The sequence below is a fragment of the Nelumbo lutea genome, chromosome 2 (genome assembly GCF_056320005.1).
Source record: "Nelumbo lutea isolate HS-2025 chromosome 2, American lotus-T2T, whole genome shotgun sequence".
In the NCBI taxonomy this organism is placed as follows: Eukaryota; Viridiplantae; Streptophyta; class Magnoliopsida; order Proteales; family Nelumbonaceae; genus Nelumbo; species Nelumbo lutea.
This window is the reverse complement of record NC_142685.1, coordinates 24,876,894-25,165,251: the sequence shown is the minus strand read 5'-3', so window position 1 is coordinate 25,165,251 and position 288,358 is coordinate 24,876,894. Positions and strand designations below refer to the sequence as shown.

Sequence of the window (288,358 nt, the reverse complement as noted above, 5' to 3'; positions counted from 1 at the left end):
CATATGAAAACTTTAGATTGAGAATCAGAATCTTCCTCAATATGCCACTATGTTGCTTATAAATAACAACTGTGTCATCCTCCTATGCTACCATGAGTCTTAATAAGAGAAAATCTATGATACTAGAAAGACTTGATACTGGATGAGCTTTGACCAATCAAAGCAATCTAGTGAATTTTAATGAATACCACTTGATTGTCCCCCTTTTTTATGATATTGGTTGATTGGTTTTAAGTTTTCCAAAACCATGTATTTTCGGACATATCATAGTTGGATCTAATAAATAAAGATAATTTGGAGGTTCATCGTTAAGGGTTTCAATGTGGTCAGATTGAAATAATAAAGATAAGAATACAAGTATCAATGGACCAGGTTTGGGTTGAATCAATCTAAATTAAAACCCATTTGAACAAATTGGACAGCCCATACATTGACCAACCCAAAATATTCATCGAACTGAATTAAATCTAGCATTTGTTTGGACCATTGTCGTTGCTTCAGAAAATGGCACCACATCAGCGCCACATTAGAAAAAATGGTAATATAGGAAACAAGCATTTGTTTGGAACCGTTTTTCCATAAAAAACGGTGCTCCTAAAAAATTAAGAAGGTATGGCTTGGAGCAACACCAAGTTTGACATTTCTTGGAGCTGTAACTCGTTGCTGCCAAAATAACAATAATATGACACTAGATAAAGGGTACGGGTGCTCAAAACGCTTCATAGAGTATTGGTACCTAATAGAAAAAATTGATATTGCTCCAAAAAAACGTCCTATCTAACAACAATGATTCCAACCCACATATCAGCATTACAAAAACGATTCTGTATTTGCATCATCGATGCCAAACATATACTTGTCAATATAAAATGGACCAATTACTCGTCATCACTTGCATTATACATAACTTACAAAATTATCACTATCAAAAGATTCGAAAGATTATTATACGAATTTCAAAAGTAGTTCTCAAATCAGACGGTTGATCTATTGGATCGTTCACAATATTACTCCACGCGGCAAGAATGGGAGAGGTCGTCTACGACGTCTTGACCCGGCTAGCTAAAAGCATTTTCCTATTTATTATAATCCACCTACCATCCCGTATACTGCAGAGACTATTGCAATTTGCAATCCAGATAACTTGTTGCGTGGTCCGAAGCATCGGTGATCTTCCAAATCAATGGTTAAGAAGTCAAATGATACAATCACGACATTAGCGTGAGACGTATGATGTCGACTTTCAAGTTTTGTGGTAGATGGGTCCCCACCACGAAGCCAGTCCACCAACTCCCACCCGCCAAGTCCTCAAAACCAGAGTAGGGTTGGTGAAAACAGCTTATCCATCCACCGGAAACCGCTTTCCACCAACTCCTCAGCCACCTTAAAAATCGTTCTCTGCAATTCCTCTCTCGAAACTTCTCTGTCTGGTTCGAAACAATTACCATGTCGACAGAAACGCAAGCCCCGCCGAACTTCTGGGGCGACATGCCCGAGGACGAATACTACGCGTCACAAGGAGTGCGTAACACCAAATCATACTTCGACACCCCGAACGGGAAGATCTTCACGCAGTCATGGATACCGTTGGATCTCCCAATTAAGGCCACCGTCTTTATGACACATGGCTACGGTTCCGACACCGGCTGGCTCTTCCAGAAGATCTGCATCAGCTTCGCCACCTGGGGCTACGCCGTCTACGCCGCCGATGTCCTTGGCCACGGGCGATCTGACGGCATACGTGCCTACCTCGGCGACATGGAGAAGATAGCCGCCACCTCCCTATCGTTCTTCCGCAGCGTCCGCCAAAGCGAGGAGTACCGCCACCTGCCGGCGTTCCTCTTCGGCGAGTCCATGGGTGGGGCGGCCACCATGCTGATGTATTTTCAGTCCGAGCCCAACACGTGGACGGGCTTGATCTTCTCGGCCCCACTCTTCATGATACCGGAGGAGATGAGGCCCTCGAAGGTACGCTTATTTCTGTACGGCCTCATGTTCGGGATGGCTGACACGTGGGCATCGATGCCGGATAATAAGATTGTTGGGAAGGCGATCAAGGACCCCGAGAAGCTGAAGATCATCGCCGCGAATCCGCGTCGGTACAGGGGAAATCCGAGGGTGGGGACGATGAGAGAGCTGGTGAGGGTGACGGAGTACATACAGAATAATTTCTCGAAGGTGACGATCCCGTTTCTAACGGCGCATGGGACCGCGGACGGAGCGGCGTCGTATGAAGGATCGAAGCTGCTATATGAGAACGCGTCGAGTGTGGACAAGACGTTGAAGTTGTATGACGGGATGTATCACTCGTTGATACAAGGGGAACCTGACGAGAATAGCGAACGGGTGTTGGGCGATATGAGAGAGTGGATTGACGCGAGGGTGGAAAAATATGGCTCCTCGTAACGTGGGTCGGACTTCCGGCACGTCGAAGTGAATTGTGTCAGATCCCGGCGAGCCGGATTTGGAATTGGGTTGCGGTTGGGCTTGCGGGGGGGGGGGGATTATTGAAAATGAAAGTTGTTAAAGAAGGGAATTAATAAATTGGTTATTTGATGAAGGGGGTGTTTGTTGATTGTTAGTGTGTAAAAGCATTTTTGTTTTTACTCCCTTGACAATGTGCAGATGAGTTTAATCAACTTTTTCTTGCTTGAGGCATCTTTTATTGTTCATGTTGGATTTTAATCTCATTAAAGATTAAATCCAAAGTCAATTATATGAAAAATTACATCTGCACATATGTTTTGAAAATAGTTTTTTTTTTATTAAAAATAATTTTAAATTTATTATATTGGAAAATTATAAGTTTTATTTTGAATTTTTTAATAGAAACCGATTTATACTCTTTAGATAGAAAGAAGAGAGTACAGGGACTTGTACAACGCAATGCATGTATATAATGTTTTAGAGGTACACAATTCAATCAGACATGATCAAAAGGCACCATTCAAAATTCAAACACACTTCACAGATTCTCCTCCAATTTTCAGACACCCCATTTCCCAACAGTTCATAGGTCAGTTAATCTGTCAAACGATAGAGATGTGCCAACAAAGGGTTGGTGCAGCGTCAATCCTTTTTGTTGGAGTTAAATCCCTATTAAGTACTTGCTTTGTTGGGGAAGAACACTATGGTCCTTGCAATTATGGTTTCTCCTAAATGAGATGTATCAAAAATCTAATAATGTATCTTGAAAAGAAGTTTTATTTATATATGGATTTATCATTTAGTTGGGATAATGCGATGGGTATGGAAAATAGTTTCCAGCCACGTCTAGTTGGGATAAGGCGTACATGATTATGGTCTCACTTGGTTCGTGGGAATAGGGTCTAGAATTGGAATGAGAATATCCTATTCCGATTCTAACTGTTTGGTCGAATCGGAATCACATTCTCATTTTTTTTGGAATGGTCCATTCCCTCCACCCTTGGGAATGAGATGTCATTCCTATTGATTTACATACCTATTTTCATTCCTGTTTGAACCAAACATACTATGGGAATAGATCATTTCGATTCCAATTTTGATTATAAAGTAAATGAACACCTATTTGATTTGGTAGCTGGAATCAGAATCCAAATCCTTTGGAACTGGAATAGTCTAATCCCATAGTATATTTAGTTCATACAGGAATGGAATGAAAATTAGAATCAATAGGATTTCATTTCCAAGAGAGGGACAGGGAATTGCCATTCCAACAGGAATGGGAATGGGACTTCGATTCTGCTCACCCAAATTGTTGGAATCAAAATAACCCATTCCGATTGCAATTCTAAACCCCTGTTTCGTGGCCTTAGCTGTTTAGCCTGGTGGTTATGTTCAACAAATTGACTTTTTTTTGTTTATTTTTTTTTTAATTTTATAGCTTTCTCAGTTAAGAACCATGGTTAGTTGATGTAAACATGATATGCCAGTTACATTAATTGTGTGTCTCATATACCAATATTGCTCTAGCCATTATTTGATGAAAATTTTATTGATATTGTTTCCACACGGATTAGCCGGGGGAAATGAGGTAATTTCACTCTCCAAGTTTCGAAGCTAGGCTGAAGACTTCGAGGCCTCAGAAGAGGTAAGCCGAGACGAGGTATTTCTTCCGAGGACTATAGAAGCCGATGACTGTAGGTTGTCACCTTGGTGGCGAGGTTCCTGGAGATCCGAGGTACTACAAAACCAGAAGTGTTAGAGGCCTCAGATGGAGACCCGAGGTGGAGGCTTCGACGATCAAGTTAGTACAAGGTGTAAAGTAGGAGGAGGTGCGGACGAGGTCTTGGTGATAGTCCTCGAACACATCGGGTCCCCAAGAGTAAATGCTAAGGAAGCAAGGTAGGTGCGGAAAGTAAATGAGGGGTGTCCTATAGTGGCGTCGCTTTCACAGTGTGCGTCATCCCTCACCGGTTCGAAGGCGCATGTGATGCGGATGCCTCAATTTAGTAGAGATGTCCCATATCACGCATGGTTAGGTCGTGTCAAGGGCCTACCGTGCGAAAGATGGTCACTCTAGTAGGCGCATGCTTGCAAGGTTGAGCGGTGGGTCGCCCCTGCGGTTCACTTAGCGGGCTGCAGTGGGTGAGCCTCGCGGTCCACTCGGCGTCGTTTCGTCTTCTGAGGGCATATGCTAGAAGGTGCGGTAGAATTGGTTCAAGCGTGGAACCCGCACCAAGACATTGAACGTGGAACCCACACCATTGACACCTAGGCTGGATTCAAGCGTGAGATCAAGCATCAGTTCTACCCCAAAAATGTGGAGTACATGGTGCGCCGAAGAATGAAGAACCTTAGACATCAAGAATCACTACATGACTATGTCAAGGAACCTAGGCTGGATTCAAGCGTGAGATCAAGCATCAGTTCTACCCTGAAAATGTGGAGTACATGGTGCACCAAAGAATCAAGAACCTTAGACATCAAGAATCACTACATGACTATGTCAAGGAATTTTCGACCTTAACACTTGACATCTTCAACATGTCAGACAAGGACCTTCTAATCAATTTCATGGACAGTCTCAAGCCATGGGTTAAGCTTGAGCTTCAACTACGCGGGGTTAAGGACCTCGCCACTGCCATGGCCGTAACTGAGCAGCTTGTTGATCTGAGGGCACATGAGGAAGAAGAGCAAAAGCCATCCAGCCCACGTACCATGAGTTTGAGTGGGGGAGATCAACAATCAACCTTTGCAAAGGAGAAGTTAGTGCACACCGACAAGCCCATCAATCACCAACAAGGGAAGAAACCACAAGGAGCCCAAAGCCATCAAGGTCACCAGTACCCCAGGAGGCCCACTACTCCTCCCACACCTTGTTACATTTGCAATGGAAAGCACTGGACTAGCAATTGTCTTGTGCAGAAGAAAATCCATGCCCTCATTGCCAAACTCAGTGATGATGAAGAGAGTGATGAGGAGAAGGCCACATCAGCACCGAGAGTAGGTGCCCTCGAAATTATAAATGCCATGGTAAAGAAAGAGGCCACATCCAAACGGCCCACCAAAGCCCACAAGGGGCTGAAATATGTAGATATCACACTCGGCAGGAGGTCGACCCAAGCATTGGTGGACACTGGGGCCACCCATAACTTCATTTCGCTTGTTGAGGAAAAATGACTCAGTTTGATCATGACCAAACAAACAAGGTGGATCAAGGCCATTAACTTGGGGGCCAAGGCAGTAGAAGGCATGGCCCGTGGAATAGACCTATAAGTGGGACCATGGAAGGGCAAAATCAACTTATCTATGGTTCCCTTGGATGATTTTCAAGTTGTTCTTGGAGTGGAGTTCCTGACACAGGCCGAAGCAGCCCTTATACCACACCTTGACACCTTAGTCATCTTGGATGAGCATTCCCCATGCATGGTTCCAGTGACAACAACCCTCAAGGTACATGGGAAGCAACTTTCAGCCTTGCAATACTACCAAGAAATAGACACCCACGAAGCTAGTGACGCGCTAATAAGGAAGACCCCCTCTCAATCATCTCACATTAGCATTGGAACGGGTTGGGAAGTCATCACCAAGAAGAAGTCTCTCCCAAAGCCGTTCCAGCACTAACGCCTACCCCGACCTCGAGCTTGAGGACAAGCTCGTTGTCCAGGAGGGGTGTAATGTTATGGACACGACACCCGGCAACATGCTGCGTCGCAATCACAGGCAGCAGCGCGCCTAGCGGCACGCACTGCCCTGCAGCGGCATGCACCACATGGCAGCAGCACTCGACAACAGCACGCACCACACATCAACGGCACGCACCACATGGCAGCAACACATGCCTCACAGCAGCAGCAAGGAGAGATGCTCGTGCTAGCAATAGAGCGGGGTCCACACGACAGCTCATCCGGGTGGGCCCACTCTCATCCGGTCACAGCAGCCCTGCTCGCCAACTCCAGTTGTACCCTTCCCTTATCCCCTATTTTGTGTTCCCCTTAGTAGTAGGAGTTTGAGTTTCGATAGAAGTTTAAGTTACGATAAGAGAGGGACTACCTTAGCCGAATATAAGAAGGAAACCCTCTTGTAATCTCCTTTTGGAGGAGCTAATTTTATTCAATAAAGGTATCGAATTTTTAGTCAAGAAAAGAGCAAGGAGAGTTAGGTGATCTCTTGAACAAATCACCCCTCAGTCCGCCACCATAGGGTCAACTCGCAAAGGGAAGGGCAAGGGAAGGCAAGGAGTTTAGCCCACAAACCGCCCAGTGACGAGATCCTACGCCCGGGCCCATAACATTTTGGTATCAGAGCCAAACGTCATGGGCGACACGGAGCAGCTATCTTCCAAGGTTCACGAGCTAGAACACTGTCTCGTGGAAAATCATGCGAAGGTAAGAGAAGTTAAAGAGGACATCAGGGAACTTCGGCGTCTACTGGAGTTATACTTCTCCACCAGGGAAGGGAGCCCTGAAGGGGCAGCCACTAACCACAGCCGCCACCCAGATCGAACAGAGGGCTCCGGTGAGCGATAAAACGACACTCCAACAACATCAATCATACCCAAATACAGTCGCCTGGAATTCCCCTCATACAGCGGCAGCGGTGACCCACTCGGATGGCTGTACCGTTGTAAGCAATTCTTCCGCAATCAGCGCACGGAAGAGAAGGACAAGGTCAGCCTGGCAGCATTCCACTTGACCGATGAAGCACAACTCTGGTTCCACTGAGTGGAGCAGGAACAACCAGGCCTTAGTTGGGGCCAGTTCAAGTCGTATTGCCTCCTCCGGTTTGGGCCCCCATTAACGAGCAACCCTTTGGGGGAGCTCATTAACCTCAAGCAGACAGGGACTATCGCGGAGTATCAGCGACAGTTTCAGACCCTTCTCGCCAAAGCCTCTTCAGTTCGGCTAGACCAACAAGTGGATATGTTCACAGCTGGCCTATCGGAACCTCTGAGAGTTGATGTGGAGATGCAGAGCCCACCCAACTTGGTCACAACAATGAATCTGGCCCGAGCCTTCGAGCGCAAGCTGCAGATCAGCCGAGGGTCATTTAGCATGGGGCATCCCACAACGACTTGGGTGAACCCAAGGTCTACAGCAGGAGGGCCTTCGATGGCCGCCAACAGGGAACAACGCCCTTTCACCAGCAACACTACCCGATCTGCAACTAGCATGGGTAGTAGCACGACAACACCTCCCATCAGGCACCTATCCAGGGCCGAGATGGCGGAGCGCCGAGCCAAGGGCCAATGCTTCAACTGTGACGAGTTGTACTCAGCCGACCACCATTGCAAGCGGTTATTCTGCCTTCTGGTAGATGAGCTGGAGGATGAAGAAGAGGAACATGCAGCACTAGAACCCGAGATCTCCCTCCATGCCATCACTGGAGTCCAAAACTCCCAAAGCATGCTGCTGCAGGCCCAGGTGGCAGGACAACAGTTACGGATTCTGGTTGACTCAGGGAGCACCCACAACTTCATCAGCAAGCAGACTGCGCTCCAACTGAAGCTACCAATGGAAGACAGACCACGGCTCCAGGTGGCTGTAGCAAATGGGGAGAGAGTTCACAGTCCCGGGATCTGCCAAAGCGTCCAAATCCAGGTGGATTCTGAACCATTCCATGCAGATCTATTTGTACTGACCCTAGACGAGTTTGACATAGTGTTGGGAATTAAGTGGCTCATCTCCCTCGGCCCCATCCTATGGGATTTCAGTGCCTTGACCATGACGTTTGACTTACATGGGAAGCGGGTCACCTGGAAAGGGACCAAGATGAGAGCAAGAAAACCACAGGTGCATACTCTCCATGGCGACGCCTTGCACACCGCAAAGATGGAGAGGCTTCTTACCGATTTTTCAGACGTATTCTCAGAGCCTAAGGGCCTTCCACCTGGCCGGTCGTGTGACCATCGGATTCCCTTAATACCAGGGGTAGGACCCATTGTTGTGAGACCGTACCACTACCCGCACCTACAGAAGGACGAGATAGAGAGGCAGTGTATAGAGATGTTGGAACAGAGAATCATACGCCCTAGCCGCTCTCCATTCTCTTCACCAGTCTTGTTGGTGCCAAAGCAAGATGACACCTGGAGATTTTGTGTGGACTACAGGGAGCTCAACAGTATAACCGTCAAGGACAAGTTCCTGATCCCGGTGGTAGACGAATTGCTAGATGAGCTCCAGCATCCACAACGCCACCCCTGAAGGGGTTTAGAAGACGTTACACCACGTCCGTGCAGACTTTCATTGGCATAGTATGCGAGGTTCGGTTAGGGATTTCATTCAGAACTGCTCCATATGTCAGCAACAAAAGTGGGAGAACTTACACCCAGCAGGACTCCTGTAGCCTCTTTCACTCCCAACGCAGATCTGGGCCGATATCTCTATGGACTTCATGGAAGGGTTGCCTAAAGTCGGGGGGAAATCCATATTATTCAAAGTGGTGGACCGCTTCTCCAAATATGCTTATTTCATTCCATTGTCCCACTCCTACAGTGCAGTTTCTGTGGCCCACTTCTTTTTCACACACATCTTCCGCCTACATGGGCTGCCCGAGTCCATCGTCAGTGACAGGGATGCAATCTTCACCAGCACCTTCTAGAAAGAGCTATTCAGATTACAAGGCACGACCCTAGCCTTTTCCTCCACCTATCATCCATAGACGGATGGGCAAACGGAGGTTGTCAATAGCACCATAGAAATGTACCTCCGTTGCTTCGTAGGGGACCAACCACAACGCTGGGTGGACTGCTTTCCTTGGGCCGAATACTGCTATAACACATCCTACCACTCGTCCCTTGGCATGACTCCCTTCCGCGTAGTGTATGGGCAAGACCCTCGTCTTCTCTCCTACGAACTGGGTTCAACACGGTTGGAAGAAGTGGACCGCAACCTCCAAGACCGCGATGCCCTACTGGCTGAAGTCTCCTTACGGTTACAGCAGGCATAGGCACATATGAAGATAGCCTACGACCAGCACCGCCGCGAGGTCACCTTCCAGCCAGGAAAGTTCGTTTGGCTAAAGCTCTAGCCCTACAGGCAGCTCTCCCTCAGGCGACGGGGCCCCCAAAAGCTGACCCCAAGGTTTTACGAGCCCTATAAGGTTCTTTGACAGATCGGGAAGGCTGCCTATCAACTTGAACTGCCAGAGCACAGCAAAATCCATGACGTCTTCCATGTGTCCCTACTAAAGCCCTTTACAGGGACCCCCCCAATGCAAGTGCCTTCTCTACCCCCTCTCAAGGACGGTAGACCCATCCTCCAACCTAGAGCTCTGGTTCGGTCGTGCATCAATCGGGGCACCTTCGAAGTTCTAGTAGACTGGGACGGACTACCATCAGCGGAGGCCACTTGGATCCCTTGGACCGACCTAAACAACGCCTACCCCAACCTCAAGCTTGAGAACAAGCTCGTTGTCCAGGAGGGGTGTAATGTTAAGGACATGACACCCGACAACATGCTGTGTCGCAATCACAGGCAGCAGCGCGCCTAGCGGCACGCACCACCTGGCAGCACGCCGCGGTACAGTTTGCCAGCCGCACGCCTAGCAGCACGCACCGCATGACAATAGCACTCGACAGTAGTACGCACCACACGATAGCAACACACACCACACGACAACAGCAGCAAGGAGAGACACTCGCGCTATCAGTAGAGCGGGGTCCACATGATAGCTTATCCGGGTGGGCCCACTCTTATCTGGACACAACAGCCCTGCTCGCCAACGCTAGCTGTACCCTTCCCTTATCCCCTATTTTTGTGTTCCCCTTAGTAGTAGGAGTTTGAGTTTCGATAGAAGTTTAAGTTGCGATAAGAGAGGGACTACCTTAGCCGAATACAAGAAGGAAACCCTCTTGTAATCTCCTATTTAAGGAGCTGATTTTACTCAATAAAGGTATCGAATTTTCAGTCAAGAAAAGAGCAAGGAGAGTTAGGTGATCTCTTGAACAAATCACCCCTCAGTCCGCCACCATAGGGTCTACTCGCAAAGGGAAGGGCAAGGAGTTTCCCCCACAAACCGCCCAGTGACGAGATCCTACGCCTGAGCCCATAACAGATGATGAGGGCAGATTTGGCCCTCTAATGAAATTGCGACACGTGGCACCTTGTGACAACTAGGCAAACACCCAGGCAACAACTTACCAAGTTGGTGTCCCACGTGGGCACCGGTCTGGCCGGCCTGGTGCGGCTTGTGCACGACTTGGCGCGGCCTGCACGGCCTGGCCGGATCAGCTTGGCACATGATCCGACCTGGCCGAACTAGCAACCCATAAGACGCCCATCGATGAACCATAACGGCATATCCCACGAGCTCGGTAGCTCACCAAGGAGCTCGGTAGCTCACCAAAGAGCTCGCCAAGGAGCTAGGCAACTCTCCAAGGACCTCGCCACCAAGGAGCCAGGCAGCTCGGCAAAGCTCACCACAAGCAGCTCGACATAGCTCCCCCGGGCAGCTCACCACTTGTAGGGTTTGTTATGGGCCTGCGCATTGGATCCCCTCACGGGTCGGTCCACCGGGAGAGACTCCTGTCTTCCCTTGCCCTTGCCCTTGGTACAGACCCTATGGTGGCAATCGCGTGGGTGATTTGTCCAAGAGATCACCGAACTCTCCTCACTCTCTTTCTTGACTACGAAAACTCAATCCTTTATTTCAATTCGTAGCTCCTTAAATAGGAGATTATAGAAGAGAATTCCTTGTTGGATTCGGCTAGGCTAGGGTAATCCAACTCAAACTAAAACTCCTAATTTCCTACTCAAACTAAAACTCATAACTCTTACTTAAGAAAAAATAAGAAAAGGATAAGATAAGATAAGGGATAGGGGATCAGATAAGCTGGCGACGAGTTGGCTTGACGTGTCCAGATAAGGGTGGGCCCACCCCTATGAGCTATTGTGTGGGCCCCGCTCTGCTGCTGCTGCCGAGTGAGTGCACGCAGCTCATGGTGCCACTGTCGTGCGGTGCATGCATGCAATGCTGCTGCCGCGTAGTGCGTGCACGCGACTCATGGTGCCGCTGCCGTGCAGTGCCGGGTGTGTGTGCGGTGCGCGCTGCCGTGCAGTGCATGCGGTGCGTGCTGCTGCCTGCCGGTGCGTGCTGCGCGCCATGGTGCCATTGTCGTGCGGTGTCAGGTGTGTGCGCGGTGTGTGCAGTGCGTGCTACTGCTTGGCGGTGCGTGCTGCATGCTATCGGTGATGCGTGCTGCTGTGCAGCACTGCCAGGCGGTGCCTACTGCTATGCTGTCTGCTGTGCGTGCTGCTGCCTATGATTGCGCCATAGTGCGCTGCCGGATGGTGTGACAATAACATTACGCCCCTCTCGGACTATGAGCTTGTCCTCAAGCTCGTATTCCGGATATATGGCTTGGGACTCTACGAATGGATCAAACGGCTGCACACTATTTCTCAGTCCACCAACAATATGAACAACAGAGATTGCCCCGTATCTCAGTGCATAAAGCTGGATTATTTGATGCAGACCCCAGCCACCTTCTTTAGTTTCCAGCTCCCAGGCGTAACCATGGCTTACAGTGACTACACGATCTGCTACACTCAGTCCAGCCGCAAGGACATTGAAGTGTTCCACACCTCCTGGGTCATATAGTTGGAAGTAGTTTTGTGGAAGATCCATATAACAAAAATCGCGTACTGGACCACGGCCCCGGTGTGCTTTGTTGTGGATCACAGGAATGCACTGGGTATACTTACAGAAGTGTTCCCCACCTCAGTCCACCAATAGTATGAACAACAGGGATTTCCCCGTATCTCAGTGCATAAAGCTAGATTATTTGATGCAGACCCCAGCCACCTTCTTTAGTTTCCAGCTCCCAGGCGTAACCATGGCTTACAGTGGCTACACGATCTGCTACACTCAGTCTAGCCGCAAGGACATTGAAGTGTTCCCCACCTCCTGGGTCATATAGTTGGAAGTAGTTTTGTGGAAGATCCATATAACAAAAATCGCGTACTGGACCACGGCCCCGGTGTGCTTTGTTGTGGATCACAGGAATGCACTGGGTATACTTACAGAAGAGAACCTCAAGAGCAGTCTTACCGATGAGAACCATTCATTTTAAAATATCCCTTCGGCCTCCCCCATGTATATTTTCCTCCATATTGCGAAACATAGGGCTGTCCATGAACATAGAATCCATGCCATCAATGTAAGCTTGAAAGAAAGTTACCTCCATATCCTGCCCATCCACCTTATAACTCTTGCGCACTCCTGTTTCTTGGGCTTCTGCGTAGTTACCATACCGTGGTGCCACAACCATAACTCTATGTCCACGGTGAGCCAAAGCCTTCGGTAAAGCCCCAGCAACATCGTCAAGCCCACCTGTCTTCAACAAAGGAGTGCATTCTGCTGGTACCAATATAATGTTCGTGACATTGTCCCCAACTAAAGGAGGAGACTTTACAATTTCATCCTCCGTGCACTGATCCTTGGGAATAACTGCGGCTATAGGGGCAGCGATCTGCTATTCGCTGGATGCCTCTACCCAGTTCGGACGACGCCTGTTTGTGATGGAGATTCCCTCATAACTCCCTTCTTTGTTGGAGAGGAATGCTTCCAACAGCCGTCGCATCTCCCGGACATCTTCCCTGACTTCACGAACCTCCATGCTGGTTTCTGTTGGCCTATGTTCTAGTTCGTTGACCTTGGATGATAGCTGCTCCATATTGTCCGTGATGTTTGGCTCTGATACCAAATTGTTATGGGCCTGCGCGTAGGATCCCGTCACTGGTTGGTCCACCGAGAGAGACTCCTGTCTTCCCTTGCCCTTGCCCTTGGCCTTGGTACAGACCCTATGGTGGCAATCGCATGGGTGATTTGTCCAAGAGATCACCCGAACTCTCCTAATGGGTGATTTGTCCAAGAGATCACCCGAACCCTCCTCACTCTCTTTCTTAACTGCGAAAACTCAATCATTTATTTCAATTCGTAGCTCCTTAAATAGGAGATTACAGAAGAGAATTCCTTGTTGGATTCGACTATGCTAGGGTAATCCAACTCAAACTAAAACTCCTAATTTCCTACTCAAACTAAAACTCATAACTCTTACTTAAGAAGATAAAATAAGATAAGGATAAGGGATAAGGGATAAGATAAGCTGGCGGTGAGTTGGCTTGATGTGTCCAGATAATGGTGGGCCCACCCCTATGAGCTATCGTGTGGTCCCCGCTCTGCTACTGTTGCCGTGTGGTGCGTGCGACTCATGGTGCCGCTGCCGCGCGGTGCGTGCGTGCAGTGTTGCTGCCGCGCAGTGCGTGCGCGCGGCTCATGGTGTCGTTGCCGTGCGGTGCCGGGCGTGTGCGCGGTGCATGCTTCCGTGCAGTGCATGCGGTGCGCGCTGCTGCCTGGCGGTGCGTGCTGCGCGCCATGGTGCCGTTGTCGTGCGGTGCCGGGCGTGTGCGTGGTGCGTGCTGTCGTGCGGTGCACGCTGTTGCCTGGCAATGCGTGCTGCGCACTATCGGCGGTGCGTGCTACTATGCGGCCTGCTATGCGTGCTGCTACCTATGACTGCGCCGTGGTGCGCTGCCGAATGGTGTGACCATAACAGGGTAGCTCGGTACAAAAGAGTTGTTTGGCGAATCGCAGGAAGATCTCCTGCTTGACAACCTGGCCCAGACACCGACCCACCGACTGACACAGGCGCCGACCTGACAACCTGGCCCAGACACCGACCCACCGACCGACATAGGTGTCGACCTAACAACCTGGCCCAGACATCGACATGCCGACCGACACAGGCGTCGACCTGACAACCTGATCCAAACACTGACCCACTGACTGACACAGGCGCCGACCTGGCTGCCTGACAACATCGAGGAGTTCACCACCGTACCCTGGTTCTGACGGGACATGATGAGTCTTACCGTTTGAAAGCTTTTCACCTACCTAACCTGTGAGGACACCAGTATATAAGGACTCTGACCCCCAAAGCCACGGGGAGGGAAAAAAAAGGATGGTAACCCCTACTCTCTAGATCTCTCATTTCTCTCCAATCTTTCTGTAATCAGAATGCTAGTTTAGGCATCGGAGAATCTTCGCCGAGAAAATACCCCCGGGTCCTCTGATTCAGTTCTCACAGGTCCCTCAGCTCCCGCTGCCTACAAAGGAGAGGAAATCACCTCATGCAGAGGGTAGTCGGGTTGCACTGCACCAGGGAACTCCACCATCCTCTGAGTTGTAAGCCGCCTAGGAGTAGGTCAAATGACAAGTCCACCAGGCAATTCGCCAATAGGCAGTTCACCACCAAGCAGTTCGTCACCAAGTAGCTCTCCACCAGGGAGCTCGCCACCAGGCAGTTCTCCACCAGGGAGTTCGCCACCAAGTAGTTCATCACCAAGGCATGTCACCATCGGGTCGAATAACGAGGTACTTAGCCAAAAAATTGATACATCACAAAAAAATTGATACGTGAACAGAAACGATTACATCAATTGGAGATTTGCTCATTTCAGCAGATGCATGCCTGTCCAAGATCCGTAAGAGTTTCCTACCTTATCTTAAACTGAGGTTCGAGTCTAAATCCCCATTTTTAACTCATGTGAATTCTATTTCCTTCTAAATTTCTATGGTTTAAATTCAAACAAGAATGTGCATACACTTGTTTTTGGATTGAAAATCTTTTTCCAAATGTTTACAGTCATACCATCATTGTCTAGATCCTTGTCTTATCAGTTTTTTTTTTGGATTGAAAATGTGGGTTCATGGAGCTGTTTAGTTCTCAAATTATTCTTTGTCCTAAAAAAAGTTCTAAAATTCAAAAGCCACAACTGAAAGCGTTAATGTTAATATTTTTGTAGGTATTCAGGTTGCGCTGCATGGAGGGGTGTTCTCGATTTCTCGGGAGACGAGAATTCAGACATCCTTGTTGGCATTCGCAAGGCTTATCCAGAACTTGGGAAATGCTTGTACTTTGATATGGGCCCAGGAGCTCACTCTGGGTTCTATGAGCTTCTGAACAAAAGGATCAACTGGGTTTGGTACGTCAATCAACCAGAGCCTGAACTGAAGGTGATGGTTGTTCTTCTTCTCCTATCATAGTGTCACATCTCCTTCATTGTGACTTCAAAATTTTGATCCTTGCGCATTTCCTATTGGCAATTTTAAATGTAGAGGTTTTATATTTGGAGGCATTTTAATGGAGATAGGAACGCAATAGCTGTTGCTGTGGAACAAATTATTACACTCCACATCAATCATAAAATACATGAACCCACAACTATTCAACCTCTCATATGGGCCCCTTGTATTTTATCGCTGGTGTGGGGGCATTATCATTGGTCCCACAGCTTGCTACACAACTGAAGTATTCAGCTAATCCGAATTCATTTAGATTGTGCCCCCCAATTGAATTAAGTAGATGTTCACTAATAGCTTAATTTATTCAGGAGAACTCAGTTACCATGAAAGTAAGTAACGACATGATCAAGAAAATGCACACAGATGCAGAGAAATTTTGGCTCCCAGAGTTAGCAAGAGTCGTGAAGGAAACTAAGGAACCCTTCATCAATGTAATTTATGATTGTGATCCTTTAAAACAGCTCTTCTGGAATAATGTGGTACTAGTTGGAGATGCAGCTCACCCCACTTCCCCTCATGGCCTGAGAAGCACAAACACGTCAATATTAGATGCTGCAGTGTTAGGCAGATGTCTTCAGAAGTGGGGTTCAAACAACCTGAATTTGGCACTAAAAGAGTTTGAATCAATCCGACTACCAGTTATTTCAAAGCAAGTTCTACACTCACGGTGAATGGGCCGGATTAAACAAGGCTGGTTTCTTCCTGATCGTAGGACTTTTGATCCCAAGACAGCAACTATGGAGGACTGCCAAGAACTTGAACAGAAAATGATGCCCTTCTTTGCCGATGCTCCTTTTGAGCTTTACAACAACCAGACCAAGCAGGTACCGATGATGCATTAATTTAAGACTTCACCCATCCAAACGAAAAAGTATTGGAGCACCAAAGAATACAAGAGTATTTCAACCTTCAAGATGCTTAGGCTATTCAATGCATGCCTTAATCTGGAGCAGGACTAAAGGTGCACCTATATGGGGTTATCTGGCTTATGCCAACCAAGTGCGACAAGCTTAGCTACCTCATTAGATAAATTGACCAGAAAAATATGGAATTATTTGGTATTTAAAGATTCCTTCAAAGTTCAAAGTTATCTTTTCATGGTAAAATTCTTTAGGAGTCATTTCTGTTTTGTGTTCTTTATTGGCAGGATATATACTGATGAAAGGTGTCCTTGTCCTGGAACTGGAGAGACAATGGAGCATCTCTTATGACAGTGTCCTTATGTGAAACCAACATGGTTTGGATTTTGTCTTACCCTGAGAATTTACTGTATTGCAAGCCAATGATTTCATGAATCAGTTTTGATGTTATTTCTAATCTATTGGTACAAAGTGCATTTGGTCTCCGAAAGAAATGATTCTTCTCCATTCAAAGCTTTGAAATAAACCAAGAGGATGAATAGAGTAGAGAGATGTTTCTCATAAGGCTGAGTGGGTTGCAGGAGATTCAATCCCATGTATGGTTAAATGTGTTGCTGAAGATTATTGTGATGCAGCTTGATTAGCAACATTGAATTCAAAGTAGTGGATATTGTTTCTTGCAATTGGGTTGGTGTAATAATCTCAGCTAGGCTTTCTGGAGTAAAAAATATCAGCTCTGAAAATCTGGATGAAGCCTCTGTCATTTGTGCACATATTGCAGATGAAATCGCCATGGGTGGAGAAAGGTGCCGGCTTTTTGTAACTGCGATCCATGACCTTGAAGAAGACCAATCTTCACCAATCCTTGTCAATATCATATTTCTCTTGAAAGAGAAGGTGACTCTTTAATTGCAACAATGGGGAATGCAGTAGCTCGTGCAACTCGTGCATTAACTTGCAGAACTTTATTCATCAGGTTTTCAATGCTTGGGATCCTAAGTTTGGACATGAATATGTAATTTTTTGTTCTGGGATGTTTCTCCTATTTGTTTAATAAAATCATTGCCCTACTTGACTTAGAAAAAAAGAAAAAATCTATTTATTGAAACATAAAATTTTATGTATTTGGAGGTACTGTTGAATGATATACCTTGTTTTTACAGAATATTTTGTCTAAAAAATCAAAACACATCAAACCACCAGCTGGATAACGCCTGGGTGCCGTGTAGTGATTTTTACCCAATAAAATGCGATACAAACACTTTGATCCCTCACTTCGTAGTTTAAAAGCGAGCGTTTGTTTCTGTTAAAATCGAGTGTTTGGACAGCCGATTAAAAAATTCTATATAATTTCTTTAAAGCTCTGAATATTGTACATGAATCCGATGGTTGGTTCTGATTTTTGTTGAAAGAACCGTCTTAAGGTGGGGCCAACCATCTTCTAGGATTTCTGCCATGCCCCAACCACTAATGCCCATCTGCCAAAGTGGCAAGAATCTAAGCCCCAGAGTCATCATTCATTCACACGGCTTTAATCTCGAGTAAAAGGAATCTCCTGTAACTGCCGTTATAGATGTACCCAACGTTAATTACCAATCGCAAATAGGGGTGGATTGGAGCAATCTATTCGTGGGCGATTTGAGCTTACTATGTTAAAAGCATGATTCAGCTCGGTTTAACTGGAGTTTTAAGTTAAATCCACCATAGAAGCTTTGATGGCTAATTGTGGCTCTCGAAGCTTGTGAGTTGTGAGTCTAATAGAGTTTAATGAGGCTCGGTTTTTTTTTTTTTGTATCCACTCCTAATGCTATGTTTGCTTGCCGTGTAAATCCAAAAGGATTAATAACACCGATGGGTTCATAAGAACCTAGAATGGGAATTAGATGTTTGGTCCCATTTATCACTCTTTGCATTTGATAAATTGATTGAGGTAAAACTCTAATCTTGTTAAAACCCAACGGTTTCTAACCGAAAGGTTGCAATCCTTGACAGCCGGCCTTTGAGAAAACCAACTTAATCGGCATATACAGATACAACAGCAGACATAATAGTGGTGCATAGAGAAGAACGACTCTTCACCAGAGTGGAGTGGTTAGCAGTCCACAGGACGGTGGTCGAGGAGACTATCTTTCAAAACAGAGCACTGTTTGTTTCAGACTTTCAATATCCAGCAACAACCACCCATAAATGCAAATACGCAACACCGGCGCATGAAGTCCCCCCACTATTCTCCTCATCTAACATTGCAATTTTGCAAATACACTCTTTAGTGCCATGAGGATCCAAATTGTCATTTGGGGTTACTTCCGGTGAAATTGAGACAGTTCTTGGGGCCCAATAGCATAACTTCGGCTGTTGGGGCTCAATAGCTATTGAGACAGTTTCTGGGCTGGGCACGTTCTTGGCAGTTCACCTATTTATGTTCATATTTTGTTATTTAATAAAAATAAATTAACTTATAATTATTAATTTATCTGTTTTCAGAATAACGTGACATTCCCAGAAATTCTTTCAACAGCAGAGGTTGTTGGCCCCTAACAGAAAGTTTTTCCAATATGTTTACGAGTGGAAGAGAGTAGTGGGAAGAGTTTTACATAAAAAAATCAATTTGTTTTTTTTTTTATATTGATTATCAATGTAAAAATCTTTCAAAATGGAATTTTACACCGATCTCGGTGTTTTTTTACACTCCATCCATACAGTTGCAAAATCGGACCAGAGTACAATATTACACGGATCTGATATTTACACCCCAAACAAACGTGGCTTAAATTGTTTATTATTAAATTGTAAGAGGTGTTTCATTCCGTTGTCATTTTCTTAAAAAATCGTGCTACTCATAAGATATTTTCAAAAAACGGTAGAACAATTCTTTTCCAGGTTCTCGAAAAATGACGCACTTTGGAAAACGTCAACTTTGACATTTTTTGATTTCGCAAACACTGCAAGAGTTCACATCCTCTGTTTCCTTGGCATAGAAAATTTAAAATAGGAAAGATAGACAGTGTGGTAGATTGTTACGGGATAGAGGATGTGATTAGGGGTACAGGAGGGTTGGGTCAGATTTATGGTCAATTCGGGCCTGATCCTAAATTTTGGAATTAAGGATCAAGCCTAAATGGAGCTTGACGTTAAGTCTGATCTTCTCAACATGAGCCCAGCCCACACTGTAATTTGATGCACTCAGATTGGGTTAGGGCCCGGGTCAGGCTTGGATTTGTCAATGAACCCATTCTATACATATACAAGTATTATCTAAGGATTAGGCCTGGGTCTGGCCCTAAGAATAAAAAAGTCTGACTTTTTGGGGCTGAACCCGATTTAAAGACAAAAAATCTAAACCCAGCCCGTGTAAAATTTTGGGCTAGACACTCCCAAATTGTAACCCTATACGTAATTTCACCCCTAGATGGTCAATGACGTGGCTGATATAGAACCTTTCTCATAAAATGGCGATAGAATAAAAAACCTTCACGCATTGTCGTTTCCTGAAAACAAAAACCAAAATTATAAAACGTCAATGGAACCAAGTCATAAGCTCAAGTAGATCGTTGGTTTATGATTGGTGGCATCAGGATAAGGCTGTAACCATGGTCACAGGAATTCGAAACAGCAGGCAGGAACTACCGGCCAACAAAGGGCAACACAACCACCACATGGCCATGGGGCGTTTCGGAATCTCCTTAACCTTTCCTGCATTTTCTCCTGGAGTTGTTTATTCTTGAGTCCAATTTGTATTTCAATGAGTGTGCACAAATTACCAGCAATTGTGGTCGTTTAGAAAATTACTGGTCCGTAATCCGCCCCCATCTGCAATTAGAGAGAGAGAGAGAGAGATGAAGGCGAGCAAGCCGAAGGCAGTGGTTGTTGGGGGCAGCATAGCAGGGATATCGTGCGCTCATGCTCTCCAAGCAGCAGGATGGGAAGCCGTAGTGCTCGAGAAATCGAGCGCACCCCCTACCGGGAGTCCAACCGGTGCTGGGCTTGGGCTGGATCCTATGGCTCGGAAATTCATTGATTCGTGGCTTCACCAACCTCACCTTCTCCACAACACCACCCTGCCCCTCACCATCGATCAGGTACTTTTTTTCCCAATTTCCTAATTAGCCCTTGTTGCTCTAATGTTTTACGATTATGTCCGCCGGAGGAAGCTTGTAGTTCTTGTTCTCTGAACTTCTCTCCCTCCATATTATAAAATTTCGGTTTCTTAGTAGAACCAAGGAACAGATGGGGAGAAGAAGATCAGCTGGACACTGGCAAGGGATGAAGACTTCAATTTCAGAGCAGCGCACTGGGCCGATCTCCATGGCCTTCTATATAGGGCTCTACCACCCCACATGGTCCTCTGGGGTCATCTCTTCCTCTCTTTCTGCGTGTCAGACGACAAGGCCTCTGTTAAAGTTACAGCCAGAGTTCTTCAAACTGGGGAGATCATTGAGATAGTTGGGGATTTGCTCATTGCAGCAGATGGGTGCCTGTCCAAGATTCGTCAGAGTTTCCTACCTGATCTTAAACTGAGGTTTGAAGCTAAATCGTCATTCTTAACTCATGTCAACGAATATTTCCTACTAAAGGTCTACAGTTTAAATTGAAAATCTTTTTCCATATGTTTAAAGTATTATACTATCAACATCAAGATCCCTGTCTGTTTATCTTTTTCCATAGGTTTGATTCTAATAGCTGTTTAGTTATCAAATTCAAAAGCCACAACTGAAAAGTGTTAATGCTCATGTTTTTGTAGGTATTCAGGTTACGCTGCGTGGAGGGGTGTTCTCGATTTCTCGGGGGATGAGAATTCAGACATCATTGTTGGCATTCGCAAGGCTTATCCAGAACTTGGGAAATGCTTGTACTTTAACTTAGGCCCGGGAACCCACTGTGTGCTCTATGAGCTTCTGAACGAAAGGATCAACTGGATTTGGTACGTCAATCAACCAGAGCCGGAACTGAAGGTGATAGTTCTTGTTCTTCTCCTATCATAGTGTCATATCTCCTTCATTGTGATTTCAAAATTTTGTTCTTTTCATATTTCCAATTGGCAATTTAGATGCATAAGTTTTCTATTTTGAGGCATTTAAATGTTACACCCTAATTGAACTAAGTAGATGTTGACTAATAACTTCATTTATTCAGGGGAACTCAGTTACCATGAAAGTAAGCAACGACATGGTCAAGAAAATGCACACGGATGCAGAGAAATTTTGGCTCCCAGAGTTGGCGAGAGTCATGGAGGAAACAAAGGAACCCTTCGTCAATGTAATTTATGACTGTGATCCTTTAGAACATCTCTTCTGGGATAATGTGGTACTAGTTGGAGATGCAGCTCACCCCACTTCCCCTCATGGCCTGAGAAGCACAAACATGTCAATATTAGATGCTGCAGTGTTAGAGAAATGCCTTCAGAAGTGGGGTTCAAACAACCTGCATTTGGCACTAGAAGAGTTTGAATCCATCCGACTACCGGTTATTTCAAAGCAAGTTCTACACTCACGGCGAATGGGCCGTATTAAACAAGGCTTGGCTCTCCCTGATCGTAGGACTTTTGATCCCAAGGCAGCAACTATGGAGGACTGCCAAGAGCTTCAACAGAAAATGATGCCCTTCTTTGCTAATGCTCCTTTTGAGCTTTACTAGTTGATTCTACCCGAGACTTGGTCCTGTAATGTTTCTAGTCCTTGCTCAACTTATCTAATGCCCAAATTTGACTTGTTAATACAAATTGGCAAAAGGAAATTTTATAGTAACCACACCATTTTGTATATGATGTGTTAACCTGTGCGAAGAATTTGTAATTTCATCAATTGTGTGTGTGTGTTTTATAGATTTTACAACACCATTAGATGAGCATAACTATTTCCTTGTAAAAAATGCGTCCGCAGATCATTAGGTACTTTGTTAATAGTTTAACATATGACAGTCATAGTTCCAACTTGCCATTTTCTGTCTTGGGTTTCATGGATGCATAATTGTAAATTTTATTTGATAACCAGGGTTCAAATCTGTGTGTATCTGTAGGAATAACCGAATGAGGCTGTGTACATCTGTCCCTCATGAGATCCTGCATAAAAGGAGGCTTGTGCACTAGGCTGCCCTTTTGTTTTGATACTGCAGTTCCTTCAATGCTTTAACCCTTCTTATAGAGCGTCATAATTCTGTCAGATACTCAGATGGTATAATAATCTTAATTCCTAATGATACTCAATATCTTGATTTCTTTTTTGGCGTTCTGAACTTTGGCAATTATGCAAGTAACCAGAAGAAATGGATTGTGTTAAATGACCACTCTACACTCTCAATATGTTGTAGAGACTAGTATTTTGACAAGATTTGAAAGATGTACAACCAAAATAAGGGGCAATGTACAAACTTGTGAGGGGAATTACAATTTGAGAAATGAGAAGACTACAATGAACTTTCTTGCAGGTATGAATGCCTTGAGCATCGTAAATTTGGTATTTTCAGGGGTCTGGTGTGTATTGTTAGCAATTTTACCAAGATATGCATGCCTGGAGCTGGACCATCATACATTTGGTAGAACGTGGGACCTAGTGCGTTAGCTAATTTAGCCAGATATGCCAAGGACATTGCTAACTTTTAAAGTGAACAGCCCAAGCTCACACCCTTAGGATATTTTAAGTATGTAAGGAATTGGCTTATCTAGTTCTTCCATGATAAATCTCACCTATCACTTAGATGCCCTACAATATTGATCATGAATATTACAATTAAAGAGAAGCATAATTGTAGAAAATGTCTCACGAAAAAGGTACTACTTTTATTAGCAAAGAGAATGCCAAATTATGCGCATCTAACTTTGAATGAATAGAAGGAAATCTCATTTCCAACACTAGGCTCCTTAAAGGGTGTAACTTCAGAGTGATGGGTCCTAGGCCTAATGGAGGGAGTCTGAAGAAGGTAGCAGACTTAGTTGATGAAGAAGCTAGAGCCTAGAAGATGGAAAGTTGGAATGGTCAATGGAAACTTCATTCCTAGTATAGTTTAAGTAATTCTATCCATTCCTCCAAGTCTTTATAATTGGGAGGATAAGTTGATTTGCATTCTTGACCCTAAATTAAGTCAGCTTTCATTTGGCCATTAGATTCTTCTTAGTTGAGGATCAAGTTGGAGAGTATCAAGATGTCTTTTTTTAAAGAAGAAGAAGAATAAGAAGAATTTATTAACAATTAAAAGAAGGAAAGGAGGGGGGCATGAGATCTTACCCTCGATATAAAAACTAAGAGCCGAAGCTTGACAGAAAGAAAAAGGTAAAGCAAAAGAATAAGAGTAACTTAAGAATAATGGGGATGGTAACCTTTGTTTATTCTAGAGGATCTATGAACGTTTCCTAAATGAGATGTCTTCTGGGTCTTCTTGGATTTAGAATTCTTTTTCTTTCTCTTGCTTTTGACTGTCACCCAATTTTGTTTTGAGCCATTTGTCTCTTTGGGAATAGTAGTTTTAGTTGGTTTCTTACCCATAAAATTACTTTTCTTTACAAGGGTGTTTATAAAAATAGAGTCATCACACCTATATTATTAGGAGCACCCGCAGCTCTGTAGCGACGAGACCTACTAAAAAGCAAGTGCACACTATCATGGATTCCAATCTCCTGATCGTCATGACTCCATAAGAGTTTGAAGATGTCCCTCCTTCCTTTTGGAAAAAGATTTGGAATTTGAAAATTGAGCTAAAAGTCAAAACTTTCATATGGATATGGAGGTGTTGCCAAAATGCATTTGGTTGTTAATTACAATCTTTAAGCTACGGGAATAGGAAGCAATAGCAAATGTAATTTTTGCATGTATGAGGAGTTTGTTTTGCATGCCTTAATCAAGTGTGTTCATGCTTGAATATTTGGTTTTGGTGATACTTTGGTCATAGATGATCGAATGTAGTTGCTTCAAATAGATCTTTCAAGACGTGGTTATGCAATATTTTTTGTTGTTTAAATGATTTAAATCATTATGACTTGGATACATTGAATTAAGTCTAGAAATGCTTTGATTTTTAATGAATCTCAGGGCCTGTTTGTTTGCTCTGAAGGCTGACATCTGAAAGTGCGATAATTACATCAAGAGGTATATTGGTATTAGTGAACTTTTCCTTCCTCTAAACTCTAAATGCAGAAAATGTTGTTATGAATTTTGAATTTTGAAAATAATCAGATATCCATTTTGACTCCATATATGAGAGTTTGATTGTCTTTTTTGGAGGTATCATTGGAAAAACAAAAAGTTGTTCAATTGCAGTTTAAGAAATAAGAGATAAGAGGAAATGAACAACCGTTTTTCTTTTAAAGTTAAAAGATTCCTCTTAAGAGATAAGAGTTAAAAGGAAACGAAGAAACCCTCACTCTCATCTCGATATGGGATGAGAATCAAAATCAGAAGAAAGCGTTGGAGCTGATCTTGCTAGATTCATGGCAGGAGACCTCAAGATCTTAGGTGCCCTCCCAAGCAGTCCAATGCATGAAGACCTCTAGTATGTGGTAGTCTAGTGCGGCCCACTGCACTATCCCTCCTTGTTCGCATCAGCATTGTCAACACAGAATAATGGAAGCCATCTTGAGAATTACATATATAGATACAGATAAGGGTGTCAATGGACCTATTTTGGTTTGGATCTTGTCTAGTCTAAAATCAAATTGGATGGACCAGCAAGACATTGGATTGGACCAATTCGATTCAAAATATTTATTAGATTGGATTGGACCTGGTCCATTGATATAAGATAAGAATATATGTGTCAAATGTCAATGGACCGGGTTTGGGTTGAAATCAATTTAAATCAAAATGAATTTGAACACACTGGATGGTTTAAATATTAAATTGGACCAGTCCAAATTACTCCAAAATATTCATTGGATTGGATTGGACCTTGTCAATTTATAAAAGATTCAGATTAGACTGAATCGGATTGGACAAAATCTGGTCCAATTGACACCCCTATCGAGAGCAGTAGTCGTCCAGTGAACGGCTTGGATCCTCAATTAGATAAAAAGTCGACCACGCCAGTGACTCCGGTACGCAACATGGCAGAGATGGGACCCAGTTACTTAGTCCCACGTTCCCCTTCTGCATCAGTGTTGCCGAACGGTGCAGATTTTTTTATATACGAAAAAACAAAAACTGATTCAACGAATCAACTTCATTTCGACTCAGTGAATGACATGACTCTTTCGTCTCTTCCTATTTCAAAACAACGACCAATCTGGAATGTCTACACGATGAACGATCTGGATTTTTCTCACGGTAGATTTCCATGGTATAGAACTTGTAGTAGACAGTAGATACCCAGATTACTTAACAGGTGGTCTTCGAAGAGTCTTCACCGCAGCCATGGACGGCAATAAATCGTAAAAGTCGCGGGAAAATGCCATTAACGTCCTGAGAGCAGATCTCCGAATTCGCCTGCCAACAGAAGAAGGAAACGCAGTACGCCCCTGTCAAGTTCTCAGTTTTGCTCGCCTCTAACTTGTAAGGTAGACTTTCACCTGTTTTGGGTCTTTCTAAGTTCTATCTATACAAATTGATGCCAGTGTCGGTGATGAGTTTTCTTCGTTTCTATTGAGAAGTTTAGGGTTTTGGATTTAATGGTGAATTTTGCGGTTTTACCATTCTCTATTTTGACTTGGCTTGTTTATTTCGTTCAGAATTAAAGAGAAATTTTGCTTTATTTGGGGATTCTTTCTTATCTTCAACATTTCCGCCAGAAAGAGCAGATCAAGATATTTGGGTCTTCAGAAGTGTTTACTAGATTTAGCTTCGTAATTTGGTGACGGTTCCGTTCAGTGTCTGTGAATTGTTTTTAATCTGTATACGTCGAATGTGCTGATAGAAGTTTTTTGGTCAGTGAAGGATCTGCTAAATCTAGCGGCAGATTTGGCAATGGCTTCCGCCAGATTTGATAGTTCAAAGCAATACTACGCCACTAGTAGTCTCGTTGTCGGATATGCTCTTTGTTCGAGCTTGCTCGCTGTCATTAACAAGTACGCCATTACCAAATTCCCCTTCCCTGGTCTTCTGACTGCATTGCAGTACTTGACCTCTGCTCTGGGTGTTTGGGTTCTTGGGAAATTAGGGTTTCTCTATCATGACCCTTTCACATTGGAGACTGCAAAGAAATTCCTGCCTGCTGCCATTGTTTTCTACCTCGCAATCTTCACCAACACGAATCTTCTTCATCACGCCAATGTCGATACCTTCATTGTTTTCAGATCTTGTACGCCCCTTTTGGTTGCCATAGCGGATACCGCTTTTCGGAAACAGCCCTTTCCGTCGAAGCTCACCTTCGCTTCTCTGGTGATCATATTGGGTGGTGCGGTTGGGTATGTTGCCACTGATTCAGCTTTCACCATCACTGCGTATTCATGGGCATTCGCTTATTTGGTGACGATTACTACTGAGATGGTTTACATCAAACACATGGTTACGAATCTTGGGTTGAACACCTGGGGTTTTGTACTGTACAACAATCTCTTGTCTTTGATGATGGCACCCCTGTTCTGGGTTGTGACTGGGGAGTATGTTGACGTGTACTCTGCCGTGGGAACAAATTCCAGCAATTTGGTGGAACCTGGTGCATTTTTCGCGGTAGCATTGTCTTGTGTGTTTGGCTTGCTCATCAGTTTCTTCGGGTTTGCATCCAGGAAAGCAATTTCTGCCACCGCATTTACAGTTACAGGCGTGGTTAATAAGTTCCTTACCGTGGCAATCAATGTGTTGATTTGGGATAAGCATGCCAATCCATTTGGTTTGGTTTGCTTGATTTTCACTATTGCTGGGGGAGTTCTTTATCAGCAGTCAGTTACTGGAGGCCCTCCCATACAAAATGACTCTGCAGCATCTAAGCAGGCTGTTAGTGGGGATGATGATAGCGATTCTGGAGATAATACTCAAGGAAAAGGGGGATCCGGTAAATCTGATGTATAACTGAAGGGAACAAATTTGTTCCTTTCGAATAATGGCCCAGAGGCTAACGGTTGTGTTTGGAGCACTAGATGTGGTATTAGCAGTTAAAGATCTTGAGTTATTAGTTGTATGAGAATATCCTCACTTTGGTTAGCCTTCTGAGGTATTCATTTTGTATTATTGCTGTCCTTATTTGGTCCTTTTGACCTCCAGGGTAGGTGAACAATACTGGTTATAGTTTCTGTTGATGCTACAATACTTTAGCATTCTGAAAAAAAAAAAAGAAAAAGAAAAAAGTCAGAAAAAAATGCAAATGCTCTTGCCCTTGGTTTTAATTGCTAATATTCAATTAAATTGGCAATGTTTCACTAAGCTGGTGTTTAAAACTTTAAATTCCAACTCTCTGCATTAGAACCATCTTTAAATATAGTCATTAAGAGTGTATCCTGAATTTTCAGATTGAAAGACCAAAAATAAGTTCCTTTCTCAATGATGAGGATGCCATGATAGTTTCTTTCTTTGTAGTGTGTTGTTTAATCTCCCTCCAATGTTGCTTAGAAAATATTGATAAAAAGAATTTTACTTGGAAAGTTTTTTTTTTTTTTATTTAGAATTGGTATTTGTGAAGTAGAGCTACATCTTTTTTGACACCATGATGTTACAATGTGTACTATTTTTATGGATAATGTAAAATCATAATTCATAAGTTCTATTTGATTATAGTCTAGAAACTAGGTAGTGAGGATCTTAGTCTTAAAAACATCAGAATTTGCATTCTTAGAGTTTGGCACGAGGATATATGATTGTTTATGACAATGTGTGATAATAATACCTGCAAGATATCATTGTTGAAAATTGATCAAAATTAAAAGATGGCACTAAGCACGGCCCGAGGTTAGTGTTTGCTTATTGCTTGCTTTCGTTTTCATATTTTCTAGTGGATAAAGCTTTCTTGCCTTCTATTTGAAGCAAAATAATAAAGTCTTATGAAGCATGTTGTTATTGGTCATTTATCAGAAGACCCGAGAGCAACCATCTGATCATGCCAACTCAGATAATACAGGCATTTGTGACTCAAGTGGGTGGTTATGGGATTCAGTAGACTGTTAGGTGGTGATTATTTGACCAATCATGGCAATCATCGTAACCATTACTGATATAACGGTCTCAGAGTGACTATATATATATATGTAATCCCTCAACCTAATGGACCATGATTAGAATTATTCTTCAATACCCCTGGTATCCTTCTCGTTGAGTAGGTAACCTGCCCTCTGTGAGCGGTGCTCTGGCATTATAGCTCGAGGGAACCCTCCTCTCTTGTCAGTAAAGGGAAGAGGTATGCATCAATTGGTATCAGAGCCGGTTAGATCCATTGACGCACGGAGGGCAAGGATTGAAGATCGTCACAGTCGCCTGGAGAGGAACCAAGAGCGGATCTTGGCTCCTCTGGCAGAAATTGTAGAGAAGCTCAACCAGATCCTGCCTCTGACTGGTTCAGTGGAAGAACATAGTCGACAAGCTTCACCTATGGACATTAGCTCTAGGAGTTTGGTCTTGGCATCAAGTTTGCTTAAGCCAATGGAGGGTTCCGAACCAGTGTTGAACTCAACGAGTTCAATCAGTGAAGCAGGAGTGAACACTTTAATTCTTTTAAAGGAACGTGAGAAGCTCACTCTAACACGGTGGCCACCATCACTTCGTCCAACTACTCTGGTATGTTTATTTGTTCCTTCTGTGACAAACCCCACCTTCACCCCTTTTCCCTCTCCCTCTCATTGAACCTCGGTCATTCCATTAGCCCCTCCATCAAACAGACAATCTTCCTCGTAAACCAATCCCAGGTCACCAATGTCATCAACAGTTCACCGCCTTTGTTTTCCCATCTTGTTTCCCAACCATAGCTCGAACAATTGCCTTGTCCTGTTTTCCAAGACCCATGGATTGGCCATTATAAATTCATGTTTCTTTCCTCTCTTGCCTCCATTGGTGAACCCCCTCCCTGGCCTGGATTTCTCTGGGGAAGGCATCCTTTGACTCTGCTCGTATGTTCAACCACCAATGGTAGACCATTGTCGGAGATGGCATCGTCACCCCTTAGTGGCAACTACAAGCTCTGGTAATGTCTTTTTCTTTTCCATAATAGATGGTCCTTTTACTGTTTATGACACCAGACATCAATTCGTTGGTCGTATGGGTTTGTCTATATCTCCTACCACCCCAACAACCATTTTGTCAATCGGCTACCTTGTTCTCTAATCATTTACTATGATATGGAGATCCTCTTTCGAGACATCACCTACAAGATTTCTACTGGGTTGAGTGGGAGTTATCGTGAGGTCCTTTCAATCATTAATAGCGTGTGCAAGAAGACTCAAGAGGGTTCAGTGGCAAAGAGATGTTGGCATATTTCTCGTCTGGATCCTTTCCTCCCCCTCACATTAGAGAAGTTGAACAGTGATGAAGCCAAGAACCAGGGCTCTGTGAACTTGTCTAATACAATCTTGGACACTACCCGGATCATTGGTCTGAGGCCTTCTAACCCATCTGCTCGAAGCAATATGGAGCTCTTGCACCTCGAGGTAGATCCTGGTCCTGGTAACCAGCCTATCATCATGGTTGCTGACAAGAGTGAGAGGAAGCAGTTATTGTTGAAGAAGATGCGAGGAAAATAAGAAATAGAGTAGTAGAACCACAACAGGGAAGCAGAGAAGACCGATTCCTGGCTTCTGACGGCAAGGTAGATTCCACCCACCAAACTCATTTCTCTGGCGCCAGCAATATCAAATCCCACCACCAGGTAGACTCCGTGAACAAAGCCATTGCCAAGTATACAATTGATACTCTTCTCCATGCCATCTTCAAACAATTGGGAGAGTCTGGTACATCTTTCAGTTACTTCCAATCCATTAAAAACACCAGTTAATCTATTTCCGAACAGCAAATCACTGTCATCTTGTCCAAAGTTCAATGCAGTGGCAACATACAGCCCTTGGGTTGCATGGCAATTGTTGACAAATCCAACTTCCAAGCCATCACCTACAACAAAAATGCCATGACACTTTTCGACCATAATTCGAAATTGGTACCCAATTTAAACAAACATGAGACCATTACCGTTGATACTGATATCAACACCCTTTTCACTCCATTTAGCATGGGTTTGTTTGGGAAGGTCTTGTGTGTACGAAAAATCAATTTACTGAACTATGTTGAAGCTCACTCTAAGGATTCTAAGAAACTCTCTTATGCAATTTTGCATAGTATCAATGTGGGAATAGTAATTAAGTTGGAGCCCACTACACAAACTGAGGACCCTACTCTATCCATTGCTTGGGTAGTGCAGTCAAAGAAGCTCATGGTCCGTACAACTTCAAGGGCGCAATTAGCATCCCAGTTATCAAAAAGGCATCGACTTCTGATACAATTCATCAAAATTCCCGCATGGATTTTATGAGGTATGATAGTGCTGCACTTTTGTACCAAGGGAAATACTACCCAGTTCATGTCTCAACAGGATTGAACATGAGTAGTTTGACTGAAGTCGGATACCCTGGTGCAGCCTTTCTTGGTGATGCGCTTTGTGGGATGGTTGCGGCTTATACAGCATCTCGAGAATTCCTGTTTTGGTTCCAGTCCCACGTAGCAAAGGAGATCAAGTGGGGAGCTCTTGAATTAAGACTCTTACATTTTGTCGTTCACCATTCAACCTGTTAGCACCAAATATTGGCTTAAAGGAGAGACGACGGGTTTCAACAAGTTGCATGAGAGTGGAGTCAACAAGCCCAAGGCTAATTCTTCTTTTATTCCAGTAAAAGATCTTGCCTTTTGGCAATTCAAGGAAGCTACATGGAATGATCATCTTGCATGCCACCCAATGACAGATGTTGACACCAGCAGTACTCAGGCTATCCTTTTAAACAACACCTGTCCGTTAGGTGGCCAACCCAAGGTTTTGTTGTCCTCAGGAGAAGTAGAGTGTGATCTCTTATTTCTAGTCAGAATTAATGAAGCTCTGAATGCCGGTTATCTCATTGGACAACCATATGTAAACCATCAACATTACAGTGTGCATGGGTTGTCAATCATGGTAGGGGCTGGAAGCGTTGTCTCTCTAGAGAGTCTCTCATTGTGGTTGACACAGGCAGTTGCAGAATCTGTATGGCTAACTCATATAGGTTCTGGTACTGCCCTACATTACAACCACGCAAATTTGACGGGAGATTGGCAATCAGCCTTGGAATTAATGAATCTGAAGCAAGCAACAACATTAATCCTAACTCTTGAGATTGAGAAGGACCTGCGAGAAGCAAGCAACTCATATCTACTGATAAGGCATTCTGTTAATCATGTGGTTTTAACGGAGGTATCAACAAGGTTTCATGAAATGATGACCAGCAAGGAAGTGAGTATTATTATTGGATTGAACAAAGGTGAAAGAGGCACTACTATTGCTGCCTGGTTCCTCTACCAACTGTGCTCATTAGAACATGTGCTACTCAGGAGACTGTACTAACCCAAAAATACCTTGTTATATGCCTTGAGGACAAGGCTCAACTTAAGGGGGTGGGAATGTTATTGGTCATTTATCAGAAGACCCGAGAGGCAACCATCTGATCATGCCAACTCAGCTAATACAGGCATTTGTGACTCAAGTGGGTGGTTATGGGATTCAGTAGACTGTTAGGCGGTTATTATTCGACCAATCATGGCAATCATTGTAACCATTACTGATATATAACGGTCTCAGAGTGACTATATATATGTAATCCCTCAACCTAATGGACCATGATTAGAATTATTCTTCGTTACCCCTGGTATCCTTCTCGTTGAGTAGGTAACCTGCCCTCTGTGAGCGGTGCTCTGGCATTATGGCTCGAGGGAACCCTCCTCTCTTGTCAGTAAAGGGAAGAGGTATGCATCACATATGAAATAGTATGTTATTGGTAAAGTAATGGCTGGAAGCAACAGGTTTATGATAAATTAAGTTTCATCTGGATTGAATTGTTGACAACTCTGGGTTGTGGATATGAATAATGTCTTTGATGGCCAAATTTTAGGGAATGGAGCGTCTTCAGATATGCCTGAGTTAATATTTTCGTGTAGATGCATCTTGATAGTCAAATTGAAACTTGAATAGGGCTTGCAGGAAATGATTATTTTCTACACTCTCCAAAGACAAAGTGTGACCAAACCTTCCTGTGAAATTTATTGATTTATCTAAGGCAGGTTGTGCTACTTCTTGGGTTTAAAGAATTACTTAAGGCATTTTGTTATGTAAAGGTGTTTTGCATTTTGCCGTGTTTTAGAATGGAAACTGGACCGTCCTCTTTGGTGTGGAAATAGGATGGATCGTTGGTATGAGAAAAAAGGGATTTTGGTATAGTGCAGGAGACAACACTATGCACCAATTTTCTTTATTTCTAAGGTTACGCCCACTAAGTCCTAAATTTAGCATGGCCTTATCTTGTGTTACTTCAATATTTTTTATTTATTAAGAACAAAAGAGATTGAGTTCCATGAATATGCAGGATAGATGGATGCTATTTGCTGTTGTTCCATCTATTTGCATATCAAATTCCAAAATCTCAATCTATAATGAGGAAAATGATAGTAGATCGTCGTTTTATAAGCTTCAAGTAAATATACTGTTTTGTTGTATTCTTTTCCCCCTGCTTTTATGAATCAAAAACAGAGAAATTTTGAAGTCTGAAATGATAGTAGATATATAATGAAGAAATGATAGTAGATTGCGGTTTTGCTGTATTAGTCTGAAAAGCAAAAACACTTTCGAAAAAGCTCTAAAAGCATTTAGTGGAAAATTTGTTTTTTCACTTTTTCAGGAATCTGAATATACTGAAAACTGTATATTTTACAAATTTACCCCTCAAAGTTGTTATTTAAATAAAAAATAGATGAAAATGATTAAGATACACATTAAAGGGTAATAAAAAGATTATTATTATAAAAATTAAAAATTAAAAAAATACAAATTAATAAACAATATTATAAAAATAGAAAATAAGTATAAAATATAATAATGTTAATAATATTAATAATACTAATAAAAAATAATGTAAGATATAAAATTTTCCTTTATTATTTAACAAGCATAAAATGTCAAAAATTTATTAACCAATAAATAAAAAATATTAAATATACTATTAAGGATAATTAAAATATTGCAACTATTTTAATAAAATAATTAAACACCATAAAATAAATACAAAACATTATTAAATGGTAAACCAATAAATGAAAATGATAAAAAAAATTAAAATAGTAAGTTAAATTAATAAAAAGATCATCTTAATTTCTTTATAGAATATATTAGAATTATAAAGAAAGAAAAAAAAGGAGAAAAATATAAATAAAAAGATTAAAATAGAGTTTAACAACGTGAAGAAGGAAAACAGGTTGGGGATCCATCATTTTTTATGAATTTTTTATAGGGGCACACATAAATTAAGAGAACTTTTTCCCTCAAAAAATCTATTGCTTTTGTTTTCAAAGCGGGCAAATCTACTCTGCTTCGCAAGCAGCGACGTAAAGAACAACGTCGCTGCTCCTCCCCTTCCCATCTCTCTATCTGTTTTACCTTTGTTTTATCTCATTCTCTCCTTCCTCTTGCTTTTTATTGCTTTTTTTCCTTTCTCCAAATCCCTGCTACAAAGATCGGCGATCCTGGTTCGGCTCCACTGTTCATCACAGTAAAGAAGAAGAAGAAGAGATGGGCGAACAGTGAACAGTCATTGTTAGGCTATTACAGAGGACAATGGCTGATCCTGGTTCGTCGCTCCTTTGTTCATCGGAATCAGTGCAGTGAAGAAGAAGAAGAAAAGATGGATGGGTATTTTGGGAAACAAAATATTGTTCTCTACCTCTGAGCACGTTCAGAGATAACGAACTCACTAAATGATTCCGAGAAATTTTCATATTTCAGATGATGAATTTGGAGGTGCTGCTGCCGAACAACCCGAAAAGTAAAAATTTCTGTAACACCACCTAAATTTTTTAGCATGGTATCCAAAACTCGAAAGCAATTGCATATTAGTAATCTATACTTAGGGGTTAATCTCACTTTAGTACCTGAATTTTAAAACGTGCCACTCGAGTACTTGAACTCATGAAAATTGTTAGTTTAGTCCAAAATCGTTACAAACATTAAGTGGCATGTAAAAAAACATAAATGCCTCTATGCTCGCAACGGACTTTGCTGTAAGTCTAATTCATTTGCCCAAAACTAAGACAGTTTATTCAGTATATCCATGAGTCACAAGCTTGCAGTTGTAATTGCAAAACCAATTCCAGTCCAGTTCCGACAACGATGAGATGAAGCTAAAACCTGAACCAAAACCAATTCCAGTCCAGTTCCGACAACGATGAGATGAAGCTAAAACCTGAACCAAAACCAATTCCAGTCCAGTTCCGACAACGATGAGAAGAAGCTAAAACCTGTACCAAGAGAGCCATTTAGCTTCCCCTCAATAGGAGTGCCTGATTTATCAAGACCAACAACCTGAAACGAGGACATGATATTTATAGTTTGATGCGGATGCGGATGTTTTCCTTGTTCTCTTATTCAATGGCCATTCTTAAAACAGGAAGAAGCCCAAACTTTTAATACTTTGAATAACAGGATAAAAATGATCTCAAAATATATAAAAAGAGTAGTTTTGATATTTTTAAGAAATTTAAGTCACACATGTTGTCATGTGATACAAATAATTAAGGACTGTTAAGGGTAGGTACTAAATTGACAGTTTTTCGAAGTTAATGTACTCAAGTGGCATGTTTTGAAATTCAGGTACTAAAGTGAGACTAGCCCCAAAGTATAGGGTACTAATATGCAATTTACCCATAAATAATTAGTTAAATAAAGTAAAGATGAAAAAGAAAATATATTTCAGTTTTATAAAAATTAAAAAAACAAAGAAATTTTTAGTGAAATTATAAATAGTCATTTCACATGGGCATAAGTTTATATCAGAAAAAAAAAAAAGAAAAGAAAAATTACAGACTTTGTTCCACTTTTCCTAATTGTAAGTGGAAATTTACCCTTAAATCAAACAAGGATATTTTTAGGATTTTAAAAGGGTAGTTTTTCTCTTGCTACGTGAGCGCATGGGAGATGCTGAAGTCATTTTAAAAGCCAGCAGAAAGTAGGATCAAGGCCCAAGGGCACTTGATCATCATCAAATGTTTAAGCTAAGCTGTTTGGATTTATAGAAAATAAGAGAGAAAAAGAAAGTTGAAGGGAACATGGCCTTAGAGCATAATCACCAAAACCAGATCGGTTGAAGAGCAAAAATAACAAGAAAATAACTGGGTATAGAATTTAATGTTTGAGAGTTGGTTCTGCTGTCTGGTTGTCTTGGTGCAAGTAGAATGCACAGCATTGCCTTTGTGACCAAAGATTCACTTGATATGCTCTCATATAGTCCAAAATCTAACACTCCATGGAGAAACGGGATAAGGAAAATTAAAATGTATTTATCCTTCTATTAGATTATCACCAATAGTCCTTACAAGAACAGAATCCCTGCCTGAAATGGTGAAAGCGAGTCTTATCCCTAACAATCAGTTTCCTATCATACAGTCTTGATATCAACTTGGCCACATGGTGACAGTCAATGCACATTCTAAGATTCTTCATGATTCTAATCGTGGCCCCAGGTGGTGAGCTTATCATCCCAAAGGCAATCGCCAATTTCTCGCTATGCTGGTGAAGTGCATTCTCCTTCTCTTCCTCTCCTATGTCTAGGAATACCTCAGTTGTATTGGGAACATACCCTGCAAGTTTCAAATCCTGAACCATCTTGTCCAACTTTGAGTATATCTCACTGGATTGAGGGTGGGACTGGTCTCCAGCCACAAACTCATGGACAAGACCATTCATCTCTATCAAACTACAACCAGGGGTCTTTTTAATTTTGCGATCCATCATCATTTTTCTTACTTCACGCACATCTCCCCATCTATTGCAAGCAGCATAGATGTTAGAAAGCAAAACATAGACGGCCCCATTTTCAGGCTCTAGCTCGAGGAGATGCTTTACTGCTATTTCAGCCAGTTCTGCATCCTTGTGAATTCGACAAGCACCAAGAAGAGCACCCCAGACCATGGAGTTTGGTTTCATTAGCATATTTTTTATAAGCTCCTGTGCTTCTATTAGGTGCCCAGCTCGACCAAGAAGATCAACCATGCATCCGTAATGCGTCACATTGGGCTCAATCCCATGAAAGGTGGTCATTCTGCTGAACAACTCCCTCCCTTTATCCACGAGGCCCCCATGAGTACAAGCACAAAGAACACCAATATAGGTTACTTCGTCCGGTTTTACTGAAGACCTAAGCATCTTATGAAACAGATCAAGAGCTTCTTCCCCATGCCCATTAACTGCTAGGCCAACAATCATGGCAGTCCATGTAAATTTGTCCTTCTGATGCATCTCTTGGAAGATTTTTTGCGCACTGTCTATATTCCCACACTTGGAGTACATGTCAATCAAAGCATTTCTCACGAAGATATCAGCCTTAATCTTGTTTTTGTCTATGTAAACCCTTAACCATTCGCCTGTCTCAAGTGCTCCAAGATGTGCACAAACCGTGAGTATGCTAACCACAGTGAACTTATCCGGCCTGACATTTGCAGCTTGCATCTCAGAAAAAATCCTCAATGCCTCCCTGAAACGGTTGGCCCTTACATACCCATCAATCATCGCTGTCCATGAGATGATATCTCTTTCAGGCATCTGATCAAAAAATTCTTGAGCTTTGTCAAGTTGTGCTGAATTTGTGAACCCAGTAACCATGGCAGTCCAAGAAATCACATCTCTGATCTTCATACTCTTGAACAGCTCAAGGGCAGCATCCATTTCCCCACATGCTGCATACACGCCAATCAAAGCATTTTCCAGTGTCAAGTTAGGTTCAACCTTGCGATCTTTGATATACCGGTTAACCTGTATGCCAATCTCCAAGTCCATCAACTTGGTACAAGCCGATAGCACTGAAACAAGAGTAGCCGGTGTTGGTAATACTCTCATCTTCTCCATCTCATTGAAAAGCTTAAGGGATTCTTCAAAATTTTTACTCTTGTTATAACCAGAAATCATGGCATTCCAAGAAACCACGTTTCTTTTAGAACAATTATCGAAAACCACACGGGCTGTCTCAATTTGACCGCACAATAGATACATATGGACCAAAGCATTCTGAACAAAAGCATTAGAATCAAAACCCAACTTGAGGATTTGAGCATGTAGCTCCTCTCCACAACAAAGTGCTATTTCACGACTAAACGCTTTGAGCAAGATAGGGAAAGTATAGCTGTCGGGTTTGACGCCTTTCCTTGACATTTCTAGGTACATCAAGGCCGCATAATTGGACAGTTTACTTCGGGAATATCCTTTGATCATTGTATTCCAGATATACAGATTGGGTTCCTGAATTGTGTCAAATACCAGACGGGCGTAGTCCATATCACCAGCTTCATGGGTGCAACAGAAAGCAATAATTCGATTCTGTTGGAGGGGATTAAGTATGAGACCAGTTGTGATCATATGAGAGTGGATTTGCTTGAGTTGTTTCATGGATTCACACTTCATTAGAAGGAAGACGGATGAAGTATCTTCCGGTGGTGAAAGGAGGCCGGTGGGCGGAGAGAGATGATATGAACCGAGAGAAGCCATGGTTGAGATCCACGTCCACCCTTCGAAGTTTGATGCAGGACGGCGTGACAGTCTTAGAGAGGAACAGAGAAAATGGACATTGAGATGGATTGAGAATGACATGAAATGGAGCTAGAAATCTCATCGGCATCTCGAGCACTGGAAGGAAGACGAGCACTTCCCTTAATTGTTTCTACTTTCTAGCCATCGCCATATTACTTGTATATTTCGATTAACAGGTAAACGGTTATTCCCGCCAGATATTAATATATTATTGGGCCGTTAATTGGTGCCTTGGTCCAGTGGGCCTTATCCCTTGAGACTGACAAGTGGCAAATCACCGGAACTCTGGAAGTTCGTCCCTTGTTCTCCCTCCGTAAACAAGAATCTTCTACGGGAACTGGACGATACTGGGCCAAATGGCCCATTACCATTTACCACGTCAGTCTGAATGTACAACTCACTTGTATGGGGCTAATGTGGCGTTCAGTGGAGTTTTCTAGTTTAAAGAAAGCTGCATATCTCGCAATCTGGAAAACTAATGTGTTTTAGTTTGGACTTTGTTGGGCCTGAGTGGGTTTGTTGCATTTGGGCTTCATAGAAAAAGAAACTTGTTCACTCCAGCTCAGAACCCAACAATAGAAAACATGGAGATAGATGTTCAGGGACCCTCTACTTCTAATTTGGTTTATTAATTCTTCAATTCCAGATGCCTCTTCTAGGTAATTAAAAGAAAGAAAAAAAAAAAAACACTTCTCTTTGATCCGTCTGATGCGAATCTGACTCAATGAATCATTTGCGACCCTGAAATAGTTGCAATTGGAGTGCCTCTCAACCAATGATAGAGATAAAAAGAGGACATAAATGCTAGTTCCATCATATTATACCATAGACTTGGCCCAATATTAGAAATGTAGATGTACAATGTGAACTCATGTTAATATGGCGAGGGGATTACAAGTTGGAATAGGGATGCCAAAGGGTGAGGTTAGTACTACTGTCTCAACCCTAACCCAACCATCCATCATCCCAGCCCAAACTTGACATGACCTTATAATTTAAGGAGAATGACTGTTCAGCCCCGTATAGGTGGGATAAATCCTGACATGTCAAATCCGCAGGATGCCGTTTATTGGGGGTTGTAATTTGAGAATTTTGCAGTCTCCCTATAATTTAATACTGAACCAACCTGATCTGTAGCATTATAATTGTATTTTTTGTAATATATTTTTAAAATCTAAGTGCTATTAATTTAAGTTGGAAATTTGTTTATAATTATTAATGTATCATTTTTTTATCATTAAAAGAAGAAAAAATCAAAATAAATCATAAACTTTTGTTATGGAGTTAGAGTTTAATAAATTAGAAGCGTCTGTAGTAGCATCGTGACCAAAGGGATGGATTAGCCAAAAGGCCCAAAACCATAACCCGACTCAACACAAAGAAAATAAGCCCTAACCTGACCCTATAGGCTTATACCTAAATAGACCTGATCCTAATTCAATCATATACGTAGGAATGCAATAGGGCGGGGATCATATTCTCCCTCATCGATCTTGATTTTGAAATTAATCCTCATCCCCGTTCCCAATCCCCATAGGGGATAAAATTTGTCTTCCATCCCCGATCCTCAATGGGGATGGGTTCCCTACGGAGACCTGAATTTTCAAAATTTTTTTAGATAACAATATTTTTTTGAAAAATAAATAAATAATTTAAATTATAAATAATGTTTTAAATATGTTTTGATATATAGAAATAATATAATAATATAAATTCAATATAAATAACATTTAATATATATATTGTTCGGGCCATAGTTGAGCTAGCCCTGCGAAACATGTGGCCGCCCAACTATCGCCTTGCCACGTCATCCTAACTCGGCCAGGTTGGCATAGCCCGACCACGTCGGGCTAGCTCGACCGAGCTATGCTATTACTATGGAACCCCATCTTATCCTTCCAACCACGTCATATGGATGAGCACAACTATGGGTAAAGAGGAGTAAGGAAGACGACTCCGCTGGGGAATGGGACTCTATCCTGAACACCTCGGCGGTTAACTTCATCCCAACAACCCCAGAAGCCTAGTCCGACCAGGACACGGATCTTCGCCTATAAAAAGGTATTCCATGATCGAGGTAAGGGATCCAACTTCTGAGACCTACACCGCTATTTAGTTCGGACCGACATCCTTATAACTTAGCCCAACTATCCTATCATCGGGCCTCTGACTTCTATTTCCTTGACCATAGGTCTTGAAGCGTGGCCCCGCCCTGCCAGCAAGGACTATTAGATTGCCCTCCTAGGTTCATGCACCACCTCAGATTGAGCAGCATCAGATTGGCGCCGTGGGAACGACATAGAAAGCCTTTCCCGAAAATCACATTCCTTGCCGCGCAATCAAGGAAGCGATTAAGATGCCTAAAAACCAATCTGAACGAGCAACTGGCCATTCCCCGTCTTGGGAGAACTAAAAAGCCCCGCAACCTTCAGCCGTAGTGGATCCAGTGCAGTTCCGAGCCATGCAAGAAAAGGTTGATAAAATATTCGAATTCATGCAAACACTAGGGTCTGCCGTGCCACCCAACCGAGCAGTCCTCCCTCACACCCCAACACGCACGAAGGACAATCCTCGGACCGAGGACCCCAAAGCGCGCCGGTCAGACATAAGGGGTGAGCGGTCCGAGCATATGAGGCAAGGCACGACCCTTAGGCCCACCGCCACTGCCCATTCCCATAACCAGATATACCAGTCAGCGCGCATCCCTGCCAAAGAAAGGCTCGGCAAAAGGACGTCGCCCTTCGTAGTTTCAGTCGCCGAGTCAAGAACGGTCAAGGATCACCCCACATGACCCAAAAGGGAGGTCATACACATTGCAGTCCCAGACAACAGAGATGTCGAGATCAAAGAGCTCTGACAATGTCTGGAAGAGTTAAAGTGCACTTCCACCCATAAGAGTGCAATCCCCGTCGTGAACCAACTTGTGCTGGCCATCGCACATATCACCAAGGATCCACCCTTCATCGAGGACATAGTGGACGAGGTACCCCCTGTTGGATGGCGAGCCCCCCAATTCGACAAGTACGACGGGAATTCAAAACTCAGATGATGCTACATGGTGCGTCGGAGGGATTGATGTGCAAAGCCCTTGTAACAACACTGCAGAGCCCAGCCTTAGCATGGTACTCCTCCCTACCGCTGAGGTCTATAGCGTCATGGGCTCAACGGGAGAACCAGTTGTTGGCACAGTTCATAGCTAGTCAAAAGCATTGGAAAACCTCGACCGGCCCTATGCATGTCCAACAGAGGAAGACGGAATCCCTTAGAGATTACCTAGCGATGTTCAACAAAGAAGCACTTCAAGTTAGGGACTTGAATCAATCAATCGCGGTGACGACCATACAACACGGACTCTGCCCTTCCTCGTTCAACTTCTTCATCTCCAAGAATCCTCCTCAAACGTTGGTCACGCTAATGAGCCACGTGCAGAAGTATATCAACACTGAGGAGGCCCAGGCGCAGTTCAGAGACGAGGATGAGAAGCCCGACAGAAAAAGGAGAGAAACAATGAGCGAAAGTCCGAGAGGTCGAACAAAGACCACAAGAGGTAGGATCTCCAGACCGATCATAGACCTCGCACCCCTTCGCTGACCTATCAGAACTTCACACCGCTTAATGTTCCACGGTCTGAAGTTCTGATGTAAATCCGCGACCGTAACTATGTCAGGTGGCCCGAGAAGATGAAGACGCAAAGTAACAAGAGGAACCAAGACAAATATTATGAGTTCCACAAGGACCATGGCCACAGTATGTAGAACTGTTTCAACTTGTGCAACCATATCAAAGATCTAATTAGGTGCGGTTGTCTTAGTGGCTTCGTAGACAGAACAGAGAAATCAGCCCAAGAGGAAAGAAGAGCGGACAAAGCTTGGAAGCCTCCACCCTGAGGCCCCCCAGCCGGCGTCATCCACGTGATATCAGGAGGAAGCGCCTCCGAAGGGGAAAGCAGCTCGGGACGAAAAAGATATACTTGGGTATGCGAGATCAATGACCAAGGTCATGGGCAGAGGTACGACATATCTATTACCTTCACTGACGACGACCTCCAAGGAGTCCAAACACCGCACGACGACGCCTTGGTCGTCACAGCCGAAGTTGCCAACTTCGAACTACGGCGGATCTTGATTGACATAGGGAGTTCTACCGACGTACTATTTGAAGATGTGTTCGAAAAGCTCGGCATTGCCAGAGAATGGCTTACACTAGTCAGCACTCCCTTGATGGGATTTTCGGGAGTCCCTCCATCCCATTGGGAGGAACTCTTCCCCTCTTGATCGGAGATGGCAATGTGACTGCGACGGCCATGGTAGACTTCATCATGGTGCGATGCCCCTCCTCTTACAACGTGATCCTCGACAACCGACCCTCAATGCCTTGCAAGTCGTAGTGTCCACATACCACCTCGCCATGAAATTTTCAACCAAGTATGGCATAGGGGTGGCGCATAGGGACCAAAAAACAATGCGACATTGCTATCAGTTATCCTGTCGAGGACCACGTCTAGTGACCAAGACATTGATGGCGGAAGCATATGACCTGCCTGACGAAGTGAAGGCGCAACGCGACCAACCTATGGAAGACCTCGTCCAGGTTCCCTTATTTGAGGAAGACCCCAAAAAAATGGTCCAAGTTAGCTCCCTACTAGGCGACCACCTCCGAGAGGAACTTGTTCGACTACTGAGGAATAACGCCGATGTGTTTGCTTGGTCAACAGAGGACATGCCTAGAATTGATCCCAAAGTTATCATAGCGGTGGCAAGCGATCGCCGAGGAAGTACAAAAGTTGCTCGACATCGGCTTCATTAGGGAAGTCAAATACCCGGATTGGCTGGCCAATATAATGATGGTGAAGAAGGCCAACAGAAAGTGGAGGATCTGCATCGACTTCATCGACCTAAATAAGGCCTGTCCCAAAGACACCTTTCCCCTTCCTCAGATCGACCAGCTCGTCAACGCAACAGCAGGACATGAGATCCTAAGCTTCATGGATGCCTTCTCAGGCTACAACCAGATCCAGGTGGACCCGGACGACCAAGAGTGAACGGCCTTTATCACTGACTGTGGCCTGTACTGCTATAAGGTAATGCCCTTTGGCCTAAAAAACGCTAGTGCTACCTATCAACAATTGGAGAACTAGGTATTCAAAGAGTAGCTCGGTAGGAACGTGGAGACGTATGTTGACGATATGCTCGTGAAGAGAAAAAAGGCCGAACACCACCTAGTCGGCCTCCGCGAAATCTTTGACACACTTAGAAAGTACAAGATGAAGTTAAACCCGACCAAGTGTGCCATTAGGGTTGGCTCTGGCAAGTTTCTTGGGTTTATGGTAACACAGAGAGGAATCAAAGCAAATCCGAAAAAGATAAAAGTCGTTCTTGACATGCCATCCCCCCGGACCCACAAATAAGTACAACGGCTCACCGAGAGAATAGTTACCCTTGGAAGGTTTATGTCTAAATCTGCGGACAAGTGCCTCCCCTATTTCAAAGCTCTTAAACGATTAAAGGACTTCCACTAGACAGAAAATTGTGAGCAGTCTTTCCAGTAACTAAAGCAGTACATGAGCTCGCCGCCCTTCTTGACTAAGCCGAGCCCAGGGGATGAGCTATTGCTCTACCTCTCGGCCGGGGATGAGGTCGTCAGCTCAGTATTAGTCAAAGAAGAGGACCAAGTATAGAGGTCGATCTACTATACCATCAAGGTCCTCAACGGTGCAAAGACCCAATACTCCAATCTTGAAAAGTTGGCTTTGGCCCTCGTTACCGCAGCCAGAAAACTCAGACCCTACTTCCAGAACCACAACGTGCGAGTACTCACCAGCCAGCCCCTCAAGCAGGTGCTACAGAGACCGGAAGTATTGGGCCGCCTAGTCAAGTGGAGCGTAGAGCTCAGCGGATTCGACATCAAGTACGCCCCCAATCAGCGATCAAAGTCTAGGCATTGGCAGACTTTATCGCTGAATGCACATTTACCGTGGAGGAACCGGCTCCACTGCCCCCGGCATGGACCCTCCATGTTGATGACTCGTCGAACCAGTAGGGTAGCGGTGTCGGCCTTATCCTTCTCGGCCCAGACGACGTAGTGTTGGAGCACGCCCTCAGGTTTGAGTTCAAAGCGTCCAACAATGAGGCAGAGTATGAGGCCCTGATTCCTAGGCTCCGCCTTGCTTTAGACCTCGGGGCACGATGGGTCGAGACCTTCAGCGAAGCTCAGCTTATGGTCTACCAAATCCACGGCCAGTTTGAGGCTTGGACTCCCTCTATGGCAAGATACTTACTGAAGGTGTAGGAGCTCATTTAGCAGCTCGAGCACTTCGACATCCAGCAGATCCCTCGGGCTGAGAATGCTCGAGCCAACGCCCTTTCAAAGCTCACCAGCTCGCCACAGACCGACCTTGACTCAACTGTCCTGCTAGACACATTGACCCAGCCGAGCATTACACCATCAGTTGTCCTCATCCTTCTAGTGCAACATGGCTCATCTTGGATGGACCCCATAATCGAGTATCTTCGAGAGGGCACCTCCACAGAGGATCGGGTAGAAGCAAGAAGACTCCAACACAGAGCAGTCAGGTATTGCCTGATACAGGGCCAATTGTACCACCATTCCCACACGCTTCCTTACTTGAGGTGCCTCCCCCCAACCGAGGCAGACTACGTCCTTAGGGAAATACATGAGGGCATTTGCGAAGATCATCTCGCAACACGCACACTAGCCCATAAGGCGCTCCGATAGGGTTATTTTTGGCCAATGATGAAGCAGGATGCCGCCCAGCTAGTCCGGAAGTGCGACAATTGCCAACGTCACTCTAATCTACATCACTAGCCTGTGGCCCCTCTGAGACCGATCGCCAGCCCATGGTCGTTTGTCCAATGGGGAATGGACATCCTCGGCCCCTTCCCCACCACGGTTGTGCAAAAGAAGTTCCTTCTCGTAGCAGTTGACTAATTCACAATGTGGGTAGAAGTCGAACCACGTGCACGCATCGCCGCCCATAATGCCCGAAACTTCCTTTGGCAGGGAATCATCTGTCGCTTCGGTATCCTGCGCGTGCTCATCATAGACAACGGAACACAATTCACCGACAAGAAGTTCGAGGCCCTCTGCGCCGACCTAAGGATCAATCACCGGACTATCGCGGTACACTGACCTTAGAGCAATGGGCAGACCAAGGTAACCAACCACATCCTACTACATAACCTAAAAACACGCCTGAATCAAGCAAAGGGAAGGTAGGTTGAGGAGCTGCCGAGCATTCTTTGGCTTACAAGATGACCCCGCGGACTGCCATCGGAGAGACCCCTTTCAGTTTGACCTATAGGACCGAGGTCATGATCCCCGTCGAGATAGGTTCTCTAACCCTGCGAACCAAGCTCTTTGACGAAGGATAGAATGACGAAGACCTACGCGTGGAGTTGGACCTAGTAGAAGAAGCTCGGGACCGGGCATATGTGAAGATAGTTGCAAAACAACAGAAGATGGCATGACATTACGACTCTAAGGTGAGGAGACGTGAATTCAAGACAGGCGATTTTGTTATGCGTAAAGTCATAGTCCCCACACCAGGAGAAGGGAAGCTCGGACCAAAGTAGGAAGGGTCGTATACGGTCACCAGAGTCCTCGGACTAGGTACATATAGACTTGAAGACCTTGAGGGTCGACCAATACCAAGGAGTTGGAACTCAGAAAACCTCAGGATGTACTACCAGTAGACCCACAAGCAATAAAAGTCTCTTTTTAAGCTACTTCGTCGACACAAAGGCGCACCCACGACCACCGCAGACACTACACACACACATGCTAAGTTGCGCTGCCAACTGAGCTGACTCTGCCGACTCACCTGCCAACGGCTGAGCCCATTACGCCTAGCTCGATAGCACATTGCTAAGCAAGATACCCGACTTAGCTGCCAACGGCTGAGCCTAAACGTGGAGGAAGAACGCCCCCACCCACTGAGGCCTGAGGGCGGTCGTGGAACTCCGCACTGCAGCTGACTTAACGACTGAGCTAGTTGGGAAACGGCTAGCCCTAGAAGGGCCCTAAAGGCTCACGGGACCATAAACTGAGCATCCCATGGCTGAGATCTCAGAAACCGAAAGATCTCGAACAATGGTAACCTCAGTCAACACAAAATTGGGAACGCTGAGGTGTAGCCCGGGTTTGGGAACCGAAAGATCTCAGATAATGGCATCCTCGGTCAACGCAAGGCTGGGGACGTCGAGGCATAGCCCGGCCGGCCACACCTCGGCCAATGGTAACCTCAATCAACACAAGACTGGGGACATCGAGGCATAGCCCGCCTGGCTATGCCTCGGTCAACACAAGACTGGGGACATCGGCTAGCAACACCTCGGCCAACACGATATTGGGGGTGCCAAGGCATAGCCTGGCCGACTACACATCGGCCAACGTGCCCACACAACAGCCCGACTCGACCCACATAGTAGCCTGGCCGGTCACACCTTGGCCAGCGAAAGAAAAATGGTACAAGTACCATGATGTCGAGGCATAACTCGGCTCGGCACGCGTAATAGCTCGGTCGGGCATGCTTCGGTTGGAAAAAGGAACATGCACAAGTATAGCAATAACAACAGGCATAATCAACATAAAGAAGAACTAATATTCAACTTAAAATGGTCTATTACATCGTTTAAGGCTCGGCATACCGAGCCAACACACAAAAAAAAAAAACAACACAAACACGAGAAATAATGAGCATAGGAGGTCGTTGATTAGTCCTCAACAGCAAAATCAACAGCACCAACAGCAGTTTCGGCCTCATCCTCAGCTCCCTCGGTGGACCCTTGTGGAGAATTGGGGTCAAAAGCATCCCAACCTTGTGACTCAACGGCCAACTCTGGGTGACGACGAAGGATCCTTCGTCGGAAAAGGTTAAACCCAGCCACAAAGGAGGCCTCGACATACTTGTCCATGTGCAGCTGCATCTCCTCTGATGCCTTGCACTTGTTGATGGCTTCCTCGGCGGCCTCCTGCCTTAGCTTATCCCGCTCAGCCTTGAGCTCGGTGATCTCCCTCTTCAGCTCCCGGACAAGACCAGCTTGCTCAGCCAGTTGCGCCTTTAGCTCGGCCACCTCCCTCTCCAATGCGGCTGACCGCTCTCCAACAGCCTGGAGCTCGGCCAACTGAGTCTTCTGCCGCAGATACTTGGAGTGTTCCTGCTCGTACGATGATCGAACGTCCCAGAGAAGATCAACCAGCGTGACCGCCGCGCAAGCATTCTACAGACAAATATGACAAGTACACCGAAAAAGGAAAGCAAAACACAAGGAATAAAGAGAAGAGGATTTACTTGAGCAACAGACCGAAGTAGAGCACACTCCAAGGCTCCGATACCAACCCCGACCGATTCCCAAGCTATGGACATGGTCATGATTCCCCGCAGTAACTACGATGATCGAACGTCCCGGAGACGATCAACTAGCGCGACCGCCGCGCAAGCATTCTATAGACAAATATGATAAGTACACCGAAAAAGGAAAGCAAAACACAAGGAATAAAGAGAAGAGGATTTACCTGAGCAACAAACCGAAGTAGAGCACACTCCAAGGCTCCGCTACCAACCCCGACCGATTCCCAAGCTATGGACATGGTCATGATTCCCCGCAGTAACTACTCGGGAACCTCGGGTGTCTCTAGGTTATTGTCCATGCAAACCAACCACCTCCGGTTGCACACCGGCCCGTTCCTACCTTTGTCGGAGCGCCTTCATCTAATGAACAATTTCCTCATCACTGGCCATGCTTACACCTGCAACATAAGAAGCTTAAGGTAAGTACAAAGTAGTTAAAATAAAGTTAGTTCGGCAAACAAAAGTAAAAGGAAACAAATCGGCCACCCTTTCCATCAGCCCAGCAAGCATCAGCATCTCTATTCATGTGTACGCAATAACGACAATTTCGTGGATCATGCTTATAGCCGACCTCTCCTCCCAAGTAAGCGCCAACCTTTGGGGCTGCGGTAGATACATCCTCGGCCCTCGCAGCTCGATAGGAAAAGGGAGACCCCCAGGGATTCGCACAAAGAAGAATGACTCCTTCCAATGCTTCACGGAAGAAGGGGCTCCGACCAATGACCGAATGTTTTGCCGGGTGGAGAAGTAATAGTACCCCTGCTGGTGGTGTTTGAGTTGGAGCATAAAGCTCACCATCCCCTAGGGTCAGTTCAATATCGCGGACGGCACAAATAGGACATAAGGCCGAGCAAGAACCTAAAGGAGTTCGGCATCAGCTGCACCAGTAACACCCTGTACCAATTTAGCACCTCGGCGAACCCTTAGCTCAACGGGAACCTCAGCTCAGCCTCCAAGTTATGTTTGTAAACACACAGTTCACCGGGTTGAGCGTCAGTGGCCATATCCCCGGGCAGTGGACACCTTATCTGGTATTCCGCAAGAATGGCATATGAAGCTCGGGTCTGAGCCATATCCCCGGGCGTCAAGATGCCGAGCGTGGTACCAAACCGGCGACTTGCCTGAAGAGGAAGCTCTGTCTCCATCCCAGAGGGACCAGCCTCAGCTTCCTCAATTTTGGTAGCCACGAAATCTCTCAACTCAGGCTCGTAGGTCGAGCCGCGAAAAGAGCTGGAACCAGAACTACTGGAGGACCTGGATGAGGAAGGGGACCGACGAGATGAAGAGGACATATCGGGCAATTTACGAAGCTGAACAATCTGTCGAGCTACCCACTGAGCTATCTATCGGGTTATTTGTCGAGCTGTCTACCGAGCTATCTACTGAACTAGGTGACTGACGAATCTATCGAGCAGTGGATGCCAAAATCTTGCAAGCAATACTGAGGATAGGGAAGGGGGGGACCCCTTTTCCCTTTTATAACTATCAAGGGCACAGATCGAGGAGAGATCAACGGTGCAGATGAAGCACCACTAACAATGTCTCGGAAGGCCAACCGAGCGACCAATAACATACGACAGGAAGCCTCGAAAACCGAAGTGGCACCCTCAGTAGGCAGCGATTGTGACCATTAATTGTGTCGGTTCAGCTACTGTATTGGTCCAACCGTTGATGCGAAAACCCGCCGTACCGATCTAGCCTTCGACGCAAATCCTCGGCTAGGCCACTCAAATCCTCGAACTAGGTGGCTTACGGCCACAAGGCCGTGCAATAGTCTAGTTGAGCATTCCCCCTCCTTGACAGAAGAATTGGGGGAGTGGTTCAGGAACCAAAATTTTGGTCCTTATTTAAGTTCTGCAACCGACGATCGGAGGACTCCTCGGCAACGACCAACATGGCGCAGACGATACGCATGCTCGGGAGTTCCTCAATCGGGCAACGAACTTGGAAAACTTCATTTCTCGACTTCAAAACTGGGGGAGTGGTGTTCAGGTCATGGCTGAGCTAGCCTTGCGAGACTTGTGGCTGCCCAACTATCACCTTACCACATCATCCTAACTCAGTCGGGTCGGCATAGCTCGGCCACGTCGGGCTAGCCCGATCGAGCTACGCTGTTACTGTGGAACCCAATCTTATCCTTCCAGCCACGTCAACTACACATCATATGGATGAGCACAACTACAGGTAAAGAGGAGTAAGGAAGACGACTCCGCTGGGGAATGGGACTTTATCCTGAATACCTCGGCAGCTAACTTCATCTCGACAACCCCGGAAGCCTAGTCTAACCAGGACACGGGTCTTTGGTTATAAAAAGGAACTCCATGCTCGAGGTAAGGGATCCAACTTCTGAGACCTATACTGCTACTTAGCTCAAATCGGCATCCTTATAGCTCGGCCCGACTATCCTATCACCACCTACTGACTTGAGTGTTGGAGTTCTTATCCGGGGATAACTTCTCGGGCCTTTGACTTTTGTTTCCTTGGTCATAGGTCTTGAATCGCAGCCTCATCCTTGTAACTCGGCTCCGCCCTTTCAACAAGGACTATCTAATTGCCCTTCTCGATTCATACACCAACTCGGATTGAGCAGCATCATATATATATATATATATATAATTGGGATCGGAGCGGGGCGGGGACCTCAATCCCCATCCCGACCCCGACCCCAATCGGAATTTCTATTAATCCCTACATTTACGGTCTGTAAGCCAAATTCACTATTTATCCGACCCATTGACATCCCGAGCTGGATGAAGCATATAAGTAGCACGTGTATACTACAAGAGATGAGTCATTCATGACGTATAGACGTGATCATTAATGCTTAAGCTGTGGAGTATGAAGGACTGATTGATGAATGATGAAAATGGACCTCTGAACCCTAATTTATCATAACACAGTGAGAACATCAATTGTACTCCATGACGCCAATGAGTGAATTTTTTTTTTTTTTTTGCTTCAAAACAAAAACATTTACAAGTACTACTTCGGGTTCGGGGGTGGCCACCCGACCCGAACCATCAGGGTAGTTGGTTTATTGGTTAGGTGTTCCACGCGGGTGCCACCGTGCCAGTGAGTACTTGTCCAAACTCAGAACCATGTGAATCCCTACCCACCACCAACTCAGAACCTGTCCAAACTCCAAACTCTCAAATATGGGCTCATGGGCCATTGGGCCCTCCTCCCTTGAGAGAGAGATCTTTGTTTGAACAGTATATGATTATGATGGGATGCACCTAAGACTAATATTAATTTTTGGTTGATGCCAATCAAACGCGCATTAATATGTGCAAGTACAACAATCAGCACATATCTAAATATCTATCGTTTTGACCATCCAAATCCGGTAAAAATAGATATGTATAATGAATACTAGCAAATGTGCATGTATTTCCTGTGGTAATTTTAGATGATGACAATTTGATAATAATATGTGGCCATTTTTTTTGTACTTTTTTGTTTATAAAAATGTTTATTATTTATTCTTATTTAATATGATGAATATATAATATTAGAGATCTGTTCATTGTTATTAAATTATGGCATCAAGTGTTGATACATTTGACGCAACGGTTGAACTGTTGACCTGCTACCAATCAAATAGGAAAATAATTTTATTTTTAGATATATATCTAATTATCAGAATTTATTAGTGAGAAAAATATCTTAAATATAGGATTTAATGATAGAGAATGAGAGTTAATATCTTAAATATAAGACTTAGGGGGTATTCTACAATGTGAGTTGCTTTTCTTGTTGGTTCCAAAAACAAATCAAAAGCATTTTGTTTGAAAATAGGTCATTTCTTAAAACAAAAAACACAAGAAACATGTTTTTGGTTGTGTATGTGGTTTTTGTTTTGAGAACTGAAACCAAAAACATGTTTTTGAATATATCTGCTTTCAAAAACACATTTTCATTTGATTATTCAACATCGTGTTGCATAAATCAAATAATTTCTATACTAGAAAATTTGTTATTGTTTTAAAAACCAATATTTTGTTCGTTCCAAAAACATGTATTATTTTTTGAAACAAAACCATGTTTTTTCCCTTTGGGAACAAAAATAGAGTTCAAAAACATGTTTTCTTTCTTTCTTTTCTTTTTCTGTTGCTGATGTAGAAAATTTGTTTTTGTTTTAAAAACCAATATTTTGTTTGTTCCAAAAACATGTATTATTTTTTGAAACAAAACCATGTTTTTCCCTTTGGGAACAAAAATAGAGTTCAAAAACATGTTTTCTTTCTTTTTTTTTTTATGTTGATGATGTGGTGATTCCAAAAAACAAATGAGAACAAAAACTGCTTCCAAAAACAAATGAAAACAAAAACATTAACTCTCCATTAATTAGATAGAATTAAATGAGGGGAAAAGTAGTATTTAAGTTATATTTTCTACCCTCACAATTAAAATTGACCAAGTTCTAGGGGTGCAAATGGATCAGATTGTAATTCGATCTGATCTGATCCTATCTGGTCGAATTCAAATCACCCTTGTTCGGATCTTTAGATCGGATCGGATAATATGATCTGATTAGAAATCGGATTGGATTGGATCAGATAATATGATCCGATTAGAAATCAGATCAGATTCGGATCACCCCTATCTGATCCAATATATATTATATATTTATAAATATAAATATATATTTATAATACATATATATGTTATTTATTTATTTTTAAGTATATTTTTATAAATTTGTTATATTATTTATTTTTTATAAAAAACATGTACATATATGATGAAAATAATTAAAAAAAAATACTTATGTTTTTTTTTACTTTATTTAAATTAGTATATTTTAATTTTCTTTTATTAATTAAAAAAAACAAGTCAGATCGAATCAGATCCAAAACTCCAACATATCAATAGGATCCAAATTCAAATTGAATCCTATCAAATCCAATCGGATTGAATCTGACATGAACAATGTCAAATCAGTTTTAAATATACCCTGATTCGAATGCGATCCGATCCATTTGCATATAATAGGAGTATGTTAGTCAAAAAGAAAAGTACCACAAGCTCATTACTACTTTTAATAATACTATATATATGCTTTCTTTTATTAGCTTTAGGTATAACCCTAGTTCACTAGATCTTGGGAAAAGTTAACAAAAGCTGTGTTTTTTTCTTTAACTTGTATGGTTTGGTTTTTACATATAAAAAGACTACTACCCCCTCCTTTGGATGCATGGTCAATCAAGGTTTTTAAAATCGGACTGGACATAGAACTAAATGGATGACCTGTTCTAACTTAAAAAAAAAAAAAAGGTCAAAACCATTATCCGAATTGTTGGTTCAATTACCTGGGTCAGCAGTTTACTGACCAAATCAATAGTTTTAGAATGAAACAGAACCGATTACTTAACTGGTTCTTGAATCAACCGGTCTGACTGTCCTTTCTGGTCTGGTTTTGAAAACCATATGATCAACATTACATGAGAATGATGGCCCAGCTGCTGGCTTCTTTAGATTTAGCCCTAGCTCAAGGGAAGCCAACAAAGCTGCTACTTTTTTTTCCCCTTGTAAAAAAAAGGAGGGTTTTCCTGCCATCGCCTTCACAGTTCCCTTGTGACCTGACCTGAAATGTTAGGGGATGTAGGCCCCTGGTCCCTCCCTATTTGTTCTTTCTTAATAAATGTGTCAGCTTTAAAGGAGGGGAACAATAGACTAAATCAGAACAGGAATAAGAAAATATTATCATAGTAACCTGTATCTTAACAGATGACATCTCTGTTATTTTGAGATGATTTGCTCGGCTAGTCATGATCCTGTCTCCCATTTTCAGAGAATTGCCGGTTGTGTGATTAAGTAAAGCCCCATGCAAGAATCGAAACCCTTGTTCTTCTATTCTATTAGGGCTAAGCGTTTTTTTCCTGCATGAGAGACGGAAATAATAACTGAAATATTTCATCATCATATCCAAGCCTCATTCCAACTATGCTTAGTATCATATTCATTGCAAATTATTGAATCCTAAAATCATTTCTTACCTTCAAACCTAATTATTTATCTGCTTCTCTGCTATTAAAATCATTGCTTTTGAATAAAATCCAAAGTAACTCAAGAGGAGTTGTTCTAATGAGATGGGCCATATGATATCTGGCCATGGACCTTAAAATTTAAGAACAAACAAAACATAGACAGGAGCTCTTTGGGCAAGTACATGTTGGTTAGGTGGTGTTCGGATTCCTTATGCGATTTGTAGGCCACGTAAGGCCCCATGAAGGCAGCATCCAATCACCCAAGAACCGTAAACGTGGAATCCTGGTTGAAGGATGAAAAGGACTGTCAATGTCTTCTTCTCCGTTTTAATGAAGCAAGTCTCAGCTCAACAACCACTGCCACATAGGAAAGCTATTTAGGCTTCTTTAATGGTGGTTTCAACGGCCAGAATTTCTTGGTAAAAGGTCTAAGAGATGGTGAGACAAGGCACTAGCTCTCTCTCGAGGATCCTCTGCCAAGTGGAGGGCCCAGGAGAGGACTCGGGTTGGCCACTGGAATGAAAGGTGAAAGACAGCAGCTGATAAGCTTGGTCAATTCAATCAGGTCAAAATTCAATCAGGTCAATACAAATATCTTTATGTCACTTTGATTATCAATTCAATCAGGTCAAAATTCAGCAGCTTCATATTGGAATGAATTGCACCGGCTCACAGAGAGGTTGGTGGGGCGGGACCAGGACCCATGGTCCGATTTTGAACTTCAGGGCCAGCAGTGAAGCCAACATTCTTTGTTTGGAGCGCTCTGGATTTGTTACAAATAAGACATTCAGTGGGCTCCTGAACCCAATCAAGAGTAAATATGTCATTGAGGTTCCGTTTGGTTTGTGGGATGAAGACGAAAAAAAGGGAATATTTTAAAATTATTATCTTTTCTCTCATTTGTTTTGAGGGAAAGAGAGGGATGAGAAGAAAAATATGTGAGATGTCAAATTTTAAAATCATGGATTTGGAATCGCACCAAAACCGTACGATCCCAGTGAAAAATTTTGAGAAAGATGAGGGAGTGAGGAACGGCTTGTGTGGAAAATACAGAAGAGGAGCTGGTTTGGTGACAGTGACGTTCGAATCCAGAAGCAGGAGCTGGAGGGGTCGCACCAAAACCATAGGCGATCTACCTCCCCTTCCTTGAGTTGCCAGGTGACGTTCTCTGCCGATGCCCCGCGAAGTGAGAATCTTTCATTTCAGCAGAGAAGCGATGCTGAAGCTGAAATCAAGAGTGATAATAACTAGTCGAGGCTGAAGCTGAGATTAACCAGCTGAAATCCAGCGATACTGAACACTAAAGCTGAGATTAATCAGCGATACTGAAGCTAATAGTACTTCGAAGGCAACCACATTCCAAATGGCAATGAACTGTCATTTGCGAATTGAACCCAACGGTCGCTTCTGCTGGAGAGATGCTTTTGGGGGATCTGCGGGCGTGCACATTTCTACTGCACGGAAATGTAATTGCGTACAATGATGCGGCAGTGCGGCGGGTAGTGGAAGACTGGGAGAAGCATTATTCATCATCTCCGACAGCACTGTCCGAAGGTAGGAGATGATGAATAGTGTTTTTCTCATTATTTTCCTATATAAGTCAAACAAGGGAAATATAAATTTTTACACTTTTCCATCCCACCTAAATGTTCCCACGAAGCAAAAGGACTGTTGTATAACCCTTCAAAAGATACAAAAAAAAAAGGTAATAATTGCACAGGCAGGTCAATTGGTATTGGCGCATGGCTTTACATCTGCTGCAACCATGGTTTTAGAAATCCTTTATGACCCATGATTGAAAAAAAAAATCAATTCACATGATGTCTTGGATTTATTACTAAATGCTGGCTTGTGATCATAATTCATTGGCCGGTCGGAGGGGAGTGCTGCGAGCCCGAGACCATGGCAGCAGCAGATGTGCTCTCTGGTTCAATTCCTCAAACATTTAGATTTAGTTGGGTCCTCCTCGCCAAGACCCATCACATTCAAGGTTGAAGCAAGAAATAATTAATGGAGACAATGGTGGGGCTGGGGGATCTATCACAATAAGACCTATTTTTAAATTATTAAGTTATTTATGTGTGTTATTTTAATATGTGTGTAGTAACCATCCATTTGGACTCCAAATTACTAACTATTATTGAAATAGTAGCGAGGGTGACATACATATAAACAACTGAATGATTGCTATGGATTAGAGGCTGTTTGAATTTTATCGATCATTATCAATCTCTATGAAATGTTAAGAACAGTTTATTGCTGCATTTGTTTGAACTGTTACATAGATTAAGATTATTTACCTAGATAAGGATTTTGGTGTGGTCATATTTTTTTTATATTGTATTTAAATTTTTGTAAGAAAATGAAAGAAACATCAATCATTTAAGCCTTACATATATATATATATATATATATATATATATATGTATAGTATAAAAGCTTTAAACCCTAGGACCTATTAATTTTGAGCTTTCGTTTGGATATGCTTTTAACGCCTCAAAGCACAAAGCCCCAATTTTAGGCCTTGTGTTTTGGGCTTAAAAGTGTCTTGACTTTAGATATCCCCATGTTCATTTTGTAACAAAAAGAATATTTTAAGCCACCAAAATCTAATGGGATAGGAAAAAAAACTATAAAATAAGAGAAATTAATGTGTTGTTTATCCTAAAAGTAGAGTTGTGCTAGAAAACTTAAGAAATTAATTATAACACCATCAATGGCATGTCACTGAAGCTTAATGTACTTTCAACTGTTCATATATGGAAAATTTATATTTAAAGTTTAAAATATTAATATGCCTGATAAAAAAAATATTGATACGCTTGATATGTCGGTATATTGGGTAGTATCGATAACTTTTTTTTAATATTTTTAGTTTTTTTTTTTTCGAATTTGGTTTATTGGGGCCAGTTTAAGGTCCCGTCTACCCTTTGAACCAGTCAAGACCCTGAAACACCACCTGTAGGGGTATACCAAAAAACCCCCTATATGATACGTATCGACTGATATGGCCCAATATTACTTTGAACCTTGTTTATATACCAAATTTATGAGAGAAGCCAAGTAGAAAACTATCAAATATATTATCTGCCTGAATTGGGTGGATCTAAATTCAATTGAACTGTATAATGAAATTTGGACCAACACGATAAGCTCCCACAATAAACAGAGAGTTAGAGAAAGTATTGAAGGGGAAAATTCTTTAAGAACTTTCTCTTGACTTTCTGTTTCTTCTATCAAATCAAACACAGCTTAAATGTTCATATCAAAGTAGTTTTTGGAAAGAGATCCTTATGTTCCTTTCAGACCTACAGAAGCAGCAGGAAAAGAGCGTTGCAGAAACTGGAGAGAGAGAGAGAGAGATTCACAAGGTATTGGAAAAACAGGTCTCCTCTATATCAAAGATAGAAAATAAATCAATCCCCCAATTCTACTATTGCAACTTTGCAAATTGCAACTACAAATTATAAGGCTCCATTTGGAAAGAGTATAAATGCAGAGTACAAAACCTTATACTTTGTATGTATTTGTATTGTATATATTTGTATTCATACTCTTTTCATACTGAGCTTAAAGCCATATTTGATTCGGTGCAATTTTATTTGCATTAATACAAATGTATGATAGTGCAAATGAAAAGAATGCAAAATTTTGCTTAATTTTATTTTGGGTTTTACTTTATTCTATTTCAGTTTTTTTTTTTTTTTACTTTATTCTGTTTCAGGTTTTTTTTACTTCATTTCTACTGCAATCAAATAAAACAAAATAAATTTGGAAATAAAAATAAATCATAATTTACACCAAAATCATTTACGCTACTATAATTTTGCGTCAATACAAATAAATTCGCAACCAAACACAGCCTAAACAATAACCAATGCGATGAAAACCTCGGTGCTTTGTTCCTTGAAACCCTTACTTTGTGAATTAAACCTTTTCGTGTAGCCAAAAGTGTGGGGAGGGTCCCGCTCCATTGAGCACAAAACAGAGACTGAGGGCTACGTGTTCAGCACTACACATTTAAAATGCATAAATAAATAAAAACTGTGATGAAGAGAAGCAAATAGTTGACTAAATTGTGCAAATAATTTGACCATTTTCAATCCCCACCAAAGCACAAGCCACAAACTAACAACAATCTTGTAGCTGTCATCTGGGTCCCATGTATCCAACGGCTCCTACAATTTTAAGCATCAGCATCATCCTCAATAAAGTTGATTATAGTGACTTGATTCACTTAGCATTATTACCATAATATAGAATTAAACAATTAATAAAAGAAGAACCAAGAGATAAAAAAAAATGAAAATAGATGGAGTTTGCTGACAATTTGTTATTGTTGGGCTATTTAGGCTACTTCTTTTGACCTTGACAATATGCTATTGTTGGGCTGGAACGATGGTGGAAGGGGTCACGTGTGATGCACGTGGATGATAAAAACCTTAGAACTTTCTCTTGCTACCTACTTCTACTTGCTCTTACCTCTTTATTGTCTTTCTTTTTAATATTTATCTATTTTAAGCAAAAAAATGTTTTTTAAAATTCTGCTTCAACCATCTGCGTCAATGGATCAATTTGTGATATCATTAATATAAAAATTAAAAAATATAATAATACAAAATCTAATAGGCCAAGCACTAGCAGGTGAGCGGTTCAACAATTCAGATCAAAGTACGAGTCACTGAGTTGCTGACTCTAAATCAGCGAGTTTTCTAACATTGTTAGAGGTTGACCCAAACCAGAATTGTGATCCAGTATGCCTAATACTAATCTATATTATTGGGTTTTCAACCCTATTCATGCATGACTTAACATTTTACACAAAAAGAGTCAAGTAATTAATTAGTATATCATCTTTCTAGGCAACCAGTTCCAGTTCTGGGCCTTCTGGCCCAATATCCTGTCTAACAACCAACAAAAATTATTTCTTTTCATCCATAGTACAAGGCAAACTCATGTTCTACAAAACCTGGACTCATCCACTGTGGGGTTCATGCCAAGTAATACATAGTTTATCAGTCACTGTGGGCGCTTTCATTAATGTGTACTCAGTTTAGCAGAAGTCGTTTTCTTTCTATTAGCTATATTATGCTTTTCTTAAGGTCTATAATATTTTATAGCCCAATTGCTTTAGGATGTATTATAGATTTATAGTTCATAAGTGATATGATTATTGATTTATTGTATTTACAAATATGAAATCATGGATTATGTATGAGCATATATATATATATATATATATATATATATATTGTTCTCCAACAATTAATAAATTGATGGATTTAATAAGGAAAAGGTGATTTTATTATTATTATTTTTTGGGGATGGGATAGGGATTTTTTTTAGGTTTGGGCACATTCCATATTTTAACAAAGGGTACATGTCCTAATCATTTGTTAAAAATATATGTTTTAAAGACAAAAATACCTTCATATTAACTTTTATAATTGCAAAAGGTAGCTTCTTTACTTTTTGTGTTTTCACCCAGGATGTTTGCGACTTGTAAAAGAGTGAGATGTGCCCCAAACCAGTTTCTCCCCCTATATTGCAAAAAGACAAAAGCTAAATACAAAGTTGTTTTTTCCTCTGGTATCCTGGTTGGTTCAGCCTTGAGGGTTATTTAGCTAGAGTGATTTGAAAAGCATATTATTACTATCAAAATGGAGGAAATTCACCCAACCACAAGTTCTCAACATAAAAACAATTCAATTGTAATGAATTTCGAGTATTTGTTACACTTCAAAAAAAAAATTTCAACCAATCATGTTAAGAATTTTGCTTTTTTAGGTACAGTTGGGTTCATGCAGCATAGATTTTGGCTTCAATTAATGAATATAGGTTTTATCAAAAAAAAAAAAAATCAAGTATGCATAGGAGGGTCTCAATTCCCTATGTGGCCTCACAACTGTGATGTTCAGCTTGAATCTCACCCACACAATGAAATAATGTGGATTCTAATCCAGTGGTTGATGCATGTTTTTACTTGGATTTGGTGGGTGGTAGTTAGGTGCCTTATGAAAAGGCCAAATTCACAGCTTGCCAAGTTGCCAGCCAGCTTGGTGTGTCATCACATCATTCATCACTCGTCACTGTGGTCAAAAAATAAAATAGGGGAAAACAATTATCTGGAGGGCATTTTAGTCAACTTAAGACAAGGGGTAATATGGGCATTAGGTTTTATAATTAAACATGTTCTCTAATTCCCATTGGACGCGAGTCGCGAGGCTAGAGATCGAGACGCAGTCGGCGCTTTTGAAACCTTCTCTGTTCGCCGTTGCTTGATCGTTTCATGCTCCATTTTTCTCTTTACCACGGGAAATCCATCCACCTGTGACTACTGAGCAGTAGAATCTGAGAAAAAGAGTGAAAATGTAGAGTTATCGGTTAGATTTTTAGGTGAAAATTAGAGAATTTAAGCAAGTGTTCGAATGTTGCTAAAAATCTATTATAATCAAACGATAGATATTTTTCATTTATCCTTTTTCTCTTTTACCCTTTCTTTTTCGTGCATGGGTGTCTCACTCTCATGATTTTCCACTTTCCACTATAAAAGCTATATTTTGCCTCGCTGAGCCTTCCCTCGGGGTCTGATCTTCTCCACCACATTATCTCTCTCGCCCTCTTCGTTATCTTTCATGTTCTCCTCTTGAAAGCTTGGATTTTTTTGGGCTTCTTGTAGGAGCTCGAGAGACATGGAAGCTGTTCTGCAGACCAAAGGCCTTCTTTCTTTGCCCTCAAATCCCAAAACCAGAGTTCTAGGCTCACCGCAGGGGCTCAAATACCGGCTTAGCGCTAAGAGCAATAGAGCTCTTGGTGGGTTTTCTCTTTCCGTTGATGGGTTCCAAAAATTTCATGGCTTTGTGTCAAGAACTCATGGGTTCTGTAACAAAGGAAGAGATTTGCAGATTTGCAGGGCAGAAGCTGCAGCTGCTGCAGATGGGCAGCCGTTAATTGGTGAAGTGGAGAAGCCCAAGTTCTTGGGTATTGAGGTCTTGACCCTTAAGAAGATTATCCCACTTGGGTTGATGTTCTTCTGCATTCTCTTTAACTATACTATTCTCAGGGACACAAAAGATGTCTTGGTTGTGACTGCTAAGGGCAGCAGTGCCGAGATTATTCCATTTTTAAAGACGTGGGTTAACTTGCCTATGGCTGTTGGATTTATGCTCTTGTACACGAAGCTCGCCAACGTTTTGTCAAAGAAAGCTCTCTTCTACACTGTAATTGTTCCCTTCATTGCCTTCTTTGGGGCATTTGGGTTTGTTCTCTATCCCCTTAGCCATTTGTTCCATCCCACAGCGCTTGCGGATAAGCTTTTGGCAGCTCTTGGACCGAGCTTCCTTGGTCCGGTTGCGATTCTTAGAATTTGGAGCTTCTGTTTGTTCTATGTCATGGCCGAGCTATGGGGCAGTGTGGTGATATCAGTTCTGTTCTGGGGTTTCGCTAACCAGGTGATAATACTTATCTTTTGCCCTGCTTTTCTTTCGAAATTTGGTTTTAGTTTTTTACTCCATTTATTTGTCTAGTTGAATTCTGGTACTTGTTTCTCTGTTTTCGAGAAATATATCTAAATAGGGGATACTTTTTAATGACTATTGCTTCTAATCTTTGATGACATGGCTCCATTTCTTGTTCTTTGTCAGAACAGACTTCTCCGGGGGCTGGAAGGGTTTTGATTATTTGATGTGGTTTGATGTTTAAGTTGTGTTTTATTGGAATCTTGTTATTGATAGGATTTGTTGCTCCGAGGAGTTTTTTATTCCTTTTTGTTATTCTTCTTAAGATGGACATCCTGCTTCATAAAATATAAACTTGGATATCTGGAAGTGGTTTCATAATCTTAATTTATTTTTTTTCCTACTCCAGATTTTGGACTGGAACATGGCCTAAAGGGGGTTGGGTTGGAAGAAAATATTGGGGGTTTTAAAGTTCTTTAGATGTTTTATATGAACTGGTTCACTTTCTATGGTTTTGCTAAGAAAAGTCCAAACATATCGTTGTTTCCAGAGTTGGCTTATTGGTTGGATTCCAAGAAGTCTTTCATTAGCCTATTCCTTACAAATAGAAATAAAAGCTTTACTAGGTGGCCACATCCCTTTATGGCCTACTCTTTTTCTGCCACTTGGATGGATTATGAAGTTGATTCAACCATACACCAGATGGGGGACCCTCTGAGTTGGCCATGTGATTTGATCCCTCAGTTGTCAGCCCTGCACTCCAACTTGTATTGCTGCTTCTCCCAAATGATATAGCCACCAAAATTCCATGCTAAAGACTATCACCCATGGAAAGGTTTGTTGTGTACATGCGGCAACGTCTTTTGGGGTGGAAATTTACCCATGAACAGAGGGTTGAGACTTGAGAGAGGAAAATGATGGTCCTTTTGGGCTTAAATCATGTGGGTGGTATGCTGCTATATTCTTTCCTTTGGACTTTTGCCTTTTGAGAAGGTTGCAGACCTGAATAAATTCTCCATTACCAGTTATAGCTTCCTTTTTTTGGTTGCAAAGTGATTTACACCATATATTTGGAATTTGGATTCGTTACTCATAACTTTTTCATTTGCAAGACTTGCTTACTTGTCCTAAACATTATAAATATTCTTGTAACCAGTTAATCTTATGGTTGTTACAATGAGGTCAAAAAGAACACCTTCTTTCAAGATGACTTCTGCTAATCTCATGTGAATATGGTGCCAATACTCAATTTTGGTCCCAGCAGTCTGGGATCTTGGGAGGAATGGATTGCATATGGACCCAACCTCTGGCATTTTTGGCACATGTGAATGTAGTCTAAAATGAATATTTACAAACCTAAAGAATTCTCATTGTGAATTACTTTAGTTAAGAAGTTTAACAATTATATGCTGTTGTCAATTGTCTCACTGTTCATGTTTACATGACATTATGCTGATTTAGTGAATAGGTATTGTTGAGTAAGTGACAAATCTAGGGTTAAATTTTGAGTTTGTGGGTAAATTCTTCTTCTTTAGAGTGGCTCAAGTATGAGTTATTATAGTTCCTTTCTGCCAAACAATTTTAGTGGCAATATACTTATATTCTCTATTGTAACTGATGATAGAATGACAAAACTACAGCCTTGGGTGAGATAGCACGCACGTTGTTCTAGGATTCACTCTTTTTTTTTTATCAATAGTTCTAGGATTGACACATGTTAGTGCTATGTTTCCTTGATCAGTTCTGTTGTATGTATTTTGGCTACAAGAATTTCTTTGCAAGAGTCCCATAATACCTATCAGAATGCGAGAAAGCTTTTCTTCCGTAAAGCTTATCCAATTCCCTGATTCATATTTAAAGTTTGGTACGGTAAGTTGTAATAATCTTTGCTTACTCTTTGCTGCAGATCACTACAGTTGAAGAAGCCAAAAGATTCTATCCATTGTTTGGTCTTGGAGCCAATGTTGCTCTTGTTTTCTCCGGCCGAACAGTAAAGTACTTCTCTAATCTAAGGAAAACATTGGGCCCTGGAGTTGATGGTTGGGCTGTTTCTTTGAGAGGTATGATGAGCATTGTAGTGCTGATGGGGCTTGCAATCTGTGGTATTTACTGGTGGGTGAACACTTTTGTTCCTCTTCCCACCCGTAGTAAGAAGAAGAAGGTAAGCTTTATAATGTTGAATTGGAATTGCTTTCTTTTTATTTGCCTTTTGTGGTTCACATGGGTCAAATGGGGACATGTGCCTATTATACAAAATGTATTGTTTCTAGTTACTTGGACTATGGGACCTATGGAGATGGGTTTTCTTCCACAGGGGCTGACACGAGAAGTCCAGCTCATCTATTAGGGGACTATTTGGACCTGCCACATGTAATGTTTTGTTTTTAATGTTAGGCAGTCCTACATGTATTGGGGGATCAGCCATTCGGTCAAGGGGTAAAATAAACACATATGGGGATGGGGGCCAACCCCATAATATAAGTTGGGATTCTGGGGTGTAGGGGGGACCAAGGCTCCCCTGGGTCCCCTTGGCTCTGCCCCTGGTTGCAAAGCAAGGTGCCAGAACCTTTTTGTGTGTGGGGCATGGGCCATAGAGGCATGATACTTGAGCCTCACAAATGATAGTTTAGTGGCATACACAAACTTGATGAATCTCTGACATGTCAAGGATCTTGGTGCCTGATGATATATGGATGCAATATTTCAAATCTGGTGATCCTTACTGTCCCTGTTTTCTGGCTTCATATTGTATGCAGTAACAACTTGATTGGGTGTTTAGTGTTTATGATAGTCATTTCTAATAGAATGTAATTTCATGGCAGGATAAGCCCCATATGAGCACAATGGAAAGTTTGAAATTCTTGGTGTCCTCGAGATATGTCAGGGACCTAGCCACTTTGGTGGTTGCTTATGGCATTAGCATTAACCTAGTGGAGGTTACATGGAAATCGAAACTCAAGGCTCAGGTAAGCAAATTCTAGCTCAAATGCATTGTTCTCTTCCTATATGCCAGGAAATGCAGTTCTCTTACCACCATTTTCCATTTCTTCAATTTTCCAGTTCCCCAGCCCAAATGAGTATTCATCCTTTATGGGCGATTTCTCTACTGCCACTGGAGTAGCAACTTTCACAATGATGTTACTAAGCCAATGGATATTTGACAAATATGGGTGGGGAGTTGCAGCCAAAATTACACCCACAGTGCTTCTACTCACAGGGGTTGGATTCTTCTCTCTAATTTTGTTTGGGGGCCCATTGGCCCCTGCAATTGGTAAGCTTGGGATGACTCCTCTGCTTGCAGCTGTATATGTGGGTGCCATGCAGAATATCTTCAGTAAGAGTGCAAAGTACAGTTTATTTGATCCTTGCAAAGAAATGGCTTACATCCCGTTGGATGAAGATACCAAGGTTTGGACGAAACCTGATGACTTGTGCTTGCTTTTGGGTTGACGTTTCTTTCTTGCCATCATTAATAATTTGCATGCTCACAGGTAAAAGGGAAGGCAGCCATTGATGTTGTCTGCAATCCTCTGGGGAAGTCTGGTGGTGCTTTGATCCAGCAATTCATGATATTGACGTTTGGGTCACTTGCAAATTCGACTCCCTACCTCGGTGGAATTTTGTTGGTGATTGTTTTCGCATGGTTAGCGGCAGCAAAATCCTTGGATGGCCAGTTTAATGCCTTGCGCAAAGAGGAGGAACTTGAGAAGGAGATGGAGGAGAGAGCTGCAGTTAAGATACCAGTTGTTTCCAAAGATGGGAGTAATGGGCAGGTTGAGCAAGGGAATGGGTCATTGGCAACTGGATCAGCGCTGAATCAGGCAACAGAAGATGTCTCCAGCAGTTAGTGTGGGCCGTCTGGCTCTTAACTAGGAACAGTAAGATACATTCTTAGTGGATTCATTGGTAGGATTAGAACCTTCTTATTCTCATGGATGGAATAATCAGATCTCAGTTAGATGTGCAACTGATTAATTTAAATCCATTTTTGGTAGGAAATAAATCAAATAGTTGCGTTTTTTTTTTGGGTTTTTTAGATTAGATTGTGAAACTCATGGAAATCCAGTGGATATATTGATATAAAAGTTTTCTGTAATGTATTTCACTGTCATGTGTCTGAACTCATTCTATTCTCTTTTCTAAATTGGAGCATGAACTAGTATAGTATTTACCAGTAACATGAAATAAAATAAATATAATGGAAATATCATATATTAGCAATTTGACATGTATTAAGTAAATATTTTTTTTTTGTATGAGTATTACGTAAATATATGGTTTACAAAAACTGTAACAAAATCCCTATGAATGTTCTGAAACTCTGAAAATTTTCCTTTCATTCAGAGTTCAGGTCAAATAAAAACCTTGACTCGTTGGTTTTTAACGGAGTGGTCCGTGATCATGGAGTTGGATGGGTGTTTACTTTAGCTGTCAAATTGTGTTGTTTCATTATTGGAGTTGAAGAAAATTGGCTCGTATCCTCATAATTAGAAATCAAATCTAATTTTAGTTTTCTAATTTCTACTAAAGGAAAAAGCTGACATAAAGGCTATTTGCTACTTCACAATCAATTCAAGCAACGATCCAATGTATCGATAGATGTTAATTCTCGGAATAAGTGATATGCGACATACTATGAATTAGGTAATATCAGTAAGGAGATGTTTGGGATTGCTGGTTTTTATGATTTCTGAGATCACCGATTTCTCAAAAATCAAAGAAATTATTAACAATGATTTTTATGTTTATAATAACTATTTCCCTATCCATCTCAAATGCTATATCATCCAAAATAATTAGAATTGGAATGAACAGAGGAATCATCATTTTTTATGATTCTTCTTTTTAACCCAATTTTAATAATCGGTTTCTCACTAATTTGCCGATTTCTCATAAATCAATCAATTAAATAGCAAAATAATTGGTGATTTTGGAATTACTGATGTGACTCTGATGTGTTGCCGATTTATGAGAAATAGGCATCGATCCCAAACACCACCTAAGAATTTAGGAGTACCGATATTCTGAAGTTTAAACTTTGATTCAAGCAAAATCATGATCATCATCATCAAGCTTTATCCCAACTGTATGGGGTTGGCAACATTAATCCTATTTCACCATTTCATTTTGCTTAATGCTATATCTGTTGCATGGTTTTTGATTGCCGTTGACCTGGACGGTCAAACTGTTTGGCCTGGAAACCATTCAGGCAACCAGTTTTGTTTTACCCCAAACCTGATCTCTGGCAAAAAACTGTTGAATCAGTCAACGTTTCATTGATTAGGGCAGTCAAACCATTGACCTGTTCAACAGTTTTGGTCGTTTTTTATTTTTAATTATTATTTTTTTATTTTTGTTGTTAGAATGGGCTATCTATTTGAACCGAATGGTTGAACCATTAACCCAAAAATCGGTGGCTAGAATGGTTCTATTTCCGGTTTGTTTTTTAAAACCATAGTATGTTGTTAAACTATGGGCACTTAAATCATTTATAAGGCTCATGTCCTTTCTGGTCTACCCTTGGCCCTTTTAGCCCTTCAACTTGCAATAAATAATTTTTTATAGACTATATTGGTAGTCTTTTTCTACTTTTGAATGATTACATTTTTTACCCCTATTCTATTTTAATTTTTTTTCACTCATCCATCCGAGAATATCCATTTTTTACTAGAAAAACGTATACAAATTCCCTTTCTCTACCTTCTCTTTCAAACCAAGCATAGCCTTTAAGTTTTCCATACTGAGTATGGGGCTCATTTACTAATATATGCATACAATCAAGGTTCAAAGTATTTGGGTTGATCATGGACCGAGCTGGTTTTTCTAAATCTTGGGCTGACAACCGATGTTATTTTGATATGTTGTGGTAACATGGTGTAGTGGTGAGGATTATTACATGTCATATTTTGAGGTAGCCTGTCTCCCTACAATACTCATAAGCCCCTGAGGTGGGCTTGCAACTGTTATCCTGTCAGTTAGATCATGTCCACGTGTCCCCCTAATTACTAGGTCGGGCCGAATCACCCTACATCAACATGCGTGTATGATTAATGGGTTGTTATGTGGGTTTTATGTGTATGAAACACTGGTGTATTTGCTTGTAATTGGTTATAAGATCTATTCATGTGTATGAATCCCTAGTACAACAGATTCAGAATGAAAGTAGGAACTGGTCCCTGTCATCTTTACATTCTTCTATGTCATATTTTGGTTTCATGGGGCCATAGATCGTGAATAGCCTGTCCATACAACCATAACCCCCACAACCTGTGTGAAGGGGGTTCCCAGTAATAGAGAGTTGGAGTTGAAATCTGAAAGGCCCATTCCGATTCCAATTATTTTGGTTGGGTGGAATCAAAATCCCATTCTTGATTCTCATTCCTGGTGGAATGGCCGCCATTCCCTCCCCCTCTCTTGAGAATAAAAATCCCATTCCCTTTCCAACCAAATTGAATTTGAATTTTTATTTAAACAAAACAAATGAGGGGAATAGACCATTCCAATTCTGATTTGACTGTGGACTAAATGGGCCCTCATTTGGCTACAACCAGGCAAAAGCCTCATAAATCGAGAAAATTGGCAAGTGTACATAGTTAAATACCATATGTGCTAGTGCTAGTGCTAGTGCAATTTGGATTATCTCCTGGCTAGGAATTTAGGGGTATTCAATAACATAGTTGTTTAATTTTGTTTATGGAAACAAAAGCAACTGCCACATCAGAAAAGTTGTATTGTTTTTGCTACTATGTCAGTTGTTTTTGTTTTGGAAAACAAAATCACGTGAGAAAAGTTGTATTGTTTTTGCTGGCGTGTCAGTTGTTTTTATTTTGAAAAACAAAACCAACCATGTTGTTGAACACCCCTAATAGGTTCTAAACAAAAATGTTCTGGACACATCATGTTACAAGGTTTGGTATAGCTTCACTGTGTTGCAGTTTGAGGTTGGGACGCTCTCCACGTTGGCATTTATACTTCAACGTAAAAACACATGTTTGGCATATGACCCGTTTATGGTGGAAGCTGCAACACGACACAATGGCACAACGTGTTTTGAGAAGTTACAAGACATCATGCGGCAGTGAGCTGCACAAACCGATTCATTCATTTCATTTCAGGGGAAAACAATGCAGAAACCACCTCTTCAGTAGTAGTTTTTACTTTTTACAACCAAACAGGTTTATGATCACAATGATGAGTGTTGAGTTGCCGTTTAAGATTGAAGCGCCTTAACCTTAAATACAAATCTGATCCAAAACCCATTGAGCTATGTTTGGTTTGAAAGATAAGGTAAAGAAAGGAAGGAAAATGTAAAAGTTTCTTTATTTTTTTCTTTCTTTTCGTATTTTTTTTCCTTCAAACCAAATACAGCCTTAGGTATCGAATTTTAGAGCTCATTGACAGCCGTAGCTGGCACGCGGCACTTATCTGAAAGCCTCGTCTGTATTAAATGTGTATGTATTTGGTGAGTTTATTTTGTTTTCAAGCGGGTTTAAGAGGAGAAACCGAGAAAAAAGCAAAAGTTGCTTGTTAACATGTATTTCCGGTTTTAGAAACACAAAAGTTATCCTGCTATTATGCTTCTAGAAGGGTCTTTCTTCCTTTTTTTTATTTGGAAACGAACTTTTTTACAAAAAGTAAAAAATGAACCTATTTAAGCGGAAAAACAACCTACCAACCGGTCACTCCTTAAATCAGATGTTTGGTAAAATTAGGAAATTGGCTTGAATCACAGGTTGGGGTTTTACTTTTAACTTGGTAGCAGGTTGAACAGTCTTGCCATCTCGTTGGGCCATTTCATTCAACACTAATCCTCTTTAACTGCCCAATAAATATTCAGGGGTAGTAAGTAGATCTGTTTATGGGCTGGGTAATGCGAAGGGACAATCCGGCTCGATTTAAGTCGGGTTTACACAGGATTTCAGGCCTGCGGGCTTAGGCTAAAACACTGAGTCTAATCTTTTTTTTTCGGTCTGGGTTGAATTTTCTCAAAAAAAGTCCGAGCCCGAATTAATAATATATTATAATATTTTCTTTATTATTCTTTTTCTTCAAATAATAGTAAAATTTCTTTCATTGTTTTTTAAGTTATGACTTTTGAGGTCTTTTAGTATAAATGAAACAGTTTTTTATTGAATAAAAAAATCTTTTTTGAATTTACCGGATTCAGGTTCGAGCTTGGGTTTCGGACTTTATGTAAGAATCGAACAGGCCTGAATATATTCTGTTAATCCAGAGACAAAGCCTAACCTGGCCCGGTCCATGATCAGATATAGTTATAAGTCAGGTTATTTCAATAATTTAACCGCTTTGGGCCTGATACCTCATGCAAGGTCCCTTTAATTTCTTAGGAAATGCTCAAACTAAGGCCGTCGGCCGTCCAACTTGCACTTTGGGGGTTGTGATAGATAGCATAGCTATCCTTTTGACACTTGCAGAAATAGATACCTCGGTCCAGTGCTGTTAATTAATGTTGTGGGGCGCGATAAAATTATCAAAATACTCATATGTTTTTTCTGAAACATTGAAAAGAAAAAATAAAATAAAATAACCAAAACATCCCTGGTTAAATCGGATAGTCTTTGGTGTGGGTAGGTATTGTTTCTCATTTTGATCCCTAGAAAAAAGTCAAATAGAGTTCAGTTCAACGAAAAGCACTTCATTGGCAGAGCAAAATCATTGCAGAAAACACAGCACCCTCGAAAAGTTTTAATTTTTATATCTAACCAATGAGTCAAGACATTCAAAAGAAGTAAAAATAAAAAGATTTCAAAATCTAAATGTATTTTCATTTTTTGGTTAAAGCATATGAGATAAAAAAAAAAAGAAGAAGAAAACACACATTTTCTTAACATATTAGTTGAGTGACATGAGAAAGAGAGAGGGGAAAACAAATGAACTATTATTCAACATTACTTTATGTCCAATTCTCTGGTTCATATCAACATTACTTTCACCAGTTTAATTGTTCAAAGTCATACTTTTATAACAAAAATTTATTATCATTAAAAAAAGAGGGCAACAAGACAAACATGTTGGGGGGCTTTTGGCCACCTAACATAATTGAATGTAGAAGACACTAAAGAAGGAGATCTTTCAAAGAACTCATCAGAAAAAGAAAAAGGAGATTCTTCAAATTCTAAAGTTGTGCTGATTTTCTGGAGAACCTCATGTTCTGCATATTCTAATTAGGGTCTAGCCTTGCCCCGTTTGTATTAGGTCTTTGTTTTCTTCTTTTCATTAAAAGATAAAACATTTGCATGTGGTTTTAATACACACTGAAGAAATAGATGCACTAAGAAGAAAAGAAACGATTCTGGTATGATTGACTGTGTTTCAAAACCATACCAGAACCATCATAGGTCTTCTGCTATGCATGGCTGTAGTTGTGTTTTCATTTATATGGAACCACAATTATTGTTATATTCACGGTTAATTGTTTGGATTCAACACTTAGATGTGTAGAAGCATTTTGTCTACCGTCATTCAACTATGTTCGTATGATTATTTATTTATCATAATAATATATAATCTATATAAATATATTCAGCTGAAATGTGTATGTAAGAAGTCCTTAGGATGAGGGAAATGGAATCTAATATTATTTTTTGCTCTTTTACATATAAATTAAAAGAATGTCACTCTCTACCAATTCTCTCTCTTTTGTTTTTTTTCTTTTAAATTACAAGAATGTCACTCTCTCCTACCACCTCTCTTTCTCTTGCTTTTTTTCTTTCAAATTACAGGAATGTCACTCTCTCTTACCAACTTTTTCTTACAAATTACAAGAGTGCCATCTCTCTCTCTCTCTCTCTCTCTCTCTCTCTCTCTCTATCTCTCTCTCTCTCTCCTTATAAATTACAAGAGTGCCACTCTCGTCCAGCTGAGGGAGATTTCAGCTCGGCATCTCGGCTGCTAGGGGACCTGTAATCAAAGGTAGTCAAATTCAAACTGTGTCGAGCTCAAATTTCTGAACTCAAGCTCAAGTCTCTAATTCGAATCGAGCTTGAGCTAGACGTCACCTCGACCACTAAGGGAGACCTTGGCTCGACACCCCAATCACTAAGGGAGATCTTGGCTTAGCACCTCGACAATTGAGGGAGACCTCAACTCAACACCTTGTCAATTAAGGGAGACCTTAGCTCGACACCTCGTTTGCTAGGAAAACCTCAGCTCAACATTGTAGCAGTTGAGGGAGACCTTGATTTGACACCTCGACAATTGAGGGAGACCTCGAGTCGGCACCTCAGCTACTTGAGAGACCTACAATCAAAGGTAGCCAACTCGAACTTCCAAACTTTTGACTTGAGCCGAGCTTGAGCCTGATAGTTTATGAGCGAGCCCCTATAATTCAGGGCCCCCTCCGCTAGTATAATATGTAAAAATGCATACATACATTATATATAAATATATCTATATATACTTTATTAATATATTATATAATATTACATTTCACATAATATAAGAATATGGTTCGAGATACATAGGATCACTTATCCGTCCTCAGCCTTCTTTTTGAACTATTTAATTTTGTTCAAAAAGAACTATCTATCTGAGTGTTAAAAAGAATAAGGATTTTTGTGAAACTATTAACCAACAACAAAATGAAAATGCCTTTCAATTGATTTTGTTTGTACACCAATGAAACACGAACACAACCACGGAAAATTCAAACACCTATGGTATAAGCAATTCTATGATTTATACAACATAGTATCATCCCAGGTGGGTCCTTTCTTATGCAGTGTTTTTTATACATGGTTTATTATACACTAATAAGATTTTCATGTGCACCAGTAATTTTGTTGCTTGTGTGGATGTCATTTCATTTTTTTTTTTCTGGATGGTGGGTGTTTGAAGCATCTCTCTCATATCTCAATTGGAGCACGCTCTGAACAAATAGACCAAAAGTAGTTTGATTCAAGACAAAAGGGGAAAAAAAAAAAAACATTTTCTGTCTATTTCACGGCCAATGTACCCATTTATGAAACATGGGTGTATTGGAGAGGAATCCAGATTTTCTATACTTAATACTAACCTATTATTGTGTGACAAGTGTTTTTGGTTTTTGTTGTTCTCTCTCTTTTAGAGTGAACAAAAAACCTCTTTTATATAGAAAAGTTTGGATGACCAAAAAAAAAAAAAAAAGAATCTTAGATTTGAATCAATAATGCACTGAATCCAACTGGGGAGTTGTAAATAGGGACAAACTTGTATTAATGGGCCTTCTGGCCCTTCTCTATGAAAACAACAGATGAGGGCCTCTTTTTCTTGACAGAGGTCCACATAATGAAGAAACTATATATAAAAGAGTAGTGCTTTTTTCTTTAGTTAGAGAAAAGTACTACCTTAATGCCTATCATAATATGACCTAATCACACCCGAAAAACTGGAAACACACACAGTATGGCCCATTTAATCATGTCCTTCCAAAATATAACTCAAGGTTGGGTCCTGATTAGGACAACCCAATTAACCACATTCTCTGAAAGACCAAGAATATCTCACCCTATAATTTTTAACAGTTTTTTTTTTTCGTATATTTTCACTAAGAATTTTATGTAATGTTCTAAGTATCATATTTCTCTCATTGTATTGTGCTTATCGTATCAGTGTCAAGGTTGCAGATTTTAATAATTTAAAATGTCAATAGCCATTTTCACATACCTATATGTAAACTATCAAACTGAAAAAACTAAAAAAAAAGAAAAAAAGAGTATAGATTGTTAAAAACTCATGATACACAATTTTTTGAGTATCAATGTTTTGAACCTTAATTTTACGTGCTAAAATCACTCACATCCTATGCATCTTTACTGATGTTAATATGATGACTTTACGTCCAAATCAACAAATAATAAAATCCAATCTATTTATTTTCCTCTCTTCACACCTTACCTACCTCTCTATCCTTATTACATGGCATGGCATTGATTAAAGGGAGAATGACGATTCAGCCCAAGGTCAGGATTTCTAGGCCCATAGTACAGTTGGGGTGGGTGCCAGCTTAGAATTGTTGTCAATTCACCCGAGGGTTTTGACATTTTGAATGTTTATAGTTCTGTAGTGGAAAACAGAAATCTGCATTGGGCCTGTCCGTACTTCTCCATTGGTTAAATTAGTTAAAAATACCATGAACGTACCATTGTTATTATGGTTTTGCTCATTGAATGAAGGATATAAATGTCTTTTCAAGCATTCAGTTGATGGACACATGGACACATAATCAGGTAATAAACAATAAAAAAGGGAAAATCTATAATATCCAAATACTCAAAGAGTTTTGACCAATCAAAGCACCCCAAGAATTTTAATGAATACCACATGATTGGTCATCAATCTATTTTCTGATGTAGGTTGATTGATTGTAAGGTCTTATTAGTTCACGAAGAGGTCATTTACCAATATTCTTTTATTTTTTAAACTTACTTAGGCCTCTCAATTTTTCCCTATTCTTTTACCTCACCCATTTTTCGTGGTAAGTGGCTAATTTTCAATCTTTTGTCATTTTTCTCCTTGAACTCAAATTTATATATTTTTTGGACTATATTGTTTTAATGGGTATTTCTGGTGGTAGGAGAAAGGTAACACCAACCCAAGTAAGTGATACTTGAGGAAAACGTATTTAGCTTGGATCCAACCTAAATCCTCAAGAAGAATGTGGGAGAATTGGTCAATGCCCCCCCCCCCCCCCCCCCCCCCCCCCCTACTAGAACCCGTCAAACAAACAAGGCCTAAAGTTTTCCCGATGTCTTTCCATATAGAACCCAATAGAAAACCTTTCAAATGCTCAATACAATGCTGGTTAGTGTCCATTCTTCATTCAAGAAGGGGATTTTCTTTTTTCTTTTTTATTTTTTCTGAATGAAAGGGTCAAAAGTTTTATTTTTAACACATAATGGTTTGTCACATCTCATAAACTACCTCATCACATCACACCACACCACCACCACCATTACCACAAATCAAATCCATAAAATCTACAGTTTTCTTATTATCCTTTCATCATCATCTAAGTAGGAATGGAAATGGGGCGGGTTTGGGGTGGGGCACCCCTTCCCCGTCCCCGCCCCATAATCCAAAATCCCTTGCCCTGCCCCGAGTGGTGGGGCAAGGCACCTCCTCTTTATTGAGGATAGGGAATCCCTGAATTTTTTCCACCCTGAGTCAACACCTAAAAATGAATTATATTTGGGGTATTTTGGAAACTATATAATGAAAATTTAAGGATATTTTAAACAATGGATTATGACATTTTAGAGATATTTTAAACATTAAATTATTGGATCCTAAAGGTTTTAGGAATTTGGATAAAATTTAAAAATATTTTAGAAATTAATATTAAACTTATGTATATTTTAATAATTTACCACTGAGTTTAAGGTGAATTCGAAGAATTATATGCAAAACCCATTTTTGCCCCATTCCCGTTTAAGATTGAAAAAAACCTGCCCAATTTGGGACCAGGCGGATCCCCATTACAGGAAAATTGCCATCCTTACATCTAAGCCTTATTCCAACAAGTATATGGGGTTCTCTACATGACTTGTGATTTTCCATTCCATTTATGAGATAATCACCATGTGGATTCAAATGTAATCCAGGTCCGGTAAGATGGATATTAAGGGTTGAAGCCGTCAATATCCCCTAACTTTCGGTATTTAGAATTTTTGACGAATTGCCATACGGATATGATACAATATATAAAATACAATGTGATAGGTATCGATACTTTAAACCTTTGGTAAATTTCTGAAAATTAAAAAAAAAAAAACTGCAAAATTACAAATGGTAATTGACAAAGCGAAAGGAGGGTGGTACTACTGTTTTACCCTCCTTGCTTCCATATTTTGGCATGCAAAACTTTTTGATCGTTCTCAAAAGCTTGTCATACTCTGTGCATGTCCTTTTCTCTACGCATCAGTTCTTAATTTTTATTCCTTGCCCATACTCGAAAGTCGAAGCTTACCGCTGCGTCTTATTCCTTTTAGCTAGCAGAGACTTTTGGACATTGTGTGGGGACCTAACTGGACTCGACTCATAGATGAGGAGTGAGGACCCACTTTGACAGGTAGAAGGTTCTAGGTCTAGCCCAGGGACTGGTTCTGTCTTGGCCCTGGCTGTAATGGGCCATCTTAGGCTCTTAGCTTCATTCATGCCAACATAGGGCCAGGCCAGTGGGCTGAGGCTGAACCCTGCTGAGATGGTCTGCACTTGGAAACAGCTTAAAAGATGGGGCCAGACCAGATATAGACCCCATGCATGGCCCATACAAAGTGGTATTGCAAATTGCAATGCAACCCACCTATTAATTAATGGTCCATTTTGGAGATCCTGCCCCTAAGCACAAGCTAGCAGTACTGACTACTGAGACAAATCCATGTTCACGTGGAGGTGATTGGAGTTTCATAGAAAAGTACGTTTTGTTTGCGGTGTGTACCGCCGGCCCTTTTGCCCATTTTGGACATGGAAAGTTCAGTTGATCTTCAGTCTTCACAGTGAATAGCTTACAAGTCTTCGTTGTTTTGTTGAGCAAACCGTCTGATATCCATGACCATGAGCAACACTTCGGTTTATGGCTCTGAGATGATCATCTTCCATCAAGTTAATGTTAATGGTCAGATTGGTAAAATTATCAACTATTTTGTGATTTGATGGCTGCTGCAACCAAATAAACATGTGCAGCTATTGAACCAGTTCTGAGTAGTGAGACTCTCTGATATTTTTTATCTTAATCTCTGAACATTACCAGCATTCACCTCTTTATTATACACATTCAATCACGTGTGACACAATAGGGATTCCGAAACAATTTGGGTACTAGGGAAAAAGTCAGAAACACACACACAGAGGAGAGAGAGAGAGAGAGAGAGGTCTCTACTCTCTAGAGAACAAAATTACATTGCAACAATACCCAAGGATGACAAGGACTTGAACAGAAAGCACTGTAAAAATAAAAACTACTCTCTCTCTATTACTCTATCCATTGTTTTTGTTTTCAACTTTTCATCCCATTCTTCCAAGTTGCAACGGTAAAGAAAAACTATATATACAATTCCAAATTAGCCATTTCATTTGTGTGAAAACAGCATACCATGTGGCCTGTAGATGTAGAATATGTGGGGTATTTCGGTCATTAATTCTGGCTGATGACCCTCCAGCAGAGATAGGGTGTCTGGAGCCTCACCTTTTTCTACCCTGGTGTTGTCTAGTCCTCGATCGCTATCTGTAAATTAACCAACAAGTTCTACTGCTACACCGGAATGAAGAACATGAAGTTGCCGGATTCTGATGACATGAAGGGTAAGCCAGCAACAGAGTTCGGAGTAGAATATTGGTTCGACGATGCCTGTATCCTTGACATGGATTACTTTGTCAAAACCCTTTCTGGCATTAAGGCCAAAGGGGTACGTCCTGATCTCATCGGTTCAATCATAGCCCACTATGCCTCCAAGTGGCTCCCAGACTTGTCAGGCGACGAGGCCAACAGCAAGGGTCTCACTCACTTTGAGGAATCACCGGAGAGCGTCACTGCTTCATGGATGAAGAAGAGGTTCTTCGTTGAGACTTTGGCTGGAATTCTCCCGCCTGAGAAAGACTCTGTTCCATGCAATTTCCTGCTGCGACTCCTCCGCATTGGTAACATGGTTGGAATTGAGCCTGCTTACCGTGCCGAGCTCGAGAAGAGGATATCGTGCCAGCTTGACCAGGCCTCACTCAAGGAGTTCATGATTCCGGCCTTCAGTCACACCTGTGGCACCTTGCTAGATGTTGAGCTCGTTCTCCGGTTGGTCAGGTTGTTCGTCAATTTGGATGAAGCAGCCAAGAGTGGAGCCGCTCTGGTCAAGGTGGCCAAGCTTGTTGATAGCTACCTTGCAGAAGCTGCCGTGGATGCCAATTTGACATTGCCTGAGTTCACTGCTCTTGCCGGAGCTCTCCCCAGCCATGCCCGTGCAATGGATGATGGGTTGTATCGAGCCGTCGATACTTATCTGCGAGTAAGTGACCCAACTGTTACAACTTAGAACCTAATGCGATGCGAGAGCTAATTAAGTGATCCCAAAGTCCCAACCCAACTGTTACTGCAAAAAATAATCGGGCTTAATGGTCAGAAGTCAGAACTTTATTTTCAGTTCAGTGGGTCCAACCAACCATGCTGCACAAGTTACAAGCTGGTGGGTGCCTGGGTGACTGAATCAATTTTCCCTTGGATCAGATCTTCTTACATTTGTTTTGGTAAATTTTCTTTCAGAAGAAACTAACCAACAAATGCGGTTTATCTTTTTCCTTTTCTTGTTTTTAGTAATGAAGAGTTCTTCCTTTATTCCCCTTCCCCTGTTTGTAGCCCATTTCAGTATCCCAAACAAATTTACCCATAATTAGCTACAGAATTTGTTCCCAGCTCAAGAAAACAGAGAAACTTTTTAGGGGAACTGGGAGGAGTAGCGATTATTGTTCTGTAACTAAACTACCATCAGATCCTCTAGGAAGCCATGATTATTCAGAGTAGGCTTGATAGCACCATATATAGATACAAGTTTACGACAGAATTGAAACCTTTGCAGGCACACCCAAGCTTGTCCAAGCAAGAAAGGAAGAGCCTCTGTAGATTGATTGACAGCCGAAAACTGTCTCCAGATGCATCCCTCCATGCTGCGCAGAACGACCGCTTGCCTGTGCGGGCTGTAATCCAAGTGCTCTTCTCTGAACACACAAAGATCAATCGGCATCTTGATTGGAGCAGCTCGTTTAGTGGACCCAGAAGCCCAAACCCTGCAGCTGAGCCTCCAGCGCGCTGCATGTCAAAACGCGACATGACTGCTCAGCAGATAGAGATAAAGAGGTTGCGCGAGGACGTTCTTAGGCTTCAGAGGCAGTGCAACTCCATGCAAGCACAGATAGACAAGCTCATGGAGAAGAAGAAGAGCTTCTTTAAGTGGAGGAAGTTAGGAATGCCTCTATTCAAACCTGGAAGCGTTGGGGAGAAGGATGAGGAGGTTGAGGGTGAAGGCGAAGTGGGGTTTGAACGTCGAACGCCTATGGATATGAAGACGAAGCTGGTGCAAGGAAGAATCACTCCCAAGTGGAGGAAATCCATGTCTTGATGCAGACTTGGTGAAAGATGAGTTACTGTCACTTACTTATTACTAATTATGTTTATCTTAGTTGATCTTTTCTGCTTTTTATTTTCTCCTTTGTAATTTAATCAATAAGATAGATTCCTACACTCTTGTTATGTAGAAACAAGGGTCATGATAGTGCTGAGTGCAGATCACTTGTCTTGTTATTTTTTATGGCCACATAATCAGTCAATATGAATTGAAGCCTGTACACAGGGGTTTTGAGAGGGGAAATTTGGTAAATGGGATTTTGATTTCCATTGATCAAGAATTCCATGATCTTTTTTTAGATTTATGTGGGAACAAGGTAAGTGATACTCATCTCCTAAGTGGGTAAATAACTTTTCCACCTTTGGGGAAGTTGCCAATACTTGAATGGGACAAAAATGCCCCTTATAATAATAGATTTTTATGGCTAAAATGGTCATTGTCTTATTTGCATGGGAAATAAAAGAACATGAGTAAATGCACTTATTCCGATAAGTCTTTCCTAAAAAACACTTAATTGGGTAAGTACATTTACCCGGGTAAATAACTTACCAAAAAGCGAACAAGGCCATAATTGAATACGATCCCATTTAATTATTTAAATCTACTACACAGGAAATTATAAATTATTAGGTTGGGATAATGGGTTCAACTTAGGTCGGGTTGGGTGAAGAATTTGTTAAAACTTGCACCCCTAATTGGGATGTCAATGAAATGGGCTAATTGGGTAACTCACCCATGCTAACCAAATTAACTTGGAGAATGTGCACAAATCTTATTATATAGGGTAAAATATAAAAACCTCCCGAGTTTTTTTGGCAATCATAAAAACCTCCTTTGTGTTTTCATTTTAACAAAAATCTCCCCCGTATTTCTTAAAAAAATTGCAACTACCTCCATTCCCACACAAAAAAGCCAATCTAATGTGTTTGTTTTCTTAAATGCCTATTTTACCCTTATGCCTATCTATTTAAATACTCTCCAAAATACTATTCATTTTCTTCTCGAGAACTAAGAACTAGAGCCTCTCTCTCTCTCTCTCTCTCTCTCTCTCTCTCTCTCGGATGCATTATATGGACCCTTGAATCCACCTACATGCAACCTCCAATAACAATTCATCACGTCATCTTAAAATGTGACTAAAACTTATAGAAAAAATAACAATTCATCTTCTTCCCCTGATGTGCAAATGGTGGAACAGAGGTTCGAACAAGCACCAAGTGAGGACTAAGGAAAAGCGTTAAGAGAAGAAGAGATCTCCAATCCTGGGTTCCAGATACGTACTCCATTGGTCCTGGGTTTCACGAGAAACTCATCGTTGGATATCCTTCAACGTTGAAGAAGATGAAGAGCTTTTTCCAGCCAAAGCTTGAAGGATTGGTTAAGCAATAGATTGATTTAACCATTTAGATCTCAATTTCTAAGTCATTTTCTTTACTACACAAGGATTAGGAAGATGATTTCCTCCTGCACGCTTCTGAAATCCACCTTCTGATTCTTCATCCTTCTACTTCTCTTTCCATTGTTTCTGGTTTCAGACATCCTTCTCCCAGTTCCTTCCTTGCTTAAACCTTTTTTAGGCATGTATAGTTTCAATTTTTTTTACTGTTTTTCTTTTGATTCCAACCTTTTTCGTGAGAGGTTTGAGCAATTAGATTGGGAGGAGCCACACACTCTCCTTTTTTTGTGAAGGTTTGAGCGCATGGCTCCTTTTTTGTAAAGTAAGAAGCCGCACTTTCCTTTTTAGTGAGGGGAGGAACTACAAACTCTCATGCCATTAGATTGGAATATATATTTAACTCCAATGGGCAATGGCCTTCCTTGTAGTGATCTTTTCCCACCCTTTTCTTCTGTTGCGACCTGCGAGTGACGACGGTCCTGCTTCTCACTCTGTTCAATCGTTGGAGTGGAGACAGAGCAAGGTAGACGTGAGGTCGACTAGCTAGTAGCCATCCTACTGAGAGCTTGCAGTTTGGTGGTGAGGCCCCCACTGGCGAATCCATGGAGAGGTTGCAATCTCGTGGGATGATTCCCTTGCTTCTGCTACTCCAGGAGTGATGTGTTGTGGATATTTTAATTAAGGGCAAAATAGATATTTTGAAAATAAACAGTGTTTTGGAGGATATTTTAATATATCTACATTTAAATAAATAGATATAAGGGTAAAATAGATATTTTGAAAAAAATAAAAACATTAAGTTGGCTTTTTTGTCTAGGAGGGAGGTAGTTGTATATTTTCTAAAAAATATAGGGGAGGTTTCTAAAAAATAGTCAGAAAACCCAGGGGAAGTTTTTGTATTTTACACTAATATATACATACATACATATATATATATATATATATAATTTTTATTGTCAAAACGGGCCATCCATTCGAACTGAACAGTCAAACCGTTGACCTAAAAACCAATGGCCATAACAATTCCGTTTTCAGGTTGTATGAGTCACAAGCTCGAATGACATAACACGTATGGTACTGCATAATGGACCTCACACACTCAATTTTTTGCCTATAATTTTTGTTGTTAGAATGAGTTGTCTGTTATTTTTCTTTTTTTCTTTTTTAATTGGGAACCATCCAAGCAACCAGTTCTGCTTTACCTCAATCTCGATCCCTGGCCGAAAACCCTGAATCGGTCAACGACCCATTGACTTGAGTGGTTGAACTGTCAACCCGTTGACCCATTCAATGGTTTTTGGTTGTTTTTTTTATTTATTTATTTTTAATTTTGTTTGTCTGAATGGGTCATCTGTTCGAACCGAATGGTTGAATCATCAACCCAAAAACCGGGGCCAAAACAGTTCCATTTTCGGGTCGTATGAGTCACACACTCAAATGACATAACATGTATGATACTGCTCAATGGACCTCACATACTCAATATTTAGCCTGCAATTTTTATTATCATAATGGGTCATTTGTTCGAACCGAATGATTGAACTGTCCATTCAAACCAAATGGTTAAACCATCGATCCAAAAACTGATGGCCAGAATGGTTCCGTTTTTGGGTTGTATAAGTCACACGCTCGAATGACATAACACGTATGATACTACTTAATGGACCTCACAAACTCAATTTTTTGCCTATAATTTTTATTTTCAGAACGGACTATCCATTTGAACCGGATGATCGAACCGTTGACCCGAAAACCAGTGGCCATAATGGTTTCGTAATTTTTTGCTTGTAATTTTTGTTGTCAGAATGGGACATCCGTTTGAACCAAACGGTGGAACTGTCGGTTGTCAAAATGTTTTTAACAACATTTATCAATAATAGTAAGTAATTATACTATTTAATTAAATAATCATTAACGGTAGTTTTAATAATATTATTTAGTTATCTTTAATATAACAGTAATTATTAAATTTATGAATATGACTTATTAACAATCTTCATTAAATTAATAATTATCAGTAATAGTCAGTAATTATAATAATTTATTAAATAATCAATAACAATACTTTTAATAACATTTTTAATTATTTTTAATATAACAATAATTACTAAATTTATTAATAGTATTTATAATTTTAATTTAAAGGAAAAGTAAAATAAATATATTTTTATTAACAATATTTATAATAATAGTAATTATTAATTATAATCACTAATTATATATTTATTAAATTATTATAATAATCAATAATTATTAACTGGGTTACTAAATTTATTAACAATATTTTTTAATAACAATATTTATAATTTTAATTTAAAGTAAAATTTATGTAAATATCTAGTTATTAAAAATATATATCAGTATTTATTAATTATATTTATTAAATTAATGTAATAATCAATAATTATATTACTACAGTAATTAAAATTATTATTATCTATAGGAAATGAGTGCTCGCATGAGTAAATTCCATTTCCTAGATGTAGAGAGCACCCAATATTATATATATATATATATATATATATATATATATATATATATATATATATATATATATATATATATATATATATATATATATATATATATATATATATATATAAGAGAAGGTTTTCTTAAATTTTTATAATTTCTATAATGTTTTATATTTGAAGTGGTGAATTTCAAATATAATATATAGATAATATTAATTAAAATATATATATATATATATATATATATATATATATATAAGATAAGGTTTTCTTAAATTTTTATAATTTCTATAATGTTTTATATTTGAAGTGGTGAATTTCAAATATAATATATAGATAATATTAATTAAAATATTTAAGTATTAGCATTTAACTAATTTAATATTTTTTACAAAAAAAAAACAAACTATTTAGTATTTCATTATCATTTCTATTAAGGTTATATTATCAAAATTTAAGCTTTAAGTTGTTATTTAAATAAATAGATAGTAGCGGAGGGACCCTGCTTCGTAGGAACTGGAAAGGAATCGTGAACCCGTTGATGAGTTAACCCGGTCTTTGGCAAAAAACTATTGAATCGGTCAACGATCCGTTGACTCAAGTGGTTGAACCATCGACCCGTTCAATGGTTTTTGGCCTTTTTTTATTTTTTTTCATTGGGAACCATCCAAGCAACCAATTCTGCTTTACCATAATCTTGGCCCCTAGCCAAAAATCATTGAATCGATCAATAACCCATTGACCCAACGGTCGAACCATTGACCTGTCCAATGGTTTTTGGTCTTTTTTTGTTGTCAGAATAGGTCATCCTTTCGATCCGAACAATCAAACCGTCGACCCAAAAACTGGTGGCCATAACAGTTCTGTCTTCAGGTCGTATGAGTCACACGCTCGAATGACATAACACATATGGTATTGCTTAATGGACATCAGACACTCAATTTTTTGTCAGAATGAGTCATCTGTTTTTTTTTTTCAAAATGGGTACCGTCCAGGCAACCAGTTCCGTTTTACCCCAATCCCGGTCCCTGGACAAAAACCCTTGAATTAGTCAACGACCCATTGGCCCAAGTGGTCAAACCATTAACCCATTGACCCATTCAAATGGTTTTGGGCTGTTTTTTTTTTTAGTTTTTTAATTTTTGTTGTTAGAATGGGCCATCCATTCAAACCAGACAATCAAATTGTCAACCCGAAAACCGATGGCCATAACGGTTCCATTTTTGGGTCGTATGAGTCACACGCTCGAATGACATAAAACATATGGTACTGCTTAATGGATCTCACACACTCAATTTTTTGCCTATAATTTTTGTCGTTGTCAGAATGGGTTATTCGTTCAAATCAGATGATCGAACTGTCGACCAAAAAATTGATGGCTAGAATGGTTCCATAATTTTCTGCTTGTAACTTTTGTTGTCAGAACAGGCCATCCATTCGAACTGGACGGTCGAGCCGTCGGTTGTCAGAACGTTATTAACAACATTTATCAATAATAGTAAGTAATTATACTATTTAATTAAATAATCATTAATGATAGTTTTAGTAATATTATTTAGTTATTTTTAATATAAAATGAAATATTAAATTTATGAATATGAATTATTAACAATATTCATTAAATTAATAATTACCAAAATTAAATTAAATTAACAGTATTTATTAGTAATAGTAATTATAATATTTTATTAAATAATCAATAAGAATACTTTTAATTACATTTTAAATTATTTTTAATATAACAATAATTACTAAATTTCTTACATGGTACTCTACATATGCTGCCACCCTCACGTCTTCTCTCTTCAAGTGATACACGAGTTTGCAAGTTAAATAAGTCTATTTATGGACTTAAATAGGCTTTACGTAATTGGTTTGAAACCTTAGCGCATGCCGTCTAGACTTGTTCGTGGGCCAGGTGACCCGACGGGCCAGCCAAGCCCGACTCGACCACCAGACGGGCTTGAGCATGCAAATGAGCCAGTGGGCTTGACCTCGGGCCAAAAACCCCAGCCCGGCCCGGCCTGGCCTAGCCCGACCTATAGACTAAACCCAAAAACCCTAATATCCTAACCCTTCTCATTCATCTCTTTCCACATTTCTTGTTACTGTTAGCCAAACTGCCCACTTGCCCAATGCCAGACCTCTCTTCTCTTCACATCCTCCTCACACTCTCAAGCAACCACAGAACTGGCGAACATTCATCGACATAACAACTTCGATAGACCGGCGGTGAGTCTTCTCTCTCTCTCTCTCTCTCTCTCTCACTCGCTCCTCTTCTCACTTCTTCTCTTTCAAATCTCAGACACCTGTGAGGCGGTGAGTCCTCTCTCTCTCTCTCTCTCTCACAGACGCGAACTAACTTCTCTTTTCACTATCAAAATTGCATCTCACCACGAACTGAGCACCGGCTGGTGAACCCTCTCTCTCTCTCTCACGCACACACACACAGATGCGAACTCAACACCGGCGAACACAGTCATTGGCAGTGAGTTCTTTCTTCTATTAGGTCGGGCATTGGGATTTTTATTACGGTTATACTCGGGCCAATGTTATAGGCCCGTTGGTCAGGCCGGGCTTGAGCTCGGGCCTAATAAATTCACATTTATGAAGAGTAAAAGCCCGGCCCAGGGGTCTAGTGCCCCCAAACAACGTGGATTTGTTCAATCCTCTACTGACCATTCACTCTTCACTTTGCGCCAATTTGGGAGTTTCATGGCTGTCTTGGCATATGTGGATGATCTACTAATTGCGGGTGATGACCCAACCAACATCTCAGCACTCAAGAGACATCTTAGTAGCTACTTTCCTAAAAAAGACATTGGGTCCCTAAGTTGCTTTCTAGGAATTGAGGTTTCTTGTTCCAATGAAGGAATTCTTCTCAACCAGCGAAAATACACCCTGACATCCTCAAAGAAGCTGGTATTCTTGGGTCTAAACCAAGTGCCTTTCCTATTCAGCAACAATATCATCTTGGACCAGATTCTGGATCTCCCATAACCAATCCAAAATTAGTATAGATGGTTGGTCGGTCGATTGATATGCTTGACCATTACTAGACCAGAAATCTATTACTTAGTCCATATACTCAACCAATTTATGGGCAATCCACGACAACAACATTTGGATGCAGCCATGCTCATCCTCCGTTATCTGAAATCTTCTCCAGACCACGGTATCCTTCTATCATTGTCATGTGATCTCTCCATACGAGCCTATTGTGACTCTGATTGGGCTGGGTGCCCGTCTACATGGCGATCCACCATTGGATATTTTACTACTCTTGGTTCTTCCCCCTTGTCATGGAAAACCAAGAAACAATCAACAGTTTCACGCTCGTTTGTTGAAGCTAAATACTGGACCATGGCTACTGCTACTAGTGAGCTTATTTGGCTCAAACTTCTTTTTCATGATTTGGGCCTCACTCATTCCCAACCAATGCAACTATTCTGTGACAACAAATTAGCTCTCCACATAGCAGCCAACCTCGTTTTTCACATGCGCACCAAACATATCAAAATAGATTGCCATTATGTCAGACAACACCTTCAGTTCCACGACATTACTACTGCTTTCATTACATCACATCTGCAACCAACCGATATCCTCACAAAAGTCTTAGGACGGGATTCCTTTCATCTTATCACTCTCAAATTGGGCATTGTTCCACCCCATGCTCCAACTTGAGGGGCCCTATTAGACACATGTTGAATTCATGTGAATGGTTACTACAACTGTCATTAGAAATGGTTATTATAGTTGTCTCTTGAACACATGTACATGTAATCAACTATAAATTTGGCATTGAATAGAAACTAACTTAACTTCTTCAATCCATAGTCTCTATTTTTATACACCGGCCTGATTCTGAGTTAAAGCACCGGAAGATCTCATGGTAGATGAGGAGTACAACCTCTGCTTGCCCAACTTAATAAGTCCACTACTCTATTTTCATGGTTGCCACTTGACAAGGGAAGAAGCTATGGAGCTTTAGTTATGTCAAAGATGGCGAGATTGTGAAAGGAATTTCAATTTTCAGACACAATCTTGCAGTTTCTTCTTAGATTCCCAACCTGACAAGCTAATAAGCAATGGGCACGGGAACATTTTTTTTTTCTAATCTGCTTTAGAAAGAATCAATTAGAATGATAACACACCATTTTTTTTTTCTATCTATGAAAGAGAAAGAGAAAAAAAATAAAGGTTCAAAGGTTGAAGGGGATCTCTCCTATCTCAAGCAGGAAAGGAGATCCTTATGAAGTCTGTCCATAGTACTGTAATCCGAACCTATTATGTCTTGCTTCCTTCTACCAAAGAGCATTTGTAACTCTGACTAAAATCCAAAAGAAAAAAAAAATTGGTGGGGAGACAATGAGGACAAAAAGGAAGATAAGATGGATTAACTGGAAGCAGATCTATAAAAGTAAATCAAATGAGGGGTTAGGTTTTAGGGACTCTAAATCTTTTAATCTTGCTCTTTTATCTAAACTAGTGTGGAGGTTTTGTACTGATTCAACAAGCTTGTGGGCAAGAGTGTTAAAAGCAAAGTACTACATTGAGCATCATTTCCCCCATGCTAAGTTGAGAAGCCAGCCCTCATGGGGTTGAAGGAGCATCTTGGAGGGAAAGAAAATATTAGAAAAATGTATTTACTGGAAAGTGGGTAATAGATTAACTATTAAAATTTGGGATGACCCGTTGAATCCCAAATATAAAAGGTTTTAAATTAATGGGTCCGAGACAAAAAGATTGGGAAAACCTTCTAGTGCCGGACCTAATCAACCAGGAAAATAGAAGCTGGAATTCTGATCTCATAAACTCCATTATTCCTCCAGCATATGCCCAAAAAATTTTGGAGTTGGATATCCCAATTAACCCATGGAATGATAAGCTAATCTGGTTAGGTAGAAAAAATGGAAAGTTCTTAGTAAAATCAGCTTACTTTCTAGCCAGACAAATGCAAGAAGAAAATTTAGAAAATAATTTAGAACCCATGCAAAGTAACAAATTCTGGAATCTTGTGTGGAGCTTGTCAACTGAACCTAAAACACTTCATATGGAGATGTTGTGTAGAGGGAATAGCAATAAAAGAAAACCTTTCCAAAAGAGGGTTAGGGGAATCTAATATCTGTGAAAGATGTGGAAAAGACCCTGAATTGGTTTTACATTATAAAGTTATACTAATTTCATTTATTTTATCGTATTTTATGGAAATTAGTGATTATTTTTGGCTAAGTTCTATCGATTTCTGTTATACTAATTTATTAGAATTCTTGGTCAATATATACTTATTTTTTATACTTATTATATGATAGTTTATTGGCCAATTAGTGGAAATTAATTCTATTATATAATTTCTACTAATTTCTGGTAGTTTCTATTATGTACTAATTTCTTAATACATATATACTAATGTATTATATTTATTATATGATAGTGGGATTTTGAAGTCAGATTTAAATGGAGTAGGAGATCATGCAATGCAATGGTTGATATTTTAGCAAAGCAAGGAGTTAGTAGGCAGGACCTTTTTTGGGCCTGTTTGTAATCCGTGGAGGGGTCGCGTTGGTTTTTTAAGGTGACAGTTGTACTAAGTTTCTTAAAGAATTAATGAAAGTTACATGAGTTCACAAATTCTTCTCGGAGCCTCGGATTGATATGGTTCGATCTGACACCCGCTTTCCACTTTCGTTTTTCTCCTAATTTCTACTTATTAGATCCTTTAATTAAGTTCACATAAGTTGTAAGGATGATTGTATAACTTTTGATCTTTACATACAGGTGATTCTAACTCTTAAGGGTGTAAAAGAAAGGAGAAGATTGGTGATGAGAGGTGAAATGGGATGATCGATCGTTTGGATGTTTCGTATTTTTTCGGGTCAGTCTGAGTTCGGGTTTGTTTCTTGAATTGTTCAGCATTGACGCCGGATGCTTTCTTTTGTCTTGGCACTCTAAATTCTAAATCCAGAGCGAAGTTCGCCGTTTTCTGTTCTCTTTTGATCCTTACAATTATTTTTGATTTTTCAATTTCTGGTCTTGTAGTTGACATGAACATTTCCAAACCACCTCCCACACACCCACAGAAGGAGGACTGACGACTGACATTTATTTGTAATTTTCCGCCGTGGTTTCATAGATTAATTTGTTCTTTTTTTCCTTTCTGTGTTGAATATTATTAGATTTTCAGAGCATCAGAGGGAGTATGTTTTGGGAAGAGGAAGAACAGTCCGAGGGGGAATCGTTTCTGGGGATTGTGGTGCAGTCGGTAACCCATAATCCACTTTTGACGTGGCAGCTTATGGGGTGGATTCAAAGGAAAATCCCTTCGATTCTGAGCCGATCTGATCTTGATTTGGTTTTTCACTTTTTTGCATCCCCTTAATCAATGGAGGGATAGAATGCGTCAAGGATGACAAATTACAGACATATCGAGCTGCTCTTCTTGACTTCATGGAATGGTCTCTCTCCCTCTTCGTTCATTCCCATTTCTTCTCCATCGATGCCTGATTCGAGATGACAGTCCCTGAGCTGAAAGTCCGGACGAGAAAGTTAAGCGTCGGAGGCTTTGTCCTGGTTGCATCACCTCGGAGGAGAAAGGTAGCCGCTCAGAGCCGACGTGAGCAAGCAGGCTTTTCCCGTTCCGTTCAAGAAGACGAGAATGAGAGAGGATTGGAAGACAAACAGGAAGAGGCAAACCCCAATTCCCAAAACACAGCACAGGATTGGATAATCACAATCAAAGAGAGGACATTTAACTATTTGATTGAGGTATCATGTATAACTGTGTACAAGCTGGTTTTTAGCTCAATGGAATTGATTATCTGTAGGACCCGTGATGGATTTCGAAGATCCAAACAGGGAACAGTGACGAGTGACGACAGGCTATTGGATATATAATCCCACATCGGATGGTGAAAAGAATCGAGGAGGTAGCGCGGACTATAAATATTGATGGAAGACATGTAGCCGAGCATACCTTTCTCGGCCTTTTGGCTAAGATCAAGTGTAGTATCTGTTCTTATCAGTTTAATATCTGATACGTGGGCCATCGGTCCACAAGATATTAAATTAATCTTTTAATGGGGAGAACCCACTACGGTAGCTTGCTACCAGGGATCTCGCGCGTCGCCCATGCGTTGCACTACTGTACGGGCCTGGCGCACCCTACCAAATCAATTACAAGATTCATTTCTAGTTTCTTTCCTAAATATGGATTTCTTTTCCGTCTAGTGATTCAATTGATTCATAACCCAGACAAATCTCAGTAGTGTTCCTGACTTCCTGGGGAGGTAATAGAGTTATCCTAAGAGCCTTGGCAATGTTTTTCTTGGATTATAGTGGGCTGTGTTAAGCTTCAAGCTTTTCGATAGATGAATCGACGAAACAGACTGTTACCTCAAGTCGAGCTTGTTCTGAGGTTGGGGAGGAATGGTTTTCCTGTCTGTTGTCTGTGTCAAACTTTGTATATTAGTTCTTAATCTACTAATTTATCTTCACCCAAAAACAAAAGCTAGAAGAGAAACTTGGGTAAAAAGCATGACGCGGGGGATTAAATAACCAGCTGAGAGGCTCTAAATCTAACCAGTCTAGTTGGAGTTAGTATAATGTCCCACATCGGCTAAGGAATTTAACAGCGGAGGAAGCGAAGCATTATAAATAGAGTGAAAGATAGAGGAATGAAACATACTTACCTGGGCGGGGGCGATCTTAAATGTTGGTCTTAATTGTCGATGATCTTGCCTCTGATTGGAGCAAAAGGTGTTTAAAATGGGGAAGAAATATAGTAGTCTTTGAGGAGGAACCCGGTGAGAGTGCTTCGAAGCTCAAGTTAGTATCTTTTCAAAAGCAAGATAAAAAATCAGATGGCGCAAAGTTATTACATACTTCCTCCTTGGGGGGAAGAGAGCCTTTTATAACCACTTCGCGCACTCACTCTCAAGCTTCTATCAGGTCGGGTATCATTACCTCTGCGCTTCTGTTAGTTCGGGTGTCATCACCTCTGTTGGGGCAGGTAACCGCCACTGCTCTCTTTGTCGGTGCCATCTCTGTGACTGGAGGTGGTGGTGGTAGGTGGTAGGTGGCCATTGAAGTGCGGCTGTCAAGCGTCAGATCCTAAGTCAGTCAGGTGCGCTGCCTCAGGATACAGACTCCTTTGGTGTAAGGTACGGATGTCCAGTTTGGCGGCCTAGAGACAATGCTGGAATGGTGTGCGAGGTGAAATCTTGAGTTCGGATAGAGGTGTGGCTCGAACTGCCCTAGGGTGGGCCAATTCAGGTTATTGCCCTTTGCGCTCCTCGTAAGGCTCGGGTCAAAGGAAGAGTTTGGGCTCCTTTTGGGGAACTCGGATCGCTGGTTCCTCCTTTTGGAGCTCGTGCCTTGAGCGTATTGCCATGTCGAGCTGTTGCTTCTACCACGTGTTGGGTGGTCAAGAGGTCGGGCTAAATCTTCCTTCATTAATTGCCCTCCACTCCTCGCGCTAAGGGGCTTGTCCTGGTGCGGGGAGTTTGCGAGGTGGTGGGTGGATTTGACCCGTACTTCGAACCGGTTGATTGATGGCGCGAAGTGTGAGTTTGTCAAGAGATTTTTGGGTTTTTCGAGCACCAAAAATTTAAGAAATGCGCCAATCGATCTTCAATTGCTGGGAGACGTGACAACGCACGCTATTTCAAAATTTAAAAAATGCATCACTAGGAGACGTGACAGTGGGCGTTATTTCAAATTTGAAAAATGCGTCGCTGCAGCCTTCAATGCGGGTAGACGTGCGCCGGCGTTGCTTCAGTTTCAAAAGATGTGCGGCCAATCATGTCTCTGTCTTAGGAGGCATGGGGTCAGCTTGGTCGTGGGCCGTTGGATTTGCCTCGATCAGAACCATCGGTTTTCGGTCACTGTGGGTATAAATAGTGGGGGACCCCTAGTCGCTTTCCATTGCCATTCTCCTGCGTTTGCTTCTTGAGCTCGCGTCCAAGTTTTAGCTCGCGTCCAAGTTTTTTAGCTCGCGTTCAAGTTTTTTGCTCGCGTCCACCTTCCGTAGTTCGTTTGCTTTCTCCGGGTGAGTCAGTGCTTTCTTCTTGGTATTCTTTTCCTTCCGATGTCTAGCTCGGACAACTCAGATAGCTCTTCGAGGGGGTCAGATGTAGGTTCTACGAACCAAGCTGCAACCCCCGATAGCCTTAGTGAACCTGAGGTAGAGCTCAAGGAAGAGTTCGAACTTGTAGGCCGAATCACTTCGGGTAGTTTGGTGTCCTCCCGTCGATGTCGGATGTTGGACAAGTTTGGGCCCTCAACCATGACGCCTGAGGGGTTTTACTCCCTCATCACCCAATTCAACATGCCTATGGAGTATACCTACTTTATACCCTCGAGCGACTTCCCTTAGTGATATTCCGGGAGCAGCTCGTTGCTGTGTTGCGCCTACCTTTCCACCCCTCATCGTCGAGGTTATGAACCACTTCGGCGTTACTGTCGACCAACTCCACCCGAATTCTATCTGTAATTTGGTTGGGACTATCTCCCTCTTCTGCGAACAGATTTTGCCTTTAGACTTGGAGATCTTTTCCTCCATTCTAATGCTTAAGAAACAAGCGGATCCCCTTCCCGGGCATAGGTGGGCGTACTACCTATCTCCTCGCCCGGGTTTCAAGCTTTTACATGATTTTCCCAACAAGGTTTCAGTGTGGAAACAGGAGTACTTCGGGGTGCGAAGTGCAGCGGGTGGCCGTTCCAAACCGGATGGGGGATGGCTGCCCCCGATGCCAGTGTTACGCCTGATAGGGAGACTGCAAAGGGCCTTCGGGAATGGGCCCGGCTTGGGCTAAAATGCCACCATTATTTGACGGAGGCCAAACTCATCCAGGCCTGGCCTGAGTTCGGATAGGTTCCTTGCTCAGAAGCTTGCCTTTTGTTTTGCTTTCCCTTCTTTCGTTTTCCTGATGCTGAGCTCTTTTTGCAGGTGTGATGGAGGCAGAAAATATTCACGATGGGAACCTGTTTCATGCCATGAAGAGGAGGAAGCGAGTTGCCAAACAGATTCGTGCCGAACTGCCCCGAGATGCAGAGCCCGAGGTACCGGGCTACCCTTCAGTGGATTCGCACAGGGAGCTTGAGATGGCCCCTCTAGAGCAAGAAGCGGCGAGGGCCCCTTATGCCGAGATTGCTTATACGAAGGCTCCTCCTTACGCTGAGATTGCTTATACGCAAGTTGGGCCTTCAGGCTCGGGAGGCCAAGGCGAGTTCAGGAGCGTGTTGTCGCCGAACCACGCTCTTCAAAAAAGTAGGGAGGTCATTTACCTTGAGGAGGTCGCGATGTGGACTGAGCTTCCTTTGAACCATGTAGCTGGGCATGCTGCCTCTTATGCCATGGTGGTAAGTCAACGACTTTTTGTTGGGCTCCTTGTCATTGCCTTTTTTGTTATTGTTCTTTGAACATTCTCGCTATTTTTCCTTTTGGTAGGTGAACTCCTCCATCCATGCCTTGGCGGCCCAAGTGGAAAGGAGCTCGAGGGGGGCACGATTTGCCGAAGAGGCTTCTCGCATTGCCGAAGTGGCTTCTCGGGCTGCCGAAGTGGCTTCTCGGGCTGCCGAAGTGGCTTCTCGGGCTGCCGAAGCAGCTTCTCGCGCTACATAGACCAGGCTGACGAGGTCTTAGAGAGACACCGAGGCCATGGGAGTGGTGGTGAAGCACATGGCTGGACTTGCAGCATCAGATCGAATACCTTCAAGAGGATATTAGGGAGAGGACATATCTTTTCTCAGGGCAGATGCCAAGAAGAAGTCCCTTGAAGGTTATATCACCTCACCGCGCTTTGACGACCTGATGGTGGGTTCGTATAGAAGGGGTTTTAAACTGAGCCTGTGGATGATTAGGAATACGTACCTCGAGCTCAACATCAACGCCATAACTACTTCGCGCATTACTCAGGAGATGGCCGACACGGTTGATGGTGAATCGGATTCTGAGGATGAGGCAGGACCCTCGGATATCGTTGACGTGCCTTCCGAGGGTGAGGACTGAGATTTGTCGAACTGTTGGAATCTTTTTTTTTTGGATTGTAAACAATGTTTTGTAATAAAAAATTCTTTTGATTAAGTTAACCCTCTTTTTTTCGAACTGACTATATTGTCGAACTGACCATATGCCTCTGATGACGAGATGTCGAGGTCCTTGTTATATGCCTCTGATGACTATATTGTCGAACTGACCATTTGCTTTTGCGTATCCATGCCGAAGAGGTGACTAAGTCTTATGGTGCCGAGGTCCTTGTTAGCTCGTCGTTCTAACCTTCAGGCTCTGATAGTGACTCCTAGTCCACTTCGCTTGGTGATTTATAGGTAGTATCGTCTTAAATTAACGATGTTCCACGCTTGGGATACTTGTTTTCCCTCTAATGTTTCAAGCTCGTATGCTCCCCCGAGCGTTCTCTTTACTCGGTAGGGCCCCTCCTAATTCGGTCTAAGTTTGCTCACGCTGGGCTCGGGTGCCATGATCTTACGGAGAACCAGGTCGCCGACGCGGAAGTTCTGCATTTTTACTCTGGCATTGTAGTATCAAGCTACTCTTTGCTGGTAAGCTGCGGTCCGGATGTATGCGAGGTCTCTTACCTCGTCCAATTGGTCAAGGTTGCCACGTAGCTCGTCTCAATTTTTCTGGTCGTCATATGCTTCTAGTCGCAGTGTAGGTACTTCGATCTCCGCAGGGATTACCACTTGGTAGCTCGGTCTAGTCGTGCTTTCAGTCTGCGGAGGATAGCTCTATTCATCACTTTTGTTTAACCGTTTGCCTGCGGGTGCACGACCGATGTGAAGTTCTGCCGAATCTCCATATCTTGGCACCATTCCTAAAACTTGATGTCCTCGAACTGGTTGCCATTGTCGAAGATCAGTACCTGAGGTAACCCGAAGCGACATACTATGTTCTTCCAAAAGAAGTTCTGTACGTTTCAAGCTGTAACTGTTGCGAGAGTTTCAGCTTCTACCCACTTTGTGAAGTAATCTACCACCACCACTAGGAACTTCCTTCCACCTGTTACTAGCGGGAATGGCTCTAGGAGGTCGATGCCCCATTGCGCAAAGGGCCATGGACTGGTGAGGTACTTGAGGTTGGCGGCGGGTTGATGGTGGATATTGGCATGCTTCTAACACTTGTCGCATTTATTGATGAGCTCGATGGCCTCTGCCATCATCGTTGGCCAGTAGTACCCTTGTCGAAGTGCCTTCTGGGCGAGGGCCCTACCTCCCAAGTGTCCGCCGCACAGACCTTCATGAGTGTCGCGGAGTACGAGCTCAACTTTGGCAGGTCGCAAGCAATGCAGGTAGGGGAGCGTGTAGGACCGTCGACACAGCCGTTCGTCTATTATGACATATTTGGCTGCCTGGCACTACACCCTTTTGGCTGCCTGACACTGCACCCTGCATTGCGGTCCGCAGGGAGGGTCCCATCTAGCAAGAAGCTTGCGAGTGGGTCGATCCAGCTCGACTCTGCTTTAAGGACAGGAGCGACCTCCTCTGCCCCACTGAGAATGCTAGGCCGAGGTAAGTCCTCTATGTACATGGTTCTCATGGCGTTGTAACTGATGCTGGCTAACTGGGACAGGGCGTCGGCCTCAGTGTTCTCTGACATCGGGATTTGCTTGATGAAGTGTGATTGGAAGTTGAGTAGAGCCTCATTTACCTTTTCCAAGTAGGCAATCATAGTTAGCTTGCGTGTTTCGTATTCTCCTGTAACCTGGTTGACCACAAGCTGGGAGTCGCTGTAGATAATATGTGTTTCACTCTTACCTTTTGCGCTAAGGCTAGCCCGGCTATCAATGCCTCGTAATCTGCCTTGTTGTTGGATGCCGCGAATTCAAATCGTAGTGCGTATTCCAATTTTGTGCCACCTGGGCCGCGCAGGACTATTCCAGCCCCGCTGCCCTGTTGGTTCGAGGAGCCATCTACGTGAAGGATCTAGGGCTCCTCATTCCAGTTCGTGTTTGGCCTAACAAGGAGAGATGCCACCCTAGCTGCTACTTCACGGGGTTCGGACTCTATTGGCCTGGACTCCAAGCTCACCCGAACTAGGGATCTCAAGCTCAACCGACCTAGGGACTTTGAGGCTGAACATGCACTTGTCGATGAAATCTGCCAAGGCTTGGGCCTTAATAGCAGTTCGTGGCTTATACTGGAGGTTGTACTCGTTGAGCTCGATGGCCCACTTTGTCAGTCGACCGGAAACCTCAGGCTTGAGCAAGACTTGCCTCAGAGGTTTCTTAGTCAAGACGATGACAGTGTGAGCTTGAAAATATGGGCGGAGTTTCTGAGCTGCAATTATCAATGTGTATGCCAGTTTTTCTATCTGCGGGTATCTCGTCTCTGCTCCCTGCAAAATTTTACTAACATAATAGATGGGTCGTTGGACCCGATCTACTTCTTTTATTAGTACCGAACTGACCACCTCATTACTTGCCGAGAGGTATAGTTCCAAGACCTCGCCCTCCTCAGGCTTGGTTAAGACTGGCACACTAGCGAGGTAGTTCTTTAGCTCGTCGAACGCGAGCTAGCAGTCTCAGGTCAATTCGAACCCTTTGCCTTTAATTGCTTTAAAGAAAGGCAGGCAGTGGTTTACCGTCTTGGACATGAAGCGGCTCAGAGCGGCTATGCGGCCATTTACCCTCTGAACCTCTTTTAACTTTCGGGGTGGTCTCATATCTAGGATGGCCTTTATCTTGTCTGGGTTGGCCTCAATACCGCGCTGATTGATGATATACCCTAGGAATTTACCCGAGGTGACTCCGAAGACACATTTGTTTGGGTTTAGTTTCATGCTAAATTGACGCAGAATTTGGAAGACATAATCTAAGTCTTGTATTAGTTCATGCGAAAATCGTCTCTTGACGACCATGTCATCTACATAACATTCTATCTTCATGCCAATTAAGGGCTAAAACAACTTATTCACGAGCCTCTGGAAGGTCGCCCCAACATTCTTCAGTCCAAAGGGCATGACCTTGTAGCAGTACAGGCCGAACTTGGTTATGAAGGTGGTTTTTTCCTCATCGGACTGATCCATCCTGATTTGGTTGTAGCTCGAGTAGGTGCTCAAGAAGCTTAGCAACTCATGTTCCGAGGTCGCGTCCATTAGGCGGTCAATTTTGGGGAGTGGAAAGCAATCTTTCGGGCAAGCTCGGTTCAAGTCGGTGTACTTGGCACACATGCACCCCTTGTCGTTTGCCTTTTTTACCAGCGTTGGGTTGGCTACCCAACTCGGGTAATGAAGTTCCCTTATGAAGTCTGTTGTGAGGAGCTTTTCGACCTCCTCGTCGATCACCCTCCAGCGTTCTGGGGCTAAGTTGCGTTTCTTCTGTCTAATGGGTTTGACTATAGGGTCAGTATTAAGTTAGTGAGTTATAAGGCTGGGGACAATTCCAGGCATATCAGCCATGGACTATGCAAAAATATCTAAATTTTGAAGTAAGAAACTCCCCAATTCGATTCATAAAGGTTCTTGGACGGAAGCACCGATCTGTAGTGTCCGAGCCGAGTCCGCAACTGAAGTTGGGATTGCGACCGTTTCTACTATGGGTGAAGCTCATTCTTCACCTTGTTTCGTAAGCTGCTCCAGTTTGAGGTCGTCAGCCACCTTGGTTTTTCCCTCTAGGGCGGCGACATAGCACTTACATGACTCAAGTTGGTCGCCCCGCGCTACTCCCACACCGAAGTCTGTAGGAAACGTTATTGCCAAATAGTAGGTGGAGACCACTATCCGTAGGACAAGAGTGATTGGTCGCCCTATTATGGCATTGTATGGGGAGGGGATCGCAACCACCAGGAAATCATGGTTGAGTCTGACCGCACAGGGCTGTGTGCCAACTTCCACTGGTATTGTTATTTTCCCGATGGGCCTGACTTCCTCTCCACTGAAGCCCACCAGAGGTGTGTTTGCGGGCTTCAGCTCGCTTCTCTGCAACTAAAGCTGGTCAAACGCCGACTTGAAGAGAATGTCCACCGAGCTACCTGAATCAGCAAGCACGTGCCTGAGTTTGAAGTCGCTGATCATTAGTTTGATGACAAGCGCATTGTCGTGGGTGTAGTAGACCCCTCATGCATCATCTTCTGTGAAGAAAATCGGTTCCTCTATCTTCGGCCTCTTCGGAGGGCTCTATTCTTCTTGGGCAGCTTCACGAACTGACGCGTAGGCTGCTACCGAAGTACAACCCGCTACTACTGAACCTCCCACTATCACGTGGATGGTTCCCAGAACTGGCCTTTCTTTCAGAGACTGTCTTTGAGACGGTTCGGCTGGCCTGCTGCTGGACTTGGAGGCATCCTTACCGTGCTCCCCTTGCCAACCTGTCTTATTATTATTATTATTATTATTATTATTATTATTATTATTATTATTATTATTATTATTATTATTACGTTGTACAAACTTTCTCAAGTACCTGCGATGGATGAGTCCCTTTATCTCATCTCGGAGATTATTACAATGTTCGGTACTATGACCGTGGTCTCTATGGAAACTGCAGTACAAGTTTTTGTTCCTCTCATTGGGGTTCCCTTTTATGCGAGGTGGTCACTTTACATACAGTGCGTCCTTGATCATCATCAAGATCTCAGCCCGCTTCGTGTTTAAGGGTGTGTAGTCCGTCCGAGATGCTAAGGGAGCTCGGAACGGCTGGCTCGGCTTCGTCTCCCGAGCTGGATCTTTCCTCCTGTCATCTAGGTGGGAGGGCTCACCTTCCCTCTTCCTTTTTTCGATCCCGCTTTCGGTCCTTTGGTTGATCTCCTCCTCTGTTCTCATGAATTTATCCGCGAGCTTGAGGAATTCAGCTACAGTTGCGGGCTGGCTAACTACCATGTGCCACTTGAACTCTTTGTGTGTCACTGCTCTCTTGGCTGTCGCAAGCTGCACAATGGGGTCCAGTCACGGTATCTTCAAGCACCCATCATTGAACCGCTTGATGTAGCCCCAGATGGACCCTCCTTCTCTCTGGACTACTCTGAAGATGCTCTCCTCGATCCTGGGGCACCGTTTGCTGGTAATGAAGTGCTCGGTGAAGACCTGCATGAACTAGGTCCAACTTCTTATTGACCCGGGGGTCAGGTTCCTGTACCAGGTGTGGGCCACCCCCCTGAAGGTGGTAGTGAAGGCCACACACATGCATGATTCACTGGCCCTTGCCAGGTGCATTTGGGACTGGAAGGCATCGACGTGGTCGTTGGGGTCGAAGGACCCATCATACTTGTCCAAAGGGGGGAGTTTGAAATCTCTGGGCATGGGGACTGCAAGGAGTTCTGATGAGAGGGGGGAAGGGACTGAGAGAATAAGGGCAGCTTTTACCTCATCCGAGCTTGTCTCTTCTTTACCTCAGAGCTCGGGCAGGAAACGAGTGGTAGTCCGGCGACTTCGCTAGCATCTTCGTTGTTGAGTGGGCCTGGTACTGGCGCTGCTGGCCTCGGTGTTTCCGAGCTTGATGGGCCTGGACTGTTGGTAGTCCACTGCTAGGATGCTAAATCGGTTCTCTGTGGGTGAGAGCTCAGACTTGGAGTGCCGAGGTGTTGACTTGGCAGGCGTGGTTCTCGACCCGCCGACGAGCTGCGAGGCAGGGATGATTTTTCTTTCCCTCCGGCCCGGGGATGAGGCTTGGCTCTTGGACGGGTTCTGAAGTTGAGAGGCTTCTCCTCGGTGAAGGCGTCCGCCCTGAGGGGAGGGCTTAACCGGCTTTGGGGCGGGGTGCCGAGGTGGAAGCTGTGGTTGGTTCAGAGGCAGTTGGGAGAACTATTGTTGATAGTGGTACTAAGAGATGTGGTGCAGTACTTGGTGCTATTGGAGCTGATGCTGCTGGAACTGCTGCATTTGGGATTGCATTGCCCGCATGCACTGCATCAAGTCATCAAACTGGTTTTGTCTAGTCGCCAGGGGGACAATAGTTGGTTCGGTAAAGGTTGTCTCGACAGGGAGAGGAAGGGGGACACTCATGGCGGGAAGATTCACGGGCGCCACTATTCATGGCGCATTCATGCTGGGGATCCCATCCACCGGAAGGGGGATGGTGAACTGTTCAATATACACCACGGGGACTTGAAGTTGTTCCCCGGTGGCGTTCATCTCCGTGCTACGTCCGACATTCCTGGAAGAAGCCATGGGTGTTGGGGTTTCTTGGAAAAAAGAAGGGGGTTATGAGAGTTTTAGAGGGAGGCTTTTAGAAGTGTTTCCCACAGACGGCGCCAATTGATGGAGTGCAATTCGGTCAGTCTTAATTGTCAACGATCTTGCCTCTGATTGGAGCAAAAGGTGCCTAAAACGGGGAAGAAAGCAAGTAATCTCCGGGGAGGAACCCGGTGAGAGTGTTCCGAAGCTCAAGTTAGTATCTTCTCAAAGGCAAGATAAAAAACCAGATGGCGCAAAGTTATCACATACCTCCTTCTTGGGGGGAAGAGAGCCTTTTATAACCACTTCGCGCACTCACTCTCAAGCTTCTGTCAGGTCGGGTATCATTACCTCTGCGCTTCTGCCAGTTCGGGTGTCATCACCTCTGCTGGGGCAGGCAACCGCCACTTCTCTCTTTGTCAGAGCCGTCCCTGTGACTGGAGGTGGCGGTGGCAGGTGGCCGTTGAAGTGCGGCTGTCAAGTGTCAGATCCTAAGTCAGTCAGGTGTGCCGCCTCAGGATACAAACTCCTTTGGTGTCAGGTACGGTTGTCTAGTTTGGCGGCCTGGAGACAGTGCTGGAGTGGTGTGCGAGGTGAAATCTTGAGTTCGGATAGAGGTGTGGCCCGAACTGCCCTGGGGTGGGCCAGTTCGGGTTATTTCCCTTTGCGCTTTTCGTAAGGTTCGGGGTCAAAGGGAGAGTTTGGGCTCCTTTTGGGGAGCTTAGATCGCTGATTCCTCCTTTCGGAGCTTGCGCTTTGAGCATACTACCGTGCCGAGCTTTTGCTTCTGCCACGTGTTGGGTGGTCAAGAGGCCGGGCCAAATCTTCCTTCATCAGTATCTGACATGACTTCCCAAATACCCCAAGAAAGGATTGTTGGATTGATCCCTACAATTGGAGCTTTTTTGGGGGGTAAGCAAAAGAAAAGAATTTAGACGACAAAATTTTTTCACTTAGCATAACTGTAATATACACAGTAGACACTACTGTAGGGTGGTTGAGTCTATGTTGATACAAGTGCCAATATCTGGTTTCTTACAATTGACATGCACTTCCAAATTTCTCCATAAATGGGAAGATTCTGAGAACAACATGGCTGCAAGCTTTTAACAGCAGAATCTATTACCTGGGCCACTTCAATTGGTGGATACTGCCGCTCTGTGCATGCCTGCATATTTTGAGGAAGTAATACTAAGCATCAGAAGAAATAAAAGAATCCAAGTGTCCAGAATATTAGCCAGAAAAAAGTTTCGAGAATATATATTATTTTCACCAATTAAAAGTGAGAATTATCAAAATAAAACAGTCAATGTACCAGGGTTGATAAAAAAACACATAAAGCATGAAGGAAATTTCAAACAGGATTCATGTAGCCAACCCCATATAGTTGGGTTAAGGCTTAGAGGATGGTGATGGATGATTCTTAAAGTAGGTTATTAGGTCTAAATGGTTGATGATCTTAACGTGGAGAAACTAGGGTTTGAAAACAATAATTTGAAATAGAGAAATTCAGGGTATATGTGATTCTCAATTGATAATGGGTGGATGCAGTCAGGTTGTTTGGGAGCGTGACCACAAAGACAATTAGTTTAACGAGTGTGATTGTTTTAAATGGGCAAGAAGATCAGCTAATGGTTTAGCGGAACAAGGGACTGCAAGGGAGGGTTTGTACTTGGCAGGAGGGGTGTCCACGGTTTGGTTAATCAAATTATGGCCATATTTTGCAAACCAAACTAGTGGTACTGGTTTTTCCATTTCTCCAAACCAAAACCGAACCGGTACCACTGGTTAACTGGTCCATCAGTTCGGTTCTTCGGTTTTTTATATTTATAATATATATTATATAAATATATATATAATATTATATTATAAATAATAAATGATATATAATATATTATAAATATTTTAAAAATATATAATATATTTATTAATAGATTATTATAATTATAATATAAGTATATATTTATATATATAATGAATATATAATTATATATAATATACAGAAAATATGTGACATATTAAAAAATATATACTGGTCGGTTCAATTAACTACCTATTTTTTGTAGGTTAACCGAAATCAAATCGATCGGTTCGGTTTTCTCGATTTGGTTTGGTTCGGTTTTTCGGTTTTTCATGGACACCCCTACTGGGCAGTGCTGTAATGTATTATGTTTGTTGTTCAACTCCCTCTACTAGGGATTCATTTCTGTACTTCAAATGCTCCTTAATGAAATTATCGTTTCCAATAAAAAATTAGGGTATAGGATTTACTCAATGACAGATCTAACCTTGATTTTGGAAATAAGAAAATAAATGTAGAAAAATCCAAGAATTAAATTGGTTGTGAACTACCAATAATTTTGAAAGTATAAATTAGTAGATGGGTAAAAAAACTGAAATACTTAGACCTAGAAAATATGAATCCCAAATATGAAGACATACAAAATAGAATTAGTTACAAATAGTTTATCTCCAGTCTAGCAAAGAATCATTAACAAGGTTTTGGTGTTAGTACCAATAAAAGATCTTGAAAGCCAAGTTAGAAACACACAAAGGAAGGAACCAGCTTCCATGAGAGCTGAGATGGACTCAATGGAGGCTAATGGAGTCTGGACTCTAGTAGATCCACCCTCTGGGGTAAAAGCAATTGGTTGCAAATGGATCTACAAGAGGAAGAAGGGCCCCGATGGTAGGGTTGAGACCTACGAAGCTCGTCTGGTGGCGAAAGGGTACAATTAAAAAAGAGAGTTAGTCAGTGTCTTTTATTTTCTTCTTATTTGTTTGTTAGTAGGGAGTGCCTCTAGGGGCATAATTGTATTTTTTTCTTATTTGTTAAATTAAGTTATTATAAATGATAAGCTAGGCGCCGCCAGCTATAGTTTTGATTCCCAATCGAATCTCTCTCTCTCTCCCTTCTCCTCTCCTCTCTCTTCTCTTCTCTCTCGTCTCTCTCTATCCAGAAAAAATTACAAGAGTAAAGGATGGGGATTCACTGATAGAGGTAAGAGTCTGACCAAAGACCCTACCTGAGAATACTGAGAGTTAGGCAACTTGGAATGAATCCATACTATTGAATAAGAGTGGATTTACAGAGTTTTAGCGGGGCCAGATATTTCTGCAGAAGTGGGGAGAAGATTTAAGGGGAAGGAAGTCTGGGTGGAGGAGGAAGCACGATGGATGGTCATTGTTGGAGAAAATGGAGTTAACAGTGACTCTCAAAGTGGCACATTCAGAAACTCAAATGAATGAGCCTAGAATTGACATTGTAGTACCTAGTAGAAGGGAGACTGACAAAGATGGAGAGACCATTGATGTCTTTTATCGAATTGAGCCAAATGGACAACAGGATGAGCATAAGTCCTTTGGTGATGTTCAAATTTCAAATCAAGACCACCTTGTGGAAAGGTTGCAGCTTGATGTATCAAGATCTTAGCTGGAATGGGGGTAGGCCAGGGAAATAGGGATAACCCTACAGAAGGGAGACTATTCATCATAATATATATATATATATATATATATATATATATACATATATATATATATATATACATATATATATATATATATATATATATATTAAAACAAGGCAATGAAGAATTTTTCTCTTTTTTTTTCTCTTTTTAATTTTTTTCTTCTCTGTCATTTTTTTAAAGAACCAATGAGATACCCTCCTTCCTCATAAAAATTCATCTAAAATATCTCTCTCTCTCTCTCACCCACACTTTCCCAACAATCTCCTCTCCTAAAATTTATCCTAAACTACCTCCCCACTTTCTCCTAAATCATCTTTCCTATTTATCTCCTAACTTATCTCTAATTTATGAGAGAATTTCTCTCCAAATTATCTCTAATTCCTATTTATCATCTTTGCCACTTTTTATCTATATCTTTCCAAAGAAAGTTTAAATTAAAAATTTTAAGAATTAATTAAATATTTCAACAAATTATATAATAACTTTAAAATATTTATTAAAAACACAAAAAATAATTATAAAAGATTTAATAATATCCATATTATTATAGTTTTATATTTCTACAAAATTCATCACGAAATTATGTACTAACAATATAAATTATGATTTTCCAGATTATTCAAATTAAATTTTATTCAAATAATAGAAATTTAATACTAAAAAAATAAAATATTATTTCAATATTTCAATAACTAAATATATTAAATAATAAAATACTAAAAATAGCTAAATAATTATATAAAAAATATTTAATTATTTAAATATTTCAATAACTAAATATCTTAAATTAAAATAACGAGCATTTTTAATATATCTTATATATTATTTAAATATTTAAATAACTAAATATTTGAAATAATGAAATATTTAACATAACTATATTTTAAATAGTTAAAATAACGGAATTATGAAATAAAATAAAAAAACTTAAAATAAAATAAAAATCACAACATAATATTAAAATTAATAATAATTTAATACTTTTACAAAATTAATAACAAAATTATGTAATAATAGTATAAACTTTAAAATATTTATTAAAAACACAAAAAGAATTATAATACATTTAATAATATTCATATTATTAATAGTTTTATATTTTTATAAAATTCATCACGAAATTATGTACTAACGATATAAATTATGATTTTCCAGATTATTAAAATTAAATTTAATACAAATAATAGAAATTGAACATTCAAAAATAAAATATTATTTCAATATTTCAATAACTAAATATCTTAATTAATAAAATACTAAGAATAGCTAAATAATTACAAAGATTGATATTTAATTATTTAAATATTTCAATAACTAAACATATTAAATTCAAATAACGAGTATTTTTAATATATTTTATTTATTATTTAAATAACTAAATATTTGAAATAACGAAATATTTAACATAACTATATTTTAAATAGTTAAAATAACGGAATTATGCATTAAAATAAAAAATATCATAACATAACATTCAAATTAATAATAATTTAATATTTTTACAAAATTAATAATTAAATTATTTAATAATAGTATAAACTTTAAAATTTTTATTAAAAACACAAAAAATAATTATAATAGATTTAATAATATTCATATCTTTAATACTTTTATATTTTTACAAAATTCATCACGAAATTATGTACTAACAGAATAAATTATGATTTTTTAAATTATTCAAATTAAATTTTATTCAAATAATAGAAATTTAACGTTAAAAAATAAAATATTATTCAATATTTCAAGAACTAAATATCTTAAGTAAAATATACTAACAATAGCTAAATCATTATATAGAAAAATATTCAATTATTTAAATATTTCAATAACTAAATATCTTAAATTCAAATAATGAGTATTTTTAAACATTTGAGATATTATTTAAATAACGTTTTAAATATTTAAAATCATAACATAATATTCAAAGTAATAATAATGTAATATTTTTACAAAATTCATAATAGAATTATGTAACAATAGAATGAATTATAATTTTATAGATTATTAAATTCAATAAATAATTAAAATTATAGAATTGAAATAAGGATATTATTTAAATAACTAAATACTATTTTAAATAACCAATTTCACTTAAATCAATTAATAACTATAGAAAAATAACTTTCAAAAAAATAGTATTCATTAATAATAATTTTAAAATCTTAATCTATATTTATTATATATTTAATATGCTAAAATTAAAATTTATTGTATTTTCAGCAATTATTTATAGTTTTTTATGATAAGTATATTTTCCAAAATTATGTATAAATCTATAGTTTTTTTGTTATTTAACAGAAAATTTTTAATAACTATTGGACATTAAACTATTGTTGTTTAACATTTTAAATTTAATTTACTATACTTATTGTATTATTGTATTTTTGTTGTACTTTATTCATTGATATTTATTAGATATTAATATTATTTGAGATTACAATATTTATTGACTAACTTAATTTATTTCTTTAGTATTTTTTGTATTTTTGTAATTATTTTATTTTTATTATCATAATGTTTTTAATAATTGTGTATTTTTGTTATAAATTTTTAATAATTTTTAGATATTAAACTATTTTTATTTATTAGAGATTAAAATATTAATTTAGATGAAATTAGGAGTGTTGATCACGGTTTGGTTTAGTTCGGTTGTAGGCTATTTGGCCAACCAAATCGATATGGTTAGGTTGGAGAGTTGGTTACCTGAAATCAACTGAACATTAGTAAAAACTAACTAAATCGGGTTGTATTGGTATGGGTTGATTTCCTGTTTGATCAATTGGTTTAAAGTATTAAATTGAAAACTTAATTTTAAATTTAAAAAATGACATTAACATTATTAAAAGAATAAATTTACAATATAAAATACTTGAGAATAAGAAATATGAGAATTTCCCCACTTTCCTGTATTCAAAAATTATATTTAAAATATAAAAATATTAATATATATCTATGATTGGGTCATTCGATTTTGGTCAATTTACAAATGGCCACAGTGAAACTGATCCAATTTCATCGAGAAGTATTAGAACCTAAGCAATTTGGGTCGAGTTGGTCGGGTTGGTAGGTCTCATCATTTCGATGAACAAACTTAGCTGAAATAAATTATTGTTATTTTTGTATTATAAAAAGTTATTAAAAGTATTATAAAATATAAATAATTAATAATTATTTAAAAAGTAAGAAATATAAAACAATTGCATACTCTTATGTGTTTTATTGTTTAGCTTTCCTTAACAATCTCGTACATCATATGGGTGCCCACTAGTATAATCTATGTAATATGGTTTATCTTAATAAAATACAAATTCACATTGGCACCCCATAAGTGCCCCATAGCACATCCCAGCTGTGTATTGGAAATATCTCCAATTGGCAAAATACCTGAAACAATAAAAGCTTTTTAAATTCAAACCTTCGAAAAAAAAAGGTTCATGGGATTGGAGAAATTTAAATAAAAAAAGAAAGGGAATATTTGAGAAAGGCCTTTGTAAATAATAGTGAAGATGTACGTTTACATATGAATGATGAATTGATGATGGCGCTCAAGATAATGAGGGTTTTAGTGTAATGGGCCCAAGGAGTTTAAATCTGCGCCCCACAAGCTCTCGCCCCACAAATGCTCCACACGCCGAATGTCCGCCATCTGTCCCTTCGCACGCAGTTAGCTTGTCCCGCATGCGGGGCTAACGGAACGGCCGTTAGCTCGTTCCCTGACCACTCGTTCTTCTCCCTTCACCCGAGTTATCTTCTCTTTTTCGGCACCGACGACCTATAACGACAACCGGCGATCATCCGGAGGTTGAAACCCCTTTGACGAGAGCTCCGGAGGAGTATGACGAGGATGATTTTGTTATCTCTAGATTGACTTGGACTCCGCAGCGTAGGGATTTGACGGAGCTAGCCCTGAAGGTATTACTACACTCTCACTCTTTCTCTCTCTGAACTCATTGTCAAATATTATAAAGATGAGATTTTTAGCGAGAAGGTAACATGTACCGGCCTTCTTGGTGCACGTTATCGGAAGCCCATTTTCTTTGTTTATAATTTGCATCAATTTCCTCGGCGGTGGAAGGAGATTTTCCCGTCGTATTGCCATGAATCCGGCTGGCCACCTGGCGGGAATGCTTCTGGCTTCTTTTCTTTTTCAGTTTTTGCTACTTTGTTTTTTTTTTTTTATTTCTTTTCGTTTTTCATAATTTATGGACATTATATGTGATGAGAAAAAAAAAACTGCGTTTATTTGCCGCTAAAATCTATGGAGAAATATAAAGATTCCAATTTTCAATTACATAGTCCTGGCACTGTTTGATCAAGACAAATGCGTGAACACAGATCGCAATTTATAGAGAAAAAGTTCATAGAAATGTATTGGAAAAACATTAACATTCCGATGGCATTGTTTACTGTCACTACTGATTAGGTGGAAGGGCGTTACGGGTGACGAAGCCGAAACGAAACGATACGCTGGAGAACACGTGAAAGATGATAATGGCCGGCCGGCCGATGCCACTGACGAGGCATCTGAAGAAGTTGGAGACGTGGGAAACACACGGTCGCTACAGCAACCCGAGCCAAGGAACGCAAGAGCCAACCCCCGCGAAAGTGAAGAAAGCAGAGACGTTCAGGGACCGTACTAATCTGGAGACGTCGCTGAGTCCATCCCCCGGTGGTTCAGGGAAGCTACGGAAAGAACCGTCGTTGAATCAAGACGAGCTGAACCGGCGGGTGGAAGCGTTTATAAAGAAATTCAATGAAGAGATGAGGTTGCAGAGGCAGGATTCGTTGAATCAATACAGGGAGATGATTAACCGTGGAACCCATTAAAAGAAAGAAAAGGAAAATGTTTCTGTTTTTCCATTTCTTTCAGAAAATTTACGAGGATGAGGGAAGAAAATAGTCTTAAGTGCTTGACTTTGTTTTGGGTTTCTGTATTTATAGTATAATGGATGTCTGTATAAAGGATTGATTTGTTTGCAGTGGTTCTTTAAATCGGATAATAAATACTAATAGTTTGATTGCATTATAAAAAAAAAAAAAAAAAAAAAAAAAAAAAAAAAAAAAAAAAAAACTGTTTCTTCTTCTTCTCTTTACATTTGATTTGACACAGGGAGACCGCATTTCCTTGAGCTTTTTTAGGGTTTTCAGGGGTCACCGCTCGATTGAACCATCCATCATCGTTTAAGCCAGTTCAAATTTTTTACAGTCTACAGTCTCGTAATACTTCTCCGAAAAAATTTCGATAAACTACTGGGTTTGTAGGTGTAAAAGACTAACGTGACTACAGGTTCCTCCGCCGGAGGATTCAGAATAAAGAATTCAGAGTGATAAAATCCAACGCCAAGTGTTGCGCATAATACAAGGGAGCGAGAGCAGAAGATATGTTGGACACTGGACAGAGAGCTATCTTATCGGGCTGCACCGCCCAAAAACAAATAAACAAAGAAGGGGGTGATCGCCGGTTGTCGTTATAGGTCGCCGGTGCCGGAAAAGGAGGGTGGTGGACATTAATAATTATTCAGTCTCTTTTAATTGAAATGAAATGAAAGGTTCATGTGGACACTGAATACGAAAGGTTAATTTTTCAATCAAATCTGGCTGTGACTGAGCAATTGAAGTGGGGTTCGACCTACTTAGATTAAAGAAAACATATAAGTTTGAAGAAACAATTTGGACAATCACAATTCCCAATTAAGGTACTTGTTTTTCAAGGGAAGTTTTGCAACAATGCCCTTACTGTTAGGTAAAAGCCTGAGCAATAGCCAATAGGGGAATAGAAGCTGACCAACGTACGTCGTGAAATTTGCAATAATGAGAGCATTCTGCTGCATCCTGGTCGCATGGGTGGGACCCCAATGAATTGCAGACACATGAGTTTGAAATAAAAAAAGGGGTAAAATGCAAATGCTGGCATTTTTCTATTGAAAAATTGTCTAAAACTTACCATGAATTTTTGCATTTTTTTTAAATTCATCACAACTTTTTAAAATATCTAAACTTTAATATGTCACTAACTACGTTAAACAAATTAACAAACTAATGGGTGTTAATATATTACCATTTTAACCTTCTTCATAGAAAAATATAAGATATATACAAAATAAATTAATGGGTGTTAATATATTACTAATGAGAGATGATTTGGCCCGACATAGTAGGTAAAGGACACATGGACACAACCTACCAACAGGATGACAATTCGGCAATGGGAGCCTTGTCAGCAGATCAGGAGCCTGGGTGTTCGGGTACCTCGGCACCAGAGCAACTTCGGCACCAGAGCGGCTTTGGCACCAAAACCACTTCAGCTCTCGAGTACCGAAGTGACACGTAATTGACTCTAGAAGCTTCTCAACGGACTTCGAATCTCTCGGGATCACGCTGCATAATGACAAGCCTTATCCTCTCCCCGCCTGTATCGAACGATAACAATAGACTTCATTGATTGGTACGCTACTCTCCTTCTAAAGCGGAATAGATCCCATCTACACAGGCCGAGAATCTCGAAGTTGTTTCGTGAAACCCACGGTAGTTCAACTATATAAGGGTATCAACCCCTTGGGACCCAAGTACACACGATTAAGTGCATTCTATCTCTCATATTTCTCAAACTCTCAGCTCGCCTATTACTATTACTGACTTAAGCATTGGAACCCCGTCGGGTTAGCCACCCCGGGTTCTCTGATTCCTCATTTTCTTTACAGTTCAAGCGACCTACTTGGTGATAGGCGTCCAAGCTGCCCTACATCTAAGAACATCTAGATCGCACACCATCAATTACCATTTTAATATTTAGACATGAAAAAAAGGAAAAATTCAAAAAATATTTTCAAATATAAAATACATAAAAACATAAAAATTACAAAAAAAATATAAAGTATTATAGAAATTGCAAACAAAATAAAAAATTATTTTCAAATTATAGAAACTATAGAAATTGAAAAACAAAATCAGAAAATAAAAATTATAGAAAAAACACCAAAAATTACAAATAAATAACAAAAAAATACAGGAAATATTATAGAATGTAGAAAATAGAAAATGTAAAAAAAAACAGAAATTATAAAAACATTGGAAATTATAACAAAATACTAAATTTGAAAACTTAAAATGACCATTTTTCCTCTAACTCATCATTCAAGGGTAATTTGGTTATGAAAATTGTTATTTATGCTGACATGGGTATCTCTGTTAAGAAGCATTAATGATGTACTAATGGAAGGTGAGTTTTGGAAAATAAAAACTTATAGATATGGTGAGTTTTAGACATTTTGAAAAGTTAGGTTGAGTTTAAGGGAAATGTTGAAAACTCATGGTGAGTTTCAAACAATTTCCTTTTCCTATTTACTAATATAATTGAAGGGTTTCCCAAGGGAGTAGTGTCACTGTGGCCGCAGCAGATGTGAACTCTACACTCAACTTGTGTAACCATGCGAGATATGCATGGTTTGGCAGTAGTTTTGGCTGCAGATTTGAAATTAATGCTCACACTCTTCTCAGTTTGGTTCTAACAGCTACATTGTATGACACAAACCCACACACTGTGTACCAGCTTCTGCTCCCAAGTTAACAAAAAGGAGAAAATTCAATGATGATTTTGGACCCAAGCTTGAAAGACTCGACTGAATGGTGAAAGACCCAAGCTTGGAAGTTGTTGGATCAAAACTGGTTTAAAATCAACAATGGATAGTGGGTTTTCTTGGAAGCCTTGGCAATGAAGGATGTGGCTCGGATGGATAAAAAGTTCAGAGGCCCGTCCACTTTTCAGTAAGTTATTCCCAGGTATGTATTTCCTGGGAAACATTTATCCAGGTAAATGTATTTATTCATTTTTTTATTTCTCTAATAAATAAGATAATGACTATTTTAGCTATAAAAATCTCATTATCAAAAGGGATATTTTTGTCACATCCAAGTATTGACAACTTTCTCATAAATCAAAAAATTAATATACCCACCTAGAAGATGTGTATACCCAGGAAAATAAACATTCCCTGATCAATGTAATTGCCTCCAATAGTTGTCATTCCTGAAGAATTAAAATAGAATGGACCCTTTGAAAATGGTTCATGCTACGTGAATTCTGATATCCTCATAATCCAATACCCACTCAAAGACCTAAGGATTAAGTGTTGTTAATTTCACAAGGAGGAAATTTAAATAGAATGAGGCTGCTCATACAGCGGCTTACGGTGGCTACTGTCCAAAGTCCAAACTGCAAAGCTGAATCGAACCAAATCAAATTTGTAATTTGATTCGATTTGTACTTCAAAATGGTTTGGTATTTTCGTAAATATATATATATATATATATATATATATATATATATATATATATATATATATATTAAATTCTTTTATTTTATAATAAAATAAAAGTTTTAACCTTTAATTCTCTCTCTACATGCACATAAAAAATAAAAAAAAAAAGAAAAAAGAAAGAAAACTTTGGGTTGGGAGGTAATGGTGTTCTTTGGACTTTCTTTGCGTTAAGCCAATATAGAATGGGCTGAATCGTATTAGAAACTACACCAGACTTCAATAATATGGCTCGATACAGTTTCCATATCAAAATGGTTTGATTTGATTTTAATCTTTTCAAACTGTAATTTACTGATTTGTCTGACATCATTTTTAAACCTCAATCAACTAGACTGTAAACACCCCTAACCTAGATGGCTTATTAGGATGCATTTCGTTTGAAGGAAAATGTACCAAAAGGAAGGAAAAGGTAAATGCCTTCAAACCAAACATAGCCAAATGATTTGAATGATACATGTTGGTAGGATGGTATTTTCTACCTACCGTGGGGTAGTCACCTCTACCCGTACAGGTAGAGGTGGGAATGGTATTAGGCTAAATCTGAACTTTCCAACTACTATACTATTGTATTTTACTTATTTATTATTTATATATAACAAGAAATAATAGAAAATTAGATAAACCCAACCCGCCTTATCCTTGAATGTGGGGATGGTAGGGTCGGGGAGGGTTTTGCATTTTCATGTGTGGGGAGGATTTGCATTCTCAAAATCCAACCTGCTATGGGCTTTGGGGCGGGTATAGGTTGGGAGGTTTAGGGAAGCAAGGAGAGCAGGGTCAGGGAAGTTTTGAATTTTCATGTATAAGAAGGTTTTGGAATCTCAAAATCCAACCTGTTATGGGTTTTGGGCTGAGTACGGGTTGGGAGGTTTAGGAAGGTAAGTAAGGTCTAGAATTTACAAAACCCTCCTTGAACCCGCCCCGTTGCCATCCCTAGTTGTTACTGTGCAGATATGCAACAAGGGAAGAATCTAGAAGACCTAGGGCTTCGATAACCACAAGCACAAATAACATTAGAGACCCCGAAGTTGCTCCCAAGGGAGGTTTCTTCAATGTGTAAATTAGACCAGGAAAAAAGAGGGAAAGGCAGAGCTTTGATAGAGAAGTAGTGAAACAAATTAAACCTTGGCTTAAGTGGCTTTATATAGAGGAGTCTAGGAATGCAAACGGATCATATAAGATTCAAATCGGGGTATATCCGAATCCAATCCGATAGCACATATCCTACATATGACATGTTCTGAAGATCCAACTGGATCTCACAATTTCCAGATCGATTTAAATCCGAAACCATTAAGGATATCAGGTATCCAAATTTGATTTGATCCGATTCAAGTTCTGAAATTTTTAATAAATAATTAAAAGAAAAACATAACAATTTATATAAAGAAAAAATTTCCCTTGACTGGGTCTACATTTGCACCCCTAGAGGGGTTTTGGCCAAAAAGGGACTATATTTCCTTGTTCGTCTGAGTTTCCTCACTCGACAGAGTTTCTTGTTTGACCTGGTTTTTAAGATGGTCGAACCTTTCAATTCGGTATTCCCCCATCCTATTTTTTTTCTTTTGTAATATATATTCCCCCATCCTATTCCTTCGCATCAGCAACTACCCCAAATTTCCCTTGACTGGGTCTACATGTCACCCTCCATTTGATGGTTACAGTGTGGCCATATCAATAGAAAAATGTATTTGTAAATAGGGTGATCTATTTCAAACCCAGAACGATTCTAATTGCATATAATTTTATAGAAAAATTTTCGATCAGTAACTTGTATTTTGGTTTGAGTGACAATTTGGTCCCCAAACTTTAAAATGTGACAATCTAATATTCGAACTTTCAAAATGTTACAATTCAATATTTGTCGTTAACCAGTCCGTTAATCAACCATTAAGTGACATTTGAAAAGTAAAAAATGTCATTCAAATGCCATCTAATTCTCTTTATCAACCATCCAAACGTTGACAAAAATCTGAACAGTCCCGAAACCTAGCATCTTCTATTCAAAAAAGTTGGTGACTGTTTACAAGAATATAAAATTTATGACTGTTCATTTTATTGTCAATGTTTGAATGGTTGATAAAGAGAATTAGATGGCGTTCTTAGGACATTTTTGACTTTTCAAATGTCACTTAATGGTTGATTAACGGACTGGTTCATAATAAGTACTGGATTGTCACATTTTTAAAGTTTAAATACTAGATTGACACATTTTAAAAGTTTAGGTACTAGATTATCGTATTTTAAATTTCGAAGACCAAATTATCACTCGAGCCAAATTACATGGTACTGATCAGGAATTTTCCCTAATTTTATTACCAATATTTCTACCAGAAAAAGTTTATTACCAATATACATAGTCAATGTCAGAGCTTCATCTGATATTTGAACAACGTAAGTAGGGTCCCTTATAATTAATATTTTAAAGATATAACCTATGATATATAATTATATTCCAAGGAAATCATACTGGTTCAATGGCTGTAACTAATAACCTCCACTATCATAATTTCCAATATTTTATTAGAAGATAGAACACTTTTTGACATTAAGAAAGTACTGTTTAGTATGGAGGAAAGGAGAGAAGCTTACAGGCTAAAGAGCCCATCTCCCCAACCCACATCCACTTTCTCCCTTACCCCCAAAGTACCCATTGTTCTGGCAATATATAATGTATCTTTGGAAAGAAAAATTGAGGTTCAATAGTGCCTAGAGATGAAGAATTGAACATCTGCTTGCAATGGTGCATGAGGAACATGGCCAACCAAACTCACTGAAACCCAACCATGTGGACCATATTTCAGGGTTGGATCAAGTTGGTTCTGGTCCAAGATGAGGCCATAGCCTCCCAGATCATCATGACTGGATGACCCATTTCAGAGTTTTTGGTAACCAGCAAATAGATTAAACAAGTCAAAACACTTTCAGTGTTTTGTTGTTCACAGATCAGACTTGGAGGCACTTGAATGGTTTGTGGGTGCAAATGGGCCACCCCATTTGCAGTTAGTGATGAGCATTAGAGCATGTTGCAAATGGGACACCCATTTGGCTAAATATATTGTATTTGATGATGAAAATGTTGACAAGCTTACTTGGGCTAGAAAATCTTATATACTGCTCATCATGTTCAACAAGAATCCTGAATGGAGGACTCTTTTGGCCCAAGAATCTCACAGATGGCAACTTAGGTTATGTTAGAGAGAGTTGGTGAAAGTGACTTGAATAAATTAAAATTTTAAAACCTCCCCATCTAGGCATCTAAGCCTGTTACCTGGATTGCACAGTAGTTGTAACTATCACCTTCGATTTTCTTGTATCATAGGGCCCATGATAACTACCTTACATGGTTGGGGAGTTAGTGAAAGTGACTTGAATAAATTAAAACCTCCCCATCTGGACCGGATTCGAGCGATTGAACCATTTGAACCCTCCAACGGTTTGAAACCACTTTCAGCTGCCTTATTTAAAAGCCTTGAGTAAATAAACAGTACTAAGACAAGGCCCCTGAAAGTCATTTTCAAACTTTTGGAGTACTAAGGTTTCACCTTCTCCTTGACTGAGGCCGCTATTTGTAATAATATATACAAATTGTTCAACTAATAAAGTCTCTTCTGAACATATATTATCCTCTTCCTTTGCACAATCACAACATCAATAAGTAGGAATCAAACTACACTTGGAATAGAGAAATATCTTGACACATTAAGGCACGTGATATGCACATGGATGACAAGCATGATCGATTCGCCACAAACTAATTATTAATAATAAATGCTTTTAGATACTTTTACTCTTACTTAAAATAAAAAAAAAATTAAGAAAATACAAGTAATGTATTCTAATCCAGCTGAATTTTCATTCTTTAAGCATCAAGTATTATTACAATTTTATGCAAAATACATGAAAAGAAGAACCAATTCTGTCCAGAAAAACACAGTAAGACAGTCGATCAGACACTCTTTTATTCTCATAAACAGTTGTATTCTGCTGCAGGAATCTCATCCAGCCATCAATAAGAAGATGGGTGGGTCTATTAATATAATGGATGAAAGTGACTAGAGACATCAGACATGTAATTGTTTAATATGAAGCTAAGTGGGTTCCTTGTAGTTCAGTTTTAGAGAATATTTAAAGAAATAAAATATATAAAGTAGTATTAGGTAGCCCACTGTATATATATAGAAATACATAAATTGGAATTTGGAAGTGAATCTGACGCTTGGCCAATAGGAAGAAGCAATCCTATTTCTCAAGCAAGGGATCTTCAGTCATCCAATTAAATAAGGAAATAAACATTTATTCTATAAATACCAAAAAAAAAAAACATGAAAATTACAGTGGGTATACTTATTTGGTTTACAATCAGTCTCATTTCAATTAATTAACCATATTGAAGATGGCATTCAGCTAGGTTTTTTTTTTTCATGTTTAGTCTAATTAAGAAATAAATAAATAAAATGCATCGGCGTCAAGAATCGCATCGACACAAATTACGATTTTCTTAAAATAATGATGGATTAATTAATTAATAATATATTTCTAGTTTAAATGTTTAAAAAGTATTAATTGTTAATCATGTAACCAAGTTGGTTTCTTCCCGAATTCTAATATGGTTTAAGCTTTCAAGAGTCGTTAATTTGTATAAATAAATAAAGAATCAAGTATTAAAGATACCCACAGCATAGTAGAAATTAGTAACTAGTAATTTAACAATAAAATTAGTTTTTTTTTTTTTAAACCTGGTATGTTTTCTTAATAGAAGCCTTAAACCGAAGCAAACTCAGGTTTTAAAGCAACCCAAGTGGACATCTTCTGGGCAGGCCACGTGGCAAACCTGAAAGCTCAATGCAACCCCAACCACACATTTAACCAAGAAGGAATTATAATTAGTAAATAAAAAGGTCCACGTCAAATACTTCATGCATGGCCATCCCACCACCGCCCGTGACTCATTCCTCCCTAATAATAAATTCATTCAATTAGTGCTCGCGTGCTTCACTCACGTAGGTCCATGAAACCATGATGCATCTTCGCCACACCAAAACAAACTTCCACGTAGTTGACCTTTTCTTCCTTTAACCTATGTTGTTTTCATGCATCATCATTTGATCATCTACCGAGTATACGATCCATCTACCCCGTCCGATTCCCATATTGGGGACAAGAAATCCTACGACGGCGATTTCTTTGAGCTTTTGTTTTCGTGTATTAATTAAAAAGTAAGCCGGGTTTATTTATAATTTTCAAATTACTGAGTTGCACAAAAGCCAAAAAAACTGCCACGATAAAAAGCCCTCAACTCCGTCAACGGATTCTCACAGCCTCTGAATACCGCATCTCACCTGAGGCGAATGGACGGAAGCCGGAATCTGATGTCAAACTCCCTCGGTCTCTGTCTCCTTCCATCAGAGCTCATACAAGAGATTCTACTCCGGCTTGTCTTGCCGGAAATCATCCGTTTAAGAACTGTTTGTAAAACACTAACGTCGGTTATCTCCGCCGAGGACTTCCGACGTGAGTACAACTCCAGGTCCAGCTCCGACAGTTGGCTCTTCGTTTACAAGAAGAGATCACCTCGTAACTCCTTATTGCACGGCTTCACGGACCGGTCAGACCGTTGGTTCAAATTACAGGTAGCCGAGTTTTTGTTTCCAGCCGTTCCTCCGGGTGAGGATCTTTACTTCCTGACCGCCTCCGGCAACTTCTTTCTCTTTGCGTCGAATAACCGCCGGGAATTGATCTCCGTTAATCTGAAGAGCAACACCGTCAAGAGGATCCCTCCAAGCCCATTGGGTCCACGTGGGACGTCATCGTGGCGACGATCAGGACTGAAATTAATCGCCGGACCTCCCGGTTCCGACCGCTTCCAATTTTTATTTGCCGACTTATACGAGAACCGCCCCGCTTTGTTCGTGTATGGCTCGGAAACGGACACGTGGCGGTCGATGGAAGCCATCGAGAGGGAAACCAATCAGCCAGGTGTCACTGAGAAGGGGACAGTGTTTCTGAGTGTCGTCCATCGGAGGACAGAGAGCGTCGTCATCGCGCTGGGGCCCGAACGAGAGAAACCGATGGTTCTACGGCCGAGATTTGACGGGGGAGGCGTTGAGGAGAGGCTGGCGGTAGGATTCGGTACGGCTGATGCAAGCGATCAGTTACACGTGTACGGTGATGGTGACATGGTGATTATTAGGTCGGAGTTGGTGCATGGGCGTACAAGGAAGATGAGGATGTTTACGTGCATAGAGCTTTGGCGGTTGAGCGTGGATGGACGCGTGTGGGATTTGGTCTCGGAGGTTCCAAGTGGATTAGTGAATAGGATTAAGAAGGCTTACGGGGTAATGACGGGTTGTTTGGAGGAGAGAGATGGGATAATCAGGGTCGTTCTGGTGTCTAATTGTGAGGGTTTGTGGGACCTGATTTGGCTGACATATGACCTTAGGATGGGAAATTGGGCGTGGGTCCCATTGCCTGAGTTCAGAATGGAAGGCCTGAACATGGCTGGGATTGCTTTATCATCTGGTCTCTCACTCTTTTGATTTGATCATGGATCCTGATCCAGCGGCTACAAGTCACCGAAGAGTATGTTATAGATTGCCCAGTTTTGCCTTTTGTGCGTTGCAGCTTTTCATTTTGGGCCTGATTTGATTTTGGTGTTATCTGAGAAAGATTGTTTTGTCCCTGTGGTAGTGTTGCAGCCTAGCAGGGAAGAGGAAGGGAAGCCAAACGAAACAAATGCAGTCGTCTTTTCTTTCTCAATCAAAATTCGGGTGCAATTGTATTGCGCTGCGTGTTGTTGCAACGCATTGAGATTCGAGATACCTGAATTTCAAATTGTGTTATTGTATTATCTAAACTTTCAAAAAAAAAAAAAAACTGTCATGTTGGTTAAAAATCGTTAAATTACATTAATCGATAAGTGTAATGACATAAATGCCCCTTGTAATTTGAAGATGAGACATTAATATTGAAAAAATCTATGGTGCACAAAAGATGAGTTATTGGAAGAATTTTAACCGATCAAAATCTGCCCATACACTTTGATAAATATCAGCATCAATTTTGGTTCGGTCTCCTTTTTAACCCACTTTCACACTTTAAATGTTCAATTAGACCTTACCAACATATTTAAAACATGCTAAAATCTTAAGAAACTAAATTACAATTCACATAGTCTCAAGTCCACCATCAAATCTATAAGATTCCCTTTCGATGATTCCAATTGTACCACACCACCACACCTGTTACCCGCATGGTTTAAAGTATCGATATGATATGCACCGTATTGGGCATATCGTATCATATCGATATGATATGCACCATCGTATCGTATCATTTAAAAAAAGATACGGTTTCCAGGCATTTTGGACCCCCCAATTTTTTAAATAATAAAAAACATGTTTTTAGCTTTCCAAAAAACCAAAATTTGAAAAAAAAAACTAAAAAAAAGTGTTTTGGTCGTTTCTAAGTACCGATACAATATGATCGATATGTGTATTGTATCGATGCTTTGAACCTTGGTTACCCGATCAGACTCTACCACATGAAGCAAAGATGTTTATCATCCAATCACACCAAATTTCAGCCCTAAATTCCTTGATTTCACCATTCATCCATTAGAGATTTAATTTCAACACATTTGACAATATGTCACTTCTCAAACCAAAAACCTACGATCCACACGTCCCCAACATGATCAAACCCTAACAACAGCCTCGTAATTCAAATCCATGCCACTTCACCAAAGTCAAACTTAAAATTCCCTTATTTACCCATCCATCAAACCAAGATTCCATTTTAAGCCCCCTAGTTATCCAAAATACTCGCAACCAAGATCCTCACGATTCCCAAACCACTAAAGCCATTAGACAGTTTCATTAGACTCTAGGGACCCCAAGGTGCCCATCCAACAAATTCTAGAACCAAAAATATCAATTTTGCCCCTAATCTAGGAATATTCCAAATTGACCATTTTCATTGCCTAGTACTCTCCAAATCATAAATCTCCATCACAACACCACCCTCTATGCACCCAAACCTCACCAAAACTTTCATCAACCAACTCATGGACAAGCCAATAAATTTCAGGCCCCAAAATACCAATCTTTCCCCTCATCCAAAAATATTCCAAATCAACCACTCCCGTTACCTGGCACTCTCAAAATCTTAGATCTCCATCACAATAGCTCCCCTGAGACACTCAAATCTTCCTAAAACCTCCATTAGACCCCTGATCGACCAACCACCATATTTCAGACCAAAAAATGACTGTTTTGCCCTTCATCCAAAAAGATTCCAAATCAACTATTCTTGACAATCGTCACTCTGGAAATCCAAGATCTTCATCGAGACACACCATTTAAGGCCCCCAAACTATACTAAAACCACCATCAACTTCCTGATCAACCATTCATCTAATTTCTGACCTCAAAATACCCATTTTGTCCTTTGTACACAAAGATTCCAAACCGACGATCATCATTGGCTGCCATTTCAAAATCCAAGATCTTCATCTAGGCGCATCATCTAAGACCCCCAAAACCTACCAAAACCTCCATCAACTTCCTGATCAACCATCTGTCCAACTTTAGATCTCAAAATATCAATTTTTCCTTCATCCAAGAAGATTCTAAACCGACGATCCTCATTAGTTGCAACTCTTCAAATAAAAGATCTTCACGAGACACATCATCTGAGACCCCCCAAACCATCCAAAACCTTCATCAAACACCCAATCGACCATCCACCAAATTTCATGCCTTAAAATGATCGTTTTACCCTTTGCTTAAAAAGATTCCAAATAAGTCATCCTTGTCGTCTAACTCTCTAACTTCAAGATATCAATCGTTACACAACATCTGATACCTCTAAACCCTATCAAAACCTCCTGATTGATGATACATCACATTCGATACCCTAAAAAATGACCATTTTACCCTTCGCTTAAAAAGATTCCAAATGATCCATCCTCGTTGTCTGATACTCACCAAATTCAAGATATTCCATTGTCACACATCATCTGACATCCCCAAACCCCATCAAAACCTCCTGATTGTCGATCTATTATACTGTATACCTTAAAATGACCATTTTACCCTCATCTATAATGATTCTAAATTGAGGGCTTTCATTGGCACTACTCTCTTATTTCAAGATCTGCACTACGGTACACCCTCCAATACAATTAGATCACGCCATCACCTTCCTAAATACCCAAATAAACCCTCATCTATTTTTTTAAACCCCAAATGACCATTTTCTCCTTCCATTAGGAAAATTTCTGATTCCACGGCCTTCTTTAGTCGACGCACTCCAAATCATAATTTCTTACTCTGGCACACCCTTCAAGGCCATCAAACCCTATCATCACCCTTTTCGGACACCTTATAACCCCCTTAGAAAATTTTGTTACAAAATTTCCCATTTTACCCCCCCCCCATCTTTGAAGATTCCAATTCGTGCGATCTCGTTGTTTGAGATAAACCCTAACATCTTGAGTTTTAATCTCAACCGACTTGAATCCTACACATCATATCCCTTTGGACTTGCCTTCTCATTGCAAAAAACCCCTTCTATGCTTTTCACTTAAGTCCCTACACATTTTTGAAAATCACCCCAAAGCCTTCACTAAACCTAGAATCAATCCTAGCCCTAGATTTGAACCCCCCTTACTTCTCCACCCTTGGATCAGCCTAACCCTTACTTCCACACACCAAAACCCTAAATTCTAAAACCTTAGCCGCCCCCTCTAGTTTTGGCTCCAAGTTTCAAATTTTAAAAATTAAATTCCAAATCCCCCTCATTCTAGACATCAAATGAGGGGGAGACAATTGAGAGTGATATAAGGAGCCTTGTCCAAAAGACCCCACTCATTAGATTAGCACAAATAGATAGCCCTCCAACCACTTTAGCCAAACCCAAGAACCCTAACAATTCTCACTTAAACCCTAACTAGACACTAACCCAATTCGGTCCAAACATAACTAGATCACCCCAATTCAGTCGATTCCCAATTGACTGAGCCAAGCCCTCTCCATTAGGTTTTAAAAGAAAACTGATACGCTCAAGTTATCTAACAAGAGGGAGAAGGATCTAGAATAAGGAGAAGAGAGAGAGAGAGAGAGTTTGTATGTAGAAAAGCCAATGCCAAGTCCATTCATTCCGGCTATATTTATAGCCTTATGGTGCTACAAACTGGGAGTAGAAATAGGAACTACTGCCCCTTAATCTTAGGAGCTTATCAACAAAAAAACAGAATGCACTTATCTAGGAAACAGAATGCACTTATCTAGGAGCAGAATTGAAGACTTATCTATTCTAACAGAATTAAAACTGAATGGATAAGGCTTATCCCAATTAAGAGCTAACATGACCGGGTCTTCTGCTGCTATCCACTTTGACCGGGTCTTCGGCTGCTGCATGCATGCACGTATCATTCTCCTCCCCCCCTGAAGGACCCTTGTCCGCAAGGAAGTCGGGATAAGCTTTTCTGAAGCGCCATTCATTCTCCCAGGTTGCATCCTCAGCTGGCGCCCCAATCCATTTGACCAAGACTTCGGATTTTGGGCGGTATTTGCCCTTGTGAATAATACGGCGATCCAGGATTGCTTCCGGTTGGGGTAGGATGGTCGAAGTATCCGAGATTGGAGGAAGCTGAGTGGAAGTAGGGGTGATGGGTCCCAAGTGCTTCCGCAACAAACTGACATGAAACACATTGTGGATTTGAGAGCCGGGGGCAAGGCTAAGCGGTAGGCTACTGGACCAATCTTCTCAATGATTGGGTACGGCCCAAAATAACGTGGGGCGAGCTTCATGGAACGCCGAAACGCCACCGAGGTCTGCCGGTAAGGCTGTAGCTTCACATACACGAAGTCACCTACTACGTACGAGACTTCTCGTCGGTGCTGGTCCGCTTGACATTTCATCCGGTTCCGGGCTACCTGGAGGTTATGTTGTAGCTCGCGTAGGATGATGTCCCGGTCACGCAAGTATTCGTCAACTGCCCCTACTCGAGCTGTACCCGGTACATAGGTCAGGAGACTAGGGGGTGGGATTCCGTAGACTACTTCGAAGGGTGTCATTTTGGTGGAAGAGTGAGTGGAGGTGTTGTAGTTGTATTCTGCCCAAGGAACCCACTCTACCCATTTTCGCGGCTGGTCACCTGCAAAGCACCGTAGATATTGCTCCAACATTCGGTTAACAACTTCGGTTTGCCCATCGGTTTGGGGGTGGTAACTGCAGCTCATACACAATTTCGTCCCATGCATCTGAAAAAGTGTCTGCCAGAATGAGCTGATGAATACCTTGTCACGGTCGCTAACAATGGATGTTGGTACTCCGTGTAAGCGGACAACGTTGGCAACAAATGCCTTCGCGACTGTGGTGGCAGTGAATGGGTGTTTTAAGGGAATGAAGTGGGCATATTTTGTCAACCGATCCACAATTACCATGATAACCGTGTACCCTTTGGAGGAAGGCAATCCTTCAATGAAGTCCATGGAGATGTCTGTCCACATTTGAGTAGGAATTGGTAATGGCTGAAACAATCCCGTTGGTCTCATGCAATCTGTTTTGAAGCGCTAACATACGTCACATTGTTGCAAGAACTCCTTCACCGTCCGATGCATGTGGGGCCAAAGGAAGCTGTGCTTGATGCGAGAGAGGGTCTTATGAAACCCAAAGTGTCCCCCTACAGGGGATGAGTGGCAGTCCGCCACCACCTTTGAAATCAAGGTGGAGGTGGGGCTCAAATAAATCTTGTCCCCCTTGAACCATACCCCATCCCGTTGAAGCAACTTGTGGGAGGGTCGCTTTTTCATCAATTCCCCATAAAAGGTGTCTTGTTTGACCTCTTCTTGTAGCATTGGCCACCAGCCTGCGTGTGGTATAGAGATGGAAAGAAACTGAAATTCAGCCATACGTGACAAGGAATCCGCACCTTGGTTCTCAGCCCCTTTTTTATACTCGATCTCATAGTCGTAGCCCAGTATCTTTGGCAGCCACCGCGTTTGTGCCAGTGTGGTTATCCTCTGCTCGAGTAAATATTTAAGACTTTTTTGGTCGGTGCGGACTGTGAATGGTTTCCCAAGCAGATATGGGCGCCATTTCTTAACGGCTTTGACAATAGCTAACATCTCCTTCTCATAGGTGGATAATGCCAAGGCTGAACCTTTCAATGCTTCACTGAAGTAGGCCACCGGTCGGTTTTGCTGGATGAGGATGGCGCCAATCCCGGTTCCACTCGCATCGCATTCAATCACAAATCGTTGGGAGAAATCGGGTAGACGTAGGATTGGCGGTGAAGTGAGTGCCTTCTTCAATTGCTGAAAGGCCAGCTCTGCTGCCTCGTTCCATTGAAATCCCCCTTTGGTCAACAGTTGGGTTAAGGGAGCTGCAATGCTTCCGAAGTCGCGGATGAACTTCCGGTAATATCCTGCTAACCCGAGGAAGCCACGGACCCCCTTTGCTGATGTCGGTGTAGGCCATGCGAGAACAGCTTGTATTTTGGCTGGATCAACGGACACGCCTTGTTCTGAAATCACATGACCCAAGTACTCGACCTGCGAAACCCCAAATTGACATTTTGACATTTTTGCAAATAATTTGTTAAAGGATAATACATTTAGAACAACTCTCAAATGAGATAGGTGGTCTTCCAATGATTTAGAATAAACCAGAATGTCGTCGAAGAAGACCAAAATAAATTTCCGGAGGTATGGGCAGAAGAGGTCGTTCATGAGGCTTTGAAAAGTTGCAGGTGCATTTGTCAAGCCGAACGGCATCACTAAGAACTCGTAATTCCCTTCATGTGTTTGGAAAGCCGTTTTAGGAACGTCTTCTTCTTGCACTCGAATCTGATGGTATCCCGACCGTAGATCTAGTTTGGAGTAAAATTTGGTGCCGTAGAGCTCATCTAATAATTCATCAATCACGGGAATGGGATACTTGTTTTTAATAGTGATTTCGTTCAGTGCTCGGTAATCCACGCAAAACCGCCAAGCTCCATCAGCCTTCTTCACTAGCAAAACCGGCGATGAGAATGGGCTATTGCTTGGTCTTATCAGCCCTGTCTGCAAAAGCTCCTTCACCATCTTCTCTATTTCAGTCTTCTAGTAATACGGGTATCGATATGGCCTCCCACTCACCGGTCCTTTGTCGGGAAGCAGTGCAATCCGGTGGTCATGTGGTCGTTTAGGAGGCAGGCTTGTGGGCGGCTCAAACACATGGGAAAATTCGGTGAGAAGGTGGTCCATCTCGGGTGGAAGAAAACCTGGTTGGACGCTGCTATGTGAAGGAACTATTTGAAAAAAAAAATCCCGTACCTTGTAACCCATTGCATTCCTTGTTGGTTAAGGCTTCAATGCTGGCTCGTCCCAATCCTTGGAAGGTGCAAGAGAGTCCCTCCTTTTTGAACGTCAAGGTTAGTTGTTTGTAATCCATCTCGACGGGTCCAAGCGTCTCTAGCCATTGTACTCCCAACACCAACTGGCATTCTGCGACGGGAAGAACATAATAGTCAGCGGTAACGGTGTGTCCTTGAATGGCGAGGGTGAGAGATCGGCACTGCCCCATACACTCGATCTTTTCACGGTTGGCCACCATAACTTGAAATTTCTTGTCTTGGTTCACTGGCAACCCGAGCTTGGAGACGATGGCTTGGTCAATGAAGTTGTGGGTGCTGCCGCCATCAATTAATACGGTCACGTTCTTGTTTTTCAGTTTCCCAAGAACACGTATGGTTTGCGGGTGCTCAGCTCCTGCAATAGCGTGGAAGGAGATTTCAGGGATGGCTTCTTGGTTTTCCTCCTCTGATTCGACAGTCTCCGCGTCCGCCGGTTCCGGATCCTCAATCATGAACAGTTGTGGACGTGCACAACGGTGGCCGGAGGTGAACTTCTCATCACAGTAGTAACATAGCCCCTTCTCACGACGTTCTCGCGCCTCCTGGTTGGTGAGTCACTGGAATGTTGAAGAAGGAGCACTGGAAACCTGGTTCGCGCGCGAGCTTGGTGGAGGCCCAAGTACACCGGCCATGGGGTTGGGCAACACCTTCTGGGTTGTCATGGCTGATGGGGATCGAATCGGTTGGCTAGATCTCCGCTGTAAGTGATTTCGTTCCTCAATTAACCGGGCCACTCCAATCGCCTCTATCAAAGTTCGAGGCTGCTTGATCTTCACATCTAAACGAACGTCATCACGAAGTCCTGCAATGAAACAGCCAATGAGAAAGCTCTCAGGCAGGCTGTCAACTTGGTGAGAGAGCCTCTCGAAGGCTTCTTGATAAGCCGTCACAGTGGTGGTTTGCTTTAGGCGGGTTAATGCCTCTGATGGGTCCTCGTAGTCGGTGGGGCCGAACCGTTGTAACACCACTTTGGAGAGTTCTTCCCATGTGAGCGGTCCACGATGCTTGGTCAACCACCTGTGCCACTGTAAGGCGATGCCTTCCAAATGGAAGGAAGCTAGCTGCACCTGTTGGTCCGGAACAAAATTTTGAAATTCAAAATACTGCTCCGCCTTGTAAATCCAACCGCTCGGATCATCCCCATTAAATTTTGGGAATGATAGCTTGACGTGTTGATGAGGGTGGTCATGGGTGGAGCTTGAACGGGAAGTATGGGGCTGTGAGGATTCTTCATGGGCGAAGGGGTTGGTCTCGGGTGTGGTATTGGGAGTGGTTCGTGAGGCTCGAAGGGCTTGGAGTTCAGTTAACACTGCTTGCAAGACAGTGTTCATTTGGTCGAAGCTCGACTCATGCCGTGCTAAGGTTTCCTTGACCTCATTGCGGAACTCTGTGTTCATCTTTCCACGAGTGTCCATGGTCGAACCGGCTCTGATACCAATGATACGCTCAAGTTATCTAACAAGAGGGAGAAGGATCTAGAATAAGGAGAAGAGAGAGAGAGAGAGTTTGTTTGTAGAAAAGCCAATGCCAACTCCATTCATTCCGGCTATATTTATAGCCTTATGGTGCTACAAACTGGGAGTAGAAATAGGAACTACTGCCCCTTAATCTTAGGAGCTTATCAACAAAAAAACATAATGCACTTATCTAGGAAACAGAATGCACTTATCTAGGAACAGAAATTGAAGACTTATCTAATGCACTTATCTAGGAAACAAAATGCACTTATCTATGAGCAGAATTGAAGACTTATCTATTCTAACAGAATTAAAACTGAATGGATAAGGCTTATCCCAATTAAGAGCTAACATGACTGGGTCTTCTGCTGCTATCCACTTTGACCGGGTCTTCGGCTGCTGCATGCATGCACGTATCATTCTCCTCCCCCCTCAAGGACCCTTGTCCGCAAGGAAGTCGGGATAAGCTTTTCTGAAGCGCCATTCATTCTCCCAGGTTGCATCCTCAGCTGGCGCCCCAATCCATTTGACCAAGACTTCGGATTTTGGGCGGTATTTGCCCTTGTGAATAATACGGCGATCCAGGATTGCTTCCGGTTGGGGTAGGATGGTCGAAGTATCCGAGATTGGAGGAAGCTAAGTGGAAGTAGGGGTGATGGGTCCCAAGTGCTTCCGCAACAAACTGACATGAAACACATTGTGGATTTGAGAGCCGGGGGCAAGGCTAAGCGGTAGGCTACTGGACCAATCTTCTCAATGATTGGGTACGGCCCAAAATAACGTGGGGCGAGCTTCATGGAACGCCGAAACGCCACCGAGGTCTGCTAGTAAGGCTGTAGCTTCACATACACGAAGTCACCTGCTACGAACGAGACTTCTCGTCGGTGCTGGTCCGCTTGACATTTCATCCAGTTCCGGGCTACCTGGAGGTTATGTTGTAGCTCGCGTAGGATGATGTCCCGGTCACGCAAGTATTCGTCAACTGCCCCTACTCGAGCTGTACCCGGTACATAGGTCAGGAGACTAGGGGGTGGGATTCCGTAGACTACTTCGAAGGGTGTCATTTTGGTGGAAGAGTGAGTGGAGGTGTTGTAGCTGTATTCTGCCCAAGGAACCCACTCTACCCATTTTCGCGGCTGGTCACCTGCAAAGCACCGTAGATATTGCTCCAACGTCCGGTTAACAACTTCGGTTTGCCCATCGGTTTGGGGGTGGTAACTGCAGCTCATACACAATTTCGTCCCATGCATCTGAAAAAGTGTCTGCCAGAATGAGCTGATGAATACCTTGTCACGGTCGCTAACAATGGATGTTGGTACTCCGTGTAGGCAGACAACGTTGGCAACAAATGCCTTCGCGACTGTGGTGGCAGTGAATGGGTGTTTTAAGGGAATGAAGTGGGCATATTTTGTCAACCGATCCACAATTACCATGATAACCGTGTACCCATAAATAAAATGTTTAGATTGATGTTGCCTTTATTTTTATTTTTTTTTCTCATAAATAAAATGTTTAGATTGATGTTGCCTTTATCTTGATGTATTTTTTGTTTGTTTTGTTTAAAGATGAATTAAGATGATATGAATTTGATTCTCCTGTAATTTGTTTATTTTGTCTAAATGCATGTAGCACATTCGGATTTCATCCTCTTTATTTTTGTAAATCTGATTTAGAGTGATATTTGTGGAGTTTTGTGCTCCTCATAGTCCCCTCTCTCTCTCTCTCTACCTCAAGTAGGACTGTGGTAGGCCTTAGATAAAGAGGGGGAAGGTGTGTAGACACCCGTCCATTTGCTTCTCTAAGGGCTTCTTACACTCAGAAAGAGTGAAAGAGGAGATTGAACCCTGTGAGAGAACACTCTCCCCATGTTAATATCTTTATTGAATCAAAGGGAGCATTTTACATATTGATTTAGTTTTGAATTTTAACGTTAGGGTTTAGGATAGGCATTAACAAGACGAAAGGGAGAGGTGTGCCTAACACCTTCCCTCTCCCTCTTTTTGATGCCTAGAAATATGCCTTAACCTTGGTTTAGGAGTAAACTCTTTCATTATCTTTATTTCTACTTGGGAGGCTCATCACTCTCTAGTTCAAGTTGTTGATGGGCCGCAGCTCCTTTCATTGCCATAAAGTGACACCCAATTTCAATGGGATGTTCACAATAAATAACACCTGATTGGCTGCCATATTTATGATTCCACTTGATTGGTGAGAAATCATTCTGATATCATATCTTTTTGATATCATAGTTGATCCCATTAATATTTAAACATTTTTTTCCTTAGACTGAACAAACTGTTCATTCCCAGCATTGATGTTTTGTTCGAAGTTGCAATGTTTTCTGTTGGTGGGTTTGTTTGGAAAATCGATGTCGGAGATGACTTATCCAACGATTGAATTCACCAATGACGATCAGAAAATGATATTATCACCTATACGATTAGGGTTTTCGCCTATTTACACTCAGGTAACTGAAAAGGGTAGTGTTTTCAATCTATCACCGTCACCGAAGAAGACAAAGTTGTCACTCGTCGCCTCAACAACTAGGGTTTGCTCTAGATTTTATACATCAGTAGTTATCAGCTCTCTCTCTCTCTCTCTCTCTCTCTCTCTCTCTCTCCTGTATCTTCTTCTATTTGGCTTGTTGAGTTCACGAAGGAGGAGACAATGAAACCGATTTGCACTCATTATGCTCCAATCGATTGTTCTTTGGATAGTTCGGTGGTAGAACTAACTGGGCGGGCTTGTTAATTTCATTGAGAAGGAGACGATGAGACCGAGCTGTGCTTATTGTGATCCGATCAGCTATTCTTTGGATAGCTTGGTGCTGGAAACAATTAGGCCAATAGGCATTACACTAAAGATGTGCAAAATCCTCTTGGCAAAAAACAGTTATTGCCTACAAGGTAATCCTCTTGGCGCCAATTTGGTTGCCACACTGGCCTCCTTAGATGTGCAAAATCTCATGCATCTTGAGCCGTAAATGGAAGTAGGCAAAGAGATCTGATGACGAAACATGAGTTAAAGGCTGATTCTTTTCTTCTTTTATCAAAACAGAGCAAACAGTAGGGACGAGCATTTTCTCTACGATCGGGGTTGCTAAGCTCAAGCACCAATTGCTCGGCTGAGGCCATCTTCTGATCTTTGTTAGCTTGAACAATGTTTGCATTAATGGATCACCATCAACGGTCGTGTATCGTTTTTGATACCCGAGTATCTTCTGGGAGTTGGAGGAGGGAGAAAGAGGAGAAGTGACGATTCTTTTCCTCTTATGCCTCTCATGTTAATACCAAAACAAATCTTGATGACAAGGAGTTAGTTAGAACGTAAAACCAGTACCAAGGATCTCTTTAGCCATCACTTCCCAAGTCTAGTTTCCAATGGAGGCGTCGAGGTAGAGGCGGGGCCTAACTAGCAGCAAGAGAGAGATGCGTTTGGAGGATTTCCGACATGGCAACAACTGTGGGCCCTCCTCATAGATGCGTAGGTTGGTACATGCGTTTTGGGGTGAATGACAAATTCTGGGCGTTTGTGAAGCCCTTGTCGCCTCCGATATCTCTTTCCCGCTATGTGAACGGGAAGCCTTTGTCGTCGTCAATCAAAATCCGTTTGCTCAACCCTAGATTATTTAGCTTCAAGTAGAAGCCTCGTCGGAAGGAGAAGAGGAAGACTTGTCGAGAGTAAAAGACCGTGGTCGGTGACCCGTCCACCGTCGTAACAGTGATTGTCGTTAAGCTGAATAATCCTAAATTTCCCAAATTTTAAACTGGTTTAAAAAGGCAAAAATGGTCTACAAATTTACTTAAAAGGGTAGTTTTGACATTTTGAAAAATTTTAACCATCACATGTTGTCACGTGACCGAGATAACGGATGAAGTACTAATGCCACAGACCAACTTGAAAGTTTTTGAAAATTTAGGTACTGAAGAGACAATTTGAAGTTCCGGTACTAACTTGAAAGTACCCCTAAAGTTTAGGGTACTAATCTAGAATTTACCTTTTACTTATTATGCTTAAGTTCTTATTTTATATCTTTTGTTCTACAATGAAACAAAATAAGGTAAAACTTTAAGCAAAAAAAAAAATCAGAATTTATTTACATCGATGCAAATCATGGTAGTAAAAATGATTTTAGTGCAAAATTATGGTTTATTTTTTATGGAGGACGATTTGGCCCGACCTACGAAATGGCGACATGTGGACACTGACTCAGCGTAAGCGATAGTTCAGCATTATAGCCCAGTACAACCAAGTAACGGGCCCATAAGGCAACTCGCTACATCGTAGCGCGCAAGAGGAGGAGCTCGCCACAATGCAAGCTCTGGGTTCCCTGAGCTACCTCTAAAGGGATATTTCGAGGCAACTTTAGCTCACGAGCTACGAAAACCAGCTCGCCCAAGCTCCCAAGCAGACAAGTCATCCCGTTGACCAATTCTACTAAGGGTACTCTTGGAGTATTTCGAGCTCGCTACAAAGTAGCTCGCGAATGAGCCGCACGAGCATTCCTCAGGAAGCTTCTATCTGATAGGCCATACTGGCCAGACTGCGCCACGTCCCTTACTGACAGCGCAGTCCCTGTCCTTTCGACAGTTTGCACCCACGTCTCTCAGCAGGTGGAGGCATGCCTGTCACTTTGGAGACGTGTCACTCACCCGGGCGAGGAGTATGTCACAACGGCCACTTGCGCAGCCCTAGCAGGTAACGGCTGTGGTAGAGCCCTAGTGGCGGTTATGCTCGATCTGATAAGAACGCCCCTACCCTCAAGGCAGAAGAGAAACTTCTTCTTGAGTGATAAAGCGTGACCTACACTCTTAGCTACTGACTCTTCTTTTCCTTCTTTCTTGCATTATAACTTAAGCATCTGAGTATTCCCACCGGGTAAAATCCCCAGGAATCCTTCCTTTCCATCTTCTTAGGTGCCATCCGTTGCCAACAAGGAGCTAGTCAGCATCCAGTTAGGAGTGCCCGGATCATGCCGCATTATTTGGTGCCGTCAGTGGGAAACGCATCTAAAAGCCTTCCTCTAAATCTTCACAGTTCTTTCTTCTATGAAAACTCAACACTCATGGCTTCCTTAAGCAATATCGGACGCAGCATGGAGATGGATAACGCCAGAGAACAACCCCAGGTTCCCATGGTCTGCATTGGGCAGTTCACCATTCCCCTTTCGGTGGACGGAGTCCCCAGCTTGAACATGCCGCGAGCAACAACGCCTGTGGGTGTTCCCCTTCCTACCTCTATTGAAATGATCTTTGCAGAACCGGCTATCATCCCTATGGCAACCAGCCAAAACCTACTCGATGATTTGATGTAGTGCATGCGGCCAACGCAAGCCCTAGTGCAGCAGCTCCAGCAACACCAGCTTTACCAGCAGCAATTGCTGCACCACGTCTCCCAGTACCACTACCAGCAGCAATTCCCTTAGCTGCCTCAACCTCAGCTTCAGCAGCCGCAACTCCCTCATCGACACCCAGCCTCGCAGCGAGCTAGGTCTCGCTGCCAGGACGAATGCCCTTCTCGCCAAGGAGAAGCCTCCCAAAACCCTCCTAAGAGCCAGGCCTCCTCCCGCAGCAGACAAGAAAGACCGGCCACCCCGGTCTCGCCGCGGGCGGTCAAGTCGGGAGGACCCCAGCTCGCCAAGTCTACATCACCTCGACAGTCGAAGTTCGAAACCCCACTCCTAGAGAACCAGTTTGAGATCTTGGCTGCAAACTCCAAGGAGGATTCCTCTGTCCACAGCCATCACCAGCGGCCCGAGCTACTTCCTACACAAACCATTCCTGACAGCACGGAGGTGAGCAGCACGAATGTGGAGCCTGCCAAGAAGTAGAGACACCACCACCGAGCTTGCCGATCTGCCACCCACAACCTGCCCGAGCTTGAAGGCAAAGAAGAGGTAAGCTTGGGCGAAGCTAAGGCTCCCCTCCTTTTAGTTCTATCCCCCTATCTCCCGAGTTCTTGGCAGTTCCAATGCCTAAAGACTTCAAGCTCCCCCCTCTCAACAAGTATGAGGGGTCGTTTGACCCAAATGACCATGTAGACGCCTTTCAGTCGTATATGCACCTGGCGAGGGCCAGTGAGTCTTGCATGTGCATGGCCTTCTCCACCACTTTCAGATGAGTGGCCCGCACATGGTACCATAACCTGACACCCGGATCGATAAGAAGTTGAGCGCAGTTTGCGCAAGCCTTCACGCCCCACTTCGTTACCAGCAAACGGTGCCCGCGAACTGAGGAAAGTCTTCTCAACATAGTCCAGAGAGAGGGAGAGTCCATCTGGGGCTATATCAAGCGGTTCAACGATACGTGCATGTAGATACCGCGCTTGGACCCTGCCGTGCGCCTTGCAGTAGCCAAGAAGGGCGTGGCGCATAAAGAGTTCAAATGGCACATGGTCGTCAACCAACCGGCGACCATAACCGAATTCCTTAAGCTCACGGACAAGTTTATAGCCACGGAGGAAGAGATCAATCAGAAGGGCGAGAACACGCCCGAGAAAAGAAAAAGAGAAAGAGAACCTTCCAGCCAAGGAGACAATCGAAAGAAGAAGAACGTAGCCCGGGGGCAAAGCCAAGTTAGCCGTTCCGAGCTCCTGTAGCAGACCAAACTTATGACACCCCACTAAATGCGAAGCGGGCTGAAATCCTGATGGCAATCAAAGACACCCTGTATGTGAAGTGGCCACCCCGTCTGAGGGGGAATCCCAACAAGAGAAATAAGAATCTGTATTGTAGTTTTCACAGAGATAACGGTCATAGTACTGGGAATTGTAAATACTTCCGTGACGAGATAGAGAAGCTCATCTATCGCGTATATTTAAGGAACTTTGTACAAAATAATAATAATAATAATAATAATAATAATAATAATAATAATAATAATAATAATAATAATAATAATAATAATAATAAGAATAAGAATAAGAATAAGAATTATAATAATGATAATAATAAGAATAATAATTATAATAATATTAATAATAATAATAAGGTAGGCTGGCAAGGGGATCAAGGTATGGATGCTCCCGAGTCCAGCAGCAAGCCGACTGAACAGTCGCAGAGGCAGCCTCCAGAAGAGAGGCCAGTTCGCGGCACCATCCACGTGATAGTAGGAGGCTCAATAGTTGCGGGTTGTATCTCAACAGCAGCTTGGATGTCAGTTCGTGAAGGTACCAGGGAAGAACAAAATCCTCTGAATCGGCCGAAGACAGAAGAACCAGTCTTCTTCACGGAGGACGATGTGCGAGAGGTCCACTACCCCCACGACGATGCACTTGTGATAAAGCTAAGGATCAACGACTTCGAGGTCAGGCACGCCCTTGTTGATTTAGTCAGCTCGACAAATATTGTCTTCAAAGCTGCGTTCGACCAGCTTCAGTTGCAGGAAGTGACTTGAGGCCTACGAATACTCCTTTGGTGGGCTTCAGCGGAGAAGAAGTCAGGCCCCTTAGGGAAGTGATAGTACCTGTGGAAGTTGGTGGTCGCGACCCCCTCCCCATACAACGCCATAATAGGTCGGTTGATCACCCATGTTCTACGGGCGGTGGTCTCCACTTATCATTTGGCAATGAAGTTCCATACAGACTTCGGTGTGGGGGTACCGCGAGGTGACCAACTCGAGTCCCGCAAGTGCTATGTTGCCGCCCTAAAGGGAAAGACCAAGGTGGCCGACAACCTCGAACTGGAGTGGCCTACGGAGCAAGGCGAAGAACGAGCTGCACCCATGGAAGAAACAATTGTTGTTCCGACTTCGGTAGCAGACCAAGCTCGAACGCTTCAGATCGGTGCCTCCATCCAGGAACCTCTACGATCCAAACTAGTAAGTTTCTTACTGCAAAATTTAGATATATCTGCATGTTCCGCGGCAAAGATGCCCGGTATTGACTCTGACCTTATAACTCACAAGCTCAATACTAATCCTTTAGTTAGGCCTGTTAGACAGAAGAAACGCAACCTAGCCCCGGAGCGGTGGAAAGCGGTCGACGAGGAGGTCGCGAAGCTCCTCACAGCTGACTTCATAAGAGAAGTCCATTACCCGAGTTGGGTAGCCAACCCTGTTTTGGTGAAGAAGGCTAACGACAAGTGGCGCGTGTGCGTCGACTACACCGACCTAAACCAAGCCTGCCCAAAAGACTGCTTCCCGCTCCCCAGAATTGACTGCTTGGTGGACGCGACCTAAGGGCACGAGTTGTTGAGTTTCTTAGATGCCTATTCGGGCTATAACCAAATCAGGATGGACCCGACGGACGAAGAAAAGACCGCCTTCATCACAGAGTTGGGTCTATACTGTTACAAGGTTATGCCCTTCGGGTTGAAAAACGCAGGGGTGACCTTTCAAAGGCTTGTAAATAAATTGTTCGAGCCATTAATTGGCAGAAAAGTAGAATGTTATGTAGACGACATGGTCGTCAAAACCCAATTTTCACATGAATTAATTCAAGATTTGCATTCTGTTTTTTGAAAATTTATGTAAGTTTAATATGAAATTGAATCCGAACAAGTGTGTCTTCGGTGTTACCTCGGGTAAATTCCTAGGGTACATCGTTAACTGACGCGGGATTGAGGCCAACCTGGATAAGATAAAGGCCATCATAGATATGAGACCGCCCCATAAGTTGAAGGAGGTTCAGAGGTTGAATGGTCGCATAGCCGCCCTGAGCCGCTTCATGTCCAAGTCGGTGGACCACTGCTTTCCGTTCTTTAAGGCAATTAAGAGCAAAGGGTTCCAATGGACCCAAGACTGCCAGCTCGCGTTTGACAAGCTCAAAAAATACCTCGCTAGTGTGCCGATCTTAACCCAACCCGAGGAGGGCGATGTTTTAGAACTGTACCTCTCGGCAAGCGACGAAGTGGACAGTTCGGTACTAAAAGGAAGTAGATCAGTTCCAACGACCCATCTATTATATTCGTTAAGTATTGCAGGGAGCATAGACGAGATACCCGGAGATAGAAAAGCTAGCATATGCACTAGTAATTGCAGCTTGGAAGCTCCGCCCGTACTTCCAAGCTCGTACTGTAATCATCCTCACTGACAAACCTCTAAGGCAAGTCTTACTTAAGCCCGAGGTCTTTGGTTAGTTAACGAAGTGGGCCATCGAGCTCAGCGAGTACGACCTCCAGTACAAGCCACGAACTGCTATCAAGGCCCAAGCCTTAGCAGATTTCATTGCTGAGTGCACATTCAGCTTCGAAGTCCCCAGGCCGGTTGAGCACGAGATCCCCAGTCTGGGTGAGCCCAAAGCTCTCAGGCTGGTTGAGTCCGAGCCCCGTGAGGTAGCAGCCAGTGTGGCATCTCTCCTTGTAAGGCCAAGTATGAATTGGGATGAGGAGCCATGGATCCTTCACGTAGATGGCTACTCGAACCAATAGGGCAGCAGTGCCGGAATAGTTTTGCATGGCCCAAGTGGCACGAAATTGGAGTACGCGCTACGCTTCGAGTTTATGGCATCTAACAATGAAGTGGAATACGAGACGTTGATAGCTGGACTAGCTTTAGCCAGAGAAGTAAAAGCCAAGCACGTTGTTATCTGTAGTGACTCCCAGCTCGTGGTCAACCAAGTCACTGGCGAGTACAAAGCTCGTGAGCCAACCATGATCGCCTAGTTAGCTAAAGTCAGAGAGGCCCTTCTCAACTTCCATTCACACTTCATCAAACAAATACCGAGGTTGGAAAATGCTGAGGCCAACGCCCTGTCCAGGTTAGCCAGTACCAGCAACATCATCATGAGAACCGTGTACATAGAGGACCTGCCTCGGCCTAGCATTCTCGGGGGGGGAGGGGCAAAGGAGGTCGCTCCCGTCGTATAAGTTGAGCCAAGCTGAATTGACCCGCTCGCGAGCTTCTTGCTACACGGGACCCTCCCTGCAGATCGCAATGCAGCTAGAAGGGTGCAGCGTCAGGCAACCAAATACATCATGATAGACGAATGGCTATACCATAGGTCCTACACACTCCCCTACCTGCGTTGCTTGCGGCCTACTGAAGCCGATCTTGTACTCCGCGACACTCATGAGGGTCTGTGCGGCGGACACTTGGGGGCAGGGCCCTCACCCAAAAGGCACTTCGGCAGGGGTATTATTGGCCAACAATGAAGGCAGATGTCATTGAACTCGTTAGAAAATGTGTCAAATGCCAGAAGCACGCGAATATTCACCACTAACCTGCTGCCGACCTCAAGTATCTCACCAGCCCGGGGCCTTTCATGCAATGGGACATCGACATACTTAGATCGTTCCCGCCAGCAGCAGGCTAGAGGAAATTCTTAGTGGTAGCATTGGATTACTTCACAAAGTGGGTAGAAGCTGAACCCCTTGTAGCGATCACAGCTCAGAACGTCCAAAACTTCTTTTGGAAGAACATTGTGTGCAGCTTCGAGTTACCTCGAGTACTGATCTCTGACAACGACAACCAGTTCGAGTACATCAAATTCTAGAACTAGTGCCAAGACATGGGAATTTGATAAAATTTTATTTCAATTGCACACCCTCAAGCAAACAGTCAGGCAGAGGTCACAAATAGAGCCATCCTCCGCGGACTGAAAGCACGTTTGGATCGAGCTAAAGGATTGTGGGCAGACGAGTTACCTAGTGTTCTATGGCTTACCGAACCACGGAGAGAACCACCATAGAAGAGACCCCTTTCAACCTCACCTACGGCACTGAAGCAGTTATCCCGGCAGAAATCGAAGTACCTACGCTATGACTGGAAACATACAATGATAAGACAAACGAGGACGAGCTACGTACCAACCTCGATCTCCTTGACGAAGTAAGGGACCTCGCGTACATCAGGACTACAGCATACCAGCAAGGAGTAGCTTGGTACTATAATGCCAGGGTCAAGAAGTAGAACCTCCGCGTTGGCGACCTGGTCCTGCGTGAAGTTATGGTACCTGAGCCTGGCGTTGGCAAGCTCGGGTCCAATTGGGAAGGACCTTACTGAGTGAAATGAGTGCTTGGGGAAGGAACAAAATGTTGAGCTAACATGACCGTGGCACAATAGGACCCAGTCGCCTCTATGGCATGGGCGAACTCCAAGAGTGGGCTATAAGTCACTCCTAGAACCTAAGGGCCAAAATGCCGAGCTAACATGACCTTGGCGCAATAAGACCCAGTCGTCTCCATGACAGGGGCAAACTTCAAGGGCAGACCACAAGTCACCCCTCGGCTTACGGGCTAAGGCACCGAGCTAACCAACACCTCGGCATCAAGAAAGACTTAGCCATTTCAATGATGGGGGTAGAGTATGAAAAGTGTGAGCAGCTCGGGCCTAAACCCCGCCAAGCATGGCTCGTTCCAGTACGATGATCAAACTAAAGAATAATCGATGAGTGTATAGTTCAAGCACACGTGAAAACCACTTCGTCGAGCACCATAAAGATGCCTTAAATGATTTAAGGGATAACCCGAGACAACGATTATCGAGAAGTCCTACTTCGAGTATGTAACTCTAATAGCTTGGGTGTTGAGATCACCTTAGCAAAGATAAAGAAAGCACATCATACTTGGAAGAAAAAGGGAGAACTTTCATTACCATTTCAAACAAAAAAAAGAAGGAAAGAGAAAAACGATAGGGCAATAACCAAGCTAAGCATCTCAGGAAAGTTTGACAATCACAGGGCACAACCGCCCAACCAAAGATCTTTGAAAAACCGGGTTTATGGCACCCGGGAGCTACCAGAAGTCCAGGAAAAACACCGCCTCAGGGATCCGCCTCCTTATCCTCGTCCTCCGGAGAGTCAAGCTCCTCTTCCTCCGCTTGGTCCGCTGTCTCAGGAGACAGACCCTTCATAGTGATGCCGTCAAGATTGAGCCCAAAGAACTTCTTCCAAACCAACCATCGACAGAGCTTAAACCCAGAGCGGTACAAACTCAAGCCGTATTCCACCTGGAGGTCGTGATATTCCTAGGAGTCCTTGAAATCCCAGACCGCCTTCTCTCGTTCGGCCTCCACCATCTAGTCAAAATTTCGAGTCTGATCTAGAAGAGTGGACTCCAAGTCCCGCACCTACTACCGAAGGAGCTCCCTCTCCACCGCCACCCTCGATGACTCCTCCCTGTGATGCGTGCTCTCTTCAGAGATTCACTCCCCTTGCGAGTGTGATGGAGCTCGCCCTAGAGCTTCTGATTGGTAGCCTGTTGGTCGATGACGTCGATGTAGTGGATGCGCTTCTGGAGAGCCATAGAATGGATGGCGGTATTCACCTGCCAACAAAAAGAGGATCAGAGGATAGCAAAAGGAAGCAAAATGAGAGAAGAAAGGAAAGAATCACTTACCACCATGCAGTGAGAGGAGGCAAACGTGGCGAGGTCCCCGGGCTCTATATTCCCCCAATGGGTGACCACGTCGTTGCAAATCGCCTTCCGGCTCCTCTGTCGAGCCACGACGTAGTCATTCACCCCTTCCTAGTTCCCCATTGGGAACGGAGGGTAAGGGGATGACTGGAGAGGGTTATGGGGATTCACCCCCTGTTGTGGGAGCTCGCCCCCTTCGAGATCAGCCCCACTAGCTCCCTTGGATGGAGGTGGTGGGATTCCAAGCGGTGGGATCACAGGCAGAGGGGAGGATAAAGTCGGCTCGGCGGATCCAAACTCGGTACCCCCCGAGATGGGAGTTCGGTCGGGGCGTGACCTCTTCACCCTGCGCCCCTGTTTACTTGAAAGAAGGCGGCGCGAGTCGATACCGGACATGATGGTTGCCAAGAAGAAATCACAGTATTAGTTCGGTAAGAACAAGATATATTTGCATTTGAACACAATGTCATGACAAAAACCACGCGACCTAAAAGGACAACCTACTCGGGCTCAGGCGGGCTTGCATGAGCTTCTCCTTGGCCAAGTAGTCCAAGCAGAGGAAGCCTACTGATGCCCAAGACAACATCGTTTTCTAAGTTTCAGGGTCCAACTCGACCTTGAAGTCCTGGATGGCGCCCCTCCAAGCAGTAGGGAAGGCCACCCTTCGGGGTTGCAGACCAAAAAATAATCCCGCTTCCAGGCGGGGATTTTCTTCGAAAGCTCATGCAAGAGCTTGTAGCCACAACGGGGAGAGTAGTAGAGACGCCTCTCCGGTGGAAACCCGGGAGTGACATTCTTTATACAGAGGATAGCGGAAAAGATGTCCAGACTCAAGGGAAGATAGTATTCCCAACACAAGGATATCGTCCCAACCAAGTTCGGGATGGCATTGGGATGAAGTTGGTCAATAGTGACGTCGAAGTGGTTTAGCACCTCCACTATCAAGGGGTGTAGGGGAAGACACAGGCCAGCCTTGAGCTGTTCCTGGTAAATGACTATATCGTTGGGACCGTGCTCCCACGGAAAGTTACTGGTGGGGATGCAGTAGAGGAGGTCCCTAGGAAGGTGGAAATAGCTAATCAGAGACCTAAGTCTCCCCTCTGTCATGCAGAAAGGGCCGAAAGTATCGGGCTCCCTTTCCCGCGAAGTGGAAGCTCCTTCGTCGGAGATTCCCTGGCCCTCGGAACTTGCTCTCAAGCTCCCCCCGAGCTTGAGGGAGCATCATCATCCTGGTCATTTCCCTGGTGACAAACATGGTACGGGTATCCCGACATGATTGACAGTAATTAAGACTCACCGAAAGGGGATGGGCCACTAACTGCGTGAAGGGAAATGAGGCCCAGAAGACCCTCCTATTTATAGCTCCCACATCTCCGAATAGACGGCCCTGATCAAAGCATATCCAATGGCTCGCAGGCGCACTGACTGCACGTCTTCTGAAAACCGAAGGTGATTGGCGGCACGTCTTCCATGATTAAGGCAATGGAGGCTGCACGATGTCCGGAGTTAAGAGCCACTTCAGCACGTTTTAGGAATCTGAAAAGTCAGAAGATCTCTTGATTCCCATGAATGCATTTAATGTGGGTAGTCAATCAAGTTTGAATTTCGGTCAAATCAGTCCATCACGCTTCATTAACTCCTCGCGCTAAGGCAATGCTCTCAGCTCAAGGAGTGAGGGGCAATTGATGGAAGACGATTTGGCCTGACCTACGAAACGGTGACACATGGACACGGACTCAGCATAAGCGACAACTCAACATTGTGGCCCAGTACAACCAAGTAACGGGCCCATAAGGCAGCTCGCTACATTGTAGCGTGCAAAAGGAGGAGCTCGCCATAACACGAGCTCCGGGTTCCCCGAGCTAGCTCTAAAGGGATATTCTGAGGCAACTTTAGCTCGCAAGCTAAGAAAACCAGCTCGCCCGAGCTCCCAAGCAGACAAGTCATCCCGAGGACCAATTCTACTAAGGGTACTCTTGGAGTATTCTGAGCTCGCTGCAAAGTAGCTCGTGAATGAGCCGCACGAGCATTCCTCAGGAAGCTTCTATCTGACAGGCCGTACCGATCAAATTGCGCCACGTCCCTTACTGACGGCATAGTCCCTGTCCTTTCAACAGTCTGCACCCACGTCTCTCAGCAGGCGGAGGCGTGCCTGTTACTTTGGAGACGTGTCACTCACCCAAGCGAGGAGTACGACACAACGGCCACCTGCGTAGCCCTGGCAGGTAACGGCTGTGGCAGGGGCCCAGTGGTGGTTATGCCCGATCTGACAAGAACGCCCCTATAAAATCCCTCAGGACAGAAGAGAAACTTCTTCTTGAGACCTCTAATTTCTCAAGTATAGTGAAAAGGCGCGACCTACACTCTTAGCTACCAACTCTTCTTTTCCTTCTTTCTTGCGTTCTAACTTAAGCATCGGAGTATTCACACCGGGTAAAATCCCCGGGAATTCTTCCTATCCATCTTCTCAGGTGCCGTCCATTGCCAACAAGGAGCCACTCAGCAGCCAATTAGGAGTGCCCGAATCGTGCCGCATCAATTTTTATTTTGAATTTTATCTTATTTTATTTTATTGCAGTATAAATGAAGTAAAGCAAGACTTGAATCAAGATAAAATAACACTGAAAACAAAATTAAACCAGAATTTGCATTCTTTCCATTTGCACTCTTATACATTTGAACTAGTGCAAATAAAATAGTCTTGCAACCAAACACAGCCTTATATAAATCACTTATACTACCATAGTTTTGCACCACTGCCAACGAACGCATCTTTGATCCATATTTAACATTTAAAACTGATATACGGTATATGAAACAACCAGCTACTAATTGTAATGGGCCTAGCCCTGCATAAATTCAGCCCCAGCCCAGGTAGGCCCTAATCGTGGTTCAAGACCACTCACCACTCCATAAACTCAAATTAAGATTGTGAGCGAATGTTACAGGGAGGGGTCTTTAACCACGATTAGACCTGCTATTGGCAAGGTGGGCTTTGGCCAATAATGAAGACTGAAGAGCATCTTGGAAACGAAAGGCCCCTTATCGCCCTGTGTTGTCCAATGTTATGGTAAGGATATATCATGGGCCCCCATGGATTTCAACATGGTCTATAATTGTCTTAAAAGTAAAGGCTTTAAGGCCTGTATTGGCCAGCTTGGGTTGGATTGGGTTGGCGATGGTCCTTCGGTATTTAGTAGCCCATTGGCCCGGCCCTTGGATAACAGAACAAAGAGTAACAATGGAAATGCAATAAAAAGTGAAGGATATCGGGACTCAGAAATTATGTAACTAACCCTAAATTTGTTTTCTTTTTTTGGGAGGCAAATGGACTACATCTACTCTAGCGGGTGGAACGTCCCCGAAACCCCAGAAGAAGGAACCTCCCCAACCCTAAACAAGGGCAGGATTGGATCATAGGTCTCCATCGCAAGTCGCAACCAAAAGGGACCCTAACGAGTTGGGACAAATCTTTGTTGAGGTGAGCAAGGGTGTCAATGGACCGGTTTTGGATTGGACCCTGTCCAGTCCAAAATCAATTTGGATGGACCAACAAGACATTGGATTAGACCAATTTGGTCCAAAAAAATTATTAGATTGGATTGGACCTGGTCCGTCCGTAACAAATTTATATTGGATTGGGTTGGATTAAGTCTATATCTGGCCCGTTGATATAAGATAAGAATATATGTGTTAATGGACCGGGTTTGGGTTGAAATCAATATAAATCAAAATGAACTTGAACTAATTAGACGGTCCAAATTGATCCAAATATTCATTGGATTGGATTGGACCTGATCCATTTATAATGGATTCACAATGGACTGGATCGGATTGGACCAAATCCAGTGCGGTTGACACCCCTAGAGGTGAGGTAGGTGGAGGAAATTGTGATAGATTTATTGCAAACAAGCTAAGATTGTGTTGAATCTTCATGTTCCCCATTGCCAAATTGCGATAGATTTATTGCAAACAAGCTAAGATTGTGTTTGGATAAGCTCCAGGGTTGGGGGCTTATAAGTGTTTTGGCTTTTATAATATAGTGTTTTGAGAAGCAAAAGTTATCAACTGCTCAAAACACTTTCTGGCTCAATTTTGTTTTTAACAGCCCAAAGCTCAAAAATAAAACTTGTCCAAACAGTGCGTAAAATTATTCAATAACAAAGCCAACACAAAGAGGGAAGAGCTGTGAAGAAGGTAATTTGATAACTGAGGATCTGAGCTTGTCTAAGCGTCTGTTTGGCATCGCTGCTGTTGCTCCAGAAAACGGTGACACATCAGTGCCACATCAGAAAAAAATGGTACTCTAGGAATCGCCTTTTTGTTTAGAATCGTTTTTTCATAAAAAAACGATGCTCCAAGCCACACCTTAGAAATTGAAAAGGCATGGCTAAATTTGACATTTTCTGGAGCTGCAGCTCATTGCTACTAACAAGGACATGAGGTGACAGTGGTAGAGATGTGATGTGGCACTAAATAATAGGAAAATGTTTCCTTGAGATGCCAAACAGAAAACGTTCTGTTGCTCCAGGAAATGTCCTATCTGACAGTAACATTTTCAAACAAAAAAATATATTGTTCTCTCAGAAAACGATACTTCCAATCCACATATCAGCAGCACCCCTTTATGAGAAAACGGTGCTGTATCTGCAGCATAGATGCCATACATATATTAACTGTTTTTGTTGAATGACTTATAAAATTCATATTTATACATACAAGTAAAGTAGATGCTCCCGATGTTCGGCTAGATTGCTGTGTTTGATAGTGGCAAATATGGACTCTTCTGAAATATCCATTGTCGAAATTGGAAGGAAGAGAGAGAGAGAAAGAGGTTATTAAGCAGAACTTTTGGAAACAAATACCAAAGTCTGGGGACAAAAACCTAGACGACATACTCTGTTCTCTATGCTTTTAGTAAGATGAAACTGTCAGCTAAAACAACGGGACCAACACAACATGTTCTCTTGGAGGAATGCCCACAATCCTCCTGTTGGAATTTGGAAATTGGCAACTCCACTGTAAGATCTATGACCAAGCCTTTTAGGGTTTCCACGAGGGTCCTCACTCCTCCTCATTCGAAATCCTAGTGGACCCCACCAACCTGACCTAATATGAACCCTTGTATGAATAAAAGTATTACACTATCTCTCGATTTCAAGTTCCTAACATCCTTTTTATACTGAATTTTACTGCATTTTCAAATTTCAAATGTTTTTTTTTTTTAAGTTAGAGAGAGAGAGAAATCTTTGCCGAATGACATAGAATATTAAACTCACATGGAGTGTAGTTCTTGGAGACCAGCTCATAACAATCAAAACAGTAGGATTCTAGGGAGACCCATGTCTTCAATTGAATCAATGGACTATTTTAATTGAACGGATGTTTCTGACAAGGCTCCCTTTTCATGAAAATAATAGTTAATCAATATAAGAGTATATGTGTGCTTATATTATAATTTTTTTTTTATTCATTTGGTCTGTAGAGAGTTCTAATGTATTAAGCTTAGTTTATACTCGATCTTGTCTTGTTCCCAGATTTTCTAAAATGCCTTATCTCAAATGAAGGGATATTTTGGTAGAAAAATAAATTTCTTCCCCACTTCCATGAAGTTGAAAATGTCTTTTTTTAATCCCTTGTTATTGCACATGATATGTTCAATTAAAAATGCTTCATTCTAAAATATTCCATTTCCTTCTTCATAATCGAAATGGATGGCTATTCAAGACGCCATCCATTTTGGTTCTTTTGATAAATAGACTCGTCGGGTTAGTGCTGCAGCCAGGAATGCATTGGATTTAACAGGTTCCTCCAATCCAATGATTTTCTAAAATCAAAGATTAAAATATTAATATGTTTAAGCATCGGTGTGTATCGATATAATTAATATTATTTAATTTTTATTTTTTAATTATATATTAAAGATTCATACCATTTATTTTAGTTAAAGTTTTAAGGTTTAAAAAAAAAAACTTATATCAATGCATCCAAACATATTTAAATACATTAAGATATATATATTAATCCTAATTACCATCAAAACGTGAAACCAAAGATGCATATCTATCTGAAAATGTATACAAAGCCACTGGCGAAGCATTAAAACATTGATTTTGGATATAAGCAACATATAACTACTCCCCAAGCTTGATGGGATGGGAGGATTGTGTGCGAGTCCACGAGAGTAAACTTGCCACTGTACTTGGGTTATTACTTATTATTGCTTCTGTCTAATTTACTATGTGTAAAATATATCGCTCTTCCGCTAGTTTAACACCTGGCTTAATATAAAAATCAGATAAATTGTTAGTGGGACTCAACTTTCTCTCCCATTAATGGCCCTTCAGTATCAGCCACCACATCAATGTAGCAAAGTTCTCATTCAAAGCAAAATACAATTTAATAAAATATGGTTTCAGTCTTCATTCATGAAAAGCTATCCGCATTACTTTTTTGATATGTAGGAAAGCTTTCCATATTGTTCATCAATCATCGAATTCGAATGAGTAACCTTAGTTGAATTTCTCACTTAGCTCTTTTATTAGTTTAATCAGCTTAATCGGAATTGGAATCAGAATTAAAATTCTTTAGAATCGGATTTGAAATGATTCATTTTCATAGTCTGTTTTGTTCAGACAGGAATGGTAATGAGAGTCAGCAGAAATAGGATTTTATATTCAAAGAAAAGGGTAGAGAATGGCCATTCTCTCAAATGGAGAAATGTCATTCCAACAGAAATAAAAATAGAATTCCGATTCTACAAAATCAAACAGTTCAAATTAGAATAGCCCATTCTAATTTCGATTCCGATTTCAGACCCTTTTCCCGCAAACCAAACAGAACTTAAGAATTAAGAATAAAAGCTGAGAGACAAGTAAAATTTTAGATTAACTGAAAACATCAAATTAAATCTAAAATAGAGAATAGTTTAAGTAGACCAATGATTATTTGAAGCACTGCTTTGATTGGGAAACCATTTTAGGCATCGATATCAGCAATTTTGGCCCCTTGTGTTCAAAAGTATTTTCATTTCCAAGGATTCCTATACTCACCTAAGAATTAATTGTCATACTAAATCCTTTTTCTTTCTTTTCTTTTTTTTTTTTCTTTTGTTTTGCTGTGTTGTCATCCAGATATAAAGGTTTCTAAGAAGTCATAATCCACCTTATTAAATATATGCTTATCACTTTATAACCTTCAATGTTAATTAGTAGCCTAACTTAAGGAGAAAAAAAAAGGTACAAACCCTCTATTTAAAAAATTAGGACTCTTTAGCATATGATAATCAACTTTGATTTTGGTGAAAGAAAATAAATTAAATATATTATCATCTTTTCCTCTACAAGCCCCCATTAAGCCTGAAAAGAGGTCTGGCTCTATTATTTATTTATATTACAATGGTTTATTAATAGTACTTTATTATTATTTAAAAATTAATAATAAATTATTGGGTATTTGATATTGATGGACTGGGAATACTAATGTGGGTAGAACTGTAGTCAGTTCTGGTAAGTATGACTAATAATAGGCGAGAACTTTCCTATACATCTCAAAAGCTATTCATATTCTGTTGAGAAACTCAATTTATTATATTGCATGTGGACAATTTTCATGTTTCCCTTGAATTTTATATTCTCCAATGTTCTTCAATTATTTACATTTGTACCCAATAAAATGAAATTTGGGCTGTGTTTGTTTTGTTTGCAGTACAATTTTGTAAATGCATGAGAGTACAGATGAAAAGCATGCAAAATCCGATCAACTTTCTTGGGCTTTTATTTTACCTTTCTTCAAGTCTTGTTTTACTTCATCTGCACTGAAAATGATCAAAGGTACGGTAAAATTTGAAAGAAAAATAAATTAGAATTTGCACTCAAATCATTTGCACTTCCATACTTTTGCACTTATGCAAATGAAATTGATCACTGTAAAGTTTAATGAAACTTTCACTCTGTCTCCTAGAATTTACCAAAAAGATGATGAGATTTCTGTAATTATTTACATTAGTCACTATAAATCAATAAAGCACATGAGATAATATGTAATAATAGGCAAAGAACAAGGAAAACAATGAAGTTTGCCCTGCCCTCATATGGTCTATTATGAGCTTTTAGCTTTTATCCTTGCACAAATAGAATAACTAGACAGTACAACAGGTGCACTTTGATGACTTATGTTGCCAAAAGCACTTTGGCCGAAAAAAGTCATTCGCAAGAATCTTTGCCATGAAATTTAGGTCGAAAGCAGAACTTTATAAAGGAAATGGGACAGAATCATTGCATCAAGATTGAATCATATTAAGAGGTCTTGACTAAATTAGGACCACTTGTTCATATCTCTAATAATAATTACCCAAGCCCACAGTCCAATCTCAAAAAATAGATCTGGCGGTTGAGAATTCTTGTGTAAATGGCTTTGTTTGTCCAAGGGTTTAAAATATTGGGTTATCTAAATATTCTCAGACGGGTAAATACTACATTTACCTGAGAAAATAATATCTATAAAACACTTATCTTGAAAATGCATTGGGCCTTAAATGGTTTTGAATTTTGATAACTACAAATGGGTGAACCATCCAATTCAGCCATCAAACCGATAACCATAACTTACAATGTAGAGTGGCTGTAGAATCCTTTATATAAGTTATAATAAAGATCATCATCAGTTTTCTATTAATATATAAACAGCCTGATCTAGTACATTTAGATTTAGCCGCTTAATTAGATTTGTGTTAAAGCAATGAATGATAGACCCGCATAAGCCCAAGAAAAGTGAAACTTTTCTCATAAGTCATAATGCATGGGAATCGGGAAAGCTGTTGGGGCAACAAAGTGGACATACTGTTCTAGGCTTTTAGCCATGACCCCGGTCCCTACCAAATTTTGGAGTTTGTTCCCACAGCCTAATTCCTAAAGGAGTGCGGGAATTTTCCATTTGCCAGCCAAACGAGACCTACCTTCACTTGGAAGTTCAAACTCCGGCTATTTCATTAAAAGCCAAAAAGCCCGAATAAGGGATTTTTTATGAAATGAACCCATTTTGAAGTGCTTTTCCACTGAAAGATAACCATAAGCGTTTATTAAGAAAAACATTAATTAATAAGTAGTTATTTATCCAAATAAGCAGTCCCAAACGGGGGCAAAAGCTTTTGTTTTTCTTTGTATCTCACCACGTGGTTGAAAAAGGTACAACTTGGGAGAGCAGTGGGTATAAGTTAAACTGCACTTTACAGGTTCGGAAGATAAACCTCGGAAACAACCTTGTCGATTGACCCACCTCTGTTTTGACTATTATCTATGTCCCTTCTATCTATGTATCTATTCAACAGTCATGACTCAGGGCTCCAGGACTCAGGAGACAGCCCTTGGCGAAAAAAAATTACGGTGTAAATGTCCCTCTCTAGTACTGTACTCCCGGTTATCGACAGTTAAAACTTGTATTCCATTTCTTCCCTTTTCTGTACTAGGGTTTTACAATTTCTCGCGAGACGAAATGGAAATTTGAAAGAACGAGAGAAATAAAGAAATTAAGATGGAGAGACAATCGAACCGTGGGCCCATGCTACGTGCATGGCCTCCGATTGATACATCCATCCATGCATCTATCTTGACATTGGCATTTGGCAGGCAGATCTTACGCCCCCCTCTCTCTTAAACTAACACAAAACCCACCTTCCCCTCTCTTTCGTCTATCACTTCTTAAACTTCCTTTCCTTCTCGGCTCCTCTTCTCCTCATTCCTCACTTCTCCTCCCTCTCTCTCTCTCTCTCTCTCTCTCTCTCTCGCTTTCCTCTCGCCGGATTCCGATATGCTTCAGGGATACCGCTAGCACATTCTTAGCTTCTAAGTAAAAGCATCACTTAACCAGGGATGGGACCGTATGACTCCGGCGCCTCTGCCCCAAGCACCAGCAGTTGCTTGTCTTCATGCATGGGAAAATCTTCGGAACTAGACGGACTTCTCGCCGGCGCCGGTTACAAGGTCAGGTCCTCGGATCTCCACCAAGTGGCGCAGCGTCTGGAGCGACTTGAGACGTTCATTGTCAATGCTCCAACCGAGATTTCACAGCTCGCCTCCGAGGCTGTACACTACAACCCCACCGACCTCGCCTCCTGGGTGGAGTCCATGCTCACCGGAATCAATCAACCCTTCTCCTCGTCGTCGTCTGATCTATCGGGCTTTTCTGAACTCCATTACTTGGATGATCTAGTAAGTCCACCCCTCCACCCGACGGTCGTCACAGACGCCTGGACGGACCAGACCACGCACCAGCAGGAGCCGCAGCAGCAACATCAGCTGACAGTGGCGACCGCAATGGAAGAAGATTCCGGCATCAGGTTGGTGCATTTGCTTCTCACGTGCGCTGAATCAGTGCAACGTGGCGACGTCGCATTGGCAGGATCCTTGCTCGAAGAGATGCGAGCGTTATTGTCGCATGTAAACACTGGATGTGGCATCGGGAAGGTCGCCGGATACTTCATCGACGCCCTGAACCGCCGGCTTTTCTCGCCACAAGCCGTATGCGCCGGTTCTACTCTCGAGATCGAGATCTTGTACCATCATTTCTACGAGGCCAGCCCGTACCTCAAATTCGCTCACTTCACGGCGAACCAAGCCATCCTCGAGGCCTTTGACGGCCACGATTGTGTCCACGTCGTCGATTTCAACCTTATGCATGGACTACAATGGCCTGCCCTGATCCAGGCCCTTGCCCTCCGGCCCGGTGGGCCACCCTTTCTCCGTATCACCGGGATTGGACCCCCGTCTCCCGATGGGCGCGATTCGCTTCGTGAAATTGGGCTGAAGCTTGCCGAGTTGGCCCGGTTCGTAAACGTCCGGTTCGCCTTCCGAGGAGTGGCAGCTTCACGGCTAGACGATGTGAAGCCGTGGATGCTCCAAGTCGGGCCGAGAGAGGCCGTTGCCATAAATTCGATAATGCAGCTCCACCGGCTACTAGCCCCGGACCCGAGCCGGGGTTCACCAATCGACTCGGTTCTTGGATGGGTTCGTGGCTTAAACCCGAAGATAGTAACAGTGGTGGAGCAAGAGGCAAACCACAACCAACCAGAATTCCTGGACCGTTTCACGGAGGCGCTGTACTATTACTCGACAATGTTCGATTCACTGGAGTCTAGTGCGCAGCAGCCGGAAAAAGCCCTCGCTGAGATGTACATACAGCGGGAGATATGTAACATAGTGTGTTGTGAAGGGTCGGCCCGGGAGGAGCGGCATGAACCGCTGGCCAAGTGGAGAGCCCGGTTGGATGGAGCCGGGTTCCGGGCGATGCATCTGGGGTCGAATGCATTCAAGCAAGCGAGTATGCTGTTGACGCTGTTCTCGGCCGAGGGATATTCCGTGGAGGAGAACCAAGGGTGCTTGACGTTGGGCTGGCATAGCCGTCCTCTCATTGTGGCCTCGGCTTGGCAAGCCGTGCCCGATACGAACGCCCTTGCAAGAACAAACAACAATGCTTTGTAATTAGTTTTTTCTTTTTAATAATATTATTCCTTTTTAAATTCATGTTATTATGTTCTAATTTAGAGTTATCTATTAAAGGCTTATCCTTCTTAGGGTTCTTCTTTCCGGGTAATAAAAAAAATTCAAGCTTTTTCTTTTTTCTACATTTTTAATGTATATTGAACTACTAATAGAAAAAGTTTTTTTTTTATGTAAAAAAATTATTTAAAGGCTTGTTAAAATATCGCAACGTGTATCTGATATGTATTATATGATATGTATCGATTTTTGAAACCGCCCTTTACATAGATTTAAGGGATTTCTTTATACCATATCAGCTTGAAAAAAACAAAATTTGTATTTCTTGCGTATTAATACTTCTTTTTGATCATCAATGGAAGGCCCATTTTGGTAGAAAGGCAAAATTTAAAAATATTATGTGGGCATTCATGGATACGTCATCTATTTGTATTTTTTTACTTTAAATGTTTATTTATATTTTTTCATTTTAAACACTTTTTACTTTAAATGTTTCTTTTATTTTTATTTTTGGTTAGGCTTCACTTTAAATGTTTTTCACTCTATACATCAAATTAATAACCATTAAATTGTGCCACATCAGTATTTGGTTTCAAAAAATGTTGAGACGTTGGGGAAAACAAGAATTTAACATTTCCTTACATGCCCCATGAACAAAAATCAAAGCATTTCAGTATTTTACCATTTATTCGATAAACGATGAAATCAAACAGTTATTTTATTTTGTTTCATCTGCAATAAACGCCAACACCTATGACTATGTGGCACTGTAGAACCAACACACAACCTATATAAAAACCCTTTATGCTTTTGATAAAAAGAATTTTCTCTACTAATTCTTTGTTATGTTACTGTTATTTTGTGCTTTTTTTTTCTACAAATTTGAACATCTAAACATATGGATGAAATCAGAAAAAAGAAAGAACTCATTTTGCTATATAGATTTGGAAACATGAAAACCTAATGGAATTCATGTGGGCTTGGGTCCTCATGCACGCTAAAGCCCCTTTAACCGGGCCGTTAAAAAGACAAAAGTGGACTTGGATGATTTATGTGTGGCCTTAGAGTATTGTAATGACACAAGGGACCCACGAGAGAAATTCTAGACGAATCGGAGGTGTATGATTGGGACAGTACATGCGTATGATGATATAGGCAAGTAAATACATACACGTACATACGTGATCTCATGGAAAGGAAGAAACTTGTGGGTCCCATGGACGTCAATATAATGAAGCAATCACATGGGAGTTCTGTTTAGTTCTGCCCGTACCATTGACACGGTATCCTCATTCCTCAACGGGCTTCTCAGTCACGAATATCGGTTCGGCGTTGGCGGCTTATAATGAGTTGTGGCTCAAATTGTAGAACCAACTAGAAATTACTGGGTTCAAATTTCAAAATTGGCCAAGTAATTAGTGGGTTTGAATTGATGGGCTTTGCGTTGGGTCTGTGACTCTCGGTAGACGGTGCTGTGCTCCCAAATCTCAACTTCTATCAACTACTACACCGAACCTCGGATTCTTGATCCCAGAGTCTTTCCGCGTGGAGGAATATTTTCCTTTAAACAATGTCAGCTTTTTCTCAGGCCCATGTACGAGTTTAACAAGTTCCACAGCTTAGTGCTTACAGAATCATCAGCTTTTTTATGAGGTTGGTACAGGCTGTGCTCATATGGCAATGCATGGAATGGACCAGCTCTAACCATGGTCAGCCGGAAACCGGCCATACCTGAACCGGACTTGGGCAGCTTTCAGAGCGGACCAACATCAACCCGACCCATATTTCACCTTGGGGTTGGACCTTGGACGCAATTTGAGAATCTCCAGCCTGAGCCTTTGGTGAGTGGAAGTGCTTTTAGTAATGTCAGTGGTTTCAATAGCTCTATCAGCTTCAGTAGATTCATTCATGGACCTGGCCCATATGCCCAATGGGTGGCAAAATATCTGAACCACTTTGAGCATTGTCTGTCCACAGTTATGCCACATGAAGCACAATGTTAGAGAATGGGCAAAAATATCAACAGAATCCCTTCATTTTAGGTTCTCACATGAACACCATTGTATTGTCAAATGTCATTAATGTCTTGAAAAGGTTAGATTCCATTTCAGTCGACATGTCCGGTCCGGTTCGGTCAAGTCGAGATTCGACATATGTTGCTTTCGAAGGGCCTGACATGCCACATGGCCAGAATTGTACAATGTCAATCATTGAAATTGATGTATTTGCAAGACCTGTTAATATACAAATCTGAAGGGTCCTAATCTTTCTCTTCTTCTTCTTTTGCTTTCTTACACTAGCTTGAGAGGGAGATGTTGAATTGTGATGAGCAATAAATACAAATGGAAACCATACTGAATGGCTACATCATACACACAGACTGATGGCAAATTCTGTGGTCCGCTAATCCAACGTCCGGACAGGATGAAAAGCTTCCCCTTCTCCAAGTGAAAACAATAGCAAAATAACATTCATTCACCAAACTTTAATATACTAGAACCCCCATTAGAAAGCATAATTAAGTTATATGTTTCTACACAGCAAAAAAACTTAGTGTCCACCAAAACTTGGTTGGGAAGAGTTTTTTCTGACCAAATGCTTTTTACACCATTTGCACCTTTACTTTATTCGGGGGTTAGGGTTTAGGACTTGGGGTTTGGTGGTAGGTTGAACAATAAGACGTCTTTATGTGATTGGTTTAGATCTGAAATTAACGCACGGCCAATATCTAATTAAAATATAAAAATGTGCATTAAATTAAATTTACATGTATTTAAATACTTTTACCCCCAGTACAAACAGACAGAGCCTAAGGTTGAGAAGCCGAGCCGAAACGAAACGCTTAGGTGTGAGTTGGGTAGCTTGATAACCACTGGCTTGGCCACTTGAGTGCTTGTGTCTGTGAGGACACGAGTAAAGCGGACGGACCACTCAAAAGTCAGAACCACTTTTTTGGAGCACATAGCCTTGCTTTCACGTGTTCCCGTTCCCGTTTTCCTGACAACTTGCGCCCACTCATGCACGGCATGGGGACCACCACTCTCCGCAGATCACGTGTCTACCTTCTTCCACGTGGCGACAGTGATCTCACGAGAATATCGTTTCTTGTAACGGCAGCAATTATTTTCCCATAATCTGCTTGCTTGATTTCTTCCTTTTTTCGGGTTTTTCTTTTTTTTTTTTTTTTAAAGCTCGTGGGGCCCATCGCTATAATCATCATCTTGACCGTTCAAACGAGGAAAAAAACAAACAAAGGGAGCGGGAGAATTTCATCGACTGGTTGGATCCTGAGTGGGGGCTGTGCGCCTGGAATCTGGATGTGGTGTACGCACGATAGCTGTTTCCTCGAAACGGAAGTGGGTCCCGCTCTGAGTAATTCTTCGGAAAGGGGTAAACCTTTGATTTGGATAATCTTAACATATTGGATTGGAATCTTTTATTTGTCGGAGTGGACCCCTCTTTTTGATCGTTCGATATGGCCACGTGGGATTCCAATCCAAGGATGAAACGAAGGTAGTACTGTCACTGAAATTCTGACTCTCCTATACGGAGCTGAACGTGGACATGTGATGATTGACTGATCCCCATCAAAAAGCGTAGGTGGCATGTTTTTCCTTTCCCTTCTTATAATTGAGAGAGACGGGTAACTTCATAACTGTCCGTGTAACTTGTACTTCGGGTCGAGTCGGATCGGGTCGGGTCGGTGCAATAAAATGTATTGTTGGAAAACATGTGGTTCTGTACCTCCATTCCGATACAAGTTACAACATGGTCCCCACGTACTAGCTTCTAAGAAGTGGACGGTCATGATCTTTTTGATCAAGGGGGATCTCTGATTTGGCCTATCTCTTGCTTGGTACTTGGTAAGGAGCTTGGTGGAAATAGAAGGATTAGCAAACGAATTATGACATACCCCCACCCTCATAAATTCTTCTTCCCTTCAGGATTCCCATCGATTTCCTTGGAAATTTGTCTGCTTGGACACATTTTTACAGCAAAGGTTTTAACTTTTAACCATTTTAGGACAAACCATGCCTGCAATTTTAGGTATTGCCTCTGCTACAGTGAGGGATTTTCTTCATATGAATAGAGTGCCCATGGATTCAGGTCAACTAAGATGTTAGAACCTTTTAAGTGGTAAAAAAGAAGACATTAAAACCCAAGGCAAAGAAATATAATAATTATCACTTGACTGGATTATGGACCCATAAAACATAGTATGATGAGACTGTCAGACTGCATCTTCTGAACAACAGTTCTGCTTATGGGCCTACAGATGTTGGTATATAGTAACTTTTTTCATCCCCCATTTTAGTAGAGAAAAAAACAAATGATGTAAAGCAAAAGCAATTAAAAAAAAAAATGCCATTGAAGAAACCTATCCTGCTTCTGATGTCAATGAGCTAGGCCATCAATGAATCCATTACTATGTTAAAAGAGATTAAAAAATCTCCAAATCTACAACCCTTGAAAGTGAAGGCAGACTCAATTTGCAAACAAAAGAGAGATTTCTCCTATGAATTGGTCAGTCCTTATGGATAGAGTTGTTCTTCAATAAGGTTAAGTTTGAGGAAATCAATCCATTTAAAGATATTCTGCCCCAGGACGTTATTGCAGATGGTGTTGTCTAAAATCTGTATCCCAAATGTAAAATTTTTCATTATTCTTGTTTTATAAACAGATTTCTCTGACTGAAGCATTGACCCTTTGAAAATCCAGCAGCTATGTCTGATTGATGGTGCACTGTCTCTTCAACATGCAAGTTCGAGGTTACCATCATTCACTTCAATCAAGCTACATCCAAGAGGCTTCTCGATTCCCTTAGTATCCATTAGATTTCTGATCCTTTTCACAGCATTCCATTGACCCATATCAGCATATATGTTAGATAGCAGCACATAGACGCCCTTCTCATCAGGAGCTAACTTGAGAATGTGTCTGGCTGCTTTCTCTGCAAGTTCCACCTTACGATGAACACGACAAGCAGAAAGAAGAGATCCCCAGATGATAGTGTTAGGTTGCATTGGCATTTTCTCAATGAGATCGTTTGCTTCATTTAAAAGACCCGCTCTACTGAGGAGATCCACCATGCAACCATAGTGTTCAATGCTTGGGGTGATTCCATACAAGTTCATAGAACTGAAGTAGTGGTATCCTTCTTTGACCATTCCCGAGTGAGCACATGCACAAAGAACAGCTATGAAGGTTACATCATTAGGCATGGTTTCCCCTGCCTTTTCCATTTGGGTAAAAAGATCAATGGCCTCCCTTCCATGTCCATGGGTGGCAAGCCCTCCAATCGTTGCATTCCAAGAAAAAGTATCTTTAATAGGCATATGCTGAAATATTTGTAATGCTGTCTCTATGCATCCACACTTGGCATACATGTCCAATAATGCATTTACCAGATGCATATCTTGTTTCACATTGTTCTCTTCTATGTAAGCATGAATGTGTTTGGCTTGGTCCAATGCTCCCAGCTGAGCACAAGCTGATAACAAGCTAACAAGGGTAACTTCGTTTGGCTCAACTCCAGAGAGCTCCATCTCCTGAAAGAGGGCCAAGGCTTCTTTGAACTGGCAATCTTGCACATAACCAGTAATCATTGTTGTCCATGAAAAAATGTCTCTATCTGGAATCTGACGGAATACATCTACAGCTTCATCTAGATCTCCACACTTGGCATACATGTTAATAAGAGCATTACCAATAAAGACATCATAAGCAAATTTCTTTTCACGTAAATATGTATGAATTTGTTTGCCTTCCTTGATATTTACCAATTGTGCACAAGCTGACAATGCACTTACCACTGTGATCTCATTAGGTTGCACATCCGAGCGTTGCATTTCCTTGAACAACCTTAATGCCTCTGCAGGGAGGCCATTCTGAACAAACCCACCAATCAAGGAATTCCATGTAACCACATCTCTTGTAAGGATGTTGTCAAAAACTTCCAATGCATATGACATAATTTTGCACTTAGCATACATACTAACAAGTGCATTAGCAACGATGCAATTAGATTCCATATTATTCTCCACAATGTACGAATGAAGCCACTTACCTCTGCCTAGAGCTTGTAGATGCCCACACGCAGAAATTAAGCTCACAATAGTGACATTGTTTGGCTTGACCCCTGCCCTTCTCATCTCATCAAATAGGAGGAAGGATTCTTCAGGATAGTTCAACTGAGCATAACCAGAAATCATAGTTGTCCACGCAACTACATCTCTTTCAGGCATCTCATCAAACAGTTTTCTTGCAACTCCAATTCTTGCACAACACGAATAGAAATAGATCAGTCCAGACATTATAATCATATCTGAATCAAACCCAGATTTTACAATCTGCCCATGAAGAAGAGACCCGCATTCAAGCGCATGAAGGTGAGAACAAGCTTTAGTTACAATTGGGTATGTAAAATTATCAGGAGAAAACCCCCTGATAAGCATCTCTTTATAAAGCAAAAGCGCATCTTTAGGAGCACAGGTTTGAGTATAGCTCCTGATCATGGAGTTCCATATGAACAAGTTTGGGTGGTGGACTTGATCGAATATTCGACGAGCGTAGTGAACATTGAACTGGGTTGATGGAACTGTGAAAAAAGCAATGATCCGGCTAACCACGAATGTATCTTCGATCAGACCAGTCCGGATCGTCTGGGCATGGATTTGGTGCAGTATCTCTATTTTGGAACAGTTTTGTATTAAAGAAATTATGTTCTGGCGGTATTCTACCCATCTTATGCTGGGTTTGGTGTTAAAGAGGTAGCGCATGAATAGCTCGGGTCAAGTGATGGCCATAGAAGAATAGAACTGTAACGTCATGGACTCGTATATGTAAAGGTCTCTTTTGTTGACCAAAATGCCCCGGGATGCATCGTCCATTCAAAGTTTCGCTCAACTAACTTTTAAATACTTGGAATGAACTTAATTGACCAAAATACCCTCTCCACATTATTTCCTTGACCAAAATACTCTCATAGCCTCTTCTTATTCTTTTAAAAATTTAGGGAGAATTCCCCATCAATACCCTGTATTTTGTACCTAGTGCCACTTTGGTTCCCAAACTTTAAAATACAATGATTTAGTATCCAAACTTTCAAAATGTGACAATCCAGTATCTATCATTAATCAGTAGTTAACCTGCTAAGTAACATTTGAAAATGGCATAAATGCCCTTTGAGTGTCATTTAATTTTCTTTATCAACCATTTAAACATTGACAAAAAATTAAAAGTCTCAAATCCTTGCTTCTTCCATTCAAGAAGGTTGGGGTTACCTTTGAGCGGGTGACCCCAACTTTCTTGAATAGAAGAAGCAAAGAATTGAGACTATTAATTTTTTTTGCCAATGTTTGCATAGTTGATAAAAAAAATTAGATAACACTGGAATGGCATTTGTGTCTTTTTAAAATGTCACTTAATGGCTGATTAACAGCTATTTAATGGCAGGTACTGGATTGTCACGTTATGAAAGTTTGGGTACTGAACTGTTACATTTTAAAATTTGGGGACCAAAGTGACACTAGCCAAAAGTACAGGGTACTAATCAGGAATTTTCCCAAAATTTATACACTAAAATTAGTAACGTAATACAGAAAAAAAAAGGTGGAGTTCAAAAGAATTTGAAGAGAAGAAAGATTAAAAGAACCTAATAAAAATAGCATTTACTGTGATATTTATTTCTAAGGTAAAGTGGTAATTTGAAATAAAACTTATGAGAAAAACCAATTAAAAAAAAGATTTCGTTGAATGTAAGCAAAAATCTTGAGGAGAATGAATAATTATATTAATAAATTGGAAGGGCATTTAGATGGAACAATAGGCAGTTATATAATATTATATGTGGAATACATAAACCAAGCTTATATTACAAATCCAAGGATTATAGTACCAAGTAGACTGTGTTTCATATCTTCACTGTCTTCTTGATTCACTTGATGGATGACTCAGTGAAGTTGTTCTCATGGATGACTCGACCAGTGAAGCTGTTCTCATGGACATCTTCATCAATCATCAGACCCAAATACCAGAGGCTTCTTCCGTATGCAACCTACTCCCTTTCTTTCTCCCAAGATCACAGAAGGTGAAGATGGTATTGACCTAAAGACCCTAGCACTCTCAGGCCTAACAAATTCTCTCTCTTTTTTCACCTTACCTTCAAAGCTCTTGCTACTCCCAACGCCTTCACCTATGCTGATTTCAAATGTACTAGTTTTCTGCAACTTGAAGTCATTAGTCTCTGTCTCAACAATGTCTTCTTTCCTCACTCCACAATTTCTTTCGTGGACTGTCTGTTCATCAATCTCCTCATCAACCTTGGCCTCGTTCTGTGGATACTTGAGATTCATCTTTCTTATTGTTTTGTTGGCTCTGCTCGTCTCAGGTTCATTAGATTTTTCAGTCAGCTCCTCAGTATTGTCTAGAAGCATTTGAAGCCACCTCTCTACCTTCCTTTTTCCACGTTGTTTTCTGCGTTCTTCATCCTCCTCTCTTTGTGGGCTTTGGAGTCGGAGAGTTGAATTTGGTGCATTAATCATCATCTTGTTTGGCTCTTGGAACTCTAATCTGTGAAACTTATTCTTGACCATTGATTCATCCTCCACAGCAACAAGGGACTTGCTGTGTTCTTCAAGCTGCTCTCTCCTGTCTTCTTCTATTTCTTTTTGTATTTTCTGTTCATTGAAATAGTAACCAGCTTCAGATGATTTTTGCTCTTCTTCAGAGACACTCAGTTCCTTGCTATGATGTTTCCTTGGCCTCATTCTTGGTCCGTATAGAAAACTTCCATAATCTCCTTTTGCATAAAGGGTATCATCAATTCTAGATCTCTTCCTTGCTTGTTCCCATTGAGGTCTGATCTGTGTTTCAATCTCATCCCTTTGTTTGAATTTTTTGAGGAGCTCCTTCTCTGAGGAATCACATATTTCTTTTTGTGCTTCAAGTCTTGCCATCAAAACATTGGTGGCTGCTTGGTTCAATCTAATCTGCTCCTTATAGATGACACTCCTACAAGATGCAACAAAATTAGCTAGAAAGTATTCCAAACTAATACAAAATTGTAAAAGGGTTGGTGGTTTTCATCAGTCTTACTGGTGAATGGCATCTCGAATCATCTTCTCTAGTACAGTTTTGTATGAGGATTGTGATTCTGCTAGCCGCCTACATTTCTCAACCTTTCTCTTACGTTTTATTAGTAACAGCTCCAAATCTTGAATAGCGAGCCTCTCAACTTCAGTCTTCTTCTTCATTTCATCCAATTCCTTGTCCAGTTTTTTCATCTCTGATTGCATCTTCTGTGCTTCCTCTCTCTGCCTAAGGGAATCTCTGGCCATGGAGATTGCCAGATATGGGTTCGTTACCATGTCAGGATTATTATTTTCTGTTGAGATACTATGTAACTGTCTCCGAACTGACTTGCAGACGGATTCATTATCATCAAATAATGACTTCCTCTTAACTATAAAAATTGAAATTAAAGAACAAGAAAAGAAAATATGTTATTTTGTGGTCTAAAGGAACTATAGAAAACATTGACTAAAAAAGGACACTTTCCCACTGACCATTAGCAGGAGAGCTTGATCTGAGTCGCCTATTGAGATCAATGGATTTAAGAGGCGAGGATGCATCAAAAGATTTCTTGCGCGACAGAATAATGGCAGCTGGAGCAAGGTCTGCATACTTCTTTTTCTCCATGAAATGTTGTGGGAGAGCATGTGACTCCGTAGTCTGCGAAGAATTCAATTCTTCCTTTTCTCCATGAGAGAACAGTAGTGAGAATGCTCTGTTCCTGTTGAAATTGTGGGATCAACATCAGTGGTCTCTAGTTTTGTGCTTTAAAGTCCAAAAAAAAAATAATAATAATAAATAATTTAAGGCATACAAAACCCACCTGAAATCAGAATTTGAAGAAGCAAATATAGACAGGAACTGGTTTACAGAGATTCCCAATTGAAGATCCCACCATGGAACTAGATATTGCAACTTGTTATGTTTCTTCCTACATGCTTGCCACTGTAGTAACCTCAAATTGCCTGGAACAGTGCGTCCACCTCCTGTTGTCTCAAAAAAGGCCACCAAAGCAAATCATTTGTATGTGTCTAGACAGAAAGAGAATTGAATTGAACTTGAGGAGAAAAACAAAAGAGTTTCCATAGATTATTACTTGAGCAAGGAAACCAATGATCGATCTCCCAAGCAAGAGGAGAAGCCGGATCGGCATGGTAATAAAGAACATTACCATATGGATCTACTCGAAATTTTGAAGGATCAAAGCCAGCATTCCTGAAATCTCAAGAACAAATTGTAATAACAAATGGTAATCAGGAACCTTTCAGTTCTATCTCAAAAAAAAAAAAAAAAAATCTATTTTTCCCATTTGTGAGATATAGTATACAGTTCAAGGTCTTACCCAAGGTGGTCGAGTTGCTTCCACAGAAGACTGGCGTAGATTTTTGGTTCCGTTGAAGGTTTTCCTTCATGATCGATTATAGGAAACAAATCATCAAAATCGCCAGCTCTTGAAATCTACAGAGAATAATATCCTACAATAGTCAATTATAAATTTTAAAATGAAAAACTAAACCCAAATACGAAAAAATTGAAAACATGGTTTTGGAGACCTCCTTTGAGCGGGATAAAAAGAAAAAAAAATTGCAATTAAGAGAAACCAAGACCAGAAAATCTGAATGATCCATTAAGCCAACTAACATTTACCTGAAAATGGGAGAAAGGAAAAAGAACATTGAAGGAAATGGGTGTAAGATTCCTTCCCAGCCCAAACCAGAGGACAGAACAAAAAAATAAAAAAGAAATTGAGGATAACCCAGAAGCTTATCTGCTTGGTATTAAAACTGAAAACCAGCTAACCAACAGAGAGAGAGGAAAGATAGAGAAGGAGCTATTGTTACCTCATGAGTGGGTAAAACATAAGGAATGAAGGTGAAAGGGGGGTCATTAATGTAAGGGTTGAGATGGGGATCTCGACAGAGCTTCGCGTAGGCTTTTGGGTAACCGATACCTTCGTCGATTATCATCTCATCGTCCGCGAATACAAGTTTGGCCGCCATGGTCGTCTTCGGCTCTTCGCTGAGCTGAGTTCCAAGTCTTCCGAGAGGAGGAACGCAACGGTCGACTCAGTTTTTCAAAGGACATATTTTCACAATTTTGGGCCCACTAAAATAGTCTCAGAGACAGCTCCCGGCCCGTTGAAAAAGCCAAGAAGCCCATACTTTGCAGGAATTGCAGTCCGAGTCCGAGTCGATCACATCAGGTTCTTTTAAAGTCCATAAAAGCCCATGGCCCAAATTCATGGAAATAAACTCAATTAAACTTAACAATTAACATCACCTTACCAGACTAACCTTAATCCAACTTGGGTTCATATTTTTCAAAACAAACCCAAATTCAACCTGATCCAACCCAACCCGACATTTTCAAATTGGGGTTGGGCTAACCTGGCCCGTTGCGGCACTAATAATAATGATCCATCAAACCATTTCTAATTACATAAATCAACGCGCAAGTTTGGACGAGGTCCATGTGAATCCACCTACAGGTTCCAGGTTTATTGGTTCTAGGTCCAGTTCATGGGAACTCATGGTCAGACCAACAAGGATCAGGCCCGAAGTTTATGGACCCAGGCCCTGTTAATCTGGACCGTATATGGGAATAAATGGGTACCCATTAGCAACTTCTGCTAGGCTGGAATTCCAAGCTCCTATTGACGATCCCGAACAATAAAGCATAGTAAGGACCCCAATACAAAAACCAAAAGAGCTGCTGGGATTGACGATAATATGCAGTCTGTGAATATGACGTACGATGACGATCATAGCTATCGCGAAGGTTTTTAGAATCAAATCGGACAACGAACCGATCAGGGTCTGGTTCTCAGGTTGAATGGTCTGACTGTTCGAATTGAGTAGATGGCCAATTTTGACAAAAATTCAAAAAAAATAAAAGATAACCAACAGTTCAAATGATTTGAATGCCCGGATCAGCGATTTATTGATCAAATCAATGATTTTTGACAAAATAACGGTTTTAGGGTAAAATGAAATCGGTTCCCTTTTTCAGGTCCAACCTTCCAGTCCAGTCCGGTTTTGAAAATCATGGCTACCGTTGGAAGAGCTAGGTTCTTCTCATTCAAGCAGAGCATCGTTTTCCATTGGAAATCTTTCGTACCAACTAGCACCGCTCAAATTTTGCATCTCTAGCAGTGACCTGTATGCACTCAGGTTGCATTTAGTTGCAGCGTAAACCTGAACCATGTTCAAATTTTGCACTTAATTCAGTTTTGCATCTGATTGTTTGCAACAAACTAACAATGATTTACTCTATTACCTGATACAAATTTTACACACTGAGTTTTTGCCCCATTTGAACTCATTAACAATGTAAATTTTGCATCTCGAAAACTTATGCAAAATTTGCACCACCTTCCTCCCATGTTCCTACCTCAATTCTCTCTCATATAGCCTGAACCCAGTCCAATCCGGCCTATAAACATGTCTATCCATATCCTCCTACCTCCATTTTAGTGCATATAAAGTGGAACCTCACCATTTTACCAACAATTTTACTTTTCATAAACAAACAAAACAAGATCAAATATGAAGCAAAAGTATATTAAAATTTAAACTCTACCCATTTGTACTCCCATGCATTTAAAGTAGTGTGACTTTTATTTGCACTACAACCAAACACAGCTTCAAGAAAGCTTATGCTATTTTTTATCATTTTTATTAAATACTTCTTTTTATAAATACTTAAAATAAGTGCTGGGACCACACAGTAAGTGGAAAATAAGCACTTATCCCCATCTGGTAAAAAAAGTAAGGAAAAGGTGCTTATTTAAAAAAGTATTTATTGAAAAAACAATTTGAGAGTGGCTTTTTTAATTACTTATTAAATAAGTGCATGTTCGAAATTTTTGGGATGGTTTAATTTTTTAAATCCCCAAAATACCCCGCACGTTAGAAAAACCCTCTTATTCCTCATTCAAATAGACTCGAGAACACCAACGGCGACCCCTCTACTGGGAGGGGCCGACAATCACCGAACAACATAAAAACTCACCAGCAGTCAGGCTAGTTTCACTTTTGGGACCATTTTTTTCATGTTTTCATGAATATTTTTGTTTTTTTTTTTTTTGAGGTATTTAACGCACAAAACCCTTTTGGTGTTATTATTTCCCATACAATTGCCAGCGATATCAGGTTGATCATACTCCTCCATTTTTTATTTATTATTATTTCTGTGCAATACTTTACTCAAAATCATTTTTTTCAGAGATAAAAAAATGATAATGTTGTGTTAATTAGTTTGGTTATGTTAATTATTTTGTTTTAAATATTATTGCAAGTTTGTGTTTTTATTCCAAGTTATGAATAATTGGTGATTGTTCTTTGGTGATGTTTTCCCAAATTTATTTTTTTCCTTAATCCGAATGTTGATTGTTTTTTATTAATATGATTTCTTGTGATACTATATATATAATTTTTATTGCACATTGTCCACGTGACACTATGTGTGGACCCACATGGATTCCCATGTGTCACGACGTGGTGATGTGGCAAACATCCTTCAAGTGTATAATATAATATTGAAAATCATTGTTTATATGTGTGGATAAAATGGGGGTTAAAACTATCATTTATGCTAAAATAAGCACTTATGGAAAAGGTATCTCACCTAACATTCTCACCCCAATAAGTGCTTAAAATATCTAATAAGTGATTTAACAAGTGGGCTACCAAACAACATTAAGTGAGTGTTAAAATAAGCACTTACAATAAACAATTTATCAAACCACTTAATCACCAAGCATAGCCTTAATCGTTTATTTTTATCATTAGACTGCTTATGTTGGACCACACTCATTTGGAGAATTGCACATTCCATTGGACATTCAAATGTAACTCTGTGGTTAAGACTTTTTACCAATTAAAAACTTTCAAACTTACCACAACTCTAGTGTAGAATCTTCCTCCATAACATTGCGCATAATGTTATTAGAAAAGAAAAACAAGATTGTACTAACACATCTTGACTCGATGTCCTCCCAACCAAAATCTTTTGTCTTTTGGCTTTCCATAATTTCCCTTTAATGCCCCAACTTAGCCTTGTTAAAGCAAGATGGTCCTTCAACTCCTTTGCCATAAGGTAAAGCAGCTGCCTTTGCCATCAAACCTTTCAATTTGAACTTAAGAAATTGTACTTTTGCTATCATTATCTCTTAAACAATTTTACAAACATCTTGTGAATACCAGCCTAAGAGCTATGATACCATTTTGTTGTTCTCAAAACAACCGCCCATAAGAGAAAACCACAAAGTGCTTTAAACAAAATAGAAACCAAAGGAATCCAATAGAAACGGAAATAAAAAAAAAAAAAATCAAAGCAAAGATAAAAGAAAAAATAAATACCAACAAGAACACAAAGAATTTACATGGTTAGACTTTACTACCTACCATGGGAGAGATAAAAGTTGTTCTTCACTATAAAAGAAAATGAGAAATAGTACATGATAGTTTGTAGATTGCAACCCTAACCAACCCTAAACACTTGTACACCCATTTCCCCTTTCCTTAATTCAAAGAACAAAATAAGAGAAAAAAAGTCAATCAACTCTTACGTGAAAATCACTTCTTCTCTCAACCCCTCTCTCTATCTCTCTCTCTTCAAACAAGAAAAAAAAGTAAACTTCCCTATCTAAATCTTACATACAAAAGAACCCTTTTATATGTAAAACCCACATTAACCTAAAGGAGAGACCACACCCATTGTTAGATTATAACACAATCCAACTGTTGAAAAATAATACACAATCCCAATAATTTACATATACATTAAAAATTTAGAAGATGATTGTGACAGCATTATTTTAAAAAGGAAAGATTTCACCATCTTTTTTCTTCTTGAAGCATGAAAGGGAAAAATTCATTGAAAAATGCTCACATTATAAAGCAAAACGAACAAATAGCAAGAAATAAAACTAACACCCAAAAAAGTTCAAACTATTGAGCAAGATATAAGTTATATTGAGCATTGGGAGAAAGAACTTGTAAGAACTTTGCAAATGGTGCAGAAAAAGTCAAGAAACATAAGGAAGGAGTAGAATTCTCCAACAGAGATTAACTTACCAAGCAAAACTCCCATCTCAAAGAAACTGAAACCCTAAAAGCCTTATCCACACGATTTAAAAAAAGAAAAAACTTTCAGAAAATGAATATTGTTGTAAAGGATGATAAGACAAAAAAAGATAGAATTGGAAATAAATATATTAAAGAGTTCCATGTGTAATTTCAATTTGTAAGAGGACAAGAGAAAAATGACTAGATGTTTGGTTTGGAGATTTAAATAAATGGCCAAGAAAATGTTTGGTTTGGTTTGGTGAAGGAAAGGGTCATAAAAAAGCAATAAGTGGACAAGAAAATGTGGGTTGAAGTGCTATGAAATGATCTAAAAACTTATAACTTGACCAAAAGCACTACTCTTAATAGAAGAAATTTAAATATAAGAATATCTAGAATTACTTTTTTTTTTTTATTTGACTAATGAGAATTAGAGTACTTCTTTTGGGAGGGGGGGGGGGGGGGGGAGGAGGTCAAATAAGTGCTTCTAAGACTTACTTCTTTCAAGAAGCCAGCCAAGGTATATCCTTTTCTAATTCATACCTACAAATTGAAAACTGAAAATAAAACTACATAAAGCAAAAGAATCTTACACAATAAATAGGGGCCAGCAACTTAATATCCCAACTCAACCTTCATGATGAAGCTTTACGATCTAAAATCACTGTTACTACTACTGCTTGTATTGTTCCCATTAAGCATATCATTGATGTAAGCAAGATTGGAGCTGCATATTTCTTAATTGTTGCAGCCTGTAAATTAAATTAAATAAAATATTAACCTTCATAATAAAATAATAAATTAATCAATTTTATAATAAACAATGATATTGCTAAATTTCTTTCAATATAGGTTATTAATGATCCCATTTCTTGTGCTACACATTTATCTTTCTATTAGAAATCATTAATTCATAAAACTAACCTATTATGCAATCAACCATTATACTCAAAATTGATTATTAGTCATTAAATTAATATTTAACTTTTCATTCCACACCAAAATGCGTTGTATTTAATATTTTCTTTTAAAGATATAGTAAATTTTGTTTTCAGAAATAATTTGGAGAAGTCTAAATCTAAATGACAAATGCCATGGTATAGTGTTTTGTGGGTAGGATTCTTATCGATCCAACTAAATCTGAATCTAATCTAATTATTGAAACTTCAAATCCAAATCAAAAGTAATTAGGGTTCCAAAATCCATTGAGAGCCCTGATATTTTTTATTAAATTTTGCAAATTTAGGATCTATGACTATGTCTTGCAAGTTGGATGTAAAATTTTCAAACAAAGGGTGGCGCAACATTTAGAACCTACAATGTTTTCATACTTTTGTAGGGGTGTCCACCGGTTCGGTTAACCAAACCATGGGCAGTTTTTGTAAATTGAACCAGTACCACCGGTTTTTCCATTTCCCTAAACCAAAACTGAACCGGTATAGTACCACCGGTTAACCGGTCCGTCGGTTTTGGTTTTTGACCTTTTCGGTTCTTGGATTTTTTTATATTTGTAATATATTATATAAATATATGTATAATATTATATTATAAATAAGAAATGATATATAATATATTTATAAATAGATTATTATAAATATAATACATGTATATATTTATATATAATGAATATATATTTATATATAATATATAGAAAATATGTGACATATATTAAAAATATATATAAAATATACATATAAATATAACCGATCGGTTCGGTTAACTGCTGATTTTTTGTAGGTTAACCGAAAACCGAACCGGTCCTTCGATTTTTCAAAAATACCGAACCGATTGATTCAGTTAACCGCATTTTCTGGTTCGGTTTTCTCTGTTCGGTTCAGTTTTTCAGTTTTTTAATTTTTCATGGACACCCCTATACTTTTGGTATTTCAAAATATGTCCATGCACATAATACTATTATATTCAAGCCTATATCTAATATATATATATATATATATATTGAAAGAGTAGATCTAGAATGTTTAAATAATGAGAAAATCATAAACTATATTTAATAAAATATATCTAATAAGATTAAAATTCACAACAAGTTTTAAAAATTTTACTTAAAAAAGCAGTGTTATAGTTTTTAAATCATTTTATTATATTTAATATAAGACACACTTTGCAAGTGTTTAAAGTTATGCTATATTTTCATTGTATCATGATGAATTCAAATTAGCTGACTACAATGGCTGTTTAGTGGGTTGTGGAACCAACGATAATGCCCCACACCAGTAAAAAAATACATGGGTCTATAACCATTTAACTTTTCACTATGGGCCCCACGAATTTCATCACTGACGTGAGAGGTTATAATTGATTCCACAGCAAGTTAAACAGCCACAGCATTCAGGTTAATCCTTTCTCATCTATCATGTTCATCAAAATTTTAATGATTGTATCTATTTGCATAATACATTATAAAACAATTATAAAGAAATTTGATAATTATAAAAATATGTGAAAATGTTCAAGAATAGTATCCTAAATATATGCATCGTTTGTAAAAAATAACATCATAAAATAGGTGGTTATGATTTGTAAATTGTTATATATTTAGATTAATCGTTACATATTTATACTAAATATTTTTTCCTTTGGGTTTAGAAATTACCTGCAATATATAGAAGGCTGCTTGTGAAAAACGGGAAAGAATAAGTAGAAGGGAGCCTTTCATCCAATCCTTTTCTAATGACGCCACTGATTAGGTAGAATTGGTAAAATGTGGCGAAAAAAGTGAAATTACAACAACACCCTTGTATAAAGTCATGACTGTAGCACCTGCAAAAGTTACAAGAGTTCCACCTATCTTTGCTTGGCTGCTAAATTTGAAAATATTTAATTTCTCCGTTCTGAATTCAAAAAATCCAAATTTGTTAACGTTAGTGTCTATAAGAAAACTAAATACAATATTTTTTTTATAAATGATCAAATATTTGAAATTAACAATAAAAGATTTGCACATTCAAGTAATAGATTTGAAACTTAGGCTGCATTTGGAAACGATGCAAATGGAGTGTAAATCCCGGTTCAGGGTAAATTTGCACTCTGATTCACTTTTGCCGGTGTTAGGCAACATTACATTTATACATTGATAAATGACAGAAAATACATTTTCCAATGCATATTTACATTGATAATAAGGCTGTGTTTGGAAAAAATGCAAATGGAGTGTAAATCCCGGTTCAGAGTAAATTTGCACTCTGGTTCACTTTTGCCTGTGTTTTGCAATGCATATTTACACTGACAATAAGATGTAAAAGTACATCAATAAAAAAGAAGTAAATTTGCATTCAAGTGGCCTTTTAATAAAAAAGCATATACTTTATTGGAATTCGTGTTTGCAACCAATACAGCTAAAAGTCTGTTTGGTAAGAAGGTAAATTTGCCAATGCAAAACTAACCCAATTTTGCAATTTATATGGACCATTTTACACTCTACATATTTGCATTCACACTTATTTGCATCATTTCCAAACATAGCCTAAGATGTAAAAGTACATCAATAAAAAATAAGTAAATTTGCATTCAAGTAGGCTTTTGGTAAAAAAAAAAAAAGGCATATGCTTTATTGGAATTTGTTTGGTAAGAAGGTAAATTTGTCAACACAAAGCTAACCCAACTTTGCAATTTATATGAACCGTTTTACATTCTACATATTTGCACTCACATTTATTTGCATCGTTTGCAAACGCAGCTTTAGAATAAAAAGCTAGAGCTGCCAATAACGGTGTGTCCTGATTAATAAATTGGGTAGGACTGGTTTTTGCAGTTCTAAACTGATAATATAGTTACTGATATATATATATATATATATATATATATATATATATATATATATATATAGATAAAAGATAATTTTAGGGTCTGTTTGGTTCACGATCAGAATCGGAATCGGAATGGTCTATTCCCCCTACCTGTTTGGTTCAAACAGGAATCGGAATCAGATTCCTATTGATGCTATTTGGTTCATCGAGAGGCTGGAATCGGAATCATCCATGATTTCCAATTTTGCCCCTAATAAAAAAAAACAGAAAATGCATGAAAATACCAAAAAAGTGCAGAAATTGCAGAAAATTTGCAGGAAAATGCAGAAGTTACAATAATTTTACAGAAAATTTAGAAAAATGTATGAAAATATTCAAATTTTGCAGAAATTGCAAAAAAAAAAATGTAAAATTTTGCAAGAAATTGCAGAAAAATGCATGAAAATACATGAAATTTTGCAGAAATTGCAAGAAAATCAGAATTAGAATGGAAATTCAAAAAACAGGTTGCTGCTTCGGTGATCATAACATGGAAAATTTGGTGTCACTTCTTGAGAGGCATCAACACTAGCTAGTGCTTTCCAGTAACAGTGATGTAATTGCTATAGAGCTTATTTAAGTAAAGAGCATGTGCAGTCATGACAGCAACCATACTATGATCATTTGGATGGAGTGAAACTCTGGGATCTTCAGCAATAAGTCTTCTCAGAAAGATGAGGTGAAGAGAAATGCAGTTGCAACATGTTCCTGCTTATCTGTGCTGGAGTTCAGGGGTGTTGTGAGACATGGCCTTTTCTGTATGGGAACATAGGTATAAGGGGATTATTGGATAGCCTCATCCTGAGAGTGCTTATGTAGTTGACCTTGAGTCCTTCATACAGCCTTTCACTGTAGTGGCAGCTCAATCCTAGAGTGTATCTCTTATTTGCTTCCTTTCGATATAATACTATCTCTTTCCATAAAAAATATACCTCTTAGATCCTGCCCAGGTTGTGTGGTCTTGAACTCATTAGAGTAAATTGACTAAGGTTTCTTACCTATACCATAATAACATGCTTTGACATATAAAATTGAGGCCACAAACTTGGTATGTTTCAATTTTGGATAAGATTCAAAATATAATTATATAGCCCATGGATTCAACAATGGGATATTTTGCTCTCACATTAGATATGATGCATAAGTACCCATTGATTAGTTTGCCACCTAATGGCAAAGGATGCTAAACCAACCTTAGTTGCTCCTGTAAAATGAGTAAGCAGGTGCCTGTACACATCTGGCAGATATGCTATTCTAAAGGTTCATAACCAGCTTTATGCCCAACTTATGACTTCTTAAGTCATGGTTACGATAACCTAATGGATATTCCCATTTGAACAGTTAATGCAGAAGTTCATGTTTCTTTTCTGAATTCATTGTGAAGTTTGTTTTCTCTTGAGGTGGAGCTAAATTTGCTGTTTGTGCTATACATGCACATAATATATATTTCCTTGTAATGCACCTGACCAAAATGGTTTCTATCTGCTTCTTCAGGTCAAGATAAAGTGCTTGTGTGAGTCAGGACGTGTCATTGGTTGCAAGCTTACTCTGTTTTAATTTGAGTCCAGATGAGAGAAGGTTATATGTGTTTTTCAGTTTCACAACACCCTATGTGCCGAGTCTCATATTTATTGAAAGGAAATCCTTTCCTTCAACCAAGGATCTTGGCCCGTTTTTGGTCAGAGAAGTACCAAAACAGTTGTAGTTTTTATGTGCATGGACCTAGCACCCATGAACCTTCTGCAAAGGAACAATATAGGGGAAGATGGGAGCAGTTACATATAAAAGTAGGAAGTGAAAATACCCAGAGTAGTAAACTATATGAAATCAGGCACAAAGTGTTGGACAGAAAAGTTACAGCAACAACTAAGTTAAACATAAATAAGCCAAAGCTGATAGAATTTGAAAGAGCTCAATACTGTGACATTCAAGAAAAGATTTCAGATAGCAAAGTACTAGAGCAACTTGTCACATTTTTTGTTTTTGATATTGAAACCACTGGATTGAGCAGAGAAAACGAATGAATCATTGAGATTATAATTCAGGATCTCCTAGGAGGTGAGAACAGTACATTCCAAACTCTAGTCAACCCAGAACGTGTTATCCTCAATTCCCATGTCCATGGCATCACAACAAGTATGGTTAACAGACCTGATGTTCCAAGGTATAGTATTTCATAATACTGCATTTCCATGCTTCTGTCATTGACTGATTACCAAGTATATCAAGTAATAATCATGGTTAACAGGCTCCCAAAGATATAGCACTTTGATACTTTTTTTTTTTTTTGATAAATTATACCACTTTGATGCATGGTTGAAGCAGCTATTCTCATCCTCTCTCGTCTATCGAATAAAGGAGGTGGGAGCATGCATGTGAGATGAAGGGATCACATGGATCGTTGAAAGCTCATGGAAAGGAGGAGGGGAATAATTAATTACAACTAGCACTTTTAATCTGTAGAGAGATTTTTTTCTTCTAATGTATTCCCTTTTCTTTTTATTATTATTTTTTTATCATTCTTTATTAATCACAATTTATAATTTATCTATTTCTTATATTGCTTACTACAGAGAAACTCCCTGCTTATCGGAGAGTTCAGATCGGTTCTTGGCCAGATAATTCAGACGAAATAACCATCAACTGGACTAATGTCATCATATTTGAAATTAGGAAAAGAAAACTGGGAAAGAAAAAAATATATATATATATCAGAAGGTCAGCAATCACAATAATCATAAATTGAGTCCCTAATCGGAGTTAGAAAGAAAAAATGAAGAGGTTGGATAGGCGTTGACAGTTTAGTAGTTTACGAGCTGATTCGACAGAACCAGCTCCATCCCTCTCCCCCAGGCCCTAGTCAGTTCGAGACAACAACTTAAATAGAGAGTCGTAAATATAAAATGGAAGAAACGTAACCAAAAAAATGATGAAATATTGTAGAACGCACTTACCTGTTAGAATATTGGCTTGGAATCGATGGATGTTGTAGGGGAAGATTTGAGACGAGCTTTGATCTCTCTCTCTCTCTCTCTCTCTCTCCCTCCCTTTGAACTATTGCAGCCATTGGTGCTCTAGATGCAGTCTCTGCACGAGGTTTAGGATGGAACGATTTTAGATTGTATCCGGTGAGGAAGAAGAAGAAGATTCAATCAGTGGTCTTACCTCGCCGGAGGTTGGTTCAATTAGAGCATGCGGTTGATTTCGAAGAAGGAGGAGGACGAAGAGGAGGAGGAGGAGGAGGACAACGGTTCAGCAGTGGTCTTACCTCGCCGGAGGTTGGTTCATATCTCTGTTCGGCGATGGAAGAAGGCTTGGAGTTCTCGCAATCTCTGTTTCGTATCTTCGCTGGGTTGAAAATGAGGAGGGCATTTTTGTGCAAAAAAATAAAAATCATAAACTCGAATGGGAATCACATTCTCGGGGAGGGGTCGGGAATGGCCATTCCCTACACGAGGGATTCCCATTCCGCCTAAAATGGGAATGGGATTCCTATTCCGATCAACAAGCATTTGGAATGGAAATGGGCCATTTCGATTTCGATTTCAACTCCTATTCCCTCAAATCAAACGGACCCTTAATCTAAAACACTTGTTCTATCAATATATAAACAGTTACTATTTATTGTCATTTTATTAAGAATGAAGTTTGAAATTGTTAAAATTATAGATGTCAAGTATAACAAGGTCTAATTGGGTCAGACCCGATTATTCCGATTAATAATTGGTTCATTTATAGGTCTATATGATAGAACCGATTTTTTGGACTGGTCCATTCTTTCCGAAGTCAGACCCAACCAATTGACAGCTCTAATAAAAACACCATCTGAGTGGATTTTCCAATGATTTTAGGATTCACCAGGCAGACAGAGAACACAACAAAAGTTTTTTTTTTTTTTTTAATCTCATGCGACTCAACTTTCCAAACCAAAAGAGCAAAATATAAAAGGAAAAAAAAAAAAACCAAAAATCATTTTCCATTTCTGCTACAATCCAAAAAACATCTTGATGAGACAATATAGAACTTTACCTGCATAGAATCGCCAAAATGAGAGTCATTGATGGAACTAAATTTCCCATGGCAGATGCAAATGTAGATGAAGTATATTCTAGGCCAGCATAGAATGTTATCGATGAAAGTATGGGCCTGAAACATAATATAATCAACATTAAAACTAGGCCACTAAGCCCGGCCTATGAACACACTACATACCACGAGCCCCGTAGTTCAACTAATTTGATACTATACCCACTCTTCTTTAGATTGACAGAGTTCACTTGATTCAATTATTTAATAGGCTTCCCAAAGAAATTTTACATGCATTTGTAGATAGTATTAACTGTGATTGTTGCTAGTCCAGATTAGCTGCACTTAATAGCTGTGCTAAGAGGCGTTTAACTAAAAATAATGGAAGTCAGAATAGCTAAACGGAGAAAGCTGTAATGGGGGCTGTGTGGTCAATTACAAGTTTACAACCCTCCGTTTGCTTTATACGTTAAGCCCACTTACCACGTGAGTCATTTAACAATTTCTAATGGGTAAGGCTGTCAATCGATCGGATATATATTGGTCCAAACTAACCCTCTTCAATGAGTCCCATTATAGATGGACCATGTCCAAACGATTTCGATGAATATTTTGCACCATTCTAGATTGGTCCAATTAAATGTCTAAGACTGTTCGAAATTGGTTTTAATTTAGGTTGGATTCAAATCAAAATTGATCCATTGACACCCATACTTTTATCTTCTGTTAGTGGATTGGACATTGGTTCAAACCGATCCAGTCTAATATAAATCCATCATAGATGGACCAAGTCCAATCCAATTCAACAATAAATATTTTAGACCATCAATTCAGGACTGGTCCAATTCAATGTTTTATTGGTCCATCCAACCCATTAAAATTGATTTTGATTAGGACGGAGTCCAATCCAACCCAGTCCAGTGACACCCCAACTAACGGGAGACCCCTGCCTCTTCCTCTCCCTTTTCTCCTATCTTCTTGCTTCCGCCTCAAGAGATCACATCTGCACCCTATGGGCACCTCACAACACATTCCAACCGTATATTGAAACACTTTCCAATGACAAATACGAGAGGTATTCCCAAAATGTGCATGTAAGGTGCCTGTGGGTTGCAGATGTGAACTTCCACCTCAACCCGGCCCCCACTAGTACCCTTCAAGATTCCTGCTGGTTTTCTGTCCATGGTGGAGGCTCTGGGTGCTTGTTTCCAAGCTTATATTTGGACATGTCAACCTCGGTTTGAAACTCTTGAGCTCCTTGTATAGAATTAGGGATCCCTACGTTCCACAACCACAATAATCTCTCACTTTGTGTGTATGACTGATGTGGAGATTATCAGTTAAACAGCCCCCAGCACAGCCAACAAGTATCAAAATACTAACCTAGAAGAAGATATTGCTTGTCAAAATACTTGCCCCAGAAGTCCCAAGAAGAAGATATAGGTCAATATAAGGAACGTGATGTGAGGTCGATTTTTCCTGCAACAAACAACAAACTTAAATCAACCTTTGGTGGGTTTATCTCATTCTCATTACACGTTTTTACTTCAGGATATATACATGAACAAGACTTTGCTTTAAGATTGTATTATTATTATTATTTTTTCTTTTTTTTTGGTTCCTGAGAAAATGAACAAATGAGAAAGGTAAAGTTGTTGATGAACTTCATGAAATGCCTTGAAGAATTTTCCAAAAATTTCTTTTTCTCACTAATTTTCTGATAAACTAAACATAGTGTTGGAAAACCAAACATGGTATAGTATAGAGATGCTTGCAATTATAGGCATGGATAATTAATTAAGTAGAACTAAGGAATCATAAGGGAAAACCCATGATTTTCGATTTTGGATCAAGTTAAAATTTGGGGCTTATCCCATGTATAGAAAGTATAGGGATCTTCTCAAAGCAAAAAATGTATGGGAGCTAGATATTCCTGATGTGTGATTGGATGATGATGTGTTCTTAGTGTGTTCATATAACTTTTTGCTTGGAGCAGATTCCACCTCACGCACTAAGAGAATTGCTGCCTTAGTGAACTTACATATTTGGCTGTGAGGGAAGAAACAAATTAAGAGGAATGGGACCTTTCAAAGAGAAGTGCAAGAAAAGCTGTTGTTAGCATTCCAAGCACATGAGCATAGACGACGAGGACATATCGGGTCATGCCTTTGTTTAGAGAAACTTTGGAGACTATGTTAAGCCCTGCAGCACAAAAGCAGTTAAATATGCTGAGAAAGTAAGGTTGCAATCTCTCCATCATCTTCAGACCTTCTGTGTTTCCAATTCTCTCTTGCTTTTCTTCTATTTCTCAGAGGTACATGGGTTCGTTACAATGAATCTTACATGCATTTAGACTACTGACATGGGGTGTTTTTTGCAAACCCCGGATTGCTTTGCAAAAACCATGCCATTATTCTAAAAGCACAACATCCATTCAGCCGCATATCAGGAATATCTCCTATACATGTAAATGTGCAGCTGGATGCCATTATCTCAGAGTATTCACATGCCTTTTGCTTTTAGGAAATCTCTTCTCTCTTCTCACTGTAAATGGACCCCTTCCCTCCCTTTTGAAAAGGATAAGAAAGGCACTATGGCTATGGTTGATTGGTTGGGCTCCATAGGGATAATGGGAATTGAATTATAACAATTAAAGAGAACAGTGAAATACCAATCAAATGGGCCATTTCTTTTTTTCTTTTTCTCGATAGAATAAATGGGCCATTTTTTATTCTTATAAAATATGTGTGGGCTTTTTTTTATTCTTGTAAAATAGGTAACTAATTCATTTTACATGGAAACAAAATCTATTATACCTCTGCCTTTTCTACAGAAAAGAAAAACCTTTATTATCTTTTTCTTTTACACGGAACCAGATGTCTCTATTATACCTTTTTCTTATAGCCACAACTTAATTTGTTTTTTTCATCCCTTTTACATGGAAAAGGACAGCCTTAAAAGAAGAATAGCATTCGAATCTCAGGTCTCTGTTATTTTTTTATCCTTTTTGTTAAATCGTGGTATCAAACAATCTTAATTACTAAGCTGTATTTTCAATTCCATCTGTTCAATAAGAAAGAAAGAACTAGAAAAAGGTGCATTTCATCACTTTACGAAGTGATATCAAATGAATTAAAGGTCACCCAATTATATTTGTACCCATTACTGGTTCCTACAGTTAGGCATTGCTTTTTGGCCTATATACTTTTGATTTTTGATCGTCCTTGATTGACTACTCCACTTGTCCTTTTATATAGGGTTAATTATTTACCCTGTAGTTTCAACAAACTACTTAAGTATATCATGTGGTTTAAATAAACTTTGTTGAGTGGCCCACTTGACATAAATAGGCCTTCTTCCGTTATTGTAATTTTTGTTTTGCCCCTCTATTGTTGAAAAGAATTAAAAAGGAAAAAAAAAAAAGAAAAAAGTCTGATTTATCATATCTTTGTATCTTAAAATCCTTAAATCCACATCCAGCCTTATTCCTAGAAAAAGGGCTTTGGGCAAGATGCATGGGTGTTGTAAATATAAATATGTTCAATCCAAAACCTTGTATACAGTTAATTATTTATAAATATCCTGTATATTTAGGAAATTATCATATTTAAGGGGGTATTTTTTTTTTTGGCAAGAGACCCATGTTCTTTTATCAGATTTGTGTGGGGACCAGAAAAAGTTTATTTTCTTGGATGTAAGTACTTACCCCCGTGTAAGTGATACCCATCTCGTAGGTGGGTAAATAATTTTCCCACCTGGGAGGAAGTTTCCAATACTTGAATACGACAAAAATGTCCCTTTTAATAATTGATTTTTATAGTTAAAATGGTCATTGCCTTTACACTTACTCAGATAAATAACTTACCGAAGAACAACCGGGGCCTAATGTATCATGAACTTTCAAAACCTACTTATACATACCTTGTTAATTGGCCCCACATAACATATATAATAAGACCGCCGTTAATGGACTGTTTAAAGCCATTAATACCTTACACCAAATGTTTTTATAATACCAATATTACCCCACAAGTTCTATAACTAAAAACTAAAACCCAGATTTTTTTTTTCTTGTGTTAAAGAGATGGACATCGTAAAAAACCAGAACTGAGAACCCGCCTTTTTAACCTTACCTGATGAATTTGGTAGTATGGTTGTAGTGTCCTAAGCATCCTTGATCGTGTTCATCAAACCTTGAATAGGGGAATAAGAGAAACATCAAAGGAACAAGAGATGCAAAAACCCGGAACTAGGGAGGAAACTTAGACACTGCTATTCTTGTAAGATTAAACCTAAATGTTTAGTCTTGAACATAGGGGGCCTTTTCCTTTTCTTTGAAACCTAAGAACCCCTTTTCTCTTTTCTTTTCTCTTTTCTATTAGAAGAAAGAGGAAATCAAGTATTGGAAACTCAAAGAGGCTAATTTAGATTGGGATTTTTACTGCAATCATTCTAGGTAAGTTATTTTTGTTCTTTAAATCATTTAGTTTTTCTTTTATTGCATTTTAGGGTTAGATTTAAATCAAGAATTAGGGTTTTTTTTTGCTAGACGTTTGTTTTCCAGCTACTTTCGGACAAAGAAATTCTAATCAAAACCTTATGCCATTAATATCAGAACAAATCCAATCTTGTAGCATTTGGGTTTTAGATTATGAATTATGTTAAATTTTAGATTGTAAAAGGCATAACATCATTCAACTTTAGGCCATAAGAAACTAGCCCTCCAGTAGCATTTCTGACCTGATTTTGATTTCAAATCAGGTGAAAAGTTATGGTCTTACAAAGTTGGCATTCTAAATGGGCTGGACCTAGAATTCCACATATAATGATGATTAACCGTTTTATAATATTTATTTGTTAATTTCGGTTTTATCTTATAGATAGTCACGGGGAGTCTATATTTGGAGTATAAATTCATGAATTTTGTCCTTAGAAAATAAGTTATAAATGTTGGAAAATGGTCTCAAAAGCTTATTATCTACAGTGGTCGAGGGTGGGCATAGTGAGTGAGAGGGCACATCAGAGACCCAGGTTGCACCCGAGGCAGAGACTCTGACAGTCAAATTAGTATATCTGTACGAAGTAGTCGAGGCTTGAGGTACGAGGACTCAAATGAGGCCACAAAGTACGATAAGAGATCTCTAAAGGGAGTTTTGAGAGTCTTGGGTCATGGCAAAGTTCGAGCGGTTGAAATAAAGTCCGTACACGGGGAGCACGTCCATCTAAGGCCGTCAAGTGACATTGCACGATCGGTTCCACGAGGCCCGCTGGGCTCCTCCCTGGGTGCATCGTGATTGGCCCCGCGAGGCCTGCCAAGCTCAGCTCTGCCTCTGCTTTGATTGACTTCCGCCCTGAGATGCGCTGATAGGCGTGTGTAAACCCGCCATTGGTCTAGCCGAATGCGTCTACATCACTTTTCTTTGCAGAAAGTGTGTTATTCAATGTAAGAAAACTAATGTTTCCTTTTGGGAAGAGTATGAATATAAATACGTTCGGTGCAAAAGAGATGAGAAATAGTATTTCTATATCTATAAATGCAGTATCTTTAAACCTTATATTTGTATTTTTACTTTACTATTCTTCTCATGAAAAGTGCAGCTTGGAAATGTTAACTAGCCATATGTTGGACTTTAAAACAAATCCAGTTATCATTTAATTACATTGGACAGCTGAAGTCTTGTCCAACCGTGGGAATAGAAGGAGATTTAAAATCGGGAAGTAGATGTACTAAAATGACGCAAACACCTTAGGTGTCTCTCTTTGATGGTGTTTGGTTGTGTGCTTATTTATTTGAAAAATGGTATCAGGTCATCACCATGTAAGCATTGGATGAAACACCACTATGTGGTAAGATCATTCATTAAATAAATGTTTTCTTAGTTTATATAAGAACCAACTGTTGGAAAAACACTATTTTAATATTTTTCACAACACCCAACTGTTTATTTGCTATTGAGCTTATGTAAAACTTAATAGCGCCTACCTCAAATAACACTAAATAAACATTTATCATTTACTTTTTCATTTTTCGAGATAAAAAAATAAAATACAAAATGTTTATTAAAATAAATAGCCACGCTATTAAAATAAAGAGTATGTTTTATTTGGGTTTCAGTTAGAAAGAAGAAATCCATTCAATTTAAATTTATTTCTTTTAATCAAACAAACAAAAATTGACAAGCAAGTGTATTGGGTTGATTAATAAGGGAGTGTTCCACAACATGATTGTTTTTGTTTTTGAATACAAAGAACAACTAACACATAAGCAAAAACAGTATACTTTTGCTGTTGTAGTAGTTTTTATTTTCAAAAGCAAAACCAACCATCTTGTCTAAGAAACTTACAATTTTATAAGCATAGGTGGAAAACTAAGTGTTAAGAATATGAGAAAGCGGCTTTTAACGTATGCGCTCTTGCCTCTTTAAATTTTCAAAACATATGGTATATTTAAGCAATCAACCCTTTTATATATTATGGGATCTATCAAGAATCAACAATCAAAAGTAAAAATACTGCAGAGCACGGTTTAACCAGGGAAGCACATGCCCGGGGCCAACCCGATGATAGTGGCAGACAACTCCAAAATGTCAATTTCAAGAAGTGAGCAAAGGAGATCCCATGAATTGGAAACATCTCCCCATGACAAGCGCGTGGGAAATGTTTCTAACACACTTCTTTTATCTGCTTCTAGTGTCAAGATGCATGTCTAGCAATATAGCCAGGTCCATTTTGGGAGCAATTCATATTTGTTACGCCAGTGTTGTAGTCCAGCATTGAAACAGGTAAATCAAAGCTTTTGATTTGCTGTCATGGTCCCATCTTGAATTAGATTGAAGGAAATCGGTTTCTATCAGACCAAATTTGTGTTTACACCATTCTAACAGTTTTTTGCAATCTTGTATTAAGAATATCTTCTCATAGAATAAAGTATAATAAATATGGAGATATTCTCAATGCAAGGCAGTAAAAGCTGCCTAAATGGGCTTTGTTTGCCCCATGGTTTTTAAAAATGAATCGATCAGGGGTCCGGTTACTGGTTTGAGCGGTCTGATTGTTCGACCTGAACGGCTGGCCCATTCTGACAAAAAATTTAAAATTTTGAAAAACGGTCAAAACCATTCGAATGGTTAACCGGCTGGTTCAGCGGTTTGATGATCAAAATCAACATTTTGAGAGAAAAAGAGATTTTGGAAGAAAGCGAAACCGGTCAAGTGACCGATTCTCGATTTTTCTGGTTTAACCATCCGGTCCGATCCAGTTTTGAAAACAGTGATTTGCCCTAAGTGAATCCAAACTCATTCGAGTGGGTTTTCACACAGAGACATTGTAGCGTTCAAAATCCAAGATGTGTCCCAGATGGAAAAGTAATTAACCTTGGCTTGAAGCCATGTGTAGTGAAAAAATCCAGAAAAAAAAAATGTGCGTATACGAGTTGGGAAATGGCTTTCTAATAAAGCTATTTTTGGTAGTTTCTTGAAAGAGGTTCACTTGGTCCAAGCTAATAGGGTTTACACAAGCTCCTCACTTTCCAGAGACGCATGCAAATTATGCCAATACAGATCTCCCTACCAACATGACATACAGATGTACATCGTATACGTACATCTGATCTCCCCATTCCCATGAACGTAACATGTTCACAATGTACGACTATAGTGATGTGTGGAAAGGAGACCCGAACACGCCCAATGCATGTAATATAGTAACCTCTAGTCTTGATCTCATTTTCATATAAATTCTGTCCAAATTTATCATAGTCACACATAGAGAATATCTCAACCTAGTATCATACAGAAGCAGATATTTTTAATTTACGGGAGATAGTGTATTATAGATAGACATAAACAGAATTCTCGTAAGCAAGAGATCCAGACTCCAAATCAATGGTTTGGTTGTTTGAACCTATCCATTGCTTTTATATATGTGTGTGTAATTTTCATAGACCAATTTTAGGAAGTCTTTTTGATGGCATGACCATAGATTTTACTTAACATACAACCCCACATGGACTAGATGTTTTAGATATATCTCCATACATCATTTGTATGGCTGAGATCAATTGAAATCTTTGCACACTACTACTTCAATGTTTGAGATTAATTCATTGATCTTGAGAGACCATTTTGATGGTCTGGATGCATCATTTGGGTGGGCCAGATTAGATGGAATCTTGGTAAACTAGAGATATTTGGATGGTTGAAATAATTAACTGATGTGTTATTTATTTCGATGGCCCAAATTAATTTCAGATGTTGATTGATGTATACTTCAATTGTCAGTATTTTGTAGAATTTTTAAAATAATTACTTGAAACCAAATTAATTTCAGACAACAAATGAGCAATTTCGTAATTATCCACTCATTGTTAACAAAGTTTAGATCAAGAAGTTTTCACTTAATGATTTGGGTTCCAAAAACAAACATTGCCAGCAACGTACTCATTTTCCCAGTCAAGACAGTTTTAAATAATTGAGAAGTTGTTATAAAATTCACCATTAAAATAGTAATCATTCTATCAAGGATTAATATAATTTTGCCTATGCTAGCAAATGATAATCCTGATTAGAAATTTTGATGGATTTGGCCTTGTCATTGATCAATTTGGAAAAATTGTGAATGATTTAAAATAGAGATTGATTTGAGATAGCTAGGGAACTCAGGGAAGAGATAGAGGGAACTATCTAATGCAAATTATCTTCCACAGTGTCAAACCTCGGATGCAAGAAATTTATCCCAATATCATTAATAAAAGGAATTAACCATTAAATATCTTTTTGGTATACCCTTAGAATTAAAGAAATTGGCTTCTGTCCTTACACTCATCAAAATTCATCGAAACCATCCACCGTAGGGCTAAAGCTAAAACTCAAGTGAACAGTGTGACTAAGTGGTGGATGTTCCATTAAGTTAATTTGAACTTAATGTATCCATTAAAATCTAAATAATATTGCATATTAAAATTAAGCTCATTAGGATATGATCAAAGTAATATTTATTGTTGATAAGCTAGTGGTACATAAAACATTTAGTACAATAGTCGCTTTGATATCATTCTATGGTTCTACATTCTCGCCTTTATCATGCAAATTTTTCTCAATTAATTCATTGCCATTCTCCTTCTCTTTACCCCATAAAACCATGTATAGGCCTGCAAATATCAAAACAGCTCCAAGAATACTGCACAGATTCAAATAAATAAATAAATAAATAAATAATGAAAACAAATATTCATCAATTTGTGAAATTTGATTTAATTAGGGCTATGTTTGGTTTGAAGGAAAAAGTAGGGAAAAGAAGGAAAAAGCAAATAAACCTTTACAAACTCTGTATGGGTTTTTATACCTTTCCCTTCTTTTTCCCTACCTTTTCCTTCAAACCAAACCTAGCCTTCATGAAATCTTATAATAACATATTTACCTTCCCAAGTGTAAAGCTTCTTTCAGGATAAAAAGTCCCATAACAGCTACAATTATTGTCCCTACTGGTCTGAAAGCACTCAAAAACACTGGGCCTCTTTTCTGAATTACTAACGTCTGAATGTACCTAGTTACTCCAAAGACCATGACACCCTGCAAAGCACACTTGTGGTTATGATTTTTTACAATATTCTAAATGCATATACATACATACATACATACATACATATATATGAGAAAAAAAAAAATCCATATGAAAAATGCTAGGTGGCTATTCTAAATATAGCATAAAAAATATAGAGGATGTTGTTGAAATGGTTGGAGGGATGAATATTGTGCATTAATTATATGACATCCATCATATATGTTAAAAATTTAGAAGTTGATGATTGAGACCTCCAAAGTTTGGTAATTGTAATCACTTCTTAACTTTTTGACATAGTTGCAAGTATACCCCTCAGGTAGAATCTTCTAAAGAGAGGCATGAAAATGCCTAAAATACTCATGTAGTTTCTTTTGACAAAAATATTAATTTATATTCCAATTTTTCCCTTCATATCATCATATGAATTACTACACCAAACCCTTCTAGTCTCTTTTCTGAAATTGATTCATTTTTCAAATTTGTCCAATGTATCAATCACTCAAGGGGCTGTAACTTAAAATTCTTTGTTTTTATTGTTCATAAAGTTTGTCATGTCTTTTGGTATAAACAAGCCTCGGTAGTAACTGCATAGGTTTTTTGGATATTTTCATACCTTCTTTTAGAAGATTTTATCAAAACGGGTTTACTTGCAACTGTATCAGAAAGTTCAGGGGAGGTGATTGTCATTACTAAACTTCAGGGGAGGTGTCAGAAATTTACCATTAATTTAATAAGGAAATAAGTTTTGGTCTATAAACGCAACAAATTCAGGAAATGAATATAGCTGTAGTGGTAGAGGTGTAAAGTGGGCCGTGCCGCCCTCCCCGGTGAAAATTTTGGGGGTCGGCCTGGCACGGCCCACGGCTTGGGCCCGTGCCATGCCGCATGCCGGGCTGGCCCATGGGCCGAGCCTTGAGCCATCTCGGGCCGTGCATCGGGCCAAAGCTATTTATTTAAAAAAAATGAAAAAAAAAACTTAAAAGTTTAATTTTATATGAATTTTATGTATAAAATTGCTTATATATATGCAATAATTAAATAAATTAGTATAATAAAATTGAAAAATATTTATTTTATTAATATATTATATACTATATATTATTATATGATTATATTTTATATAATATTATATAACTATATATATAATATAAAATATATATGGGCCATGTCGTGGGCCATATTGGGCCGGGCTACGGGCTGGGCTGTGCTGACACATGGACCGCGGGCGGCACGGCATGAGCTGTGCTGGCCCATGGGCCTCGAACCCCCAGCACAGCACGACACGGACCTTATGCGGCCCGGCCCAATTTACAACTCTATGTGGTGGATGATAAGACAAAAAAAAAAAAAGGATAGAATTAAAAGTAAATACGTTAAAGAGGTTTCAGCTGTAATCAAGAGAAAATGATTAGGGGGTCATTCGTGTGCTGGTAAGTTGGGGTGAGGGGAAGTTGATCAACAAGGACCGAGAAGTGTAAGGCCCATAAAAAGTGAAATTTTTATAGTAAATTCTTGGTCCACATTTCTGAGTAAGTTTTACCATTCTCTAAAATAATTTGGAGAATTGTCTCACTATGTTTGGAAACGATGCAAATAAGTGTGAATGCAAATATGTAGAGTGTAAAATGGTCCATATAAATTGCAAAGTTAGGTTAGTTTTGCATTGATAGATTTAACTTTTTACCAAACATATTTTTAGTTGTAATGGATGCAAATACTAATTCCAATAAAGCATTAAGCATATGCCCTTTTTTATCAAAAGCCCACTTGAAAACAAATTACTTATTTTTTATTGATGTACTTTTACATCTTATTATCAATGTAATATGCATTGGAAAATGTGTTTTCTGTCATTTGTCAATGCATAAATGTAATGTTGCCAAATACAGGGAAAAGTGGACTAGAGTGTAAATCTATTCTGAACCGGGATTTACACTCCATTTGCATCATTTCCAAGCGCAGCCAACATTTTCAAGCAAAAAAATGCAGGTAGATGTATTTATTTTAGGAAACTCTTCCCCAAATAAAGGGTTATAAAATAGCAAGGAGAAGACTAGAAAATGTAGGTTGAAGTGTTACAAAATAATCTAGGGAGAATGATGGTTCAACCCAGGGTCAGAATTTTTAGGCCCAAAGTACAGTTGGGGTGGGTGCCAACTCGGAATTGATGTCAATTCAAAGATGGGCATTGGTGTGTAGAGTGGGGGTTTTTGATATTTTGAAGGTTTATAGCTCTGCAGTGGGAATTAGAAATCTGCATTGAGCCCGTCCATACTTCTCCAAGTAATCTAAGGACTTGCAATCTGACAAAAAGCACAAAAGCACAGTTCTTGACAAATTACAAAGGTGTGACAGGATTTGAATCAATGTTTTAAAAAGCGAGCAAGATAGGAACCACTTTGGCCACTGGTTTTCAGCCAATGATTCAACCATCTGATTCAAATGGGTGGTCCATTGAAATTAAAAAAAAAGTAATTAAAATAAAAAACAGTTAAATTCATCGTCTGAATTGAATGGATCAACGGTCAACTACTCGGGTCAGTGGACTGCTAACTAAGTCAACGGATTTGGTAAAAGAACAGTTTAAGAATGAAACAGAACCAGTTAGTTGGATGGTTTCTATGCCAAACAGTCTGACCGTCTAGGTCAATGACAATTTGGAAACCATGATTCATATAACTCACCCCAAATAATTGAAATCAAACTTAAAGTTCTATCAAATAAAAAGTATGGAAGAAATTAAGAAAAGTAAGAAATAGGGCAGAATGGTATATATAGATGAAATTCAAGTATAAAAATATATAGAATTACTTTTCTGTTTGGATTTATGAAGATTATTATAGAAATACGTAACATCCTATATATGAATCATTTTCTAATACCATGTTTATATGTAGTAAATCAAAATTCAAGATATATCATTTTCCAATTCATACCTACAAATTGAAAAGCAAACTATATAAAGCAAAAGAATCTTACACAATAAATAGGGGCCAGCAACTTAATATCCCAACTGAACCTCCATGATGAAGCTTTACGATCAAAAATTGTTGTCATTACTGCTGCTTGTACTGCTCCCATTAAGCATGTCAACGATGTAAGAGAGATTGGAGCTGAATATAACTTAATTGTTGTAACCTGTAAATTAAATTAATAAAGTATTAAACTTTCATAATAAAATAACAAATTTATTTATGATAAAGGGTGACAAAGACAAATTCCTTTCAATATGGGTTATTAATGATCTTGTTTCTAGTATTGCACATTTATCTTTAATACTAAAAATCACTAATTCCCTAAAACTAACCTATTATGCAATCAACCATCATACTCAAAATTAATTATTAGTCATTAAATTAATATTCAACTTTTCATTCCACGCCAAAAAAAAAAAAAAGTGTTGTATTTAATATTTTTTAAATACATAAAAAATTTGCTTTTCAGAAATAAATGAGAGAAGTCCAAATTTAAATGAGCAATGTTATAGTATAGTGTTTTGTAGTGTCAATGCCACAAAAGTATTATAGAAGCAAGGGGTGTAATTGGGTCGGGTTCTCATCGGTCCAACCACATCTGAATTTGATCTAATTATTGAAACTTCAAATCCAAATCTGAAGTAATATGTTTTTATTAAATTTTGCACCTTTAGGATGTATCTACCTTGCCCTAATAGCACTTTATGTAAATTGTAAATTTAAGGGTTGCTAACATTTACAGCTTACAATGTTGTGGTAACTTCGATATTTCAAAACACTAGTGTAAGGGCACGTATTATGCACATGTGAAAGGTAAAGATATAAAGGATTATATGGTACAGTAGTTTGATATAAGTTTTAAATTTAAATAATAATAATAATAATAATAATAATAATATAATAATAATAATAATATAGAATCATACAATTTGATCTAATAGAATATATCTATATCTAATAAGATTAAATGTACAAATATACTTTTAAAATTTTCTATACTAAAAATAATAACAAATTTTCTAATTCACATTTTTATATTTAATATAAGGCATATATACTTTCCAAGTGCTTGAAGTTATGCTCTATTTTATTTTATCTGTTATACTTATCAAAATGTTACTACTGATTGTATCTACATGCATCATAAATTATAAAAAGACTATTAAGAAAATTGCTAATTATAAAAATTGTGAAAGTTTTTTACGAGGTAACCAATTTAATTTAAATCCATGAAAAGTATTGAAGAATAGTATCCTATATATATATATATATGCCTCATTTGTAAACAACAACATCATAAAATAGATGGCAATCAAATTTTTTTTTAATCTTTGGATTTAGAAATTACCTGTAATATATAGTAGGCTGCTTGTGAAAAATTTGAAACAATAAGCAGAAGGGAGCCTTTCACCCAATCCTTTTCCAATGACGCCATTGGTTTGGTAGAATGTGTTGAAGAAAGTGAAATTACAACGGTACCCTTGTATATAATCATGATTATAGCACCTGCAAAAGCTATAAGAGTTCCACCTATCTTTAATTGGGTGCTAGATTTGAAGATATTTAATTTCTCCATCCTGAATTCAAAAAATCCAAATGTTAGGGTCTATAAGAAAAGCTAAATATGATATTTTATAAATAATCATATATTTGAAATTACCAATAGAAAAGTGAACGAAAAATCAATGACAACGTTTAAATAAAAATAATATTATATATATAATATGCATTTAACATTAATTAACTTCAATGGTGATCATTACACTAGCATTAATTTCTTCAACATGCACATTCAAGGAATGGACGATAAAAACTAGAGCCATCAATGGGTCAGGTCTACCGACCGATAATATAGTTTTTTCTATATAAACAATAATATAGTTAATAATAATATATATATGTATATAAAGGTCTCTTTGTTTTTTTGCTATTTTTATTAAAGGGCAAAGTAATTATAGAGAATATATAAGATGGCTTTGGTTAAAAATACATGTTTTATCAACACATAAAAAGTTTATTATTTTTACTGTCATTTTATTAAGATTATATTATGAAAAATGAAGTTTCAAGTTGTTATTATCATAAGTTAATCCAAAAATGTTTGTTATTATCATAGGTAATTATCAGTGTCAAGTATAATTAAGTCTAATTGGGTCAGACCAAGGTTCAAAATATCGATATGCCCGATATATCGACAGGGGCATATTGGACGAATTAATACACATTTTTGTCTTTTTTTTTTATTTTTTTCAAAACCAGTTCAGGGGGGCCGATTTAGGTCTCCTCCACCCCCTGAACTGGTCAGACCCCGGATACATCCACTATAGAAGCATATTGGAAGGGTCTCGAAATGATATATATCGACCAATATGGACCGATACGTATCAATACTTTGAACCTTGGGTCAAACCTAATTTTCCCGATTAATAATTGAATCAGTTCTGACTCTATTCTGTCCCAATCGATATCAGACCCATCGGATTTGATTGGTCTAACAAAATACACCATGTTCCAATATTTTAGAAGTAACCAAAAGTAGATAGAGAACGTTAAAAAATATCTACTACTTTTTTTTAGGATCTTATGCGACTCAACTTTATATAAAGAAAATCTTGTCCCATTTCTACTCCAAACCAAAACCATCTTGATGAGACAATAATGAACTTTACCTGAATAGAATCGCCAAAATGAGTGTCATTGATGGAACTAGATTGGCCATGGCAGATGCAAATGCAGATGAAGTAAATCCCATGCCAGCATAGAATGTTGACATTGCAATTACGGGTCTGAAAAAACATATTAAAATCAACATACATCACCTAACCCAAGTTCTCATATTAAGATTTGCATAGATATAAAAATATTTTATATAAACATAAGAAAAAAAGTATCTATATACCAATGCATGTAAATTTTAGAAGGCCCACAAAAAATATGGCTCTTATTAAATTTTGGGATTTAAAAAGGAAAATTATAATATGAGGAAAACTAATGATAATGCTCCACAGCAGTGGTAAAATAGATGGAAAACTTGTTGCTATGACCCACATATGTTTTATTATTGGCACTGAATAGCCTTCTTAACAGCCAATCGCATTCAGCTAATCTGACATGAGTGGGCCCACTGGATATGCCACAAGCTCGATGAATTTGATAAAGTGCAGAGCCCCTTTTCTACAGTGACACTAAGTTCATTTGGCTCCATCATCTATAAGACAGTAGAATAAAAAAGTATGCAAGGCTGTAGTGGGCCGAGGCTGTATCCAATTACATCAATACGGCCCTCTACTTCAGCTTTACACGTTAAGCCCACTTAACATGTGTGAGCCCTTAATAGAGACTCCACACTCCACAGTGGACAGTGGTGAGCCTCTACCCCAACCTTTTCGTCTTGCCACTCTCCTCTCTTTAAGTCTCCCTCGCCCCCCACAGTCACTGTCAAGATATTCCGGCCGGTTTTCTATTCACGGTGGAGGCTGTATATGTGCATGACCTTGGAAGTGTTGTTTGTCTTCCAAGAATACACAAACGCTTAAATTGGGGCCCGTCCTGATGCTCCATAACTGGTATTGGAGTCGTTCATTCTTCACCCAAACAGAAAAAACACAACGGAAAGCACAAGTAATCCACCCAAACTGCACCGTTGCACTCAGATAGGAGGTGCAATTTCACCCCATGTGAAGTGTCACAACTTTCAGGCTAATGCTGATGTGGAGAGCTGTAATTATATATATATATATATATATATATATATGATAGTAATTAAACACAGTCATCAGGTTTCCATTGTTGCATGATTGTCATCAAAATACTTACCCCAGAAGCCCCAAGATGAAGATATGGGTCAAGATTCGGAAAGTAATGCGAGGTCGATTTTTCCTGCAAGAATACAACGCAACTTAAATCAACCTTTGGTGGGTTTATGTCATTACAAGCAGACTACCTTGCTTTAAGATTGATTTTTATTTTGTTCCTGATCAGAAAATTAACAAATGAGAAAGGAAAAAAGTTGTTGATAAACTTCATGAAACGCTTGGAGAATTTTCCACCAATTTCTTTTAATTTCCTCACTAATTTTCTGATAAAACTAAAAATTAATAGTGTTGGAAAACCAAACATGCTATAGATGCTTTCAATTATAAGGCTAAGTAGCACCCATGATTTTCAATGTATTATCATTGATTGGGAACAAAAAATCCTTTGTGGTGTCTATGATCTTTCGATCAATTCAAATTTTGGGCCTTATCCCGTGTATATATCAGGGAATTTGGGTATGCTCAAAGCAAAAAAAAAGCATACAATCTAGAGATATTGTGCTCTTAGTGTATTTGTGAGATTTTTGCTCTTAGCAAATCCCATCGCATACATATATAGGACTGAACTTAGACATTGATTGTGAGAAAAGAAACAAAGAAGAAAGGAACCTTTCGAAGAGAAGTGCAAGAACAGCTGTGGTTAGCATTCCAATTGCATGAGCATAGACGACGAGGACATAACGGCTCATGCCTTTGTTTAGAGAAACCTTGGAAACTATGTTAAACCCTGCAAAACAAGCGCTGCTAAATATGCTGAGAAAGTAAGGTTGCGATCTCTCCATGACTTTTATGCTCTCTTGCTTTTCTTCCATTTTATCTCTTTCACTTGGGCATGGGCTTACCGCTTACATACATTATGCATGCATTTATATTCTTTTAATTTGAAAAGTTGATAATACCCTTTTCTTTTCTCTCCTTTTTATTTGTGGAGTGGTGTGTTTTGGAGGATTTTGGATTAATTAATTACACCTTTTTCCCCTATAATTCCTCCTAAGCTAATTGATTAATAGATGATGAATTCACATCTCCGCCTTACAAAGGGCCGCTCCACAGTAAATTCTTGCCACGTATTAAAAATATCTTCTAATAATAATATCATCGTCCAGAGATATTTCCAATACACAGCGGGGTTGTGGGGGCGGAGATATAATAAGAGTGCTGGAAATGTGTTGCAGCGTGAACTAAAACCTTTACCGTTAGGGGACTGTCTGCACATGAGACGTGACCCCACTGGTTTCCTTTTTTGTCTTCTTAATTAACTTAAAGAATATTTGTCCCGCATCCATGTTAATTAATGACGTCATGCATATGTAGGAAGAGCCCCAAACTGTTCGTCGATGATCGAGCTTTAGACAGAAAAAAAAAAAAATTGTTTACTTTGGCTTGAGATTCTCTAACATGAGAGGTAAATCTTTTTTTAACTGAGGGAATGGTGTTTTCACGAGCCCAGATATCCTGAATGCAAAAACAGTGTGAATACTCTCTGAGAGCATGGCATTTATGTGTAAATTAAAAATGAAATAAAATCTATTAATTATACATTGAATCCTGTAAAACATGCAAGTAATTCGCTTGACATTGGAACAAATTAAAATATATTATACCTCTGCCTTGTTTTGGCAAAACCTTTATTTTCTTTTTCATTTTCTTTTACATTTGCATGTAACCAAATGCATGCAGTAGTCTCTATCTATCTTGCTTTACGGCAACTATAATTCTCCACTAGTGCCATCTATCAACATTCAACAATCAAAAATAATGTCTTAATTTAAATCTCCATAAGAACCATATCTGTGAAGCCTGAGATCTGATCCATATTAATTACATTCTAACCTTTTTAAAGGATTCTCATTGCAATTAATAAAAGGATTCATAATAATAAGGCATGGTGATTAATTCTCAGCCAGCAGAGAAGGGGTAACCATGGCAGCACATGAGCTATATTTTTATTCATGGATTGTAACATTTGTTTTAGTTTTAGATTAAATATAAATGGATTATACTTTTATTGTTATTTGTTAATTTTAAACTTTTATGAATTTTAGTTATTATTAAGTGGATTTTAATTTTAATTTATGAATTGCTATCTTCTAGTGATGCCTTATTTCTAAATGGATTTTAAATTATAACTTGAGTTCGACTATGATGCCGAAAAAGCATCATACAAGAAAAATGACACCATAAAGTGGTAACCAATCAAGTCGTTTTTTATCAAAATTCATGGGGTTTTAATTAGTCAAAGCCCTTCCAGTATCATGTCTTTCCACACTACATCTCAGTTTTTTCTTATAATTTTTATTATATTTAATTAAGTTTTATTATTTTTATTTTTAATTACTTTTTTTTTTACTTTTAAATGGAATTTGAATGGATTTTTGTGATTATTGTTAGATAAGTGTTTACTAATTTTTATTAGTGTCATTTTACCAAAACTCCCCTTATAGTTTGCAAACCTATTTACCACCTAGAAGTGTGACTAGGAATGGCAACAGGTAGAGTACCTGTGCAAATTGCCCTATCCATTCTCAAACCAGCCTATGTATCCCTGATTCTAAACTCGTCTAACTTTACTCTCAATTTCCCAAACCCTTTAAGCCACTAAGCCGTCTCGTCTTTTGTGTTATTTAATGAAAAATAATATATTTTATTAACTTTTGCGTTCATCAAAACAATCAATACATGTATATGACTAACAATTCCAACTAAAAATTAAAAGAAATAATATTTAAAATTAGCATTTTATAACTAAATGAAAATAAACAATCTATCAAATCCAAATTTATGTCAAATATTGATTTTAATCCAAGAAATTTATAAAAATAAAATATTAATAATAGAATAATTATCTTAGTACTTAAAATTTATAAATTTGTGCATGATGTATAATATAATAGATTAATAGGTTCATACTTATGCATCCCGGGTATTGGGTATCCAATGCCCTAAAGTCAAAACCCAAACCCTATAAGATTTTGATAAATGGGTCCTATTAGGGTCGGGATAGGTCAGATACCCAAAAATTCCCACGAAATTGCCAAATTGCCATCCCTAAGTGTGGCCATCTAAATATGTTTGTTTGGCGATTCATGTTTTAGGTAGGGGTAATTTTGGAATAACTAGTGTTTTCTCTCCTTTATTTTAACTTTTTTGAGTTGTTCCTTTTCTTTCCTTTTTTTTTTGGGGGGGCAAATTATTGATTCCCCCACCTCCCAAATTTGTCATTGTTTGTAACAGCGATGTGGGGGAATCTGACATAATTCAAGGGGGTAGGTGGTGATAAGTGAGGATTTTACAAAGTAAAATAATAAATAAATAAACAAATAATTGTGAGGTGGGGTATACTATAATTTTCACTTTTTTTTTTTGTGATGAGTTGAACAAAAATGAGATTGGAAGAAAGAATTAATATCAATTCACATGTATGAACTATGAAGTATGCTTTTTTTTTGGTGGAATATGTATGACATACACATGACATGTCATTCTTGGAAGAGAGAAAGAGAGAAGGTAAAAACACATGATTAGGAGAAGTGAAATTGTTTTGACTGTGTTTGGAAACAATACAAATAGAGTGTAAATGCAAATTTACAGAGTGCATTTTGATCCATACAAAAGCAAAGTTGGGTTAGTTTGGCATTGATGAACTTGCTTTTTTACCAACCAACTTTTAACTGTAATGATGCAAACACGAATCCCAATAAAGTAATTTACCATTTTTTTTTTTGACAAAAACCCACTTTGAATGCAAATCTACTTTTTTTTATATAAATTAAAATTTTCATTTTACATTCATATTACAAACAACATTATAATCAATTTCAATCTAGTTTGTGTCACACTCAACCTGTTCCAAACACAGACCCATTGAAATAAGCTATGGTGAAAAAGAACCTCAGTTTTTTTTAACCCCAAACTTTACTCGATTGAGGGGCCCGTGGGCTACTAGACATTGTCAAATTAAGCTTTTAGATTGAACGGTTTTTTTATACAGTATCAAAGTCTATTTGACCAAACGTTCTAGTGTCTCATCCTCATTACCCTCGTATACTATAACTGATTAAATTTTAGCACAAGGTATAGGTGAGCCTGTTGTTTGTGCTTCAAGCCTAATAAATTTTCGTGTGAGGGGCATGTTAGAGAATAAAAACCTACTTAACAGACTTTACTTAACAGCTTGTGCATTTAGGTTGAATGATTCCTTCACATTAGATAAGTTTTGTTATTAAAAAATCAATATACTTTTGTCTTCTTTGATATTCCTTTTCTTTTTTCTATTTCTTCTTTTCTTTCCTACTCCTACTGTGAAATCTCAAGCATGACACGATAGAGATTCTAGGACATGATCATTTCATATATGATCAATATATAAATTTCTAAGGAAGTTGAGTAAAATTACATACACAAAAACTGACAGGGTGAAAGAAAATAGTTTATCTATCAGGCTTCTGGGTCTCGGTAAAGGGAGACAATAGACAATGTCTTTGCACCATTGTGAAGGGCTAGATTAGATAATGTAAAGACAATGTCTCAATATTGGGAAGAGAAATATTAAGAAATCACCCTGATGGCCAGGATCATTGGATTGATTTGTTACATCAATTTGATGGGCTAAGATTAGATGAAATTTGATACACCATTTGGATGGTTGAGATTCATTGATTGATTTTAGGAGGCTTTTTTCTATGTATGGTCCATATCTTAGGTTTTATTTGACATTCACTTTACATGGCCAAGATTTTTTTTTTCGAGATTTTCATGAATTATTTGAATGGATAAGATAAGATAAAATATGTTACATATTTTAAATGGACTAAATTAGACAAAACTTCATACACAATTTTGATGGGTGAGATTCATTAATCAATTGTAGGTCTTTTTTATGGTACGATCTTAGATTCTACTTAACACATTACTCCAGCTGGCCCATATGTTTTAGATATATATTTTCATGCATCACTTGTGTGGCTGAAATGAATTGAAATCTTTGTTCATTACTTGAATGGTTGGGATTAATTCACTGATCTTGAGAGACCAATTTGATGGTCTAGATATTTCGGATGATTCGGTGCATCATTTGGATGGGCCTTGATGAAATCTTGGAAAACTATTCGGATGGTTGAAATAATTGACTGATCCTAAGGTGTTATTTTGATGGCCCAGATTTCAGATGTTTGATATATGTATCAGTATTTTATAAAATTTTTAAAATAGTTACTTGAATTTCTGGGATTGGTGGAAATCTTGGTCATTCAAACATAGAGGCGTTCACATCTGTGCCCCACAACGGGGCACCCCATAACGTTTTATAGCACATCCTCGTCGCATATTAGGAATATTTTCCAATAATATATTAGAATAGATGATGTCATCATTGGGAAATGTTCCCAATGCATGGCAGGAATGTGCTGTGAGACGTTTGTGGAGTGTATATCTGAATTATGTGAATGAGCAATTTCATAATTTCCTGCTCATTGATACTGGAGGGCTTTGATCAATCAAAACCCCTTTGTGGATTTTGATAAATACCACTCGATTGGTTATCATTTTTACAATACCGATGAATTGATTACAAGTTTTTCAGGTATTATAATCGAACTCAAAATAAGAGGTTTTGCCTTATCTGAGTTCCCAAAACAAACATTGCTAACCGATTATATGCCCACACTGCAAGAGACAAATTAAGCAATTGAGAAAAGGCACAAAAAAAAAAAAAAAAAAGTTTAGAATTGAAGGTTAGTTTAAGTGATATACCCCCCTGGGGGTATGTGTTTGTGGTACCCTTTTAAAATGTAAAGAAAAAATTAAAGCCCATTTTCCTGCCTGGAATTGTTTTCAAGATTGGGAAGGATTAATGCCTTATATGGGGTCCCAAAAACAAACACTGCAAGCAACTCATATACCCAGCCTAGACAGTGTAGGGCATACATTAAGTAATTGAGAGAAGGCATTAAAGTTAGAATTTCTTTAACAAAACATTTGATATTCACCAATATTCTATCAGGGATTAGTTTTACCTATGCTATCAAATGAAAAGAATGAACCCTAATTAGAAATTTTGATTGATTTGCCCTTGTCATTAATCAATTTGAAAAAAAAATGAATGACTTGAAATAGAAAATGATTTGAGGGAACCATCTAATGCAATTATGCAATTTATCTTCCACAATGTCAAACCTTGGCTGCAAGAAATTTCTCCCAATATCATTAATAAAAGGAGTTAACCATGAAACACTTGTTTGATCTAAGAAATTGTTTTTTTTTTTTTTTTTCTACACCAATCAAAATTGATTGAAACCATCCACCATAGGACTAATTAAGCTAAAACTCAAATTAACAGTGTAACTAAGTGGTGGAATATTAATATGGTTATGAATGAGATACAGGATGTTTTTGATCAGGTGGTTGAAGGGATGCATATGATGCATTATTTTTCTTGCATGTACATTAAAAATTTAGTAGAAGACTGTGAGACCAATAAATATAGCTGTGATGTGTGACAAGACAGAAAAGGATAGAATTAGAAATTAGTACATTAAAGAGGTTCCAAATGTAATCTCAATTTGTAAGATGCCAAGAGAAGAATGAAGAGATGTTATGGTTTGGTCATTTGGATATGACAGCAACGACTATATAATAATAAAATAATAAGAATAATACAAAACGAAAGGTGAATTGATTCAATGAAAGGGTTAAAAAAATCAAGGAGAAAGACAAAAAAGATGTGGGTTGAAGTTGTTATGAAATGATCTAAAGACTTAATTATCCGAAATAATTGAGACCAAACAAGTAAGAAGTCTGACAAAAAGGTATACATAAAAGAATTTCAAATATAAAAATATCTGAAATTAATTTTTTTATTAGATTTATGAGGTTTGTTATGGTAATACTAATACATGACATCCTATGAATCATTTTCTAATATCATGTTTATATGTAATAAATGAAAGTTTAACATATATCATTTTTCAAAAAATATCTACATATTAAAAGCAAACTACTTATAAGCAAAAGAATCTAACACAACAAAAATTCCTTCTTTTTATAAAACATAATTGTTACTACCTTCTCGGTGGCCTAATCATTGATCATAAATACTGTTCTTGATCAGCTTAGGGAGTGTCTAGCTCTATGACTATGACTATGACTATGAGGTGGGGAAGGGAACAAAATTCCTCCTCCTCACATCAGTCTTTCCATTTTTCGACTTTTTCTTTTTTTTTTTAATAAAAGATATGTGATAATACTAAAAACATCTTAACAAATATTAGTAAAAATAAGATAAGTTAAAAATAACATTAGTTAATATTTATACTAATAGATGTATACAAGCTGACAAGCATATAAAAAACATTAAGTTAGTATAAGTAGAAGGAAACAAAAAAAAAAAAAGAGTAATTATATAAAGCATGACCTAGCTATCTAATATCTATATACTAAAGATATTATTAATATTAATTACTATGTATACTTATAATTAATTATATATTATGATAATTACTGATTATTATTGTTATTAATATTAACAGATTTGATATAATTTTCATTTAAAGTACTTTCACTAATAAACTTTTGGAAATTTTAAATTTAATTATTAAGCTTATAATAATTATAATTAATGAATTATCAAAATAAATAACCAATTAGTTTATTATGTAATTAATAATTGGGACACAATGGGTGTCGAACAAGAAGCCTACTAAAATTACTTATTTGTTTGTCTGTCTGTTTGGGAGTGGCTTTTGATTTTGTGAGGTGGGCATCACATGGATGCCTTATAAATCATGTTTGGTGGAAAATCCAAAAACCCCAAATGACTTTATAATAGCTCATTTTGGGGGTTTATTGAAAGCCACTCAATGAAAGAAAACAGCTCAGCCCTCCAAAATTGATCCAGACTCTTTTTGCGTTTATATAAAAAGTAAAAATGAAGATAGAAAATCGAGCACTATCACTATCATTTGGTCGGACCCGGTAATTGGGTTGGGGTGACTAAAGTCATGTCACCTTTTTATCATGAAAATTTGAAGGTTTATGATTAGATTTTAAAGATAGCTTGTTAAATGATGTGACATGAAATGTTACATTACGGTACCTTGGTTATTTTGAAAAGAGAAAATCATTGGGCTCAAAAGGAAATTATATATATACATATATATATAATTATAGATGGATGGATAGATATTTGCATGCTTTGAACAATATTGGGTTTAAAAGCTTGATAGACAAGAGCAAGCTTGATGCCCAGCCTGAGCCTGAGTTGTTGATCAAGATGCTCGAGGTGGACATGATCATTTCAGCAGATGTCTGATATGTCCATGTCGTTGGCTGGTGATGATTTGAATTGGAATATTCGATTCTCCCAACTCTAATTGAACCCATTCTTTCAGTTTCATGTTCATGAGTTCCAGTGTCCATTTTAAGTGAATGATCTATAAAAAAAACTTGCTCTTCTTCGATTTCTTATGACTTGTATACTGGGTGCTCATGAAGTGTTTACATGTTCTTCAGGGTTTCAATTATATTGTACGAGCTGCAGAATTTTCTAATATAGTTGATTCATTCTGTCTTTAATGGTTTGACAAGGAGAGTCGAAAATGCAGGAAGATTGTTTGTCAAAACGTCAGTAAGAAAGCAACGATTGAATGATCGATGCCATTTGATTCTTTTTCGAGTCCAATCAGAAACCTCACGATATGTAGTGTTTGAGTATTTATCCCATAAAAATTCTCAACCATGAGAGCTGTGACCTTGTTACGGACCCGTTCCGTCCTTTCCAAAAAAGGAGCAAAACTAAAGGTGTGTGTTCCTGTTCCTAATCCTATCGTTGGGCTCTTTAGGGCTAAGGGACGAGGGGAAAATGCCAAAATGATAACTTGCTTTTGTTGCTTGTGTCTGACGGGCCGGGCCAAAGTTGTGGTCTCAGCCAATGTTGTATTGTTTTGGGAATAGGGATACAACTCAATTGGGCCAATTTAGCATTTGATGACGTTCAAAGTCACCAATGAAAAACATCTCTCGAGTACTTCTCACTTTCTCAATCCCGTCGAATCTTGCAATTACAATCTCTTTGTAAGAGATCTCGGGGTGAAATTTCGAAGTGAGAATTCTGATGGTCAAGTATCTCTACTTATGTTGTTTTGTTTGGTTTTTCATTGCTTTTGGTTTCCTAGGGTTTCTTTAAAGATCTTATTTTTTAGGGTTTCCATAAAGAACTTCTTTTCTAGGTTTTTCTTTGGTTTTTATGAAAATGTTTTTAGGGTTCCTTTTGTTTTTGAATCTAGTTAGCTTTCAATTTCTTCTTGTCCTGTTTTTGTTTCTTTTGTCTTGTTTTTTTTTTTTTTTTTTCACCAGTTGTTACAGTTTCTTCCCCCATTGGTGGGGTGTTTTTACCCTTGGGTGGGATCCGTCCTTTCTCTAGAGCTTTTTTTTCTTTCTCTAGTGCTTCTTGGCTTTCTCTTAGTCTTGATCTTGTGTTTTGCTTAGAGAACTGTCCTTGGGTCCTAGAGAGGTGGTATTTAGTGGTATGTTATTGGTGGTGATGTTGGGCAAGGGAACAAGGGTCTTTGAACATGGAGAATCAAGTGAGGGAAATACAGAAGGGATATTTCTGGTTCTGGGTTAGTTAGGATATAATAAAAGGCCTCATTCATTTGCATCTTTGTAACTTGCTCTTGTAAGTGCATTTACTTAGGTAGGGATGGCAATTTCTACCCTATCCTCCCTGATGGGGACCCATACAAGTATGTGTAGAGTACGGTATTAGGCTAAACCCAGCACTCTCCGATCTGCATATTGTTGGAAAGCATATAAACTTTATATACTAGGTGTTGAATTTAATAATATTTTGAATTTTATGTGAAGAATAATTAATAGTTTGTGTTTTTTACACGTCTTAATCAAATAATTGGAAATTTGGTTGTATATTTGTGTTATTTTACTTATTTCTTACTTATATATGACAAGAAATAATAAGAAATTAAATGTGGGTTCTAAACCCAACCCACCCCTACCCTTGAAGGAGGGGAGGGTAGGGTCAGGGAGGGTTTTGCATTTTTATGCGTGGGAAGAGTTTGGATTCTCAAAATCCAGCCCATTATGAGTATTGGGTCCGGCACAGCTTGGGAGGTTTAGGAAGGTAGGTAGTAGGGTCTAGAATTTACAAAACCCTCCCCAAACTCACCTCTTTGCCATCCCTATACCTAGGTAAATGTTTCCTAAGTGTATTTACCCATGTTCTTTTGATTTTCATAATACCCAAATAAGTAACAAAATGACATTTTTACACATAAAAATCTAATATAAACATGAGAAAAGTTGTCCCATTATGCTTTATAAAATTCCCCCCAGATGGAAAAATTACTTACTTACACGGGAGATGGGTAAGTTTTATCCGGGGAAGCGGAGCTTACTTTACTGTATGACCCATTAATAAATGCAAAAGAGTATTGTAAAGTTGGTCAATAAAAAAAATATACTCATTTATCAATTTCCCAAGCTTTTTTACCAATAAATGAAGCTATATATTTGTGTGAAATTGTAAAGGTATATGTAGGAAAGTGTTTACGCAAAAATTTTACAATTTTCTTTCTACAAAAGCTCGTGATCTAATATTTTTTATTTGAGACAAAGGTTTCATCTAAAAAAAATTGAGTTGTTACACAAAAAGATTAAATACCTTAATGTTGTTTTTGTTACAGTAGAAGGATTAACGGGAGGTGAGTCTCTTCTTTAGAAAGAGATTATTGGTGTGCAAGTTATTAGCATGGTTTTCAAAATTCGATCGGACTAGATGGTTGGACCAGAAAAACCGGGAACCAGTCACCTGATTGGTTTCATTTTTTCTCAAAACCGTTGATTTTGATCAATAAACTGTTGAACCGGGCGGTTAATCGTTCGAATGATTTTGACCGTTTTTCAAAATTTTAAATTTCTTTTTATTTTTTGGTCAAAACGGGCCGACCGTTCGAACCGATAACTGAACCCCTGACAGATTCGATTTTGAAAACTATGGTCATTAAGGCAACAAGCAGATATATTTCTGTTTATGTTAATTCCTTTCCTCCAAACCAACCATGGTTATTATGCTTTATTTATGTGGATAACCACGTAAAAGGTTTAAGTTGGCATTTTGGAAAATTTTAACTCATGATATATTTGATTTGTGCCCAAATAATTTACCTTGTATGTTGGGTATTTTAATGTTGATTTTGATGCAAATGAAGATGATGGAGAAATTAGAGATAGTAGGAATTTAAACTTGGTTCACATGTTTAGAGAATTTGTGCATAAGTTTCAATTGAATGAAATAAATGTTGCGGGAGGGATGCAAACTTGGTCAAATGGGCATCTAGGTTTGGTTTAGGAAGGAAGGAAGGATAGAAAAAAAAAAAAAAAAGGAAAACAATCAACAAATTGTATGTTTCAGTTGAATGCCTTAATTTGTTGAAGTCAATTAAAGTTAGTGTGGGGCCAAATTGGGGTTCGGACCATAAACCTCTAGCTATGTATTTAAACTTTAATGAGATTTCAAAACCAAAACCCTTCAATTTTTTTCAAAGTTGGCTATTAGAACAAGAATGTGTGGAAATTATAAAAGTTGGTTGGATTACCCCAATTTCAAGTTTTGCCAGTTTCAAAATAGGAAAAAATTGGATTGTATCAAGAAGAGGCTAAAGACTTGAAATAAAAAAATCGGAGATATTAATAAGAAAGTGGAATGGGTAAATGAGTAGGTGATCAAGTTGGGGGAGAATTCTAATGTTTTTAAAAATAATGAGGAAATCTTAAAGCTAAATTAGATGAGAGTTTCTCGGCAGAAAATGTATTGGAGACAAAAATCTAGGCAATTTTAACCATAAAAAGAGGATTAAAATACAAATTTTTTCATAAGTTTGTAAATTTTAAAAGAAACCAAATCTCTTGGATTAAAAATGATCTAGGTGAATGGGTGTCTGACCATGAGGGTATTGCTGAGATAAATTTCTTAAAATATCCTTATCATTTAGAAAATTAACTAACTCCGTCCCTACGATTTATATATTTTCTTAAAATATCCTTGAGTTTTTTAACAATTGTATAAAATCTCCTGCACATTCATACATTTTTTTAAATTTCTAAAATACCATTTCTCTGACAATCTTCCTAAAAATTCCCAAAATACTCGTTCTTCTCGTCGCTTCAGGTCTCCTCTATCATCGTTGAACCAGCGGTCACCTGAAACGCTCTTAACCCAACTAGTGGTGACCTACGACGATTCTGCAAATACGAGCAGATGTCTCTGAGATGCTGTTCATCTTAAAATGTCTTCTTCGTCTCCATTTTTTCCCAGACATTTCTCAAAACTCCCCTATCAAAAGAGAACGAAACCCGGTTTTTATGAATTCCTCAGTTTTCAACAACGAGGTTGAAGCTCGAGATCCAAATCGACTGTTATAAAATAGAAAAAAGAACTGACATAGAACTCTTCTAAGCAAAAATCATGAGATTCAAACCGATCAAAAAAATCACGAGCCATAGTTGAATAGAAGATTTAAAGGGAAAAAAATCACGAAATAACCAATTTTGTAGCCGCTTCAGACAAAAAGGAAAAAACTTATCAAACCTGGAAATTCATACGAAGATTTAAAGATTTCTAGATGGGCGGAACAAGTTAGAATCTTCTAAGCTGTAGTAACATAATAAGAAGCAAAGAGAAGGAATAAAAGAACCTTTTTAACCTAATGTGGAGGACAAATGTAAATCCTTTCAAGTTTAAGAGAAATTGAAATGAAGAATTCAACACACAAGAAGAAGCCAATTCGATTAGAGAGAGAGAGAGAGAGATAGAGAGAGAGATTGGTATCGGCAACAAGAGAATCTGAGTTCTGATCGGAGGATGGTGGAGACAGATGTTGCTTTAACCTGTGTAGTTCGAACGACAGAGCTTGAAGGATGCAGGGGGTTTGGCTGATGGTTAAAATGGTAGAGACGGAAGGGGAGCGGAAAAGAGAAAATGAGGTTGGTAATGGCGACGCTTTGATCCATCGCCCAAGGATGCAAATTGATTCCTATCAAGCAGATCCCATTTTTCAAAGGAAACATTAAATTCTGAAGAATCGGGTCAGTACGTGCAATAAATCCCGACACAGGCGATGACTGCCGCTCTGTTTCAAAGATCAGAAGTTGCACCGTCGGTATCTGTATCAACTCAATCCACCTCTTTTGCCTTTGCCGATGACTACCACTCTGTTTCAAAGGTCGGAAGTTGCAATTGGTTTCGGCTGGGCCGGTTCCACTAGAGACACAGGCGGCATCGCTTGCTGGGGTTTGGGCGCGTGATGCCACCGATGCCATTGGTTTCGGCTGGGCCAGTTCCACCAGCGACACAGGCGGCACCACTTCCAGGGGGTTTGGGTGTGTGATGCCACCGGCCTTCTACCTTTTCATCCCTCTATCCATGGTTCTGTTCAGTTCTCGCAAGGCCTCTCCCTTTCTCCGCCATCAACTCGATAGTACTCATTGTTGCGGACGTTCCGTAAGTTTTTGAACTACTTTTGAAAATTTAAATAAGATAGAGGGTAAAATAGTCTTTTCATATTCCATTAACGAAGGTTAATGACACGGATACTTTAACCCTATATATATAAACAGACTTATAGTGGCAACGAGCTAACTTTTCACGAGGTGCTGGAGCTCGGATCGATTCGGTTTCAGAGCCGGCTTGAATATATATAATATACATATAATAAAATTATAGAAAATAATATATATAATAAAAACATTATAATTATTAATTATTATAATTCTTAATTTTTTAAGTATAAAATAAATATATATATATATATATAATTTTTATTTTTATAATAAAATATTTTTATAAAATATAAAACGAACCTAGCCCAGTCAAACTCGAGCTTATGAACTCTTGACTCGAGCCGAACTCAAGCTCAAGCCTTGTAGAATAATCTCGAGCCTGACATTATTCGATTCGGCTCGAATCCACTCCTAGAATTTTGAGAGTATCCCAAATTTATTTAAGGGTGTTGTAACTGAAAATGATAATGAATACCACAATGTTTACCATAATTTTTGGGATATTATGGGAGAGGAAACTTATGAGTTTGTGATTTTTTAAAAGATAAGAAGTTTGTTGAAAGAATTAATTATACTTTTCTTGGGTTCAAAAAGTTAAGAACCCATCTCAAGTCAAGCATTTTCAGTCAATCAGTTTTTGTAATGTTTTGTATAAAATTATAACAAAAACTGTTTGCTAGCAGGTTAAAACCCCTCTTGCATAAATGTGTTTCTCCATATCAATCAGAATTCATTCAAGGTAGATTAATTCAAGATATATAGTATTGGCCCAAGAGGTATTTCATTACCTCAAAACTAAGAAAATCAATGGAGGTTTTATGGAAATTAAACTTGACATATCGAAGCTTATGATTCATTAGAATGGGATTACTTGATTTGGGTTCTAAATTCAATGGGTTTTTTCCAAGAATGGTGTGATTTAATATGAGCCTATATTGCTGCTCCAAAATTTTCAGTTATGATCAATGGTGTTTCTGAAGGTCATTTTTCATCTTTTAGAGGTTTAAGACAAGGAGATCCTATTTCTCCATACTTGTTTGTTTTGGTTATGGAATGGTTGATTAAGCTAATTTTGAAGACAAATGAGAAAAATAAATTAATAGGAATTAAAGTGAGTAGAGAAGCTCCTTACATTTCGCACTTGCTATTTGCCGATGATGTTCTTCTATTTGGAAAGGCTACCAGGGAGGAAGCTAGAGATATTGTGGATTTACTTAAACAATTCCAAGAACTTTCAAGTTGGTCTATAAATTTTCAAAAATCTAGTATTTATTTTAATAAAAAATACCCCACCCATGGGAGCAAAAATGCTTAAGATACAAAGAAAATGTCTTAGTGAAACAAAGATAGTATTTGGGGGTCCCATTAATATGGAAAAAAACAAATATACCATTCTTTAGAATACATTTTAGAAAAAATGAAAGACAAACTTAGGCCCTATTTGGATAGACTTTTATAAAGTACTTTTATACTTTTGAAAGTACAAAAGTACAAAAAGTATGATATAGTGTTTGTATTGTATACTTTTTTCTTCTGTTTTTATACTTGTATAAAAATTTCCAAAAGCACGAAGTCCGCTTTTTATAGTTTGTGCTTTTGGTGAAATAGTAATATTTTTGTTTTTTGTGCGAACGGGTGATCACGTGTGACCACCTTCCAATACAACTCTTGGCCCTACCTCTGTTCGTCGCTACTGGAGTTACACCGCCATCGTCGGTCTCAACCATCAAACAACCGAAAACCGTCACCGGAAGTATGGATGAATGTGCTTTTACCAAACAGGAAATGGTTCTTTGTTCCAGAAAGCATACTTTACAAAATTTTTTACCCAATTTTCAAAGCAAAAAACACCAAAGTAAAACGGTTTTCAAAATGAACAGCACCTTAATAATTGAAATGTTTCATCTCTATCTTTTTATCTAAAACAGGTTCTAATTAAATCTGTACTCTAAATAGTCCCCTCGTATTGTATGAGTGTTACTAAATTCGCTCAAAAGACAAAGAAATGGTAAAACCTCAGAAAATTCTGATGGAATGAGGGAGGAAATAACAAACACATGAAATGGATTGCTTCGAGCAAGTTTTGTTCTCCAAAATCAGAGAGGGTTTAGGTTATACAGCTTTGAACCATATGAAGAAAGCTCTTTTGACTAAACTTGTGTGGAAATTTTTTATAGAATCAGAATCTTTGTGGGCTAGAGTTTTGCAAAATAAATATCTTTATAACAAACAGATGATACCAAGGAAAGCTTCAAGATCTACTTCCCCCTTCCCCCTTGTGGAAAACTTTGATGCATGAAATGTTATCTATATTCCCTAGTTTAGGGGTTCAGGTTCAAGACCATTCAAATGCAAGTGTTTGGGATTTCCCATGGATTCAGGAAAAGGATCGGTTTCATGTTCCAATGGGGCCACCTGTTAAAGAGCATAAAGATTTGGTCATTAAGGATTTAGTTTCCTCTGATTTAGAATCTTGGTATCAGCAATTAGTCCATAATCTTTTCCTTCAAGAGGAACACTTAACTTTAAATATGCATATTTTCCATTGAGATAAGGATCAATTTCTTTGGACACCCTCCTCTAATGGTAAATTTTCAATTAAGAAGTTTACTGAGTCGAAATGGCAAGAAAGTCGTTTACCATTGGGTAATAGCGATCGGGTATGGCTCAGAAGCATGGTTTTTAAAAATGAACCGGTGACCGAACCGGTCAGGGGGTCTTGTTATCGGTTTGAATGGCTCAACCGTTCGACCCAAACGATCAGCCCGTTCTAACAAAAAATAAAAAATTTAAAAAATTGGAAAACGATCAAAACGGTTCGAATGGTTTACTGACCAAAATCAAATAGTTTTGGAGGAAAAAGCGGTTTTGGAAGAAAATGGAACCGGTCAGGTGATTGGTTCCCAGTTTTTTCGGTCCGACCATCCGTCCAGTCCGATTTTGAAAACAATGCTCAAAAGGATTTGAAAATTAAGGATACCCCCTAGGTTTAAGTTGTTCTTGTGAAGGCTTTATAGAGGTTTTATTTTGCATCATTCGGGCATATGTGACCAAGACAAGCCTTCTGTGTGTAAGGGTCATGTGTCAACCCATTCAATGGCTCCACTAAGGTCAGCGGCGCTGAATCATGACCTCATATGCACATGGTCTAGGCTCATGTGTGGCTCTTTCCAGTTTGTGGGAGGCACTATTTATGTACCAAAGCCTCCTCCTTGTGTGTGAGACTAGTAAGATATAGGGGCATGCTTAGGCTAGATCCACGTGCAAAACCTCCCCTTCATGTGTGTTGTGCAATGCCGATTCATTCTCTATCACCATGAGCAATTGTATGCCCATGAGGAACCCTAATAGCCATGCTAGTATTAACCAAGGCCGCTGCAAGAAATGTTGATTTTGATTAGGCATTTCGGAGGTCAATCACATGTTAAACTTTTGGAGGTCTGTCGTAATATCATTTTTCTAAAAAATCATAATGACGGAATTGGCAATAAAACCACTCAACAAAGCCCACCAAGCATAAATAGATTAAGCCTATGACAAACCATGACAAGGTGGTATTCAAATCCTTGCCATTTGGGAACCTCGGACCAATGTCTTTTGTTCCCGAGGTAACATGTTCAATGATCTTAAGGTGATCTCATTGGAGTAAACGATGAGGCTGATGAAGACAAATTGGGATCTGCTCCTCATCGAGCATGCCTCACACCGACCTCACAGCCACATCCCATCCTGTATTGGGAACATCTCTCCATAAATAATAAATACAAGTATGGGAGATGTTTCCGATGTGCAGCCAAGACATGCTGTGAGGTCGGTGTGAGACACTCTGTGAGGAGCAGATCCGGACTCGATGAGGACGAGAAGATTTCCCGAACGGAGGTTTGGATGTGCTTGTGTCGTAGATTAGCGCCACCAACCAAATTTAATAGGTGAACAGTTCTGGCCATATCAATACTTCTTCGGGTTGGTCTCTTCAAATCATGGTTTTTAAAACCGGACTGGACAGTTAGACCGAAAAGACCGGGAACCGGTCAGGTGACCGGTTCTGTTTTATCCCAAAACCATTAATTTGCCCAAAAATGTTGATTTGGTCAGCAAACCACTGACCTGGGCGTTCAAAACGTTCAGCGGTTTTGACCATTTTTTTTTTTAATTTTTTGTCAAAACAGGTCATCCGTTCTATTTGAACGGTCAAACCATTCAACCCAGGAACCAAACCCCAAACCCCTGACCGGTTCATTGTCCGATTCAGTTTTAAAAACCTTGCTTCAAATGTTCACAAAATCCCTACCCAAGTCCACCCCTAACTTGGAAGTTTATTTCCACTTTCTGTCCAAGTTCCTACAAACTACGATTAGGCATTCTTTTATGACCTATACATTTTTGAATTTTGATAAATTTTTTTGAACCTATTATCCACATAATTGTTTTATAACATCTACAAATTCAATTAATGAAGCGGTACCATTTAGACCCTATGATTTCTGGTTTAACATAAAAACTGAAACATCGAAACCTTGTCTCAGTTTTAACACACTAGAGTTCCTTAGAGAACTGTACGCCCAAAATTAGCGCCAACCCCACCCCCCCCAACCACCACCACCAAAAATAAATAAATAAATAACAATAATAATCTTTGGCGTATTTTGTTGTTTCAGAAAGCATCTCGTGATTTAGGTTGTTCTGAATCATCAGAATGAGAGCATTCACTTTGTATTTGAAAAACATTCGTCCAAGTGCTTTTTTTTTTTTTTTCTAATGTAACATTACGTAAAAGCAAGAAAAAGCAAAATTTTTGGAGAACATGAACACCCCCATAACATTGGCCAACCAATGGGATTCGATTTTTACACGAACAAAGAACATGACTGCAATACACTCTACAATATAAATACAACATTCATGTACAGACTACAGCGATGTTTTCATTGTTCTTCGTTCTTCTAACAGTAAAACATCACCCTTTTCACCTTTTCCTTCAAGGCAGGTAGAGGACGAACACATGATCCATTCTGGGTGCCTCTTGTCATAGCGTTGTCAGACACCTCCGGTTCCATGTAAAATCTAGCTCGAAATGCAGCCAGATGGGCATAATAAGCAGGAGGCACTATTCACATAATCAATGTATAAATGTTAGGAAGATATCCATCCAAGCATCAACAAATATTAAACTTGTACGAGTTCAGTTGAAACACAGTCAAGTTTGCACGACAAGGATTTTCTAAAAGAGGAAAAGGAATCAAATTTCAGCTCAGATTGTGTTACAGTTAGAAAATAAGAAATAGACAATGAGCTCCTCGTTGACAGAATTATTGAATGAGTCGGGCCATGTGGAGATAGAAACGCTTACCCACTGAAACAGACCTGGTGCACCGTGCATATCTGCAAAGAAAATTCAACTGCATTAGGTACTACAGTTGCACGATTTTCAAGATTCCATAAAGAGTAAAAGACTTACGTATAACAGAGATTGTTGGTAAGAGATTGTATCTCATCTGCTGTGAAATTGTTCTCATCCCAGAGAACATGATAGTGAGCTGGTCGGCTCGTACCCTGCCAAATACGAAATTCAAAGCAATTAAATGTTTCTACAAGCTTGGATTGTGCAAAATCCCTTTCAGAAAACGCCACTCAGTTGGACTATCAACAGATTTTTAAAACCCTCTAGGTTAATTTTAAGTATTGAAATCCTATTGGTATTCAAAATACTCTAATACCTGGATCCCAGCATGACTGCAGAGGTAGAAGTCAAACTCAGTAGGGTGACATATTTTAGAATCCACCACAGTGCCTGTGCAGTGAACCTCAGAACTGAATAACAATCTGAAAATTTCAACAAGTTACAGGAAAAAATACCTACTGTTAAAAGCACATAACAATTACCAGGTAGGATATTTCCACTCTTGTCAATGCTACTTCTATCCTTGTGGTTGTTTGCAAACAGCCTTGTGTGATGGCGTTTCTGGACCACCACAAATGTTACTGGAGGCTGGTAATTTGGTTCTAATGATGCACAAGCCTACAGAAAGTGTAAACATAAGAGCTAGGAAGCTAGTATACCAATTATCGTCATGACAGAGGTTAGATTACACCTTACCTTACGGATAGCATCTAATTCATATAACAGGACCTGATAGAACTGCCCTTCACTGACACCATCTCTGCAAGTAATACAGAAAAATGATAAAGGATTAGGAAAAAAATACAGGATTTCTGAAACCTAGCATTTCCTCAAGTAAGCTAATCTTGAATGATGTAAAGGGTCACTTTTTTGGCACAAGAATTTAAGAAGGGGAGGAGGGGGGTCTATGAGTGCAACACACTAAATTACCTGTAAAATATTATCCTCAATGGTCTTTGCCCAGTTGCCTTCCTGAAGGAAATTAAAAGCTCCCTGTAGTAGTAAATGGTCACATTGGTTAAAAAAGATAAAGTACAAAATAAATAATCAATTGGGGCTCCTTGCTGACCCATTCAAAGGAATAGTACCAAATTGGTGAATATTAGCTGTTACACCTATCAAGTTCTTATGAAAACAATCCTCAAAATTCAGGCCGTCCTTGGATACATGGAAACATAGATAGCAGTAGTTAAGCAAAATTTATGCAAGCCTGTAGTTGGTAAACTTTGTACCAGCTTGACATGGGTTCCTTTCGAACACCATTCAAAGTGGACCATAGAACAAAAGCAAGAATAACAAATGGTTGCCTTCCATGAAAGTTTATACTAAGAATTAGTATTGGTAGCTTCAGTTGATTTGCAAAGATATTTATCTTGTTTACTTAAGTTATTGAGGCCCAAACCATAAGAAAGATATATAAAAGATAATATTTCAGCATCTAAGATTGGATAGAATCTGAACCTCATGACTCCAGTCAATACATACATAAAATTGCTTCACTTAAGAGAGAGAGAGAGAGAGAGAGAGAGAGAGAGAATAATAAATAATCAAGCATTTCCATAGTTGTCATAATTAGAAAATAATCGATCAAGTAAAAATACACCTTCAAGTACATGAAAAGCAATTGCTAAAATGCAGGGGTCAGTGGACGTATTGCAACCACTTGGGCTGGTTATACCAACAACAGCATTAGTAATTTTCAACAAGCTCACTCTACTATTAAACATCATTATAAAGAGAACCCACAAAACACAAGTAAGAATTAACAATTACTATATGAACCATGCCAGTGTCTTACTTACCATGTAACTTTCTGCTAGGGCTTTTTATTTCACTTAATCAGCAATAATTCTTTGCTTAATTATTTACTTAATTTAATTTTTTTTGGGGGGGGGGGGGGGGGGGGGGGAAGATGAGATAGCATTAGCATCCACAACATCATGGCTACAGAAACTTAAATAATTCAGTATGAAATGGCAAAAACAAAGAATGGTGATAATGAGTAGGGTGATGGCAATAGCATGTTGTACCCCCAGTTGTTAGACATGAACTGGAAAACAGGAAAAATACAAAATCAAATTCCACAATGCCATCACAATGATTAAGCAGAAAATTATATAAATATACACCTGATCATGCCTCCAGTGACTGTACCCCACTGAGGATCATGCCAAGTTTTGAATAAGTCTTGAATAAGCTCTTGTCGATGAGCCTGAGCACAAACTAGCCCAGCATATTTTGTAACCTCAGGCCAGTCTTGCGAAGCTACCACCTGTATTAGTAAATCATCAGAAAAGAAGTTAAAATGAATTAAATCGTACTGTTGTACAACTCAAGTAATACATCAAGTTAGACCATTACAGCAGCAATTGATGGACTAGAGTCCTCTCCAGTCTCTGGATGAGTTACATCAGCGCCAAATATAATTGTGGGGATGTCACTGACCAATGGAATTCTCCAACTCAGAGCATCTAAAAGCACAGTATTTCTTCCTCCCATCTGCAGAGGCAAGAGGAGAAGATAAGGAAAGAAAGAACAAAAATGAAAAATAAGTACGGAAAGAGAATAAGTTAATGATTCAGCCATCTTGCTCTAGCCTTTTCAAGTTGAATAAAGATAACTTTACATTTACTGCTTACCTTAACATTGATTTTAAGCGACAAATTTGCCAGGTACTGTTTGCTAATCTTAAAAACATGTTTTGTTAGACAGCATTGGGATATCAACCCCAAATCTGTCTCACAAATTCTCTTTAAGTCACCTGAACAAAGAAAACATTGCTTCAGTAAAAATGGTAGGTTGGTTTTACTTTTATCACATCATGTTCTAGGTTTTTAGGATAAAATAAATAAAAAAGATAAGAAATTCAAAAGTACCAGATATGTGGCAAAGAACAGCCTAATGAACATGTTCAGACACTTGTACCACAGCAGGTATCTAGCACAAAGCTGCTTTCTGTCAACAAATAAATAAGACTAACAACATACCATATAGAGAACCATTGTTGTCTGGGAGAACAGCAATAAGGAGCTCCAAATCTTTCCCTTTAAATTTGTTTGCTGCCGCATTGTATACATATTTCAAGGCCTTGTCTACTTGATCAGACCTTGCTGAATAGATTGGAATCACAGGTTCACGGTTGAATTCCTATAACAAGATAAACAAAATATAAGGTTCTAATTGAAATGTCCATGAAATCAAGTTCTCACAGGAACCTTATATTAAACAATTGTTCTATAAAACACCCACATCATGATAAAATACAAAGGGCATCAACACCCAAAGATCAGTGAATCATGAAATCTTACCATGCCAGAGATTTGGCACATCTGTGCCAGTTCCTGACAAAATGTACGAACGGTGCTTTCTTGAACACTTCTTGAAAAGTTGATACAAGCCCAATGATTTACAGTGCTTCCATTTATCATTTTCTGCATTAGCATAACCAAGAGTTACTTTCCAGTAGTTAGGGGGAAATCTTCAATTCTACATTTTGACAGAGGCAGCATAACTTGGGCATAAAGTACCTTGTTCATCATATTCCACTGACCAACCTGAGGTAAACAATCTTTTTCTTTTCCAGTATCATGGTATTTCAGCTGTCATACAACAAATGACATGAATAAGGTGCAGGAAGTTCATATTAGCTTGCTCGCTAACAAAAGAAAATAATCCAAGAAATCAACTGGACTTTGACTGGTCCATTGGCATGTTACCCATGGGGCAGGAAGAACTCGAGCTTCAACAGATGCAAGCTTGTCAGTAATACTGATACCAAACTCCTTTGCATAGGGATTTTGCTCATATCCATTTTGGTGGACAGTCTGAAAATAAACAAAACATAATATAAATAAGAAAATACAATGGTATTAATATGAGTCTAATCCAAATACTAACCCCATTAAGTTTTATGATATCCAAGATCCAAGTCAAGGTGCATTTTTATATATAAAAATAAGAGAAACTTATAATTGCTTTTCTTTTATGTTCAGCATTGCAGATGGCTGTTACGGACTATCCTAGATTTGGGTTACCAAATTGAATAATTGTATTCTAGAAATCCTGTATGAACTTTTTTTATCATACAGATTCTTCAACTCTTCTAATAACCATTCAAATAATAATCACCCACCAGAGGAGGGTATATAATAAAGAAATCGTGTTAATCATTTCCAAGCAGACATCTAACTTGGGATAAATTGGACAATGATTCCTCACCAATGAATATATATATATATATATATATATATTAAAGGAATCATGAGTCCAATGAATGATTGAATGCGCACAATGAACTCTCATATCAAAAGAAGTTTCATTCTAAGCATTGAGATATTTATACCTGCAAAATGTCCATTTCCTGCTCCCGTGGTCTCTGGCATGTAACCTTTAGCAAGGAAGTTATCTGCTTGTCATTCAACCTCTTGGTGTATCTCTGTCCTTCAACTATCTTGCAGGCCTGCAAATATCATGTACAAATACAAACATTTGATAAATGAAAACAAGATTTACTGAATACAAGATATGCTGTAGACATATTTAATAAAAAAAAAAGAGAGATGCTGAAGACATAGAATCGACCTCCATTGGTAAGTAGTTTGCCTTTCTCTGATTTCCAACTTGAAGGCAAGGAAGATGGGTATGTTGAATGGTAAACCCATACATCTCTTGAAAGTAATCAACAACTGATTTCATGTTCATTTGTTCATCAACTGGAAAACTGTTTGATGAAGAAGACAAATATTTCAGTGTTGGATAAAGCAGGAAAAAGTGAACCATAAAGAATCATTCAGAGATATCCGGTACATTAGTTCTCTTGTAGGTTGTGATGTCAACCCTGAAACACGGTACTTTCTTCGTACATTTCCTCTGTGAGTAACTTCAACTTTGACTCCTCTAAGGGCCTTCTTGACCTGCTCAAAATAAATAATGTTTTAACTGGGTTTGAATGAGTTGCAAGTTGCAACATAACTTGGACCACCGGTATAATGAAATCTTACAGTATCAACAAGTATATGCTGCAGTGACATTACTTAAGCAAATACAGCAGAAGAGCTCCCATTTGTACAAAATGTAGGAATTCAACAATCTACCATGTTTACCTCTGGCTCTCCAAGATCATTTCTAACATCAGCTAATAAGCATAGGAATAAGGAATATGCAAACATTTTTAACGTCATTTTGTCCTCACTTGGACAATAACTAGTTGATTCATTACAACATTAATTATCCATATGCACATGAACATTCAAAGGCTAGATGCTAGATGTTTATGTTTTAGGACCTCAAAAGTGAGATCTAAGTTTTCCTATAATGATTGTGTGCAGTGCTTCCTTATTTATAGGACATGAGTAAATTTAGTCAATCAAAAGTTACAAGGAAAAAAGAATGGAATCACATATGCCAATTCCAGGTAATATATATATATATATATATATATATATATATATATATAAATATAATTTTAAGTCATAAAACAAACAAAATGCAAGTTGCACAAAACACATACACATATAATGAGAAACCCAGTGTGTTTAAAAGTGTACATTTCAATGCTCCACTTTGAGGATTGTGCCTGAAAGTATAAGACACATTACTCACACCTTGAGGTGCCTTGGTGTGCATCTAAAAGTCTTTGGCACCTAAAGAGTATAACAAACATTCCTTGAATTAATTTGGTTTTTTTCTTAAAAAACAGTAATCTATGCCTCATGCATCTAAAGGTCTTTGGTACCTCACCTCACATCTCTGCATTTTTAAACATTGGATAAATTATTAGTGAGAATGGAGCCTGAGAAGTGTTTAGGAGTTCTAAACACTCCATATGCTAAATAATGAAGTATTGACCTGAATGAACAAATGAAGAAACAATTTAAAAAAAAAAATTAATCCAAGCACTATGATGAAGTTTCCTCTGAATTTCTTATGCCTCCATCATAAGAAATCATTTAAGGCATGGAATGTTAGCTTCAGGAGGACAAAGAATCATTCCATGAGGCATTTTCCTTGAGCTTTACCTCAAATCGCAATCCCAACCAAGACTTCTTCTACAAGAATGCACATGCATGCCTCATAGACTAAATGGATGTTCTCCATCCAATCTAACTAAAGACTTTTAAAATGCCAAGAGGACATAGTTTTGGGGTTTTCTCAGTTGACTGATTAAGATTAATCAATCAGTCATACTGGGCATCTTAGCTGAATGCAACAGTTAAATTTCCAGGTTATAACCCAACCTTATAATGGTTCACATGAATAAAGAGCGAAGGATATTTTCTCAAGCACTTTAAACAATAATTTTGGCATTTCAACTATATAAAGATAGGTTGCAAGTTGCAACAGCCCCTCAAATACCATAACAAACCACAAAAGAAGCAATACCAAATAAATTGAAATTGTGCCCAAAATATCATGTAATAATAGAGAATATAAATCATAATTATCACACAACACATTTACATACCTTAATTCGTTCTGCATCAGACAATGGCCTGGACAATACATCTTTGCCCAAAAATTGTGCAACAAACTCAATCACGGGGAGTGGTTCAATGAAAGCAGTCGATGACATGTCTGAACAGTAATATACAAATAAAACTTGGTCACTGTAACGAAAAGAAAATATATAGATCAATAAGACATCAAGCCAAGAGAACAAGAAGAAAAGGAAAAGTACAAGATTAAATACCAATATTCAGAGTCAGTCCCATCTGTGTTGGTTTAATACTCTGGTAAAAGCCACACCAAGATTGCAGCCCATTGCCTAGACGTTGTGGTTTTCTAATATCAGGAGAGTAAAAGGATCTCCCAATTGATATGTACCTAAACCCGTATTGGCATTAGAAAGTAGCAAGATGTAACTGCTATTACAAGAGGCTTACTAGTAAACTAAGAAATGGAGGGAAAGAATGAAAAGTTTGAATAGACCTTTGGTTGGAGATTTCCCTTAACACGATATCAAGAATCTGGAGAGAATCTTGAGGAGAATTGGCTTGTTTTCCAGCAAGAAACTGACGTAAATGGTGAAGGTCTGCACGAGCTACAAATTTGATTGCCACCTTAAATTCTCTTTCCCTGATACAAGTATTTAAGAATATACAGGGAAAAAACCATTCGTGGAATTTCAAATGAGTTTTAATAAAGCAACCCAACATGAAAAAAAAATGTCGACGACAGGTAAGCAAACATAGAGCAAGAAAACTAAATAAACTAACCTTGTAATTCCCAGCACATCATCTTCATCCACCAAAGTCACACTGAACTCTTTGGAAGTAAAAGGCAGCAACCCGGCAGTGTAAAGGCTTTTCCGTCCATCATATGCAGGTAGCCTCATGCCCAAGTCAGTCTCTCTGTATAGCTTCACCAACTGTGCCATGATAGCTCTGTTTAAGCGACGGGAAACCACTTCAGGAGTTATTGTAACCTGGAAAAAGAAAAAGAAAATGACAAAAGTAAAACACAATCAACTCTTGGACAAAATAATGAATTCTTTATATATCTAGGCGCATTCATCTGCATATGCTTTGATTTAACTGCCTAAAAGTTTCATAAGCACAACAATAAAATCAAGCTTACATCGTATTGATTCAAGTCCTTGTCTGGTAGCTCGGCCACGAAATGGTTGGCTTTAACTATGTATTTGGTACCAGCTTGACCATAGCCAGGCCGGCGTTGAAACATGAGACCTTTGCTTGAAACTGGCGGTCCCACTTCAAGATCAAGGTCAACTTGCTTCAATCTTCTCTCCGCTTGGGCATCTTTCCCTTTCCCTCTTCCCCTTCTCCTACCTATATTCTTCTTTGGCTCTTGCAAGCAAATTGCACAGTCCTTCAACATCTCGGGTGAGGACTTTGGTTGATTCATGGAGTTCTGTAGAGGTTTCCTAGAAACCACATGTTTCTCATGGGGGTATTTCATCTGACCAGGAGGCATTTCAGAAAGACAACAACAGGAAAAATTGTGGAAGCTCTTCTACGCGTTGGCTGGTTTCATTTCTCCTCAAACTGGATTGCTGTATCTGTAGTTCAGAGACATTTGAAGGTTTATAGTACTATAATTATAGTCGAAACAGTACCAACATGCGTTGGTATTGAATTAAATCTTTTATAAACCTCAAAATCTATACCTTCACTGAATGCCATTAATAATTAGTTGATGCCAGATTGCCATCACAGAAACAATAAAGATGAACCAACAAAAAAAGTCTACACAGACATACAAGACACAGGGGGGCAAGTGTACATGACAGAAAATAGCTAAAACTCTGGCTTTTATAGGCGCCTACATGACATTTTTCACGTTTTCTCTGAGTATACTAGAGAATATCAGGTTATTTGGAGAAATAAAATGCAGGAAAAAGCAGCTGGTAACGGCTGCAAGAGGAAGGAAAGCGTGAACCCACGACAGTTTTACTGTGCTCAAAGTTGTAATAGTCTGCTTACCAAAAAAAAGTTGTAATAGTCTGAAAAGGATAAAAAAGAGAGCATGCAAACATGCAAAAAGAAATGCAGCAACCTTATTCATGGATTAAAAAAAAAAAAAAGTGGAACAAGAAAAAGGAAAGTTAAAAAGTAAAACATGGATTTTACTTTATTGATTTTCTTTTGTTGTTTATCCCTTCGAAGAAAAAAGTAATAATTATATTATTTAGAGAAATAATACAATATTAATTAATTTTTTTACCACCGAATGAAACGAAAGGAGACATGCAGTTGGTACATGTTTTCTAAGGACATTTGTGATATTAAGAAGTAAGAAGCACTTCATTTAAAATTAACAAAGTGAACATCAGAGCATACATTCCCAGTAAGATCAGTTAAGAGGGAAATAATAACACGCCACATGTCTTGACCTTGTTCGAGATCTCTGACCAATCAAATTAAACATAAAAATACAAGAAAATGTAAAAAAAAAAAAGCAACATTTCCACGTAGTGATTATCTACCAAAAAAATGTTCCATATATAGTGATTTGATTGACAAACATCATATACCTCTCTGTTCTGAATATTTTAGTTCATGTACATATGATTCAAGTGCTTGTTTCTTGTTGTATTGTATATCTCTATTTATCAAGTTGAGAGTTTAGACTGGAAAGGTGTAATTGAAATGTCCTTATCCAATGTACTATTATCCCCAACAAGCCAACAACTTAGAATTATAAGAGGAAGGAAAAGTGTATCCACATGGGGATGACATTTTTTTTCGATTGTCTACTTGGGATGACATTGATGATGACCTCAGATAAACTACACAAGTGTATCCACATGGGGATGACATACTCCAATGCTTATTTGCCTTCATAAGTAAACCAAAAACTTATTCTTAAAAATATAAATAAATGAACCAAAAGCTTTAGTGAATGCCGCAAATATCAACGGCCAATAAACAGGAAACAGTCTGGTTGTAAAGCATGTGGGCAAATAGCTGGGAATGGTGGGTTCAAATTTTAAAATCACTGAACCATGCAGCATATTAGGTTTCCAAGCTCTGACTCATTAAAGACAAAAAATTGGTTTGACAGCATTTAGTAGTATTGGGTCAAGATCCCAGACCATAGGTCTCCTTGCTCTCTAATAACCGGACACAATGCATCGACTAGCCTTCCTTTCCCTGATAAAGATGTCCAGTCATACTCCAGCAGTCTTTTTCCAAAGCAAGGGTGGAGATAGGAGACGTGGAGTGTGAACCGATGAAACTTGGAAGAGTGCGTTGGTGGTCCAGCTGATAAAAGAAAACAAAAAATGGTCCCGCTCCCTCGTGCACCGCAAATCCAGAAGCCGTCTCCAGGGTCCAGGCTAGTCCTGTTCGGCCAAGCCGGACTGCTTCAGATGCCCTCATCTTATACGTGACATTTTGTTAAGGATCCACGTGTTGATCAAGTTCCAGGATTTCTCCACGAAGACAGCTTCAGATTTTAAGCGCCCAGAAGCCTCAGAATACGTGGTAAAAGAAACAGGTCATTTTATCTCTTCTGCACCAGGGGATAATAACATGGACTTGGGCACTACAAACTCGAACCCGTGGCCCATGCAGCCCACTAATCGAAGTCATACACTCATACTCTAACGGTGCACTCGAACTCTCGAAGAATAATTCACCGGTTCACCCTCAAAAGGACCACTTACAAGACTAGGGTTACATCTCTCTAACATAGATTCATAATTCTCTGACTCTCCTAAAGCAATGACTTACAGTAAAGTTAAATCTCTAACACGACTCTCACGCGAAATTCCATTGGGTTAACAAAGATCAATCTAAAACTTAAGCGGTTAAATGAGATCCATAACTAAATTTATATTCTTTAACAATTAATAACATATAAACGTATATAAGCATCTTATTTTAATGCAAAATAATACGATTTATAAGGTTAAGCCACCAAAGTTATTATTGGTCATTCTAAAGTCAGTTTTCTGATCTTTCTGCAAGAGGTAATACCCGACTCTTGATTTAGGATATTCAAAAGAAAATCCACCTAATGCCTGGGATATTTTGGTATGGAAGAAGCACAATATCGTTCTCAGTTTTTCACTGAACTAATGACATGCGCTAGAAGCCTTTTTACAAGAAGAAGCCAAACATGGACAAATAGGAAAAGGCCAGACGCACGCCCTCCTGCTCAAAACCACCTCTCTAACAAGGAATCACGTGGAGGCAATAAATGCAAAGGAGAATATACGCAGTTTTCTGACGAAGAAAATATGGTTGGGAGTACTACCACAAATATGGCTGGAGGAAACGCCAAATACTAGAAAGTGGAAATTAGAGATAGCAATCATGAGAGAGAGACGGAGCAAAGGCAGATGGACTTCTGAGAACGCCGACGCACGCTGAAAACTACAGTTATGACTTGCGGAGAAGAAGTCTGAAACAAACCTTTTGCTTTACGCTTTCTTTGGCGCCGCTGTGTATTTAACGCAAACTTTCTCCCTGCTTCCGCTGCTGAAAAAGAGTCACTCCTTTAATGTCCTCTCCCTCTTGCATTAACTATTATTAACTGAAACTCCGGCTTGCCTACCAGCAAAGTCTGCAAGAATAGCAAATAATAAAGAGATCTCCTAAATATTTATGAAAATGTCGGCACTTCTAGAAGTCTACAACTACTGATCTGAGCTCGGGTGTGTCATATCTCCAGTACTACTAAAAGCAGATAATGCTTCGACGTGGAGCTTTTTCAAGGACTCAGTGGGCGAAGGATGCAGATCAAGACGAGATCTGGAGATTCAAGTTTTCTAGAATGGGAGGAAGAAGCCGTGAATCTCTAACGATTCAAGCAAATAAAACAAATTGTGCGTGTCACAGGGAAGAGATTCGATGATACGTTGAGGATCTGAAGATAAAGCAAGTTTCCAAATGGCTATAAAATTAATAATCCTCTGGTTTAAACTTCAAAACGTAAAATGAAACGATGAATCAACTTCATACATTCGAACCAGATCGATCAAACGGGAAAAGGAAACAGAAAAATATTTTGCACCTTAAATCACGAAATTCTACCAAAAATAGAAATAAATTGAAGCCTTACAGATCTAGTCATCTAGTTGAAAAACCTAGAGACAAAAGGCTTTTGAGAGAGCTAGGAAACTCCAAGGTAGTCCGAAAGCTGGAAGAACAAGCGTTACCAGATAAGCTCGTTAAAAACAGACGAAGAAATACTTCAAAAATCACAAAATGAGAAAAGAACCTCCAAAAATACAAAAGATATTAACTGAAATTGATCGTTTCGAATAAGAGAAACAAGAACATGCTGTTCAAACAAAACAATAGGATCGACTAGCTAGCTACTCACCTCCAAGACGAGCGAGGAGTGCCTCGAATCCTTACGTAGTAGACAAATTCACAAAACACAGGAAACTTCAGGGATCGAATTTGAGATCGGCTAAAATCTAGAACTTAGAAACAAGCATGCAAGCAAGCAAGCAAGCAAGCAAGAGAATGTCTGGAAACAAAGCACGAGAATCAGGGAAGCGTGAAGCCCTATAAGGAATTTCGGGAGTAGCGAGCGGTTGATAATGCTTCACTTCCGCTGTTTATTCTAATGTTATTTTTTCCATCTAGAAACACCTAATTAACTAAACTAAACTAAACAACGGCTGTAGAGCAACGAGGAGAAAGCTTTAAATGTTGTTAAACATCCGTGCATTGAGTAACCATTACTTTTTGCTACTGAGCTCGCAGAGAATAAATTAAATAAAAAATAAGCAAAATAAACAATTGTTTCAGAAGCCTCAGATTCCATATGCAGCTCTGTCTCTAAACGCTTTCAGTGCGCTTCCCCGCACTTTCGTTCTTATCCTGCCTTCTAACGCACAATGTTGCAGTGCGATGGTGAGATTGAAAGAGAAAGAGCGAGCAGTGTGTTAGTATGTTAGGTTTCCGGCGTGAATTTGATCGGAATTGTAGAGGCCGGCGGGGAAGCGCGGCGGGGAAGAGATGAAGATGGAGAGAGAGCAGAGAATGGATGAGAACATGAGAATTGAGAGGGGTGAAGTCGGTTGCGAACGCTATTCGGCCTTGAAAAAGGAGTGGAATGCTGGGAGGCACGCACTGCTATCGAGGCTTTTATATGCTCGGTTGACGTCGACGTCATTTTAAGAAAAGGGTAAAATATAAAAACCTCCCTAATTTTCCGACAATCATAAAATCTCTTTTATAATTTTACTCTAATAAAAACCTCTTTAAACTTTTAAAAAATTGACCAAAACCTCCCTTCCGTCATTAACTCAACGGAAAACGTTTAATTTATGCAAAATTTTTCCAAATACCCGTTTTACCCTTTTTGTAAAATGGGTACTGAAATAACTAGTAGTGAAGAACGGATTACCCGAGGGTGCTGCCCTCAAGGCTAAGATGGAAGAGAATGTCAGATATGAGGAGAGAGGGAGAGAAGCTGTGAAGATGAAGTTGACACGACAAGAGAGAGAAGATCATAATGGTTCCAACCAGTGTACAAAAGCCTTACTGCCTTCCTTTGTTTTCCCTTTGATGTCTTCTTGAACTCAGCTCCATACTTTGCGATAGGAATAAAACCAGTGCCCCATCCTCCCACCCTGTGCTCATGCTTTGGTAACTTCGATAACACCAATAATTCAAACTCTCCTCCCCAGAAATCAGATTTTTCAATGCGTTGGCAGTATCGTTTCAAAGATTCATCCACAGTAATTGCAACCATTGCCACTTTATAATGACTCCGTTCTTTATCACCATAACATATGACCTCTTTCACAGTCATCCCAAATTCATCTTTTCCCGAAGAGTGATGCGTGGATAGCGGTTCCTTTCACCAATGGTCAAAACAAACAATAGTCATCCCCAGTAACTTTCTAAATAGAGAAATGTTCCAACTTCTTCAATTATGGTGAAATTCCACCCAGAGACGATCCTATTCTAGCAAAGAACTGATCACACCACCACCGAGAAACGGCGACGAATATTCTTAACCATTGGATTTTATTCTTCTTGGATCATTCATAAATCATAACCCCTGAAATAATTTGCATATTGGCATACCCTGTATCTAATGATTCTTTACCCCATCCCCTGCTCTGTCCCCGATGGCAGGACGGGTTGGAGGCAAGGCACTCATTCCCCGTCAGAGATGGAGAATCTCCAAGGCAACCACCTAAAAATAATCTAATTTGTGGATATTTTACAAATAGGATTATGGGAATTTTAGGTATTTTAGGAATTGGTTTATGACAATTTGGGGGTATTTTATAAATAGAATTGTGGGATCCTATGATTATAAAAATATGAGGTAAAAATTAGAGATATTTTAAAAGTCAATATTAAATCTACTGATATTTTACTAATTTACCATCGTGTTTTGGGAATTATATGCAAACTCCGTCCCTTCCCTATCCCTGATTTGGAACAAAAATATTTTCCCCATCCCCACCCTGTCTCTTCCCCCTCCCTATTTAAGATTCAAGAAAACTTGCCCTATTTGATGTAGGGCAAGGTATTATTTATGTCTTATATACTATTTTTTAATAATTATTTATGTTTTATATATTATTTTTTAATAAATTTTAAATGTTTTCAATATAAAAAATTGAATACTAAATCATATTTTAAACATTATTTAAAAAACAAAAAATAGATTAAGTGACAAAATTATATAGTAACTTTAGTAAGAATATAAAATATAAATAATTGAAAAAATAAACATTATTGAAATAGTGGAAGTATATTAAATAACTTAGAGGTATTAAAGCATTTTGCTAGTTATTTATTGTATTTTTGTTATAAATATATTTTTAGTAATTATATATTTTTACTATAAATTTTCAATAATTATTGGAGATTAAACTATTGTTATTTGTTGGAGATTAGACTATCAATTAGTCGAAATTAGGAGTGTTCACTATGCAATTCAATTCGATTGGAAATCGTTTGGCTAGCCAAATTGATCAATTCGGATTAGGGAGTTGGTCACTCGAAATTGACCAACCATTAGCGAAAACTAACCAATGGTTAATTAATAAATGTTCAAATTTTTAATGTTTAGTGTAATTTACATTAATCATTGTAATTTAATAAATTTTCATTAAATTTTTACAACAATTATTTATTCACAAAAGATATTACTAATTTCTATAAAATCAATAATTATAGTTAACAATTATCAAATAATTCAAGGAAACTCTTTAACTAATAATCCATAAATTTTTAAATTAATAATAATTAAAAAATTAGGAAATTAATCTATGAAAAGTATATTCTTAAAACTATTTAAATAATAGTCCATTGTTATTATTATTCAACTAAATAATTATTAAAAAAATAGGAAAATTAAAATAGGAAATTAGTATATCAAAGATTGTTTCATATTTATTTAAATAACAAACCATTATCATTATTTTAATAAATAATTATGAAATTATTTAGGAAAATTATTAAATCTATCCACAACGGTCTAGACCACTTGTTTGACTTCAACCATACTTGGTTTTACATTAATTAATTACAAATGATTTATTTTTAATTAAAATTATTATAATTTACCATAATTACATCACTTTGATTGATAGTAAATAATTTAGGCTTAAAAAATAAATAATTTACATTAATTCACATTAATTTATTATTATTGTACATAACTAATTTACTATACATTTTTTCTAATCAACAACAATTTCAATAAATTTTGGTAATTATCATAAAATATTGTAATTTATTGTTATTTAATTTACTGTTAGTTAATTAGTTACAAAAAAAATATTAGAATTGTAGGGATATCAATTTTCCCTATAAAACTAGGGCCCTACCCAAACCCACCCCAAATGGGGCAAGTTTTCTCAAATTTTAAATTGGGATGGGAAAGAGACAAGGTGGGGATGGGGAAAATACTTTTGCTTCAAATCAGGGACATGGGAGGGATGGGGTTTGCATATAATTCCCCAACCCCAATGATAAATTAGTAAAATATCAGGAGATTTAATATTGATTTTTAAAATATCTCTAAGTTTTCCTCATATTCTTATAATTATAGGATCTCACAATTCTATTTATAAAATACCCCCAAATTCTCATAATCCAATTTGTAAAATATCCACAAATTAGATTATTTTTAGGTGGTTGCTTTGGGGTGGGGAAAATTTGAGAATTCTCCATCCCCAATAGGGGGTGGGTGCCTCGCCTCAAACCCACCTCACCACCGAGGACGGGGCGGGGATGGGGTAGAGTGTCTTAAGTATGGGATATATATATAAAGCAAGGTGGTCCACGTCACCATGCATCTCCTTACTCCAAACCCCACATGCTGCTCTCTCCTTAATTCTCTCTTCCTTCCCCTTTGGCCCTTCCTATCACTCCCAAACTAACAAGTCATCAATCTTTAAAATTTCCTTACTAGAAACATTCCTAAAATCTATGTCTCTAACTCTTTATCCCCTATCTCCTAAAATATCTCTAAAGTCCTAATTTATTGTCCTTAAAACTCTCATTTCCCCACTCTTATTCTCTCTCCCTTTCTAAGTTCTAACCCAACTTTTCAATTATTTAACAAACATCATCTCCTAGTTAATTCCTAAAACCTCCCCTCATTCTTTAAATATTGCTCATAACTAACTTTTTTTATACTCCTATTTAATCCCCACTTCTAAGACACGACTCTCTCTCTCTCTCTCTTCGATTTTCATTAATCCAACACAGTTACAATCCATTTACTTTAAATGGTATACTAAAGATTGTTTATAATTAATAGTTTCATTTTATTTTATTATAATTCATACCAAAATTAATTAATTATTTTTGTGGTTAGTTACAAATTCCCACAATATTACTATTTCTAATAATTAATATTTTTTATTTTATTTTATTAATATTTTTAGTATTAGTTACTAATATTTTTGACAATTTACTAATATTTTTCCAACATTAATTAATTATTTTCAAGATAAATTACAAAATACCAAAATTCACTTAAAATATATTATTTATATACATGATTTATTAAGAATTACCAAAATATATTATTTTTTTAGTAATTAATATTAGTGATATATTACCAAAAATAATTTATTAATATTAAATTTAAAAAATTAATAATTGTTTTCACTTTTTATGAATAATTAAATTAATTATTATTATTACTATTTTAATATTGGTATTAATTTAAAACTCCAAATATTCAATTAAAAATCTATTACTTATATATTCATCATTAATTCAGAATTACCAAAGTTTAATACCAAAATATATTACTGTTTTTAATAATTAGTGTTAGTGACATATTACCAACAAATTAATTAATTACCGATAATAATTAATTATTTATTAAGACTAAAAATTAAATTTTAAAAATTATTTACATGAATAATTAAATTAATTATTTTATTAATATTAGTTTTATTAATTAATAATATACCAAATATTACTATTAACAACAATAATGTTTTTTACAAAATAAGAATTATAAGATTTATTAATTCATAATTAAGATTTATTAACGATAATTATAAATTTATTCATATTTTTTTAATATTAATTATAAAATTTAAAAATCATTATTAACTATTTTTGTGAATAATTAAAAATATCTTAAAATATTATTGCTTTTAGTAATTAATATTATTGTTAATAACTATAAATTAAAATTAGTGCTATTAATTACTAGCGGGGACCTATGAGATGCATGGGTTTTGTTAAAAAAAATTGATGCAAAAGAGCTAGGGTTGTAGCTTGAGTTGGTTGGTCCTAACCCGAGCTCAACCTAGCTTAAAGCTTTTGCACAAGTTGGGCTTGAGTTTTCAAACTTTAAATTAGGTTTAGACCAAAAAAACTCAAGGTTAACCTAAGCTCAAGTTGGGCTTGGGTTGAGAACTCGGGTAGTTCGAGCTCAATCCAACCCACTTGAGCTCATGCCAACATTTTATGATAGACTAGGCTATATAGCTTAATACGCCCAAGTTCAAGTCTAACTCAAGATGTTAGGTTAAAGTTGGTTGGGCTTAAGTTGGTAAACACAGGCTTGACATTAGGTTGTTAAGCTTGGGCTTGGGTTAGCAAATTACCAATAATTATTTTTATTATATATTAGTAAATTACCAATAATTATTGAAAATTATCAGTAAACTTAGGCTGGGCTTAGGATTGGATGTGCTGAACTTTGTGGCTCAATTTTTAGATATAATATATTGATAATATGTAGATATATATATATATATAAAATATTGGACGGGCTCAAGTTGATTGAATTGGGCTCAAGTTACACGTGCCCTCAACCCAAGCTAAACCTGAATTTAGGTTAGACTTCAATTTGTTGGCCTAAGTCCAGCTTGAAGTTTGAAAACCCGAGCCTAACCTATGCAAAAGATCTTTGATTGAGTTGGGTCGGGATCGGGTTAGGCCTACTCAATCTGCACCTTAACTCCATTTGTCTCAAGCCTGTGCATCACATAGGTCCCCACTAGTTTAAATTTAAAGGTGTATTGAGTGTATCATATCGTTTCTTTTAATAGTAGGGTAATATTCTTTTACCGCACACCCGAGGCTTAAAGGGTGTTTTAGGTTCTAATATACCTATTTAAGGGTGTATCGAGCTTATCATATTGTATCTTTTAGGTTTCAATGCATATGTATATTTAAATTTGTCTTTAAGAAACTTTTTTAATAATTAAACTGCATAAAATAGGTGTAAGTTGAAAATTTGAAAAACAACTAAAAAATAAAAAATAAAATATACAAAGTTCAAAGTATTGATAAATCCCTTCCGATCTATGAGGATGTATCAAACAATCAATATTTTAAACCTTACAATTATGGACAGATATGTCCTTTTTTTTTCCTTTGTTATTATCACATAGATAACATAATGAGGGAATCAGGGTAGGGTGACTGCAGTTTCATTGGTTTAATCCAACACTTGTTATTATGAAGAGCTGCCAACCGACAAATTCAACTATTAAAAGCAAACTAATTGATCTTGATAACTGTTTTATAGACTGTAAGACCAATATTTTTGTTCTTATGGGTCATCATCATTAATCTCTCGCTTGCAGTTATGGTTGAAAACACACAGCCCACAATGCAGCCATTTAAGCTCAGCTAATCTTTTCTCTCAACTATTGGGTAATTGGCAAGATGTTAAATTTAAGTTCTACTTGTCCAGTGCTTATTAACAAAATACAACAAAAAATCTCAGTGGAACTGGCACAGTCAATAATTGCTTTCTTGAAAAATAATGCCTGTCTATATTGAGAGCCTGCGCTTTTCACAGGGTTCTCCCTGCAAAAGTAAATTTGCTGCAACCATGGTCGCAGCGCTAACTTCCTTCACTAGCGTGTTCATGTTGGGGTTGGGGACACAAGTGCTATGGTCACAGCAAATATGAATTCTCTCCCTGCATGACAGCATGACACGTTAGTCGTTAACTTCTTGTAATGGTAACAGTGTTGGAGGCACCGTTGTGCTAGCGAATGTGTGTCACATGGAGATGGAAAGCATACCTCACAGAAACCTCATGTATTTGCAAGTTTGCAGCTTGTGCATTGGGAATATCCCCCAAGTAAACATAACAGACTCGTGAAACAGACATACGATTAACCGAGTGCAAAATGTATAAAATGTATGAAACCCACAATTATTCAACCTCAGAGTATGGTTTCCATGTGTTTTTCACTGGCATGGGGCATTATCATTGGCTATACAGCTAAAGCATTCAGTAAATCCGCATTCGATGGAAGATATATGGGCGGGTAAATTTTGTGATTGATCTATAAATCAATCATATTCAAATCACCACAGTACCTGTACGTGGAAAATTGTTGACACTTTATTTATCATGTCTAAAGATTATTGGAGGTTGATTATTCAAACTATTTCTGTTGATCAAGTTGAACTATTTGTGATTATACAGGGCTTTAATGGAGTTTTAAAATTGGAATCAAGAAGAAATATGTATTTATTCGGATGCTCAAAAAATAGTGAAAACCTTAAAGAAAAGCGCTGATCTCCCCTGGTCTTGTCAATGGCTTTTGTGTAGAACCAGGAATTTAATTTTGAACTGTGTTAATGTTATATTTTGTTATGTAAATCCCAACTTTAACTGTCCTGCCCATAAGGTATCCCATATGGCTAAAACTCACTCTCAACCGTATTTTGTCTTAAAAAAAAAAAAAAAAAAAAAAACAAGAACCGAATCCAAAATTTGATTTAGGGGAAGGATTCGGCTTTTGTGAGGACACGATCCTCGGAGCCACTTCATGTTGCTATTCATAAGATGATGGGAAGATATTCTTAATACACGGCTGTAATGGATATGAGGAGGACGGTGTAAAGATAGAATGTTTGAGGACGAAATCAGAGCTCCTTGTAAACATGCCAGCTTGTAAAGAGAGCTGACCGATGCTCCAATTACTTGTGAAACTCAGTAAGAGACCACAGTGGTCAGGCTTTTTGGTTATTGAGACCGGATGGAAGGGCGGGTCATGGGTCAATTTGCATCACCACCTCCCATCTCATAAAAAGGAATGGGCGTGCAAGCAGGTCACTACCAGGGTCGGGTCAATGATTGTGACCTTCGAATTGGGCCACTGTGAAAAGAGCAAGTTACATGGGCGTCAGATATAAAGAGCTATTTTAGGTGCCCTTATTCCAACTGACGTTTGTCCTACGTACAGAGAAATGCCAAAACAAGATTGATAAATGATCACACTTGACAATGTTAATAAGTTTCAATTTCATCATCATCGAACCCTTATTTGATTCCGTTTAAATTTATATAGAAGTTATTTATTGCTTTAAACCTTTATTTGATAAACAAATAAATGATGAAACCAAACAGTCGCATCAATGAAACCCCTTAATTTCCACCATTCCATATCTTTTATTAAATTACGTATATGCTTAAAGGCATATTTTGTACTGTGGCCACAAAAAGCATGGTGTGTTCTAAGTCATTAGACCCAGGTTTTGGAGGTCACCACATGTTAAGTATTGTTTGCGTAATGTGTTCTAAAACATTGAAAGTTGAAATATAAATATTTTTCATTAATATATTGAACCAATATGTTTCAAGGTTTAATTGATGTGTTCTGAAACTCATCTCAAACACACATCATGGCTTAAGAGTATTTTCTCAGTGGCGCATTTTGGAACCAAGCAGAATGAAATTTTAGTTTTTTACCATAATAACAAACACCCCCTAAATCATTCCATCCAAATCCTTTTCGATCTGTCCCCGGCTCTTCTAATTCCTTCAATTTATGACACTGTTAATAAATTTCTTATGTCAAAAAGAAAATCAATTTGATGAAAAAACCTTCAAAGTTGAAAAATCCATCAAGCAAAACCTCAGGCTTATAAGCATGAAACCACATGTTTAAGCTTTGAAACAATTTACTTTATGCAAAAAAAAAAAAAGTCAAAGGTTATGCTTATATAGAGTTTATCCCTATCAATACCCCCAGCTGAGACCAACAGCGAATAATGGCATTAATCTATTAGTTTCTCATGATAAAGAAGAAGAAGAGATGAAAGAAAAAGACCTAAAACATGCCTCAGAATTCAAGGTAAGCAAAGTCTTGAACATCATGTCCCTACCATGAAAGGTGTCTCCAACCCTCAAGCAAGCATATCCTTAGTGGGCCACTGGGACCTAATTATCAGACCACGAGAGAGACGTTTGCAGCTCTTTACAATCCACCACTCTCCCAACTTTTGAAGTCTGTGGCTCTTCTTTATTATTAACAAAATCCCATGAATTTAATTGATAATCTTGGAAGTACAAAACACAATAGATTAATGCCAAAAACAAAGCTAAAGGGCATATTCTTTCTTCTTAGTGCTTGTACTATGTGAGCTGCTGCGGTCCTACTGGGCCGTACCCCCACTTGAGGCTCGGGGCTTTATAAAGCACAAATAATTTATAATGTGGGCCTCAACTCAAGCGAAAGAGATTTAAAAGTGGAAGAAAGACCATCAATCCAAACCACTCATTTGAGCCTTGACATTCCTTGTGTACCAAAAAGGCTGGCTGATTGGTGTAAGGACTAAGGCGGGCGTGCCCTTGATCCCTCTGAGCAAAGCTAAGTGGGTTTGACCATGTTTCTTATTGGAGCTGAGGCAGAACGGTGTGAAACTCATCCTGTCTTGTCGTTCTCATTCCCATCCCATCTATCAAAACTCTGCTTTTTGTTTTGGTTTATTCTCTGAATCTCACTGAACAGAAAAAATGCTGAAGCCCCACATAGGAAACCTCACAATGAGCCAAATCAGGGTGGCTGGTGGTTGCCTGCTGCATGTGAGTTGCAGTTCAGCACTGGTTTTGTGAACCAAAAAATGTAGCCACAGACCACAGTCGAGTGACCTGCCCAGCTCTGACTTCAGCCCATACGGTACGATGGAAGAACTCTAATTGAGTGGTTTTTGCATTTCTCCTTCCAGCTACAGACTACAGTCTACAGTTGTGTTTTGACAACCAAGTGGCAACCAGGATCTCCGGTGCCAACAGAAAATTCCTGTTTTACCTTGAACTCAGTTCTGTGAGTTCAGGTCAGGGGGTTCTAATTTCAACCATTTCGAAATCTGGGTTCATCTTGAAGAATTCAAAATTTTGGGTATTTTTTAATGAATTGGGTTTATTTAATTAATATTTTAATGATTTTTTAAATATTATTCACAGAGAGATAAAACAACAAATCATTCAGTGCAACCATGCCAGCCTTTAGTGGGATGGAACTGAATGTTTTTCCCTCATTTTTCTGTTTCTCTCTTATTTTTTATGAAAGCAAATAGTATTAATTATCCTTACTTAAGTGGGCTCAGAAAAAACACAATCCCAAACTATAAAATATGATGAGATTCCCGCCAAGATTATTTATTTGTGATCTCTTTAAGCAAACTGCCAAATCCGGCCTTCCGGGGAAAGTTTGGCTGTTTTGAAAAACAGGTCGTACAATGACTCGTTATTATGAGTGTGGGTAATGAGTATTTACGATACAAAGGAGGACCTGGAAATGGTTTTGACCAATCAACACCCCCCCCCCCCCCCGGTGAATTTTGATAGACCCCACCTAATTGATCATCGTTATCATTTTTATGATACTATAAGAGTTTTGGCTCTTTTTCCGGTCAGTCAAAGTTTTCACATCATATCTGAAATACTTTAATGAATCAGAAAACCACGTGAATTTGAAGGATAAGTAGTTGGTTGGTTATCAATATGCATCATACTTTTTAAGGCATCATAGGTTTGGACTTCGAAGAAATCAAAAAATGGATTTACTAGTCCCACTAACATATCAGTCTGTCTCCCTATCTATAACTAGTGCTGCAAATTAGCTGAAACCCAACCCTAAGAAGTAAGGTTGAGGTTAAGGTTAAAAAGTATGAAGTTAACTTAGTTTCATGTTTGTATGTATAAATATTATATAGTGTAAGAAATATATATATATATATATATATATATTGGACCTATGTATTGCCTACATACAAAATGCCAATAATCTTATGTTTAAAGACAAAATTTTTTCTAGACAAGATAATTGTATCCTTTTAAAATTAAATTGATATATAATAACATGTACATACAATACATATATTATATTTTATATTTTATATGTATATATTGTAACCTTATCATAGTTGTTAAGCCTGGCCTAACCCATGGTCACCCCTAGTCAGGTGACACTATCTCACGAGGTGAGGAGAATGAATCCAGTGAACCCATAGGTTCACGTCCAATAGGAGGTGTGTACGTTATTTATTCAAATCAAGCCATTTCCATTAACATTGTCTTTCCGTTAAGTGGGTGTTGGATTTTAATCTCATTAGAGATTAAATCCAATGGGGTTTGATTGGTCAATTACATGACAAAATACACATGCACACATGTTTTGAAAAATAGTTTTTTTCTTATTAAAACCAGTTTTAACTTGTCCCACATTGGAAAATTACAATAATTGTTTTGGGTTTTTTAATAGGAGTTGATTTACACTCCTTAGATATAAAAGAGGAGAGTATGGAGGAATGCTACCATGCAATGTGCGTGCGCACATGTGTGCGGCGCAATGAGGCACACTTTGTTTGCACCCGTGTGGCTCGCGAAGGGGCTTTGGTTGTTGGTGCGATGCTGACCGTTGATGTGATCAACGACCACGATTCAATCGGGTGTGATCCAGAGGCACAATTCAAAGTTAACGGAGACTCTTCAACTTTGTTGGTTGTAGAGATTGTCTTCAGACGCACCTCAAAGCTTCTCCTCCAAGTCTTAATGACCCCATTTCCCAATAGTGGGTGTATACGATACACCCGATCACTAATAAAAAAAAAAGACAAATAATCCAAAGCACTCATTCTGAATCATTCGAAATCCCCTTCCTTCCAGTTTTTTCAATAGAGCCCTAGCCCTAGAGTAAGAGACCATCGGCGATTTTTTAGCACAATTGAACTCCGATGGCAGTAAAAAATACCTAGCAATAAGTATCTATCCGTTGCTTACCGCTCTTGCAAGGGGGAGATACATAGGAGGAGTTGACGAGGTAGTGAGCTTGCATGAGCAAGGGAAGCTCCGACCACTCTTGCAAGGAGTCCCAGTCGATCACTCTAGTGGCCCATTTGACGACTACACAAAGATACGCTTTGTGATGTGCTTCAACTGCAATGGCAATTGCAAAGTCAGTTGTGATGAAGGAACTGATGATGGATGGCCTAGCCGTCGCCCATAATGCAATGAGAATGGATTAACCATCTGCCCAATGTATTGGTTTTCTTATTATTTTGACTTTTCATGGTGCTTTGAGTTAGAAATTAATTAATTGAAACCACCGATGTTCTACGTATCAATTTGTGTATGATGGGATCACCATTAATTTGATGATGTAAATTCAATTTCAGTAGAATAAAATTAATCCCTCTCTATGCATAGTTTTCATGAATTTGATGAAGAAAGAACATTCTTTATTTCTTTTTAATGGAATCAGATAGATCATTTTCTTGTTGAAAGGATGGATTGTCAGTTTGTTAATTTCCCATGCATAGAAAGACAATTGCAAGTAGAATCTTTGCAATCTAAAGATTCAAATAGATGCTTACTACTGTATTTCTTTCTACCGTCGGAGTTCGGTTGTGCTCAGAAATCGCTGATGGCCTCTGTTAGGGTTCGGTTGAAAAAATAAGGGAGAAGGGGAGTGTTTGAATGATTCAAAATGAGAGTTCTGAATTATTGATTTATTTATTGTCTTTTTTTAACCACGTGAACAGTATTCACCTATTTAACGGAAGACAGCAATAACAGAGTGGCCTCATTCAAATAGGTGACGTTACACCTCCTATTGGACGGTACATGTTCACCATGAACCTACGGGTTCACTGCATTCATTCTCCAAGGTGAGAGCCAAATCACATAGGATTTACATACTTGTAGTCAAACAAAACATGCTCTAAGGTTTCTTCTTCTTGTCTACATATATAGTACAACGGATTAGAGGTCAGAGGATCTGGTTCACAATCAGAATCAGAATAATTTATTCCCATAATATGTTTGGTCCAAACAGAAATCAAAATGGAAATAGGAATTAGTTGGAATGGGATTTCGATTCCACCCAATGAACCAACCTGTAAAGTAGGGGTGATCATTTCAGCCCGGCCTGGCCCGAAAATTCCAGGCTTGGGCCTGGGTTTTGTATTCAAGCCCAGCTCAGGCTTGGGCCCACATTAGGCCCATAAATTTTAGGGTTGGGCTTGGGCTTAATACTTCAAGCTCAGACCAGACCGCATATATTTAAACTTACACATTTTGTGTATAATGTATACATATGTATACATGTTATTTTACATTATATTATATATTTTATATATAAATATTATAACATGACATGTATAATTTATATTATATGTAATATCTTATATTTATAATGTATAAAATAAGTTTATATGCATGTTATGTCATTTAATATATAGATATGTATTGTTTTATTTATGAGTGACATTGGCCGGGGCCCAGGCCCGGGCTTAAGCTATAGCCTTTATCATAAGTGCAAAGCCCAGTCTGGCCCGACTCATAATCACCCTTGCCCTAAATTACAACTTTTTCAAACTAAAATGCAATTATGACAAAGAATTAAAACATTGATACAATACACCTCATATCATATTGGGTGCATTGTAACCATATCCGTGCATCCAAATATGCTTGTATACACTAATACAAAAGCTTTTTAGGAATGTCAAACTTTTAAGGCTGAGTTTAGAAGGAGCACGAATACAAATATGTAGAGTGCAAGACCTTATATTTTGTATTATTTTGTATGTATTTACGTTGTACATATTTGCATTTGTACAGTTTCCAAACTCAGCCTAAAGTAATCTATTGGATCCTCTAATAGATATAAAATAAAAAAGTAAAAGAAAAAAAAAAGAAAAACAAAGGACATTAACCATATTGATATGTGCACATCAAGCATATCAATAGTTTAATCTTTGGTTATGACACACTTTCCATTCATGCCAAATGGCATGCCAAACTGTCAATTGCATTCCTGGCATTGTTCATATTACTATCAATATTATTAGTGTCATTTACTAAAACACCCCTATTGTTCCATGAATTTATTAAAATTTACCCTATAATTTGTGTTTTACTAAAACATCCCCTATAGTTTAAAATCAATTTGCTTAATTGGCCTTCCATTAGATGAAAAAGGAAAATGACAGTTCTAATCATAACATCCATTCAAATAAATTTAATCAAAATAAACTAAAACAAAAAAATTGCCATTTTTCCCCTAGTAAAACATAGGCAACCACTCTATTTTCTCTATTTGGTCAATTTTGTTTTCTACATAAAAAAATGTTAGGGGTACTTTTGGAATAAACAACCATGGACTTTTGAAGTAAACAACCATGGGTCCATGCCTTTGAACGTTTTCCACTTAGTTTAGGTGATCATGTTACTATTTTAAGATTCCAAAACAAATGGTTCACAATGAAAGATTGATTAAGTAAATAGGTTACAAACTATAAGGAGTGTTTTAGTAAAATACAAACTATAGGATAGGTTTAAGAAAATCTATGAAACTATAGGGGTGTTCTAGTAAATGACCCATATTACTACTTTAGATTAGATGCAAGATTCTAGGCATCCCTATCGTATCAATCAAGTCAACTTACCTTCTCAAGACTTCAAGATTGTGGCTTTCGTTATGGATTATATGGCTAGATAATTCAGAAAAGTACGGACAAGCCCAATGCAGATTTCTGAATTCCACTACAGATCTATAAACATTCAAAATGTCAAATACCCCCACTCTATGCACCAATGCCCGCCCATGAATTGGCATCAATTTCGAGTTGGCACCTACCCCAACTTTACTTTGGGCCTAAAAATTCTGACCCTAGGCTGAACCATCATTTTCCCTAGATAATTTCAGGGCCTACATATATTTAGATAGTCACTATCTCCAACTCTCCATAAACTGAAGTCGTGAAAGTATTCATGTTATATAAAAGAAAGTTGAACCAAAGAATGGTTCGTTCACCGTTGGAAACATGAGAAACGACTACAGTCTATAGATGTTATCCGGAGAAGACAATTGGTAATCAGAGTAAACAGATGTTAATTACTTGTAGTTATGACAACAACAAAATCTTCACAACTTAGTAATGAATATCAAATTCAGGTGGCTACTGACAAAGCATTTACGAAATCAATGATTTGACGTAGAAGTTTTCTTTCTCTCAAAGTAGAGTTATAGTTTGGTTTTAGTGGATCGTGTTGAACACGTTGCAAAATCTTCCCATGTAGGAACCAGATGCAGATTATTGCTCAAGTAGTATCCTTTGACCCATTTAAAGTCTCATAACTTGGTTGCATTTAGTTACTATCTGACTACTTGTTTTACTAGTTTGTCTGGATGTTTTAGTTTGGTTATTGTTAAATTTAAGTATCTTGAATGGTTGGTCTCCTCTTTATAGTGTAAGTTATGGTCATTTCGGCTTTTATTGTCTCAGTTTATAAGTTAGCAGTCTCTTTTCTTCGCTTGTTTCCCTTTGTTGTTTTGTTCCCCTTCCTTTTCTACTTCATTTTTCTCTGTTCTTTCCTTTTTTGTTCCCTTGCTAGTTTTTCTTTTGTTGTGCTTTCTCCTTGTCTTCATGGACAATATTGAAGCTCTTAATGCAGCCTTTCAAAATATGTTGCAAGGGCAAGGACCTGGTAACATAGAAGTAGTTAACATCCAACCTTTACTCCCGCCTAATGCTAATGATTCCTGGAATCTTTCTTTAATCTGCCATCTATTTCCTTCTCTTACTAACCAATTTGATGAAGTGGTTCAAGGGCTCTATGATCTTTGGAATCTCAGTCTGGATCAATTACTTTTAGCTCCTTTCTATCAAGGTTATTTTTGTTTAAAGTTCCATTATGAAGAAGATTATACTAGAATACGGAACAATGGTCCTTGGACTTTAAATGGTTAATAGATTCTCATGCAGCCTTGGGCCCCAGGCAGATCCCAGTATTCTTGGAATCTTCAACAAATTGAATTATGGGTTCAACTTCATGATCTGCTTTTTGAAACTCTGTCTATTGATGTTGGAAGACCTTTGTTCAAATGTCTAGGCCCTACTAGGTTCATTTCTATAGTTCAAAATTATATCCGAGCTAAAGTGACCATTTCAGTTGATAGACCTATAAAAACTGGTTGTTTTGTTAGTACTTACCAATGGGTTACTTATCAATATGAAGATCTACCTTGGGTATGTTATCTTTGTGGGAAAGTAGGTCATCTTTTTCGTTGATGCTCTCAGCCAATGCCCCATATCCCTGATCTCTCTTATGATCGGTTCTTTAATTGACAAACTATGAATCATCCAGGACCATGGTTGAGAGCTGAACAAACTCTCCGATGTACTTGGAAAATACCTCAGTTCAGTGACTTTGTTAATCTTTCACCTACTTCGCCTTCCCCTCCCACTAATCTTAATGGTGAAGCAACTCCTGAGCAACCTTTTGATTTCGTGTCTTTCATACCTCATCATGTTTCATCAGATAATCAACCTCCAAATCCTTTAGCTATGGCGTCTTCGTCAAATCCCCCTTATGTCTGAATCTCTGTTGAAACATTTCACCTGGCAAAAAATACACAGTCTTTACTAAATTGCCTTTTAGATAACCAGACAAGCCCATCTTCTGGGTCCAAAGGGAAAAGACCTCGTGTAGACCTTTTGTCAAGTCTTAAAATCGAGCCTGATTCCAATCTTATCCCTGTTTATGATCGACCCAAGGTGTTAGAGCCATCATCCTTAGCTGAACGTCATATTATAGTGGATAATGCGACGTATTATGACTTGGACTCTGATCCTGATCATCAACTCTCGGTAAGGGTATCCTTTTTCTTGTTCCTTTGTTTTGTTTCTCTATGGACGGAGGTGGCTGGCCCTAATCAGCCCCACCCATATCCATGCTAATAATGAGTTGGAACTACCGAGGGGCTTCGTGCCCCAAGACAGTTCAAGGTTTGAGGGATTTTGTCTCTCGTTTTAACCCTGGTGTTATTTTTCTTTGTGAAACAAAAATCCCTGAAGTTAAATTAGACATTTAAATAAATACTCTTAGGTACCCTAACTCTTTCATAATCAATCCTGAAGGCCAAGCAGGGAGATTAGCAGTATTATGGAAAGTGGGTTTAGGAGCTTCTATTTTTTTGTCGCAATCCAGGTATGTTTTTTGAAAATGTAATCAAATTTTAATGATTGGCTTTTTGGTTTTATTTATGGCCCATCAATTAAGCACCATAGGAATACCTTTTTGGCAAATTTAAATGCTTCCTGACATACAACTGATCTCCCTTTTGTTTTAATAAGCAATTTTAATGAAGCTGTTTCTCTAGACTCCCTAGATCCTTCCTCTTCATCTTCTATCATAACTCATTTAACCTCAACTCAATACAGAAATTTAATTTTAAACCATAATCTTCTAGAATTAAATCTTCAAGGAGGTGGAATTTCTTGGTCAAACAAAAGAACAATGGGTCATATTCATAGGACTTTAGATAGATCAATTTTGTCCCAGACTAGTTACAGTTATTTCCAAATGCTTCTTTATCTCTTAGTTCAAAATGGGGTTCTGACCATCACCCTTTGTTTCTAAATCTACCTAAACCTTTTAGGTTCTTTTGAGATGTGGTTAGTGGAGTCCTCTTGTAAACAAGTTATGGAGGAAGGTTGGACTTGTCAAATCAATGCTCATGTAGCGTTTCGAATAACTCAAAAGTTGGATATGGTAAAGAAAAATCTAATCCATTGGAGGAAACAATCTTTTATTGATCCCAAAGTAAAAATAAACAATTTGGATGCCAAAATCATTCAGGTTGAACAATTGGAAGATTACTCAAAGCTTCATAGCCTTTATAAAGAATTGGAAGAAACTATGTGGTAATTGGAAAGCTTTTGGAGACAGAAATGTTGCTACACTTGGCTACATTTAGGTGATTGAAATACTACTTTTTTTTTTCCATGAAAGTACTCCTTTTAGAAGGAAAATAAATTATATTGAAGGAATAATGGATGACAATAATCAGTGGAAATCCTCGCATGAAGATATTGCAAAAATTTTTGCGGATTATTTCTCAGAGCTTTTCTCTTCTCAAGATACTCAGGAAATTGAAGACTTACCAATTTTATTTCCTTCAATTATTACTGAAGAGGATAATACTAGGCTTTTGAATGTTCCATATGAAGAAGTTAAATCTATTATTTTCAATATTGGCAGTCTGAAATCTCTTGGTCCAGATGGAATGCCAGCCTTGGTTTTTAAGGAATGCTGGGATTTGATGGGGTCAGAAATTGTACAAGTGGTTTAGGAATAAGAAAATGCTCAGAAGTCCGAACCATACTTTCATATTTCTTATTCTTAAAAGGACTGATTGCACAAAAGTCCAAGACTACAAGCCTATCAGTTTATGCAATGTAATTTATAAAGTGATAGCTAAACTGATAGCTTCTAGACTTCGTACCTTCTTGTATAAGTGTATAGCTCCAAATCAAGTAGCTTTTGTTTCAGATTGTCAGATGACTGACAATACTATCCTGACTCTTGAGGTTTTCCATTATTTAAAACATAAGAGATGCGGTATAGGCTATCTTGCTCTAAAGTTAGACACGTCAAAAGCCTATTACCGCCTTGAATGGAACTTTCTTTTAAATATCCTTTCTCTCAGGTTTATTTGAGGACTTTTGTCAAATCATTAAAGAATGTATTTCCTCGGTATTCTATTCAATTTTAATAAATGGTACTTCTGATGGACATTTTTGCCCCTCTAGAGGCTTAAGACAAGGAGATCCTTTATCTCCTGATTTATTTATCGTTGCAATGGAAAGGTTAAGTCGTCTTCTTTTCCAGGCTGAAACTGAAGGCAAAATACAAGTCATATCCTTAACTTCTAACTCCCCTAAAATTTCTCATATTTTCTTTGTGGATGATGTCATGCTTTTTTTGAAAGCTCATAGGGAAGATTTAGACAATTTACTCCAAATTCTTACTAAATTTCAATAAGCTTCTAGGAAAATGATTAATTTAGAAAAATATGGAGTTTTTTGCAATAAGAATATTCACCCTCGACATCAACGTATGATTAAAACACAACTGCATATAAGCTCTCTTAACAAAAATTCAAAATATTTAGGCCTTCCTCTTCTTTGGTCCCGTAATAGACATTTTCAACTTAACTTTATTTTGGGAAATATGAAATCCAAATTAAACAATTGGAGAGCCTCTGCAATTAGTCAAGCTGGAAAGAAAATTCTTATTCAATAAGTTCTTCAAGCTTTACCTATTTATACTATGCGTCTTATTCAATTTCCCTAGAAAACGATAGACCAAATGAATAAAATAATTAAAAATTTATAGTGGGGTGTGTTTGCTACTCGAAAACATCCTCATCGTTGGTGTCCTTGTAATGTTCTCTTGTTACCTAAAGCTTTTGGTGGTTTAGGTTTTAAGAATCTTACTTTGGTAAACCATGATCTTCTTAAGAAAATAGCTTGGAAATTTTTAAATGAGCAACACAAATTATGGACACAGGTTTAGAAATCTAAATATCTTAAAAATCATAATATAATTCCCTATGCCTCTACCTCTACTACTTCTATATGTTGGAAAGCTGTTTGTCCCAAATTAATATAATTGGCTTCTGAAGTAGGTTATCTAGTGAATGAAAATTCAAACTTTCTGGTTCATCAGTTCCCTTGGATCTAGAGAAATCATAATTTCCATTGGATTACTTTTCCTATTGCCTCTCATCTACAAAATTTGAATATTTCATCCCTAATTTCTACGAGGCATTGGCATACAAGTGAAATTCAACTGCTCTTTCCAAGAGAAGAAGCAAGGGATATTTTACAAAACCCTATTTTCCCCCAAATAATGAAATGAATTAGATATGGACCCCTCATCATTCTGGGAAGTGCACAGTTAAGGAGGAATACAAGATTAAACAAAGGACTATTCTTCCAAATCTATCAAAAAATTTCAAATTCTGTTTATCCAAGATTTGGAAGTTGACTACTCCTCCTCGTTATCAACTTTTTTTTTTGGGAGAATTCTTAGCAATTTCATTCCAGTTAAAACTTCTCTTTTTATAGATCCAATAGACAAGTTGTGTACTCTGTGTGAAGAATTAGAAGAAACACTTACTCATTTATTTATTAATTGCCAATTCTCTCAAGCTGTGTTATTTGGAAACCCCTAGAATCTCAACTTGCATAATATTTTTTAGGACTCTTGGACTTTCTGTCTTAAGGAACTTTATAACCAACTAGGTGACAATCACCTTCTCCTTCAATGTTTGAATTGGTTAGCTATTGCTTGTTATTACATATGGTATGCCATGAATGAAAAAAATTTCAGGAAAAAACAAATTCTACATTTTCAAATTATTTCTATTGCTAATAGAACCTTCCAACAATCAATGGAATCAAGACCATAGGAAAATTTACATCACTCCCTCTCTGGAACTCAAAGAATGAAATTGACTATTAAAAGAAGAATATCACATCCTACTTCTGTTGACCAAGCGGAACTATATGCCATTATGTAGGTGATAATGGAATTACAACATTGGAATAAAAAAGAAATAGTTATATGCTGATATGTGAAACAGATAGTCCAAGCTCTATAGAACATATCTACTCTTCCTTGGTTCTGCCACTGTTTTTTGTTGAGAACCAAAAACTTAATTTCTTCTTTGAACCTTAACATTACTTTTCATTTTATAATTAGGACTTTTAATGTACCAGCTCATAAAGTCTTCCAATAGGCTAAAACACATCCTTTATCTTTTTTTAAATATTATGACTATCGTGATGGGATTCCAAGAGCTGATAACTTTGCACATCTTTGTCTTATCTAATATATATATTTTGTTTATCTTCAAAAAAAAAAAAAAAAACAACCTATCTCCAACTCTCCATAAACAACTTTTTGCCAAAGTTTGAAATGGACTGGCATGAAGTCTCAGCTCAAAGAAGTGTAAAATATTCATGGGCCCAAGTCACTGTGTTCACCTAGCTAGGTTAGAAGATCATGAGTCCTTAAGGCTCAGTTTGGAAGGAGTATAGATAAAGATATGTAGGGTGCAAAATCTTATATTTGGAAGGAATACAAATTCAAATATGTACAGTATAAATACATACAAAATAATACAAATTAGATGATTTTGCACTCTACATATTTGTATTTGTATTTATACTTTTTTCAAACTGAACCTATGGCTTAATATGGAAGGAACACAATTCAAATATGTGCAATATAAATACATATAAAATAATACAAATCAGATGATTTTGCACTCTACATATTTGTATTTGTACTCCTTCAAAGTGGACCTTAAAGCCCACACCTCTCTTATTGCATGTTGTGGATAATAAAATCTAACTAATCTTTTTTCGGGAAAAGGTAATAAGACATTGTAAAAACTGTAGGGCAAAGGCCATAAATTTAATTAAGAGTTCATTGCCATCAGGTTTTATTTCCAATTTCAATCCAATCTTGTGCCTTATTGGCTACTCTCTATAATATAATTAAAAGCGTTCCTCTTGGATTAATGGTATTTCAAATTAGTCCTATCTTGATTGAGCAACTTCGAAGAAGCTATTAATCATTGCTTCACTGGAAATTTGATTTCATGGCTTATGTAAGTGTACATCCAGCTTATTAGGTTTTTCATCAAATATGGCTTTATTGATGTGGGCCTACCTTGCAATGTCAGAGGCTACTTGTGAAAGCCCTCCAAATGGGCACTAACTCTAAAGCTTTATTCTCGTTTTGGTAAATGACCGTTTTACTTAAAAAAGTAAATTATTGAAGGGATAATATTGTCCCATCATATATTAGTGATTTTGATGTGTATAGATAAATAATTTATCCAAAACTGAGAGTATTACATTTTCAAATAAATAAACTATTATAGGACTGTTTGAAACCTATTAAAACAAAAAAAACAGATGCAGATTTATTTCTTTTCTTAAGACCTACCAATTTATCCAACTCCACAAAAACAAAATGAGACTTAAGGGCGTTTGCCATTAGTCATGCCAACCTTAGTGTTATTAATGAAAACGCTTTCAGACTTTTATACATTCACCACTTGAGTCTGGATCTGCTGACCTCAACACATTACTAGCCACATTCATCAAACCGTTCATCAGGAATATCAGCGATGTAAAGTACAACCGATGTTCCTGATGTGCAAACGCGGCCAATAATATGTTGTGGTCTGCAGATCCGAACCCTCATCACTTGCCCTGAAGTTCTCTTGTATAACATCTGGGCCTCGGGCCCAGTCCAAAAAGAGGATGTTCTAACTTGCTATGGAGTTATGCAACTCTACATACCACGCCTTACAGACATGGTGGGACCAAGAATTGCATAAATCTCGTTGTTTTCTAGCATTCCGAAAAAAACATTTCCCAGAAAGCGGAGTTCCTTCTTAGCTTGTTGCAGAGGCTCCTCTCCGAAGGGGTGGTTTATGCGAGCGCCAACAAAAAATAGATGACGATCGACGACGATAATTCGATCTATGTGGGAGGACTCCCCTACGATTGTACCGAAGACAGCCTTCGCAGAGTCTTCGATTTATATGGCTCTGTCGTCGCCGTTAAGGTCTCCTATTTTCCCGTTCTTTCATGAATTTTCGTTTTCCTGCTGTTTCTACTTCTATAACTAGGGCTTTTCGTCGAGCATCCATACCTTAGTTGAAATTATAACTCAATATGTTCGATTTTCCTTTGGACAAAAGATGAGAAAATTCCAGCAAACTTTTGTCCTCATTGCCATTTTTGGGTTCCAGATTCCAAAACTTGTGTGAAGTTGTGGACATGTTGATTACTAGTTCAACCAAAGTTTCGCGTTTACAGTTTAGCTTTACTGAATATGATGTTAATGGTGGAAAGAGATCTAAACTTCCAATCTGCTGGGAGTTGGCATCTTAAGCGTGCAGAGTTATCTTTTCCCAACAGAGTTGCTAAGCGCTCACATTGTCTTCCTGTGGTTTTAACTTTTAAGCCTTGGTTGTATTATGTTGGGGGAAAAGTGGGAGATAGTTCTAGCCTTCTAGGCTATTCTTATTTCTTATACATCTACTTGAACGTACTTGGTTGATAATCATATCCAAGGCTTACTATCAAACATTGAAAAGTAAGGCATAGCTCAGGCTCTCTGTTGTTTGATCTGAGCGTGTTGTTCTTATCCTATGTTGTGATTTGGTTTGACCGTGGTGTTGTGAAAAGTGACCATATTCTTTCCGAATTAACCATCAGAAGTGTGTTCTAGTATTCTAATGGTTTTTTATGTATCATACTTGTTGGTTTATTTGACATGTATTTATGCATGTAAGCCGAGAATATGAGGGCAATTAAGCCAGTGCTGTTTGAATCTTATTAGTACAATACCGTTAAAGATTTGGCTTGTGAATAGGGCTTTCATTTCAGATAATATTGCTGTTAATTTTCTGAAATAGCCTGTAAGTTGGTGCTCAAATATTGCAAGTTGATTTGTGAACGTTATAACTTAAATATCTGTTTGGAGTTAAACTGGTTGGGAGTTGGGACTTGTTTTTTGTACAATGAAGGATTTATTTCTCTTTTTCCTTAATATTTTTCAAAGTTCTTGTTTTAAACCTCCTTATTAAGTTAAAAATTCACTTGGGTTTAAGTCCTATATTACAACTTGGTTCAACTCAAGAAAGCTTTGTCCTAACTACTTAGGTCAGCCACACCATTTCTCTCTTCCCTTTGACACTATCAATGGTGATTTTTTCTGTCAAATTATGATTCTTCATATCTGTTATTCCTGCTTCTATCCATGTTTTTTATCCTTTTCCTAACTCTTCTAGAACCATTGACTTGCATCAAATTGCTCCTTACTATATTTTTGATAAGTAAATAAATAATTTCATTAAAATAAGAAAAGGAAGAGTACAAATTAGTGGTGATGAGGCATCATCCATTACATAAAAAAGAGAATACAAGAATCCCAGATTCAATACAAATTTTCCAAATCACATATTTGAAAACCCAACACTTCCCCTAAGTTTTCCCCCAAGTCCTCCCTTGCGCATTGACTGAATTCTGGGTGAATCAAAACCCAGTTGACCACTGATTTGCTTATTGCAGCTACTTTCCTGTCCAAATTACAACTTTTGTCATAAAAAATTCTTCTGTTCCTCTCCTTCAAAATGTTCCAGCAAAATGTGAATGGGATGCAGCTCCAAACCACCTTCACCTTCATGGTTGTGTAGGAAATGGTTGGGATTTTGGGATATCTCGCCGAGCTACCCTTACTACACCTTGGAAGGCTATACATGGTATTCTCCTTTGCTTCCTCAGATTCATCAGGTATGATGCTTGTTCTGGTAATGCTATTATGTTCTGGGAGGATGTTTGGGTGGGTACTCAACCCCTCGAAGATTGTTTCCCCTCGCTTTATTCCCTTTCCCTTCACAAACATGAGCCAATTGCAACTTTTCTCCCGAGCCCGTTAAACCCCTTATCTTTAAACTGGGACTTTGGGTTTTGTAGAGGGTTAAGGGATAGTGAGTCGAGTTGTGTTATTGAGCTAATTCATTTACTAGAATCCATTTGCTTGGACCCCACTTCTTCTGATCAAAGGGTTTGGACTTCTCTTCCAAAAGGTACTTTTACTTCCTCTTCTTTTCTAAAATCCCTTAGTTCTAACCCCATTTCCCAAGGATTCCCTATCAAAGAAGTCTGGGCGTGACCTATTCCCCAAAAAATTGCTATATTCTACTGGGAAGTCTTCTATGGGAAAATCAATACTTTGGAAAACTTGTAGAAAAATAGACCCTCGCTTTGTCTTTCCCCAAATTGGTGTTCCTTGTGTAAGGCCGAGAATGAGGACTGTTTTCATTTGCTGGTCTCCTGTTCCTTTGCTACAACTATCTGGAGGTGGAGCCTTTGTTTATTTGGAGGTAGGTGGTCTATGCCTTCTGATTTAAGCTTGTTATTCAACCCATCTGTCTTTGTTTGGCACACTAGAAGATGTAAGGTCATGTGGAAATGTGTCAGGGCAGCCACTCTGTGGACTCTTTGGGAGGAAAGGAATGCAAGAATTTTCTTAGAGAAGGAAAGAGGGTTAGATGAAATGAAGGAATTGACTAGTAATAGCTAACACTTCAACAAAGAAGGATAGAATTCTGTTAGAATGGGTTTCGCCTTTGGAAGGTGTCATCAAGCTGAACTTTGATGGAAGCAGCCAAGGCAACCCCGGGCCTTCCGGTATAGGGGGTATCCTGAGAAATAAGGACAACAACATAATTTCCCTATTCTTAGGACCGGTGGGAGTGGGAGATTCCACAAGGGCAGAAATCCTTGATGCAGTACAAGGAATTCAGATCGCCAACCAGCTTGGGGTGGAGCATTTCCTAGTTGAAGGGGACTCTCAGGTGGTAACAAGGTGGCTCCTAAACTTTGATACCACCATTTGGAGCTACAAAGATCTCATAAAAAAAGTAAAGTGGTTAATCAACAATATGAGAGTTGAGGTAAAATGGGTTAGTAGGTCTAAAGCATCTTAGGTGTTGTTTACCAATATCTATGATTTTGTTCTGAAAAAGAAAACCAATCATATTGCTAACCACCCCCTTAATCTATTTTGTCTCATTTTATCACTTATTGGGGCCACTTGTAGGTTCTCACCAATGCACTTATTTTTGAATCTATGCTTTCTAGTTTTTTCTACTAATTTATCTCAACATCTTGATCTTTGTTGTGCTCATTTTATGTTGTGTTGCTTATTTCCCAAGAAGTTTTCTTTTCCTCACTAAATTATTGCCCAAGAAGTTACATCTTATAAAAATTCTTCTTGATCCGATTGCCTTTCTCCAGTCACACGGCACTCCCAATACACCTCCCCATTTAATCCACCCTCTTTCTATTTATATAGGTAGCATCCTCTTTACTCAATTTCTTGTTATGAATTGCCATTATATGGTAGTGGTCACATTTAGTTTTCTCTTAGCCACCAATTGTAATTTCTCTTTTTCTATTATTGTCATTGATTCATTCCTAAACTTCTATTGCCTATCTGTCATAATCCTATTTATCTGGAAACATTTGATTCTAGAGCATCATAATGGGGAAATTTATTTTGGAATAAAAACTTATTGTGAAGGTTTTCTGAATGGAACTTTTTGGAAGTTGTTGTTCTTTTTCTCTCGGGTGACTTTTGGTCACCTTCCTTTTAATGTTCTTTTTTTTTTCATAAATTTTATTTTATTACAAGAAAACAGGTTTTCTGAATGAAACATAGCCTTGCGGTAGAAAGAGGAGTTGGACATCATGACTTCAACCTTATCAGTGGACAATAATTTTCAAGTCGGGGGGGGATTGATACATTTCCAAAAAAAGTATCAAACTGATACTGATAGTAGAAAATGTTTCTGCTTCCAATAATCAATGAAAAAAGTTTCTGCTTCTGAGAAAGAAACATGCTTTAGAAAATAGTAACTACAAATGATATTATACCACCAAAACTCTTAATGGATTTGTTAAAAAAACGAGGAAAAAGTAGGAGAAAAATACAAACAGATGTTCTAGAGCACTTCAGCTTTCATGGTATCAGAGCATTAAGCACCTTCTTGGTTACAGCTGACGCCATCTCTTCTCTCTTGCTGTCTTTCTTTTCTCTTTTTTTTTTTTTTTCTCTGGGTTGCTGCTGTGAAACCCTAGGGTTGTAGGAGAACAAAACAAGGTTTGAACCTAGGGTTTCCCTTTGTTGTAGGGCGCAAGGGAAGTAAGATCCAGACGTTGATGTCCTACTAGACTGTTTCTAGTAGATAGTAGCTATTCGGCTACTAAGAGAGATCTGTATAGAACAGACCTAGTTAAGGACTGATTTCAGCAGTCCTAGCAGTAGCCGTAAGGGGGAGAACTCTCTCTATAGTTGTAGTACTCAAAGTTCAAGTGAAGTCTGCATAGCACAGTGGTGGAGAGCCCTTAGTTTCAGGTCGGTTACCAGCCTAGAACACCTCATTTGCTGCTGTAACTGAACTGCTTCAGAACTGTGACAGTCTCGGAAAGTCTGAAACAGTGTTGCGAGCTGTCTAAACCTTCTTCAACTCTGCAACTAGTCTCTCTTTCAGCACTGTGATCACTTCGGCTAGTCTTAAACAGTGCCATCTACACTGAGGCTGCAGTCAAGATGTCTTCAGTATCCAGTGAGGTTTCTTCTAGGGGCACAGCTTGCAGATTACAAGTGTGCTGCTGGATGAGTACAACTTCAGGGAATGGTCCGTTTCTGCAATGATTTTTATTACTTCCCGTGATCTCACAGGCTACTTAGATGGGAACAAGAAGGAACCTGAGGTTGGCACTGCAGAGTATGCTGTGTGGCGCAAGGAGAATGCCACGGTTATGTCCTGGTTGCTTGCCTCTATGACTCCTCGGGTTGCTAGGACTGTTCATCACTTTCCTACAACAGCCAAGATTTGGGAAAATGTATCTAAGACCTATGGACAGAAGAAAAACAATGCTAGAATTTATAGATTGAATCAAGACATTGCAGCCTTAAGGCAAGGGGATATGACAGTTGCAACATACTTTGCAACTCTGGAAGGCCTTTGGGAAGAACTTGACCATCACTTGATATTGGATTGGGAAAATGCCAGGGACAAGGAGAGACATGATAAGCAGATTGAAGAGAGCAGAGCCTTTAAGTTCTTGGTGGGTCTGGACCCAGTGTATGAGGGTATAAGGTCACAAATTCTAGGGAGAGATGAATTGCCCGAGTTACACCATGCTTATTATCTAGTGAGGAATGAAGAAGTCAGGAGAAAGGAGATGCAAGTTGACTCTCAGATTCAACCAACTGAACAATTTGGAGAACATTCAGCCTTGGTCTCCACTAAGGGAAACAGACATCCAGACAAGAAGCACCTTAAGTGCACTCATTGTGGTGGTGAGAGACATGTAAAAGAAAAGTGTTGGGTCCTGTATCCTCACCTGAAGCCAGCTGCATTGAGAAAGGACAAGAAACAACAGAAGGGTCATGCGGCAAGTGGGAATCTTGTCACCAACAACAATGGTGACAACTCACAGAATATACCAACAATGTCTTCTTCTCCTATGGGGCAGGTTGCTGATTCCTCTAGAGCTGGTGCTTTGGGCTTCACTGTTAGTGAGGTAGAGGTCCTTAGTCGGGCATTAGCCCGTGTAAGGAATAATTCTTTTGCTTCCACCTCTCTTGCCAGATCAGGTACAGTCTCTGCCTTTAGTGCAACTAGCTCTATTGACTCTACTTCTTGGGTTATTGATTCCGGTGCAACTAATCACATGACACATATGTCCTCTTTATTCTCTTCATATCATTTGTTGTCTGGTCAGGATAAGATGAGAGTTGCTGACGGATCTTTCTCCACCGTCTCTGGAAAGGGGGTGGTTGACCTAAGCAAGGACCTCTCTCTTAAATCAGTTCTACATGTCCCCAGTCTTACCTCAAATCTTTTGTCTGTTTCAAAACTTACCAAAAATTTGAACTGTAGTATAACCTTTTTTCCTACTCATTGTGTCTTTCGGGACAGATTGATGAGGAGAACGATTGGGAGCGGTCATGAGTATGGAGGCCTCTACTATTTTGATGCAGACACCTGTTCAGCCTTACAAGCATTTGCTGCTAGTAGTCCGGAGAGTGTAGAGTCAATAGGTAGGTTGCATTTGTGGCATGCTAGGCTAGGTCATTTGTCTTTCTCTTCATCAGAAATGTTGTTTCCCGAATTGTTTAAGAGCATTTCAAGTCAAAGTTTAATTTGTGAAGTATGTCAAATGTCAAAACAATGTAGAACTGTTTATCCAATTTCCAGTAATGAAATTCGAGCTCCTTTTGATTTGGTTCATTCTGATGTTTGGGGCCCTTCACCCATTGTTTCCATTGATGACTTCCGTTACTTTATCAGTTTTATTGACCACTATTCTCGATGCACATGGATCTATCTGTTAAAAGGACGAGATGAAGTACCACAGATAACTATGGCTTTTTGCAAGATGATTGAAACACAGTTTGATAAGAAGATTAAGCAATTCCGGTCAGATAATGCTGCTGAATATTTTGAAAAATCCTCGAACTTATTCATGGAAGATGCTGGCATGTTACATCAATCATCCTGTGCTAATACCCCTCAGCAGAATGGGGTTGCTGAGCGCAAGAATAGACATCTATTGGAGACAGCTCGAGCCTTACTATTTCAACACAAAGTTCCCAAGCAATACTGGTCTCAAGCTGTACTTACTGCATCATATCTGATAAATTGGATGTCATCTAAGGTATTGGGTATGAAAACCCCTTTCTCTGTTTTGTGTCCCACTCTTCCAGACTTTCCTCTCCCTCCATGGGTCTTTGGCTGTATATGTTTCATACATGTGAAGGATCCAAAGAAGACCAAGCTGGATCCTAAGGCTACGAAGGGAATATTTTTGGGGTACTCTCTTACACAGAAGGGGTACAAGTGTTATAATCCTATCTCCAAGAGAAAGTATGTCACCAGAGATGTAGTCTTTTTTGAGTCTCAACCCTATTTTTAGTCTTCTCAGAATCCTCTTCAGGGGGAGACTAGTGGGATGGAAGAGGATTCTCATTCTCCCTCCTTTTTTGTTCCCCTATCTGCCTCGGGCCTTCCATCCTCTTCTGCTACTCCCAATGTGCCGGTTACTTCTCTTGATGCTGCAGATGTTTCTGAAGGCTCCAGTAGGCAACAAAAAGAGATACTCACATACAACAGAAGGAAAAAGGGCCCTCAACCTCATGATAGCAACTAGTTGGACTCAGATCAATCTGTCTCTGCAATCCAAGGTAATTCTGACTTACATACTTCTGATTTGGATCTTCCTATTGCTCTCCGTAAGCCTATCCGTTCTTGTACCACCCTGCACCCCATTGCTGATTTTGTTTCTTACTCACATTTATCTCCTGCCTATCACTCTTTTGTGTCTGCACTTTCCTTTGTACGTGTTCCTTCTAGGTACTCAGAGGCAGTGTCTGATCCAAGGTGAAAAGAAGCTATGAATGAAGAGATGAAAGCCCTAATGAAAGCAATAACTTGGGAATTAGTGGATCTGCCAGAGGGGAAGGGCACTGTTGGGTGCAAGTGGGTGTTTACTGTAAAGCACAAGGAGGACGGGTCCATTGAAAGGTACAAGGCCACACTTGTGGCAAAGGTACAAGGCCAGACTTGTGGCAAAGGGGTTTACTCAAAAAGAAGGAATTGACTACAAAGAAACCTTTGCCCTAGTAGCAAAACTCAACACAATTCGGGTTCTATTGTCACTAGCAGCAAATTTTTTATGGGAACTTCATCAGCTGGATGTGAAGAATGCTCCTAAATGGTGATCTTTGTTGTTGCTTGTGGGGGGGAGAGAGAGAGAGGTATGGATGATAGAAAGAAAAGCAAACTCAGTACTGGCAGCCACCAGTCTTCTATTTATATTAATCTTTATAAAAAAGACAAAATTACAAGTATGCCCTTGGTGTCATATCCTAGGATAAGAACAATAAGAAAAAAAAGAAAGGACTAGTAGCTGAAACTGTCCCACTAACATCAGTTATAAGGAACACTTAAGCCTTACAACAATCTTCATGAAGAAGTATTTATGGAACCTCCACCAGGCTATGACTTTGGTAGAAATGTGTGTAAACTGAGGAAAGCATTATATGGTTTGAAGCAGTCTCCTCGTGCATGGTTTGAGAGGCTTTGTGGGGCCATGAAGAAAGTGGGGTACACTCAGAGCGGTGCAGATCATACCTTGTTCATAAGGAGACAGGATAGCAAACTTACGACACTCATTGTTTATGTGGATGGTATGGTGATTATCGGGAATGACTTGGAAGAGATAAAAAAACTGAAGGAGTTTTTAGCTTCGGAATTTGAGATCAAAGACTTGGGCCATTTGAGATATTTTCTTGGGATTGAAGTTGCTAGGTCAAGAGAAGGAATCTACATATGTCAGCGGAAGTATGTTCTTGACCTCCTAGAGGAAACAAGCATGATGGGGTGTAGGCCAGCAGATACTCCAATAGAATAGAATCATGGCCTACAAGAATCAGTAGGGAAGGACTATTGTGATAGAGAGAGATACCAAAAATTGGTAGGGAAGCTGATATACTTATCTCTTACTCGACCAGATATTGCTTATGCTGTACATGTTGTCAGTCAATTCATGCACTCTCCAAAGGTCCCTCATATGAAAGCAGTTGAAAGGATTCTCAGGTACTTGAAGACTTGCCCAGGGAAGGGAATTCTATTTAGGAAAAACAATAGAATTGAAATTGAAGCTTATATTGATGCAGATTGGGCTGGTTCTGTTGGAGACAGAAAATCAACTTCAGGATATTGCACATTTGTGGGAGGGAACCTGGTCACATGGCCAGTAAGAAGCAGAATGTAGTTGCTAGATCAAGTGCGGAAGCAGAATATTGAGCTATGGCTCACGGGGTTGCTGAACTCCTATGGCTCAGGACCCTTCTTAATGAGCTTGGCATTAAAGCTGAGGGTCCTCTCAGACTGTATTGTGACAACAAGGCTGCTATCAACATTGGAAATAACCCTGTGCAACATGACATGACAAAACATATTGAGATTGATCGACATTTTGTTAGAGAGAGAATAGTCTCGGGAGAACTCTGCATTTCATATACTCCATCTGAGATGCAAATTGCAGATGTATTGACTAAAGGGTTGGTTGCAGCAAAGTTCATGGATCTTCTTGGCAAGCTAAACATGATTGACATCCATGCTTAGCTCGAGGGAGAGTGTTAGGTTGAAGGTTTTGTATGTATTGATGGTTCGACTGATAAGAGTTCTTATTAGCCTATATTTGAGTTTAAGTTGTTATGTACTGGGCCTGTGTTAATGGACCTAAGTTTGTTTAGTGTTTTAAGTTGTCTGGGTGTCTCATCACTAATTAGGGGCATCCCAGTCATTTCATGTAACATTGTACTGTACTTTAATATAAATAATAGTACTGTCGACTGGGTTAGTTCAGATTGACATTCACAGCATCTCTTGGTGTTCTCCTCTCTTAAACTGCTTCAGCTACATCACTTCAGTTTTCAAGGATCATTTTTCGTTATGCTGTTATTCCATTGTTTTCTTGTCTTTTTGAGTTTGTTTTCCATCAACGTATGGGTTAAAGAACCAATACATGTGGATTACCCGACTTTGAAGTGGAAATTATATCATCCATTGGTTATAAACTGTATAGTACTCAAGTGGACATTGGGAGAGAGGAAAGAGAACTTGGAAGTGGGAGAAAACTGGGGATTTTTTTTTTATCAAATCTTTTTACAATGACATCTATAGGTTGGAGGTGTAGGTATGGCACTGTGGAGATGGTCTAAGTTCTGGAGGTAGAGATTAAGATGTTGGGAAGAATAGGGCATCAGGGCTGAGACTGGATTGGGAGGATGAGAATGGGACTTTCAGATAATATAGGATGGGATGATACTAGGGCTAGAATGCTCAACAACTTAGACTGATAGAACAGTTGGGAACTTGGGGTTGAAGGAACTCTATGGTTATCACTAGTGATAGAATGGCTTGAATGATCTAAATTTCCCTAAATGGTTCGAGTATGGCCCTTTTCTTGTCATGAGCCCTACTATTTATTGAGGTGAAGAGAAGTGCTAATTCTATAGCTGATGGGTTAGCCAAGCAAGGGGTGCTTAATGATTCTTTATTTTGGGCTATTTTTTAGCTTTCTTTCTTGTTCTCTGTTGTGGGGGAGTTAAGATTATTTACCTCCCCTTTCTTGTACTTAAAGTTTCACAATTTTTATAATCTAATAAAGCATTCTGTTATTGATAAAAAAACGAGCCCTACTATTTATAGACGAAGGGAGGGCTCACTTCGTGCATGGGCAAGGATAAAGAATTCTAGAATATTTCTTAGGCGGTTAAGGTCTCTAGTCCCTAGGTTGCTTCGGTGAGGACAAGTGTCGGGCTGCAATGCAGGAAACATATTTGCTCTGATTCCCACATCTGTAGGCTCCTACCACATGCCGTTTAGGGGAGACAAGATTTACCATGGAGCCTGTAGTCCTGCTACTGCAGCTAGTCCACAACAATACTTCAGTATTATATAAGTCTATCTCCTTATAGGAGGAAGAATCCGTCCTCGTTAACATTGTGTGATGTAAGAGTGTACCTACAAAGGTATCATTCTTTGTGTGGACTGCCCATCTGAACAAACTTTTAACTAGGGATAATCTGGTGAGGTAGGGTATGCTGCAGGATTCCACCATATATGTTCTATGTCAGGAGCATAATGAATCAGTCAATCATCTGTTACTACACTGCAGATTATCTCCTGAGGTATGGTATCAGGTTGGGAATTTGGGAATTTTTTTGAAGTGCAATGTTGCTACTAGGTGTGAGCATTGTTCGGTTAAAACCATAGTTTCCAAGGCATCTAGGCGATTTTGTATGACACTGGGGCGCCTAGTCGCCTAGTTGCCTTGGTGATAAAAATCTTATAATATAAAAAACTAGCCTTTTGGCTAGTTCCCTAGTTTTATATGCCATTCAACACGTATATTAATAGAAAAAAGTAGCAATTCTCTTTAGTTAAAACATTAAATTTCCTCTAAAAATGTGGCAAATCATCACATCTAAAAGATAAAAATCTTTTACATATATTAATTTCAATATTTTCAAAAATGATACTACTATAATAAGTATTTAAAAGAGCAATTTTATATCAAATAGCAGCTAAAGAAGGTTATTAACTTATTTGATAAATAATCAAGATGGAAAGTAAAATAGAAAAAGCAAGGATGGAGTTCCTGTTTTATTTAATTATAGAGAGAATAGAAAAAATAACCTCTTTATAATTCTATTCTTTCTTTGCTCTTTCTTTTCTTTTTTTTTGGAAAAGGTAATGTAATATTTATCGAAACACAATCTGCACATACAAACTGAGATCAGTCCCAGAAAGGCAGACTAATATTCTCAGCAATTACAATCTCCACCAAGAGCTGGAATGAAAAACAACAAACATATTACAATTTCTGAACTCTTCAGAGACTGACACCCAAGAGATTAACTTGCCCACGGCCTTCTGTATTAAATCTTCTGGACTTAAGGCCTTATTACAGAAAAGCCTACTATTCCTCTCGGACCAGATGGACCATAAAACAGCACTAGGGATGGTCTTCCACACTATCTTCCTTTTCTTGTTAAGCCCTTTGATGTTCCAGCAACACATAAGCTCCTTAACCGATCTTGGCATAGCCCATCTTAAGTTCATATAACTGAAAAAATAATTCCACAGCTGAGAGGAGTATGGACAGTGAATGCACAAATGATCAGTAGATTCAGAATTATTCCCACACAGACTGCACACAGTGTCCAAAAGCTGAAAGCCCCTTCTCACAAGATTAGCTCTAGATAGACATTTATCCAGCACCATAGTCCAAACCAGGAAGTTGGACTTAGATGGGCTAATGGGGTTCCAAACCTGAGAGCTAGGGAAATCAGAAACACTTGTTCTACAAAGTTTGGAAACCAAAGACTTGACAGAGAAAACACCATCTGGACTCCACTTCCAGGACCATTTATCTTGTGAACAGAAATCCACCTCTTGATTCTGAAGAACAGTCAACAAGTTCAACATCTCTTCCAGTTCCCTGTCGAAAAGATTTCTTCTAAAGGTAGGGGACCAAACAGCTGACTCTCCAGACAAACTGCAACACTCAGCAACAGAAGCCTCTTGATTGGATGCACACTGAAAAAGGAGAGGAAAAGACTTGGCAAGAGAACCATCCAAGCACGAGGATCCTTCCAAAAATTGGTTCTGCTACCATTTCCTACCTTAACTGAAATCCCTTCAGCAAGAACAGAGAAGTTCTTCATTATCCCTTTCCACAGAGAGTTTCCCCAGCTAGGAGGGGGTCCTTAGTTCTCCAGTTACCCCACTCTACTCTATATTTACTGGCAATGAGAGATCTCCACCAAGCTTCCTCTTCAGTCACAAATCTCCAAATCCACTTGCAGAGAAGAGCAGAATTAAATGTTTTCAACTTTCTTATGCCTAAACCACCTTCATTCTAGGGGAGGCAGACTTGATCCCAACTAACTAGGTGAATTTTTTTCTCCTCTTCCCAACCCCTCCAAAGAAAATTTCTTTGAAGTTTTTCAAGCTTTCTAGCAACTTTGTTTGGGATAGGAAAGCGAGAGAGGAAGTAGGCGGCACCTACTTTTAACACATATATTATAAGAGGTGCCCGCCTTGTCACTTTTGTTGCCTATGTGGGTGCCTAGTTGCCTATACGACACCTTGACTACTATGGTTAAAACTGAAAAAAAAAACGAACCGAAATATCAGTTTCAGTTACTTTGGTTTTCAGTTAATTCGGTTTGGTTAGTTCAGTTTTACAAAATTTCGGTTTTGGTTTCAATTTTTAGGTTTTGAAATTTGGTTAACCAAAAAAACTGAAGTTTATATATATATATATACATATACATATATATATATATATCTATATATATTAATATATATGTTATATATTATATAGAATATTTAAAATATAATATATTAATATGTTAATGTATATTAATATATTAAAGAAATTTGGTTTTAACCGAAATAACTGAAAACCGAACCAAAAATATCGGTTTCGGTTTGGTTTTCCATTTCAAAGTTGGTTTTAAAAATTTCAGTTTATTTGGTTTGGTTTTTAACTGAATAAGCCGATTGCTCACCCCTAGTTGCTACCCAAAATCAGTGGTGGATTTTGTGAAGAGCTGGAGAGTCAAAGGTCTCACAAAGAGGGGAAAACTGGCATGGAATATGGCTCCTGAAGTGGTTTTTTGGTGCATTTGGCAGGAGAGAAACAAAAGGATTTTTAAGAGTCAACATAATTCTAAAGATACAAAATTTCACAAAACTTTGGGAAAAATGTTATCTTGGCTGGCAGTATATAGAATGTTTAAGGGCAGACATTATAATTCCTTTTTGGTTTTTGATAATCTTTTTGTAAAACAGGGTTTGGGGATATAGGACTGGGCAGTATTTTTATATGTATAGCTCTTCCTTGTACATGCTTTCTGCCCATTTCAATGATATTATACTTTACCTTTTCAAAAAAAAAAAAAAAAACCCATCCCCAAATAGGATTTGGGGATAATCTTTTTGCTTATACCAACTATATGGGGTCGGCTACATTAATTCTGTTTCACTATTTCTTTTTGTTTAACGCCATATCCATTGTTAAATTATGAGTGTTTAAATCATCTCTTACTTCTTCAACCTATGTGCTTTTTGGTCTATCCCTACCCCTTCTAGCCCCTTCAACTTGCAATAGATCACGGGTGCTTTTAATGGTTTTCTATGCACATCACCAACCATCTTAGTCTACATTTTTTCATTTTATCATCTTTTGGAGATACTCCTTGTTCCTTTGAATGACTTCATTTCCGACCCTATCCTTTCTAGTTTTTCCACTATCTATTTCAGCATACCCTAAACTCTACTCTATACACTATAGCTGACCTTGCAACTGTTATATAGAATTTTCCTTTTAATCAAAGTGGCATTCTCCTATCACACAATACTCTGGATGCACCCTGCCATTTTGTCCATCTTGTGCTAATTCTGTGGGTGACATGCTCTCTCTCTCTCTCTCTTATTATGAATTATTGAACCAAGGTACCGGAAAAGCTACTTACATGATGGATATGAATAGAAAATGATGGAAAGTTGTACTTTTTTATTCTTTTGGAATTTCTATAGTTTATTCATTTCCCTATTTTTTTTAATCATTCTTTCAGTTTATGATGAAATTCACAATTTAATTTGATTGGGTTCCCTGTATGATCTAGGATAGTCTTTTAATTTTAATCTGAGAATTAATTATTGATTGAAAAGCAGTGATAGGGTGCACAATGCATTTAAGAGCTTGATGGCTTATTTTACGTTGGGAAGACTGCCTCTGTTGACTACTATTCCTCTTCCAGATAATTAATGATCGAGAAGTAGGGGGAAAATGCTATGGATTTGTTACTTTTACAAATCCTAGATCTGCAATTGATGCCATCAATGATATGAATGGCAGGGTATGTTCTTCTTCTTTCCTTTCTTTATTTTTTGTAAGTGGTGTTTTTTAATAATTTGATAAATGACAAGGTATGTTGTTCTTCTTTATTTGACTGGAGCTCCGAGTTGTATTGTGTTGTTAGTACATGGTGCTCCACTTTCTGCTATGTATATCAGATTTTGTCTTTTATGTTTGATTTCAATTTTCTAGATTTCTGATGTTGTGGAACTTTAAATTAGACAATTGGTGGTCGCATTGTAAGAGTAAATGAAGTCAAGACCAGAGGTACAAGACCAAATTTTAATCGTGAAAATTTCCATCGTGATTCTGAGAGGGATAGAAGCTTGGACTGGGATAGGGGCAGAGATCGAGATAGGAATTATGACAATGAGAGGGAGGGTTATCGTAATAGAGACAGGTCTCGTGACCGACATCTGGAACGAGAAAGAGAACATGGGCGTACACATGATCATGATCGAACAAGAGATCACTTCCTAGATCGAGATCGTGACCGAGACAGAGATCAAGAAGAAAATGAGCAAGTGCATGATAGGAATATTGATAGAGATAGGGAAAAGGATCGTGATTTGGACTGGGACAGAGATAGAGATAGGAGTAGCAGTGGTCATGACAGAAGCAGAGACAAGGATAAAGATCAACAGTTGAAGAAGCGGACCAGGTAAACTCAATTATGTTTTGTTGCTAGGAATAAAAGGTTAGTTATAATTTCCATTGTGTTAATGTTTTCTGTAATATCCCCTGGTTGTGTGAAGACTTGGTCTTGCAGCATGGTAACATTACTCCATTTGACTTCATATTTAAAAAAAAAAACATTAATTACTACCAAGCAAGAATTTTATTACTGGGAAAGGTCATATGTCAAGTCTCTCTTTTTCATTTTTGGGGCATTCTCCATCTTCCTAAAGAATTCTATCAAATTGTTGAATTAGTAGGCTTTTCTAGAAGACCATTCTTAAGAAATGGCATAGGCTTGTAGCATATTGCTGATTTTTATTTAATTATGCTTCTGGTTTCCTCTAACAGTAAAGAGTTATCATCAAACTCAAGTGATGATTATTATGATCAGGTGAATTTAGCGTCTTTATGTTTGCTGGTTTATTTTGTGATGTCAATGCATACACTTTAAGATGTTGATGATGATGGGTGATTGCTTTTGCTTGTGTTTCATGCTATTAGGCAAAGGAACAGCTAGAGCTCTCAATCCAAAGGCGTGAGGATCTCCAAAAAGAGGTTTGCATACCATTTATATTCTGATTCTTGGAAGAGTATGCCAACTTCTTTAAGTTGTCATGAGCATTTTTATGATTTTTTTTGGAGGTTCTTGCTGTAGGAATTCCACTAGGAATTGGACCTTAAATTTTGGTTAAATTCTGGAAATTTAGTGCAATAGTCATAATGAGATGAGAAGATTGCTAGCTAATTCTTCAAAACTTAAGGTTTTGTCAATCAGGTAGAATGATATTCATCAGTATGTATTCTTGATGTAGGAGAAGTTAGGGGCCTTCTGATACTTGGCTGTTGGTGAGTGAATAGGAAGCTGAAAGAGGATTTGGAGGAAGAACAGGGGCTGTATATGACGAGAGAATGAAAAGGTAGGAGTGGTTGTGTATGCGAATAGAAGTAGGAGTGGTTGATTTGGTTATGCAGGATAAGGTAGGGGTCCTACAAATTTTAGATCTAGTGGTGGGCTTTGTGGGTGAAAGATTCAGAATAGGGGTTGAAAAGCAAGTAGGCAGCTTGCTGCCCACCAAAGAATGAACAAGAAAGTAGAAAAGAAAACCCTTACTGTTAGAGTAAACAGCATAGAGATAAATAAGTGAGAAGTTAGATAAAGAAATAAGTGAAGAGAATGTCTGTAGTGCTCAACAAGGGGAAGAGGTAGAAAGAGTGAACCTTTGTGAGTTTTCAGATTTGGAAGGAGAGTCGCGGAGTTCAGTAGATGTCTTCGAGGTGATGGTGGGCGAATTAAGTGTTGCTCTGAGGCAGAAAAGGAAGGGAAATGGATTTGAAGTGGTTAATATTGATAGCAACACGTGATACCTGAAGAAATATAAAGGTACAAAGCAAAGGACATTTGGTTCATGTCACCAAAGTCTTTCGCCGTTTGAAGAATGGTCTTCTGGGTGCAGGTCCAAGTGATAAGTTCAAGAGAGTCTATATAAGAAGGGTGTGAAGACGAAAACCAAAGTTCAGAAAGGTACTGAAAAGATCAACTCACTTGATATTTTGAAGGACGATTCTAAGAGGAGTTTAAAGGAGATGGCTTTGGATTCTCAAGAAGAAGAAAATAATCTGAAGAGGGGAGAGTTGGAGGAAGTGAATGAAGGTTGTGAAAAGATTGATATAAAGACCAAGAGGAAGAGAGTGAGGTAGTTCTGGATAAAGTGAGAAAGGCAGGGAAGAAGATTGATCTGGAAAAAAGTTTGGAAACAGAGGTCCATCTAATCAAAATGTTAGGGCTCTTCTTCTTGGGAGCATGGAATTAGAAAAGGAATCTGCTTCAGATAAGGCTTAATCGAGGGTAGAAGATTCTTTTTTCAGCTTCTTTCAGGGTGGAGTGTTTTTAGTTTTTGGGTTTGGATGAGTTTGAATTTTCTGGATGTATTGAGTTTTTGTAGGGTGGCTTTCTGATGTCTTCATAGATTTGGGTTGGGGCTTGGGAGGTTCTTATTTTTGGAGGGCTGGATGGTGTTGATTTTTTGGTCTTTTTTGGTGGGTGATATCTTATCACCCTTTCTTGTATTCTCCTCTCTTCTTCTAATAAATTTTCATTTTTATTTATCTTCAAAAAAAAAAAAAGGTGAAGAGAAGAAAATACGAGAGAAAAATCCCCAGCAACAATCAGATTTTTTTTTTTGAAAAAGGTAAAGTATTGTATTGCAAAAGGAAACCAGATACACCAGCCCATGTACAATGAGGACCTGTACATTGGGAATTTACAAAAGATCTGATAGATCAGATAAAAAAAGGTCCAGCTTGCAAAAAAGGAATGAATTGAACTCCAGTGAAAGCTCTTTGTACACCTAACCAGGAACAAAGAAAACCTATAATTTTGTTCTTTACAGAAACTATGTCATTGGAAAGATTATCAAAAATCTGGCTGTTCCTTTCCTTCCTGAGGGCCCAAGGGATAGCGGCTGGAAAGATCTTTCAAAGCAGCTTGCCTCTTGCATTCAGACCTTCAATGGTCCATCCCTGAAGCAGCTGAAGGACTGAGACAGGAAGACAATAAGAAACACCAAAACGGGAGAGAGCCGTTTCTCAAAGCTGCTGAGAGAAGTTGCAGTGGATAAAAATGTGGTTGAAGATTCAGGAGCTTCCACACAGAAAGGGCAAGACTAGGAAGCTGCATCCCCCTTCTGACCAGCCGATCTGCGGTTAGGCACTTGGCGAATGCTGCAGTCCAAATCAGGAAGGCTACTTTTGAAGGAGCATTGGACTTCCATATTAAAAGAGAAAGTTCCAGAAGCCTCCCAAGCCCAAATTCTTTCATCATCTGCTTGTGGATTGGGCTTGAAGCTGTGAATCTGAATTAGATATCTGTTAATGGACCTATTTCTCAATCATTAAGGTTTCTTCTGAAGGTAGGGCTCCATATAACTTCACCATTCCTCAAGTCAAAACATTTATTCACTTCAACATCTTTATCCTGTGCAATGTCAAAGAGAGAGGGGAACCTATCCTTTGAAGCAATGTCTCCGCACCAATTGTCATGCCAGAGCTTGAAGAGATTACCCTTGCCAACCTTGTATTTAATTCCTTTCAGGAAATCAGGGGAGATAGAGACAACATTGCTCCACAAGGCACAGCCCCTAGGGAAAAACCGGGACCTGAGTCCCACCCTAGGTTTGTGAGTCCATACTTTTCTGCAATGGTTCTTCTCCAGAGGCTGCTCCTCTCTTTGCTGAATCTCCAACACCATTTTCCAAGCAGAGCTTTGTTTACAAAATTAAGATTTCTGATTCCTAAACCACCAGTTCTCCTTGATTTGCACCCAGATTCCACCTTACCAAATTAAACTTGAAATTGTTCCTCCACCCGACCCATAAAAAGAGCCTCAGTTTCTTTTCTAGCAGCTTTGCAACACTGGCGGGAATCTGAAATAAAGATAGATAATAAATTGGAAGTGTAGACCATACACTCTTAATTAGAGTGAGCTTGCCTCCCTTTGATAAATATTTAGATTTCCACATTGCCAATTTTCTGTCAAATCTTTCAATAGTTGTATCCCAGATTCTCTCAGAGATGCTTTTGGCTCCCAAGGGAAGACCAAGGTAGGTGGTGGGTAGATTTCCAGATTTACACCCCAAGACATTAACCATACTGGGATCAATAAGACCATCCTCTGTCTTCAACAGTTCACTCTTAGATAAATTGATTTTGAGGCCTGAGATTGCTTCAAACCATCTGAGAATAAAACCCAAACAGACCAACTGATCCGAAGAGTAATCACAGAAGAAGACAGTATCATCAGCAAATTGAAGCAGAGAGGTCTGAGTACCTCTTTCACCGATTTTAAACCCATGCAGGAGACCACTATCTGTTGCCCTACAAGTGAGCTTACTTAAGGCTTCCATAATTATATTGAAAAGGAAGGGAGACAAAGGGTCTCCTTGCCTCAGACCTCTTGAGCTTGTAAACCTACCACAGGAAACACCATTGAGGAGGACCGAGAAAGTGGGTGTGGTTACACAAACCTTGATCCAGTTTCACCACTTGGAGCTGAAATTCATCCTTGTGAGCATATAGTCCAGAAAGCTCCAACTAACATGGTCAAAAGCCTTTTCAATGTCCACTTTGAGAATCAGCCCCTCCTTACCCTCCCTTCTGCGCGAGTCAATCAACTCATTAGCAATGAGGACCCCATCGAGAATCTGTCTCCTTTCTACAAATGTTCCTTGGGAGGGAGAAATGATCTTACTCATCACTCTCTCCAGCCTTGAAGGTAAAACTTTTGCTAGAATCTTGTAAACACTCCTAAGAGGCTGATGGGCCTATAATCCTTCAACTCCAAGGCTCCTTCCTTCTTAGGAACCAGGGTGATAAAAGTGGCGTTAAGACACCTTTGTAGGGAAGCATTTGCATGGAACTTTGCGAAAACCTTCAGTAGATCTTGCTTGATGAACTTCCATCCCAGCTTATAGAACTTCGAAGTGAAACCATCCGGGCCTTTGTCTCCTTCCATTTGAAAGATAGCCTCCCTAATTTCTTCCTCTGAAAACAGTTTTTCTAAATCTGCAGCCTCTTCAGATAATCTGTTAATATCCAGTCCATCCAGTCTAGGCCTTTTTTCCTACCTTTCTCTGTATAGTTTGGAATAAAAGCCCACAGTGGCATTTTTAATCCTACTATCCTCTTCCAACACCTCCCCAATTACTTTCAGAGTATTAATGCTGTTTATACACCTTCTAGCATTAGCCATTTTATGGAAGAAACCAGTATTGTTGTCACCTTTCAACCAAAGATTCCTGGACCGCTGCCTCCATTTAACCTCCTCTTGGACTGAAAGTTTGTCAAAATTCAGCTTGGCTTGGGATCTCGTTTTCTTATTTTCTTCACTCAAAGGGCCTCTCTCCTCCTCTAAGTTTATTTCATCAAACCAGTCCTTCCTAAATCTCAATTACAATAACTCTACTTATAGTAAATATGTGAACTTGGATGTCCCTTTACAAATTCCAATTTGGACCAGGAAATAGATCCAAACCAACTTCTAATTGCTTTGAAACTGAGACAAATCCATAGGTGATGCATAGGGAGTTGGGGACATTCTAATGAGGACTTGAGCTCCTAAAGAATTTCAATAACACTTCATTAATCCTACAAAAACTAAATATAAAGACACCAGAAATTTCTAAAAATAGTAAATCAAAATTTTACTTATAAATAGTAATGAGTTACCATGAACAGTAAGCCTAAAAGTTACCATAAATAATATTTTTGGAATAACTGAAACTTTTCTAGAAAAACTTAAAAACCCTATTCTTATGACACCTACAACTTCAATAAAAGGGTTGCATCCTAAGTAGACCCCACTTGTGGTTTTCATCAATTCTTCTGTGAAGTTCCTTTGAGATGAGAATGAGGCCAAAAGACTTTTTCAGGTCATTTCTTCCCTCCCTTTTGGCCCATTACTTTCTTTTTGGGCTTACAAATAGACTGAAACTGATCTAACCAAGTACATGCTGCCGCATCATTAGGATTTTAGGATTTAAAATTTCATGGCAAAGAACAAAAGAATTGCCTGATCTAACCAAGGCTCAAAGTATCTATACATATCAGTTTTCAGGATTCCCCAATACAGATAAAAGACTTTTGACATTTTAAAGGTTTCAGCCATTAATAATCTGTTGCAACTTGCAAGCCCTTCATTCTTCTTGTTTTGAGCCAGATTCTAATGCCTCAATCCCTCCTAGACTTCCATCTGCCTTCATTCTGCAATTTGATGGGATCTGTAGAGGAGATGAAAACTCTCAAAGGAAAGCAAGTATTGGGGGATTAATAATCAGATATGATGGTGGGTTGGTGTGGGATTTTGTGGTCCCATTGGGTACTCGGATATCTCTGAAACTGAAGCCTGAGTGCTTCTTGTTGGTCTTTGGGCTGCTGGTTCTCTTGGTTTATCTTTGATTTGGTGGAATGCAACTCTAAAAATGTTATTGGTTGGGAGAGCGGGTCGCAGCAAGGCCGGTTTATATTTGACTTCCTTCTTAATGAGATTAGGGGGATTGCTGCTAAGTTATTTTGCTTTTTTAGATGAATTAGCTAAAGCAGGGGTGGATAGGGATTCTTTTTTTTTTTTTTTTTTTTTTTGTGTAGCATGAGCTCTATGCCAGTGTAATTTGGGGGAGGGTTTTCTTTTTGGCCTTGTTCTTGATGGTCCGAGCTTCTTGTACATCTTCTCATGTACATCCTTTCTTTTTTGAATGAAAGTCGCCATTTCTCAATAATAGTGTTATGGTATCTGGTGTTAACTTTTCAAAGCAAACAAATAAAAAAAGTGAGAGTTTTGATGCTTCTAAACTCTCAAGAGTATCGATACTGTGAACCTTGGAACAATAAGAACAATAGAAATAGACCAAAGTAGGGATTTCTTTATTGTATTGGTGGAACAGTTGCAAATTGAAGAATGGGAAGAGAAGATAGTAGATTAAAGAAAAGAGAAGGATATGTAGCAATTTTGAACAGTAACTTCTAATCTTGATAACAAATTAAAATTAAAAGGTCTCTATATAAAAGAGGTAGACCCAATTAAATATTTATATTTTGCCCTTGGATTGCTTACAGTAGGAGGTCTTGGATTTCTCCTAAATTATTTGCTTTCTTTTCAAATTTCTTTAGCTACAGGGCATTTTTGGGCTTGTGCTAGGAGTTAGCTAGGTTATTGGCTCCAGGGATGGTTGTGAACTCCAAGAAAAAGAAGCTTCTTCTGAAGTCAAGTTTTCTCTCCTAGGATTTCTCATTTCCTAAAAATTGCTTTGCCTCAGTTATTGTAACGGTTGAGCTTCATTTCTTCAACTTGTACATCACATGCAAATTTTTGTTCTTTTTTCCTCATATATCATTCAACTTAGAAACTCCCAACTGATCATTACCTATCCCCAACTACCTGCTTGTATCTTAAGAATAGTTGGATATGAATTATTACTCTGTTGCTTCCTCTAAATACTGAGTAAATGTGTTTTTAATCATTTGGTAATTTAGGTTGTGCTGGTAACCGTTCTGGGCATATCAATTATTTACTGCTTTTGTTTGTTTACTTGTTGCTTAAAGTATAAGGACTATACCTGTGTTCATTTTTTCATAATTAGTTCCTTACCATAATTGAGGAATACGAGAAAGTCAAGTTATATTTATTTATCAATTAGCATTTCATTTTTTTGATTATCAGATTTCTCAGCTTGAAGAGAAATTGGAAGGGAAACAACAGCTTGTTTCTGATTTACAGAAGAAGTCTCAGGCAAGTTTGTTATTCAGTAAAAGGTCAAGGCGTTATGTATGCTATTTTATTTTTTCCTTGAAAATATCACTTTGAAACATCTGCAATTTGAAATAATCACCTCCTAGTGGTTTGATGTTTTTTCAGAAACTGGAAGAGGCCTTGGCCGCTGCTAAGAAGCTATCTTCCTACCGGTGTATGCAATTGACGAAGGTAACTGCTACATGTTTGTATTTCCTATGTTTGTCAAAGTTCTGCTTGATAACTTGCTCACTGATGATAGTTTCTTTCTTGTGTGTGTGTTTTTCAGTTGTATAAATGTTTTCTGCAAGTAAAGGACTACACTGAAAGGCTCAAAAGCTCTGAACAGGAACTCCAGGTTATCTCATCACATTCTGTAATCTGTATATCTTAAAGGCCTCAAGTAGTATGTGCATGTGTTGGCTGGTTGCCTCTTAGATGGGATGAAAATGGAAAGTGCAAATGAGAATGCATATAGTGGTTCATAATCATATATGAATATGATGGATGTCTTAAATATTTTAGTTCATTCATAGAATGCACAATGTAGTAGGCAGGAAATCATGATCATGAACTAGAGGTAGGTTGGTGCATTTGCCTCATGTCTACATGCATGTTCAGTACGTTATGAATGAGATGGTGCGTATTCATGTCTTCACATGGTGCATGATGTTTAGATTGTCCACCTCCCGACTAGACCTGTTCATGTCTACATGCATGTTCAGTACGTTATGAATGAGATGGTGCGTATTCATGTCTTCACATGGTGCATGATGTTTAGATTGTCCACCTCCCGACTAGACCTGTTCATGGGCCGGGCTTGGGTCGGCCTTTCACTCTTCATTAACAGATTTTTTTTTAAGGCCTGAGCCTGATCATTGGGCCTACAACTTGGAAGTCTAAAGCTCAACTTGTTGCCGTTGCTACCACTGAAGCGGCTGAACAGAGAGAGAGAGAGATTATAAAGAAAAAAATAAAAAATGTATATATTAAATTATCAATATATATTATAATAAATATTATATAAACTAGCCGGGCTGGGCTTTTTTTGACAAATCCTGAGCCCGGCCCAAAACACAATCTGCCTTGGTGTTTCGGGCCCGAGGGCCTAACTACATATCCAAGACCGATTGGGGGCTGGGCCAGGCCGTCGGGCTACCCGGCCCATGAACAGGTCTACTCCCCACCCCACTAAAAGAGAAAAAGAAAAGTCAAGATTGGCCACATTTGTGTAAGCTAGCCTCAAAAGATTAGCATAATGTTTTTTTCCCTTCTCTTCTGTTTTTGGTTTACCTTTTAGTGCTGAAAAACTTTTATTGAAGTCAAAGAAAGATAGCAAGACTGCAAGAGTGCAGCAGGAAACAATTTACTATTTACACCACCATGAGTGCAAAAGAGGTACCTGGCTCACCCAACTCAACTCAACTCAACTAAGTCTTGTCCTAAATATATGGGGCCAACCACATAAATCCTGTTCCACCATTCCACCTGTCTTACCCACCCCACAGATAAAATAGTAGCGTTCTTTTCTGTGTTGCTGATAAAAAAATGGTAGCCTTATTGTGGCTAGCCAAGAATCACAGGCTCCTGATACAGTTCTCCAGATTTCCCCTTCTCTAGCAAGTTTATCTGATGGGGTGAGGCATTATTAGTTAGAAATTTTTGTGGATTTGATTATTTGAACATGCTTACTGATAACAATTCTGGTGATTTTTGTGCTTCTAAGAATAACTTTTAAGCTCGTATATGTGAAAATCACAAGGACTAATTTCACTTTTTGGAACATCCATGGGAATTCTTCCCTTTCTGTTCATCTGCCCTATCATCATCTGTGAGTCCCTTTATACCTCCAACCTAATGAGCCTATAAGAGAACTAATGCGATCCTTGAAGAATAGATAGCATCTCTGCTGAATTGAACAATTCCTATCTCCTGTAGGTCAAGGGTGCACAATTATATACTCTCCAGTGTGGTCTCTAAGTTCTCGTATTCCTGGCCTCTGGATTTCCAATATAAGAGTCAATAAGATTCAATTTAAGAGAACCCAAAGGAGGAGGGGACCAAACCATTAAATCACATTCTTCCACTGAGTACTATAGATTCTGATAATATCATCAATATTAATATCCTTAAAATCCATAGAAACTCTCTTAAATGCAGTAACAGCCATTCAAAGTTCACCATATGGTTAACGAGTTGCATTCTTGGGCTCTTTGACCTTTGAATTGTCCCTGACTTTGCACCACGTGGACTTGAGCGGGACAGTAAGTGTTTCACATTGCACATAATTCTTTATACAAAAAAGAAAAATTGTTGTACAGAATTGCTCGACTTTGATCCATATTCATGCATGTGTAGACGGATATTCCATGTTTCCACAAAAACGTGCAGTTTTAGAATTAGATGTTAAAAGGTGTGCCTGGAGAACATGACTTCAACTTATATGCATTCATCTTGCTTATGACAGTCACTTGTTGATATGGCAATGCTCGAAGCTGATGAAGTTGGTGATGGTGGAATAAGGGATGGCAATCTATATGCTAATGGCAAGGCATGATCTTAACCAAAGTATTGACTGGTCTACTGTGCATTCAATGGTGATTTTGTAGTTCTGCCTTCAGTTTATCTTTTATTTTGTAGATATCCAGATCTTTCTTATTAACAGAAAAAAACTAAAAAAAAAGGAAATTAGTAGGAAAAAGGGTACTGATAGATTATATTACTCCATGGATATCTATTTTACTTGAACCTCAAAAATATATCCAGATCTTTCTTACTGTTGTGATCTCAATGACACCCTATTCCTTTTTTTTTCTGATAGATTATATTACTCCATGGATATCTATTTTACTTGAACCTCAAAAATATATTGCTAAGCCAATGCAATCAGTTAACTTATAAGGCCCTGTTTGGATGGACTTCTATTTTTGTCCTTTTAAAAATATCAAAGTAGAGAGTATACAAAATACTTAGGTATTTTTGCTTTAAAAGCCGTTTGGGTTAAAAAATTTGAAAAGTATATTCTCCAAAACAGAAGTATTATTTTCTGTTTGGCAAAAGTATGTTCATTCGTGCTTCTGGTGGTTTCGCAGTCAGATCAGTGACGACGGTCCGATTCTAGCAAGCGACGAGCAGAGGTAATGTCAGGAGTTTTATTGAAGGGTGGTCACACGTGACCTGCTGTTCACACAAAAGGGAAGCACTATTTCACCAAAAGCACTAATCGACTTTTTTATACTTTGGAAGTATGAAAATCAAAGTATAAAAATATATGCTATATGGTGCTTTTTTGTACTTTTCCCACTGCACATTGCAGCAACATTTCATGGCTACTGCTACAAGGTTGGTGTTGGGAGCTATCTGTGGGGATCATATCCGAGTTCGGTGTGGCCTTGTCATCCATCATGAAAATGCAGAAATACCTACTTAATGGAAGGAGGGAAGGTGAATGCTCTGCCATAGACCATCGGGAAGTTGGGAATCCTGCAACGTTTGTACTGTTCTGGCCTCTGGGAATGGAGTCAGTGTTGATTCCCAAAGAATAGAGTTTAATTTCACCTCTGAAAAATATTATCAAATGCGTAACCCAGGCCTGGCCCATGTGACGTAGACCTCCCTCTGAAATACTCTCGAGGTATCTTGTGGTGACTGGAAGGTTTCAGAAAACCCTAGAAAGGAATTGGGTAAGACTTAACCATGGCGGCTGCTCTGCGATGCTTGCACACCTTGTTAATTCTTATGGATAGCTAAACATGCATTGTGGGTAGGGGTGCCTATGAAAAACCGAAAAACTGAATCGGATTAAAAAATTCAACCGCAAAATGTGGTTAATCGAACCGATCGATTCGGTTTTGGTTTGGAATTTTTGAAAAATCAAAGGATTGATGCGATTTGCAGTTAACTTACAAAAAACTGATGGTTAGTTGAATCGATCAGTATATATTTATATGTATGTTTTATATATATTCTTAATATGTTATATGTTTTCTGTATATTATGTATAAATATATACTTATATTTATAATAATCTATTTATAAATATATTATATATTTTTAAAATATAATATTATACATATATTTATATAATATATTTTATAAATATAAAAAACCGAAAAACTGAAGAACCAAATTGGTCAAAAACCGAAACTGGCAGACTGGTTAACCAGTGGTACCGGTTCGGTTTCGGTTTGGAGAAATGGAAAAACCAATAACACCGGTTTGGTTTGCAAAATATGCCCATAATTCGTTTAACCGAACCATGAACACCCCTAATTGTGGGTAGAAATAGAGCTCAAAATCCCATGGAGCCCCTAAAAGTCTCATTCTTCCCCCTCACGGCCTCACCAACCCACTGATATGCACCTTCTAAAGAAGGTCCCCCCCAAATAACTTGCTGGGATGCAAATTTTAGGGCCCATTTGGTTGGTGAAAACACAAAATAGGGTCTGGAATCGGAATTGAATCCAACTGTTTGGTTGGACAGAATCGGAATCTCATTCCCATTCCTGGTAGAATGACATTCCCCTATTGAGGAAATGGCCATTCCCTCCCCCTCCCTTGGGAATGAAATTTCATTTCAGCCGATTTCAATTATCATATGAGAATAGACCATTCTAATTCGGATTCTGACTTTGAATCAAAGGGATCCTTAATTGTAAAATCTAATAGACTAATTCCCAAACAATTACTTGAGCATTGCTTAAGGGTGCAACTTTTTCGGATTAGGATTGGGAATTTGTCAAATTTTCAACAGGCCCAAGCTGAAACAGTGTAAACTATTGACTCGGGCCAACCTGGCTTGCAACCCTAAATTGCTCAATGAAGCCAGTCCATGAGGGGGCTATTCGGAATATCGTATTTGCGGGAGCCTCTTCCAAATTCTATCATGACTGCAACTTTTGTTTTGTTAAGATATACGGTATCTATTGGCATAGTAGTTGATACAAGTACATACTCTGCAATTCTACAAAGACCACACTCCTGGATACACCTCCCAAGTCCCACCCAACATGCACGGCTTTGTTTGGGCCGAACCGCACACAACAAGTAGTTGTTTATTTATGATAGAGCGTCTTTTTCTCTTTTTTTTTTTCTTCCTTTTTTTCGGGGTTGGGGGTTGTTTTAATCTTGTACATATTCTTCAATCCATGGTAATTCTGTTTCTTCTAAAAAGGTAGAATTGCAGTTTCAGACTTACTTTTCAGGTGTAACTCCACTCTATAACAGTCAATTTAGAAAGATGGCATTTATAAAAGTTTGGGTAAATTGATTGCATGTATTTTGGATAGTCTTACTTCAGTATCGAATTTCAAAATATACCACTGCAGTACTCAACTTTTAAAAACGGTCAGTTTAGTTTAAAAACCTTAACTGAAGTATAAAATGACAAAAATGTATTTCACATGTCATCTAATTATCTTTATCTATCAAATATTGAACATGCAAATTGGGAAAAAAATAGGCCGAGTGTTATCTATTATAAAAAAAAAAGAAAAAAAAACAAAGTCCTAACTCCTAAGGCTTAAATGTTTAAACCTCTCTAATACCTTTTTTTTTTTTTTGGTCGAACCTCCCTAATGCCTTGAACATTAAAGAAAGAGCTCTGGAATACAAATAAGACCAAACAAAGGACCGAAAACAGAAATTGCAGCGCTGCCCAAAACATCTCTACTACATAAAAAATAAAGAAGGTTTGAGAAGTAGGAGCAGCTGACAGTGGGGCTTTCTCTGTTGGTCCTTGAGCCAAACGCTCCTCCCTCCTAACCTTGATAAGTACGATGGTTGAATCAGGCAGGGGGCATTAATTACTTTGATTTGAAGAAAATAGAAGGTTAACAGGCATATAGAGCCAATCGTTCAACTAATCCTAGTTTGTGTAAGAGATTTGTTTGATCAATTGTCAATAGTTGTGAAAGCATGAAGTGGGAATGCAGAAAACCATACCTAAACGTCTCTCGGGGGTTAGATTAAAGGCAGATTTTTTAAATTATTCTTATGATTTAGTTATTTGACTAATTCAATCCTTAGTGTTTACATTTTATATTATCTTGAAAAAGCAAATGTTGAATTTGCCCTCTCCTCCGCCTGCATCCTTCTTGCCATCTCCCTTACCTGAGTTGAAACGGCATCGGAAATGAAAATAAGAATCTCAGAATCTTATAATGGAAGCATCACCGGAAATCTGATGCGGAGGAGCGACCGTGTAAGCTCTTGTAATATTTAGCAATCTATTTCTTCTTTTCTTGCATTGGCATCGTTGTACTAGGAAAAAGCTTTGACAGGACCACCCTTCAAACCCAAGGAAATAGATACGCACTTTTAAGATTGTAGTATGTCCATTCCTTGTCGCCTTCATCATCTTCATACAAGATCTCTGGGCGTTCAACATTTTCAGTCCCCGTCCTCTGCATGATGGAAGAAATAAGTTCATCCAAGTTCTCTGCACAAGAATTAAATCTATGAATACAATCCTTCCCTTTCTATCCTTCAATTTAAAGGCAAAAGTATTCCCAAGACCAAGAGATGGATAGTATTTTCCAGGATCTCCACTTTTGGACGCCATTAGTGCAGAAAAGTACACTGTGAGTGTCAAACTCATCAGCTGGTGGCTCAAGGTTAAGTGCAGAATCCCAGAATTTCTGCACCATTGTGCGTGCCATGTCATTGACAGCTCCAGAGCTCCCCTCAGACATGAAAATTGCTGCATGAATTATCTGCAGGACATCCAGACAAGCAGAAATACATCCTTCTTTATCTAGAACAGGAAGATATAGAGTCCGGTCCTGAACGAGCCCAAAATAAAAAAGGAGCATTTTCAACCGTAAAAGGGTATTTTAGGAATACTAAACAAAAATATTACTCACTTAATGTTACATGCAAACGTGTATGATGGTGAACTAATGTAAGGGAGATTTTTGAGAATTATCAGAAAACTTAAGGATAGTTTAAGATAATATATAAATAATAAGGATACAGTTAATCAATTTCTATATGCATAAATTTTTGATAGTTTGATAATGATTTCTTCGTTATAATTATCTCATAAATTCTGCTTCATATTCCATCTTAGATGAGTCCCCTTAATGAGACAATAATGGATTCATCTACTGATAATGAATAGCAATTCATCTATGGAGTTTCATTTTGCTAATTGAGACAATAACAGAGTTGTACCCTTAAAAAAATGAGCTTCAGTTCAAGATAAATTCAACAAATTGGTTCTCTTTCTCTCTCTCTCTCTTACTTGATTTGCATTGTCAACAACCACAAGGATACCCCATGTTGTGTAGCCCATTACCAAAAAAACAAGTGGTTGAGATTGAAGCTCTGCCACAAAATCTAAAATCTGCATTCCTTTGTCCATTTCATCCTTCTTCCTATACTTGGTTTTACAAAGCTCTCTCTGCTTCCGATCCTCCACATCAATGATTCCTCTTTGAAGTTGCAACAAATTAAGAGGGAAATACAATAGCTGTCCATGGATCATTTATCCTCCACATCAGTGATTCCGCCATTCTTCTACAACCAAAGATTTTGCTGACTCTTCTCCTCACTCTTGTGCTTCATGTTCAGATTTGAGATTAAGAAGATATAGTCTTCCAAGAAGTTTTCTTTGTGGATATGAGATCATGTTGGTAGTGTTCTCTTCATTCAACAGACAAAGGAAAACAGGGAAAAAACCAAAATATTTAATGTTTTGAAGAAAATGGTATTTTTGATATTTTCAAAAAATATGTCATATATGTCGTTACATGATACAAATAACTAACAGACTGTTAATATCGGATATTAAATTGACAGTTTTTGAAAGTTTAGATACTACATGGATACATTTTAAAATTTGGGTACTAAAATAAAACTAACCTCACAAGGTACTAATATGCAATTTACCCTAAAAATTTAGTTCAATCCAGAACAGTAGTAGTACACCTCTAATTATAATGGACACTGATATTGAACATGTTTCCAATCTTAACCATCTGCTCCTTGGGAGTAAGGGTGTCAATGGACTGGTTTTGGTCTGGACCCTGTTCAATTGGTTCAACCATTTTTCAACTGGTGACATCAATGTTCATCTAATTTAAACTATAAAAAATAAAAACGTGAGCATCCCACTCCAGTGGAACTTGGTTCAAGCAGCAGCACTGGTTGGTTTTAGTTTTATCTAAGTAGGTGGAAGCACTTGATTTGAGTTGCATACAAGGTTTTAAAAACTAGACCAGGCATAGTACCGTTTTGGCCACTGGTTCCTGGGTTGAATGGTCTGATCATCTGGTTCCAACGAATGGTTCATTCTGATTTAAAAAATAATTAAAATAAAAAATGGCCAAAAAATTTTATTTGGGTTGATGGTTCGACAATTCAACCGCCCAGGTCAACAGGTCACTGACCAAGTCAATGGTTTTTGGCTCAGGAGCGGTTTTAGGGTGAAATGGATCTGGTTACTTAGACGGTTCCCAGGTCAACCGGTTCAACCATCCGGTCCAATTCAGTTTTCAAAACTATGGTTGCATATATGTATGTATGAGAGCAAAAAAATTGCAGATTTATTATCAAATTACTTGGATAAAGGCCTCTATATTATAAGTCTTACTAGGTAAGGTTAGGGTTGTCAATGGACTCCATATGTCTGGTACTTGATTCGACTCCAAATCCAATTGTTCTAGATTTGAATATTAGAATTTGTATCAGATTAATAATTGGATTGGATGGGGTTAAATGTAGTGTAATTATGTATATATAAATATATTGTACAATTATATAAAGTTTATAATTGGTAAAGTTTATAACTGATAAACACAATAAGGTAGATACAATTATATTATAAGTTATAAACAATTAGTTTTTTAAACCTTTTTTAAAATTTGTCACTGTAAACACAATAAGGTAGATACATATTAAATCCAAATTCAATCTAACGTCCAATATTTCATATTTAGGACTTATTCGTTTGCTTTGAAGTCTAACATGTGAAAGTGCAATAATTACATTAAGAGGTATATTGATATTGGTGAACTTTTCTTTCATCTAAACTTTGAATGCAAAGAATGTTGTTCTAAATACTGAATTTTGAAAATTATCAAATATCCATTTTGACCTCATATATGAGAGTTTTTGTTTGTCTTTTTGGGATATCATTGAAAAACAAAATGTTGTATGATTGTATTTTAAGAGACAAGATATAAGAGGAAATGGACAACCATTTTTCTCTTAAAGTTAAAAGATTTCTCTTAAGAGATAAGAATTAAAAGGAAACGAGTAGACCCTTAGATTAGATTTAGACCCAAAGTTTGATAACCAGATGTGGATGCAGATGTAACTGGATCTGATCTGATTACAATCCTATGTGAGACTCAATAAACCTGGCAACTGGTAGGTTGTAGGAATGACATTGGGGTGGCTTTAGGGTAGGGCACCCACTCCCTATTGGGGATGGGGAATCCCCGTATTTTCTCTGCCCCAAAGCAACTACCTAAAAATAAATTAATTATGACAACTTGGGATACTTAAGAAATGGAATTATGGGATTATAAAATTTTAAGAATTTGGGAAAAACTTAGAGATATTTTAAAATTCAACATTAAATCTAGGAATATTTTACTAATTTGGAGAATTATATGCAAACCCCGTTCATGACAAAAATATCTCAGAGCAAAAATATTTTTCCCATCTTTGCCTTGTCCCGTTTGAGATTAAGAAGTCAAGGTGTTGATTTTACGGGAAAAATTGGCATCCCTAATAGGTCGATTTTAGGCTCTAGGTGTGTGCTAGGTCCGGGTTGTTTGAATGGGTTTTATACCCTGCCCCGGCCCAAACTCAACCCATTGAAAACCTTACCCAAGGATCTATCACAACTTATCCGAACTCAGTAGACCTAATTGGTCGAACACAGGATCAATCCATTGACACCCTATCCTAAACCGAGTTTATCATGCAATCTGCGGCCGTTAACCCTTCAATTTGCTGATGGGAGATATCGGGTCGGGCTCTATTTTATTCTTACCTGGCATCGGAATTTAGAATTCAGAAATAGTTGATTTTAATAATTTTACTGTTCCAAATTTTCATGAGTTGTCTCTTTCCTCAAAAGACAAAATTCACGGGCTTTCTCGCCTCAAGGTACGCAGTCATCCTTTTCGGGGACCCGCCATTATGGAAGAAGACAGAGGTCAAATCCGTCATTTGGTAAGATAAAGTGGAAAAGCCCTAAAACGCCAAAAATCATGTAATTCCAAACTACAAATTTTCTCAGGCTATGTCCAGTCACCAATGACCAAACAAGTAATAACAATGTAAAGATGGAAAAACAAAACAAACACTCGCTTTTCTCTTTTCTGCCCCTTCTACTACCCTCTCCAAGACTCCAACTCTCAGTCTGAGTCTCAGAAAAGCAATAAAACAAAAAAGCAAAAAAGAAAGAGGATAAAAGAAGCCTCATAGTAGCTTGCATACCAGAAGTAAGAAAGACTATGTCTAGAACTTGAGAGTGATCTCACTTCCATTGCTCTCATCTCCATCGTCTCTCAGTGAAGCCAACCCTTTTCTTTCTCCTCCATTCTGATCACCACTGTCGCCTTTATTCCAGCTGCTGCTCTCGGACTTCCCATCTTCAATGCTCTCCGACCCATCTCCGGCCGGTCTACCATCGGATTCCGGGGAGCTGTGGGTCTGAGACGATGCCTTGTACACGTGCTGAAGGCTATGGTGGAGCTGGTGCGTAGGTGTCGGATAGAACTCTTGCGCCACGGCCGGTGCACAGTAGTGTGTTGAAGCGTGGGAAGCTGGATGTGCGCTGTAGATGGTCGGTGCAGCAGGGTGAGCTGCTGCTGCTGCCGCCGTCGCGTACTCCGGTGGGACCCAAATCCCACTCAAGACTACAAGCTGCGGTGCCGGAGTTCCAGCCGCTTGAGGGCTTGGGCTCGGCCTTCGAGTGTGGAGTCTATATTTCTGAAACAAATACATAACTCCCATCAATAATGTACCGAATATCATCAATCTGTGGCTTCTGGGTACCAACTAAGTACGAACTACACATTCAGTGAACTGTGAACATGAAGCAGAGGGAATTTCTCCATGCTTTCTGCATGCATGTTCAGTGTACCACAAGAGAGAGAGAGAGAGAGAGAGAGGACTAGTCTAAATACCTGCAAATGGCTTTTTACTTCATCGTTAGTCAAGCCATCAACCTTCATCAACTCCCTGATTTGCTTTGGGGTGGCAACTGTTTTGGTAATTAACAAAAACGAGTCAATTTGTTATCCTTATATAATTTTGATAATAATATTAGAACAAGTTTTTAATTCTCCTAAAACTGTAATAAGAATCAGAAGAAGAGCAAATCTCAAATCTTCCTCCTGTTGTTATTATTATTGTTATTGATTTTTTTTTTCATTACCTTGAGAACCACCCAACATTTGGAGGGCGTTCACAAAGCGTCGGTGCAAATCCGGCGACCAGCACCTCCTTGCTTTCCTATTAGTTTGGGTTGTCGTCGCTGGCTGTGGTTCTGCGGAATGCCCTCCCTTTCCTTGCTCTGTGGTGGCCGTTCCTCCGGCATTAGACTTGCTGGAATTCTCTCTCCTCGAGCAAGACACTGACACCGCATTATCGGACTCTGAGCATTTCTTGTCTTCCATCTCTTTGTCCGTTGAGGCAAGAGCCAACTCGGGAAGACTCCGTAAAGTAGGACTCGCACATGTGTTCCTTTCTTTTGAGAAGGGAAGAAAAGCTCCTCCATTTCTTTGCTTGCTGTCTAAAGCTAGCTTGGGGCTCACACTGAAGCACTGGTCGCCTACTTCTTTTGCAGAAGCTTCCGTGGCCGGCTGCTGCTTGCTTCCATCACTCGATTGGCTCCACAGTTGTGCCGTTGTCATCCAACTCGCCATCTCTGATGCGGTAGATGCTTTCTCTAATCCTTGATCAGAAGCCGAATGTTTAAGGGGTATGAATTCCTCAAGGACTGGCCTTGGCACCTGGTTTGTTCGGTAGGTCTGTAGCTGCTGCCTTGAAGCTTCCATGGCTGAAAGGAGAAATTGATGATTAATTAAACACAGATATGCTTGATTCGAATTAATTACATATCAATCCAATCATATCTTTGAAAAGGGAAGCTATATATATATATATCTCACTGTAGATGAGATGGGATGAATATCCATGCAGTACTGGTCGCAAGTAAAAGCTAGCTCTGCATATATACAAGTGAATTGAAGAACCTTGTTTGAATCTTGAATAGTAGTTCTTGTTGTGCTTAATTCTAACATTCTTAGGAAAAACAGTTCCGATCATTAAATCCTAGTGATTAAGAGGCGAGCATAATTAATCAGATCTTGATGTTTTTATATCTTCTCCGATTGCTTTGTTTGTTGATACTTGGCAACGTGCTACATCGGTTATAATACGAAGCACGAGAGAATTACCATTGGTGAGAAGCTGCATGCAGAGGGGTAGCTCACGCTTGAATGCATCGATCTTGAGTCGCTCTTCCTCGAGACGATAAAGGAATTCTTCGAGTTTCTGAGTCTGATCAGTCTGTTCTCCAAAGGACTTTAGCAGCAAAGAATAGCTGTGGGGCTTGCAGTCTAGACTTAGTTCTGCAGGCGAACCCATAATTTACGTCGTGAAATGTTCAGTCTTCTCTCTAGCAAGCTCACTCGTCGTTAATGTGCATGTCCCCGGTTGCTCACAACAAGTTGAGATGAGGAGATGCTTGCTCTTTTTGAAGAGGTGAATTCAAGTGGGAGAGAGAGAGATTGTTTTTTTGTGAACACAATGTGGATAGGGGGAGGATGGTTTCTTTTTAGAGGTGAGTTCGAGGGGAATAAAGTTGGGTTTTGGAAAGAAAAGCAGGTGATAAAGCAAGGGTATGGTAACTTCTTACAAAGAACAAAGGCAAAAGTTAATGGGTGTTCTGAGAAGGAATCCGGTTTGGACAGAGAGGGGGTCATGTGCTTAGAGACCGGTTTTAGAACCTTTGGGGTCTTCTTTGTACTATTGCAAATCACCATTTAAAAAGATTCTTCTTCTTCTTCTTCTTCTTCTTCTTCTTCTTCTTGTCGTCCTATGCTTTGTCCACTTTTTGGTTGTAATTCCTCTTCTCAAATTTTGAAATTTGAACCCCTCAAAAAAAAAAAAAAAATCCGACTTTTTCCCCTATTCATGTTTTATCTAATACAATTGTGTTTTGTGTTTTAGCAAGCATGAGATAACTCCACCCGTCCACCCGTGTGAGCTTATCTTGGTTAGAGAGTTGATTTCAAGCCCGGATAAAAGATAAGAGTTGTATTAGCTTGATAGTCGGCATTAAAACTTTTGTCAAACTCTTATGGTCATGGATCCTGAATTGGTGAAACAAATTTATGCAATATATGATGACAATGCTGCTGATGAGGCAGATTGGATGGTTGTGATGATCATTTCATGGTAGCAGCATTTGAAGGCATGATGAACTTAGTATTGGTTCTCCTATATAAACTAGAATACAAATGATACCACCTTTAATTAGTAGTTAATTAAGGCATAAATTGATGAAAGCAAAGCTTGAAAAGGGCATATACCAATATTTACATTGATAAAAAGAAGAGCCAGAGAGACATATTCAAACGTGTTTTAGTATCTATTCATCACCCTTCACTTTTCTTTTAGGGTTTCAAAAGTGGTATAATGTGCTTGATTTAATATACATGGTAGAATATCTAATTGCAACCTACACACAAAAAGGAATATTATATTTGCCTCCAGCCCTCCAAGTAAGGAATATCTTAGTTCCAATTCTACGACTCTAATCTAAACTAAGGGAACCACACACCCACAAAGCTTAAAGAAGCAAAAACAAAGCCTCAAAAAGAATAAAAAGGGGAGCCTCTAAGGTGTGAGAGAATCTTCTTCTGCTACTAACTTTAGTGAAGTGGGTAGGAAGGTAAGAGGATTCTCTCTGTATTTACAGTGTTTTTAATGGGATTGTGGCTTGTCTAAAGTTTTAAATTTGTTCACATTTCCGTCGGTCGGTTGGTCAGTCCGGGTCAGGTCACCCACCTCCCCAGGTGGGTTTGGGTTGCTTTTGGATCAAAGCGCGCGTCCCATGGCGTGGCGACCCATGGTAGCTAGGGTTGCAAGTTGCAACCCGGGTTGCCTGATTGAAAATTTTCAATTACTTGGCCTCATATACTAGGGTTTTAGGCCATTCAAAATTTAATAAATTCCTAACTCAATCTGACCCAAATTGCACCGTTATGCCAGGCTTAGTGGGGATCCATTTATATTTACAGCAGTAGAATTTGGAGGTGATCGGAGGTTTTTTTTTTTTTTTTTTCCAAAATCGGGTTGAAAAGAAAAGATGAAAGAAAATTGCATCGAACACCCTGTGCAATAATTAGTGTTTCACTCTTTGTAAAGAAATCAAGTCTTCAGGTACAAGACTCCAACCCACACCTTTTGTGCAGATTCTCTTCTCTTTCAGTTTCTCTCTCTAGGTTCCAGAGAGGATTCTCCTCGTGACACGTGTTGTGATATTCCCCATATCGTCCTTCTGAATATCCCTTTTGTCTGGCGTAACCCAGGGAATATTCCCTTGATAGAATAAAAACTTGTGAAAAATCGAAACCGAGCCAAATCACTTCCGTCTTTATTCCTCCCTGGTTGCATTCCTGCTATGTTGCGTTTGGATTAGTATGGATTTGGGAATTGGATATGGAATTGGGTTTGTCAGTTCTTTGAATCTTTTGATCCTGTTTTTTTTTTTTTTTTTTCTGCGGTGCAGATTTAGAGAAACGCGGAAAAAAGAATAATTAACAAAATTCAACATTCCGTGTTTTAGTAGAACTCGATTTCCTGCTGGACTAGTCATTTCATTTCCACGAAGTCGAAATTCAAATCCATTCTAATCCTACAATCCTAAAGCAGATAAGAACCGAATTAAAATGCGCCTGCTAACTTGAGCCACCAGCAACTCATTTATTAACCTGCGCCAACAGTCTTCTTTTGGAGTTATTCTGGGTGATAGGCCAAAAGTGCAAGTACAACAGCCATAGCCATACCCATCTCATCTCATGTTGGCTGGTTTGTACACCATTACAGGCCAAATATAAGCCGAGACCCATTATTCCAATTGCTGCCTCAATTCTCAAATACATAAAATGCATAAAACTCTAATATGGGCTACAGTAGAATTTGGGCTTTCTTCATATTTTGGGATAATCACACAAATGGTGGGATGAAGGGAGATGATAAGTAGATCCGACTGGTTATGATGATGAACTGGCCACGGGAATCTGTAATAGCAGAGCCGATGTTATGGGGTTGGTGAGGTGAGACTAATGGACCACAGAGACCAAGTTGGGCCCAGGTCTTAAAGCAGTCCAATATTGGTCTCCAGTCAATGGACTGCTTTTGAAGCTTGTATGTTGTATCCATCCATGGCTGTAAACAACGTTCAAAGCTTTTAGTTCTTGAGACTAGCTTTTCCACTTTGAATCTGCAACAATATTTTAGCTAGTTGTGTGTTTTGGAGGGCGGGAGTATAAAGGGTGGTCTATGTGTAGTTTTTGTTGGGTAATCAACATGAATGAGCTAGGCTGTATGGCTGTACCCAGCCCAACAAGGTCTAAAAGGCCCCCAAAAGCCCAATGACAGGAATGAATGATGAAGCTTTTATTTATTTTTCTATTTAAAAGTAGATCCCACGCAAATGGCAAATGTGCCGGCACTGTTTTGTGTCGCACTACGTATTGTTAGAGAATCCACAAAAAATAATAAAGGAATAAACCGGGTACAGTTTTGTGACGGGAAAGACAGATGCTATGAGAATTAAACCCTCAAATCCAAAGTAGGATAACAACTGTTGATTCTATTCTTCATTATCCAACCACTGTTGGGTGGACGCTGGCTTAGCTTTGTGTTTGTGTTGGACAGAAATGGAAATGAGGGTCCAGAAGCAAATTTGGAATCCATTACTTTCTGGGTTTTGCTGTTTGGCTCGAACCCTCTACCATGGAGTTTTGTGAAAAATCCGAAAAACAGTGAGCTTTTTAACAAAACTTTCCACTGTTTTAGCAGATTTTTGAATCCCTAAGTGGTGCTGATGCTGATTACTCTAAAGTTATTGGAGATAGTCTAAGTTTAAGTTCATGATTAGAGTTGAATGCCAATTCTGGTTTATTTCGGTTTCAACTTTTACTTTCTTGTGTAAATGAAAAAGTAAAACTTGATGCAAAATTGAACTAGAATTTGCACTTTTGATTTATACTCCTGCGTATTTATACAAATTAAATTGCATTGCAAACAATCAGGTGCATCCTTTTTCCCTTAGGGCAAAAGTAATTAAATTATGGTTTTGGATTCAAACCTCCACTGATGGATATGGTTTACAGCCCATAGAAAGAAAAAAAAAAAGTTCGACCATGATACCGAAAAAACTTTGTCAATAAACATGTATCATAAAAGAGGTTACCAATCAGGTGGTATTCATCAAATTAATGGGGTGCTTTAATTGGTTAAATCCTTCCAATACCATGTCTTTCCGGTACCATAGATTTTCCAAGAAAAAATATCGGGGATTTATCCCTGGTCCATTCTTCAAACACTCTTGTATTTGTCTCAGCACAGAATTTGGGTTTCTAGTAGGTTTTGAAATCCTCACTGGAGAGGGTAATATTTATAATTCCGTGCAATTGGGAAAATCCAATTATCCAAGCACGTACATATGTACAATCCAATTTTTGTGTTCTCATCAATGGATATCAGGAATAAAATGGAATGGGTAGCCCCTGATTCTACAAGTTTCTTGGCTTCACTCTTTGAAACTAGTGGGTTTTTAGCTTTTGAATATTGTCAGTGTTGCATTCAAGGTCTCAGTATTGCATGTACCGTATCTTTGGGGTATCGATACACTTATTTCAAGTTATTTTTAAAAATTCTATTTTTAATAATTAGATAATATAAAAAAAGTCCCTTGTGAAAATTTGAAAAAAAAAAAAAAACTAAAAACAATAGAAGAGCAAGAGGTGCATTGACATTTGGAACCAAGGTTTTTAGAACCGAACCTGAGAACGGAACTGGTCAGGGTCCAGTTCTCGGGTCGAACATTCGGCCCGTTCTAACAAAGAAATAAAAAAAAAGGTCAAAACTGTTTGAACGATTAACTGCCTGAATCAGCAGTTTATTAATCAAAATCAACGGTTTTTGGAGAAAAACAGAACCAATTACTTGACCGGTTCCTAGTTTTCCGATCCGACCGTTTGATCCAGTCTAATTTTGAAAACCATGCTTAAAACTTTAACTGCATTGTGACCAATCAAGAAGTATATGTTATGATAGTGAAAAGATATGATATTTGAAAAACGTGTGACCAATCAACAAGTATCACAAACGCGATAATCAATTAGGTGATATTTATCAAAATTTTTGATCAAAGCTCTTCTGTTACATAGCACTTAATTAGCTTGATGCATTGATGGGAGTCGCAACCACTCTAACAAAGGTGGATTAGCATTCAATTCCATGGCCATGGAATCCACGAAAATGGGGTAAACACCAAGTTAAAGCTGCAACTAAACCGGAATCTGTAACCCATTACCCAATGGAAGATCGATCAATCTAAACCAGTGAATTGGTGTCAGCAGGCATGTGGTGGGGTATAGTGTTAACTAGATTCCATTCGGACATCAGAGAAAGTGCCCTCTCACATGTGGGTCCTATTAAATCAAAATCAATATCTTAAACGGGTTTGCTTGATTGGCTTGTCAATGATATTCTTATCAACCTCGCCGTAAAGCATATGTTCTCTCATGGGTCTGCATTCTGCAACTGACGTTGAACTTAGTAATTTGATGGACAAGAGAGAGAGAGAGAGATCTGTTGGAGTTTGTTTATATATTGGGAGAATGAGAGATTCGATAGCCTTTGCGGAAAGCCATTGATGTCTACATTTATGGGCTGTAAGGCTTCTACTGTCATTCGAAATGAGAATCGGGAATTGGGTTTGAAAAGAAATCGATGGTTCTACCAAATTCTTGATTCATGGAGGAGGATAGATTCACGAATAAGCATCAAACTTAAATTAATTTATCTGTTGATTAGCGCCAACAGCTTGATAATTTATTGACGTACAGCAATACCCCTCATTTGAAGAATCTGGGGCGCCATTTACATCTTATCTTAACAAAGATGTTTCATTTTTGCTGAGCATTTTGGTTTATTCTTTCCCTTTTCATAACAATGATGACTAATTACAGAAAAAAGGTTTTGATTTTTAAGAAAAAGAAAGATAAAGACCAGTAGGAAAAAAGTTCTCATTACTATATATTTAATCTTATTTGCATACATGAGCTCAACCTAGAGCTGTCAATGGGTCCGGTCTATCCAATAAAATTTAATCGAACCAAACCGATTATACCCATTTTGGTTTTGTATACTTTGTCTCGATTGGGGCCGGTTTTTTATCAACATATAAACACTTTATTATTTACTATGATTTTTAATAATGTTTTTTAGCTAAATTTCATTTTATTAAGGATATATTATTAGAAATGAAATTTTAAATTGTCATTATATAAATATAGATGTCAATTATAAATTTATAATTGGGTCAGACCTGATTATCTCAAATATTAATAATTGATTAGATTTTAGTTATGAGTTTTATGTTCTAATTATAAGTGGGTGGAGACCGGTTGTTCCACCCAGATCGACCCAGACCCAACCCCACCCATTGACAGCTCTAACTCGAGCAGTATTAGTTAAAGCACTAAATTTGCATTGGACATATTTATATTTGCACTCCTCTCAAATGGAGCTGAGTTTGGAAGAAGTACAAATATAAATTTATAGAGCACAAAACCTTATATTTTATATATAATTATATTGTAGATATTTATATTTGTATTCTTTTTTCAAACTGAGCCGTGGATAAAAAAAAATATGAATTTAAATTTCAAGGAGACTCGGATTAAAATTTGAGTTACTTAGATTTTATGCGTGTCAACAGTAAACTTCTATACAGAGGTGACGCGCATGTTGGAAGAATACGTGATTCCTTTTAACTGTATGTCTATTGTCTAGCCAGGAGTCATGAGAACAATATCAATTATCAAAGGATTTGAATGAATACAAATGCTTTATGAATGCATGTAAATGACATAAAGTGATGAAAAGGAGAAGAGATTGAGATGAAAATATTAAGTGGGCAGCAGAAGAATAATTGTCATTCAAATTTGTAATTAAAAAAAAAATGTATAGAGTTTGAGCTAGTGCTGCAGTTGTTAATGTAGCTTTGGACCTCATGAGGAGTAAGTTAGCTTATAGGTTCAAATCCAGATCTCCTAAGGAATGTCTAGTACCAATTTGACTAAGGGCCTCTTTAGGAGGGCTCAGTATTGATTGAGTTAACAATTCCAAAGAAGCTATCAAAACTAAGTTTCACTGCAAAGTTGATTTTTCAACTGAACATAAGCTTTTTTTGGGGGATGGCTTCCCCCCCTAGTCCTTAAGAAGATATCAAAATAAATAATACATATACCTGTAATAATTTCATATTTCGTATGAATTAATTATATCAAATATTTTATGTAGGCAATAGAATTAGCTAGTTCACCATCAAATTAATTACTAGGTTAAAGGTCTATCTAATCAGTTTTTTTTTTCAGGTCGAACCAAAAAAATCTGATTAATAATAAGGTTGGTTTATTTGGGTCTGTTACTACAAACTCTGATATCTCTAATCTGTGGACTCTGCTGCTTTTCTATCAGTTTGGGACTGAGTCTAAGTTGGTCCGGTCCAGATTCAACCAAGGATAGCCCTACTTCCTTTTGGGTTTCAGATAAAGATTTCACATACGATTACCATTTTGTATTCCAAGATATCTACCATTAATCACTACCTTACATTACATCTCACGTCATGGGTTTGGCATGCAACCTTACCATACCCGTCTTCCAAATGGGAATCCTTTTCCTAGGATCCATACCGGCCAAAATGGTTATCATCCCCATACTTGGCGTCCTAAATATTGGACTCCAGATCTACTACCCGCAAAAATACATGGGATATATTCTTCATGTATGACTGCAATGTTCCGTGGATAGGTATGAGTAACAGTTTTGGGCGTTAAATATTGGTTTAGAGTCCATCATCTCCTTCATGGATGGGCTTTCAAAATTCTCATTTACATCGTTCTGAATGGAAGCTTCTATTTTAATAATTACGTTTTAAAGTTTTAAAATTCATCATCATCATCATCATCATTTAAGCCTTATCCAATTATATGGGGTCGACTACATGAATGCCATTCCATTTTGTTTCGCATTCAAACTTGTTTTGCAATTCATTTCATCACAAGTTTTTCGACAATACAACTAGATATAATGAATTGAAGTATTATTTAAAAGAAAGATGAAAGTGACTTGGTCAAATTTGGATCTCAAGGATCAAAGAACAAGAAGCACAACACACACAAATACATGCCCACTCTTATTTAGCTTTGACCAATGACTGGAATTAGACCATATAGCATCTCAAACAATTTGAGTGGAAGAAGGAATGGAATCACTTTGGTCGGCCTCTAAGGAGATTATCACAAATAATAAAAAAAGATGACATTTATTTAGAGTGCCATTGAAGCAAGGAATTTTTTTTTTTTCTTTTATAATGTTTAATATAAAGAGTATCAAGTATCAACCCATTCTCATCCTTCTAAAAAGTGTCTAAATGCACTATTTGATTGGAGAGATTGACTGATCATGCATATGCCTGCACTAGATACTGTCATGTGTCTAGTGGTCCTTTGATTCTTAGGAAATTATTATACAATGGATGAGTGGCTTTGTGATTCCCAAGTTGTAAGCATTTATCCCTGATCATCAATGTGGGGTTTTGATTAAATGTGATGGCCATTCATCCCCAGATCCCTATTAGTCATGGTGTGGGTTTCCATTTGGGATCAAGGTTCAAAATATCAGTACACCCTGATATGTCAAGAGGGGTGCATCAATACTTTGAACCTCTTGTATTTTTTTTTTTAGATTTTTTTCAAAGTTTTAGAAGACACCTATTTTAATGTACTTAAATTATTAAAAAATTACAAAATAAATAAGTGTATCATATTGAAATTTTGAACCTTAAGATATTTCATCATGGACCAATCTACAGTAATTTTGATTCCGGGTGAGATACGGTAGAACGGGCCCTGAAAGCATAAGCATAGACTTGGTTCATATTCAATGGAGCCTATAAATTCAAATTATTTGGATAATACCTAAACCCAAATTATTCAGTGATATTCAGCTAGGAATTGAATCTTATCCATTGGATTTAGATCAAAGTCAGATATAATAAATTAAAATAAAATTGATTAGGTGGGGATCGCATCAATATACTCCTTATATTACTTCTCACAAACAAACAAGACAAGCAAAAATAAACCAGACTTTCAATAGGATGGGTCTACCGTAGAGCTGAGCCCATTATATAGTTTACAATATATGGGAAAATCTATGATACAGGAAAAATATGAAATGAAAAGAATTTTGACCCATCAAAACCCATGTATGAATTTTAATAAATAACACTTGATTCATTATCACAGATTATGATTCCAATTTATTGGTCAGTTGTTTTTCAGATATCATATCTTTTCTATATCATAGTGAAACCTTATTTTGTCAACACAAAAAGTTTATTATTTTACTTATTTTTTATTAAGGATATATTATAAAGCTTTAAGTTCTTATTATCATAACTAATTACAAGGCTTAGGCTTAAAGTGTCAATACACCTGATGCACAGAAAAGAGGCGTATCGGGTGTTTCAATACAACAAAACACTTTTTTAGATTTTTTTCCCTCAAAAAAGGTCAGGGGGTCAGTATTAGGCCTGGCCACCCAATGAAAATGCCAAAACTGGCCAGGGCGTGTCATGTCGAAAAATTTGAACGTTGGCTAATTATAGATGTTAAGTATAATTGTGTCTAATCAGGTCAGACCCAATTATCCTAATTAATAATGGGTTCTGATTTTGGGTCTATCTTATGGAGCCGGTTAATAATGAGTTAGGGATGTGTATACAGTACAACCTGTTCAGAACTTGACCCATTGACAGTTTTATCCCATTTGCATTTCTATGCATTTACAGTGGTACAAATAAAATTTGTACTCATGCAAATTAAGGCATAAGGAACTTTGTAAAATTACTTAAAAGCTTCATGCAAACTTGCAGTTTTTCTCTTATTTCCTATCAAATCAAACATAACCTTTACTCTTAGATGGTCTTTCATACACATGACCAAACAACTACTTTCTCTCACTTTTGTCACCTACTCTAGATTCTTTTTGAATGGCTTCAATTTTAATCCTACTCTTTTTCTAGTTTTTACATTCATCAATGTCAGCATAAGGTTCCGTTCAAAAGATCTTCTAATACCGTACTTTTAGTAGTCGAAGAATTACCAAATAAGGCAGCAATTTTGGTGCTAGTGCTACCAACCCAACCCAAATCAAGCTGCTTTTTTATGGATTTGGCTTAGATTTTTGGGCTTTTGCAGAGGCCCGGGTCTAAGGATTTGAGTTTGACTTGAACTTGGGCTGGGTCTGGATTGAACCTTGGGAAGCCAAAATTGGTGTGAGCAAGCTTAGCTCAACCTGATCTTGTTCAACCTTCTTATTATATTTAGCCCATGTATATGTGTATATTGTGTACTGTATTCGTCCCGCTTTAGAGTATATTTCTTTTGTTCTATTTTTCAATTGAACTATGAATTCCAAATCAAAGATAAATATATACCAAACATAAATCGAAAGAAAAAGAAAGAAAACATAAACCGACCCACCGAGCCTCACCAAGTTTTATTAGACTAAATCGGAGACTGGGCTTAGATTGATGAACAGAACAGAGGCCTCCACTGATTGTACTGGACCTAGGCCCAAAGGTCTTAGAATTGGGCTCTCGCCATTCCTTGAAAGAGTTATTCGTGTCTCAAGACTCTCATCTCATGCATTATTTCTGCATGTATCGAACGAACTGTACATACACATAGGATCCAAATTCCAAAGCCATAAGGTGAGATGTCATATCTCAGTCAGAGCGGACTGAAATATTGAATGCAGTTTTTGGCAGAGGGTTGTAATCACTGATCAGTCAGGGGTAATGGTGAGGCAAGAATCCTCCTCACACTCTCACCTCACGGCACGGGCTCTGTGCTTTGTGTTGCATTCTGACTTGTGAGAGATCAGATCACTATTGTCGCCAAATCAGGTGGGCAATACTTCAACTAACGTGGCAGAAATATGGGCGGCATTGGTAGCTAGGCTCAGATAACAGAAAAATTGCCAAAACATCTGGTAGCTAGGCTATCAAGTTGCAGGCTTGTGGGAGTGCAATTAGGGTACCCAAATTGAAAAATTTACAATTCTTCAGGATTGGGCTTTTAGGCTATGCCCATTCAAATTTTAATAAATTTCTGAACCCAAATCTCCTAGCATCCAGTCACACGTTGGGGATATCTGGAATTACTATCGTGGGCCACTCCATTTTCCATGAATATACCTATAACTGTGTTGTGTTATGTTATGTGCTGCAAATTGACCATTCCGTCATACATAAAGTAGTTGCTGTTTGACAAGGGAGACTCCATAATTTGGTGTAGCTTGTTCAAATTCGTAATGAACTACTAATTGAAGGT

At 38.9% G+C, this 288,358-nt stretch overlaps 13 protein-coding genes, 3 long non-coding RNA genes, 1 other non-coding gene and 4 pseudogenes across 35 annotated transcripts; 12 read left to right on the top strand and 9 right to left on the bottom strand.

The window, feature by feature from the left end:
- The first annotated feature begins 735 nt into the window (after positions 1-735).
- Positions 736-2,658, top strand: LYSOPL2 (lysophospholipase 2). The gene has a single exon (XM_088973799.1). It carries the CDS (start codon positions 1,447-1,449, stop codon positions 2,404-2,406), a length of 960 nt encoding a protein of 319 aa, XP_088829925.1. The 5' UTR covers positions 736-1,446; the 3' UTR covers positions 2,407-2,658.
- Positions 2,659-19,911: 17,253 nt separating this feature from the next.
- LOC148869298 (uncharacterized) lies at positions 19,912-22,129 on the top strand. Its single transcript, XM_088967228.1, has 4 exons — positions 19,912-20,449; positions 20,585-20,889; positions 21,112-21,322; positions 21,504-22,129. Exons 1-4 carry the CDS (start codon positions 20,207-20,209, stop codon positions 22,002-22,004), a joined length of 1,260 nt encoding a protein of 419 aa, XP_088823354.1. The 5' UTR covers positions 19,912-20,206; the 3' UTR covers positions 22,005-22,129.
- A 3,379-nt stretch (positions 22,130-25,508) lies between these two features.
- On the top strand, positions 25,509-27,652 carry LOC148869297 (GDP-fucose transporter 1 pseudogene; annotated as a pseudogene). 9 transcript variants are annotated; one of them, XR_016107371.1, is made up of 3 exons: positions 25,666-25,846; positions 26,023-26,144; positions 26,223-27,652. The product of XR_016107371.1 is annotated as a GDP-fucose transporter 1 pseudogene, transcript variant X5 (transcript). The 9 variants fall into 9 exon arrangements; XR_016107369.1 differs by having other exon boundaries at positions 25,666-25,851; positions 26,228-27,652; XR_016107368.1 differs by having other exon boundaries at positions 25,666-25,851.
- Positions 27,653-35,688: 8,036 nt separating this feature from the next.
- Positions 35,689-38,161, bottom strand: LOC148869296 (Pentatricopeptide repeat (PPR) superfamily protein). Its single transcript, XM_088972270.1, has one exon. The coding sequence runs from the start codon at positions 38,073-38,075 to the stop codon at positions 35,793-35,795; it is 2,283 nt and encodes a 760-aa protein (XP_088828396.1). The 5' UTR covers positions 38,076-38,161; the 3' UTR covers positions 35,689-35,792.
- Positions 38,162-59,954: 21,793 nt separating this feature from the next.
- LOC148869295 (plastidic ATP/ADP-transporter-like) lies at positions 59,955-64,957 on the top strand. The gene is made up of 5 exons (XM_088969043.1): positions 59,955-60,826; positions 62,739-62,993; positions 63,655-63,798; positions 63,893-64,240; positions 64,324-64,957. The coding sequence occupies exons 1-5, from the start codon at positions 60,068-60,070 to the stop codon at positions 64,678-64,680; spliced, it is 1,863 nt and encodes a 620-aa protein (XP_088825169.1). The 5' UTR covers positions 59,955-60,067; the 3' UTR covers positions 64,681-64,957.
- Positions 64,958-75,608: 10,651 nt separating this feature from the next.
- LOC148869294 (coleoptile phototropism protein 1-like) lies at positions 75,609-78,160 on the top strand. The gene is made up of 2 exons (XM_088973419.1): positions 75,609-76,827; positions 77,395-78,160. Exons 1-2 carry the CDS (start codon positions 76,093-76,095, stop codon positions 77,932-77,934), a joined length of 1,275 nt encoding a protein of 424 aa, XP_088829545.1. The 5' UTR covers positions 75,609-76,092; the 3' UTR covers positions 77,935-78,160.
- Positions 78,161-88,782: 10,622 nt separating this feature from the next.
- On the top strand, positions 88,783-88,978 carry LOC148869293 (U2 spliceosomal RNA). The gene has a single exon (XR_016108531.1). It is a non-coding gene; the product is annotated as a U2 spliceosomal RNA (small nuclear RNA).
- A 1,002-nt stretch (positions 88,979-89,980) lies between these two features.
- Positions 89,981-92,897, top strand: LOC148869292 (uncharacterized). The gene is made up of 3 exons (XR_016106682.1): positions 89,981-90,859; positions 91,760-92,172; positions 92,261-92,897. It is a non-coding gene; the product is annotated as an uncharacterized LOC148869292 (long non-coding RNA).
- Positions 92,898-106,089: 13,192 nt separating this feature from the next.
- On the top strand, positions 106,090-107,420 carry LOC148869291 (uncharacterized). The gene is made up of 2 exons (XR_016106782.1): positions 106,090-106,323; positions 106,835-107,420. It is a non-coding gene; the product is annotated as an uncharacterized LOC148869291 (long non-coding RNA).
- An 8,299-nt stretch (positions 107,421-115,719) lies between these two features.
- Positions 115,720-117,755, top strand: LOC148869290 (GRAS family transcription factor family protein). The gene is made up of 2 exons (XM_088972104.1): positions 115,720-117,311; positions 117,420-117,755. Exon 1 carries the CDS (start codon positions 116,081-116,083, stop codon positions 117,266-117,268), a length of 1,188 nt encoding a protein of 395 aa, XP_088828230.1. The 5' UTR covers positions 115,720-116,080; the 3' UTR covers positions 117,269-117,311; positions 117,420-117,755.
- A 29,744-nt stretch (positions 117,756-147,499) lies between these two features.
- On the top strand, positions 147,500-149,500 carry LOC148869289 (protein SLENDER RICE1-LIKE 1-like). The gene has a single exon (XM_088973838.1). The coding sequence runs from the start codon at positions 147,750-147,752 to the stop codon at positions 149,355-149,357; it is 1,608 nt and encodes a 535-aa protein (XP_088829964.1). The 5' UTR covers positions 147,500-147,749; the 3' UTR covers positions 149,358-149,500.
- Positions 149,501-153,743: 4,243 nt separating this feature from the next.
- On the bottom strand, positions 153,744-156,229 carry LOC148869288 (putative pentatricopeptide repeat-containing protein At3g05240 pseudogene; annotated as a pseudogene). The gene has a single exon (XR_016106956.1). The product of XR_016106956.1 is annotated as a putative pentatricopeptide repeat-containing protein At3g05240 pseudogene (transcript).
- A 916-nt stretch (positions 156,230-157,145) lies between these two features.
- Positions 157,146-160,628, bottom strand: LOC148869287 (uncharacterized). The gene is made up of 7 exons (XM_088972392.1): positions 160,289-160,628; positions 159,790-159,905; positions 159,544-159,662; positions 159,271-159,433; positions 158,942-159,168; positions 158,472-158,838; positions 157,146-158,387 (listed from the first exon to the last, which is right to left on the bottom strand). The coding sequence occupies exons 1-7, from the start codon at positions 160,445-160,447 to the stop codon at positions 157,388-157,390; spliced, it is 2,151 nt and encodes a 716-aa protein (XP_088828518.1). The 5' UTR covers positions 160,448-160,628; the 3' UTR covers positions 157,146-157,387.
- Positions 160,629-163,856: 3,228 nt separating this feature from the next.
- LOC148869285 (WAT1-related protein At3g56620-like) lies at positions 163,857-171,871 on the bottom strand. 3 transcript variants are annotated; one of them, XR_016107804.1, is made up of 6 exons: positions 171,487-171,871; positions 171,276-171,408; positions 168,433-168,532; positions 167,297-167,367; positions 167,130-167,215; positions 163,857-165,267 (listed from the first exon to the last, which is right to left on the bottom strand). XR_016107804.1 is itself a non-coding variant. In XM_088972393.1 (5 exons), the coding sequence occupies exons 2-5, from the start codon at positions 171,386-171,388 to the stop codon at positions 165,151-165,153; spliced, it is 387 nt and encodes a 128-aa protein (XP_088828519.1). In that variant the 5' UTR covers positions 171,389-171,408; positions 171,487-171,871; the 3' UTR covers positions 163,857-165,150. The 3 variants fall into 3 exon arrangements, 2 of the variants coding, with proteins under 2 accessions (XP_088828519.1, XP_088828520.1); XM_088972393.1 differs by lacking the exon at positions 168,433-168,532; XM_088972394.1 differs by lacking the exon at positions 168,433-168,532 and having other exon boundaries at positions 171,590-171,851.
- LOC148869286 (uncharacterized) lies at positions 169,890-170,943 on the top strand (annotated as a pseudogene).
- Positions 171,872-172,353: 482 nt separating the features above from the next.
- On the bottom strand, positions 172,354-174,652 carry LOC148869284 (uncharacterized). The gene is made up of 3 exons (XR_016106827.1): positions 174,432-174,652; positions 173,731-173,826; positions 172,354-172,467 (listed from the first exon to the last, which is right to left on the bottom strand). It is a non-coding gene; the product is annotated as an uncharacterized LOC148869284 (long non-coding RNA).
- A 6,675-nt stretch (positions 174,653-181,327) lies between these two features.
- On the bottom strand, positions 181,328-189,592 carry LOC148869283 (WAT1-related protein At5g07050-like). The gene is made up of 7 exons (XM_088972451.1): positions 189,308-189,592; positions 188,700-188,762; positions 187,553-187,669; positions 186,232-186,460; positions 184,888-185,046; positions 181,765-181,916; positions 181,328-181,524 (listed from the first exon to the last, which is right to left on the bottom strand). Exons 1-7 carry the CDS (start codon positions 189,508-189,510, stop codon positions 181,401-181,403), a joined length of 1,047 nt encoding a protein of 348 aa, XP_088828577.1. The 5' UTR covers positions 189,511-189,592; the 3' UTR covers positions 181,328-181,400.
- A 17,470-nt stretch (positions 189,593-207,062) lies between these two features.
- LOC148869282 (protein argonaute PNH1-like) lies at positions 207,063-220,207 on the bottom strand. Of its 2 annotated transcripts, XM_088973326.1 has the most exons (24): positions 219,462-220,207; positions 218,549-218,699; positions 215,247-215,688; positions 214,886-215,094; positions 214,599-214,745; positions 214,360-214,493; positions 214,135-214,244; positions 212,478-212,584; positions 212,253-212,391; positions 212,014-212,130; positions 211,388-211,495; positions 211,199-211,270; positions 210,980-211,102; positions 210,659-210,818; positions 210,311-210,432; positions 210,033-210,170; positions 209,801-209,943; positions 208,602-208,664; positions 208,368-208,431; positions 208,154-208,289; positions 207,988-208,061; positions 207,729-207,823; positions 207,621-207,652; positions 207,063-207,377 (listed from the first exon to the last, which is right to left on the bottom strand). In XM_088973326.1, exons 3-24 carry the CDS (start codon positions 215,601-215,603, stop codon positions 207,214-207,216), a joined length of 2,814 nt encoding a protein of 937 aa, XP_088829452.1. In that variant the 5' UTR covers positions 215,604-215,688; positions 218,549-218,699; positions 219,462-220,207; the 3' UTR covers positions 207,063-207,213. The 2 variants fall into 2 exon arrangements, with proteins under 2 accessions (XP_088829452.1, XP_088829453.1); XM_088973327.1 differs by lacking the exons at positions 218,549-218,699; positions 219,462-220,207 and adding an exon at positions 215,797-216,070.
- A 292-nt stretch (positions 220,208-220,499) lies between these two features.
- On the bottom strand, positions 220,500-221,258 carry LOC148869281 (OVARIAN TUMOR DOMAIN-containing deubiquitinating enzyme 3 pseudogene; annotated as a pseudogene).
- A 20,808-nt stretch (positions 221,259-242,066) lies between these two features.
- LOC148869280 (RNA-binding (RRM/RBD/RNP motifs) family protein) lies at positions 242,067-268,590 on the top strand. Of its 5 annotated transcripts, none has more exons than XM_088970784.1 (10): positions 242,067-242,273; positions 256,632-256,730; positions 256,951-257,390; positions 257,756-257,798; positions 257,909-257,962; positions 264,621-264,689; positions 264,816-264,881; positions 264,979-265,047; positions 267,157-267,240; positions 267,782-268,590. In XM_088970784.1, exons 1-10 carry the CDS (start codon positions 242,163-242,165, stop codon positions 267,791-267,793), a joined length of 1,047 nt encoding a protein of 348 aa, XP_088826910.1. In that variant the 5' UTR covers positions 242,067-242,162; the 3' UTR covers positions 267,794-268,590. The 5 variants fall into 5 exon arrangements, with proteins under 5 accessions (XP_088826910.1, XP_088826912.1, XP_088826911.1 ...); XM_088970786.1 differs by having other exon boundaries at positions 267,157-267,257; XM_088970785.1 differs by having other exon boundaries at positions 267,157-267,286.
- Positions 268,591-270,650: 2,060 nt separating this feature from the next.
- On the bottom strand, positions 270,651-277,642 carry LOC148869279 (myb family transcription factor EFM-like). 2 transcript variants are annotated; one of them, XM_088967876.1, is made up of 5 exons: positions 277,109-277,462; positions 276,085-276,708; positions 275,834-275,910; positions 275,142-275,636; positions 270,651-271,402 (listed from the first exon to the last, which is right to left on the bottom strand). In XM_088967876.1, exons 1-4 carry the CDS (start codon positions 277,296-277,298, stop codon positions 275,163-275,165), a joined length of 1,365 nt encoding a protein of 454 aa, XP_088824002.1. In that variant the 5' UTR covers positions 277,299-277,462; the 3' UTR covers positions 270,651-271,402; positions 275,142-275,162. The 2 variants fall into 2 exon arrangements, with proteins under 2 accessions (XP_088824002.1, XP_088824001.1); XM_088967875.1 differs by lacking the exon at positions 270,651-271,402 and adding an exon at positions 271,788-272,333 and having other exon boundaries at positions 277,109-277,642.
- Between the last annotated feature and the right edge of the window lie 10,716 nt (positions 277,643-288,358).

What these genes read in the sequence shown, in the direction of transcription:
- LOC148869283 (XM_088972451.1), bottom strand. Translation starts at nt 189,510, where the DNA reads ATGGAAGAAAAGCAAGAGAGCATAAAAGTCATGGAGAGATCGCAACCT. An exon ending in ATTTTGGCGATTCTATTCAG is followed by an intron (nt 186,461 to 187,552) that starts GTAAAGTTCATT and finishes TTTTGAATTCAG; the next exon opens with GATGGAGAAATTAAATATCT. An exon ending in GAAGCTTTACACTTGGGAAG is followed by an intron (nt 181,525 to 181,764) that starts GTAAATATGTTA and finishes GAATCTGTGCAG; the next exon opens with TATTCTTGGAGCTGTTTTGA.
- LOC148869287 (XM_088972392.1), bottom strand. Translation starts at nt 160,447, where the DNA reads ATGGCGGCCAAACTTGTATTCGCGGACGATGAGATGATAATCGACGAA. An exon ending in ATCAAGCTCTCCTGCTAATG is followed by an intron (nt 158,839 to 158,941) that starts GTCAGTGGGAAA and finishes CAATTTTTATAG; the next exon opens with TTAAGAGGAAGTCATTATTT. An exon ending in ATTCGAGATGCCATTCACCA is followed by an intron (nt 158,388 to 158,471) that starts GTAAGACTGATG and finishes TGCATCTTGTAG; the next exon opens with GAGTGTCATCTATAAGGAGC.
- LOC148869295 (XM_088969043.1), top strand. Translation starts at nt 60,068, where the DNA reads ATGGAAGCTGTTCTGCAGACCAAAGGCCTTCTTTCTTTGCCCTCAAAT. An exon ending in TCTGGGGTTTCGCTAACCAG is followed by an intron (nt 60,827 to 62,738) that starts GTGATAATACTT and finishes TCTTTGCTGCAG; the next exon opens with ATCACTACAGTTGAAGAAGC. An exon ending in AATCGAAACTCAAGGCTCAG is followed by an intron (nt 63,799 to 63,892) that starts GTAAGCAAATTC and finishes TCAATTTTCCAG; the next exon opens with TTCCCCAGCCCAAATGAGTA.
- LOC148869289 (XM_088973838.1), top strand. Translation starts at nt 147,750, where the DNA reads ATGGGACCGTATGACTCCGGCGCCTCTGCCCCAAGCACCAGCAGTTGC.
- LOC148869298 (XM_088967228.1), top strand. Translation starts at nt 20,207, where the DNA reads ATGAAGGCGAGCAAGCCGAAGGCAGTGGTTGTTGGGGGCAGCATAGCA. An exon ending in CTACCTGATCTTAAACTGAG is followed by an intron (nt 20,890 to 21,111) that starts GTTTGAAGCTAA and finishes ATGTTTTTGTAG; the next exon opens with GTATTCAGGTTACGCTGCGT. An exon ending in AACCAGAGCCGGAACTGAAG is followed by an intron (nt 21,323 to 21,503) that starts GTGATAGTTCTT and finishes TCATTTATTCAG; the next exon opens with GGGAACTCAGTTACCATGAA.
- LOC148869285 (XM_088972393.1), bottom strand. Translation starts at nt 171,388, where the DNA reads ATGGCTGCAATAGTTCAAAGGGAGGGAGAGAGAGAGAGAGAGAGAGAG. An exon ending in CCAAGCCAATATTCTAACAG is followed by an intron (nt 167,368 to 171,275) that starts GTAAGTGCGTTC and finishes TTTTGAATTCAG; the next exon opens with AACGGAGAAATTAAATATTT. An exon ending in AACTCTTGTAACTTTTGCAG is followed by an intron (nt 167,216 to 167,296) that starts GTGCTACAGTCA and finishes CTACCTAATCAG; the next exon opens with TGGCGTCATTAGAAAAGGAT.
- LOC148869279 (XM_088967875.1), bottom strand. Translation starts at nt 277,298, where the DNA reads ATGGGTTCGCCTGCAGAACTAAGTCTAGACTGCAAGCCCCACAGCTAT. An exon ending in CATGCAGCTTCTCACCAATG is followed by an intron (nt 276,709 to 277,108) that starts GTAATTCTCTCG and finishes TTCTCCTTTCAG; the next exon opens with CCATGGAAGCTTCAAGGCAG. An exon ending in AAGTAAAAAGCCATTTGCAG is followed by an intron (nt 275,637 to 275,833) that starts GTATTTAGACTA and finishes TATTTGTTTCAG; the next exon opens with AAATATAGACTCCACACTCG.
- LOC148869280 (XM_088970784.1), top strand. Translation starts at nt 242,163, where the DNA reads ATGACGATCGACGACGATAATTCGATCTATGTGGGAGGACTCCCCTAC. An exon ending in TCAATGATATGAATGGCAGG is followed by an intron (nt 256,731 to 256,950) that starts GTATGTTCTTCT and finishes ACTTTAAATTAG; the next exon opens with ACAATTGGTGGTCGCATTGT. An exon ending in GGTGTATGCAATTGACGAAG is followed by an intron (nt 264,882 to 264,978) that starts GTAACTGCTACA and finishes TGTGTTTTTCAG; the next exon opens with TTGTATAAATGTTTTCTGCA.
- LOC148869294 (XM_088973419.1), top strand. Translation starts at nt 76,093, where the DNA reads ATGAAGAACATGAAGTTGCCGGATTCTGATGACATGAAGGGTAAGCCA. An exon ending in CCGTCGATACTTATCTGCGA is followed by an intron (nt 76,828 to 77,394) that starts GTAAGTGACCCA and finishes AAACCTTTGCAG; the next exon opens with GCACACCCAAGCTTGTCCAA.
- LYSOPL2 (XM_088973799.1), top strand. Translation starts at nt 1,447, where the DNA reads ATGTCGACAGAAACGCAAGCCCCGCCGAACTTCTGGGGCGACATGCCC.
- LOC148869282 (XM_088973326.1), bottom strand. Translation starts at nt 215,603, where the DNA reads ATGCCTCCTGGTCAGATGAAATACCCCCATGAGAAACATGTGGTTTCT. An exon ending in CAACCTACAAGAGAACTAAT is followed by an intron (nt 212,392 to 212,477) that starts GTACCGGATATC and finishes TTCATCAAACAG; the next exon opens with TTTTCCAGTTGATGAACAAA. An exon ending in GAGTGGAAATATCCTACCTG is followed by an intron (nt 208,062 to 208,153) that starts GTAATTGTTATG and finishes TTCACTGCACAG; the next exon opens with GCACTGTGGTGGATTCTAAA.
- LOC148869296 (XM_088972270.1), bottom strand. Translation starts at nt 38,075, where the DNA reads ATGTCATTCTCAATCCATCTCAATGTCCATTTTCTCTGTTCCTCTCTA.
- LOC148869290 (XM_088972104.1), top strand. Translation starts at nt 116,081, where the DNA reads ATGGACGGAAGCCGGAATCTGATGTCAAACTCCCTCGGTCTCTGTCTC.